Source organism: Mobula hypostoma, chromosome 5 (genome assembly GCF_963921235.1).
Source record: "Mobula hypostoma chromosome 5, sMobHyp1.1, whole genome shotgun sequence".
Classification (NCBI taxonomy): Eukaryota; Metazoa; Chordata; class Chondrichthyes; order Myliobatiformes; family Myliobatidae; genus Mobula; species Mobula hypostoma.
Window position 1 is genome coordinate 156056826 of NC_086101.1, and position 288358 is coordinate 156345183.

Genomic DNA, 288358 nt, shown 5'->3' on the forward strand with positions numbered 1-288358 from the left:
AACATGATCAGGAAATAACCTTCTCCTGTGGATGGTTCCAGCTCCATTCATTTCTCTTTTCTGTTAGCTGCCTCAATGGAGCGAGCTGTTCCGAGAGGTTGGGTATAAATTTTCCCATATAGTTAACCATTACCGTAAACCTCTGAAAATTCTTTTTACATTGCGGTCTTGGCATGTTCTCAATAGCAGAAACTTTCAATGGATCAGGAGGCACACTCCCTTTGCTGACGATATCACCCACAATTGTAAGTTCAGTCACTCCTAGCTGACATTTGTCTTTATTCAACTTCAGGTTAGCCTTGCATGTTGCCTCAAAGACTTGTCTGAGCCTGCTGTCATGCTCTTGTTTAGTCGATCCTCAGATAATAATATCATCCATGGATGTATCTATGCCCCTCAATGTGCTCATATAACATGTGAATGGTTTTATGGTACACTTCAAGAGCTGATGCAATTCCAAAAGGGAGCCTAAGAAAACAGTATCTGGCAAAAGCAGTGTTAAACGTACACAATTTTGAACTCGATTCATCTAATTTGAGTTGCCAGAATCCGGAGGATACATCTAATTTACTAAAATACTTTGCATTAGCAAACTGCAACATAATTTCTTCATGAACAGGCAATTTGAAATGCTCTCTTTTAATGGCACAATTCCAGTCTCTTGGATCTAATCAAATCCTGAGTTTTCCGTTTTTCTTATCAACAATGACAAGTGAATTGACCCATTCAGTTGATTCATCAATTTTTTTTTTAATGACTCCTAGCCTTTCAATTCTGTCTAGCTCTGTTTACAGTTGATGATGTAATGGAAAAGGTACTTTTCTGCATGGATTTATTACGGGTTGCACTGTATTGTCAATTTTAATCGGGTGCTCTCCTGGAAGACGACCAAACCCTTTAAACAAGTCTTTATACTCTTTCATCGAGTCACTGTATTCTGACCCTGTGTCACTATCCAAGACTAAAATTCTTTTCACCAAATTAAGTCTTTCACAGGCAGAAAAACCCAGAATTGACTACGTTTTTTGGCACAACCACAAATGAAAACGTATGTGCAATATTTTTGTGTGATACCTTTGCCACGCATGTTCCTTTAACTGGAGCGTCTGCACCTGAATACCCAGTCACTTTTATATTTATCTGATGTAACTTCGGTCTTGGCTTTAAAGCATTAAACTCAGATTCTGCAAGAACATTTATTTGCACTCCAGTATCAAGTTTAAACAGAATATTTTTTTGATTCACTTGCAATGGAATAGTCCAGTCATTCTTACTTTGCTTATTTTCACAAAGCACATCTATTAAAATGCCTCACGTTCATCTTCAAGCACAGCATTTACTTGTTTCATTTTATTTTCCTTCTTTCTATTTTTACAACAGCGTGAAAAATGATTAATCTTACCACAGCCATCGTAAATTTTGCCATATGCGGGACACTGATTTGGACAATATTCCCGCACACAGCGATCACATGACCTTTTTCTTTCCAATGCCGTCTTGCTGTCTGTCGGTTTCGTGGACATATTATTAGATTTCTTGATGTATTCATGCATTTTTATAGCGTTGCAGTTTTCAACAAAAAGTTCTTCAGCCTGCAACGTCATTATCTCAGAAGCTTTGGAAAGCGCCAAAGCTTTCTCAAAATTTAAATCTTGCACAACAGCCTTTCTCTCAGAGCATTATCTCGAATGCCACAAACAAGTCTATCTTTAATGAGAGAGTCCGTGAGCGATCTAAACTCACACGTTCTACTACGCTTTATTAACTCAGTAACATACTGATCAATTGTTTCAGCAGCTCCTGCGCACGTGAAGAATTTACATCGCTCATATGTCCAATTACACTTAGGTATACAAAATACTTCAAATCTATCCATTATTGACTTTAAATTGAAATAATCTCCATCTGCAAAGACAAAATGATTATATACCTCTACTGTGTCATTCCCGATTACATGGAGCAAAAACGCAGCTTTGGTTTTTTCCGATTTTTCTTCATAATCGATCGCCGACATGTACAGTTCAAATTGTTGCTTGAATATCCTCCAATCCTCAGCTACACTGCCAGTCAGCAGAAGTTTTGGTGGGGATTGAAAACTTTCCATTTTACTGTTTACAATTCGAACTTTTTTCTTCTCTTTTTTCGATTATCTTCGATTCTCGATTCTCCCGTATTATTCTTCTAGAACCACTTCTGACACCACGTTTTGTTACTTCTGTTTAAACGTACTGGGGGTTAACAGTAAAGAATCATATTCTGGAAGAATTAGATAACTTTTATTTACAGTAATAAACAAACATCTCTTAACCCAGCCACATGCTGGAACATTCTGACAATCCTGCGCATGCTCAGTCCTCTGTCCAATCATGTACTGGCACATCATTGCACGTGATATCACCACTGGAATACTTCACTGCAGCAGGCCCTAGAAGGCCTGTGAAGGTAGAGGGTAAATGAATGCAGCAAAATACAGGGAAATCCTTCGGGAAAACATGATGCAGTCTACAAGAGAACTGTGACTTGGGAGTAGATTTGATTTCCAGCAAGGCAATGACCCAAGCATAAAGCCAGAGTTACACAGGAATGGCTTAACAACAGCAAAGTTAATATCCTGGAGTGGCCAAGTCAGAGTCCAGACCGCAATCTAATTAAAAACTTGTGACTGGACTTGAACAGGGCTGTTCGTTCATGATCCCTGTGCAATCTGACAGAACTTGAGCAGTTTTGTAAGGAAGAATGTGGAAGAATTGCAGTGTTTAGATGTGAAAACCTGATAGAGACCTATCCACATAGACTCAAGGCTGGAATTGCTGGCAAAGGTGCATCTACCAAGTACTGACTTGAAGGATGTGAATACTTATGCAATCAATTAGTCTTTTTTTTTATATTTGTAATTATCTTAGATCTCTTTGTAGAGATTTGTTTTCACTTTGACATGAAAGAGCCTTTTTCTGTTGATCACTGTCAAAAAACCCAAATTAAATCCACTGTGATTCAATGTTGTGAAACAATAAAACATGAAATTTTCCGAGAGGGTGAATACTTTTCTTGGCACTGTATATGTACTATTCTTAATGCAGTAAAAATCCCATAGAAATGAAACAAGCAACACTTGCAAACAAGCAAAACTTGGTGCTAGGTTGCATAGGTGAACATTAAGCAGTTTTTAAGCAATGAAAATTTTGGCCACACAAGTGACTGCAGCTGCTGGAATCTGGAGCAAAAGCTAATTAGAGGAAATCAGTTGGTGAGGCACCATCCGTGGAGCCAAAGGCATAGTCAATGATTTAGGTTCAGACCCAATGCATATTTTTGACCCAAAACCTCAATCATCTGTTTGCCTCCTTCTCTTTATTCATAGAAAGAGAAATCTACAGAACTTTACAGGCCCTTCGGTCAATAATGTTGTGCTGACCATGTAACCTACTCTTGAAACTACCTAGAATTTCCTTACCACATAGCCCTCTATTTTTCTAAGCCTCGTATGCCTATCTAAGAGGCTATTAAAAGGCTCTATTGTATTCATTTCTACCACCATCACTGGCAGTGCATTCCACGCACCCACCACTCTGTGTGAAAAACTTACCATTGACATTCCCCTTGTACCTACTTCCAAGCACCTTAAAACTATATCCCCTCCAGTTAGCCATTTCTGCCCTGGGAAAAAGCCTCTGGCTATCTACGTGATCAATGTCTCTCATCATCTTATACACCTCTATCAGATCACCTCTTATCCTCTGTCACTCCAAGCAGAAAAGGCCAAGTTCACTCAACCTTTTCTCATAAGGCATGCTCTCCAATCCAGGCAACATCCTTGTAAATCTCCTATGCACTCTCTCTTTAGTATCTACATCCTTTCTGTAGTGAGGTGACCAGAACTGAACACAGTGCTCCAAGTGGGGTTGACTAAGGTCTTAAGTAGCTGTAATATTACTCTCTAGCTCTTGAACTCAATCTCATGGTTAATGAAGGGCAACACACTATACATCTTTTTAACATTGTCAATCTGCACAGCAGCTTTGATTGTCCAAGCAACAAACATCAAAGTTGCTGGTGAACGCAGCAGGCCAGGCAGCATCTCTAGGAAGAGGTACAGTCGACGTTTCGGGACGAGACACTTCGTCAGGACGCTTTGAATGTCCTATGGACACGGACCCCAAGATCTTGCCGATCCATCACACTGCCAAGAGTGTTACCACGAATAAGTAACAAGAGCCCACGAAACTCTCCTTTTATACTTTGGACCTTTGGAAATGATCTTACAACAAATGCTAAAAATTGAAAAAGGATGTTTGTGTTTCAGTTCTTAATCAAATTCTTGCTGCAGAATTGTTTAACGGGGTTGTAACAAAATGCTCAGGTATTTGCACACATCAGAAATTACAGTATGATTTTACAATACATGATACATACATACTGTAATGAACATCAATTATTTATTTAGGAAGAATGAAATCAGCTTTTTATAAACTTCCTATTTTTAGCAAATTTTAAGAAAATTCTGGAAAGTCCGGACATGTTTGTGAGCACAAACTCTATAGGCAAGTCCCTCAGCTCAAAAACTACTAAAGGCAGAAGTAGATGTCTGTGCACTATTGTCTTAAAAAGAGTTGTTCAATGTTTTATACTTCTTGTCTAATTCAAAAACTTTGGCAATTATTCTGAATAAGAACATAATAGTTGTTTCTTGATAATGTGAAAGTTTAATTATCTGATTCATACTGGAAGGCATAAGCATGCATCAGAATCCGAGGAGATAGAAAAAGAAAAGGGGTGGGTTGCTGGTGGAAGAGTAGTCTGACAATGTATTGCTCATATAGCCCAGAAGAATGTAAATATCCAATCACTTCAATACTGAATCATGAAGCAATGCACACCTAAAAATCTTTTATAGTTTTTATGTCATTCAAATGGGAAAAAGCAATGTTGGACTGAATAGCGTTTTCAATTTCAAATTAGATGAAAATTCATGACTGATGTTAATATTACAATAAGTTACACAAAAATAATATATGGCTGGTTTCTAAATGTAAAAGATACTGGTCAATGAAGAAAATCAAAAATTTTATTTTCAGTTGTTCAGTTTCTAAGACTAATCTCTTGATTTAGTACACTGAGCTAATCAAATCAAGTTAAACGTTATTTGTTAATGCTTTTCTCTGTAGATATCTTTAGAAAATCATAATTTTCAAGAGTCTTCCTATAGTTAATCTTTTGTAGATGCTAGAAAATCAGCTTGTACATTGATGCCTTTGCAGACTATTCCTTTCCGTAACATGTACAAATGATAAGTGATAGCTGAATAGTGATAGAGCACCACATTGTCCTCAAAGACAGATGCACACAAAGAGCTCAGCATTCCTGTGCAATGCTTTTCATCTTTCCCAACAATGATTGCTGTGGGGCATCAGTCCTGCACCATGTGATCACAGGAGTGTGACAACAGTGGTTTCATCGAACAGAATGAACAGCAAATTCACATTGAAGAATGCTCAGATCCAGCAAATGATAGTCATAGATTAATACAGCATGAAAAAGCCCCATCAGCCCAACTAGTGCACGGCAACCAGCTTGCCCCATTTACCTGCATTAGGCCCATAAACCTCTATACCCTTTCTAGCCATGAACCCCTCTCTACAAAGGGCGATTGATAAGTTCATGGCCTAAGGTAGAAGGAGTCAGTATTAGAAAACCTAGCACATTTATTTTTCAACATAGTCCCCTCCTACATTTACACACTTGGTCCAGCGGTCGTGGAGCATACGGATCCCCTCTTTGTCGAAGTCGGCGTTTTGGACCTCCAGAGGTGGTCCACAGCAGGGGTGATTGATAAGTTTGTGGCCTAAGGTATACGATGAGTTATACAGCTCTCGTTACATGCACATGCAGTTCAACTCTTTGAGTGATTATGCAGAAAGGTTGAAGTTAATAACTCATCTCCTTCTACCTTAGGTCACAAACATCAATATTTCAAAATTATTGAAGATAACAATAAATAAATCAGAATTCAATGTGCAGTCCACATTGCCTTTAAGAAGATATTAGCTATTTCCTGAAACTGTTACAGAATGTGTCGTAGAACCACTTTCAATGTGATTAAATATGAAGTTGCATGATCTTGATAGGACAACAATTGGGGATATTTCTGTAAGTCAGGAGGATGTGTTGTTGGAGGGAAGCTTTGTAAGTGGGAGGGTTTTCCTTGCCTTTGCTGTCCTTTCTTTCTGATGGTAAGGTTCACAGTTTAGCAGCAGAGATTTTTATTGGTGAAGCATATTGTAGCTGAGATGGGTAGTTGAGGTAATGAAAATATTATTTGGATCCAAGGCATTTGTTTTTGGTCATATTGGGGGTTCTGAGTGTTTTCAGAAGTGCACATCCAGACAAGTATAAAATATTCCTTGAAGATGGTCCTCTTCTATCTGCTTGATCATATTTTATGCAATTTCATGAGCTGTGTTCTGTTCCATTGGGATGTACTTGGCTGAAAAATGGAAACTATATATGTTGTATAAATTATATATGTGGCATAAAAATAATAAGGTGTCCACACTGAATGGCTCCCTGGCCAATAAGATATATTTACTGCATGCAAGGGAAAGTCCTAATGGGCAATTACAACACACTGCCAGCAGAAACGCCACCCCCAACAGAGAGAAAAATACAAGCGAGGAGCAGTACCTGTGTGGTCTATTTTATCTCTAAATATACGATCACTGACTCTATTCTGTTAATGGTTTTGATGCAAGACAAAATAAATAAACTTATGCAAAAATTCCTGGCAGTGTTATACTACAACATTCCCAGAATCCCAGTGCTAGGTTCTTCATTAATTTCTTCAGTACACTCTTTCTTGACTTCCATGAGAAGATCTTTCCATTCAATCCCTTTTGTAATAAAAACTTTCATCTGGTGCATGTATGACAATCAAGAAGTGTTGTTTAATTAATCACAAACTATCCGAAGAACACGTCAAGTCAGGCAGCATCTATGGAGGGAAATAATCCATCGATGTTTTGGGCTGAGGCCCTTCATCAGGACTCTTGTTTAGTTAAGAGTCATATCAACCAGTATTATATTGCAGAAAAGAACAGTGCCTAAAGAGATATAAAATGTATTTACATAGAAACATAGAAAATAGGTGCAGGAGTAGGCCATTCGGCCCTTCGAGCCTGCACCGCCATTCAGTATGATCATGGCTGATCATCCAACTCAGAACCCTGCACCAGCCTTCCCTCCATACCCCCTGATCTCTTTAGCCACAAGGGCCATATCTAACTCCCTCTTAAATATAGCCAATGAATTGGCCTCAACTGTTTCCTGTGGCAGAGAATTCCACAGATTCACCACTCTCTGTGTGAAGAAGTTTTTCCTAATCTCGGTCCTAAAAGGCTTTCCCTTTATCCTCAAACTGTGACCCCTCGTTCTGGACTTCCCCAACATCGGGAACAATCTTCCTGCATCTAGCCTGTCCCATCCCTTTAGGACTTCATACATTTCAATCAGATCCCCCCTCAATCTTCTAAATTCCAACGAGTATAAGCCTAGTTCATCCAGTCTTTCATCATATGAAAGTCCTGCCATCCCAGGAATCAATCTGGTGAACCTTCTTTGTACTCCCTCTATGGCAAGGATGTCTTTCCTCAGATTAGGGGACCAAAACTGCACACAATACTCCAGGTGTGGTCTCACCAAGGCCTTGTACAACTGCAGTAGTACCTCCCTGCTCCTGTACTCGAATCCTCTTGCTATAAATGCCAACATACCTTCGCCTTTTTCACCGCCTGCTGTACCTGCATGCCCATTTTCAATGACTGGTGTATAATGACACCCAGGTCTCGTTGCACCTCCCCTTTTCCTAATCGGCCACCATTCAGATAATAATTTGTTTTCCTATTTTTGCCACCAAGGTGGATAACTTCACATTTATCCACATTAAATTGCATCTGCCATGAATTTGCCCACTCACCTAACCTACCCAAGTCACCCTGCATCCTCTTAGCATCCTCCTCACAGCTAACACTGCCACCCAGCTTCGTGTCATCCGCAAACTTGGAGATGCTGCATTTAATTCCCTCATCCAAGTCATTAATATATATTGTAAACAACTGGGGTCCCAGCACTGAGCCTTGCAGTACCCCACTAGTCACTGCCTGCCATTCTGAAAAGGTCCCGTTTATTCCCACTCTTTGCTTCCTGTCTGCCAACCAACTCTCTATCCACATCAATACCTTACCCCCAATACCGTGTGCTTTAAGTTTGCACACTAATCTCCTGTGTGGGACCTTGTCAAAAGCCTTTTGAAAATCCAAATATACCACATCCACTGGTTCTCCCCTATCCACTCTACTAGTTACATCCTCAAAAAATTCTATGAGATTCGTCAGACATGATTTTCCTTTCACAAATCCATGCTGACTTTGTCTGATGATATCTCCGCTTTCCAAATGTGCTGTTATCACATCTTTGATAACTGACTCTAGCAGTTTCCCCACCACCAATGTTAGGCTAACCGGTCTATAATTCCCTGGTTTCTCTCTCCCTTTTTTAAAAAGTGGGGTTACATTAGCCACCCTCCAATCCTCAGAAACTAGTCCAGAATCTAAAGACTTTTGAAAAATTATCACTAATGCATCCACTATTTCTTGGGCTACTTCCTTAAGCACTCTGGGATGCAGAGCATCTGGCCCTGGAGATTTATCCGCCTTTAATCCTTTCAATTTACCTAACACCACTTCCCTACTAACATGTATTTCCCTCAGTTCCTCCATCTCACTGGACCCTCTGTCCCCTACTATTTCTGGAAGATTATTTATGTCCTCCTTAGTGAAGACATAACCAAAGTAATTATTCAATTGGTCTGCCATGTCCTTGCTCCCCATAATCAATTCACCTGTTTCTGTCTGTAGGGGACCTACATTTGTCTTAACCAATCTTTTTCTTTTCACATATCTAAAAAAGCTTTTACAGTCAGTTTTTATGTTCCCTGCCAGTTTTCTCTCATAATCTTTTTTCCCCTTCCTAATTAAGCCCTTTGTCCTCCTCTGCTGAACTCCGAATTTCTCCCAGTCCTCAGGTGAGCCACTTTTTCTGGCTAATTTGTATGCTTCTTCTTTGGAATTGATACTATCCCTAATTTCCCTTGTCAGCCATAGGTGCACTACCTTCCTTGATTTATTCTTTTGCCAAACTGGGATGAACAATTGTTGTAGTAAGTAGTGTGATTACTCAAGTCGAGTATGATGTTCTCCTAAGGGGCTGTCATCCAGGATGATAGGATGGATTCTCTTAATGGAGAACACCTATGTTTAACATAGGGAGGTTGATGAACGCTCAGTCACCACACGGTCCTTCACAGATCGAGGTCAGAATCCAGTAGCATGGAATGCAACATGACTGAGGATGCTTCCTCCACCTTCACTGTCATTGTGATGTGTCAGCTCCACTGTTGAGGTTTTGGTTGGATCGCTCCTTGTCTGAAATTTCCACCTGGACCTTACTGCCATGGGTAACCTTACCTGGAGCTAAGAGCCAAATGGCTAAATTCCAGATGGCACAGTTCTTGGGATCTCAGGATCTCACAGTCCTCTCCACCACAGAAAGGTAATGATCCTTGGACATGGAACGCATGTATTGTATGTGGTTCTATGGGTGTAATATATTAGCATGTGGAAAGTAAACTAAATAGTAGTGCCAATATACAAGGGGTGATTGATAAGTTTGTGGCCTAAGGTAGAAGGAGTCACTTTTAGAAAACCTAGCACATATATTTTTCCTACATTTACACACTTAGTCCAGCGGACGTGGAGCATATGGATCCCTTCTTATTAGAAGTCAATGTCTTAGACCTCCAGAAGTGGTCCACAGCAGGGGTGATTGATAAGCTTGTGGCCTAGGGTAGAAGGAGATGAGTTATTAACTTCAAACTTTCTGCATAATCACTCAAAGTGTTGAACTGCATGTGCATGTAACAAGAGCTGTATAACTCATCTCCTTCTACCCAAGGCCACGAACTTATCAATCACCCCTACTCTGGACCACCTGGAGGTCCAAGATGCTCTCGTTACATGCATGTGTAGTTCAGCTCTGTGAAAGCTCTGCAGAAAGTTTGAAGTTAATAACTCATCTCCTTCTACCTTACGCCACAAACTTATCAATCACCCCTGCTGTGGACCACCTCTACAAAGAAGGGTTCTGTATGCTCCACGACGGCTGGACTAAGTGTGTACATGTAGAAGGGGACTGTGTTGAAAAATAAGTGTGCTAGTTTTTCTAATATTGACTCTTTCTACCTTAGGCCACGAACCTATCAATCACCCCTCGTAAACATCTACCCGCAGTGTCAGTAACCACACTCAGTAAATGTGCCAGGGGGAGTGATTTTCAGATGCCAGCTGGCTTAGATATGGAACCCCAGATACTGATGGACAGTGAATGGTGTCAATGACAGTACCAGGCACCAGAGATTCTCGAGTACCAGATAATTAGGTTGTCACTGTACAACTTTCCTATCTCCATCACCTTGGAAATGACAGAGAGCAGACATCTCCTCTAGTCCTACATCTTTTTTTTTGAAAGTATAAAATACTGCTGAAGCTTGGGCAAAGGGGCTTGTTTTTAGCCAAGCTCCACTTTCCAAACACAACAGCTAACCCTTCTAAAGTTCAAATCGTTGTTTTTGGAATAAGCTAAACTTCCAACCAATTTCTTTGTTTAGCTTCTGGTAGTAAATAAGAGCCAGTCTTCAGTTCTTAATGTAAACTGCAAGCAATAATCAGTTTGAAAAAAAAAAATAGCTTTCAAACAGTACTGTCTATAAAATATAGACCTGCTGGTCCTTAGCACAAAGCTTATTGCTTAACAAGTACAGTATAGGACAATGGGTTATTTAATTTGGCTTGTTTCAAACAGACAATGTTGGCTGAGTTGTTTAATTCAAAGAAGATGATATGGATAATATCATTTAGCATATCAATAGCTGATCAATTAATAAATTGGAATCATTATGTATCAATTGTGGGTAGCTGGGAGCTCTCTCTCCAGAAGTTTTTAGATCATTTTTGTCAAAAGGTAGATGAAAGAACGTTACGTGTGTGAATCTCACCCAAGTGGCAAAAATGTAGTATAAATGAAGAGAAGATCTGTCCTACAGGAATGGCTAAGGAACATCAAGGAGCATGACAGGAACATGGGCTAAAATAGAATCCATTCTTCTGCCTTCGATTTCTGTGATGGATGTGTGGTTTGTCTGTGGCTCATGAATTCAGTATGTCTTTTTATCTCATAGGAAATGTACTTACGTTTTGGAAGTCCTTAGTGTTTCAGAAATGCTTTGTAATTTGAAAGTATTTCATCAGATAGAAAACCTCTGTCAGTCTTAAATGTGCTATAAGAATGTTTTTTAAATGTAAGTGCTTATTACTGAAAATAAATAAACTGTATTTAAACTATTTTGTCAGCTGGAAGTACTTTCTCCTTGGCAAGGAGGGAAGACCACCACTCAAATAGTGGGTATTGGCAGCTAAACTCGCTGTAGAGAATAAACAGGGAAGTGAACAAACTTTCGAAGATTGGGTAGTTACTGTAAAATCTCCCATTAGTGAGTGCACTTGTGACTATTTATATCAGATAGGGCTTAAGGTCTTCACGTGAGTTCAGAACTTTGTAGTAAGCAAACACAATACCAAAGCAGGAAATGAAACAGAAAATTGCAATATTCAGCATGTCAGGAAGCTTCTATGGGGAGAATAGGTTGTTACAGGTAATTGTTCAAATAACTTTTAAAAAGAGTAAAAATAATTTATTTAATGTGCATATCATTTTATGTTGAGAAAAAAGGGGTACAGTATTACTTTAAAAACATGCAATTGTGTTTAGTTGAAAATTCTGAGAATCAGTGTGCAAGTATTATAATATTGAGCACTGAATCTGCCATTGACTTGTAAGGGCTTGCATGCAATCTTCAGCATCTAGAATGTCTAGGGGAGGGGCAGTACACGCCGTTCTTATTCACCATAAAATGACTGATGCATGAGCATTACAGAGTCTATGTTTCATTTCGCTTCCTTTTTCAGGGATACTACAAGATTTTGGAGGCACTGCTGGGATGGGTGTGCAGATGGACCATCTCCTTTCCAGATTGAGTTCATCCAAGTTCCACCCAGCCTATTTTAATTGCCTGGAGCAGCAGCAGAGTGAGGCAGTTGATTGAGGTGAAGGTGAGGCTGAGATCTGATGGAGCAGTGCACTCACTGGAGAAAGTGAATGCTAGAGTGACAGAATCTAGTCAGCAGCAGATAATCTTACAGTCAACACAATAACTCGCACTACGGCTAACGGCAAAAGAGAATGGATCTGCTTAGGAATCTCCAAGAAGAAATGGGTGAGAAAGTGTGTGAATTACCTAAAGACAATCTGGTAGACCTCGATAGCCTCCTTCAGCTCCTAGTAGAGGATATTGCTGAGAAAACAAGATTGTGTTTCGTATCCCTAATAAGTGACCATCTGGAAGGAGAGGAGCTGGGAAATCTGGAGGACAGTGGCATGTCTGAACTTCTGCAGGTTAGAGACAAGTCAATTGAGTTAGTGGTTGTTACATCTGCTGTGGCTGATGAAACAAAATAAGAAAACAGGAAGATTACAGTAACCCACAGTTCAATACAAAGGTCAAATCGAGCGATCCGTAGCCATTAGTTTAGGGGAAAGTTGTCCCACTAGCATAGCACAAAGACTTGAAAATTTCTGGTCAGGTTGGTGAGTCCAGTTAGAAAGACAAGTTCTCATTTTCTAGCCTTGTTCACCAGATAGAAAGCGCCCTAAATAGAGGCTATCCAGAGGAGAAGATACTGTAATCGATGCAGTGATCAGAGCAATTATGCCTGGATGCAGTTATCTTGAGGGTGAATCAGACTTGATCCTTCACTCACATTATCAAGAAAAAGGGGCAACTGAACTGTATAAGCAGCTGTCAGCAGAAACCCAATGAAGTACAGAGATGCCGCAAAGTTTCTCAACGTGTGTTCTTAACCTGAAGCAGAAAGTACTGTTTGCCTCACAGGAAGGGGAGCCTGGTCTGAAATATGATCCATCCCTGGGGCAGTTTTTACAGACTGTACTCACTGGTTTAGAAAGTGATTGTATTCAAAATGACCTTTTAGATCCCAAAACCGCAGATGAGGTGCTATTAGAGAAATTAAACATTGCATGTGTAAATGAAGTGGAGAAAAAGAATAAATGGAAGTCAGCTGGGTCAGCCACACTGCCACTGTCAACTCTGCACAGTTGAGGAACACCCTAGTATAAATGTCAGATGGAAAGATTTCAGATAGACTGAGTGTCACAGTTGACAGCACTTAGTGAAGACATTGCACAGGTCAAGGAGCAACTTCAACAGCCCATACCTGTGTAACCACAATGCTTTTCAGTTTCAAATAGAAAACAAAAGATGAGAGCAACACCTTCTCAGCCACAGGATCCAGCACAGAGTTACCAGCAACTACCAGAGTGGGGTACAAAGAGGCCTGAGCACAAAACATTTTCAGGTGTGAAGTCCAGAGAGGGCCAAGCATTGAACAAAAATAGCGGTGGAAAAAGCAAAACCAGGTAATTGAGCCAGCTGTGCCCCAATCATACACAGCCCCACAACAACATTTCCCTCACCCCCCCCCCATTACAGCAGTATGCAACAGTATCATATGCATTGCTGTCTGAAGCCCAGCAACCATGCCAAGTAACTCCACAGAATTGTTCATTTTTACCACAGCAGCATGGAGTTGCACAATAGTATCTAGTCCTAATATGTCCATATCCTGGTTTGTGTTCACTATGAACAAAAAAGTGTTTGCACTGTCAGAGAGGGAGTGAGGAACTTTGCACCCACTGTTACAACTGTGGCAGCAGCAAGCACTACTTAGCCGTATGTAAAGCATCAAGGAATAAGACAGCCATCCACCAGTGTTTTAGTTGCACAGTGTCAAGTCAATCAACATTCATCTGTAACTTCACTGGTGGGCAGATACTGCCTTGCAGAATGGTATTTACAGGGACATCGAAGTAAAGCGATTATAGGACACAGGCTCCCAAGTGTGCATCATAAGCAAGCAGTGGAAAACTAGGCACTTACCTGGAGTTAAACTGAGGGATGTATCGAAGGCAGTAGAGACACCTGAGGCATTAAAACTGGTGGAAGCCAATGGTGCAAGCATGGGTTGAGATCACTTTCAAATTAGTTTCAACTGGTGCAAAAAAATTGTTCAGACCTGTTCTGATTCTAAAAGGCAGACCTCTATCCCATCCCATCATTGAATGCACTGTGATTAACTGATTATAAAGGACAGTGGGACAAACAAAGACTTAAAGACAGAGAGGGAGGACCTTTGTACGAAACAAATAAGAGCTGCATTCCCTAGCCTTAAGAGAAACAAAATTAAGTCATTTATCAATCTGATTGGCATTGAAAATCCCTGTGAGTATCCAGTAAAGACAACAAAGGAGAGAGTTAACATACCAGAACATACAAGGAAAGTAGTGATTGAAAGTTTAACACTGGGAGGAGATGTTGGGACAACATCTACTTTTGAGGGGGAGTTGAAATCTGTTCAATTAAGTTATAAATAATTGATCAAAAATTTTTTAAAGAGTAAAATAATTTATTTAATATGAATATCATTTCATGTTGAAAAAAGGGATATTACTATAAAAAACATGCAACTGTGTTTAGTTGCAATTCTGAGAATCTAAGTGCAAGATATTCTTTCATGGTATTGAGCACTGAATCTGCCACAGACATGTAAAGGCTTGCGTTCAATCTTCAGCACGCAATTAATTGCTCATACCTACCAGAATACCTGGGCAGAGGCAGTACACACCGTTCTCATTCACCATTGACCGGAAATGTTATCCCAGTCGCTCTTTCCAAAGATGCTGCCAGACTTGCTGTATATTTCCAGCATTTTCTAGTTTTATTCCAGAATTCCAGCAAGTGCAGCCTTTTGTTTTTCAGTCTTGTCCCTTTGTGTCTGTGGTGCTTGCTTGCATTCAGGGTAGTTGTTAATCATCAGGAATACAAGACTAAATATGTTCTTCATTTCTTCCAAGTTTTCTCCATGATCATTGCACACATTCTACAATGTCATTCTTACAGAGCCTTGGCCGACAGCCTGAACTATAACAGTGCAAATTCATCCTTCTTTGTTTTATTGACAGACTATCTTGAGTTTTGCAATGTTAGATGACAACAGTGCATCCAAGTGTGCCTATTGAATGGTTCAGCTCATCTGAGACAGGCATCAAACTTTGTCCGTGTCTTGACCTAGTCCACTGCAAAACTAAACAGCACTGAGAAAATAATAAAGCATCTGCTGATTCACTGTGCTGCATCGAGTCATGCCGACTGATCTTTGCACTCAGTTAGTCTTTCAAACAAGAGTGAGCTCTTCAGCTGCTGTAACTTACTCGTTAGCACTTCCTGAACTGTGACTGGGTGACGGGAAAGTGCTACAAAGTGAGTGACATAATGAATTGACATTGGAGTTTATGCAGTAATAGTCCGTGGTTTTCCACATAGATAAATCTCTCAGAAAATGACAGGATCATTAGATCACAAACATGTCAAGGAGGTAGATTGTCTGAAAGAAGAATAGGGAGGTGACAAGGTGCTTTTATGTGGCACCTTTTACAACATCCTGAAGAAATACTTCGAGGCATTTGTGTTCAATGTTGCAAAAGAAGCATGTTCAAAATCACAAGTTGCTGCAATAATGATCAGTATCAATTTATACTGTCACAAAGCCACAGCAGTACTTGCCCGTCACCATTGAAGTTTTTGTCATGAGGACCTAGAGAGAAATATCACTCAGACAGTAATCTTCTTTGAAATAATGATGTGCAATCTTTTATGTCTACCTTAGAAAACAGACAAGGTCTCAATGTAATGTTTCACCCAAAAGCTGACACTCCAACAATGCAGGTCTGTGTCAATAATTTACATGGCTGTCAGCCTAGAATTCTAACTTCATATTTCTGATGTGGAACTTCAACCCCAAACGCTCTGACTCTAGAGGTCATTGTGCTCCTAACTTTATTATAGCTGATACTACAGGCAATAATGTGTCTACGTTTAGAGTCGAAGTATTAAGCAAGACTGTCACATTGCCGAGGAGTTTTTGGGTTTGACCCACTATTTCTTGAAAATTTATGAAATTTATCCAAGTTTCAGAGTCTCTGTTCCAAACTTCAACTTACCTGAATTCGCAAAGGCATTCCCATGGGCTAATGGAGTGGAAGATGACAAAAGCACAATCCACAAAAAAGTTTTAAGAGTGTTTGCAAAGCAGCAGAGGAAAGTGATTTTGGCAGGGTGGGGGGGGGGGTGGAATTCACAAGTAGTCCAGGCTAGCTAAAATCTCAGTGGCTAAATGATTGTGATTTCAGGAGGTTAGGGGATGAGGTGGTAGTCCTGGCTGAAGCTTGACAATCAAAGCACAATTATTATTATCAAAGTATGTATACCATATATAATCAGGAGATTTGTCACTTTGCAGGCAGCTACAAAACAAACACAATAGGATTCATGACAAACCCCACACCACAACGACAGTTATACATCCAATGTGTGAAAAGAAAGAACAAATCATGCAAATAATAAAAATTAGCAAACAAACAATCCACAGAAAATGAACTGCAGAGTCTCTAAAAGTAAGTCTGCAGCCATGTAGCCAGATCAGCACAGCAGATGGTCCAGGAGCGCCATGGCTGGAGGTCACAGCTCTGGAGCCAGGTTTAGAGCTTAGGTGAGTCAAGCCTCTCAAAGTAGTGAGCTCAACACCAGTTCATCCTCCACCCTTAGTCTTTTTAATCTGGCTCGGCGCTTAAATTAGCCAACCTTCAGTCCATTATCAGCTCTCATGCCTGAGTCATGCTGCTTTACTCCAGCCCAGAGATGCAGTCAGGCCCCAAGTTTGCTGCTGCAGCCATACCAGCATTCCTGACAGTCCAGTTCACAAAATATTTCACGGTGCCCCAAAAATGCCAATCACACTGATGGTACAAAAGCACGCCTCCCATTGTGAAGTTACAGGCTGCGGAGCGTAATGATCGTAAGCCCGAAAAGGTATATTTAGTAGACGTGTTAGTAGTTTTGTTTGCTGCTGCAGAGCATCGCTGTGTGTTACCAGCACCGTCTTTGTAGAAGATCAGAGAGAGGTGGTACAAAGGTTGGTTGTAAAATACTGTGGAAGTTAGTTTTCAGATGGGATTTGCTGATCTAATGAAATATTTAGGATAGTATTGAACATAGAACATAGAAACTTACAGCACATTACAGGTCCTTTGACCCACAATGTTGTGCTGAGCATGTAAGCTGCTCTAGGGACTGCCTAGAATTTCCCTAGTGGATAGCCCTATATTTTCTAAGCTCCATGTACCAATCGAAGAGGCTCTTAAAAGACCCTATTGTGTCTACTTCCACCACCTTCACCGGCAGTGCATTCCACGCACCCACTATACTCTGTATGAAAAAATTACCCCTGACATCCCCTTGGTATCTATTTCCAAGCACCTTAAAACTATGCCCCCTCGTGTTAGCCATTTCAGCCCTGGGAAAAACCCTCTGACTATCCACACGATCAATGCCCCTCATCAACTAATACACCTCTATCAGGTCACCTCCCATTTTCCATCACTCCAAGGAAAAAAGGCCAAGTTCACGGAACATATTCTCATAAGGTACGGTGTCCAACTCAGGAAACGTCCTTGTAAATTTCCTCTGCACTTTCTCTGACTTTCAGAATGCATATATTCTGCCCTTTGGTTGTAATGAACCCACCGAGCAGTCAACTTTGACTGAATGCCACTAAATAGCACAGATGATGGGTCTTTCTATCCTTCTGATGGGATTGTAATAGCTCTACTGTGAATCAGGCTGCATTTCTGGAATAGACGTTCTGGACGTTAAGTCACATTGTCGGTAACTGTACTAAAGTAGTTTAGCTAGGTTCAAGACTAGTTGTAGAGCATATACAGGGCAAATAACATTGGTAGAAACTAGCTTCGTAATGACAACTTTCTGTGCAAGCAGCTAAGAAGAATAAGTCTCAATGTAGGCTGGTTTGTAATTATCATATCAGCATCAGAGGAAGGAAAGGTCCTTTCTTCTGTTCTTTAATGTAAATTACCACCCCCATTGCTGTGAGAGGGTTGGACTACATTGATTTGGTCTAGTGGATTATAGTGTCACTCCATTCTACAGTGTCTATTGCTTTGCAGACAGATTTACCAAATAAATAACATTATTTCACTCTATCACAGATATTCTCTTCATCCCCTCTACCGAGCGTATTTGAAACCCTCTTATTAGGTTTCCACACTGCCACAGTCTAATGCAGACTGAGCCAAAATGTCAAGCAGCATCCGATGTGAATATATTAAAGATAATCATTCTCAACTGACCAGTACATTGGATAGAGTTGGATATCGAGTCCTTTTCGAATCGCGCTTCCACTGAAAAGATGCAAGATTCCAATCATAACCATCCGGTCATAGCCAGAGAATCAGACCATTGACACTCTAGGGAATTTTCCAATGACCTATCTTTAATCTTTCATTCTTGCTTCTGCACATTGCCGTCATCCAAAAATGTGTCATCAATATCCATGTGTGAGCTGACAACAATACTCTCTGGCTCACTCACCTCTTCACTGTTTCTGAATCATCTGATTGCTAATTCGACATCCAATCCTGGAAGACTAGGAATTTTCATTTAACAAAACCTTAGGTAGCTGTGAGCCAGAACTGCTTTGCCAGTCATGGAGTATTTCCACAGTCCCCACTATTTATAGGTTCCATTAGATAGAAATGAAATGGTCCCCAGTAGGAAAGATACTGAGCCAGAATTTGCTGAAATGGAGCATCTCAGAGCAATATCTTTAATTGGATTGGTGCTCATGCTCATTTTGTTGGGACTGTGAATTGGCAGTGGTGCACAATGTAAATGGCACAAAACCAACTGAAAATTAAAATATTGTATGATCTCCATTATGAATGTGTAATTTGTCCAGTAAGCAGTGGCAAGAAAGTGTTACCCTGTGGTTAGAAAATCTCCAACAGTTCCTGGATTATTTGCATCACTCTATTATTGAATTCATTCTTACAAAAACTGATACATTTAATAATTTAAATTGTCCAGTCTAATTTTAAAGGTTAGGAGTTGTTTCTAGAGGTGTTGTGAGTATTTTACTATATATATTTTTTCTCTTTCTTAGTTCTTTCTTTCCTCAGGGAGAGAGAAATAAACTTTAGGGAGCATCCAGGAATTCATCACTACCAGGTGCAGAGAGATTTTGCATCTTTGTCAGGATGGGATAGAATCAGGACTTGGAATAATGTCAATTTGACATAAATTACCCTCCTTAGATATACTGTATCACAAGATCAATGCCTATTAACAGGGTAAATCAAGTCATATAAAAGCATGCCAAGGATTCTAGTTGGTAGGATGTACTGTAGTTTCATTGCAACTCATTCAATCATGATTAACAAGAGTAATCAAACTGTCCTGACATCTGTGGACAATTTCTGGCCATATTTGTCTTCAGAATCTAATCAGAGTAAATTTACTTTCATCGACTCTTCAGCAATTTATGCCTCCTTATGTCAACAAAGTTTTCTGTGTTTACATATTTCGTGCTGCCACAGACGTACTGACCATCTCTGTTTTCACAACAGGGATACCTCATTTGGTCTTGAGCTTGTGGAACAGTACAAGTCAGTGAAAGGTGGGTCACCATCTTTCCACATCTTCCATTTATTTTCTTTGAAGTTGAACTTTCACTCTCTTTACCTCAATGTACAAAAGTCGAGATGCACTGAAGTCAGGAGTTTACAGTACAAATGGGATCAAAGCGGTTCTGTAACTGGGATAATTTTTAATATCCTTTTGATATTTGTAATGTTTCCTTTGAGCCCACATTATCAGCTGGAGAGAGATCATCAGAGCAAAGACGGCAACTAAGAAGAAATTAGAAGAACATTGTGATTAGCACATGTGCAGGAAAACTGTGTTTGAATTAGTACCAAAAGTGAACAGTGCTGTACCTGGAAATGTCTGGGTCATAACAGTGAAGCTAATCCATACTCCCATCTGCAACAGGTTAGATAATGTCAATTAAATAGCATTGCATTATTATCAAAAATTGTTCAGATCTATAGATAGATACTGTATGTTGACAGGCAAGGAATAGTAGGATGTACTCCATGTGTAGTGAAGTGTAATTTGGTATAATGGTCAGCACAGACAATGCGGACTGAACGGCCTGCTCCTGTTCCGTACTGTTCAATGTTACATGTTCTACAAGCATACAATGGTATAAATTCAAGTAATGAAAATTATCTGTTTTTTTTAACCCAGCATCTGTAATAATAATAACAACCATAAAACTACTAATTAGATAGGCATTAAAACCCAAACACAAGGAAATCTGAAGATGCTGGAAATTCAAGCAACACACACAAAAATTCTGGTGAATGCAGCAGGCCAGGCAGCATCTATAGGAAGAGGTACAGTCAACGTTTTGGGCCGAGACCCTTCGTCAGGTCCAACGAAGAGTCTCGGCCCGAAACGTCGACTGTACCTCTTCCTATAGATGCTGCCTGGCCTGCTGCATTCACCAGCAATTTTTGTGTGTGTATTGCAGGCATTAAAACCCATCTACTTTATGGATGTCCTCATGAGGAATAAATTTGCATCCTTTTTCTCGATTGGCCTACATGAGTTTTCTGACTATGATAATTCTCTACTTCAGAGGGATAAGGAGGCTGGATCATTGGATGTATTTAATTGAGGAGGAAGGTACATTTTTGAAAGGTGGGGTAAAGAGTTATGGGAATGTGACGCAGACAAGGTCTGGAAGCTTGGTGTAGATGAGCCATGATCATGCTGAATGGTGGGGCAAGCTCGAAAGGCCCAGTTACCACACCTGGCCCTGCTTCCTTGTGTTGTGACCAATGTGCTTAACTCTGGAGTTGTCTTCGCACTTCGTGGACCACTAGGGATGAAAATGCTAGAAGTCCCAACTAGATTGTCACTTAAATAACTGGTTATAAAGGGAAACTACTTCTTTCCAACCATTAACAGCAAGCTAAGCTTTCTCCTTCTATCTAACCTCACAAAATATATGCAGAAAGTGACTGACGGATGGCTTCCTTTAGGGTGTTTGTGACTGTTGATATTGCTGGAGCAGTTCTTGGCCATTTGCCAATTCCACAGGGTTCCTGAACTTGCCCAGTGACTGCGACGTGTGACCTAAACTGATCGAATCTGTGATCCAACATTCAGTAATGGATGGATGCAGGACTGGGGTTTCAGTGAGAAAGGAGGTGGTATGTTTTTTCCTGCAGGGACTTTCAGTTGTTTTGCTTCTCTTTGATGTTTATGCTTCAGCAGATTAAGCTTGGTAGAAAGACTTCTTTTATACAAAATACTTAACTATCTCTAGTGGTGAGCTTTGGCTGTACACACTTAATTATGTCATTTCTAAAGTCAGAATCATGATTATTATCACTATCTTATTATGTGAAATTTCTTGTTTTGCAGCATCAGTGCCCTGCAAAGGTATAAAATTACCATAAATTACAAAATAAGTAGTGCAAAACAAAGGAATAATGAGGTAATGTTCTTGGACCATTCAGAAATCTGAGGATGGATGGAAGAAGCTATTCCAAAATGAATGAGTGTTGGTCATTAGGCTCCTGTACTTCCTGTGTGCATTCAGTAATGTGAAGAAGACATGTGAGGATCCTTATTGTTGGATGCAGCCTGCTTCAGGCACCACCTCTTGAAGTGTTCTTGATTGAAGAGAGGATTGTGTCCATGGTGGAGCTGGCTGAGTCAACAATCCTCTGCAGACTCTTGCCATCCTTTGCACCAGAGACCCAGGACGTAGCACGAGCTCAGTATTAGTTCCTTTGTATTTTGAGATATTTAAGTATGATTGAGGGTTAAATAAAGTGTAAATTATCAAGAAGTTTACAAATTATGCATGTAAAGAAGAAAGCAGTGTATGGTGGAATAATATTAGTTAGGTGTAGAGGAAAAAAACTGGTGTATTTGTGGGGTACGTGGGAGGTAAAAATAAAATGTTGTACCACAATGATTTGTAGGATACAGATTTACAGAAACAGTGTGCATATCCACAGGTCACTGAGAGTTGCAAGACAGGGTTATGGTTGTTAAGTACTTAAGAAAAGCAAAACATAATAACAAGAGGCTATGCTAGAAATATCCGAGAATATTGTGTGATATACTGGTCACAAACAACACAAATGATGCAATTACACTCGACAGGCCTCAGAGGAGATCTCCTAAAATGATCTCAAGGCTAAAGAGTTTTAGAAATGAATAAAGATTTGACTTAACTCATTTGGAGGGGTTAGAGGATTGTTTTTAAATGGTAAAATGTATTAGGGATTAGGGGCCAAAGTGAAAGGGACAGGAAGGATTTTTGTTATCAGAAAACTCAATGCCCATAGATGGCTATGGGGAGTGGTCTATTTGACCTGCTGAGTGATAGTGCTCTGAAAGGGTGAAGACAGAAAACATTCAGCCTATTGAGTCTGCTCTGCCATTTGATTACTGTGAGCTAATGTGTTATCGATCTCAACCCCACACTTCTGTCTTCTCCTCGTAACCTATGACACCCTTACTAATCAGGAACATATCAACCTCCACTTTAAATATACCAAATGATCTGGCCTCTACAGTTGGCTGTAGCACTGAATTCCACAGATTCACCATCCCCTGGTAACAGAAATTCCTTCTCGTCTACCAGGACATGGGGCAAGATCCACAAAGTGAGAGATTACACTGGTTGACCTTTCCTCTCTATCAATGCAGATCAAAAGAATTTATTCTGCACAGTAAATGTTGATGATTCTTTGGTTTCTTCATGAGAGTAGGATAAAGATTTGATGCAATGAAAATGATAAAAGAATTCATTACCTCATATGTATAGTTTGGGCAGGAGACCAGTTTGAAAAGCCATGTGAAGGGATTGTATGTTGGTCTGACAATATGATTCTTGGTACCTCAAGAAAGCAAAACCAAGGTATCATTGAATTTGTCATCGGATCGCTTGCATTTAACGTTTAAATACACCTGATAGCAAAAGCATCTTCATTTTTAATATGTCACGCCATTACAATACACATTTATGTTTGCACAAGGAACATGCAGTATTGACCAGAGTATCTGTACTACTTATATAGGTTCAGAGATTGACACTTGCTTGGAAACCAGAGGGTTTAACCTCTCCTTTTAAATTGTGCCAAATGTACCTGTTATGTACAAAGGAAATGGCTGACGGTTTAACATCATATTTGACACATTGAAACATCATAATGCAGCAGTTCATTGTTACTACATTAATGTTTCAGCATGGATTATTTTCACAGCTCTTTGAAATCAGCATTCAACCCTGAATATCTGACTCAGGCAAAATTGTCTATAACTAATATTTAAACTGAAAGTCATTGGGAAATCTCTCATTTCATATCAAGCAGACTCTCAGATGTTGCTTAGAATTACAATGAAAAAAAGGAAAAAACTGGTTGCTACAGTTAGAAACATAGAAAACCTACAGCACAATACAGGCCCTTTGGCTCACAAAGCTGTGCTGAACATGTCCTTTCCTTAGAAATTACCTAGGGTTACCCATAGCCCTCTATTTTTTTGAGCTCCATGTACCTGTCCAGGAGTCTCTTAAAAGATCCTATCGTATCCGCCTCCACTACCATCACTGGCAGCCCATTCCATGCACTCACCACTCTCTGCATAAAAAAACTTACTCCTGACATCTCCTCTGTACCTACTTCTAAGCAGTTTAAAACTGTGCCTACTCGTGCTAGCCATTTCAGCCCTGGGAAAAAGCCTCTGACTATCCACACGATCAATGCCTCTCATTATCTTATACACCTCTATCATGTCACCTCTTATCCTCAGTTGCTCCGAGGAAAAAAGGCCGAGTTCATTCAACCTATTCTCATCAGGCATGCCCTCCAATCCAGGCAACATCCTTGTAAATCTCCTCTGCACCCTTTCTATGGTTTTCTCATCTTTCCTGTAGTGAGGCGACCAGAACTGAGCACAGTACTCCAAGTGGGATCTGACCAGGGTCCTACATAGTTGCAACATTCCCTCTCAGCTCCTAAACTCAATCCCATGATTGAGGAAGGCCAATACACCGTATGCTTTCTTAACCACAGAGTCAACCTGCGTAGCAGCTTTGAGTGTCCTATGGACTTGGACCCCAAGATCACTCTGATCCTCCACACTGCCAAGAGTCTTAACATTAGTACTATATTCTGCTATCCTATTTGACCTACCAGAATGAATCACCTCACACTTATCTGGGCTAAACTCCATCTGCCACTTCTCAGCCCAGTTTTGCATCCTATCAATATCCTGCTGTAACCTCTGACAGCCCTCCACACTATCCGCAACACTCCCAACCTATGTGTCATCAGCAAATTTACTAACACATCCTTCCACTTCCTCATCCAGGTCATTTATAAAAATCTTGAAGAGTAGGGGTCCCAGAACAGAACCCTGAAGCACAGCACTGGTGACTGACCTCCATGGAGAATATGACCCACCTACAACCACTTCTGTGGGCAAGCCAGTTCCGGATCTACAAAGCAATGTCCCCTTGGATCCCATGCCTCCTTACTTTTTCAACAAGCCTCGCATGGGGTACCTTATCAAATGCCTTGCTGAAATCCATATACATTACATTTGCTGCTCTACCTTCATCAATGGGTTTAGTCACATCCTCAAAAAATTCGACCTGCCTTTTAAAAGCCATGCTGACTATTCCTAATTATATTATGCCTCTCTGAATGTTCATAAATCCTGCCTCTCAGGATCTTCTCCATCAACTTACCAACCACTGAAGTAAGAAGTTATTGCAAGGTACTTAAATGTGATGTAGTGGCAGGGAGCTGGTAGAAACTGCACTTACCTGCTTTATGCACCTGGATTATAGCAGCGTTTGTAAAATAATTCCCTGCTCCACAGACCTAAAAACAAGAAGTTAACTTAGTTTTGTGAGCAATGACTCATCAGTTAATGACTAAATCTACATGCAATGCATTCATGGAAGTGACCTTCTTCAGTACTTGCAAAATATATATTTAGCATGGTGGATGAATTAAAAATGTGCCTTCGTTGGGATGAAAGACTGATAGATATTTTGAAAATAGTGATATTTTTCATTTATTATAGCTGCTTTGAAAAACTGACACGTTTTCTCTAAAACTATAACATTTTGAAGGCAATTTCCTAGTCTATGTTTATGCACTTTACATCATAGCAGATGCTCATGGTGAAATAAATTAATGAGTTATCTCTGCAACATTGACACATCCAGCTTGCCTTGATACATCCCTTCTGGAACATGTGCCAAGAGTAGAAACATAAATGTTCATTTGTCTTTTTAATACATCACACGTATCAAAGCTACATAGTAACTGGACATTTTAATAGCAGGTCAATGGATTTATACATAAAAGTGATTAATCACTATTACACAGGAGGCACTTTTACAGAAACCTACAGAACACTTCAACACCATTGCTGAAACTTTGATTCAAATCTAATCTTTCTGACAGAAATAGAGCAGAAATGGGTCACACGTTCATCCCAAATTAACAATCAACTGAAGTCACCTGACAAATATTTTCATTTAAAAAAAAATAACATTTACATTCACAATGCTAAAAGATTCAATTCAGGTGGGTGGAATTTTACATAAAATTGTGAATAAAATTTAGTCAGATTCCACAACATTATTTTTCTCTTTTTTTCTGCCTTGATATACTTCATACGGAATGACCCTTTGGGATGGAATGCAAACAAAAGCTTTTCAGTATAACTCAGTACATGTGACAATAACAAAGCAATCACCAAATCAATTTGACATTTATCCTCAATCTTTTTCAATGTAAAGAAGCAACAGATGGAGTACATTGAGGTTAACAAGTTTTCAAAATTAATTTAATTCTTTTTTTAATGATGTTTTTCAAAATTTTGAAAGTACACATTCTTATATTTTTCTTTGTATTATTTCAGTACTCAACATAAAGGCATCATAATTTGGAGATTATATTATTGTTATAGTCCTCCATTTGGGAAAACATCTTACATTAGTGCTTCATGAAATATCTGCCTAGTAGGAGATTGCAAACTGGACAAATTAGCAACAGTCTGAACCATGATGGGGTGATGTTTGGGGGTCAGAGAGAGGGTTGGTGGTGGATAGCTTTCACTTTTAATCATTCATTCCTTGACAGCATTGAAAGATTCTCTTCTAAAAGAAAAGGAAAAGTGTCAGCTTTCAACCAAATAGAACTAATTGAGACAGAACTTCTATGGATTCCTGATTCCAGAAATTTATTGGAGCAGTGTATAAAATAACTTTAAATAAATGAGAAGTAATATCGCTGGATGTGTCCTTCAACCCTAGTTTACTTGTAATTTTAAAACAAAAAAAGCTTAATCTCAAATTACGTTTAAATGTAAAACAAAACAAAATCACACCAAAAAAGCTGCAGCCATCTAATAAGATTCAGGTTAAAAGCTTTCCTTCTCAAGAAGGAATCAATTTATTTCATTACTCTTGGAAACTTTCTCAGTCTATATATAGGATCTTATTTATAAATATATGAATCCATTTATGCCAATCCCTTTGCCCACGGTGACTCAAGTCTACACATGGGTGTAGGATGGGTTGCACTTGAATCCGCTGGGGAACAATACCATGGCGGAGAGATTTGCTAATGCGGGGTTTGCTAACCCGGGGAAGGTTTAAAACTAGATTTGGAGCAGGGTGGGAACCGAAGTGAAGAGGCAGAGGATGGGGTGGCTGACTCACTAGTAGAGACAGCTTGTAGAGAGTTTGTGAGGAAAGATAGGGAGATGCATTCAGCCTGATAGTTTGAGATGTGTCTATTTTAATGCAAGCAGAATCATAAACAAGGCAAATTAACTTAGAGTGTGGATCAGTATGTGAAACTATGATGTTGTAGCCATTACAAAGACTTGGATATCTCAGGGAAAGGAATGAGTGCTGAGGGTGCTGGGCTTTAGATGTTTCAAAAAGGACAGTGCAGGAGGTAAAAGAGGTGGGAGTTCGGCATTGCTACTCAGGCATAGTGCCATGGCTGCAGAAAAGGAGGAACTCATGGAGAGATTGTCTACGGAATCATTCTGGGTGAAAGTCAGAAAAAAGAAGCAGGCAATAATTCTACTGGGTGATTTTATAGACTCCCCTCTGCATCCACCCCTCCCAATAGTAACAGGGACATCGAGGAATAGATAAGGAGGCAGATTCTGGAATGGTGCAATAATAATAGGGTTGTTGTGATGGGAGATTTTAACTTTCCTAATATTGACTAGCATCTCCTTAGAGCAAGGGGTTTGGATGGGGGGTGGAATTTGTTAGTGTGTTCGGGAAGGTTTCCTGATGCAATATGTAAATAAGACAATCTAGAGAAGAGGCTGTACTTGATCTGATATTGGGAAATGAACCTGGTCAAGTGTCAGATCTCTCAGTGGGAGAGCATTTGGGAAGTAGTGATCATAACTCTATCTTCTTTACCATAGTGCTGGAGAAGGATAAGAGCAGACAACTTGGGAAAACATTTAATTGGGGTAGTCCGAAATATGATGCTATCAGGCAGAAACTTGGCAGCATGAATTGGGAGCAGATGTTCTCAGGGAAATGGATGGCAGAAACGTGGCAAATGTTCAGGGAACATTTGTATGGTATTCTGCATTGGTATGTTCCATTCAGACAGCAAAAGGATGGTACGGTAGAAGAACCATGGTGTACAAAGGATGTAGAAAATCTAGTTAAGAAAACAGAAGTGCTTATGAAAGGTTCAAGAAGCTAAGTACTGTTAGAGCTCTAGAAAATTACAAGTTGTCAGGAAGGAGATTAAGAATGAAATTAGGAGAGCTAGAGGGGGCCATGAGAAGGCCTTGGCGAGCAGGATTAAGGAAAACATAGAACATAGAACATAGAATAGTACAGCACAGTACAGGCCCTTTGGCCCACAATGTTGTGCCGACCCTCAAACCCTGCCTCCCATATAAGCCCCCACCTTAAATTCCTCCATATACCTGTCTAGTAGTCTCTTAAACTTCACTAGTGTATCTGCCTCCACCACTGACTCAGGCAGTGCATTCCATGCACCAACCACTCTCTGAGTAAAAAACCTTCCTCTAATATCCCCCTTGAATTTCCCACCCCTTACCTTAAAGCCATGTCCTCTTGTATTGAGCCGTGGTGCCCTGGGGAAGAGGCGCTGGCTATCCACTCTATCTATTCCTCTTATTATCTTGTACACCTCTATCATGTCTCCTCTCATCCTCCTTCTCTCCAAAGAGTAAAGCCCTAGCTCCTTTAATCTCTGTTCATAATGCATACTTTCTAAACCAAGCAGCGTCCTGGTAAATCTCCTCTGTACCCTTTCCAACGCTTCCACATCCTTCCTATAGTGAGGTGACCAGAACTGGACACAGTACTCCAAGTGTGGCCTAACCAGAGTTTTATAGAGCTGCATTATTACATCGTGACTCTTAAACTCTATCCCTCGACTTGTGAAAGCTCACATCCCATAAGCTTTCTTAACTACCCTATCTACCTGTGAGGCAACTTTCAGGGATATGTGGACATGTACCCCGAGATCCCTCTGCTCCTCCACACTACCAAGTATCCTGCCATTTATTTTGTACTCTGCCTTGGAGTTTGTCCTTCCACAGTGTACCACCTCACACTTCTCCGGGTTGAACTCCATCTGCCACTTCTCAGTCCACTTCTGCATCCTATCAATGTCTCTCTGCAATCTTTGACAATCCTCTACACTACCTACAACACCACCAACCTTTGTGTCGTCTGCAAACTTGCCAACCCACCCTTCTACCCCCACATCCAGGTCGTTAATAAAAATCACGAAAAGTAGAGGTCCCAGAACAGATCCTTGTGGGACACCACTCGTCACAATCCTCCAATCTGAATGTACTCCCTCCACCACCACCCTCTGCCTTCTGCAGGCAAGCCAATTCTGAATCCACCTGGCCAAACTTCCCTGGATCCCATGTCTTCTAACTTTCTGAACAAGCCTACCGTGTGGAACCTTGTCAAATGCCTTACTAAAATCCAATACAGATCACATCCACTGCACTACTCTCATCTATATGCCTGGTCACCTCCTCAAAGAACTCCATCAGGCTTGTTAGACACGATCTGCCCTTCACAAAGCCATGCTGACTGTCCCTGATCAGACCATGATTCTCTAAATGCCTATAGATCCTATCTCTAAGAATCTTTTCCAACAGCTTTCCCACCACAGACGTAAGGCTCACTGGTCTATAATTACCCGGACTATCCCTACTACCTTTTTTGAACAAGGGAACAACATTCGCCTCCCTCCAATACTCCGGTACCATTCCTGTGGACAATGAGGACATAAAGATCCTAGCCAGAGGCTCAGCAATCTCTTCCCTCGCCTCATGGAGCAGCCTGGGGAACATTCCGTCAGGCCCCGAGGACTTATCTGTCCTAATGTATTTTAACAACTCCAACACCTCCTCTCCCTTAATATCAACATGCTCCAGAACATCAACCTCACTCATATTGTCCTCACCATCATCAAGTTCCCTCTCATTGGTGAATACCGAAGAGAAGTATTCATTGAGGACCTCGCTCACTTCCACAGCCGCCAGGCACATCTTCCCACCTTTATCTCTAATCGGTCCTACCTTCACTCCTGTCATCGTTTTTTTCTTCACATAATTGAAGAATGCCTTGGGATTTTCCTTTACCCTACTCGCCAAGGCCTTCGCATGCCCCCTTCTTGCTCTTCTCAGCCCCTTCTTAAGCTCCTTTCTTGCTTCCCTATATTCCTCAATAGACCCATCTGATCCTTGCTTCCTAAACCTCATGTATGCTGCCTTCTTCCCCCTGACTAGATTTTCCACCTCACTTGTCACCCATGGTTCCTTCACCCTACTATTCTTTATCTTCCTCACCGGGACAAATTTATCCCTTACATCCCGCAAAAGATCTCTAAACATCGACCACATGTCCATAGTACATTTCCCTGCAAAAACATCATCCCAATTCACACCCGCAAGTTCTAGCCTTATAGCCTCATAATTTGCCTTTCCCCAGGTAAAAATTTTCTGGTCCTCTTTGATTCTATCCTTTTCCATGATAATTATAAAGGCCAGGGAGCAGTGGTCACTGTCCCCCAGGTGCTCACCCACTGAGAGATCTGTGACCTGACCCGGTTCATTATCTGGTACTAGATCTAGTATGGCATTCCCCCGGTTGGCCTGTCCACATACTGTGACAGGAATCCATCCTGGACACACTTAACAAATTCTGCCCCATCTAAACCCTTGGAACTAATCAGGTGCCAATCAATATTAGGGAAGTTAAAGACTCCAAGACATTCTACAAGTATGTGAAGAGCTAGAGGATGAACCGTGTGAGAATAGGACCAATCAGGTGTGATAGTGGAAACGAGCATGGAGTCAGAACAGGTAGCGGAGGTACTTAATGAATACTTTGCTTCGGTATTCACCGGGAAAAGGATCTTGGCAGTTGTGGAGATGACTTACGGTGGACTGAAATGCTTGAGTATACAGACATAAAGAAAGAGGATGTGCTGGAATAAGTCACCGGGTCTAGACAAGCTATACCCTAGGCTGCTGTGGGAAGCAAGGGAGGAGATTGCTGAGCCTCTTGCAATGACCTTGCGTCATCAATAAGGATGGGAGAATACTGGAGGATTGGAGGATTGCAAATGTTGTTCCCTTGTTCAAGAATGGGAGTAGAGATAACCCAGGAAATTATAGACCAGTGAGCTTTACTTCAGTGGTAGGCAAGTTATTGGAAAAGATTATGAGAGGCAGGATTTATGAGCATTTGGAGAGACATAATCTGGTTAGGGATAGTCAGCATGGCTTTGTCAAGGCCAGGTCGTGCTTTACAAGACTGATTGAATTCTTTGAGGTTGTAACAAAACACACTGATGAAGGTAGAGCAGTGGCTGTAGTGTGTATGGATTTCAATAAGGCATTTGATAAGGCTTCCCATGCAATGTTCATTTAGAAAGTAAGGAAACATGGGATCCAAAGAGAACTTGCTTTGTGGATCCAGAATTGGCTTGCCCACAGAAGGTAAAGGGTAGTTGTAGATGGTTTGCATTCCACATGGAGGTCAGTGACCAGTGGTGTTCCACAGGGATCTGCTCTGGGACCCCTCCTGTGATTTTTACAAATGACCTGGATGAAGAAGTAGAAGGGTGGGTTACATGCTCCACATAACTGGAATAATCTTTTAGAGGATCTGAAGTCTGCCCCAACTTTAAGTTATTTTAAATCGAGATTTAAAACTTTTCTTTTTGCTGTAGCTTTTAGTTATAATCCCCTGCAATGTAACTTTCATTTATATAATTTAGGTTTTGTGTTATTTTATTCTCTTATATAGTGTTTGAAATTTGATGTTTGATTTTTATATCGTGTTCTATGTAAAGCTCTCTGAACTGCCTTGTGTTCGAAAAATGCTATACTTGTTTGTTTACTAAGCTTGGAGAATAAAGCTGTTACATTTTATTTAATGCTTAATCAACAAAGTATTAGTTTTACAATGTTCAATTGATTTGACATCATACTGGACATAAGTAATCCAAGTTTTCACTCACTGACCTAAATACAGCAAACACTATTGTTCCAATTTTAGGACAATTCCTCACTGCTAGAGCAAATAGGTCTTCTCCATTCCCCCTTCTCCCCCCGCTCCCCCCATCCTCTTGGTGAACTTAATCATCCAGAACAAAGTGGCATTAGTGAATCATAGTGATGTGTTGCAGACTGCTTACAAAACTTCTAAATATACTTCTTCAGAATTACTCTCACTGCAATTTGCAGCCTGTAATTTCCTTTTAAGTAGTGATTAGTTCGGTGGGGCAGAAGCAAGCTGAGACAATGGGTCTACCTGGACAGGCAGGTTTAGTTCAGTGGGGCAGGAGCAAGCTGAGACAATGGGTCTACCTGGACAGGCAGGTTTAGTTCAGTGGGGCAGGAGCAAGCTGAGACAATGGGTCTACCTGGACAGGCAGGTTTAGTTCAGTGGGGCAGAAGCAAGCTGAGACAATGGGTCTACCTGGACAGGTAGGCAGGTTTCCTTTAAAGCACAGTTTGTTATTTTTTTTGCACAGTCACTGTTGTCTGCTGTGCTTGGTGTAACCTTTCATTGATTCTATTGTGGTTCTTATATTAACTGAGAATGCCTGCAAGAAAATAAGTCTCAGTTCATCACTGCAAACTGTAAATCCATCTACAATACTTATTATCTCTTAGAGTATAATGAGGTACAAAAATAAGTATACGGTGACATATAAGTACTTTGATAATAAATTTACTTTGAATTTTGAACATTCAGATACCTCTAAACATCCAAACGCAATGGAACACAAGAGCTTTCTACATATTCATTTCTCATGGTTTACATGGATATGAATTAGGATCAGAAGTAGGTCACTCAGCCCCTCGAGCTTTGTGTCATTTAAGATGGTTATTGCTGATTATTTGTAACATCAGTTCTGCTTTTCTGTTCCTCGAGTATCTAAAAGTTTTTTAGTCTCCATTTCTGAGTATTGAGGAATAGATTTTCAAGGCTCACAATTTTCTGAGAAAAAGAAAATCACATATTCCATTTTATGTATGGGCTTACTTATTCTTAAACAAGTACCTCTCATGAACAAACCTCCTCTTTATACCAACATCTGTCTGAATTTTGCATATTTCAATCAAGTCCCCTTTCGCTCTTCTAATTGCAAAATTTTGCTGCTGGTATGTTGTACCCTGTAACTTCTCCAAGTCCAATATCCAGTTCTTATCTGTAGTTGACAGTCACTGTTCTGGGGAAATGGAAATCTTACAATTAAATGCTGGCCACATTACCTGCTCAGGGAGTTTACTGTTGTGTTCATCACTGCAGTCAACATCCCCCCCAAGCATGATCACCAAGAACACACTGGGACAGTTTCACAGTGTCATCAGTTCTCCATAAAACAAGCATCCAGACAGTCTGTTCATAATAGCAGGACACTTCAATCATGTTAACCTGCATGCTATTTTACACAAATTTCACTAACATGTCGCCATGGCCAGTAGGGGAACAAACAGAGTGGTCCGTGTTTATACAAACAGATGCGCTACTTACAAAGCAACACACTCTCATCTTGGCCTCTCTAACTACATCTCCATCATGCTAATCGCAGCACATTGACTGCTGCTGAAAATGAAGAAACCAGTCAAGAGGACCAGGAGGCAACCTCTATGCTTCAGGACTGTTTTGAATGGACTAATTGAGAGATGTTCAAGGAGGCCGCCACAAAAGGGGCAGACACAGACCTCAAGGAATATGCCTCATCGGTCATCATCTACATCAGTCAGTGTGTAGACAATGTTGGTACCTCAAGAACGGTCATTTCACAGTCCAATCAGAAGCCTTGGCTGAACCCAAAGGTGTGTTTCTACTAAAAGCCCAGGTTACTGCCTTCAAGTGCCAACGCAATAAGAATATAATCCAACAGAAGGACATTGACAAGTTCAAAGGAATGGAGCTTAAGGCTGTGAAAGATGTGAAAACTCAATACTAATTTGTATTTGGTAAATATATTATTAAAATCAGAAGGAAATAAATAAAATCTGTGCTATTTACTGATGTTGTTATGATCTGCCCATTGCATCTGGTTAAAAGTGAAATCAAATATTAAAAATAACCAGTATGTTTTAAAAAATCTCCTTACATAGAATACCGAGAGACTGCAAACTGTAAATCCGTCTACAATACTTATTATCTCTTAGAGTATAATGAGGTACAAACAGCTGCTTAAAAGTAGACTTTGTTTTAAATCAGTCGAGCTTCTTAAATCATTAACTACCGAGGATTATCAAGGTGCAAGTAATTTATTGTGTAACCTGTATTTAATCTGGTGTTCAGACAATCTCTTGATGCTAAGGATGGTGTTTTCCAGTCCAGCTTGATGAGTTCTTTGTCAGTGGCACTAGAAGGGGAGGGGGAGGGGTGCAGGAGCAGCAGTATGGGATGGGTGTGTGAATTGTTCGTGCTCCAGTTGCTATTCGAGCTACTCATCTTACTTTCCAGCCAGATTGTAAATAGGGTCACTGCATCTGTCTTTATGCAAACTAAAAGTACAAATTACCTGCCATGACAGCTTTCGTGCTGAGCATGATTGGTGGGAAAGTAATGGTAGTTTTGTAGAAAAATAGTAATCAGTCCGTAGTTAGATAATTTCTACGTATCTACGTTTTTTCTACGTAAGTTATCTGCCTAGTTGTATAACAGCCTGGTATGAATGTTTCAATGCACAGGATCACAAGAGGCTGCAGAGGGCTATAGACTCAGGTACCTCCATCAGCAGCAGAGTTCTCCGCACCATATAGAATATCTTAAAGAGGAATGCCTAAAGAAGATGGCATCCATCATTAACTATCCTCACCATCCAGGAAATGCTCTTTTCTTGTTACTATCATTCAGGTTGAGACACAGAAGCCCGAATACCCATTCTGTGAGCTTCAGAAACACCTTCTTCCCTTTCACCAGCATATTTATGAGTAGTCCAGAATATTAAATATTCCTTTATTTTTCACTATTTATGTAAGTTTGTAATTTACAGTAACTTTATGTCTGCACTGTACCACTGCTGCAAAAGAACAAATTTCATGTCAAATAAGTGAGCAATAATAAATCTGATTCTACCATGTGTAGCTTTGTACAATTCAACACAGGAAAAGCCTTAAAGCTACAGTAAGCAGGTAAAAACAAGTTTATATCAATGATAGGAATTCTTTGGTAGAGAAGTGAAAAATTCCAAGACCACTGCTGCTGAAATAGCTGAGAGAGGAGATCTATTAAGCGTCTGTTAGAGTCAGGTTCAATATCCATTTTTGAAAGACATAAGGAGAAACATTTAAATGGGTGAGATATAGAAGGACACAGTCCGAGTGTGGACAAGTGGGATTAGCATTGATGGGCAGAAATGTTGGCATGGATGTGATGGGTCAGAGGCCATGTTTCTATATTGTACTACTCTTTGACTGACAGAGTGGAGTTTTGACTGAGTGAATAAAGTAAGGCTTGAAAAACAATATATTAGTGTCAGGGCTCTGTACTCAACCTACAAAGTGGTGTTCTTCAATTTTGACAGCCGTAATTTACTTGAAATGATTTTTTTTCTTTCTTTCTCAGCACTGGAGACTCTGAAACAGGTACAGCCAAAGTATTTTGCATTAACTGCTTACTGTCTGCTGCTGGCTATTTCTGCAGTAGGTCAAGTCTTCCTTTTTAACATGCTACAAAATGAACACTGTTAGGTCTCTACACCAAGAAAGCAACTTCCTGATAGTGGACTGCCTGACCCATAGATATGAACTTCAGGATGGCTAAAAAGAATATTCAAGAAGACCTCCACCCAGTGGTCAGAGTCATGAATCATGATGATTCTGGACATTTGGGAGTCGAAAAGACCTATGGATTGCTCAGAGACCAGTTTTACTGGCTCCAAATGAGGTCAGAGGTCAAAGAATACTGCAAGACGTGCATTTGACGCATACAGCGGAAGACGCTTCCTACACGGGCAGCTCTCTTGTCCCACTTGCAGAGTGCGGAGCCTCTGCATCTGGTGTGTATGAACTTCTTGTCAATAGAACCTGATGCCAGCAATACAGTGAATGTCTTAGTCATCATGGACCACTACACCAGATATGCGCAGGCTTTACCTACCAAGGACCAGAAGGCGTCCACGATGGCCAAAGTGTTATGGGAGAAGTATTTCGTTTGTTATGGCCTCCCCAGCCGGATACATAGAGATCAGGGAAGGGATTTCGAGAGCAGATTCATCCATGAGTTACTGGGCATGCTTAGAGTTGAGAAGTCGAGGACCACGCCCTTCTCCCACTGAATCCGGTAAAGTGGGAGCAGCTATCCGTGGGCAGCCTGGGTTGCAGTGGGACCCTGCAAGGGATGAAGCAAGGCTTGTCTACGGGACAGAGGGGTCTGAGTTGCAGGTGGGCATGAGTGATAGTTCGGGGGAGACCTTGCCAGGTAGACTAGAAGTACCCCCAGTCGTGTCTGAACCTGAAGAGTTAGCTGAAGGGGTGCAGTGGTCTCAAAGGATTAGGAGACCACCAGATAGGCTGGCCTTTGTAGCACCAGGGGAACAGAGTGTGACCCCTACCATTTTGGGAAACATGTCACTGCCTTTTACAACTGGATTGGACTTTGTGTTTTGCAGGAAGGGTTGGCGAATTATCTCCACGTCATGAGGACATGACTAAATTTGGTGTGGGGAGAGTGTAACGCGCTGTAAGGTGTCACTACTAATGTAATGGCCGCTGTGTAATATTCCACTTCTAAGGTAATGGTTTCTCTGTAGCAGCAATGACTAGAGGGGCTTTTGGAATGTATGTTAGCCAATGCAGGGATGTTGTTCACTCTCGTGGACCTGGGTCTGAGAGAAGGGTCTTTTGCCGGGGAGAGATGAAGAAAGAGGACGTGAATGGAGAGAGTTGGTAGACCGCCAAATGGAGTGAACTGAGGAGTGAGGGTCCGAGGGTCCGAGAGTCGGCTACGCTTGGAGGAGGATGACGGGAAGAAATGGAGAAACTGTGAGCTCCAACCTTTGCACATTAGACTGTTTCATGAGAATGGGCCCTTTTCTCTTTTTTTTGTTTCTTTACTAACTCTACAGTCAAATTAAGAATTATAAAGCTCAATCATTTAATCGCACATTGTGTATTATTCGTTATTTTGGGGTGCTGATTTGTAACAGGGGACATATTGCGCAGCATCCACCCAAATGAGATTCTTTAAGTTTGGCCGGGCCGAGGGCTGTTTCCCCCTAGATTAAGCCACTAGCTGAACCCAGGGTTGCATTCATTATATCACAGTATGAGTAAAAAACAAACCAATTGTCAATTATTATTCAGAGTGTACATGAGGAATTTGAATTTTCCAGTGGAGTGACTCATTTTCTAGTAAGACCTGTCCTGATGAAGAGTCTTAGCTCAAAACGTTGACTGTTTACTCTTTTCCATAGATGGTGCTAGACCTGCTCAGTTCCTCTGGTGTTTTTCTGTGTGTTGCTTTTCATTTTCTAGTGGGTCATGAGTGCTGTTCATTATAGAGTCATACAGCAGAGAAACTGGCGCTTTGGCCCAACTGTTCTGTGACAAATGAGATGCCCTTCTAAGCTATGCTGATTATGAGGACACGCAGTCCTTTTTTATTGTCATTTAGTAATACATGCATTAAGAAATGATAAAATGTTTTTCCAGAATGATATCACGAAAAACACGACAAACTGACGTAAAAACTAACAAAAACCACATAATTATAACATATAGTTACAACAGTGCAAAACAATACCATAATTTGATAAGAACAGACCATGGCACAGTAAAAGTCTCAAAGTTTCTTGAAAGTCCCATCATCTCACGCAGACGGTAAACCTCCAGCGCCAACTTGCTGGTGCAGCATCCCGGAAGCTTCCGACCACAGTCCAACTCCGAGTCTGTCCGAAAAACTCCGAGCCTCCGACCACCTATTCGACAACGAGCACCGAGCACCATCTCTGCCAAGCGCTTCGATCCCGGCACCAGCAATAGGCGATACGCAAAGACGAGGATTTGGGGCCTTCGTCTCTGGAGATTCTCGATCACACAGTAGCAGCAGCAGCAGCGAAGCAGGCATTTCAGAAGTTACTCCAGATGTCCCTTTGCGCTTCTCACGGCTGTCTCCATCAAATCCAGATTGTGCACGGCCCCTAGTTACACATACGATATCAGACGGAATGGCTGCGTGTGCTGCGTCGCACCACCATCTTCTCCTCCCTCCTCCAGTAATCCCATTTTCCCACATTGATACATATATCTGAACATTTCTTATCCATGTACCAGTCCAAATGTTGTTATTGTACCATCTCATGCACTTCTTCCAAAAGGTCATTCCATAAGCAGACCATCCTCTGGGTGAAAATGTTGCCTCTCAGATTCATATTAAATGCTTCCTTTCTCTCCTTAAACCTATGCCCTCTAGTTCTTGGTTTCCCCATCCTGGGAAAAGATTGCTTGCATTCACCCTGTCTCTGCCCCTCATGATTTGATACATCTCCAATACCCTCTAATGATTGAAACTTGAGTTTCCATCAGAAGGAGGTTTATTTTATTACACTGTATGTAGATGTTCCTGAATTAGTTTCAGTGTGGTAGTTTCTCCATCTATAGCAGAAGCTGCAGGCAGGGTGAAAAAGAATGTCCAGTGGACCTTGGAATACAAGTTGTGAACCCTGAAATAAAATCAGACCCACCCATGAATAGATGAAACTTGTAGAATCCACTCAAGCTATGATCCCCCAACTTAGAATCATAAAGCAGAGAATATTACTTAAAACATTCATAAACTTTCATATCTGTTAATAAAGGAGCAAAATCAGGTGAAAGGCAAATAGTAGTACAACGTTTAATAGTGCGAGCTGTACGATTGAGGTTCAACTCTCACTGCTGCCTGAGAGGAGTTGGTATATTCTCCCTGTGATGGCATAGATTTCCTCTGAATGCTTCAGTTTCTTCCCACATTCCAAAGATGTATGATTACGGTTAGTGAGATGTGCCCATACTATGTTGACAAAACTTGCAGGCTGCCCCCAGTACAGTCCTGTTGGTTTTTGACACAACCACAGCATTTTACTGTATGTTTCGATGTTTTGATATACACGTGACAAATAAAGCTAATCTTTACAGATATCTCACAAACACCAGGAATTCTGCAGATGCTGGAAATTCAAGCAACACACATCAAAGTTGCTGGTGAACGCAGCAGAAGGGTCTGGGCCTGAAACGGCGACTGTACCGCTTCCTAGAGATGCTGCCTGGCCTGCTGCGTTCACCAGCAACTTTGATGTGTGTTGCTTTACAAATATCTTTTCACTTCAAAAAGCAAGAATGCTCTCACACCAAAACAGTTCAAAAGAAGTTTAAATGCTTCAAAAGGATTATTAGATCCATGAAGAATCTAAATTTCATAGTATTTCAATGCAAGATAACTGGAAAGATTTAGAAAGTATATGTTTTTCTTATTCTGATAAAGCGTATCCAGAACTTGATAAGAAGCACATAACACACGCCTGCTCCCATTCATTATGACTGAGTGGGAAAGACTATTTGCATCTCATTTGACTGAGTGTAGGTTCTTTCATCACATTTATACCGTGCCCCCGTTTGTCCAGGTCCCCATCCCTGTGCCAAACTGCATAAAGAGTGCAGAGTTGGAGCACAGCTATTGGCCACATCTTTGGGACTTCTGCCTCCCCTTGGGCCAATGCAGAAATCCAAAAGTTGTGATCAGTTACACGGTGAATTGTTCGTAACTTTGTCAACATTTCCCTGCTATATCCTGGCCATAAGTGATTCAATCATAAATATATATTGGTTCATGAATATATCACTTATTATCAAACATTAGAATCATGTACTGCAGGGGAACATTTTTTCACAAATCTGTATTTACCTTGTGTGAATTTTTTTTAAAATAAATATATTTTCCTGAAATTGGTGTTATGAATGTTTTTCCCAGAAGCTACTTAAAACATGAACTAATTTAACACAAATCTAAACGACAGCACCATCTGTCAAAAATGATTACCTCTGGGACATGTCTAAATGCCTGGTTCATAAAGGCAGCAAATTATATTTCTAAAAGTGTAGAAGTTAACCTTTTGCTTTTCAGTACAAATTCAGATATGGAAGTTGTACACAACAAAATTAAGTAGCACATACAGGCCTTTCACTCCTTTATTCCCAAACTGGCATTCATTCATTAAAAACAAAATATGCTGAAAACATTCAGGGGTCAGGTAGCATCTCTGGAGGGAGAAATAGTTAACATTTTGGATCCACAGCAATTCAACATAACTTAGTAAGAAAGAATAAGTTATTATTAGCAAATGCAGAGATTTTTCAGGTTGTTCTATTTTCATTTCTGATCTCCAACATCTGCAATCATCTGATTTTCGCGTACTGCCATTCAATAAGCTCATTTCCTTCTGTGGTTTCACATCCTCACAGCACCCTCATTCCTTAATTCCTTTAGGTTCCAAAATCGATAGGTATCTGACCTGAACATGCTAGTTACTTGGCTTCCAGACGCCTCAGAAACACAAAATTCTAAAAAATTACAGCTTTGAAAAAAAATACTTACTTTGAAAAAATAAATTTCTCATTATCTTTGTCCGAAATAACCAATCCTTTGTACTGAGTTTTTCATTGATTCTATTGTATTTCTTTGGCCTTCATAAATCAAAGTGTTGAGTGCAGGAGTTGTGCTTTTATGTTGAAATTTTGGAAGACATTTCTGAGGCCTAATATGGAGTATTGTGTGCAGTTCCGTCACCTACCTACAGGAAATGCATCAATTAGATTGAAAGAGTGCAGAGAATATTTATAAGGATGTTGCTAGGACTTAAGGACCTGAGTTATAAGGAAAGGTTGAATAGGTTAGAACCTAATTTCCTAGATTGTAGGAGAATGAGGGGAGACTTGATACAGATATAAAAATGATGAGGAGTATAATAGGGTAAATGCAGGAGGATTTTTCTATTGAGGATGAGTGACAGTAGAACTAGAGGTCATGGGTTAAGGGTGAAAGGTGAAGAATTAGGGGAACATGAGGGAGAACGTTTCACTCTTAGTGTGGTGAGAGCATGAAATGAGCTTGTAGCACAAATAGTGGATGGTTGGTTCAATTTCAACATTTAAGAGAAATTTGGACAGGTACATGGATAGGAGGGGCATGGAGGGCTATGGTGTCAGGCCTGCATGGGCTGGCACTTCCCTGTCTCAACCCAGCTAAAAGAAGTCACCTGCCATTCATTTCCAACCCATCACCTGTAGCCTCTATAAACCGAGCTCATATCCACTTTCCTTTTCCTCCCGTTAAACCAGACGATCTCAACCAGTTGCTCCTAGCCTTCAGGTACTTTTCTACCCGTTATATTTAGTATCTATTCCCTCTTGTTTTGGGGGCTTGTTATTTTGCAGTTTATTATTAAAGTAAGCATTCACTGCTGAATCATCTCAGCTGCTCTGAATTTGGTTCAAGACTCTTTTACATTTCCTGACAAACGGTCCTGGCGCAGGTTGATGGGACAAGACAGATTGTTAGTTTGGCATGGACTGAATGGGGCAAAGAGCCTGTTTCTATGCTGTTGTATTCTATGTCTCTATGACTCTACTGTGAAAGCATGCAAGTATCACATTGTAGTATATAGTGACATATATGTACTTCAATAATAAATTTAATTTGAACTTTGAGATCCTAATTGGTGGCTCTAGATTTCCCAGCAAGACAAATATCTAACATTTACACTGTTAGTTCTTTAAGTCTCCTCACAGGAAGATTTGTTTATGTTGTATCATTCTAATTTTTCCAAATTCTAAAGAATGTACAACCTTCAACAGTTGGAATCATTTCTAGCTATTGAAGAGCGTCTTGTTGAACTTGCTACAATCAATTACATTCTTGCAAGCATTCGGTTCATGATGACAGATGAGTAAGCTTGTTAAACTCAACAACTGGTTTTATTGTGATAAACACAAAAACAGACTGGGCGCTATGAATTTGGGAGAGAACATACAGATGGGGGAGGTGATTGTTACACACCGCAGTTACAGTCAGGGAGACCCACAAACACACATGTGAATAACTATATAACCCAAGCTAAAAATTATCAATGAATGAACTTGAACATCTCACTATAATCCCGCAAAAGCATTTTAATACAAGGACAATAAATAGCACTGGTCATTAAGAATGCTGTGGCGAGCAGTCAATCATGCCCCCGCCCTCTCCCAGAGTGACCCACAATATATTCTTACATTGAGTTAAGATATACACCATGGGAACAACCTTCCTAGCTCAAATCAACCATATTAACCAAGATGGCTTACCTACCCTCATCCCATTTGTCCATACCTTTTCCTACCCATGTATTCAGTATGCGGATGACAACACTGCCACAGCGCACTCGGAAGATCACCTCCTATGCATCCTGAATGGCTTTGCTTTTGACTTGAATATAAAAATAGGCACAGGTCCTACATCAGTCACTACTCAAGATGTCATTTATCCAACCTTCCATAATGGTAGATGATATCACCAATGAAAATGTAAATCACTTCCCCCGCCTTAGTAACATTCTCTCCTTGGATCAGTATTCAGTCTTTGGGCCGGGGGCATTGTGTTTTAAACCAGACTCAGGTTTCTAAACATAGCAGCTAAATGCTTCTAAAGATCGGGGAGGTTTTTGAAGAACTTCCCACTAATATTCTTTGCTTAGGTTCAGGTCATAAATGGGAGAGAGTCTTCAGTTCTTAATGTAACTGGCGAGCAATAATCAGCTTGCTGTTAAAAAGACATCTTTGCAAACAGAAGTACTGTCTATATAGCAGATTTGTCTTAAAGCACCTGGTCTAACTGTTGAAGAGGTGCAGTGTAAGACAATGGGTATGTTATTTGTGCTTGTTTCAAAACAGACCACGCTGGCTGTGCTGTTTAGTTCAAGGAAATTTGCAGAGCGCATGGATAATACCACTTAAAATAGCAATATTTAATCTATTAATAAGTTGGAATATTTGTATACACATGGAGTTACTGTAGCCTCACAGAATTAATTGTGGGTACCTGGAAACTCAGTCTCCAGAAGCTTTTAGACCACTTGTGCTGAAAGGTATCTGAGAAAATAGCACGTGTGTGTGAAGTCAGCCACAAGACAAAAAGACAGTATAAATTTAGAGAGATATTCAGGATCATTATGAACATTAAGAAGATTGAGAGAAGAGCAGGGTGAATTAGAATCCATTTCTCTGTTTTCGATTTCTGTGATGGACAACTGGTTTGTCTGTGTATCGTGGATACTGTAGGTCTTTTCAGCTCATAGAAATTGTACCTTTCTTTTGGAAATCCTTTGTGTTTTAGAAATGGTTTGTAATTTATATGTCTTTTATAAGATAGAAATGCTTTGTCAGTTTTAAATGTGTTTTAAGAATGCTGTTGGAATTTAAACGTGTATTATTGAGAATAAATTAACTTCGTTTAAATAACTTTGTTAGCCGAAAGTATCTCGTTATTGGTGGGGAGGAGGGACTCACCACTCAAATAGGGGGCATTGGCAGCTAGCTCACCATGTAGCGTAAATAGGGAAGTGAACTGTCTTTGAAGATTGATAATTACAGAATAATGTGGGTACCTGTGAGGGTATATCATATAAGGCAGCACAGCAACATCGTGGTGTGACGAGAATACACATAGATTAAGATGTTAGCTGTCCGGTGCTGGCACCAGTGGGATCAGCAGTTGGTCTGCCACCTGTCTTCAGGAGAAAGAGAGATAAGGAAAACAATGGAGCAGCATTTGGAGATGTTAATGAAGAGACGGGAGAGTTTAACGGAAGGAGAGCTGTCAAGATCGGCTCCCCCTTTGAACCCTGAACTGTTTGAAGTGATGGACAGGCGATACCCCAGCAGGGGGATAAAAAGGGACAGGTTCGCTAAGGCAAGACACATGACACCACCAGGTAACGAGACCCTGGAAGCGGTGCGCCTCCCATAAGTTGGTGGGAAGTTTTGGAGGACTGATTGCGGGACCAAGCCATAGACGCACAGGATGGAAAGGCATGATCGGCGGAAACCTGGTGTGTGTCTGCCCTTGCCTGGGTGCCAGGTTCACCGCAGAGAAACGATCATATCTGGAAACGGAGGGGTCATGATCGGTGACCTCAGAAGACATCAGAAAGGGCTCGCCCGAAAGCTGACTGCGAAGAATATCGAAGGTCTGTGTGGAAGCCGTTTGAATATTCATTCGTTTTGCTCTCTCTCTCCTTCCCCCCACTGTCCATCTCCCACGGCAGTGATTACGGTGAACTGAACTGAACTCAATTGAACTGAACTTTGCGTCACCTTGAAACTGGTCATTTACCCCTAGACGACGATAGAGCTTGATTGATCCTGTTATCCTAATTCTGTGTACATGTGTGTTTATCATTGCTGAACTGTTGCATTTATTATCCTTTTGATTAGAGTACTGCGTTGCTTGTTTCTTTAATAAAACTTTCTTAGTTCTAGTAATCCAGACTCCAACTGAGTGATCCATTTCTGCTGGTTTGGCAACCCAGTTACGGGGTACGTAACATAAGTGGGGTTCTCGTCCGTGATTTTGAACGCTAAATTTGGGACGGAGTAAATTGATTGGGTTAAAATTCCCAAAAGAAAGAAAAGACAAACAGCAGAAATGGAGGTTGAGGAATTTATAAAGGCGCCGACCTTGGAGGCATTAGAGGATGCCAGGAAAGCGGAATTGGCAGCTGTGGCCAAACGGTTGAATCTTGTTAAGGGGAAGTCGACAATGAGGAGAGAGGAGATACACAGAGCTATCGTAGAGCACTATGTATCTAAAGGTGTGTTTCCCCAAGGGGAGCTGGAAGTGGTGTCTATTGAAAAACCTGCTGGAGACGCAGTACAGGTGCAGCTTGAAAAACTGAGACTCGAGCACGAGTTCCGGGTATGGCAGCTAGAACACGAAGAGAAAGAGAGGCAATGGGAGCGAGAAGAGAAAGAGAGAGAGTTAGAAAGGCAGGAGAAACAGTTAGAAAGGCAGGAGAGAGAGAGACAGTTGGAGCGAGAAGAGAGAGAGAGGCAGAGGGAAAGGGAATTCGAGCTGGAGAAGTTAAGGATAAGGGCAGAGCAGGGGCCCGTGCCGAACCAAGGTGGAGGGTTCCGGGCGACCCAGGAGGTTAGGCTGGTTCCCCCATTTGACGATACCGACGTGGATCAGTACTTTCTCCATTTCGAAAAAGTTGCTACAAGTCAGGACTGGCCGAGGGATAAGTGGGCTGTTTTGCTTCAGAGTGTACTGAAAGGGAAAGCCCAACAAGCTTACTCAGCTTTGTCTGCGGAAGATGCCCAGAGGTATGAGGTGGTGAAAGAGGCCATCCTCAGGATTTATGAGTTGGTCCCGGAGGCATACCGGCAGAGGTTCCGGAATGCGAGGAAGCAGTGGGACCGCACGTATTTAGAGTTTGCCCGTGAGATGCAGACATATTGTGAGCGTTGGTGCGCCTCGAAGGGGGTAGAGGAGGATTATGACAGACTGCTGCAGCTGATCCTGATTGAGCAGTTTAAAGGTTGTGTCCCTGAGGGTATGAGACCCTACCTAGATGAGAAAGAGGCAGCCACGTTAGCCGCAACTGCTAAGTTAGCGGATGAGTATGCGTTGACGCATAAAATGAAGTTTGCCCTGAGTAAAGGCTACCAGAAGGGTAGTCAGGACGGCGGGGAGAGTCCGCCAGAAAAGTCAGAAAGTAAGTCGGGGACTAGTGAGAAGGATAAGGTAGACCGGGAGCAGTCTGGTAGGAAGTCTCCTGGGGTCGTCTGTTATAATTGTGGGAAAGTCAGACACTTTGCGTCCAGGTGCTTTGCCCCAAAGAAGGAGACAGGAAAAGGAAAAATGGCGATTTTGACTGGCTGTATCGAGCTGGTAAACGAACCGCTAGGAGAGGAAAGGTCTGCCAAAGTTCAGGAACGGCGCGAGAGGTTTATCTCGGCCGGATTGGTGTCAGTGAAGGAGGGGTTAAAACCAGTTCCAGTGCGGATCTGGAGAGACACGGGAGCGTGTCAGTCATTGATATTGAAGAGTGTATTAGAGTTTAGCTCAGAGACCCAGACTGAGGAGGTCAAGGTCAAAGGTATTGGGGGAGGGACAGAGGCAGTCCCTTTGCACCAGATACACCTACAAAGCAACTTGGTCTCTGGACTAGTCACGACCGGGGTGAGGCTCAAATTACCGATGAAAGGCGTGGAAGTCTTGCTCGGTAATGACCTCGCCGGGGGAATCGTGTTCCCAGCCATGAGATTGACAGGTCAGCCTGCCAGCATTGAGGCCCCGCCCATGGATTCACAGGTTCATCACGGAACTGCCGAAGTAAATTTAGCTGAGACGTTTCTGCCAGCCTTGTACGAGAAGGGGGTAGAAAGTGAAAAGAAGGAGTGTAGTGAAACAAGAGGTAGTGAGGGAGCTGAGACAGACTTAGCATTAGCCAGGAAAGAATTTGTGCAGGCGCAGGAGCGAGACAAGGGGCTGATGGTTTTGGCGGAGACAGCTCTCTCTGACGCAGAATTAAAAAGGGAACCAGTAGGCTATTGTGTGGAGGAGGAAGTGCTAAGGAAGAAAGGGAGACCAAGTACCGTACCCGCAGATGAAGAATGAGGGGTGGTGCAAAAGAGTTATGGGGATGAGATTTTTAACCTGGCCCACAAGGTACCCCTCGGTGGACATTTTGCGGTGCTGGAGGAAACAGTTGGTGGAATCATGAAAGAGGTTTACCGGCTGCACAGGAGGAAGGATGTTATTGATTATGGCAGACGCAAACTGAGACGGTCACAGGCTTTTGATATGCTAACAAACCTAGTCGGTGTTAGCGCAGAAATCAATGAAGCTAGGGTCCCCCTGATAAGAGAAAAAAAACCATTTTGAAAAGATGAGTATGGTACCGACCAGATGGGAGAAGGCTATTCTTTTGGCCAGCTCTGCTGATAAGGTCTCTCCCTTAATCCCCGAACAAATCGACTGTTTAGGAGAAGTAATTAAACGACTCGCACACGTGTGTTTGATTGTCCCGAGGAGATGCAAAGAACTGGGATGCTGGGTGGTGTTTGTTACGCTAGGTCAGCCTAGTGAGTAACAGCCCTATAGAATGAGTAATTCAGTGACGTAAGGGCTGACGAACACAGAGGTGTGTATTGGCGATGTAATACGGCTGTCTGAAGCCAGCTTGATAGTGAACCTTGAAAAAAATTAGTTTGGCCACACGAAGGTCACTTATCTGGGAATTGTGGTGACACAGGGGCAGCTGGCAGCGATGCAAGCTAAAGTGCAGGCTATCTCTGACATCCCAACCCCGACAGACAAGAGGGCCCTCAGAAGGCTCTTGGAGATGGTGGGGTACTGTAGGAAGTTTTGCAATAACTCTGCGGTCACTACCCCTCCCCCTCCTTGCGAGAGAAAACTAAGTCGGAATGGGACGACCTTTGTTATTGTGGTCCGGGACGAAACCCAATGAGAGGTTACGTTGATCGCAATTCATCAGTGTTTTTGGCCACTATGAAGTTTGCTAAGTTGGAGCCTGGTCTAAGGGATTATTAATAACACATATAAAAGGAACAGAAAATGTGATGGCTGACTGTCTGTCAGGTGTTGACAACTTCAAACTCGCTGTATTAGCCAAATAGCTGATAAAGATGTATATTGGTGTGTATCAAATAATGTATTCATGTTTGTAATTTTAACCCTGGTAAAAATCCTTAAAGGTGGGAGGTGTGACGAGAATACACATAGATTAAGATGTTAGCGGTCCTGTGCTGGCACCAGTGGGATCAGCAGTTGGTCTGCCACCTGTCTTCAGGAGAAAGAGAGATAAGGAAAACAATGGAGCAGCATTTGGAGATGTTAATGAAGGGACGGGAGAGTTTAACAGAAGGAGAGCTGTCAAGATCGGCTCCCCCTTTGAACCCTGAACTGTTTGAAGTGATGGACAGGCGATACCCCAGCAGGGGGATAAAAAGGGACAGGTTCGCTAAGGCAAGACACACGACACCACGAGGTAACGAGACCCTGGAAGCGGTGCGCCTCCCATAAGTCGGTGGGAAGTTTTGGAGGGCTGGTTGCGGGACCAAGCCATAGACGCACAGGGTGGAAAGGCACGATCGGCGGGAACCTGGTGTGTGTCTGCCCTTGCCTGGGTGCCAGGTTCACCGCAGAGAAACGATCATATCTGGAAACGGAGGGGTCACGGTCGGTGACCTCAGAAGACATCACAAAGGGCTCACCCAAAAGCTGACTGCGAAGAATATGGAAGGTCTTTGTGGAAGCCGTTTGAATATTCCTTCGTTTTGCTCTCTCTCTCCTTCCGCCCACTGTCCATCTCCCACGGCAGTGATTACGGTGAACTGAACTGAACTCAATTGAACTGAACTTTGCGTCACTTTGAAACTGGTCATTTACCCCTAGACGACGATAGAGCTTGATTGATCCTGTTATCCTAATTCTGTGTACATGTGTGTTTATCATTGCTGAACTGTTGCATTTATTATCCTTTTGATTAGAGTACTGTGTTGCTTGTTTCTTTAATAAAACTTTCTTAGTTCTAGTAATCCAGACTCCAACTGAGTGATCCACTTCTGCTGGTTTGGCAACCCAGTTACGGGGTACGTAACAGTGGTTAGCACAATTCTGTACAGTACGGGCGACCCAGGTTCAATTCCCATCTCTGCCTGTTCTCCCTGTGATCGTGTGGGTTTCCTCCGGGTACTCCGGTTTCCTCCCACAGTACAAAGATGCACCGGTTGGTAGATTAATTGGTTATTGTAAATTGTCCTGTGATTAGGCTACAATTAAATTGCAGGAATGCTGGGCAGTGCAGCTTGAAGGGCCGGAAGGGCCTATTCCATGTTGTATCTCAATAAATAAATGAGTCTGGGTGTCTTCTTTCTACCTGCGTACAGGCCAAGGCTAAAGAGCAAGACTCCAGAGAAAAGGACAACAAAGAGGTGGTCGTGGGAGGCAGAGGAGTGGCTGTGTGATTGCTTCAAACCAGTGGACTGAGCCGTGTTCAAGGACTCAGAGGATCTGAATGAATACACCGCAGTTGCCGTAGGCTCTGTAAAACAGTCATAAGTGTGTTGGCTGTTCATTTCCACAGATGCTGCCCGACCTGCTGAGTTCCTCCAGCGTGTTGTGCGTGTGCTTTGATCCCAGCATCTGCAGAGTATTTTGTGTTTACAGTCATAGATAAGTGTGCCCCTGCAAAATCATTCAATCCCTAACCAGAAGCCCTGGATGAACCAAGAAGTTTGCTACCTACTGAGAGCCAGGTCAGTGGCAGACAGGCCTGGTGACCAAGTAAAGTACAAGAGGTCCAGATACGACCTCCGGAAAGCCATCTCACATGGGAAGTGGCAATTCAGGACCAAACTTGAATCAATGAAGGATGCTTGACAGCTGTGGCACAGCTTGAATGCTATCATCTTCTACAAAGTGAAAGAGAGACAAAGGTGACAAAAGGTTTTGCCTTCAGATGAGTTAAATGCCTTTTACGCCCAATTTGACTGTTAAAACATGGAGGCAACTTCACAATCTCCCACAGCCCCTGACAGCCCCATGATTTCAGTCTCTGAGGCCGATGTGAGAGCATCCTTCCGGAAGGTAACCCATGGAAAGCATCCAGCAGAGTACTAAAGAACTGTGCTGATCAACTGACTTGACTATTTACTGATATTTTTAACCTCTTGCTTGGACAGTCTGAGATACCTATCTGCTTCAAGCAGGCTTCAATTATAAGAGAACGTGATAATCTGCCTCAGGGTCTGGTGATGAAACATTAACAACTCTTGCCTGTGAAGTGACCTGGATCCACTCCGATTTGCCTACCATCACTATAGGTTGACAGCAGATGCCATTTCATTGGCTCTTCACTCAACCCTGGAACATCTGGACAGGGAAGATGCATATATCAGGATGCTCTTCACTGACTACAGCTCAGTATTCAATACTATCGTCTTCTCAAATCTAATTATTAAGCTCCAAGACCAAGGCCTCAATACTTCCTGGTGCAATTCGATCTTCAATTTCCTCACTTGCAGACCCCAGTCAGTTCGGATTGGCAACAATACCTCCTCCATAATCACCATCAGCACATGTTCACCACAAGGTTGTGTGCTTAGAACCACCCCTCCACCGCTCATACTCACTTTATACTTATGACTGTGAAGTTAAGAACTTCTCCAATACCATCACAAACAAGAGAAAATCTGCAAATGCTGGAAGTCCAAGCAACACACACAAAATGCTGAAGGAATCAGCAAACTAGGCAGCATCTCAGAGAAAGAGTACGGTTGATGTTTCAGGCCAAGACCCTTCGGCCCTTCGGCAGGACTTATAGCCTCAGCCCGAAATGTCAGCTGTACTCTTTTCCATAGATGTTGCCTGACCTGCTGAGTTCCTTCAGCACTTTGTGTGTGTTCCCAATGCCATATTCAAGTTTGCTGTCATCGCTATTGTTGTCCGAAACGAAAAGAGATTTTAAAAATCTGCATATAAGAAGGAGATTGAAAATCTGGCTGAGTGGTGCCACAACGACCTCTCACTAAATGTCAGCAAGACCAAGAAGCTGATTATTGACAATAGAAGGAAGAAACCAGAGGTCCATGAGGCAGTCCTGATCAGAGAGATCAGAGAGGAGAGAGTCAGCAACTTTAAATTCCTTGGTGTTATCATTTCAGAGGATCTGTCCTGGGTCTGGTACGTAAATACCATTACAAAGAATGCACAACAGTGCCTCTAATTAAAAGTGTGTGAAATTTGGCATGTCATCAGAAACTTTGACAAACTTCTATAGATGTTCAGTGGAGAGTAAATTGACTGGTTACATTACAGCCTGGTATGGAAAAACCAATGCCCTGTATAATGTAGTAGATACAGCCTGTCCTTCATGAGTAAAGCTCTCCCCACCATCGAGCACATCTACATGGAGTGTTATCACAGGAAAGCAACATTCATCATCAAGGAGGCTACAATCGATGCCATGTTCACTCCTTGCTGCTACCATCAGGAAAGTGGTACAGGAGCGTCAAGGCCCACAACACCAGATTCAAGAACACATCATCCCTCAACCATTAAGCTCTTGAACCAGAAGGAATAAGTTCACTCAACTACACTCTTCCAAATGCTGAACTGCTCCCACAACCTGTGGACTCACTTTCAAGGACTCTTCACCTCATGTTGGCAATATTTATTGTTTATAAATTATTATTATTATTTTAATTTTATATTTGCACAGTTTGTTATCTTTTGCACATCGGTTATTTGCCTGTCTTGTGTGTGGTCTTCCATTGACTCCATTGCGTTTCTTTGAATTTACTGTGAATATTTATTTACTACCATTTCACACTGATGTGTAGGGCAGCAATGAAGGTCCTCCATCTCTGATAGTGTTCAGGGCTTCCTTCATTATGACAGTAGCTTCTTCTGGGTGGTCACTATATGTTTACTTTGACAATAAATTTGCTTTGAATTTTGAACTTTGAACTTTGTATAGTTTGAGTTCAGAGTTTCACTATCAGCACACCCAATAGCATCACAGCCTCAAAAGCAGGCATCAACTCTGAGCAGTGCTAGTGAAGCCTATGTAAGATTAAGGAATAGAGTCTTGAAGGTTCAAACTAAACTTTCGGTTTATAGAGCAGTCATTCTTTCTACGTTGCTGTATTGAGCTGAATCATGGACCACCTGCAGTAGATACTTGAAAGACGTGGAACAATACCTCCAAAGACCCTGACAAAAGATTTTGTGGATCAGCTGGAAAGACAGATACACTCATTTTCGCTCTTGCACAGACTGCACCAGAATATGTGGATCCCAGGTCGTCCTCTACATACACCTAAGGATCCACCAATAGACAACATACTCGACTTGAATGATCATCTTCATACTACCATTTGTCTAAATGTCTCTTCCTCTGAGAAGAGATTCCATATACCAAGCAACACACACAAAATGCTGGAAGAACTCAGCAGGCCAGGCAGCATCTATGGAAAAGAGTAAACATATCGACTGCCCCATGTAAAAATTTTGCCCCGCAGATAGCTCTCATTTTTTTTTCACTCTCTCATCTTAAATCTAGGCCCTTTAATTTTAGAACCCCTCTACTCTGAGGAAAAGACTGTGACTAATCCTTGCATAAACCTCTGTAAGCTCATCCCTCTGCATCTTTCACTGCAGAGAAAAGAGCCTTAGACAATCCAGCCACTCCTTATAACTCAAGTCCTCCAGTCCAGGCAAAATTCCTGTGAATATTTTCTGCACCTATGCTACCTTAATCACATACCTCTCAGTTAGTTTTTAATTTTATTTCTTTGGTATCTTTATCCCACAAATTAGTTATTGATTCAGGCATGAAAGGTAGCTGGAGTAAAAATGGTTATATGTGAAGAATTGTGGAAGTGATTTAAATTAATCCTTTCATAAACAACATGAGTTGAATGTATTGACAAGTAAAACCTTCCGGTGTGGAAGATCTGGATTTCCCCTGGGACTCAGCAAGTTAAAGAAGTGAGTAGCTGACCGAAGAACTGAACAACCTACCCTTGCGTGTGGTGTGAATCAGTAGACCAAATCATGTCCTCAGCTCCTTAGGACTATGACTTGTACTCAGATCCTACAGGAATGCGATTATGTGTGAACAAGAGCTGTAGATATAACTGTGACCAACAAGAGAAAATCTTCAGATGCTGGAAATTCAAGTAACACACACAACATGCTGGAGGAACTCATCAGGCAACAACTATGGAAAAGAATACAGTTAATTGTTTGGGCCGAGTCCCATCATCAGGACTGGAAAAAATAGATGAGAAGTCAGAGAAAGAAGGTGGAGGGAGGGAAAGAAGAAAAACAAGGTATTAAGAGATAGATGAAACCGAGGGGGGAGGGGTGAAATAAAGAGCTAGAAGTTGATTGGTGAAAGGGATAAAAGGAGGAATCTGATATGACAGGAGAGAAGGTCATGGAAGATAGGGAAAGGGGAGGATCACCAAGGGAGGTGATGGGTAGGTAAGGAAATGAGGTGAGAGAGGGAATTGGGAATGGGGAATGGTGAAGGGGTGAGGTCATTACTGGAAGCTCACCATTCCCCATTCCCATTTCCCTTTCTCACCATATCTCCTTACCTGCCCATCACCTCCTTCTCGTGCTCCTACCCCTTTCCTTTCATCCATGGCCTTTTGTCCTCTCCTCTCAGATTCCACCTTCTCCAGCCCTTTGTCTCTTTCACTAATCAACCTCCCAACTCTTTTCTTCATCCCTCCCCCTCTCCCAGTTTCATCTATCACCTACTACCTTGTATTTCTTCCTCCCCTCCCTTCAACTTCTTGCTCTGACTTCTCGTCTTTTTTCTCCAGTCCTGATGAAGGGTCTTGACCCAAAACGTCAACTGTACTCTTTTCCATAGATGTTCCCTGGCCTGCTGAGCTCCTCCAGCAGTTTGTGTGTGTTGCATAGATTTAACTGCGCCCATTCGTGATGGTTCACATAGTCAAATTGCTTGCCAAATTTGCATGATAAGAATGACTGTACAAAGGACGTCAATTTCACTTTGGAAATCCTACTTTAGATAGAGAAAAAGAGGAAAAATATCAGGAAGAGAAGGTATAATGTTGGAAAAACAAAAGAAGATGGACAGGAATTTCTACTCATTTAATTTGAGTTAATGTGGTTTAATTTTCATTAAGTTTTGTTTTAAAAAATTGCCTGGATCTGCAGTGAAAGGGTAAATTCCTGTATAGCTGTAACAAAGCAACAAATAGGTCTTTGAAGTAAGGAGATCATATGCAGTCCTGTTGAATTCAAAGAGCCAATTGGCATATCCAAAGCTCATTACATTCCAAATGAAGCTTGTGCTTGTCAAACCTTTGATATGAAATCGGCCATCAGATTAATGGAAAGTAAAAACGTATGGCTGGTTCAGAAACAGAGTAAAATCACAATAAATCTCTCTCATAAAATTAATCTCATACATTATTAAAACAAATGATACAAGAGAGTTAAATCAAGGTTCCAAACAATATTGGTGGGTCAGATATCTGCCATAAATCACACAATACTCATTTTTACAGTCCTGCATCTTTCATCATGTCTATATTGTGTACTCTGTACCAAGTACTTACCATTACCTATAACATAACATCTCAAGGACAAAGAGGTCTAACCTATTGGTGTGCAGAAGCACAATAATCTAACTTAATTATGACGTATGTGTGTGACCTAAAATGGATATTTTAGTAACAAAGCAAGTAGATTTACATGATTTAGAGAAAAAATGCTGTTTAAAATGTTGCAGCTCTACCTCAAATCCCCTTTGTTACTCAGCAACTTGCTCCATCCTGAGGGAGTGGTGAGAATGGCTAGTTGATTCAATATTTATTAAAAAATGTCGAATCATGTTCACATGAATACAACCATTTCCCTCAAAGTAATAAATATAGCAAGAATGTGACACAAAGGCCATAAAGTGGCCAAATAATACCACTACTAATTAGTATTTGGAATGCTTTGCCATTCATGTCTGCTTACATTTTATTCTTTGATCAAAGATCATCAGGGGTAGAAGACCTTCAGAGATTTTGTTTGGTTATTTTAGGGGAACTGTAGTAGGCTCCCTTTTTACACCTCAGTATCATTCACAGCTGACTGCAGGCATAGGTGATTTGTTCCTGCAGCAAAAAAACACTGAGTTTTCTGTAATTCAAGAGGAGCCCTAGCAATGCCAAAATATCCTAAGAGATATTCGAAAAATGAACACTTAATAGACCTGACCTCTTCTGTACATCAGAATATTGATTTTTTACCAAATGCTTGAGAAAATTTTCTCTGATTCAAGAGCAAAAGCAGCATGCGATGATATAGCACCTTTGACATACAAAGGCACTGGTGTTGCACGGATTAGAAACAGGTCTTTCAGCCTTTAGAGTCGATGACAACCATCAACCACACATTTACATCAATTCTAAACTATTCCCATCTCATTCTCCCCTCATTCCACTAATATCCTCCCAGAATCTGCCACTGGAGGTAGTTTTTAAAGAACAATGAACCTACCAGCCCTCATGCCTTTGGAATATAGGAGGAAACAGCCGCACCCAGGAAGAGCCTGTAGGGTCACAGGGAAAACAATAGACAATAGACAATAGGTGCAGGAGTAGGGCATTCCGCCCTTCGAGCCAGCACCACCATTCACTGTGATCATGGCTGATCATGCACAATCAGTATCCAGTTCCTGCCTTATCCCCATAACCTTTGATTCCACTATCTTTAAGAGGTCTATCTATCTCTTTTTTGAAAGCATCCAGAGACTTGGCCTCCACAGCCTTCTGGGGCAGAGCATTCCATATATCCACCACTCTCTGGATGAAAAAGTTTTTCCTCAACTCCGTTCTAAATGGCCTACCCCTAATTCTTAAACTGTGGCCTCTGGTTCTGGACTCACCCATCAGCGGGAACATGCTTCCTGCCTGCAGTGTGTCCAATCCCTTAATAATCTTATATGTTTCAATAAGATCCCCTCTCAGCCTTCTAAATTCCAGTGTATACAAGCCCAGTCGCTCCAATCTTTCGACATATGACAGTCCCGCCATCCCAGGAATTAACCTTGTGAACCTACGCTGCACTGCCTCAATAGCAAGAATGTCCTTCCTCAAATTTGGAGACCAAAACTGCACACAGTACTCCAGGTGTGGTCTCACCAGGGCCCAGTACAGCTGCAGAAGGACCTCTTTGCTCTTATACTCAATTCCCCTTGTTATGAAGGCCAGCATGCCATTAGCTTTCTTCACTGCCTGCTGTACTTGCATACTTGCTTTCAGTGACTGATGTACAAGAACACCTAGATCTCGTTGTGCTTCCCCTTTTCCTAACTTGACTCCATTTAGATAATAATCTGCCTTCCTGTTCTTACCACCAAAGTGGATAACCTCACACTTATCCACATTAAACTGCATCTGCCATGCATCTGCCCACTCACCCAGCCTGTCCAAGTCACCCTGCATTCTCATAACATCCTCCTCACATTTCACACTGCCTCCCAGTTTTGTGTCATCAGCAAATTTGCTAATGTTGCTTTCAATTCCCTCATCTAAAACATGCAAAGTCCAAACAGATAGCACTCGAGGTCAGGATTTCAGAGGTTTTCAGAGCTGTCAGGCTGCAATCTGTTACTACAGCACTGTTCCACCCACATGCTTCTGACCAGACACATTTATCATGACTGACCAAGGTAACATTAAGATGTGAGAGGCAATTGGAAAGAGTTGGGGAGGTAGTTTCAGAGCTCAGAGCCTACACAGCTGAAGATATAGATGCTGATGGAGGTCTGAAAAAACCAGGTGTAGATGACATATCAGATATAACAATCCCAAAAATGCAGGCTGAAGATTAGAGATAGAGATTATGAGAATTAAAAAAATGAGGTAATTACTTTTGATTGCAGAAAATGCCATATAATAATTTACCATTCAGATAAAGCCTGGTTGCATTCTGTCTATATTTAAGACTTTAGTAAATTGCATCAGTGTTATCCTTCATCAGCTGAAGAAGACAATTTAAAATGAACACCTTTGAAGAAGAGACTGAGGCACATTTACTTTCAGGGGCCTGAATTAAATTCAGCAAGTTCTCCAGGCATAAAGGTTAATGCTCCTTCAAAATGAGCCACCTCAGATGTACTTGGAATGAAAAAAAATCGCTGGAAACAATTAAAAAGGCTTGGTCATCAGAAGAGAGTGAGTCCAGTCTCCGTACACTCCATGGAACTTAGAAGAACACGGACGATCTAACAGAATCAAATCCAAATCTTAAAAAATTGATTATGTAAGTTTCAGTATTTGCCTTGTTGGGAAGTCTAGAATGAGTACTTACAATCTTAGAACAAGAGACTTGTTATTTTAGATCAAGATCGAGATGAAGAAGTTTCTTCATTTAAAGGACCAAAAAATATTAGAATTACTTATTCCTTATTCTTAGGGGTGGTGGAAGCCTAGTAACTGGGGTGTTCAGGTCAGAACTATAGACTCTCAGTGAGTGCAGGTTTGTGGTCTTCTGCTGCTGTAGCATATCCACTTTAAGGTTCGATGTGTTGTACATTCAGAGTTTTTTCCTTTTCAAAGTGGATAGGGCTCTGTCAGAGATCCCGACCCGGAGTTACACTCAAACTTCATCTTTTGTGGCAAAGGGACCCGCTCCTGGGACTCATCGACTGGCTGTTTCTCGATATCCCAAGGACATAGGCTAGAAGATGAGCTTGCCTTTGGGGCTCTGACGCTTTGTGGCCCTGGGTACGAGCCGATTCTATGACAGTGGAGCCAACTGAAGTGTCACGAGAGAAAATGAAAAAATCGGGAACAGTGGAGGGCTCTGTACTCAGCAAACTGTTTGTTCATTCTCTCTCTCTCTCTCTTTCTCTCTCTCTCGTTGGTGGGGGAGAGTTTGTTGCCGATTCTTGAGTTGGAGAACTCGGAAATAAAAGTGACATGATCGACATTAACACTATAAATCAGTAAGTTTTTTTCTGTCTTGTCAGTCTCCCCTCTTACTGAGTGACACTTATGTGACATCTCTCTACCCCTTTATTCGGGAGAGAGAGAGCCTGTGGTATAATGAGTTGTCAGGTAAACAATTATTTTCTGTTGTCCTGCAGATCATGCAGGGGCTTGGGGGCTTTGCTACTGCTTGCTTGCTAGGCGGAGGGTGCTGATGCTTTTTTGCTGAAATACGTGTGGGGGGACAGGGAGGGGGAGTGGGCGCTTTGGGGTTCTGATGTTTTTTACTGTCATTCATTCTTTGGGGCACTCTTCTGTTTTTGTGGTTTCCTGCAATGAACAAGGATTTCAGGTTGTTTATTGCATACATTCTCTGATCTTAAGGGGAAATATTGAATGGCAGTAATGAAAATCTTTAGACCGCAGATGCTGTAATAAAGGTAGCAAATGCTAAACACACTCAGATTAGACAGTGCCCATGGAAAAAAAAAGAAATACGTAGTTAACATTTCATGCTTGCAACATTTTGTCAAAGTACTTCTCAATTTTATCAAGTATACCAAGAGAGTACATGATAAACTGGGTTGGTACATACCAGGAAACAGACCAAGGCTGGAATGATTTGTCTGTTACCAAAGCCTGGAAAAATAAATGGTATCTCATTTTAGGCTGGATAATAAGAAAAATCAGAAAGGACTGCATATTGAAACACAAAGTCTTGCCATCTCCTGACATATTCATCAACTTCCCAATCAGAAAACAAATATAAATAATTATGAAACATCAGACTAAAAGGAAGGCAAAGGAAGACTTTAAACCATAGGTTACTGAGCAATAGTGAATTACCAAGACTGAGCATTTCTAAATTGCTCAGGGATGTTAACATTTATTTCTAACTGCACTGGTAAGCAGTAGAAGAGTTAGCAGCTTAATTTATTTAACTTAAGGAGATATATCCACTTCCTTTTCCTGTGAAATATGGTCCCAGTTCCATTAGTTCTTCTGCTGTAACATTACCAGCAACAAACCTGGCAAAATACTGTAAAAATCTTAAGTATGCAAGAGTAAGTCTAAACAATGGTACACGTCGTTAAATGCCTCTCTACAGCAATTTATGACCTATTGTCTTAATCCTCATGGGTTGGTATCGAAAACCCAAATTATTATTAAATTGCATGTGACAATTGAAAGGAAATTTAAATAATGCACAGAAGGAGAAAATTTTAGTCTAATTATGACTTTAATGATGTATGCCGTTTTAAAATTCGAAAACTGAAATGGAATTCCCAAAACAATTGGCTGAATTAAAATTTAAAACCATTTCCAGTCCTGCATTAGCTCTTTGTTAATCTTATAAATCTGAATGTTAGAACTGGCACGAGTCCAAAAACCGTATTTATGCTTCAGTGCCCCAAGCTTTCCTCTCTATGCCTGTGCTTATCCGACAACTTACCTTTCCAGAAATGATCTCTTTATTTATAGTTACATTGAAAATGGACCCTGTAAACCTGTTATATTCTGAATACATTCTGTAGCCTTTAAAAAGATGCACATCGTCAGAGATTCCAGGTACAAATCTGTCGTTCTGCCCATTACAGCTATATTGGCATTTGAAAGATGTCCTTTGGAATCACATTCTCCCTCTATTTCTTCAAAAATATTGTATTCATTCCTTAAAGTACAATTCAAGTGACTTTTCAGTGGTTCTGTTGAATCTCATTTTAGGAAAAGCATTCCAAGGCAAAATGAATCCAAAATAAAAATTCCCTTGGTATTATTTTGCAATTAGTGTAAATTGTGCCCCCCTTAGTTACTGAAATTCCTGCCATTTATTTTCCAGCATATCCACATAATAATTAATGGCTTGAATCAATTTCCACATAACCTTCCCTGCTTCATAGGCACAGCCTCTAGACTCTTGTGAAATTATCTTCCTCATCCCAGATGAGCCTCGCTTTTTATCCTGTTGGACTTGCTGATGGTATCTGTTATGCATCTCAAAGCAGTCCTACTGCAACATTTTGATCCAAAAGACTGAATAATTCCTTCCGTTCTTACAGATCCTATCAAACTCACTGGTACCTTTGGCAAACTCTTTGCTGCTCAAAGTATTTCATCCAGTACTAACAAAGAAGCTTCTTAGCTGCAGCGATATGGATTTGCTATTTGCATAATCATTTGGGATTTGTTAACTCATTCTAAATTTTCCTGAAATTTCACTTGGCAGAACACATTTTCCTAGTATCATGTCACAATTAAGAAATTAAAATGATAGGATTCCCATTCAAGTGGCTGACGCTTTTCATTACTTTGTTATACCTGATCTCTGATGATGTGCTGATTACAAAGCAAAATGAAATCTTTCCAATGCTACAGGAATACATCACAAGAAAATATGCACACTTGTTGTCACAAGGTTTTAATTCAACTGTGGACACTGATCTAAACATCCCCTGACCTGAATTACCGCTCACCTCCTGGATCCACCTTCACCTCACAAATTCTCCTGCCTTTTTTATGTGATCTCCAGCTTTCACCTCACAAATTCTCCTCTCTTCTTTATATTATCTCCCCACTACTCTTTCACTCCAGATGAAGGATCAGGACCTGACACTTTAGCTGCCTATTTCCATCCACAGATTTTGCCTGACTTGCTAATTTTACCCCAAATTCCAGCATCTACAGTGTTTTGTTTCCATTTGAAAGTTTTTTTTTGCTGTCCAAGAAATCATTCTGTGTCAAATTTGATACTCTTTGTAGTAGAAATGGGTAACTGAATGGAAACTGAGTGCAGACCTCTCTAATATAAGCAGTTTAACAACATTGGACAGTTTGCAGATGAAGCGGCTTTTAATTTATCCTACCTTTTTGGCATCGGGGATGTTAGGTTTGTTCTCTGAGGTGGAAGCGATCAGCTTGTTTTCCTGAATGTAACCAGGTAGACGCCAAAATATTTGTACATGGACCTTTCAGGCTTGCTTCCACAGTTCTCAAAATGCACCACTCTAATAATGGATGACACTTTTGCCTGAGTTTTTAAAATGGCTCCTTTAAATATTTAGGTTTCTGTGTCTGCTTCCACTTCTGATTTTGGGAGTGCTGCCTATGGTATTTTCAGATGAGAGGTCAGACTGAGGCCCTATCATAGCTGAACCTAGCAAAGTCTTGATGCAGCATCTCAGCTTGAAGCCTTCACAATATCTCTCCTCCCACAAATGCTACTGGACCTGATAGTTTCCTCCAGTAGATTATTTATTGATAACAGATGACAAGATGCTATTGTTTCAAAGTTCAGGGAGTTATTTCCAGTGCCCTGGCTGATATTTTTCATCCATTAACAACACTAAAAAGAGTCTCGTGCTTTAAACTGTCAACATGATGGACCTCACTGATGGTGAATGCTTTTGTTTTCTGTAAGTGTAGCCAGACTTATCACATTGGTAACTTAATTAAGCTCAGATTTTATGGAAACTCCTCTGAAGATCTCTATTCTGTGTCACTGAGAGACATGAACTGGAATCTGGCTAGTTTTGGACCATTTAATCTTCCTTTTTGTGCCCTATCACATGTACTTTTGCTGATTCTGCATTCCCTTAGATTAGTTCTGCGTCCTTCTTCCTCTCCAGCAGGCATTCATTGGAGTGCTGTCTTTTCTGTAGCCTACTGTAAAACAGAGTCTTCTGAAACACCCAGATGCTGCATGTAAAGTGTTGAGTTTAGAAGCTATGTCGATAACATCTCTGAACATGATCGAGGTCAATTTCTGAAAACTAAAGTCAAAAATTAGGAAAGTTCATATACTACTTACTGAGATTTAAACTATCTACCTTCATTATGCTTACAGTCTCATCAGTTTTCATTTGTTTTTCCGTTGAAAAGTAAATATAATCATCGTAATCAGGATTCCAAACTCTACTGCTCTTGAGAAAAGTTGCATCAGCTCAAAAGTGAGAAGTGAGAAGAATGGAGCTATGCCCCATTCCTTTCCAGTTCTAATGAAAGGCCTCAGCCCAAAACGTTGACTTTCTTTTTCCTCTGCAGATGTTGCCTGACCAGCTTATTTCCTCCAGCATTTTGTGTGCGTTGCTCCCGAGAAACAATGTGCTCGTTCATTGTCAAGTAGCTGTTTCAGAAAGCTTGTTTTAGCAATGCCTATATGGTAACTACACTACAGAAAGCACTTTGCCGTGTACTGCTTTGGGATGTCCTGGGGATACAGAGCCATATAATTGTACAGCATAGAAACGGGCTCTTTGGCCCACTATGTATATGCCACCCATCATACTTGTCTATACTAAACCCACACTGGCATTAATTCCATACCTCTGTAGGTATTGCCCATTTGCCTTGTGTAGGATGTTAGAGTTCCTGTCTCCACCAACAATTCTGGCGGCTTATTTTCAACAAAACTACTCTTTGTGTGTAAAGTGTAATTATTAAATGCCCTTTAAAAGTCCCCTTCACACCATAGCCCTTTGTCCTTTAGTTTTAGATGCCCTTACTATGAGAAACATATTCTGATTATTTACTTCTCTGCCTCCTTCACTCTCAGGTCATTCATGTCTCCAGGGAAAACAAATCCTTCCTATCCAACTCAAGAACTTCAGTCCAGACAAATATGCTTTTGAATCTTTCCTACACCTTCTGTAGCTTAATCACATCCTTTCTAAAGTGTGATGAGGACATCTGCTCACAATACTCTAAATGTGGATTAACCCACTTATCGTGCAGATGAAAAATGACAGCCGAGCTCTTGTATCCAATGCCAATTATGTGAAAACCTCAATAGAAATGCAACCCTCCCTGTTAGATTTTACAAGCTGCAGTGATCTGTGTCAGTTAATATAAATGTCTGTGTGTAGATAGTAAATTGTAGAATATGTGATTTGTACTTTTAGTAGATGAGGAAGGCACAAAAAAACAGCTGGGAGTCCAAACTGGGAAAGCATCGCTATGTACCTGAACCTTTGCTGCAGCACAGTGGTGGGAGTTACTCACAATCCATTCTGATCTCTCAAGAGGGACGTGCCAGCCATTAGCTCCGGGAACATATTTGAGATTAGTCTCAATTTAGCTGCGTGCACAAGCAATATGCTTCCTATCTGTGACTATGTTCTGACTTTAAATAAAATTTACTGTTGGCTCAGAATTAACACTTCTTTTAAGCTAATGCAAAAGACTCAGCAAAAGCTGAAAAAGAATTCCTGAGAGAGAGGACTCACTTAATGTCAAGGACTTGTCAGTGACAAATCTTTTACAAATTCTCTCATTCGAAATTTATATCCCATATAAATTTCCAGTTATCTCTGATTCTTACACATTCCTTTGTGTGTAGCTGCCTTTCACGGTTTTTATTTCTTCTATACCCTTCAGTGTCATCATGCTATTGATTTCCTTTTTTCAGAGAACAGAGAAGAGTAATGATTATCACAACAAATATTTCATAAATAGTTATTGTACATGGGTTTAAATTGTCTCCACTGATGGGTGAAACCTACTGCGCACCAATTAGGTGGGCTCACAGCACAACCACCGTTAAAGCTATGATTCCTGTGTCATACATAATGCATGGATCATTCCTCAAAGAAAGCTGAAAATTGCAAGACAGGTCCTGACTTGGCCTGTGCAGTGTTGACAAGAAGAGTAAGGTGAAAGGAGCCGTTGTTACCATAGGTATTTCCCACAAGCATTATTTTTAATTCATTTTGAGTGACAAGAGTAAGGCTGTTTATTTTATTGCCTGTCAACAGTTGCCCTTGAGAAGGTAATGGCAGCTTCTATTGTGTACAACTGCACAAAACATGAGAAGCTGCAAAGTTACTCCAGGAATGTAAGTGGGAACAGAGCATCCTAGAACTTTGATGGAGCAATGACAAAGGAATGTTCTAAGTAGGAGCACGTGTGTGTGTGTGTGTGTGTGTGTGTCTGCCTTCAAAACTCAGATTACCAAATGGAAAACAAAGAAACAAAGTAATTGTGCTCAACAAAGGAGATAAACCTACTAACAACACACACAAAATGTTGGAGGAATTCAGCAGGGCAGGCAGCATCTATGGAAAAAAGTACAGTCGACATTGCTGGTCAAAACCCTTTGGCAAGAGAGGTACTAGAGTGACAGCACAGAAACAGTCCATGCCAACTTTTGCGGCCACCTATTTGTACACATTAGGACAGTATCTTTTAATGCCTTGTCTATTTAATTATCTGTCTAAATGCCCATTAAAAGCAGTGATTCTATCTAATTTCACTACCTCTTCTGGCAGCGTGTTCCAGTTAACAACTACTCTTGGTGTAAAAACAGCTTTACCCTCAGATTCACTTAAAACTCTAACCTCTAACCTTAAAACTGCGCCCTCTTATTTCTGATACCTCTAGCATGGAGGAAAAAGATTTATACGTTTCATAATCTTGCATACTTCTATCAGGTCCCCATCATGCTCTGCACTCCACGAAAAACAAGCTCAGTCTATCCAGTCCCTCCTCAAAATTAAAGTCCTCCAATCCAGGCAACATCGTAGAACATAGAGAAGTATAGCACAGTACAGGCTCTTTGGTCCATGACACTGTGCTTTTCCTTTAATCTAGTCCAAGGATAATCTAACCCTTCCTTCCTATATTGCCTTCCATTTTTCTATCATTCATGTGCCTGTCCAAGTATCTCTGAAATGTCCTAATTGTATCTGCCTCAACTAGTGGTCCCAGAATTGAATTCCATGCACTCACCATTCTCTGTGTAGTAAAATTTCCTTGAGCATCCCTTCTGTATGTTCCTCCAATCATCCCAAAATTATGCTCTCTCATTGCCACCCTGGGAATAAGTTGCTGGTTGCTCATGCTATCCTTGCCTCTTATGTCTATCAAGTCACCTCTCATCCTCCTACCCTCCAAAGAGAAAAACCCTAGCTCACTCAACTTAAGACTTGTTCTTTAATCCAGGCAATGTCCTGGTATTTCCCCTCTGCCTCCTTTCTCAAGTTTCCACTTCCTTTCAATGATGAGATGACCAGAACTGAACACAATATTCCAAGTGTGGTCTACTCAGGGTTTTATAGAGCTGCAACATTATTTTGTTGTTTTTGAACTCAACCCTCTATCTAATGAAGGCAAAACACTATAGTCCTGTCAAGTTATACAGCAAATTTGTGGGATCTATTGACTAGACACCAAGATCCTCCTGTTCCTCCACACTGCTAAGAATCCTGCAATTAACTCCAAACTCTGCCTTCATGTTCAACCTTCCTAAGTGTACCACTTCACATTTCTTTGAATTGAACTCCATTTGCACCTCTCAGTCCAGCTCTAGACCCCATCAATGTCCTATTGTACACTACACTATCCACTTCACCACTATCTCTGTGTCATCTGCAAACTTGCTTACTCACCCTTCCTCATCTATGTCAAATTTACAAAGAGCTGGGGTCTCAGAAATGATCCCAACTAGTCACTGACCTCCAGGCAGAAAACACTATCCGCTCCATCTACCTTCTGTGGGCAAGAAGTTTCCCTGGATTCCATGATACCTACATTTCTGAACAAGCACATCATGGGTAACTTTACCAAGCCTCTTACTAAAATCCATATGCACCACATCCATTGTGCTACCTTCAATTTGTTTTGTCACTTCCTCAAAGGAGACAAACAGGTTTGTGAGGCATGACCTGCCCCTCACAAAGCCACGCTGACTATCCCTAATCAGATTATGTTTCCCCAAGTGCTTGTAAATCCTGTTTTGAAGAATTTTCTCCAATAATTTGCCTACTACTGAAACGAGACTCATTGGTCTATAATTCCCAGAATTATTCCTATTACCATTACCGAACAAAGGAATGGCATTTGCCACCCTCCTGTGACCACCGAGGATGCACTGATCATCACCAATGTTGCAGTAATCTTTTCCCACGCTTCCCTAGAAGCCTGGGTCATATCACTTTTGGCCCCAGGAACTTATCTATCCAAACGATTTTCAAAGATTCTAACACATCCACTTTCTTAACCTTTACATGTTCCAGCATATTAACCTGATCTATTCTGATCTCACATTCATTAAGGTCCCTCCCTTTCATTAAGTACTGTCCTTACCTTCTCCAATTCCAGGCACATGATTCCTCTTTTACCCTTGATCAGTCCTACCTTCACTTTAATCATCTTCCTGTTATTTCACCATGGTCTCGGGGTTTTTCTTAATCCTACATGTCAAGGTTTTCTCATGTCCCCTTCTAGCTCTCCAAAGTCCTTACTTAAGCCCCTTCATGTCTACCCTATCAACCTGAAGAGCTCTGACTAACCCTTGCTTCTTAAAGCTTAAGTATGCTTCCTTTTCCCTCTTAACTAGATGTTCCATTCTCTTGTCAACCATTTTTCCTTTTCTATCCTTACTATCTTCTCCCTGTCTCAGTGGGACAAACCTGTCAAGAACCCCATGCAATTGTTCCCTAAGTAACAATTTAGACAGCGGGCTATACTTTATCAGGAGTTTGAAGAGATTTGACATGTCAACAAATATACTCAATAACTTCCATAGTTGTATCGTGGAGAGCATTCTGACAGGCTGCATCCCTGTCTGGTATGGAGGGGCTACTGCACAGGACCAAAAGAAGGTTGTAAATCTAGTCAGCTCCATCATGGTACCTAGGACATCTTTAGGGAGCAGTGTCTCAGAAAGGCAGTGTTCATTATTAAGGACCCCCAGCATCCAGGGCATGCCCTTTTCTCACTGTTACCATCAGGTAGGAGGTAGAGAAGCCTGAAGGCTATCATGGTCCGGTCCGTGAAGTCCAGATTCCGGTTCACAGTCTGGTCCATTGTTCCTTATTCCAGGTTTTCTGGTTTTCTCTTTTTCTGTTGGGTGCTCTAATTGAGGAAGCTGATTCACATTTTGGGCTGGCTACAGTTTCAGTTGCTGGACTGTTCCTGTCTCAACCCCCTGTCTGAATCCCATCTCTGCCCCTTCCTCCTGAAGTCTTGCCCTGCAACCAGTGTCTGAAGCCTTGCCTCGCCTGTAACCCTTGCCTGCAACCTTCGTCTGCACTGCTGTCAAGTTCAACTGCCGAAGCAAGATAAGGAACTGTCTATCGTTGTTTTGAACTGTCTCTGTGTCCACACCTTCACTAGGTAGGTCCGGCCATTTGCCGCTACCTATTGTTGGGATCCGTCTCTGTGTCCATGCCTTCATGTTCAGAACTGCTTCTGTGTCCACGCCTTCGCTAGGTAGGTCCGGCTGTTTGCCGCTACCTTGTGTTGGGAACTGTCTATCTGTGGTCTGTGTATGAGTCCAAGCTCTATTTCCTGTCTCCAAGGAGGGGTCCCGGCTCTGTGTTCCATGTCTCTGCGTTCCTGCCCTCTCAAGACCAAGGCTCTGCTTTCCTGTCCTCCCTTAACCAAGGTTCTGAGTTCCTGTCCCCAAGACCAAGGCTCTGCATCCTGCGTTCCTGTCTCCCAAGTGCAAGGCTCTGTGTTCCTGTCTCCCTCGACCTAGTCAAGGCTTTGTGTTTTCATCCTATCCATGTGCCTCGCCCCGCCCAGGAGTACCATGCCCAGCCTAGTGCTGGGGTTCCCTCGTCCTATGCTGGGGTTCCCTCGTCCTGTCCAGGGGTCTCTTGTCCTGTCCAAGGCACGTCCAAGAACCTCGTCCTTTCCAATGCATGTCCAAGAACCTCGTCCTGTCCAAATCAAGGCTTTGCGTCCTCGTCCTGTCCGTGTGCCTCATCCTGTGCAAGAGTTCCACATCCAGACTTGCAGCCATATCATGTCTTCATCTAGTTCTGGAGTCTGAGCCCCAGTCAAGACCCAGGTTCTGGGTCCTTGCCCAATCTCTGGCTCGGAGTCCATACCCAAGACGCAAAGAAACCCAAGCCATGTCCAATGCTGTAGCCATGTTATGTCCTCGCCTAGTTCTGGGGTCCGAGCCCGAGTCAAGACCCAGGTTCTGGGTCCTTTCCCAGGCTCCGGCTCAGAGTCTAAGCACAGGCTCCCAATTCCCAGTTCCTAGTCCTGGTCCCGCTTGCCTAGCCAATGTCCTAGCCCAAGTCTGTGTTCTTGTCCCAGCTCCTGGTCTGCATCCAGTCACGTCCCTACCCAGCTCTCTAGTCAAGTCCCGTTCCTAGTACTTCAGTGTCTGTGTCTTGCATTTGGGTATCTGGGTCCGCTCCCAGCGCACCACGCCCCCCCCCCCCATATGACAGAGGCACACACTCAGTGATTCAGGAACAGCTTCTTCCCCTCTGCCATCTGATTCCTAAATGGACATTGAAGCTTTGGACACTACCTTACTTTTTTTTTAATATACGGTATTTCTGTTTTTGCACATTTAAAAAAATCGATTCAATATACATAATTGATTTATTTATTATTATGTTTTTTTTTCTCTCTCTGCTAGATTATGTACTGCATTGAACTGGTCTGCTAAGTTAACAAATTTCACGTCACATGCCGATCATAATAAACCTGATTCTGATTCTGATTCATTGTACATTTGCCAAAGAACACCTGTCCTCAAGTTACGCACCTAAGTTCCTGCCTAATAGCATCATATCCCCCTCACCCTCCAGTCAAATAGTTTTCTATTCCATTTGCTCCTATCCCTGCACAAGGCTATGGTAAAGGTCAGGGAGTTGTGGTCACTATCTCAAAAATGCTCTTCCACCAATCTGTCTCCTGACCAGATTAATTGCCTAAAACTACATCCAGTATGATTTCTCTCCTAGATGGCCTATCCTTTCTGGACACACCTAACAATTTCTGCCTCATCTAAACCTTTTGCACTAAGGAGGTGCCAACCAACACTTGGCATGTTGAAGTCACTCATGACAACAGCCCTTGCACCTTTCCAAAATCTGCATCTCGATTTGCTCCTCAGCATCTCTGTTGCTATAGGGTTCTATAGAGTGCTCCCAATAGAGTGATCTCCCTTCCCTTGTTTCTGACTTCCAGCAGCACTGACTCTGCAAGCAATCTCCCCATGATACCCTCTATCCCCAATTAGCAACCCCACCCCTCCTTCCCTCCCTGTCCCTTTTGAAACTTCTGAACTTCTGACATCCAGCAGGCATCCTGCCCTCGTGAAAGCTAAGTCTCTATAATGGGCATAATGTCATAGTTCCTACATGCTGGCGATTTCCCCTCCACTCCCTTCATAGCAGCCACAGCTTTCCTGTAATGTGCAACCATTGCTGCATACAATACCCTAATTGTGACCTAACCACTCACTGTTTTATAAAGTTGCAACAATATGTTTCAGCTCTTGTTTTCTAATGCCAATGAGTAGAGGCAAGTATGCAATATACCATGTTTGCCACTTTATCCATGTTACCACTTTCAGGGAATTATGGACTGACCCTAGGTCATTCTGCTCAGTAAAATTCATTAGCCACCTACCATTTACATGTCCTACCCCATATGAAATCTCAAGATGTATGGGGATTAAATTCTATCTGCCAATGCCCCACACAACCTTCAATTTGATCTGTACTCTGCTGTCACCTTAAGGATTGTACCATGTTCTCCATTGTTCAACTCTGGGTACCAAAGCATCAAGAACCAGCTTACTGTCTAAGAGCAGACACAGAGAAAAAATATTTTCTATGTCCAGAGTTACTTTGTTGACTAAAATACTGGATTGGATTAACTTGTCAGCTATTCATATTATCTTAGTAAGTGATGTTGATATGATTGTAGCATCAGAACCCAACTATATGAATATAAAATCATCAGTAAATGCAGAGAATTAGAGATAGGTGTTGTTTTAACTAGGTCATATTAAATTTTGGTACCGATAGCTGCTCTGTGTCCAGCCTAACAGCCATCAAGTACTGCAGCTAATATATTGATGTCCAATTACATCTCCTATCTCCCTGAATTGTCTGGACATTATACAACTTGGATATTATTGCCCACAAGTGTAGTCTCATTAGAAATCTGACAAGCCCACAACAAATCAAAATATGCTGCAAAATAGAATAGGATGCATTCACTCACAGTTGGATAATTCAGTACCACAATGACATAATCAAACATTATTTTATGATATCTAAACACTTGAGACAGGAATAAACAGGTTATAGAAAATAATTCTAATTCATTTCATGATGATTCAAAGTGTTTCAAAATCCATTAAGTATAAATTTCCAGAACTGGTATCACGCACAACTGTTTTAATTGGTGAAAATTAACGAACTACTGTTGACTATTATAATACTGCAAACATCATGGGGACACAGAGGTAAAATAATCTTGTTACGTTCTGAACTCATTATGGAATAAATTGTCAAACAGCCTAAGATGAAACCATGAAATTGGAAGAAAATTCTGAACAGCTGAATTCTAAATCATACAGTAAGTGTTGTACCTACTGGGAGGTGTGTAGAGAGGGTGATTGATGTAATAAGCCATCCATGTGGTGAATCCCCAGTAAAAGGCACAGCCCTGAAAATAACAAAACAATAATCTTAACCAATTTTGTTGCTTTAAAATGTCCTTGATATAATTAACTTTTGAGAAAAATATTATTTCAGATCATACACAGCATTTAAATGGATTGCTTTAATTTCTAAGTTCCATCAGCTGCTCAAATAATGTATTTATCATTATAAAGGAAATTGTTGATCTTTATACTTTAAGAGAAAATAAGATCAGAATCAGGTTTAATATCACCAGCACTTGCCGTGAAATTTGTTAACTTAGTACTTTTTTTCCTATATGATAATATAGGGAAAAAATCAACTAGATAGATAGATAGATATATTTTATTGATCCTGAGGGAAATTGGGTTTCGTTACAGCCGCACCAACCAAGAATAGAGCATAAATATAGCAATACAAAAACCACAAACAATCAAACAACAAAATGCAAACTATGCCAGATGGAAAATAAGTCCAGGACCAGTCTATTGGCTCAGGGTGTCTGACTCTCCACGGGAGGAGCTGCAAGTTCGATGGCCACAGGCAGGAACGACCTCCCGTGCCGCCCAGTGTTGTATCTCAGTGGAATATGGCCGAAGTCCAACAGTAAAAAGTTCAATATCCGGTCTACAAACACGTTCCTCGATTGTAATATGACCCGGATTGCACCATCTGTTGTTAACCAGCACAGTAAGCACCCAACTCCTTTAAGCTTACTGCTCTCAGTGCACTTCCGGTCAGCCTGAACGGTCTGGAAGCTGTCCATGGAAAAGTTTTGATTGGGTATGTGCTCGTGCAGCCCCGTTCCAGTGAAACACATAACACTGCACTCCCGAAATGTTCTCTGACGCCTGGCTAGCGCCGTGAACTCCTCCATTTTATTACCCACCGAACTCCTCTTCTCCATAAGTCTCTGTTGTCTCGACCGTAAGAACTACAGTAAGTATATATATGTATATTGGATAGTTGAATTAAAAATAGTGCAAAAACAGAAATAATATAGAAAAGTGAGGTAGTGTTCATGGGTTCAATGTCCATTTAAGAATCAGCTAACAGAGAAGAAGAAGCTGTTCCTGAATCTCTGAGTGCATGCCTTCAGGCTTCTGTACCTCCTTCTTGATGGTAACAATGAGAAGAGGGCAAGTTCTGGATGATGGGGCTCCTTAATAATGGATGCCACCTTTCCAAGGCACTGCTCTTTGAAGATGTCTTGGATACTATAGAGGCTAGTACCCAAGATGGAGATGACAAATTTTACAGCTTTCTGTATCTTCTTTCAATCCTGTACAGTAGCACCCCCCCCACCCCCCATACCAGACACTGATGCGACCTGTCAGAATGTTCTCCGTGGTACATCTGTAGAAATCTTTTAGTGTTTTTGTGACAAACCAAATCTTCTCAAACTCCTAATGAAATATAACCACTATCTTGCCTTCTTTATAGCTGCGTCGACATGTTGGGACCAGATTAGATCCTCTTGACACCCAGGAACTTGAAATTGCTCCTTCTCTCCACTTCTGATCCCTCTATGAGGATTGGTTTGTGGTCCCTTGTCTTACCATTATTGAAGTCCACAATGAGCTCTTTGGTCTTACTGACATTGAGTGCCAGCTTGTTGCTGTGACACCACTCAACTAGCTGGTATATCTTGCTCCTGTACGCCCTCTCATCTCCATCTGAGATGCTGCCATCAATGGTTGTATCATCAAAAAATTTATAGATGGCATTTGAGCTATGACTTGCCATACAGTCATGGGTATAGAGGGATTAAAGCAGTGGCTCAGCACCTCCCTGAGGTGTGTCAGTGGTTGACCATCAGCAAGTAGGAGATATTATTGCTAATCTGTACAGATTAAGAAGTTGAGGATCCAATTGCAGAGGGAGGTCCCAAGGTCCAGATTCTGGAGTTTATCGATCAGGATTGTGGGAATGATGCTGTTAAACACTAAGCTGTAGTCAGCATCCTGATCTAGGTGTTTGTTTTGTCCAGGTTATCTGAGGCCGTGTGAAGAGCCATGGAGATTGTATCTACCATAGACCTGTTTTGGTGATAGGCAAATTGCAGTGGATTGCAATTTCTTTCCTTCCAATCTGCAACTAGAATTTTGTTATGCCACTTTTCAAACAAAACTTAAGGCTTTGCTCTGTTATTTGCAACTTATTTGCCTGCAAAGAGTGCAGTAGGAAAATGTAATCTGTTTCATATATACAGCACCTTCTTCTTTTGAATATCAGTGTCATTAAGGCCAAGCATTGTTGTAGCACATCCCTAAATGTTCAGTCTTCCCTACTGATCAGCAATGTATGAAAACCCTTTCTTAGGTCAAGATCAAGTTTGTGAACACCCTTTTATCAGTGGCCATGTTTTATCTGCAGATATTGTCAGCACTTTCAGATATGATCCCCTAAGCATTTCATTGTGACAGTTAACAATGGAAAATGCAGCCAGATCAAGATAAATTACTTTCCCTCTATAGTCCATATAGTTGTACTGATATATATTGTGTAGTGGCTATAGAGTAGTTCCACTTCATGGATGTTTCTGATTGTTTCCTGCTCTGAGGAATTACTTCAGCATATATAAGATCCAACTTCCTGACCTTGACTTCTTCCAAATAGCTGAGCGATGCCTTCCAGGCCCGGAGTGATTTGCCACAACGAGACCCGGGTTCTAATGTGAGATACTATATGTTGTTTGAACAATCTAAATACTGGCTCAAATAGACTGGAAATGTAGGGTGTTGAGACTTGGGCGGTGAGTGTCGAGATTTGAATTGCTCTAAGTGCCAAGTTATTTTGAAGAGGTCATGAATGGCTTCTCTGGCAGTGAAATCTGGGCAAGGAATGATTCATCATGATGATGTCCAGGTCCTAGTGTGAGGTTCAGACAATTTAAACACCAGTCCACATCGTCTGAGGTCTCTTCTCTCTGTGATGCTAAGGCTGTAAGACTGCCCCTGGTTGCTTTGCTTTGTGTCTGCGAACTTTGTGGCGATTTTCCCCGCTAATACAATGAACTGAATACCGAGGTTTTGGGCCTACTCTGAGCTGCTCTGGGGATTTGGAACTAAGGACTCAATTTGGTTCTGAATGCTGTCGCTGTAGTTCTATTCAGTTCATCATCTTAGCCTTTTTCACATGTGCTCGGTAGTTGATATTGGGAACAGTTCTTCGGGGAACTGATGAGAAAGTTGTAGAACCATGAATTACAAGATAAGGGCACAGAAGTTGCTGTAATGGTTGGAGTATTTATTGTGCTGTTCCCTATGAAGAGGAACCATGTTTTGTTTGTGAATGGCCTGATGTCATCATTTTATATGTGGCATTCCCCTACCATGAGCCAAGCACTGACTTGCATTGGTGTTACACTTTATCAAGTTTATTTGTACAATTAATCTACCTCCAGCAAAATGATGGCTGGTTGCTTTCTATGAGGAAGAGAAAAACAAAGTTCCATGCAACTAAGTGAGAAATGTTTAAACTACATTTCTGCCCAAGAAAGAAACAAATAAATCAGTCAGTTTTTATCTGAGAAGTATAGATTATGAATCTGAAGTAACCTTCCTGAACTTCTAATACATCAACAACTCCAGTAGTTGTGAGAATGTGACATGCAGTACCTCAGAAGCATGATGCCCAGTCATTTTATGCATCATCGAAGAGGGGTAAATATCCACCAGCAATGTGGATGAAGACCATTAACTCTAGACTCAATGTTAACAAAAAGGTTCAGCAAACTAGATCAATTTCTGATCCAGTGAACTCAACAGTAAGATATGACAATGGGTCTGTTTGGTGCAATTTTGTGAAAAATCCTACCACAATTTTATAGTATTTTATGATATTTCAACTTATTTGCTCTAGCCTTGAAGAAGATAATTTTGTTAATCGTTGACCTGTCTATTAAATTTTTAATCAGTTTGTTTAAGTGCATGGAACCTCCCAAATTATTCTGCATAACTTTTGCTGAACAGGTGTTTGTCTTTGCTAATTTTGAATCAAAAAAGATGCTTGCAATAAGCAGGCTTTGTCTAATTTTACCTTGAATTTCATGGTGCATTGCTGTCCATACTATGATGATTTTCTAGGACATGTTTGCGGGAGTTGTGAAAGGGAAAATGGCTCTCCATTGTACCATAGCAATCATCTATGGAGTAGCAAGCAGAAAACAAGCCAAGTTTAAAATCTGTTTGGTTTTGAGGAGTTTGACACAAAGATTGAGAGTGCCTGATACTGAAGTTCAATCCTTGCTGCAGCCTCATAACATCATTGGATCAATTTTGAGTTTAATTATGAATCCAATGATGATCTCCCCTGGATTCCAGGTGAACTAACCATCCAGACTTGCCTGCCATGATGAATCTTTTAAAGGTATTGCTAAAGTTTATATAAATAATATCAACTGTTCTACTGTTATCTACACTCTTGGATTCCTACTCAAAGAACTCCAATAGATCTGTTGGACTCAACTTCCCAGGTGCTAAGCCAGACTGACTGTCTTTCTAAGTGTAGGTGGATCCTGTCCTTCAGAATTCACTCCAACAATTTAACCAACACCAATGTCAGACTCACTGACTTGTTTTATTTTTGCCACCCTTTTTAAACAATGGCACCATACTACCCATTCTCCAGTCCTCTAGAAGCTCATCTGTGGCCAGAGAGAAAGAATATCTGCAAGAGTCTCCACAGTTTCAACTCTAGCTCTCCACCAGGTCTGAGAATGTACATGAGCTCAGAAGACTGAGAGATCATCTCACTAAAATGAACACAGTTCAAAGAACTCTGCAGGCTGGATGCAGGGAGAAAGTTTCTGCAGGCAGAGGTCTACATACCATGGGTCACTGCCTCAGAAGACTGTCAAACAATTTAGGACAATCCAGAGGAGTGGTGAGTCTTTGGAATACTGGATGCTGAGTTCATTCAAAACGGAATGATATATTTTTGGATATTACAGAAATCAAGGATATAGCACAGTTTGTATGGCAACTGCTCTGCCCAAGACTGCATGAAGCTGCAGAGAATTGTGGAAACAGCTCAGCACATCTTGAAAACCAGCCTCACCTCCATGCACTTCTTTCTGGCTCAGAAAAGCAGCCAGTATCATCAAAGACCTCCCCTATTCCAGACATTCTGTCTTCTTCCCCTGCCCACTGTGTAGAGGATACAGAAATCTGAAGGCACCTACCACCAGTCTCAAAGACAGCTTTTATCCCACTGTTAAAAGAATATCAAATGGTCTCCTTGTATGGTAAAATAAACTCTTGACCTTACAAGCTACCTCGCCATAGCCTTTGTATCTTATTGTCTGCCTGGACTGCACTTTCTCTGTAATTTTAGCATCTTATTTTGCATTTTGTTATCGCTCTTTCTCTGTGCTATCTCAATGTACAGACTTGGTGAAATGATTTGTGTGGATGGATGTTCACTGTACCTCAGTAATATGACAATAAAGAACTAATTACCGAGGAATCGACAGTTCGGTGGTGGCAACGAGTGGAGGTTGAAGCTGTTGAGTGTGGATGGGAGGGCTCGGGCTCGGAGGGGGGGGCGGTGTTTAAAGAACTGAGTCGTTAAAGATGGCGGACTATTATCAGATATTGGGAGAATATGAGGATGGTAAAAGAAAATGGAGTTGAGGTAGGAGATCTTGACAAATGACAGGGCCGATGACCCAGTTCTGTTTTTAATTTTCATGCTCTTTTGACTTCTGCTCTCCTTGAACATGCCATTTGGATGACCCTTCTAGTGTAGTAGTAGACAGCTGAAGTAGGCAGTTGGTGTCTTGGAAACCGAATGTTATCTTGATCTTCATGGTCAGGGTATATGAGAGATGACATTGAGGTCACATCACACTGAGGACAAACAATTTAAGTGCTTCAGGGGAAATCAAACTTGAATGTTCTAGAAGCAAATGGAAATCTCTTTTTTTGCCAAAGCATTGAGATTGAAAACCACAGGTGAATTTGAGGAATTTTAAGCCAGAGAGTAAAATGTGTCTCAGCAAAGAAAAGTCTCCCCACAAGATCAGGGGTTATATTTGATGATGTTTGACTCTTGGAAACAGCTACACTGATTCGATGGTTTTTCAGCTACACAGCACCACTTCCTGGAATTGCTGGAAGAAATTTCCAGACCAATATAACTTAGAAGAGTCAGAATTGATATTAATGCCTTTTTCCTGACTTTGTCTGGTTTTACTTATCTGGCTTCAAGTATGCCTATTATTTTACGTGTGAAAAATATTGCAATTAATAAAATACCACAAATAGATTGTATCATTTCAGTAGGTTTTATAGAATAGATATTGTATCAGATAGAGATATTCCAGGGAGGATTCAGGACCCCACGTATTAATGAGTCCTGACGAGTGGTCTGGGCCAGGACTGTTTATTCATTTCCTGCCTGCCCTGCTGAAATCCTCTCGCATCTTGTGTGTGTTGTTAAGGAATTAATGCTTGACACTGGAATGAGTCATTGTCATGCCTTCATTGAATCGTGCATATGAAAGGTTGTTGGACCTAAGAGAACTGTTCCCTCTGGCAGTCACTGACCAGCTGCCATGGAGAACAGGAAACACCAGGGAGGGGAGACAACTGCTCTTCAGTGTGAAACGTCCCTCCTGTGCTTGACCACACCCCTGATGAAGCTGAGCCCTAAAATTGATCCAACATCAACGGATGGCAAGTTCAACCAATATCACAACATAAAGTACACAGAATAAAAAGACTTCAAATAATGATAGACCAAGAAAAAGTAACTGAGAAAGTATTTGGACAGTGATGATTGAGCCATAGAAAGCTAAAAGAAAAAAGGTGTTATGCATTCAGATTTCTAGGCTGAACTCTGTTACTCAATGCATTCCTACAGACTCTGGGTCTGCTTTCTTCAGGGAGATAAGGGCCTGTTACAGTGTTACAATAAATAATATTGCAGATTACTGTATGTCATCTTTCTCCCATATATATTGCTTTTTTACTGTACTAACATATCATGCAATTTAACTAATAATAAAAAAGAATTCTTTGCACTATATATGCATTTCTTAATGCATTTTCAATTGCAAAGGAAGCCACGATTTTATTAAAGAAAAGCTCCAAACTGTTTTCTTTTATTTATAAAAATGAAACTAACAAAATGGTAATATGGCTATGCACAGCAATCTGCCTCTCATTTTTCTTTAAAAAGATAGGCTGGGTTAGTCCTATGGGAAATAAGAGCCAGATTACATGTTGGTCTCGGCTCTACTTCATCCCATCTATCCATTTACTGTGCTTCGCTCAGCATCAATGTTATCCTTTGCGACATTATAATGGCTCCTCATAAAACAAAAACTAAAGCTTCAAATAAAGATTTATTGAAGCTGCCTGCTGATTCAGTTAGATTTTTTGATGCAATGTAGGTGATGGAGCATTAAAGAAAGAAATAATGTTGAGAAGTCTGGTGGCTGTGCAATAAAACTGCAGGTGGTGGTGAGGAGGTTGGGGAGCGATGGGGAGAAAGGATGCATGTGAAATCAAAGATCTTGCAAATGAAATTAATTTAACAGCTGAGCATTGCAGTGTGCCAGTGCTTACCTTCAGCATCATCTTCAGGGCAGTATTCTCATCAGAGAAGTTGTGCAAGAAGAGAGTTTCAAGGATTTGCTTGATGTAATGCAGAGAGTGGCAGAGGCAAGCTAAGCTTAATGATGAGGCAGAGGGAAACAAAATACAGAGCGATCATTTGGAAAGAGTTCTGTGAATAGTGTATTTATCATTCTTAATTCAGGAATGAATTCCACTTTTATTTTATTGAGTCGTAATGCCCATCTGCTTAACCCAGTTTTTTTTTAATGTTTATTTTACATCACTGAAATCTGGATGGTAACTTTGATTCCAAAACTTGCCATGAGTTGGCTGGCTTACAGATTCTACAGCAACATAACCCCCCGACCAGAGTCAGAAGCAGCAGGCATGTGGAATATTGATGGTAATGTAATCTCCCAAGGAAAGAAAGAAATCTTTATACATTACGAAACATGCTTTCAAACTCTGGAATATAATCTAATCATAATTTTCAAACCTACTTTTTCCAACACAGATTATAACGAACACATCTGCCTAATCGGAGCAGAACTTGAACTTTGATTGTGGTCCTGCTACTGAGTCAAACACCTAAAAATCACGCCAGAGAGCCGCCATCCATAGAAACCAGAGCAGTTCCTCTGATATGTGGATCGATGCTGGGTGAACAAGACATTTTCTGATGGATTAAGGAATGGCCCTTTTCTCTATGAGTCAATGAGTGCCTCACATAATTAGAGCTAACACAGGGGGATAGGGCCAGGTTGTTCTGTACTTAATATTTCAGTAATATTTGAGTAATGTTGCAAATATATTGTTTGATTAAGTTTACATAATCCATTTTGGGTCATATATACAAAGCATGTGAATGGCATATGTCATAATGCCACCACCTCATATGTGCTCACCTCACTAAAGTAAAACAAATTATCCATGGGCTCCTATGTTTTTCTTTCGATTAATTTCTAGAGTTACAAAACATAACACAGGTGTGTTGCAACAATCAGGTTATTAGCTGGTCTATGATGCTGAGAGCCATGGAATGATGAACTGTAATTGTTTGTTACATAGACACTTCTTCAATGTTGTTTTGCATGGGAAGAGTGGAATGTATGGAACGTTTCATTTGAATTTAATAGCTTCAGATAGATAATTTCAAAGTTCAATGTAAATTTTATTATCAGAGTGCATATATGTCACCAGATACAACACTGAGATTCATTTTCCTGCAGGCATACTTAGCAAATCTATTGAATAGTAACTACAACAGGATCAATGAAAAATCAACTACATAGAACATAGAATGGTACAGCACAGTACAGGCCCTTCGGCCCACAGTGTTGTGCCGACCCTTAAACCCTGCCTCCCATATAACCCCCCACCTTAAATTCCTCCATATACCTGTCTAGTAGTCTCTTAAGTTTCACTAGTGTATCTGCCTCCACCACTGACTCAGGCGGTGCATTCCATGCACCAACCACTCTCTGAGTGAAAAACCTTCCTCTAATATCCCCCTTGAACTTCCCACCCCTTACCTTACAGCCATGTCCTCTTGGATTGAGCAGTGGTGCCCTGGGGAAGAGGCGTTGGCTGTCCATTCTATCTATTCCTCTTAATATCTTGTATACCTCTGTCATGTCTCCTCTCATCCTCCTTCTCTCCAAAGAGTAAAGCCCTAGCTCCCTTAATCTCTGATCATAATCCACACTCTCTAAACCAGGAAGCATCCTGGTAAATCTCCTCTGTACCCTTTCCAATGCTTCCACATCCTTCCTATAGTGAGGCAACCAGAACTGGACACAGTACTCCAAGTGTGGCCTAACCAGAGTTTTATAGAGCTGCATCATTACCTCGTGACTCTTAAACTCTATCCCTCGACTTCTGAAAGCGAACACCTCATAAGTTTTCTTAACTACTCTATCTACCTGTGAGGCAACTTTCAGGGATCTGTGAACATGTACCCCCAGATCCCTCTGCTCCTCCACACTACCAAGTATCCTGTCATTTACTTTGTACTCTGCCTTGGAGTTTGTCCTTCCAAAGTGTACCACCTCACACTTCTCCGGGTTGAACTCCATCTGCCACTTCTCAGCCCACTTCTGCATCCTATCAATGTCTTTCTGCAACCTTCGACAATCCTTTACACTATCCACAACAACACCAACCTTGGTGTCATCTGCAAACTTGCCAACCCACCCTTCTACCCCCACATTCAGGTCGTTAATAAAAATCACTGAAGTAGAGGTCCAAGAACTGATCCTTGTGGGACACCACTAGTCACAATTCTCAAATCTGAATGTACTCCCTCCACCACCAGCCTCTGCCTTCTGCAGGTAAACCAATTCTGAATCCACCTGGACAAACTTCCCTGGTTCCCATGCCTTCTGACTTTCTGAATGAGCCTACCATGTGGAACCTTGTCAAATGCCTTACTAAAATCCATGTAGATTACATCCATGGCACTACCCTCATCTATATGCCTGGTCACCTCCTCAAAGAACCTATCAGGTTTGTTAGACATGATCTGCCCTTCACAAAGCCATGCTGACTGTCCCCGATCAGACCATGATTCTCTAAATGCTCATAGATCCTATCTCTAAGAATCTTTTCCAACAGCTTTCCCACTACAGACGTAAGACTTACTGGTCTATAATTACCCGGAATATCCCTACTACCTTTGCCTCCCTCCAATCCTCTGGTACCATTCCCGTGGACAATGAGGACATAAAGATCCTAGCCAAAGGCTCAACAATCTCTTCCTTTGCCCCGTGGAGCAGCCTGGGGAATATTCCGTTATGCCCCGCGGACTTATCCGTCCTAATGTATTTTAACAACTCCAACACCTCCTCTCCCTTAATATCAACATACTCCAGAACATCAACCTCACTCATATTGTCCTCACCGTTATCAAGTTCCCTCTCATTGGTGAATACCAAAGAGAAGTATTCACTGAGGACCTTGCTCTCTTCCACAGCCTCCAGGCACATCTTCCCACCTTTATCTCTAATCGGTCCTACCTTTCATCCTGTCATCCTTTTGTTCTTCACATAATTGAAGAATGCCTTGGGATTTTCCTTTACTCTACTCGCCAAGGCTTTCTCATGCCCCCTCCTTGCTCTCCTTGGCCTCTTCTTAAGCTCCTTTCTTGCTACCCTATATTCCTCAATAGACCCATCTGATCCTTGCTTCCTTAACCTCATGTATGCTGCCTTCTTCCACCTGACTACATCTTGCTCCTCACTTGTCACCCATGTTTCCTTCACCCTACCATTCTTTATCTTCCTCACCGGAACAAATTTATCCTCAACATCCAGCAAGAGATCCCTAAACATCGACCACATGTCCATAGTACATTTCCCTGCAAAAACATCATCTTAATTCTATGGTGCAGAAGAAAAAAAACTGTGCAAATGTAAATGTAATTAATTAGTAATAAACAACCAGGACATGAGATAACAAGATAAAGAGTCCTTAAAGCAAGATCATTGGTTGTGGGCAAGTAAGTGTATTTATCCCCTTTGTTCAAGAGCCTGATGGTTGTGGGGTAGTAACTGTTCTTGAACCTGCAGTATTCACTTCCAATCTATCATTCTCTGTCAGAACTTAATCATTTTGGCATTTTTAGTCTTTTTCTAACTCCTGATTAAAAGAATTTGCACTGTAATCTGCTGAAAGCAATAACTTCTAACAATATTCAGTTATCCCCCACTTTCCGCATTCCCAGCTTTATACAGAGATCACACTCTATGCAATTTCCTTGTCCACTCATGCCTTCTCACTGATCTCCCCTCTGGTACTTACCCCTGCAAGCAGGACAAGTGCTACAGCTGCCCCTGCAGCTCCTCCCTCACCACCATTCAGAGCTCCAAACACCCTTGGCAAATGAAGTGACACTTCGCCTGTGAATCTGTCGGGAGCATTTACTGTATCCGGTGCTCCCAGTGCAGCCTCCTATACATCGGTGATTTGCTTAAGCACCTTTGCTCTGTCCACCGCAAAAGGCAGGATCTCCAGGTGGCTAACTACTTAATTCAAATTCTCTTTCCCATTCTGACTTGAGTTCACAGCCTCATCTACTGCCGTGATGAGGCCAAACTTAGGTTGGAGGGGTACACCTCATATTCTCTGGGGTAGCCTCCAACCTGACGGCATAATCATTGACTTCTCCCTCCACCCATTTCTTTCTTTTTCCATTCCTCATTCTGTCTCTCCTCTTACACCTTCTATTCCCCTCAACTTCCCATCACTTCTCCCTGATGCCCTTTCTCCTTCCCTTTCTCCCATGGTCCACTCTTCTCTCCTATCAGATTCTTTCTTCTTCAGCCCTTTACCTCTTTCACCTGTCACCTCTCAGCTCTTAACTTAACTTCATACCTCCTTCCCCACTCAACTACCTTTCCCCACGTCTGGTCTCATCTATCACTTGCCAACTTGTTCTCCTTCTCCTTCCACAGTTTCTTATTCTGACCTCTCCCCTCTCCCTTTCCAATCCTGCTGAAGGGTCTTGGTCCAAACCATTGACTGTCAACCTTTTCCATAAATGTTTCCTGACCTGCTGAGTTTCTGCAGCATTTTTTGTTTGTTGTTCAGTTATCTCAAGCCATTTTAATTCATATGACCTCATACAGACCCAAAAAGAGCCCAGGGAAGGAACCAGGCATGTAACTTGACCCCATAGTGTAAAACACCAGTTGAAACACAGTGGATGATTCAAATATTGCTGCATCTAAGAGCGGCCATTTCTCTTACTCAGAGAATATTTCTACTTTCCAACCTGTTCCTCTCTGACAACAATTTCAAAGATTGAAGTTCAATTTAATTATGATAAATCCTACAATAAAAATCATACCAATAACAAAAACTACTTCCAGCACATACAGAGAAATTATACATAAAACACTTACTTACTGACTTGTGAATTTGATAAATGAACAGTTGCTAACTGGAGATGTTCAGAAACAGACAAGCCCAACATTAGCATGACATCTGTATTTCCAGGATGATTTCAGGAAATGATTTTATGCCCATATTTGGTTATACAGAAGTCACTAAAATTTCTTTACAATATAGGGGACCATTTTGCCCCAGAATCAATGCCAGCTCGCAGAGCAATCCCATGAATCACATTCCCCAACCTTCTAAATGGCTTTTCTCACATTTCCATCAGCACACAATGGATTTGAGCAGACACCAACACCAAGGTAGCTTACAGCAGCCAATTAAGCAACTAGGCTGTTCAGCTATTCAGACAGATTGTGTCTAGGATTTAAGTTATTCAGGATGCAATAAGCAATGACTGGGAAAGTGTCTTGTCACAGTTTATTGTAGCTCTGCCCAGTTTTAAGCATTAACACCTTTGTTTAAGCATCTCATTGTTGTGGCTGCTGCATTTCATATGAAAGATTTCTTTCTTTCTTATTGCACAGATAGAGCAGTCGGAATGACAGTCAGGATAGTGGAGTGCTCCTCTTGCTGGATCAGGTATCCCTGATGACTATACCTGCAAGAAGTGTGTCCAGCTGCAGCTTCTTACAGGCCATGTTTGGGAATGGGAGCTGCAGTTGGATCAATTCCATATTATTCAGGAGACTGAAGGTTGATTGACAGGAGATACAGAGAGATAGTTATATCTCAGGTGCAGGACACAGGTAACTGGGTGACCATCAGGAAAGGGAAAGGGGACAGCCAGCCAGTGCAGGGTACACCTATGGTTGATCTACTCATCACAGATATATTTTTGAACACCATTGGGGGGAGGGGGATATGACCTAACAGAGGAAAGCCACAGCTGTCAGGTCTCTGGACCTGAGTTTGGCTTTGTCACTCTGAAGGGAAGGGGACAAAGAGGCAAGCAGTAGTGAGAAGGGACCCTTTGGTTATGGAAACAGATCTCATCTATGCATGGAACTGAAAGAGATGGAGGAGATCCTAAATGGATTTTTTAAAATCTGTATTTACTCTGGAGGTAAAACGATAGTGAGTTCATAGATTATATGCAGATTACAGAAGAGGAAATGTTTCCTATGTTGAGGAAAATGAGGGTGCAAAGATCCTCAGGACCTGACAAAATTCTCTGTCGGACCTTGTGGAAGGCTAGTGCCTAAGGTGCAGTGGGCCTGGAAGAAATATTTAAGATGACCTTAGCCAAGGTGAGGTGCTAGAGGGCTGAGGATGGGAAATGTTATTTTGTTGTTCAAGAAAGGCTCTAACAATGAGCTGGAAACTTACAAGGTGGTGAGCCTGACATCAGTAGTGGGTAAGTTATTGCAAGATATTCTAAGGAACAGGATGTTTAAATATTTGGACAGGTGATGCCCAATTAGATATATACAACATGGTTTTGTGCATGGTTGTTTATGTCCAACCAATCTTATGAGTTGCGTTCTCCAGCGTGCCCAAGGCTGAGGGGAATTCTGATAACTGGTTTATAAGATTATGAGGCATAGAGCAGACAGTCATTTTTTTTAATATCACAATTGTAATGTCTAATACCAGAGGGCATGCATTTAAGATGAGATGCAATAAGTTGAAAGGAAATGTGCAGGGCAAGTTTTTTTTTACACAGGGACTAGTGGCTGTCTAGAATATTCTGCCTGGGGTGGTGGGGAAGGCATTCAAGAGGCTTTTAGATAGCCATTTGGAAGTCCAGGAAATGGAAGGATATGGATATTGTGGATGAAAGACTCCCATCATCCAGGCCATGCCAACTTCTATCTGTTGTCATCAGAAGGAGACACAGGAGCCTTAAATCCCACACCAACAAGTTAAGGAAAAGTTATTACTCTTCAACCATCAGACTGCTGAACCAGCATGGATAACATCACTCATCTCAACATCGAACTGCTTCCACAACCAATGGACTCACTTTCAAGGTATTTACAACCCATGTTCTCAATATTATTTATTACCAACTTTTTATCATTGTGATTTTTTTTCACTTGCAGTTTGTCTCCTCTTGTATATTGGTTGTCCAACTTTACTTGTGTGTATTTTTTAATTGATTCTATTGTATTTCTTTGTCCTGTGAATTCCCATAAGAAAATGAATGCCAGGATAGTATATAGTGACATCTAGCGTACGTACTCTGATAATAAATTTAATTTGTACTTTGAACTTTTGATTATGTAAGCAGAAGGGATTAGTTTAGTTATGCATTTGTTTATCAATTTAATAAGTCCAGCACAACATCATTGGCTGAAGGACCTCTTCCTGTGCTGTACTCTTCTATGTTAATGTAACCACATAGTCATCAAGAAGAGCCAGACATGCCTCCGCACCCCTCGTTCTTCAGGTGGCACGCCTCTGTGGCCAGTCCTCAGTACAACATAGATCTTCATCACCTACGGACTCACAAGGTTGGTCAACAAATTCTGTTCTTGGCAGATATGGGTGTAACACATTTTCCTGATCACAGCTCCCTTTGCCAAGTTTGAAGGGATCCATTCAGTTTCAGTCACAGATCATTCAGACACATACACATCCTCAAGAGCACCTCAACCAACTCTCTTCCTAATCACTAAGACATCTATACGTATTTGAGGATCCTTTTAAATAAAGGGCATGCCAGAGGTTGTATTCACTGCTGTTGAATGAATATGGGTTTCTTGTATGAAGATAATTCTCATAATTCATTGGGATATTGCAGTGCAGTCTGGCAATATCAACATCAAATCAGAAAAGATTAGCATTACAAACTTCAGTTACTGTATGAGGGCCATGAGCTAATTATAATTAGCTTCAACAAATCATGAAGATAAACAAGCAGTTGAAGGAGTGTTACAAAACCAACATGCTATATTTTAGAAAAAAAACTGTTCATCTGAAACAAAATGTTTTGAGCTCTGACGAAGGATTTCCAATCTGAAACATTAAACAGCTTCTATTTCCAGAGAAGCAGTCAGACATGCTGGGTGTTCCTCAGCATTTTCTGCTTTTATTTTATGGCTCAGTTGTACTACTTACGGAGCAAGAAAGAATTTTACCATTGGAACATTACCTGAATTGAGTGGGAAAAAATGAATCAGACTGCCATGAAGATTTAGCTAGCAAATTGGGAGGTAGCTAGGGGGAAAATATGGTGTCAGTAATGATCCCAAAACAAACAGAACATATTCAAAAATTTAGGCATTATGGTAAGGGGTAAACAAAACAATGTAAGATAATTAAACCAGGAGATACAAGATGATACAAGTTAGACTGAGCTGCCCTGTGTGAGCATTTATTACAAACAAACGTTTTGATGCACAAGGAACAGAGCGAATTAGCTGCGGGCTTAAATTTATTTTGAGGAAATAGAGTGTTATTACTGAGATGCAGTTGCAATTAATTTGGAGCTGGGTACAGAATGCACCAGGTTATAGACTCTACAGTTAAGATGGGGACTCTAGTCTGAGGGAAGGAGTAGTCAACAACTTAACATGTAATCACTTCAATAATAAAAGGGGATATAACAAAATACAGGTAGGCAGCGGGGAAATTGTAGGTAAAGTTAACAGGCAGAGTTAGCTTTCAGGATGTAGTTAGACTGGATTAAAGCTAGGAAGCAGGAGAATGTTTAGATACAATGATTGATCGGTAAGACTATAAGAGGTATAGAGAGGATGTACAGCCGGTACTTTTTCCCGAGGTGGAAATGGGCATACTTTGAAGGTGATTGGAAGAATGTATGGGGGGGGGTGATCAGAGAAAGTTTATTTTATGGAGGAGAGTTGCAAGTGCATGGAATGCACTGCTGGGGTGGTGGTAGAGGAGATACAGTTGGGACGTTTAAGAGGCTCTTAGGTAGGCAAATGGATGAAAGATAAGTGGAGGGCTATGTGGGAGGGAAGGCTTAGATTAATCTTGGAAGGGCTTTCAGTGTGTTGTAGTGTTCAATGATCGGTTTTCTATGTTCTGTGTTGTAAAGGCTGGGTTACTTCAACAAAAGAATTCACTACAAATTAAGGTAAGTCTATAAGGTCATAAGGCATAATTAGGCCATTTGGCCCATCAAACAATCAACTATCTCATTTCAGAATGGTGGTGAATTTAGCAGCCAGTATTTTTTGTGTGTGTTGCTTGAATTTCCAGCATCTGCAGATTTCCTTGTGTCTGTGAGGTGGTGAATTTGTTCACTTCGTAGCTTTCTGCAACTTTATGTCCTAGAACTTAGGGATATGGTCATAGAGTGGCACATGAAGGTGAGAAAGGGAGAAAATTCTTCATTCCAGAAGCTGTTGAATCTTCATGTCTCCATACCAGAGGATTGCATGCAATCACTCACAAAGAATATATAAGAAAGAGGCCAAAAGAAGTTTGGACATTAAGGAAATCAAGGGAACTGGGGAAAAAAACCAGGAATGTGGTATGAGGTAGCCATGATTTATTAAATAGAGAAAGAAGCTGTAAGTTTGTGTGTGGCATAAAAGATCAATGCAAAAACTTCACAGGGAGAGGCGGGAGGGCAAGAGATGTGATAACCCATAAATGTGGTTATGTCAAAAAAAAATTGGGAAATGAGGAATAATATTTTTGTATGAGCAATTATGGTAGAGGAAAAGGATAAAAAAAAAACAAATCAGATATCCCAGGGAAGCAGTTCTGCATTTGCAGAAGTTAATCAACTCAGAGGTTAATCAAACAAAGTGCCTGAAAGGAATCAAATATTGGCACCAAATCCCAAAACTTCAGCAGCCCGAATGTCTCTATCTCAGGGTTCCATGGGAAGTTAGTAATGCCCTACAATTTTATAAAGTTAACTTGATTTGTGAACTATTCACTTACAATGGAAATTGGAAAACCGCACATGTCACTATGTGATTTGAGAAAAATGAGAGGGGGAAACCAGGGAATTGCGGACCAGATGGCCTAACATCTGTTGTTGAGAAATGACTAAAGTTTATAATTAAAGATAATGTGGCTGAACACCTTGAATATTTTCAGCAGACCATGGCCAGCCTGCGTAGATTCATAAACCATAAGTCACTTCCGATGAGCTGATTAAATTCTTCAATGAGGCGCAGAGCGTGATGGACAATTGAATGAATAATGATGCAGTATAACAATGGATAAATGAAATACCAGAATGTATCTGGTTAAGTCCCACAAATGAAACAGTTAGCCAAAATTAAAGTTCGTGGAATGGAAGGAAACTTATTGACCTCTTTTTGGAAATTAAATCTGCTGAAGGAGACAGATTAGGAATGACGAGCAAGTAATCAAATAGGCAGGATAAATGATGTTCTCTAAAGTTCTATGTTGAGGTTGGATTGTAAATGACTCAGATAACAGGATACAAAATCACATACCAAAGTTTGTTCATGACACAAAGATAGCTGGTACTTCAAGCAAACAACAGGAATTCTGCAGATGCTGGAAATTCAAGCAACACACATAAAAGTTGCTGGTGAACGCAGCAGGCCTGGCAGCATCTCTAGGAAGAGATGCAGTCGACGTTTCCGGCCGAGACCCTTCGTCAGGACTAACTGAAGGAAGAGTGAGTAAGGGATTTGAAAGTTGGAGGGGGAGGGGGAGATCCAAAATGATAGGAGAAGACAGGAGGGGGAGGGATGGAGCCAAGAGCTGGACAGGTGATAGGCAAAAGGGATACGAGAGGATCATGGGACAGGAGGTCCGGGAAGAAAGACAAGGGGGGGGGGACCCAGAGGATGGGCAAGGGGTATATTCAGAGGGACAGAGGGAGAAAAAGGAGAGTGAGAGAAAGAACGTGTGTATAAAAATAAGTAACAGATGGGGTACGAGGGGGAGGTGGGGCATTAGCGGAAGTTAGAGAAGTCGATGTTCATGCCATCAGGTTGGAGGCTACCCAGACGGAATATAAGGTGTTGTTCCTCCAACCTGAGTGTGGCTTCATCTTTACAGTAGAGGAGGCCGTGGATAGACATGTCAGAATGGGAATGGGATGTGGAATTATCTGACATGTCTATCCACGGCCTCCTCTACAGTAAAGATGAAGCCACACTCAGGTTGGAGGAACACCTTATATTCCGTCTGGGTAGCCTCCAACCTGATGGCATGAACATCGACTTCTCTAACTTTCGCTAATGCCCCACCTCCCCCTCGTACCCCATCTGTTACTTATTTTTATACACACATTCTTTCTCTCACTCTCCTTTTTCTCCCTCTGTCCCTCTGAATATACCTCTTGCCCATCCTCTGGGTCCCCCCCCCCTGTCTTTCTTCCCGGACCTCCTGTCCCATGATCCTCTCGTATCCCTTTTGCCTATCACCTGTCCAGCTCTTGGCTCCATCCCTCCCCCTCCTGTCTTCTCCTATCATTTTGGATCTCCCCGTCCCCCTCCAACTTTCAAATCCCTTACTCACTCTTCCTTCAGTTAGTCCTGACGAAGGGTCTCGGCCTGAAACGTCGACTGCACCTCTTCCTAGAGATGCTGCCTGGCCTACTGCGTTCACCAGCAACTTTTATGTGTGTTGCTGGTACTTCAAGCATGCGGATTGATTGGTTTAATTGCAAATTGATAGTAAAGGATTAAGTAGCTGCATTTTTACAGATGAAGTTAGCAAGCAGCTGTGCACAGAAAATGACTGAAGTCTAAAACTCAAACAGAAATGGAAATTCATGCCGAATCAATAATTCATTGACAATTGTTGATTTTAAAGCCAAGACAGATAGATTGTTGTCAACCAGGATATTAAGAGAAATGGGGCAAAGTTAAATAAGTGAACTGATATCACAGATGAGCCATCATCTCAATGAATTGATGACCTAAACTGAAAACTAACTGGTTTCGCATTGTTCTTTTTTTCCCAATGAAAGTAATTAGCGGATTTGTACATCCAGGACCCAATTCTGGTATTCATTTAATTTATTTAAGGAAAATATAAATGATTTTCAAAGAAAGAAATGATAGATAGCTATTGGGTGGGATGCCACCCTACCCCATCATTATTGGTAATTTGAGGGAATTATTCTCACCAACTTCCCCTTCAAGAGATGAATGGAAGTTTCTGCCTTGCGAGAGCATTTGGTACTAATGCACTAAAGTTTTTATTTTTGATTTAGGGCCTCAGCATGGTAATGACCAGAGTGCCTGCATCACCCATATACACCCAAGTGACCTATTAACCTGTACAGCTTTGTGATGTATGAGGGAACCGGAGCACCCGGAGGAATACCATGCGGTCGTGGGAAGAACGTACAAACTCCTTCCAGGAATTAGAACTCATGAGGTTTTTAATAGACTTTCTAATCCTCCCAGCTACCCTGATTGCAAAATATTCCATTGAGCAACTGTTCAAATTTTTGGAAGAACATTGATGCAACAAATAGATTAAAGCAAGGTTACTGACTTAATAAAAAGATTCAAACAATTGACAGAAGGCCCATTGAAAATTATATGATAAAACCCAGTGTGAAAAGAGAAAGGAAAACATGAATTACTTACTGTACCACAAGTGGGCGGCTCCAATAGTTTTTATCCTCCATATCGTACAAATGTGGCAAGCGAAAATAAAACAACAGGTAGATTAAGAGGGGCCCGATATATTCTGTTAGAAAAACCTGAAAAGGGAGAGAATGTGTTTGAGCTATATTGATGTGGTCACAAAAGAGTTTGACTTAAATAAGTAACTGAATTAAGGACCCATACTTCCAGGCAAGAAATACTGTAAACGAATAAACCTTGGAGTATTGTGTGCAATCCTGATTGCCACGTTATAGTGTATCACCCTAGGAAAGGTTTCTCTGCTAATATAATGGTCTTTCTGTAGAAGCAGTGTTTGAGATAACTGGTGCTTTGGAATGTGAGCCGTCCAATGATGGGAGTGTATTTTTGTGTTGTGAGCCTGACACTGGGGTGACCTGGGTCTTTTGCTCGGCAGGAGATGAAGAGAGAAGACGCCGGAGAGGAGAGGTCGTAGGTGTGGACTTGGAGTTGGGCCAGGTGTCGACGAAGCCCGGGGAAATCAATGGAGGATCGGCGAAGGGGAAATCATGAGTTCCAATTTGTGCACATTAGACTGTTTCACTAAAATAGACCTTTTTCTTTTTTTTTCTTTTCCTTTACTAGCCCTATAGTCAAATTAAGCATTATAAAGCTAAATCATTTAATTGCATATGGTGTACTGGCTGTTTATTCGTGGTACTGATTTGCTACAGGGTAACAAATCACTCAGCATCCTCACATGCAGGGGGTTTGGGTGATCTTGCACGACAATCTCACACGTTTGGCACGGATGGAGATTGTCTTCCCTAGACTTGTGCAGCTGATAGAACCTGAGGGTTACAACTCACCCAGGACAGATTTCTTTTGATGCCCTGAGCATTGATCCAGTGGGCTGCGTGTTTAAGTCTGTGCTAAACTATTGTCCGGTAGAGTGATTACGACACGTGGGTATGGATGCTGGGGTGGTGTAAATCCACGGGGTTACCGATAATGAATGCGTGCGTGTTGAATGGGGTAGATATTCGTACTCCTGATGAATTGTTAATTTGACTTTTGAGTACTGTTAAAGCTGTCGGCAAAGTTATGATTGTGGGGTGGAAGTTTGATAAAATGGCGGGCAAAGACTTTGTTTTAGTTCGGACTAGCGCTGATGTAACAGCAGTAGAACTGCCTGGAACTCTGGGTACTCCGGGAGAGGGAGGGCCATGGACTGCCCATACTTCCCAGGAGGAGAAGAGTGTAGAGGAGTGGGTGGAATCGCAAGTCGAGTTTCCCATAGACGGGGGGGGGGGGGGGCGCGGTGCGGAGACTTCAAAGACAGGGTTCTCTTGTTTTTGCAGAGTGAGGGCAAGTTTAATTTCTCGCCTCCACTCTAAAAGGACATCCATCTGATTTGAAATATCTAATGAGTCCCCCAGTGAAGAGTGAGAATTCTGAGTTAGTATCAGCCCTTACCTATCTGGTGAATAAATGGCCCAGTGCACAGGCTGAGGGTCCCAGCTATCGAAAGCTGAGAATGTTCTCTGGAATGAAGCCCACCCCCGAAGAGGAAGAGGAGTATGGGACTCAGGCAGAGCAGACTTCTCAGTTGTTAAATGAGTGGCAGTGCTCTGATGATGTAAAGAGACAGCGAGTAGTTGAGTGCTTGAGGGGTGGGCGGCCGACATTGTGAGAGCCATAAAGTCACAGTACTCCCTTGCCACTGGAAAAGGTGTTTTGCACGATGGGAAGTCCAATAGAGCTCATGATGGGGTTTCAGAACATGTGTCAGGAGAAGGGGAAGAAGCTTTCTGCCTACATCTTTCGGCTAGAGAGGCAGCTAAATTGCTTGCGGCGCAGAGGGGCCATTCAGGCGGCTGACGTGGATCAGTTAAGAATGGACCAAATTGCGAAAGGCGCCCAGTCCCAGAACTTAATCGCTTGGGGTCTCCGATTGTCTCGTAAGACATGTACCCCCACCTCTTTTGTTGAGCTGGTCAGTGAAGTACGGGAGGAGAGGAACACGTCAGAGGCACAGGAGGGCTCCGTCAGCAGGGTACAGTCCTTGGTAGCAGCCCCCTGTGTTGAAGTGACCACAGATAGCCCAACCCAGGGAATGGTAAAAGAGATCGTGGCAGAGTTGAGAACTGACATGTCCCAGTTGTTATCAGCTGGTGTGGCCCTTCCATATGATGGAACTGATAGGGAGGCTGACCCCCAAGGCAGACAGACTACGCAGAGGGCTGCTAGTGACAAGGGTCCTGCAAGAAGGGGAGCAGCTGTATTGTTTGTTATAACTGTGGTGAAGAGTTTCACTTCAGGCGGGCGTGTGAACGACGAGAAACCCCTTACAGACTGAGCCTCTGGGGTCCTAAGCAGAGAGAGCTGTCAGAAAATTTAGAAGACATCCAGTGAGGGAACAGCCTGGCGTCTCGGGGGGAACACATTCCCAGCAATATATCAAGGAACACCCTAAAGCAAAAATCCTATTCCTGAAGGCTTAGTGGGGCCAAGCCCCAGTGTATCGCTATGGATAGATGGTATTTATGCTAGAGCCAATCTCGACACAGGGTCGTGGGTCTCTTTGCTGTACCGTTCAGTTTACAACCGGTATCTGACGTATTTACCACTGACACCACTCAGTGCACTAGAGATCTGGAGTCTTAATGCGGGTGATTATCCATATGATGGTTACTTGTCAGTGAAGGTGGAGTTTTAGGAGGCAGATGTGGGAATGGCTGAGGTCCTTGATACCCACGTGCTGGTATGTCCGGACCCTGCTGAGAAGGGTGGCATTTCAGTTCTGGTGGGGACCAATACTCCTATTGTGAGGAGGCTCATGGGAGTCTGCAAGGAGAAAGCTGGAGAGACCTTTTTGAGAATATTGTCACCTGGTGTCTTGAGCTGCTTTTGAAGAAGTGCATGGCTGCACTGGGCTGGATAATGAGTTTAGACGAGGGATTGTGAGGTTCACCCAGTCACAGCAAATTGAGTTACGGCCTGGGGAAGTAGCGAGTGATGGGAAATCCCAAATTTCCCGGAATGCCTGAGGGCAAGGCCCCCTTAGTGGATGCTCTGGAAGACTATGAAGTTGAGAGATTGAGTCACCTGGGACTGTACTTGCAGGAATTCAGAAGAATGAGAGATCTTATAGAAACCTATAAAATTATGAAAGAGATAGATAAGATAGAGGCAGGAAAGTTGTTTCCACTGATAGGTGAGACTAGAACTAGGGTACATAGCCTCAAGATTTGGGGGAGTAGACTTAAGACGGAGATGAGGAGGAACTGCTTTTCTCTGAGAGTGGTGAATCTGTGGAATTCTCTGCCCAATGAAGAAGTGGAGGCTACCTCAATAAATGTATTTAAGAGAAGATTGAATAGATTTTTGCATAGTAGGGAATTTAAGGGTTATGGGGAAAAAGCAGGTAGGTAGAGCTGAGTCCATGGCCAGATTAACCATGATCTTATGGAATGGTGGAGCAGGCTCGATGGGCTAGATGGCCTACTCCTGCACCTATTTCTTATATTCTAAGTTTTTACATAGAGTGACTTATGTCTGGAATTTTCTGCCAGAGGAAATGGTAGATTCAGATACAATGTTAACTAAGGCATTAAGACAGAGACTTAAGTAGGCATGGCACAGAAGGATGCAGACCTAATGCAGGCAAATGGGATTTAATAGATCAGTAAAATGATCGGGCCAAAGGATCTGTCTCTGTGCTGCATGGAACTTTGCCAGCTTAACAATTGACAAAGTAATTCAGTGCAACTGTGAAATCATTCTCCAAAATGTGACAAATTACTTTATGGTTATCCAAGACTCCCACCTGGGTGATACTGGTGGATCACTCCTGAATAAATCAGGGATTGGATTGTTACCTAGCAAATGGAATATTTAAAGAATCAAAGGTTTAATTGTCTTTTTTTTGGTGTAAGTTGTCACCTTCCATAGACCACAATTTCTGTGTGGGAAGGTGAAGCACCTTCAATTACTCCAAAAGACTAAGGTTTGGTAAAAATACTGAAAGGTTTTTATTCGCTGTACAATATGACCTCCACAGTGAGTGTCTGCCCCTGGACTGAGGGGGAGGGGCAAGATGAACATCTTTATACAGGACTCTGTGGGAGGAGCCACGGGGCAGTCAGCAGAGGTGTGTGTCCACACAGGTAACCGAGTTACAACATATATACATGATTTACCATAGAAGGGATGGGATGTTTTGTGTATGGAGTTTTTGTGCCTACATATGTTGTACGTAGTGAATTTCTGGCAAAGATCCTTGTAGCTCTAATTACTTCATGACTAATTGCTCCATATTTAGATGGACTTTCAATGAACTCATTTTGAAATTTCTTGATGGGCAATTTTAAAGAACAAACTGCACCCACACATCAAAACCTAGTGACAAGAATGCAAAAGAACACCCAGATGATTATCTTTTCTGCACACTTTGCTTATATTTCCTTCATATATCTTTACTCCAAGAAGATTTACAAAGAAGAGACAGATTTTGGGATAAATGGGTTGAGTTGTCCTGGTTTTGCTCTCGTTTTTCCAGTTCAGGATTATTTGCTGAATACGTGTCCTCTGCTACTGATTGATTCTTGAAATTTCAACCTTAAAAATTAAATACTGCATTAATTCTGTTGTAACGCCTGGACAGGTATAGATTACTTTTTTAAGGAAGTCCTGTGGTTTTGATTAAATCCAGATTAGCTGTAGCTGGATTATGTTTTAATCTTTTACTTTAGTAGGCTTCTTCACACGATCACTACCAATTCCAGTCAAACATTACACATTTTGGGCAAGATTATGAGGTTATGATCCTTTCACCTTAATTAGCTCTGGCTTCCATTCTAACTTCTAGTCATCCCTAACATGTTAGTTGAATAAAGCTGTTTGTTTGCACAACTGCGGTCCTTTCCCAAACCAGCTGATAAACCTCAGTCAAATCTACCCTTCTCTGAATTTCAGTGTCCCAGATCAAAAAAGCTCCATAAATAACTAATGTGCTCCAAATTTGCAATGAATCTAGTTCCCCTCTCTTAACCTTTACTAAAATATTACAGCCACCTACAACATGAGGCAGAGACACTTGACTGAATACTTCTATTAGGATAAACAAAGTGAAATCAAGTGACATGGGTGACAACAGGCCTTCACTTCCATATTAACTCAATGCCTTCTGTTCTTGCTTTGACTGTCAAAGCATGGAAGAACCATCATGGCCCTTATGTCCCGGGATTTCAATGACTGAGGCCAACCTAAGAGCATCTTTCAGGAGGTTGAACCTACAGAAAGCTTCTGGCCCTGGATTATGTATCTGGTCAAGTACTAAAGACCTGTGCTGATCAACTGGCTGTAGTCATCACTAAGATCTCTAACCTCTCACTTTGGCAGTCTGAGTTACCCACCTGCTTTAAACCGGCTTCAATTATACTGCTGCCTAAGAACATGATAGCCTGCCTCAATGATTATTGTCCAGTAGCACTTACATCTACAGTGTTGAAGTGTTTTGAGAGAAGGTGATGAAATATACCAACTCCTTTCCTGAGAAGTGACTGGGATCCACTCCAATTTGCTAACCAGCACAACAGGTCCACACCAGTTCCCTGCTCTGCTTGCTTCACATTTATGACTGAATGGCTAAGTACAGTTCCAACGCCATATTTAAGTTTGCTGATAAACTGCCATTGGCCAAATCAAAGGTGATGACATATGATCATGCAGGTGGGAGATTTAAGCTCTGGCTGACTGGTGCCACAACAACAACCTCTCACTCAATATTAGCAAGACAAAACTGCAGATTATTGACTTCAGCAGAAGGAAACTGGAGGTCCTCATCGGAAGATCAATGGTGGAGTGGGTCAGCAACTTTAAGTTCCTCAGTGCTACCATTTCGGAGAATCTGTCCTAGGCCCAGCATTTTCGGAGAAAGCATAGAAGCACCTCTGCTTCCTTGGAGGTTTGCAAAGATTTGGATTGACATCTAAATCTTTGACAAATTTCTAAAGATGGATGGTGGAGAATATAATGACTGGCTGCATTTACAACTTGGTATGGAAATACCAAAGCATTTGAATGGAAAATCCTACAAAAAGTAGTAGATTTGGGCAAGACCATCACAGGTGACGCCCTCCCCACCAGTGAGCACATCTGCACTGAGCATAGTTGCAGGAAAGCAATATCCATCATCAGATACCCCCACCCACCAAGTCATGCTTTCTTCTTGCTACTGCCATCAGGATGAAGGTACAGAAGCCTCAGTACTCATACCACCAGGTTCAGGAACAGATATTACCCCTTAACCAACAGGCTCTTGAACCACAGGGGAGAATTTTACTCAACTTAGACCATAAGACCATAAGACAAAGGATCAGAATTAGGCCATTCAGCCCATCAAATCTGCTCCACCATTCCATCGTGGCTGATCCCCTATCCCACTCAATCCCATTAATCTGCCTTCTCACCATTTCCTTTGATGCCCTGAACGATCAGGAAATGATCTTCCACCTTAAATAAACCCTTGGACTTGGACTCAGTCCAAGTCAGTGGCAGAGCATTCCACAGATTTACTACTCTATGGCTGAAAAAAAGGTTGCCTCTCAATTTTGAGGCTGTGCCCTTTAGTTCTGGATACCCCCACCAGAGGAAACATCCTCTCCACATCCACTTTATCAAGTCTTTTCAACATTCGGTAAGTTTCAATGAGATCCCCCCCCCACCCCCGCACCGAATTCTTCTAAATTCCAGTGAGCATAGGCCTAAAGCTGCCAAACGCTCTTCATATGTTAACCTCTTCGTTCCCGGAATCATCCTTATGAACCTCCTCTGTACTCTCTTCAATGACAACACATCCTTTCTGAGATATGGAGTCCAAAACTGTTGACAGTACTTCAAGTGCAGTCTGACTAGTGTCTTATAAAACTTCAGTATTATCTCCTTGCTTTTATATTCTAATCCCCTTGAAATAAATTCCAACATTGCATTTGCCTTCTTTACCACAGACTCAACCTGTAAATTAACCTTCTGGGTGTTTTGCACGAGGACTCCTAAGTCCCAGCACCTCTGAGGTTTGAACCCTCTCCCCATTTAAATAACAGTCAGCACTGTAATTCCTTTTACCAAAATGCATTATCCTACATTTCCCAACATTGTATTCCATCTGCCTCTTTTTTGTCCACTCTTCCATTCTGTCTAAGTCTTGCTGCAATCACATTGCTTCCTCAGCACCACCTACAACTCCACCTATCTTCGTATCATCTGCAAACTTTGCCACAAAATCATCAATTCCATTATCCAAATCACTGACAAACAATGCGAAAAATAGCAGTCCCAATACTGATTCCTGAGGAACATCATTAGTCACTCGCAGCCAACCAAAAAAGGCCCCTTTATCCCCACTCGCTGGCTCATGCCTGTCAGCCATTCCTTTCTCCACGATCTTTCCTGTAACGCCATAGGATTTTAGCTTGGTTTGTAGCCTCATATGTGCCACCTTATCAAATGCCTTTTGAAAATCAAAGCAAATGACATCCACTGCCTCTCCTTTATCCACCCTGTTTGTTACTTTCGCAAAGAACTCCAACAGATTTGTCAGGCAAGATTTCCCTTTACAGAAACTATGAGGACTTTGACTTATTTTATCATTAGCACTCCAAAACCTCATCCATAATAATAGCCTCCAAGACTTTCCCAACCACTGAGATTAGGTTAACTGGCATATTATTTCTTTTCTTTTGCCTTCCTCCCTTTTTAAAGAGTGGAGTGACACCTGCAATCTTCCAGTCCTTTGGGACCTTGCCAGAATCAAGTTATTCCTGAATGACCATGACTAATGCATCCGTTATCTCTTCAGCAATCTCTCTCAAGACTCTGGGATGTAGTCTATCTGGACCAGGTGACTGATCCACCTTAAGACCTTTCAGTTTACCTAGCATTTTTTCTTTGTAATAACAATGGCACTCGTTCCTGCTCCCTGACACACGGCTAGTGTCTTCCACAGTTAAGACAGATGAAAAGTACTCAATAGGTTTATCTGCCATTTCTTATCACCAGTTACTACCTCACCAACATCATTTTTCAGGGTCCAATATTCACTCTGATCTCCCTTTTATTCTTTATATAACTGAAAAACATTTGGTATCTTGCTTTATGTTATTGGCTAGTTTGCCCTCATATTTCATCTTTTCCCTTCTGCTACCTTTTTTAGTTGTCTTTCGTTGGATTTTAAAAGCTTCCCAATCATATATCTTCCCACTCACTCTAACCACCTAATATGCCCTTTTCTTGGCTTTTATGCAGACCTTAACTTCCCTTGGGGGTATATGGGGTGTCAGGGAGGGGTAGCACCTCTGGTGGGGGCCTGTCGTGCCCTTTCAGGGCAGTTCGTCCACCTTTGGTCCCCACCTGGCGCTCAGCTCTCACCTGTGGCTCCAAGTAGCTGTAACACGCGCAGCGGCCTCACCCCGGTAAACCGTCTCAGCAGACAGACCAAACCAAGTAGCCGATGGGTCTTCAACCCTCGGTGAGGTCGGGGATCTGTCTGTCCCAGCGTGTGAAATCTGGCCCTGGCAGATTGAGTGGAAGAGACCGATTAATGTTCCAACGGTCAAGAAGGCAGGCCCAGCAGGCGTTGTGGAGTGCTAAAAGCACGACAAGACACTTAGATGCCCTGGTCATCCACTGCAGCAGGAGAGGTCTCCAGCCGTAACGGTTGTCCGTGCCACTGGATCAAGGTCTCTTCTGCCGAGAGAGTGGGATTGCCCCCGTGCAATGGCTGTTCCACTTAAAACACCATCACGCACCGGTTTCTGAGTCTTCTTCGAAAACGAAGGACTACCACAAACTCCCCTTGTCAGCCATGGTTGCCTACTCCTGCCAATTGACAACTACTTCTTCTGTGGTCATATCTACACTGTGCCTTGTGAAGTATTCCCAGGAACCTCAGCCATCTCTGATCTGCCAACATCCCCACCAGTATCCTCCTCCAATCCACCTGGACAAGCTTGTCGCTCATGCTTCTGTAATTCCCTTTATTCCATTGCAATACTGATACATCTAAGTTATCTTTCTCCCTCTCAAATTGCAGTATGATTTCAATCATATTAAGATCACAGTCTCCTAAGAGTTCCTTTACATCAAGCTCCCTAATGGGTTATTACACAATTCTCAATCTAAGATAGCCTTTCCCCAGGTAGGCTCAAGCACAAGCTGCTCTAAAAAGCCACCTCATAGGCATTCAACAAATTCCTTCTCTTGTGATCTGACACCAATCTGTTTTTCCCAATCCCCTTGCATATTGAAGTCCTCCATTATAATTGTGTCATTATCCTTATTACATGCTTTTTTCAGCTCCCTTTGCAATCTCAGCCCCACATCTTGGCTACTATTTGGAGGCCTATTATATGAATCCTATTTTTTTTTACCCTTGCAGTTTCTTAAGTCCACCTACAAAGATTCAACATTCTCTGACCCTATGTCACCTCTTTCTAAACATGTAATTCCATTTCTTACCAACAACCAGCATTTCAGAACAGAAATGCGAAGAAATTTTTTTAGTCAGACGGTGGTGAATCTATGGAATTTGTTGCCACGGGCAGCATTTGATCCAAGTCATTGGGTGTATTTAAGGCAGAGATTGATAGGTATCTGAGTAGCCAGGGCATCAAAGGTTATGATGAGAAGGCGGGGGAGTGGGACTAAATAGGAGAATGGATCAGCTCATGATAAAATGGCGGAGCAGACTCGATGGGCCGAATGGCCTACTTCTGCTCCTTTGTCTTATGGTCTTATGGAGCCACACCAGCACCTATGCCTTGCTGCCTATCCTATCAATACAAAGCATTTCCTTTGATGTTAAGCTCCCAACTATGGCCTTTTTTCAGCCACATTTCAGTGATGCCCACAATGTCATACTGACCAATCTGTAATTGCAACATGAGTTCATCCACCTTATTCTGAATGCTACACACATTTAAATACAGCACCTTCAGTCCCGAGTTCTTCACCCTTTAGAATTTTTCCTCTGTGGTACAATTTAACTTTTAGCTCTGTCTGCATTTTTACCCAATCAATGGCTTGTCTTCCTTATGTTCATGTTACAACTATCATCTAATTGTAAGCCTGTTGGCTCATGCTCGGCTCTATCATACTGGTTCCCATCCCCCTGCCATATTAGTTTAAACCACTCCCAGCAACTCTAGTAAACCTGTCCACAAGAATATTGCAAACAACAGGAATTCTGCAGATGCTGGAAATTCAAGCAGCATACATCAAAGTTGCTGGTGAACGCAGCAGGCCAAGCAGCATCTATAGGAAGAGGCGCAGTCGACGTTTCAGGCCGAGACCCTTCGTCAGGACTAACTGAAGGAAGAGTGAGTAAGGGATTTGAAAGCTGGAGGGGGAGGGGGAGATCCAAAATGATAGGAGAAGACAGGAGGGGGAGGGATAGAGCCGAGAGCTGGACAGGTGATAGGCAAAAGGGGATACGAGAGGATCATGGGACAGGAGGCCTAGGGAGAAAGACGGGGGGGGGGGTGACCCAGAGGATGGGCAAGAGGTATATTCAGAGGGACAGAGGGAGAAAAAGGAGAGTGAGAGAAAGAATGTGTGCATAAAAATGAGTAACAGCTGGGGTACGAGGGGGAGGTGGGGCCTAGCGGAAGTTAGAGAAGTCAATGTTCATGCCATCAGGTTGGAGGCTACCCAGACGGAATATAAGGTGTTGTTCCTCCAACCTGAGTGTGGCTTCATCTTTACAGTAGAGGAGGCCGTGGATAGACATGTCAGAATGGGAATGGGATGTGGAATTAAAATGTGTGGCCACTGGGAGATCCTGCTTTCTCTGGCGGACAGAGCGTAGATGTTCAGCAAAGCGGTCTCCCAGTCTGCGTCGGGTCTCACCAATATATAAAAGGCCACATCGGGAGCACCGGACGCAGTATATCACCCCAGTCGACTCACAGGTGAAGTGATGCCTCACCTGGAAGGACTGTTTGGGGCCCTGAATGGTGGTAAGGGAGGAAGTGTAAGGGCATGTGTAGCACTTGTTCCGCTTACACGGATAAGTGCCAGGAGGGAGATCAGTGGGGAGGGATGGGGGGGGACGAATGGACAAGGGAGTTGTGTAGGGAGCGATCCCTGCGGAATGCAGAGAGAGGGGGGGAGGGAAAGATGTGCTTAGTGGTGGGATCCCGTTGGATTCTCCGTAACTTCCGCCACCTCCAACGGGATCCCACCACTAAGCACATCTTTCCCTCCCCCCCCCTGCATTCCGCAGGGATCGCTCCCTACACAACTCCCTTGTCCATTCGTCCCCCCCATCCCTCCCCACTGATCTCCCTCCTGGCACTTATCCGTGTAAGCGGAACAAGTGCTACACATGCCCTTACACTTCCTCCCTTACCACCATTCAGGGCCCCAAACAGTCCTTCCAGGTGAGGCATCACTTCACCTGTGAGTCGACTGGGGTGATATACTGCGTCCGGTGCTCCCGATGTGGCCTTTTATATATTGGTGAGACCCGACGCAGACTGGGAGACCGCTTTGCTGAACATCTACGCTCTGTCCGCCAGAGAAAGCAGGATCTCCCAGTGGCCACACATTTTAATTCCACATCCCATTCCCATTCTGACATGTCTATCCACGGCCTCCTCTACTGTAAAGATGAAGCCACACTCAGGTTGGAGGAACAACACCTTATATTCCGTCTGGGTAGCCTCCAACCTGATGGCATGAACATTGACTTCTCTAACTTCCGCTAGGCCCCACCTCCCCCTCGTACCCCAGCTGTTACTCATTTTTATGCACACATTCTTTCTCTCACTCTCCTTTTTCTCCCTCTGTCCCTCTGAATATACCTCTTGCCCATCCTCTGGGTCACCCCCCCCCCGTCTTTCTCCCTAGGCCTCCTGTCCCATGATCCTCTCGTATCCCCTTTTGCCTATCACCTGTCCAGCTCTCGGCTCTATCCCTCCCCCTCCTGTCTTCTCCTATCATTTTGGACCTCCCCCTCCCCCTCCAGCTTTCAAATCCCTTACTCACTCTTCCTTCAGTTAGTCCTGACGAAGGGTGTCGGCCTGAAACGTTGACTGCGCCTCTTCCTATAGATGCTGCTTGGCCTGCTGCGTTCACCAGCAACTTTGATGTATGTCACAAGAATATTGGTCCCTCTCAGATTCAAGTGCAACCCATCCCTTTTGCACAGGTCCAACCTGACCCGGAAGAGGTCTCAATTATCCAGAAATCTGAATCTCTGCCCCCTGCTCCAATTCTTCAGCCATACATTTATCTACCACCTCATTTTATTCCCATCCTCACTGTCATATAGCACAGGCAGCAATCCGAAGATTATCACCCTTGAGGGCCTGTTTCTCAGCTTCATTCCTAACTTCCTGTATTCTTTTTTCAGGACCTCCTCCCTTTCTCTACTATGTCTCTGCCTCCATCCCTTTTCAGGATATTGTGAATGTGTCCAGAACCATCTCGGACCCTGGCATGTGGGAAGCAAACTGCCATCCACGTTTCCTTTTCACATCCATAAAATCACCTATCTATCTCCCAGACCATAGATTTCCCTCTTACTGCTGCCATCCTCCTCAGTTCCCTACCCTCCTGAACTAAAGGACCAGACTCAGTGCCAGAGGCATGGCCACTGTTGCTTCCCCCAAGTAGGTTGTCACCACCCCCCCCCCAAATGTACTCTAAACGGAGTATTTATTGTTGAGGGGGACAGCCACAGGGGTGCTCTTCACTATCTGATGTTCCCCCTTCCCTCTCCTGACAGTCACCCATTTTTCTGTCTCCCGTAGCCTTGGGGTGACTACTTTCCTATAACTTCTGTCTATCACTGCTTCACTTTGCCTAACAAGCTGATAGTCATCGAGCTGCAGCTCCAGTTCACTAACATGATCTCTAAGGAGCTGCATTTTGAGGTACCTGGTGCAGATGTGGCCATTGGGGAGGCTGGAAGTCTCCTCAAAATCCCACATCTGACACCCAGAACAGAACTTTGGGTCTGTAGTCATACCTCCTATACTCTTCACTCGCCCCATCAGTGAATGATTCCCACAACTTATGTACTAGCTTTCAAGGACTCTTCACCTCATATTCTTGATATTTCTTTTTCTTTTTTTTTGAACAATTTATTGTATTTTTCACACAAGTTGTCCACCCTACTGGGAGAGGTCTTTCACTGATACTATTATGGGTACTGGATTTATTGAATATGCCCACAAAAATGAATCTCATGTTTGTATTTGGCAACATATATGTACTTTGATAATAAATTGACATTGAACTTTGTACTTTGATCTATCAAAGTACAGAAAAGTGGCCTGGGACTCTGAAGTAAGGAAGTCATGTTGCAATTATAGGAAGTTTTGGTTTGGCTGTATTTGAGTGGCTATCTAGTTGCCCTATTATAGGAAGGATGTGGAGGCTTTGGTGAGAGTGTAGAAAAAGTTTAACAGGATGTTGCTTGGAGGATATGAGCTATTAAGAGAGATTATATAAACTTGGGTTGCTTTCTCTGGAGTGTCAGAGGCTGAGGGGAGACCTGGTGGTACTTTATATGAGTTATAGATAGTCAGAAACTTTTTTCCCATGTTAGATACATCATACTGGAGGATATGCTTTTAAGGTGAGATGATGATAGTTTAAGGAAGATAAGAATGGCAAATCTATTTTTTAATGATATTTGAGGCAAATACAGTAGTTGTATTTAAGAGGCTGTCAGATAGACTCATGAATATGCAGAGATAGGGGCATATGGATCATGTACAGGCAGAAGGAATACAGTTTAATTTGACAATGTGTTTGGCACAGGCATGGTGGACTAAAGGATCTGTTCTTGTGCTATACCATTCTATATTCTATGTTCTAATTAGAATTGGTGGGCCTCCTCCTCTGTGACCTCACAGAACAATCACATTCCCTCACTTCTCCTTTCTGTATTCTCTCAGACATACCCAGCCCCAATTCCACGTATATGAGGAATAATTACTTTAACCTATTGATTTAACATAACACACTTGTTTGGGAGATGGGAGGAAACCAAAGCACCTGGAGCAAACCCATAGCGAGAACATGCAAACTCCACACAGAACAGAGAAAGGATCAAGTAAGGACTGCCCAAGCTGTAATTCAGCAGTTCTATCTGCAGCCATTCACAGCAATTTATGTTCTGCAGAGCATTGTTTCCTGGTGGTTTTCCCTGCAAAGTTAGACAGTCTTTGGCAGTTTCTATATTTATAGTACAATTCGCCCTATCCTACAAGTCTTAAAAACATATTATTTGTTTCTGCTATATCCTCAACACCAAAAAATTGTCAAGCACAATTTCCTATCCATAAAATCACAATGACGCTGCCTGATGGCCTTACTATTTTTAAAATGTCTACCACAGCTTTCGTAATTATAGTTTCCAGCTATTTTTCCAACGTGATTTGCCCAACAAATTCCTGTCTTTTGTTCATTCCTTTATCAAAATGAGATTGTGCATTTCCACGTTTCCTATCCACTGGGAAACTTTGAACTCTCAAAGGAGCTTTAGAAGAACACAGGCTGTCCATCCATTAACCCTGTCCTCAGTTGTTGAAGAGTGGAAGGTTCAAGACATCAGGTCTAGAGGATTTGTTTGATATTTGAACTATTTTTCTACATCAAGGGTTCCTAACCTGGGCCCACGGACCCCTCGGTTAATGATAGGGATCCAGGGATTAAAAAATATTGCGAGCCTTGGTCTACATGAACAATGCTGGTATATGTTTTAAATCTCCCCTCCTCCTCAGTTTCCACTCTGTTTTTCTACAATTATTAGGATATTTTAGTATCGTCCTTACTACTGATCAATTTGCTGCTCATTTACTGAGCAATTTCTGCCAATATTAACATTTTATTCAGTTTAGTTACTATTTCACAAAAAAACTTCCTTTTTATAACAATAATATCATATATCTATAGCAGTCCCGTATGCTAAATTAGCCCTATTGGATTTTCACAACACCCTTTGTAATAGAGCACTTGATTGCGATCACTTTTCCTATAAAGGTAATATTGCCAGAAAAAACACTCAAAGGTATCCATTCAAAAATCTGCAAATTGGCTGAAGTTTTTAAAGTGTTAAGGAATTGTGAAAATCTCAGTGAAAGTTCACTGCTGTTTTCAGACTGATGGTAACTCGTGGAAACGTTTAATAACAGTTGATAAATCAGTAAAGTTAATTTCCCAGGCAGTGCATTAGATAATGTATGCATGTTGGGCTTAGGGGAACAAATTTCAGAGAGAAACTGTTTAAGTTTGGGGCTCCTCCGACTGCTTCTCAGTGAATGCCACAAATGTGCAGCAGCATGGATGGCACATGGCTGAACTTGTAATAAATTCATCTGTAGTCCCCGCCAAAGCAAATAAATTACAAATCAAAAGGTCCACCAAATCAACGATTGTTACTCTCTAGTTGAGGACACTGAAGCTGGAATTAGAGTCAGCTATACTGGCAGTCCCCTCCCTCATACTTCAAGCTCCGCTAACCCCAGAGTTTTTCAGTTCATCCAAGCAGGGATGTTTGCTATGTGTATGGGGTGGACAGGTGTAACATATTGAGGCTGTTTCCTGAGGTTCCCACCAGCTAACCATCCACACACGAGCAAGTTTCACAGCTGGAGGATACCACCAGATGTGATTAAGTAAGACCTCAGGGCTTGCAACCAAGGTAGGTCATAAATATTTAATGTTTGTTCCCACTGCAAAAACTGGAGTAGTAAGTAGTGATATTAATTTAGAATCAGTATTTTTACATGTGTTTATTGACTGCCTCAGAGCAGGCAATGATTATGATTTGACCTTCAGCTAGAATTACTTGATTCCTAAATTCTTTTCAATTTTGTGAGATAAGACAGGTGCTAAGGTCTCAGATGGTAGTTAAAAAGTTCTGTTTAAGGAAGAGCAAGAGACATTACCTAATGTCTGAATGAGTCCTGCTGTATGGTTTGCAAGTCATATCACATCTGTCAGTGGTAAAGGAGCTGAAGGAAGAGCAGCAGAACACATGAGCCAGGGGCTTCAGAATCAGAGCACGAGGACTCGTTGGACTTGCTTTTGATGTGCGACAAGTACTTCTGACGTGCACAAGTCCATATTACTCCTAACACCAGTTCCAGTTTAATAGTCTGAGAGCACTTTATACTCAGCTTCTACACAAGCATGTGTTTTAAGAGTCCAAAGGTCTTCACTTCTGACAGTCAGACACACCGTTATTCAGACATTACAGAAGTAACCCAGGAGACACAAGAGACTGCAGATGCTGGAATCTGTGGTGGGGGTTGGGGTTGGAGGAGAAGGAATTGTCCACAGGAGGACTGATATAGGATTCATCACAAAATATCAACAGTTTTGTTCCCCTCTATGGATGCTGCTGAAACAGATCAGCTCATTTAACAGATGATTTGTTGCACTGAAACCCATCCTTCCCTTCAACTCTGCATGCAACAGACTTATTTATGGCGTTAAATGCCAAATGTGGAGTCAATGCCAATGTTCCCAGTTGTCTGATGTTTCTCAAGTGCATTAACTACAGTAAACTTGGGATATGAGTTGTGACAGATCTCCCTCCACTTTATCAATTAGAGAAAATTAACATTTAAAGCATAGTCAAACATCATCCGAATTCACATTTGACCAACAAACCTCAACTTGTTCTTTCTCACACTGTTAATTTTTCATAAATATGTTCAGACACATGTTTGATTTTTGTTTAAATCAGTGATTGCAAATTTTCATCAGTAAGAGGGATCTTGATGCATATGAAGACAGCATAAAACAGGCTAAAATATTGGAGCTTGTAGAAATTAAGAAAGAGGGTTTACTGGAACATTTGAAAAGCACTAAAATAGATAAGTTTCTGGGGACAAACGGATCTACCGTAGTTTACTGTGTGAAGTGAGGTAAGAGAATGCTTCATCTTTGTTGATGATCTTTCGTCCTCACTGGCCACAGGAGTAGTACCACAAGACTTGAGGGTGGGAATTATTATTGCTTTATTCAAGAAAGTTAATGGGAATAACCCTGGGAATTATAGACCAGCACATTTTACATCAGCGGTGGGCAAATTATTGGAGAGGATGCTTAGAAACAGGATTTATGGCACTTGTAGAAGCATTGTCTGATTAGGAATAGTCAGCATGGCTTTGTGAGGGGCAGGTTATGTATCACAAACCTAATTGACTTCTTTGAGGAAGTGACACAACATATTGATGAAAGATAGAGTGGTGGATGTGGTGTACATGGATTTTAGTAAGGCATTCAACAATGTTCCCCGGTAGGCTCATTCAGAAAGTAAGGAAGCATGGCATCCAGACCAACTTGGCAGTGTGGATAAAGAACTTGCTTGTTCACAGCAGGCAGAGAGTAGCAAAAGATGGAGCTTACTTTGGTGGAGGTCAGTGACCAGTGGTCTGTTCAGCAATTCCTGCTCTTAGTGAGTTTTTATAAATAATTTGGATGAGGACGCAAAAGAGTGGTTAGTAAGTTTGCAGATGGTACCTTTTTTCATTGGTGATTTTGTGGATAGTAGAGGATAGTAAGATGCAGAGCTGGGCTAAGAAGTGGTAGATGGCATTCAATCTGGAAAAGTATGAAGTGATACATTTTGGAAGGTCAAAATAGAAAGGTAAAAGGCAGGATTCTTAGCAGTGTGGTGGAACAAAGGTATTTTGGTGTCCACAATTATGGACCCATCAATATTACAGTGCAAGTTGATAGAGGGGTTATAAAGGTAAATAATGTGTTGGCATTCGTTAGTCTGAGGATTGAGTTCAAAAGCCATGGATGCGGAAGAATTAGAGGGGTTGCACAGCAGATTTGTCAGGATGTTGCCTGAAGTTTGAGTGAGCTACGAAATTTCTCTTTGGAGCAAAGCCAGATGAGAAATGACTTGAAGGAAGTGTATAAAATTGATAAGAGATGTATTGTAGATAAAGTCACCAGCCAGCACCTTTATCCCCAGGGTGGAAATGGCATACAAGAGGGCATAATTTTAAGATGATTGGAGTAAAGTATAGGGGGAATAGAGAGGATTTTTGTAGAGAGTGGTGGGTATGTGGAACAAGCTGGCTGACAGAGGTAGATGCGTTAGGACATTTAAGAGACTCTTAGGTAGGCATATAGATGAAGGAAAAATGGAGGGCTAAATGGGAGGAAAGAGTTAGATTAATCTTAGTGTAAGTTAAAAGGTTGGCACGACATTGTGGGCTGAAAGGCCTGTACTATGTTGTATTGTTCTGTCTTCCACTTTCTTTGATCATCTGGAGACCTGATCTAGCAGAATAAATTATGATCCAGGTACACTTAACCTAACAAGTTCATGTTTTTTTTTGAGCATCAAGGTACTTGGTTCAGGAAACCTGTATTTACAAGAGTACCTTGAGCTTGAAAGGAAAAAAAAGGAAGAGTCTCTTTCCTACTCCAAGGTACAACATTTGGTTTTTGAAAGAGAAGGCAGAAGCTTCTCAGTTGAAGAGTTCACAATGTATTTCACTTGGAAAATTTCTCCTGTTACTACCAAAATCAATCAAGGTCTCCCAGATGTTGAAATGTACATTATATCCGAGTTATTTCTTTGATGAAGTGACAGTGATACCCATCCCCTTTCTCGGTAACCCCTACCAGATGCTTTTAGCTGCTCACTTTATCTCCAAATATTAAACAACAAAAAAACCTGTGTGGTTTCAGAGCTTCAACATTTCAATGGGCACCAGTAAGAACACTCAGTTTGCATGGAATAGAGTTCAGTTCATTATGAATCTCGCATCCCATCTCTAAAGCTACATCCAAGGTTAGCTGTCAGGAGATAGGAAACTACTCCCCACAGATATGATTAATGATAAATCTGAAGGCCTTCCACAGATGACAAGGACAGGCTGATGTTGAAAGAAAGAACTGAGCCTGAAGCACAAGCAAGAGGACTTCTGGCCACTTGTGACACTGGGATACTTTTCTTTATTCATCCACTGAAAGTTCAATGATAGAGAAACCTCAGGGAATAATACAAAAAGCATTCATTCTATTCTTGAAATATTTCTCCAAAAAATTTACAATGCATAGATGAAGGATTATCAAGGGATACCATGAATAACGAGCTGAAATGAGTATATTCACAGATTATTCTACATGTTATAGAAGTAGTACATGTACACTTGCAGAAAATGTGATGCAACAAGAGAAGTTCCACAAAGAGAATGATTATAAATGCATAACCCTATGCACCAAATATCTGTGGGGCAGATATGACAGGAACTGATCAAAGAATTGTATGGATAGCTGCATATTCTTTTCCAGCAAACAAGGACGGTTTGCGTATTGGTACAAAGCCCTCCAGTGTATTTTTGGGGAGGATTAAGCTTTCTATCTGTATTTTTGTAATCTGTTTATCTATTTCAACAAGGGAAATGTAGAGTCATCCTTGAATGAGTCAGAAATAAAATCACAGAATCATTAAAAAGGGGACCACTTGATCCATCATAACTGTGCAGTCAAATAACTGGCTATTCAATCTGATACCACCTTCCAGTTTTAGGTTCATATCCCTGCTGGTCAGATCTCTGCAAGAACACATCCAAATTTATTTTGAATACGATGAGGGTTTATGACTCTACCACTAAGTAATTTACAGAATTCTGCCATCCCCTGGATGTAAAGATTCTCATCATCGTTTTAATCTTTCTTCCAATGACTTCAAGTAAATGTCCACTGGTTATTGACCATTAGTGTTAACCCAACAGATTCGTAAACTCATACAGCAATACAGCACAGACACAGACCCTTGAGTCCAGCAAGTCATTTCTGACCATGGTGCCCACCCAGCTAATCATGATTTCCTGCATTCAGCCCATATTCTTGGAAGCTCTGCCCCTCCATGTACCTATCCCATCGTTTCTTAACTGATACTATTGTGACTGCCTCAAACACTTCCTCTGGTAACTTGTTTCATGTACCCACTGCCACCTGTATGAAAAAGTGGCTCCTCAGGTCCCTTTTAAATCTCACCCCTCTTATCTTAAACCTATGCTCCATATTTTTTTTACCTCCCCATCTTCAGAATCAGAATCAGGTTTAATATCACTGGCATATTGCACTTCCAGGGCACCTAGGGGCAACTTCAGTAGCAGAACTCTCAATGGATAGGATTAAATATTCTTTGTTTCAGCCTGATACAGCTAAAAAGCACAACTGCTTCCAAGGTCAGTACAGTCAACAAAGATGTCTTAACGCTTTTAAGCGAACTATTGCTGCTTAAAACTGACGGAAAGAATACTGATTGTGGACAGATGCATTCTCGTAGGATTCCACGTGGCTGCAGGTCAGAGATACAAGTGCATTTAAGGAAACGGGGTTTTAAACTCCCAATACCGACTATCTTGCTGGAAAATGTGCAGTCTCTGTTGAATAAAATCGATGATCTCAGAGCTAGGGTGCTGAATCAAAGGGGACATTAGGACCGTGTGTGTCCTTTGTTTCACGGAATCCTGGTTAACCCCTTCTGTACCAGACAGAGCGATTCAGATTGGCGGGTTTACTATACACCGTCAGCATAGATCTACAGAGTCTCTCAAAAGCAGAGGTGGAGGAGCCTTAGAGGCCTCATGATCAGCTCTTCTTGGTGCACAAATATATTAGTGCTGTCCCAATTCTGCTCACCAATTCTGGAATATCTAGCAGTTAAGTGCCGTCCTTTTTACCTACTGCAGGAGTTCTCCGAGATCATTTTGGTAGCAGTATACATTCCTCCTCAGGCCAATGGCAGTTAGGCTTTAGATGATCTGAGCAATGGAATCAACATGCATGAAACAGCGCACCCTAATGTTTTCACCACCGTTTTGGAAGACTTTATCCAGGCCAGTCTGAAAAAAGTCACTAAGCAATTAGAAAACCAGGTATGATTTGCATAGGGTTATTTCAAGAGCAAAGAGACAATTTCGAATGAGGTTGGAGACAACACCAGATGTATGGCAACTCTGGCAGAGACTACAAGACATTACTTTCTACAAAGCAAAACCCAATAGTATGATTGGCAGCGATGCTTCACTGTCAGATGAACGCAATGCCTTCTATGCACCCTTTGAAAGGGAAAATATAACCACAGCTGTGAAGATCCCTGCTGCACCTGATGACCCTGTGATCTCTGTCTTCGAGGTCGATGTTAGGCTGTCTTTAAAGAGAGTGAACACTTGCAAGGCATAAGGTCCCGATGGAGTACCTGGTAAGGCTCAGAAAACCTGTGCCACCCAACTGGCAGGAGTATTCAAGGACATTTTCAACCTCTCACTGCTACAGGCGGAAGTTCCCACTTGCTTCAAAAAGGCAACAAGTATACCAGTGCTTAAGAAGAATAATGTGAGCTGCCTTAATGACTATCATATGGTAGCACTCACATCTATAGTGATGAAATGCTTTGAGATGTTGGTCATGACTAGACTGAACTCCTGCCTCAGGAAGGACCTGAACCCATTGCAATTTGCCTATCGCCACAATAGATCAACAGCAGATGCAATCTCAAAGGCTCTCCACACGGCTTTAGACCACCTCGACAATACAAACACCTATGTCAGGATGCTGTTCATCAACTAGAGCTCAGCATTTAATCCCACAATCCTGACTGAGAAGTTGCAGAACCTGAGCCTCTGTACCTCCCTCTGTAACTGGATCCTCAACATCCTAACCGGAAGACTGCAATCTGTGCAGATTGGTGGTAACCTCTCCTCCTCGCTAACGTTCAGCACTGGTGCACCTCAGGGGTGTGTGCTTAGCCCACTGCTCTACTCTCTACTCTCTACAGACACATGTCTGTGTGGCTAGGCATAGCTCAAATACCATCTATAAATTTGCTGATGATACAATGGTTGTTGGTAGAATCTTAGGTGGTGACAAGAGGGCGGACAGGAGTGAGATATGTCCACTAGTGAAGTGATGTCGCAGCAACAACCTGGCACTCAACCTCAGTAGGACAGAAGAGCTGATTGTGGACTTCAGGAAGGGTAAGACCAAGAAACACATACCAATCCTCATAGAGGGATCAGAAGTGGAGAGAGTGAGCAGCTTCAAGTTCCTGGGTGTCAAGATCGCTGAGGATCTAACCTGATCCCAATATACCGATGCAGTTATAAAGAAGGCAAGGCAGTGGCTATCCTTCATTAGGAGTTTGAAGAGATTTGGTATGTCAACAAATACACTCAAAAACTTCTATGGATGTACCGTAGAGAACATTCTGACAGGCTGCATCACTGTCTGGTATGGAGGGGCTACTGCACAGGACCAAAGAAACTGCAGAGGGCTGTAAATTCAGTCGGCTCCATCTTGGGTACTAGCCTACAAAGTACCCAGGACATCTTCAATATCCTTGTCAATTTCTTCTGCACTCTCTTCAGTATATTCAACTATTGTAATATCAGATGATCAGAGCCATAGAGTGATACAACATTTAAACAGGCACTTTAGCCCAACTGTTCCACTCGGAACAAGTTGTCCATCTAAGCTACTCCCATTGTCACCGCATTCGATCAATATCCTTCTAACATTTTTGTTTATCCATGTATCCCTCCGAAAATTCCACACAGATCTACAGCCAATGATGTACTTAATTTTGAACATCCATATTACATACTCAGTGGCCATTTTAGTAGGTAGCTCCTATAGTGAGCTCCTATAGGTAGCTCCGGCACTGAGTCTGACCCTGTGGTGCGGAAGGGTGGGATGGACAAGAGGAGAGCTGTCGTCATTGGAGACTCTATAGTCAGGGGAGCAGACAGGAGATTTTGTGGACGTGAGAAGGACACCTGCATGGTTTGTTGCCTCCCGGGTGCCAGGGTCCAGGATGTCCCTGACTGGGTGCACGACATCCTGGTACGAGAGGGAAAGCAACCAGAAGTCGTGATACATGTTGGGACCAACGACATAGGCAGGAAGAGGGATGAGGTCCTGAAGTGTGAGTTTCGGGAACTAGGCAGAAGGCTGAAGAACAGGACCTCAAGGGTGACGTTCTCAGGATTGCTGCCAGTGCTACGTGACAGAGATGGTAAGAATTGGAGGAGATGGCAGTTGAATGCGTGGCTGAGGAGTTGGTGCAGGGAGCAGGGTTTTAGATTTTTAGATTATTGGGATCTCTTCTGGGGAAGGTGGGACCTGTACAGATTGGATGGGTTGCACCTGAACTCAAGGGGGAGCAACATCCTTGCAGGTAGGTTTGTTAGCATGGTTCGGGAGGGTTTAAACTAATTTGCGAGAGGGATGGGACCCAGAGCGATAGAGCAGTGAAAGAAGTGCATGGAGTAAAGCCAGATCTAACATACAAAGAGGCTTTGAGGAAAGAGAAGCAGAATAAACGGTGTAAAGACAGTAAGGTAGAAGGGCTGAAATGTGTGTACCTCAATGCAAGAAGCATCAGGAACAAAGGTGATGAACTGGGAGCTTGGATACATACATGGAATTATGATGTAGTGGCCATTACAGAGACTTGGCTGGTACCAGGGCAGGAATGGATTCTCAATATTCCTGGATTTCAGTGCTTTAAAAGGGATAGACAGGGCGGAAAAAGGGGAGGAGGGGTGGCATTACTGGTCAGGGATACTATTACATAGAAACATAGAAACATAGAAAATAGGTGCAGAAGTAGGCCATTCGGCCCTTCGAGCCTGCACCGCCATTTATTATGATCATGGCTGATCATCCAACTCAGAACCCCGCCCCAGCCTTCCCTCCATACCCCCTGACCCCTGTGGCCACAAGGGCCATTTCTAACTCCCTCTTAAATATAGCCAATGAACTGGCCTCAACTGTTTCCTGTGGCAGAGAATTCCACAGATTCACCACTCTCTGTGTGAAGAAGTTTTTCCTAATCTCGGTCCTAAAAGGCTTCCCCTCTATCCTCAAACTGTGGCCCCTCGTTCTGGACTTACAGCTACAGAAAGGGTGGGTAATGTAGCAGGATTCTCTTTTGAGACAATATGGGTGGAAGTCAGGAACAGGAAGGGAGCAGTTACTCTACTAGGGGTATTCTATAAGCCCCCTGGTAGCAGCAGAGATACAGAGGAGCAGATTTGGAGGCAGATTTTGGAAAAGTGCAAAAATAACAGGGTTGTTATCACGGGTGACTTTAACTTCCCTAATATTGATTGGCACCTGATTAGTTCCAAGGGTTTAGATGGGGCAGAATTTGTTAAGTGTGTCCAGGATGGATTCCTGTCACAGTATGTGGACAGGCCGACCAGGGGGAATGCCATACTAGATCTAGTACTAGGTAATGAACCGGGTCAGGTCACAGATCTCTCAGTGGGTGAGTATCTGGGGGACAGTGACCACCGCTCCCTGGCATTTATAATTATCATGGAAAAGGATAGAATCAAAGAGGACCAGAAAATTTTTAATTGGGGAAAGGCAAATTATGAGGCTATAAGGCTAGAACTTGCGGGTGTGAATTGGGATGATGTTTTTGCAGGGAAATGTACTATGGACATGTGGTCGATGTTTAGAGATCTCTTGCAGGATGTTAGGGATAAATTTGTCCCGGTGAGGAAGATAAAGAATGGTAGGGTGAAGGAACCATGGGTGACAAGTGAGGTGGAAAATCTAATCAGGAGGAAGAAGGCAGCATACATGAGGTTTAGGAAGCAAGGATCAGCTGGGCCTATTGAGGAATATAGGGAAGCAAGAAAGGAGCTTAAGAAGGGGCTGAGAAGAGCAAGAAGGGGGCATGAGAAGGCCTTGGCGAGTAGGGTAAAGGAAAACCCCAAGGCATTCTTCAATTATGTGAAGAAAAGAAGGATGACAGGAGTGAAGGTAGGACCGATTAGAGATAAAGGTGGGAAGATGTGCCTGGAGGCTGTGGAAGTGAGCAAGGTCCTCAATGAATACTTCTCTTCAGTATTCACCGATCAGAGGGAACTTGATGATGGTGAGGACAATATGAGTGAGATTGATGTTCTGGAGCACGCTGATATTAAGGGAGAGGAGGTGTTGGAGTTGTTAAAATACATTAGGACAGATAAGTCCCCGGGGCCTGACGGAATATTCCCCAGGCTGCTCCACGAGGCGAGAGAAGAGATTGCTGAGCCTCTGGCTAGGATCTTTATGTCCTCGTTGTCCATAGGAATGGTACCGGAGGATTGGAGGGAGGCGAATGTTGTTCCCTTGTTCAAAAAAGGTAGTAGGGATAGTCTGGGTAATTATAGACCAGTGAGCCTTACTTCTGTGGTGGGAAAGCTGTTGGAAAAGATTCTTAGAGATAGGATCTATAGGCATTTAGAGAATCATGGTCTGATCAGGGACAGTCAGCATGGCTTTGTGAAGGGCAGATCGTGTCTAACAAGCCTGATAGAGTTCTTTGAGGAGGTGACCAGGAATATAGATGAGGGTAGTGCAGTGGATGTGAACTGTATGGATTTTAATAAGGCATTTGACAAGGTTCCACACGGTAGGCTTATTCAGAAAATTAGAAGGCATAGGATCCAGGGAAGTTTGGCCAGGTGGATTCAGAATTGGCTTGCCTGCAGAAGGCAGAGAGTGGTGGTGGAGGGAGTACATTCAGATTGGAGGATTGTGACTAGTGGTGTCCCACAAGAATCTGTTCTGGGACCTCTACTTTTCGTGATTTTTATTAATGACCTGGATGTGGGGGTAGAAGGGTGGGTTGGCAAGTTTGAAGATGACACAAAGGTTGGTGGTGTTGTAGATAGTGTAGAAGATTGTGAAAGATTGCAGAGAGACAGTGATAGGATGCAGAAGTGGGCTGAGAATTGGCAGCTGGAGTTCAACCCGGAGAAGTGTGAGGTGGTACACTTTGGAAGGACAAACTCCAAGGCAGAGTACAAAGTAAATGGCAGGATACTTGGTTGTGTGGAGGAGCAGAGGGATCTCGGGGTACATGTCCACAGATCCCTGAAAGTTGCCTCACAGGTGGATAGTGTAGTTAAGAAAGCTTATGGGGTGTTAGCTTTCATAAGTCGAGGGATAGAGTTTAAGAGTCGCAATGTAATGATGCAGCTCTATAAAACTCTGGTTAGGCCACACTTGGAGTATTGTGTCCAGTTCTGGTCACCTCACTATAGGAAGGATGTGGAAGCATTGGAAAGGGTACAGAGGAGATTTACCAGGATGCTGCCTGGTTTAGAAAGTATGCATTATGATCAGAGATTAAGGGAGCTTGGGCTTTACTCTTTGGAGAGAAGGAGGATGAGAGGAGACATGATAGAGGTGTACAAGATAATAAGAGGAATAGATAGAGTGGATAGCCAGCGCCTCTTCCCCAGGGCACCACTGCTCAATACAAGAGGACATGGCTTTAAGGTAAGGGGTGGGAAGTTCACGGGGGATACTAGAGGAAGGTTTTTTACTCACAGAGTGGTTGGTGCGTGGAATGCACTGCCTGAGACAGTGGTGGAGGCAGATACACTAGTGAAGTTTAAGAGACTACTAGACAGGTATATGGAGGAATCTAAGGTGGGGGCTTATATGGGAGGCAGGGTTTGAGGGTCGGCACAACATTGTGGGCCGAAGGGCCTGTACTGTGCTGTACTATTCTATGTTCTATGTGAGTAAAGTGGCCACTGAATGTATGTTTATGATCTGCTGTTGTAGCCCATCCAAGGTTCGACATGTTGTGCATTCAGAGATGTTCTTCTACCTACCACTATTATAAAACATGGTTAATCCTGTCACCTTTCTGTCTACATGAACCAGTTTGGCTATTCTCCTCTGATCTCTCTCGTTAAGAAGGCATTGTCATCCATAGAACTGCCACTCATTGGGTGATTTTTGTTTTTCACACTATTCTCCGTAAACTCTAGTTGTAAACAGTGTAAACACTGTTGTGTGTGAAAATCCCAGGAGTCAGCAGTTTCTGAGATACTCAAACCACCCTGTCTGGCACGAACAATCATTTCACAGATGGTCAAAGTGAATTAGCTCACAGTTCTTCCCCATTCTGATGTTTGGTCTGAACAACAACTTGTCATGGTCCGGATCGGGGTCTCTTTAAACTTACTTTGTTTATGTTATGATCCGGACTGTTGACTACCTGTTTCCCTTTGGTTCCCTGTTTTCCTGTGTTCCTCGGCCTTGGTGATCAGAGGCAATTTACTCTCGGCTGAACCGGTAGTTTATAGTCTCCGGCATTCAGCTGTTTGGCGCGGGAGCGTTTGCAAAGTCACCAAGGTACGGCATGCCAATGTCATCTGGCCGGAGCCAACCTTGTCTCCGCCCGAAGCGAGTGCCGGTAATTGGCCTTTCCTCTCCAGAGCAACCTTGTCAAGCTACCTCACCAAAGCGAGCCTGCAAAGTTTCCTCACCGAGGTGGGTCTGTCAGTTAACCCGCTGGAGGGAATCAAGAACCGCTGTCTACTGTTCCCGGGCCGAGTCGAGAGCTCGCCACTACCCGGCGGCATCCGTGTCAAGTCCTGGTCCTGGCGGTCTGTGATTCCTGTCCTACCCCCCTGTCTGAATCCCTTCTCTGCCCCCCTCGCCTCTAGCCTTCATCTGCAGCCCTCGCCTGCACTTCGGTCTAGTTCTATTGCCGGAGCTAGATAGGTACTGTCTGGTGTTCTTTCGTGTTTGTCTTGTCTTGTCCTCGCCTCCGTGGGGTAAGTCAGGCCGTCTTGCCATTACCCCGCGGGGGGTCATTTTTTTCTCTTGTCCTGTCCTCGCCTCCGTGGGGTAAGTCAGGCCGTCTTGCCGTTGCCCCGCGGGGGGTCATGAGACCCGGCCCAATGTCCTGTACCCAAGGAGGGGTCTCGGCTCTCTGTTCTATTTGTGAGTCCCGGCCCTATGTCCTGTACCCAAGGAGGGGTCCCGGCTCTCTGTTCTGTGTGTGAGTCCCAGCCCTATGTCCTGTACCCAAGGAGGGGTCCCGGCTCTCTGTTCTATGTGTGAGTCCCAGCCCTATGACCTGTACCCAAGGAGGGGTCCCGACTCTGTGTTCTGTGTATGTGTCCATGGTTCCATGTACCTGCTCTCCTGAGACCGAGGCTCTGTTTTTCCATGTTCCTCCTCTCCCTAGCCCATGTCATGTCCATGCCTGGTTCTGGGGTCCGAGCCCGAGGCAAGACCCAGGTACTGGATCCTTGCCCGGTCTCTGGCTCGGAGTCCATACCGTAGTTCTGGGATCTGATTCCGAGTCCTAGCCTAGACCCTTGTCCCAGCCTAGTCCTTGTCCCAGTCCTGAGTCCTTCTCCAGTTCGCTATTCCTGCTCCTGCCTTGCTCTCCTGGTTTCAAACAATAAACTAAATTTAATTAACCTCACAAGATGTATCTTGCATTTGGGTCCACCCTTGCTCCCTATGCCCCCCCATTGTGACACAACAAAACCTTTTGACCATACATGTATACTTTTATGTATCTATTGAGTTACTTTCACATGATTGTTGATTACATATTTGCATTAACAAGCAGGTATACCTAATAAAGTGACCAGCGAGTGTATTTCTCCCATTAGAACTGTGATTGTTCATCTGGTTTCTCACTTCTTCAGGGACATGACCTATATCCAGCAGAGACATGGGAACATACTGTCTGCATCAGACAAAATGTGACAGTTGCCCTTTCAGTGCCTTACACACGAGCAAAACACATGCATCTGATGTAAGAGTTGTATTTCCTATTGAATGTTTACGTCAAGTAATTCCAAAGTATCAGTTAACTCTCTGCATAAATTAGAAGCTCAACATATTAAAAGAAAGCAATATGTAGGAACCCAGTGCAGAAAATATCACATCCCTTAACACCCGTAAGTCGAAGACCTTCTGAGCTCAGCTGGAAATATTTACTGCCTCAGTGCATTTCAAACTTACCGTGGTCCAGTTTACCTGAGTCCCCAAATCTCTGAAGTATAATGTGATAATGGAGGAGGTTGCAAGGTTCTTAATGACTTTAGTTTCCTTCAATGGAGGACCATCTGTGAACAGGTAAGACCAGGGACAGAATTATGCTTGTGTCAGCACTTTAGCAAAGGTGAAGTACCCAATCCAAACAAGGGATTCTGATGATCTATCAAAATAAATTAACACCTTGCCCTGCAATAGTTCAATACCACGATTATGGAGCCTTGAAAGGAAAGATTAAGACAAGGAGCACTAATTATTAGAAGGAGCTGACTGCAGGAAGAATGGATGAAGAAGCAAAGTGGGATGAGTAAATCTAATTTATGGAAAATCCCTTGGGAGTATATCAACATGAAGCACTGGAACGAGGAATATATTTCTGCGCTGTTGATTCTGAAATTACTAAGTTTTTAATATGAATACGACTTCACAATCAGCATTTCGGTCTAAGCAGGATCCTACTTCAGAGTACATGTCTGGACTATAAACATACATAAGAGATTCGAATGGGTTATCTTTTTCTGTACAGCAGTCCTAAAATAAATCCCAAGTAGTGGCTATTGTTACAAGTGAAAAACAAAATGTGTTGATGCTGGAAATCTGACACAATGACAGAAAACTTTGCAAGATCATGTGATTAAGTGAGGCGAGGTCCAGAGATGGCAAAGGGACCCATAACACCTCTGTGATCTGCAGCAAGCAGCATGTATGAGAGAGAGAGTAGAGTGAGAGTGAACTATTTTGTGAAGGGTTGTGCTGATGGGGGAATAGTGACCAGCTGAGGCTTTTAAACATAGAACATTTAACTTTATTTCCTACTATTTCTTAGTAGATGGAATTTACTTGGATTTTTGGAAGGCCTTTGACAAGGTGCCACACACAAAGCTGCTTAATAAGAAATGAGCCCATTGTACTAAAGGAAAGATACTAGCATCGATAGAAAATAGCTGACTGGCAGGAGGGAAAGCATGGGAATAAAGGGAGTCTTTTCTGGTTGGCTGCTGGTGACCAGTAGTGTTCTGTAGAAGTAGGTGTTAGGACTATTTCTTTTCATGTTATATGTCAAAGATTTGGATGTCAGAATTGATGGATTTGTTGCCAGGTTTGTGGATGGTATGAAGACAGGCTGAGAGGCAGGTAACATTGAGGAAGCAGGGAGTCTGATAGGAGAATAAGCAAAGAAGTGGGAGATAGAATAAAACATATAGATGTGTATGATCATGCACTTTGGTAGTAGGAATAAAGGTATAAACTACTTTACAAGTAGGGAGAAAATTCAGAAATCAGAGCGTCTGGGGGACTTGCAAATCCTTGTGCAGGATCCCCTAGAGGTAAACTTGTAAGCTGAGTTGGTGGTAAGGAAGGCAAATGCAATGTTAGTATTCATTTCCCATTACTCCGCACCTTGAGTATTGTGAGCAGTTTTGCCCCCATATCTAAGAAAAGATATACCTGCATTGGAAAGAGTTCAGAGGAGGTTCACAAAAATAATTCCAGTAATTAAAAGATTAATGTATGTGTAGTGTTTGATGGCTGTGGGCCTCACTGCCGTTTAGAAGAATGAAAGAGGATCTCTTTGAAACCTATTGAACACTGAAAGGTCGAGATAGAGTGGATCTGGAGAGGATATCTCCTATAGTTGGGGAGTTTAGGAACAGAAGGCACAGCCTCATTATAGAGGGACTTTCCCTGAGAACAGAGATAATGAGAGCAACATACATCAAAGTTGCTGGTGAATGCAGCAGGCCAAGCAGCATCTATAGGAAGAGGCGCAGTCGACGTTTCAGGCCGAGACCCTTCGTCAGGACTAACTGAAGGAAGAGTGAGTAAGGGATTTGAAAGCTGGAGGGGGAGGGGGAGATGCAAAATGATAGGAGAAGACAGGAGGGGGAGGGATAGAGCCGAGAGCTGGACAGGTGATAGGCAAAAAGGGATACGAGAGGATCATGGGACAGGAGGTCCGGGAAGAAAGACAAGGGGGGGCGGTGACCCAGAGGATGGGCAAGAGGTATATTCAGAGGGACAGAGAGAGAAAAAGGAGAGTGAGAGAAAGAATGTGTGCATAAAAATGAGTAACAGATGGGGTACGAGGGGGAGGTGGGGCCTTAGCGGAAGTTAGAGAAGTCGATGTTCATGCCATCAGGTTGGAGGCTACCCAGACGGAATATCAGGTGTTCTTCCAACCTGAGTGTGGCTTCATCTTTACAGTAGAGGAGGCCGTGGATAGACATGTCAGAATGGGAATGGGATGTGGAATTAAAATGTGTGGCCACTGGGAGATCCTGCTTTCTCTGGCGGACAGAGCATAGATGTTCAGCAAAGCGGTCTCCCAGTCTGCGTCGGGTCTCACCAATATATAAAAGGCCACATCGGGAGCACCGGACGCAGTATATCACCCCAGTCAACTCACAGGTGAAGTGATGCCTCACCTGGAAGGACTGTTTGGGGCCCTGAATGGTGGTAAGGGAGGAAGTGTAAGGCCATGTGTAGCACTTGTTCCGCTTACACGGATAAGTGCCAGGAGGGAGATCAGTGGGGAGGGATGGGGGGGACGAATGGACAAGGGAGTTGTGTAGGGAGCGATCCCTGCGGAATGCAGAGGGGGGGGAGGGAAAGATGTGCTTAGTGGTGGGATCCCATTGGAGGTGGCGGAAGTTACGGAGAATAATATGTTGGACCCGGAGGCTGGTGGGGTGGTAGGTGAGGACCAGGGGAACCCTATTCCTAGTGTGGTGGTGGGAGGATGGAGTGAGAGCAGATGTACGTGAAATGGGGGAGATGCGTTTAAGAGCAGAGTTGACAGTGGAGGAAGGGAAGCCCCTTTCTTTAAAAAAATGAAGACATCTCCCTCGTCCTAGAATGAAAAGCCTCATCCTGAGAGCAGATGCGGCGGAGACGGAGGAATTGCGAGAAGGGGATGGCGTTTTTGCAAGAGACAGGGTGAGATGAGGAATAGTCCAGATAGCTGTGAGAGTCAGTAGGCTTATAGTAGACATCAGTGGATAAGCTGTCTCCAGAGATAGAGACAGAAAGATCTAGAAAGGGGAGGGAGGTGTCGGAAATGGACCAGGTAAACTTGAGGGCAGGGTGAAAGTTGGAGCCAAAGTTAATAAAGTCAACGAGTTCTGCATGCGTGCAGGAAGCAGCGCCAATGCAGTCATCGATGTAGCGAAGGAAAAGTGGGGGACAGATACCAGAATAGGCACGGAACATAGATTGTTCCACAAACCCAACAAAAAGGCAGGCATAGCTAGGACCCATACGGGTGCCCATAGCTACACCTTTAGTTTGGAGGAAATGGGAGGAGCAAAAGGAGAAATTATTAAGAGTAAGGACTAATTCCGCTAGACGGAGCAGAGTGGTGGTAGAGGGGAACTGATTAGGTCTGGAATCCAAAAAGAAGCGTAGAGCTTTGAGACCTTCCTGATGGGGGATGGAAGTATATAAGGACTGGACATCCATGGTGAAAATAAAGCGGTGGGGGCCAGGGAACTTAAAATCATCGAAAAGTTTAAGAGCGTGAGAAGTGTCACGAACATAGGTCGGAAGGGATTGAACAATGGGTGATAAAACAGTGTCGAGGTATGCAGAAACGAGTTCGGTGGGGCAGGAGCAAGCTGAGACAATAGGTCGGCCAGGACAGGCAGGTTTGTGGATCTTGGGTAGGAGGTAGAAACGGGAAGTGCGGGGTGTGGGAACTATAAGTTTGGTAGCAGTGGATGGGAGATCCCCTGAGCGGATAAAGTCGGTGATGGTGTGGGAGACAATGGCCTGGTGCTCCTTAGTGGGGTCACGATCGAGGGGTAAATAAGAGGAGGTATCCATGAGTTGTCGCTGCGCCTCGGCAAGGTAGAGGTCAGTACGCCAGACTACAACAGCACCCCCCTTATCAGCGGGTTTAATAATAAGGTTAGGATTAGTGCGGAGGGAGTGGAGAGCAGAGCGTTCCGAAGGAGTGAGGTTGGAATGGGGACAAGGTGCGGTGAAGTCGAGACGGTTGATGTCCCGTCGGCAGTTAGCAATAAAGAGATCCAGAGCAGGCAGAAGACCAGAGCGGGGTGTCCATGAAGAAGAGGAGGGTTGAAGACGGGAGAAGGGGTCATCGGTGGGGGTGGAAGAGTCCTTGCCGAAGAAGTAGGCTCGGAGACGGAGACGGCGGAAGAAAAGTTCCGCATCATGGCGAACATGGAACTCGCTGAGGTGTGGGCGAAGGGGGACAAACGTGAGGCTCTTACTGAGAACAGAGCGCTCTGCCTCTGACAGTTGAAGGTCGGAGGGGATGGTAAAGACCCGGCATGGATGAGAGCTGGGATCAGAGGGGGGAGGGGGGAGGCTGGTGGCGTCAGTGGAGAGGGGAGGGTTGGGGTGAGAGGAAGATGGAGCCTCTGAGGGCCCAGGAGTTGACGGTGGGATCTGAGGAAGACGGGGCTCCGGAGTGGTGGTGGGGGAAGGGGAGACGGGAGTCACAACGGCAGCACATAAAGACCCGGCCTGGAGTTCAAGGCTGGAATCTTGAGAGCTGGGATCAGAGGCGGGAGGGGGAAGGCTGGGTATGTCAATGGAGAGGGGAGGGTTGGGGTGAGAGGAAGATGGAGCCTCTGAGGGCCCAGGAGTTGACGGTGGGATCTGAGGAAGACGGGGCTGCGGAGTGGTGGTGGGGGAAGGGGAGACGGGAGTCACAACAGCAGCACATAAAGACCCGGCCTGGAGTTCAAGATAATGAGAGATAATGAGAGATTTCTTTAGCTAGATGGGAGAGAATCTACTGATTTCATTGCCACAGATGGTGGTGGAAGCCAACTGATTGGATTTATTTAAAACTAAGGTTGACTAATTCTTGATTAGTAGTGGCATCAAAAGTTACAGGGAGAAGGCAGGACAATGCAGTTGGAAGGGATAATAAATCAGCCATGACAGAATGGTGGAGCAGACTTGATGGACCAAATGATCTAACTATGCTCCTATATCTTATGATCTTATGGTAGCAAGGACAATAATCTGCATCTCCAGCAGAATATGGATTTATTATGGGGGATTTTAACTTTGCCAAAATTCACTGGGATTACCTAAAGTGTCAGAGATGGAATTTGTTAATTCTTACACAGAAAGATTGTGTATAACAATATACATGCTCGTGGGTAAAACAAGCCCTGACAAGTAGAACACTTTGAAAAGAGTTTATAGGAGATCAGGGCCAGCATGTTCTAGTAAGAGTGAAGGGCAAAGGTGGCAAGATTAGCAGCCTTAGATATCAAAAGGTTTGATCAAAGGAACAGAACAGGAAATGCATGATATATACAGACCTAATAGATGGATATAACATTAGAAGATATGTAGATAATCGAGATAACCAGTATGTATATTTTCCTATTGCAGGAGTATCAAGAGCAAGAGGCATGTGCTCAGGTTGGGAGGAAGTGGTTTTACAAAGGATTGCCGAGTTATGTCTTTTGCCTTGCACTGTTGATATCTGCAACTCACTCCCAGAGGGGAGAGTGATAGAATGGGGAAAAATTACCACTTTTGACAGACATTTGGAGAACCACCTAAATAGACAAGGCAAAGAAGGCCATGGTCCTAACAGAGGCAAACAGAATTGGTATAGATGAGACAACAGGACAGCATGGGCATGATGGGCCAAAGGGTCTGTTTCTGTGCTGTACAAATATACAATTATGGATTTATAATGGATATACTGAGCAAGTTCGCTGGCATCTATGGAGAGGGAAACAAAGGCAATATTGAGGTTGATGACTTTTCTTACAGCAACAATTCTAATTTGAATTCTAAGAAATTTTGGAATATCCACACCAGCATAAACCATAACACACAAAAAAACAAAATACAACAGATTATGTGGAAATCTAAAAGAAAAGTAGAAAGGGCTAGAAATATTCAAGCCATATCTAAGTGTGGAGAAATAACGTGTTGACGTTAAACGGAAACACAAGGGAGGTTTTGATATTTCAGTTCTGCTGAAACGTTTCTCTCATGTCTAACCTGAGAGTATTTTTGGCATTTTCTGTTTTTTTAAATTACCAAATTTTAAAAGAAGTTCTGAACAGCTGATCACTTTGTTGTACATTCATTGTGAATTGCTGGAAATCACAGTTTTTAAGAATTGCTAATCAATGCTTTTTCTATACAGGAGCCAACAGATTTAAGAGAGGGGATCGCTCATTGCATCAGTAGTGAGAGACAGGTGAGTGGTTGGGCCACACCAAGGTGAATTTCCAAAATTCTCCTAAGGAAATGATTTGTGGCGATTCCATTCACTGGCGAGTGTTCTGCAATCTGTGTGCTGACACAGCTATAAATAGCCACAATCTGTGTATGCCAGGAAATAAATATCACTGCAACATATTTTCAACCCACTCTTTACTTGACACATTCAAAAGGCTCTGGGCCATATTTATTGCTTAATACTAATGTTATCTTTTAAAGCAAAGCGATCTGCTGCACTTGGGAATATTTGGAACTTAATTATCATATAAGAGTTCCTATAAAAAAGTATAGCATTTTAATTGCAGGTATAAGAATATAATCACACAATGAACACTCCAAATTATTTTTAATCTTCTTACATTCAATTAGAAGTATTTATATTTTAATGTTTATTATGCAACATATTGACCAGTATTTCTCTGTGAAAAATGTTAAGGTATTATTTTTCATTAACTAACAAATACTAAACACTTTGGTCCAGTAATAAATTGGAACCTTTGATTTCTCCTGGTGGTCTGTTAAGATGATGACAACTATAAAAATCAAAGTCCGGTGATTATTATTTTATTCTCATAATTACTATCCAGATGCACTGAGATGAAAAATCACAAAATGAACTTATTGAGATTTTTTTTTCTTAACTGTTGTGCCATATTTTATACTCCGTGTGCAGACTGATGTATACAGCAGAAAGCAATATCAGACAATCATAGCAATATCAATAGCATGATATGCCATGTTACAACTGTACATTTTCTAGTCTCCAAGATAGCATACAATATTACAGCTCTGATTATAATTAAAATGTCTTCTTTTCCAACAGAAGAGGTAAATGTATTCTTATCTTGAACTAAACAGCCTATGTCCCTCTCTCCTGCTTTATCCAAGGACCTCTGACATATCTGGTTTCCATCCATGTTGAACAAGACACTATGTTCAAAGCAAAGATCAAGTACACTAATCCTCTGATGTCAGTCACACTCAGCCAGTAATACTGCAAATTGTTCAACACCCTAACACTACCTCAGACTGTGTATCTCTTTCACCTCTCGCTCAACTGTGTTTATTTTGACATTCAAGTTGAATATAACTCGTGTTAAATAAGTTCATATTAACTTACAATTCATATGTTTGTGATGTACAGTACTGTTGTAAAAAAAGTTTTCATGTCACTTCTACCCTACATATGTTTGCTTGTGACAATAAAGTTGAAACTTGAACATCTGCCCACCTGTCTCTAAACAATTGTACTAGCAGAAAAGGACCCTGCACTGCAACTTGGGGATGGAATTAGAACAACCGACACTTAATCACAATAAGCACTAATCAAAAAATATTAAACAATAAATGGATGCAAGCTGTAGTTCAGTAGAATAGTGAATTATGTAAAGTGTTGGATCAGGACAGTAAAGGACAGATTCACCTGAATCCAAAACACTTCCAAACTGGCTAAAAAAACATCCATGAGAAGTGATTTGACTAGCGCTGTTTGTGACTGAAAGAAAAAGAATCAGAATCGGAATCACGTTTAATATCACAAGCATACAGTAAGTCATTAAATACACTGATTTGTGGCAGCAGTATATTGCAATAAACAATTATAATACATAAAAATAAATTTATAAAGTAAAAATAATAACAAAATTACTATATATTTATTACTGTCCAAAAGCATTAGACAACCTAGATTTTTTATATAGTTTCAGAAGGTATGGCATCCACAGGGCCCTGATCTCAACATCATCGAGACTGTCTGGGATTTCCTGGACAGACAGAAGAAAGTGAGACAGCTGAAGTCTGTGGAAGAACTGTGGCAATTTCTCCAAGATGATTAAAATAACCTACCTGCAGATTTTCTCATAAACCTGCATCAAGGTGTACCCAAAAGAATTGTTGCTGTTTTAAAGGCAAAGGGTGATCACACCAAACATTGATTTTATTTATTTTTTTCCTGTTTACTGCCCTCTATAGTAAAATATTCAATATTTAGAAACTTTTCATTTCATTATTTGGAAAGCATCTTCACTTTACAGATTTTTTTACAGGTGCCTAACACTAGTGCACAGTACTGTATGTACATAAAACTACTGTAGTGTAAAAAAGGAGCAAAAAAAGAAAGAAATAGAGAGGTAGTGTACATGGGTCTTTGTCCATTCAGAAATCTGATGGCAGTGGGGAAGAAGCTGTTCCTAAAACATTGAAAATGTGTCTTAAGGCTCTTGTACCTTCTCCTTGATGGTAGCAATGAGAAGAAAGCATGTCCTGGGGTTGATGGGGGTCCTGGAAGACAGATTCTGCCTTTTTGAGGCATTTGTAGATATCTTCGATGCTTGGGAGGCTAGTGCCCATGATGGAGCTGTCTGAAATGCAACTACAGGCAGCATTTTCCAATTCTGTGCAGTAGCCTCCACCACACCCCACCCCGCAGTAGCAGATGGTGATGCAATCAGTTAGAATGCTTCCATTCAGCACATCTGTAGAAATTTGAAAGTCTTTGGTGACATACTAAATCTCCTCAAACTCCTAAAGAAATATAGTAGCTGTCGTGCCTCCTTTGCAATTGCAGCAATTTGTTGGGCCCAGGATAGATCCTCAGATGTTGACGCCCAGGAACCTGAAACTGCTCAGCATTTCCACTGCTGACTCTTCAATGGGAACTGACATGTGTTCCCACGACTTCCCCTTCCTGAAGTCCATAATCAATTCCTTGGTCTTACTGACAATGAATGCAAGGTTGCTGTTGCAACACTACTCAACCAGCTGATCTATCTCACTCCTGTACGCCTCTTCGTCACCTTCTATAATTCTGCCAACAAAAGTTGTGTCATTGGCAAATTTAGAGACGGTGTATCAGCTGTGCCTAGCCAAACAGTCATGGAATTAGAGAGAGAAGAGCAATGGAATAAGCATACATCCTTTAGTTGCCTTTGTGTTGACTGTTGGCAAGTAGGAGACGTTATTTCCAATCTGCACCTACTGTAGTCTCCCAATGAGGAAGTCAAGGATCCAGCTGCACAGGCCCTGGTTTTGGAGCTTGTTGATTAGCACTGAGGGTATAATGGAGTTAAACACTGAGCTTTAATCAACAAACAGTAGCCTGGCATAGGTGTTACCATTGTTCAAGTGATTGAAGACCAATTTGAGAGGCAGTAAGATTGCATCTGTTGTACACCTACTGTAGCCATAGGCAAATTGCAGTGGGTGCAGGTCCTTACTTAGACATGAGTTGATTCTGTCCATGATCAACTTTTAAAGCACTTCATCACAGTAGATGGCAGTGCAACTGAGTGATAGTTGTTGAGACAGCTCACCCTGCTCTTCTTGGGCACTGGTATGATTGTTGATCTTTTAAAGCATCTGTGAACATGCAACTGCAGCACTGAGAGATTGAAGATGTCCTTGAACACTCCAGGCAGTTGGTTGGCACAGGTTTTCGGTGCACTACCAAGTAAACTATTGTGAAAGATGTTGTAACTTTGGTCTCTGAGACAGAGATTTCAATGTCACCAGATGCTGCAGGGATTCACACAAGTGTAGTTTTATTCTCCCTTTCAAAGTGTGCATAAAAGGCAATTTAATCACCTGGGAGTGAAGTATCAGTCATTTATGATGTTGGTTTTCGCCTTGTAAGATGTAATGGTCTGCAAACCCTGCCAGGACTGCTAAGCATCCAATTCCATCTCTAACTTCAATCAGAATTGTTTCTTATAACGCTTAAAATAGTCTCCTGTTGATTGTGCCTGGACCTTTTTTTTCAGTTCTGGATTACTGGTCTTGAATGCTACAGATTGAGCCCTTAGCAGAGTAGGAATCTCCCGGTTCATCCATGACTTTTGGTTTGGCTATGTTCAGCATGTTCTGTATTTCCATCATAACACATAAAGAAATTGACTTCTTCGAACATTGGTCACAAAGAAGGAAGAAGGAAAATTAAATATTGGGCTACACATACACTCCCAAAGACGTGGCCTAACCCCGCTGAGATCCTCAAGCTGTGTGTGTGTGTGTGTGTGTGTGTGTGTGTGTGTGTGTTGCTTTGGATTTCTAGCACCTGCAGACTTTCTCGTGTTTAAGAATAAATTTTGCCTTCAGATGAACCAGTGTTAGAAAGTGAGTATTAGTGGTGTTAGGAACTGTATATTTGGAAGATGTTGGAAATACTTATCAGGTAAAGCAGTAACTATGAAGAGAAAATCATGGTTTAAGGTTCATGTCACTTGACCTACTTTATAAAGAACATACAGTAGAACATAGAACAATTTAACTCAGTATGGGCCCTTCAGCTCATCATGTTGCAATAAGCTCTTAACCTACTCTGAAATCAATCTAATCTTTCCCTCCTACATAGGCTATAACACTCCATTTTTCTATCATCAATGCGTCTATCTAAGAGTCCTTTAAACATCCTTTCTGTATCAGCTTTCACTACCATTCTCAACAATTACCACTCTCTGTATAACAAACCTACCTCTGACATCTCCCTTAAACTTTCTTCTACTTACCTTAAAAGAAGGTCCTCTTGTATTAGCCATTTTCACTGTGGGGAGAAAGGGCTTGGGTGCCTGTCCACTCTATCTTCTTTCTATATTATACACCTTGATCAAGTTGCCTCTTATCCTTCTTTGCTCCAAAGAGAAAAGCCCATGTTCACCCAAGCTTCCATCTAAAACATGCTTTCTAATTCAGTCGGCATCCTGACAGATCTGCTCTGCTCCCTCTGTAATGCTTTCACGTTCTTTCTATAATGAGGCATGTGGAACTGAACACAATATCTAAATGTGGTCGAACCAGAGTTTTATAAAGCTGCAGCATTACCTTATGTCACTTAAACTGGATCTCTCAATTAATGAAGGCCAACAAGCGATACATCTTCTTAACCACCGTATCAACTTTTGTTGAATCTTTGACCGACCTATGGGCATGAACCCCAAGATGCAGCTATTCCTCCACACTGCAAAGCACTCTGCCATTAACCCTGTAGTCTGCCTTCAACTTCAACCTTCCAGAGTGAATCGCTTTACACTTTTCCAGGTTGAACTCCATCTGCCTCTTCTCAGCCCAGCTCTACATCCCACTGTATTTCACAACATTCTTCTACTCTCTCCGTAACTCCACCAAGCTTCAATTCATCTACAAACTTGCTAACTCACCCTTCCACTTCCTCATCCAAGTCAATTATAAAAATCACAAAGTGCAGGACTCCCAGAACATATCCCTGCTGAACACTAGTCACTGACTTCCAGGATACACTCCATCTACTAACACCACTTTCTGTGGGTAAGCCAATTCTGAATCCATCAGCCAAGTTTTAATGGACCCCATGTCTTATGAAATTCTGGCTGAGACTACCATGGAGAACCTTGTCAAAAGTCTTGCTAAAATCCATATATATGGTTTTCACCTCCCTACATTCATCATTTTTTTGTCACTTCCTGCAGTAATTTGGAGTGTATCCAGAATTGCCCAGTGGATTTATTTTGCATATCCTAATGTTTTTCAAAATCTTTGATAATAGCTCTTTCTTAACCTCAACATGTTCCAGCACATTAATCTGTTCTATAACATCCTCACATTCATTAAGATCCCTCTCACTGGAGAACTCTGAAACAAAGTATTCAATAAGGGCCTTCCTCCAACTCTAGGCACATGTTTTCCCTTTTATCCTGAACAGTCCTACCCTCACTCGAGTTAACCTGCACATTATGTACATGTTGGGGTTTTCTTTAATCCTACTCAACAAGGCCTTCTCGTGTCCCTTCAAGCTCTCCTAAATCACTTCTTAAACTCCTTTCCGGTTGCCTTATGACTCTCAAGAGCCTTGTCCAATCTTTGCTTCCTAAACATAATTATGCATCCTCCTTTCTATTGTCTGGAAGATTCACCTCTCTTAGCAATCATTATTGCTTCACTATACCATCTTTTCCCTACCTCAATGGGATAAACCAATCCAGAACCTCATTCAAGTACTCCCTAAACAGACACTACATTGCCACTGTGCATTTCCCTAAGAATATCTTCTCCCGGTTTACATTTCCATGTTCCTGCCTAATGCCCTCGAAATTAATCCTCCCCCATTTAGATATGTTCCCATAATGTCTGCTCCTATCCTTGTCCAAGGCTATGCTAAATAGTAGGGAGCTGTGGTCACTGTGTTTGAAATGCTCTCCCACCAAGAGATCTGTCAAATGACCAGGTTCATTGCCTATTAGTTGATTCAATATGGCCTCTCCTCTAGTCAGCCCATCCACATACAGTCTGCTAAAATCATAGGCACATATATATAGCTAGGGTGCCTATATAAGACGTTTGCACAGTGCTGTATTTTGTCAGGAATTCTTCCTTGTCACATCGAACAAATTCTGCCTCATCTAAAAATTTTTCAATAAGGAAGTGCTAATCAACATTAGGGAAATTGTAGTTATCCTGTTATTTATGAAATTTTTGAAACTCTGACTGCTAATCTGTTTTTCCAAGTACCTGTTGCTAATTAGGTGATGGTCCCCTTCCTGTTTCAGACTTCCACTCACATTGATTCAGTAGATGAATCCTTCCATGACATCCTTTCTTTCTGCGGCTGCGTTAATAGCCCGGAATAGCAATGCCATTCCACACTCCCCCTTATTACCTACTTCCCTTTAGAAACTAATAAACTCTAGAACATCAAGTAGTTAATCCTGCCCTTAAGCCTCAGTAATATCCATCAAGATATTATTACACATACTCATCCTAGCTCAAAGCACGTCATCCTTGTTCATAATACCTCTAATATTAAAGTAAACAGCTTTCAACCCATTCGGTTGACAGCATTAATGCCCCATACCCCATCTACCTTTCCTCAGTGTCTCAGCAAATTACCTCTACCTCTACACCAACTGCCATGTCATCTTACCTGACACTTTGGTTCTCATCCCCTGCCAACCTAGTTAATACCCTCAATAACAACTCAAGCAAACCTGAGTACATATATTTTTAGTATCAGCCTGAAGGACCGACCCCAATTGTCTGACTGCTGGAGAGGCCCAACCTAATGAGCATACACTGCTTTCCATTCTATTTCAAATTTTCAACATCTTCAGTGATTGCTTTTGTGTCAGATTAACTCAGTTTTAAATCACACATACTGTTCATATAATTAAAATCACTTTGACTTTATAGCAAGATACAATTTAAATGAGGATTTGGTTGGAGAATGACCGTCAATGGTCCAGTTTCAGAAATTTGAAGAAATTAATGAAGGGTCACAACACTCTCACAAGTAGGAGGTCATAGTAACAGTTGAAAGGCTTAATTAATCAGCTTGGATCATAAGATAGATAGATAGATAGATACTTTATTGATCCCAAAGGAAATTACAGTGTCACAGTAGCATTACAAGTGCACGGATATACAAATATACAAATATTAAAAGAAAATAAGAAAGAATAAAAATAGGTTACCTCAAACATTCTAACAGGAGGGGTCATTACTTCCTTGGCTATAGGTTGTCTCATTATAGAGCTTAATTGCCGAGGGTAAGAATGACCTCGTATAGCGCTCTTTGGAGCAGCACAGTTGTCTTAGTCTGTTATTAAAAGTGCTCCTCTGTACAGCCAAGGTGGCATGCAGAGGGTGAGAAGCATTGTCCAGAATTGCCAGGATTTTCTATGGGTTCCTTTGCTCACCACAGCCTCCAGTGTATCCAGTTTGACTCCAAGAACAGAGCCAGCCTTTCCAATCAGTTAATTGAGCCTGTTGGGATCACCCGTGTTAATGCCATTTCCCCAACACACAACCATATAGAAGATTGTTCTGGCAACAACAGAATGCTAGAACATGTGAAGGAGAGGCCAACATACTCTAAAAGGACCTCAGTCTCTTCAGGAAGTCGAGGAGACTCTGGCCCTTCTTGTACACTGCCTACCTGTTGGTGCTCCACTCAAGTCTGTCATCCAGCTACACCCCCAGGTACTTGCAGGTCCTCACCACATCCATGTCCTCGCCATCAACAGTAACGGGGAGCAGTGCATGTTTATTCTTCCTAAAGTCCAGCACCATCCCCTTTGTCTTACTGGTGTTGAACTGCAGATGATTGATTCCGCTTGCACCATTTCACAAAGTCCACCACCAGGGCCCTGTATTCATTCTCCCATCCTCCCTTTATACACCCAACTATTGATGAGTCATCAGATAATTTCTGCAGATGACATAATTCAGTGTCGTATGTAAAGTCCAATCTATACAGGGTAAACAGGAAGTGAGCCAATACAGTCCCCTGAGGGTCCCCAGTGCTGCTTATAGCCATGTCTGACGCACAGCTCTGAAGCCACACAAACTGAGGCCTGCTGGTCAGGTGGTCCATTATCCAGGATACAATGGAAGTGCCAACCTGCATTGAACGGAGCTTTCCCCCAGCAGTGAGGGCTGTATGGTATTGAAGGCACTGGTGAAACCAAAAAACATGATCCCCACAGTGCTGCCCTGCTTATCCAAACGGGAGTAGAGCTATTCAACAGGTAGATGACAGCTTCGTCAACTCCAATGTGCTTCTGATAGACAACCTGCAAGGGATTGAGAGCTGATCTGATCAGGGGTTTGAGGTAAGCCAGGACCAGCCTCTCTAGGGTGTTCATGATATATGAGGTCAGGGCCACTGGATGGTAGTAATTCAAGACTTTTGGTTGGCCGTTCTTGGCTACTGGCACCACACAGATGTTTTCCACACAGTCAGGACCCTTTCCAGACTGAGACTCAGATTGAAAATGCACTGGAAAACTCCACACAGCTGCTCAGCATGCTCCTTTAGGACCTTGGGATTCACAACATCCGGTCCCAATGCTTTTCTGTGCCTGAGTGTCCCCAGAGCCCTTCTCACCTGCTCAGTAGTGAAGGTGAGTCCATGATGACTGGGGAGCTGGTGGAAGGTGGGAACTGGGGCAGGTGGAGATCAGGATGATAACAGTTAGTAGGTGGAGGTGTGGATTGTAGGTACAAGGCAAGGAGGGGATGTAGACAGTGGTAGCCTGTGTTGGTGATTCACATGTTGAACTGGAGAGGAGAGGGGAGGGAGGAGGGGAGGCATTGGTGCTGAGGGAGCACTGGAGCCTCGGCACCTGGACTGGTGTGCTGAGGGATGTGAACAGAGGGCAATTGTCAAACCTATTGAAGAATTGGTTTATCTCATTAGCCCATTTCTGGTTGCATTCCCAGTCTCTACAGCTAGGCTGATTGAAGCTAGTGATGTTCTTCATGTTTCTCCACAACTCCCATATGCTATGCAGCCCAAGCTTGCTCTCCAGCTCTCCCCGTATTCCTCTTTACAACCTTGATGTTTTCCTTTAGCTCCGTTTGCATGTTTCGATTAATCCTTGTCTCCTGATCTGAAGGCTCTCTAACTATGTTATAGAGTCATAGAGCAAGGAAATAGACCCTTTGGCACATCAAGACCACATTGACCATTTACAGTAATCCCATTTATTTTATTCTCCCCACTTTCCCATCAGCTCCTCGAGATGTAATTACTGATCTACACTCTAGGGGCAAGTTACATTAACCAATTAACCCACCAAACCATGTGTCCTTGTGATGAATGGCGAAACCAAAGTACACAGCAGACACAGGGAGAATCATTTAAAAGTAGGGAGTTACAAATGCAAAGTAGCAACAACTCTCTGGAGAACAAATATCATGGACACAGAAGACCCCATGTCAGAGCATAGATTCTTTTCTCAGGTATTACCTTTTCTATTGGACCATAAGATCATAAGGTATAGGAGCAAAAGTAGGCCATCTGGCCCATCAAGTCTGCTCTGCCATTCAATCATGGCCTGATCCAATTCTTCCAGAACATATCTATCTCTGCCTTAAGTGCACCCAATGACTTGGCCTCCACAGCCGCTTGTGACAATAAATTCCGTAGATTTTCTACCTTCTGACTAAAGTAATTTCTCGGCATCTCTGTTCTAAATGGACATCCTTCAATCCTGAAGTCATGCCCTCTTGTCCTAGACTCCCCTACCATGGGAAATAACTTTGCCATATCTAATCTCTTCAGGCCTTTTAGCATTTGGAATGAGATCCCCCCTCATTCTTCTGAACTCCAGGGAATACAGCCCAAGAGCTGCCAGACGTTTCTCATACTGTAACCCTTTCATTCTTGGAATCATTCTCGTGAATCTTCTGTGAAATTTTCCAATGTCAGTATATCCTTTCTAAAATAAGGAGCTCTAAACTGCACACAATACTCCAAGTGTAGTCTCACTAGTGCCTTATAGAGCCTCAACATCACATCCTTGTTCTTATATTCTATACCTCTAGAAATGAATGACAACATTGCATTCACCTTCTTCACCACCAATTCAACCTGGAGATTAACCTTTAGAGTACCCTGCACAAGGACTTCCAAGTCCCTTTGCATCTCTGAATTTTGAATTCTCTCCCCATCTAAATAATAGTCTGCTCATTTATTTCTGCTACCAAAGTGCATGACCATACACTTTCCAACATTGTATTTCATTTGCCACTTCTTTGCCCATTCCCCTAAACTATCTAAGCCTCTCTACAGGCTCTCTGTTTCCTCAACACTACCTTCTACTCCAGGGGTCCCCAACCTTTTTTGCGCTGCGGACCGGTTTAACATTGACAGTATTCTTGCTGACCGGCCGACCTGGGGCGGGGCGGGGCGGAAGAGGGTTGCCAACGGACAAGAGCCGCAGTCAAAGAAAGACTACAATGACCATGAAGCCTTGCGCGGGCACCAGTGCGCGCGCGTGCGTGTACCTGTCGCTATTATTCTCTGCAAAGCGTTTTCGGCGATTCTGTTCGGGGAGGGGGGCGCGGGGGTGTTCATCACGACCGGAATATTGGTAATAAGGGGCTAATACACTCAATTTTGTTTCTAAAAGGGTTTATCTAACGAATTTAATATTAAACACACAATGCATATTTTCCTCGCATGAATATAGTGATGAGTCAATCATCAGGGGAGGACGGGGAGCTTGAAGAGTTGAACGAACTTCCAGTAGAAGTGGTAGTGGCAGGTTCGATATTATTTAAAGAAAAATTGGATAGGTATCTCGACAGGAAAGGAATGGAGGGTTATGGGCTGAGTGCAGGTCGGTGGGACGAGGTGAGAGTAGCGTTCGGCACGGACTAGAAGGGCCGAGATCGCCGATTTCCGTGCTGTAATTGTTATATGGTTATATAAGTCACTTATCAGTCAATAGCATCATAACATTTTAAGTAACGTTTGGATATTAAACACACAGCACATATTTTGCCCGTATGAACATATAAAATCATTGCAACACACCAGTATCGCTGAATCAGTGGGAGCCCTGGGCTTGTTTCCCTGCAACAAGACGGTCCTATCGAGGGCTGATGGGAGACAGCGATACTCGGAGGTTCTTTATGTCCAGTCTATTTAGTTTTTGTTGCATTCATTGCAGAGATATGTTGTAAATGCAAGTAACGTTTTCAGTGCTTTCGTGGCTATCTCAGGATATTGAGCCTTGACTTTGATCCAGAATGCCGGCAGAGATACTTTTTTTTGTCAAACATACTTTTCAGCCCGCCGTCATTTGCAAGCTCGAGAAGCTGATCTCCTTCCCGCGCTGACATCGATGCCGCGCTGTTAATGACCTCGTGTGCGTTCAAGCTCAACAGTGCGCGTGACAGGGAATCAGGAAAGGTGCAGCTGACTCATATCGCCAAATCATATCGTTTTCTCGCGGCCCGGTACCGGTCCGCGGCTCGGTGGTTGGGGATCGCTGTTCTACTCCACCTGTCTTTGTATCATGGGCAAATTTAGCCACAAATCCATTAATCCCATAGTCCAAATCATTGACATACATCATAAAAAACAGTGGTCCCAACATCGATCCCTGTGGAACTCCAATGGTTACTGGCAGCCAGCCAGAATAGGACCCCTTTATTCCCACTCTCTGTTTTCTGCTGATCAGCCAATGCTCCACCCATGCTAGTAACTCCCCTGTAATTTCATGGGCTCTTATCTTGCTAAGCAGCCTCATGTGCCTGGATCCCGTCTAACAGCCACAGCCAATGGCTCTATTGCCAGAACAAATAGAGCTGGAGATAGTGGGCAACCTTGTCTACTAGATCTATGTAGACAGAAAACTGATGAAATCTGCCCGTTTGTAATTATTTTGGCCTTAGACTGATGGTAAAGTGCTCTTATCCAATTTATGAATATTTGGCCTAGACCAAATTTCTCCATTGTTTTAAATAAAAAATCCCATTCAAGTCTATCAAAGGCCTTTTCAGCATCTAAATCCACTGCTACAGTCGGGTCCACCTTCGTCCTAGCTACAAGTGTCCCCCACTTTTCAAACGTTCGCTTTACGAAACCTCACTATTATGAAAGACCTACATTAGTACCCTGTTTTCGCTTTCAGAAGGTGTTTTCACTGTTACGAAGAAAGGCAGCGCGCGAGAAAATCAGCATGCGATAAAAAGCCGCACACGCCCCGAGCAGCCACTCTGCCCCGGATTCGGAACGGCATTGCTTAAACACGTTGCATTGAGCAGCCGTTAGCAAGATGAGTTCTAAGGTGTCGGAAGAGCCTGAAAGAGTAAGGGTGTTACACTTAGTGTAAAACTAGACATAATTAAGCGTTTCGATCGTGGTGAACGAAGCAAGGACAAAGTGAGTTTGGCTTGTGGAAATTGACAAAGATGATGTTGTAGAGGTTTTGGCATCCCATGACCAAGAACTAATAGATGAAGAGCTGATGCAATTGGAAGAGGAAAGGATAACAATCGAAACCGAATGCAACTGAATGCAGAAGGTGAAGCAACTGCGTGAGATTTTCGCTGCAATGATAAAGTACGACTTTAATTTTGAAAGGGTACGTAGGTTTAGGGGATATTTGCAGGATGGTTTGAGTGCTTACAAACAACTGTATGATAGAAAAATGCGCGAGGCTCAGCAGTCAAGCAAGCCTTCCACATCAGCCACAGCAGACGACGAACCTCGACCTTTGACATCGAGGCGGGCAGTCATAGGAGAAAATGAGCTGCCTGCCCTGATCGATGATGAGATGACACCCCCGTGTCCCACCACCCCAACCCCTGGGCCCCAGACAGATACTGTACCGATTCGGGAAGAACGCAGCAGTAGTCGGGAGGCACACAGCACATCTTTAAGAAAAAAGCCGAAATAAACAAGCTAATTAATTAGATGCCGCTCAGCACATAATTGTCGGCCCAGATCAGATGCGATGCAATTGGCAATCGGCACTGATCAGGGCCGACAATTATGTGTCGGACAGCACCTAATTAATTAGCTTGTTTTTTCGGCTTTTTTCTTAACGATGTGCTATGTGCCTCCCGGCTACTGCTGCGTTTTTCGCGGCAATGTATCGGGTCGGCGGCCCCAAGGGTGGGGGCCACTGCACCACCCAGCCTGCGACGACTCAGTCTAACACACCATCATCAGTGTGCTCAGCGCTGTTTTCCCAATTCCGGTAAGTGACACTACACTGTACATACATTATTTCTACTTTATATAGGCTGTGTATTTATCATATCATTCCTGCTTTTACTATATGTTACTGTTATTTTAGGTTTTATGTGTTATTTGACATGATTTGGTAGGTTATTTTTGGGTCTGCGAACACTCACAAAGTTTTCCCATATGGATAAATGGTAATTGCTTCTTTGTTTTACGACATTTCAGCTTACGAACCATTTCATAGGAACGCTCTACCTTCGGATGGCGGGGGAAACCTGTAAACGTAATATAGTCAATAATCTGCCAATATTATCAGATAATTGTCTATTTTTAGTAAATCCTGTTTGATCGCATTTAATCAATTTTGGCAGATATCAAGCTAGTCTATTAACCAATGCCTTTGCTATAATTTTATAGTCTGCATTTAAAAGTGAGATAGACCTATAAGATGCTGGTTTTAGCGGATCCTTAGCCTTCTTAAGAATTAACATAATAATTGCTCTTGAAAAGGATTCCGGTAGAGCATGGGTCCCTTCAGCCTGAGTTACGACCCTCATAAAAAGGGGCATTAATTGATCCTTAAATTCTCTATAAAATTCAGGAGGAAAACCATCATCTCCTGGCGATTTAATAGCCTGTAATAAGTCTAGGGTTCTTTCAACTTCATCCCTAGGAAAAGGGACATTCAATTCTTCCTGAACTTGTTGACTCAATTTGAGAAGTTGTAAATTAGACAAGAAATCATCAATTTTCAGTGAGTCATCCACTGATTCTGATTTATATAGTTCCGAATAGAACTGCTTAAAAGTATCATTTATTTCTTTTGGCTTATATGAAATCTTACCTTCCCATGTTTGAATCGCATTTATTGTTCTGAAGGTTTCTTCCAGCCTCAATTGCCAAGATAGTACTTCATGGGTTCTCTCGCCTAATTCATAATATTGTTTTTTTGATTTTAGTATCATTTTTACTATTCTGTAGGATTATTTTGTGTTATACTCCAATTTTAATTTATTTTTTTTTTATAATTTTCCTCTGTTGTTAAATTCTGACAATCTTCTTCTAATTGTGTTATTTCTTTCTCCAATTCATTTAATTCTGCTACATATTTATTTTTATACACTTAACATATCCAATTATCTGTGCTCTTAAGTATGCTTTTAATGTGTTCCATAAGAAGAAATTATTGGCAATAGAGGGTGAGTTCGTCTCACAGAACTATTCTATTTGAGCTCTAATAAAACTGCAAAACTCTGATCTTTTCAACAACAAAGGATTAAAACGCAATCTATATAATGTTTTTTGTTTATCAGGCATTTCAATTGATAAAATTAAAGGTGAATGGTCTGATTGTGGTCTAGTGGCATATTCTGTTTGAATGATTCTACTTTCTAATTTAGCTGATATTAAAAATAAGTCAAGTCTAGAGTAGGAATCATATTGTTTTAAATAGAAAGAGTAGTCTTGTTCCCTTGGATGCTGCCATCTCCAAGCATCTATTATATTCAAGTACTTCATGAAGGCCAGGGTGGTTTTTGCTGCCCTGACCTTCACGACTTTTTTAACTGATCTATCTAAAATTGGATCCAGACAAAAATTGAAACCCCCTCCAATTAAGATATTTACATATCCTTGAACAACTTTCAAAAAAATATTTTGGATAAATTTCTCGTTGTCATAATTCAGGGCATATAAATTCAAAAGTGTCCAGGATTCTGAATATATTCGACAATTGACCATAACAAATCTCCTAGCCGGATCTATGATAGTACCCCCACCCCCCTTCACTGGCATATTCTTCCCTATCAATACTGCCACTCGTCTGGCTTTAGAATTATAGGAGGATGCTATTACTTGACCAACCCATCCTCTCTTTGATTTGTTATGTTCTGTCACTGTAAGATGAGTTTCTTGAAGAAAGGTAATATCAACATGATTTTTCTTAAGATATGCCAGGACCTTTTTCCTTCTTAATCGGTCCATTTATCCCATTAACATTAAGACTTAAAATTTAATTGCTCCATTCATAGTTATCAGATTTTATTGGTTGATAAATCCTGCCCTCATAAAAAGTATAAATTAATCCCACTTCTTTGAATGACTCTGAGATATTTGGTGCCATTCTCAATAAAATTTAAAGAATAGAAAGGAAACCAAAGAGGAAAGAAAATAAAAGAAAAAAAAAAGAAAAAAAGAAAACGAAAGGGAGAAAAACCCTCCCAACTGGCGCTCCAAGTCCACGGCACCTTAACCCCTCTTACTGTGGGGTCCGATAGACATCGCACTAAAGATGGACATTCTTTAACATATAACATAATTAATCTTTTTTTTAAAAAAAGAGATGAAAAAATTATCCACTCCCCCAATAACTCCTCAATTAAACATCTGTAAAAATAAATTATATTCCACACCAGTTATTACTAAATATCTAACATATCTATAATATTGAAAGTAAATATCATTAATATAGCAATATATCCGAATAAAGAGAATTTTTACAAACTCACTAAATATAACCCTAAATATTGTAACTTGATACATATCCATCATACCAAAAATTAAGCATATCAAGAGATGACATCTATCTAATCAAAGCTATTCATACTAGTTATAACAAAATTAGATGAACTATATAGTTCCTAAGTAGTATAATTCAAAAAGACCATCCATAATCAATACTTTAAATCATAATGGTCTTCATCCATAATCATATAGATTCAAAGTTCAAAATTATAATGTTAAAATTAATCTATATTAATAAAGAAAATCAAATAATTTTCTTCATATATTTTGTCCAAAATACATCCTTCTAGGCCTCTTGTTCCAGAAAAATATTCTGAATCACGATGTCTCAGATATTTTTTGAATAAAGTTTATCGCCTGCTGGAGGTTAGTAAAGAATTTCCTCGCTCCATCCAACAGAGTAATTCTCAGCTTTGCTGGATATAATAATGAATATTGAAGACCTTTATTCTTTAATAACCTCCTTATTAAGTCAAAGTCTTTCCTTTTTCTTAGCAAGGCCACACTAATATCTTGAAAGAAGAATATCATTCCCTCTTCAAACTCTAGTAGCCTATTTCTCTCTCTGGCCTCTATTGCTGCAGCTCGTAATACTTTTTGGTTATCTTGACACTTCAAAAAGCGTCTAAGTATAGAGCGCGGCCTTTGCTCTGGAGGTGGTCGGGGGATTAAAGTTCTGTGGGCTCTTTCTATAATTAACTCTTTGTCAAACAACAGGAGTTCTGCAGATGCTGGAAATTCAAGCAACACACATCAAAGTTGCTGGTGAACGCAGCAGGCCAGGCAGCATCTCTAGGAAGAGGTGCAGTCGACGTTTCAGGCTGAGACCCTTTGTCAGAACTAACTGAAGGAAGAATGAGTAAGGGATTTTAAAGTTGGAGGGGGAGGGGGAGATCCAAAATGATAGAAGACAGGAGGGGGAGGGATAGAGCCAAGAGCTGGACAGGTGATAGGCAAAAGTGGATACGAGAGGATCATGGGACAGGAGGTCCGGGAAGAAAGACAAGGGGTGGGGGGAACCCAGAGGATGGGCAAGAGGTATATTCAGAGGGACAGAGGGAGAAAAAGGAGAGTGAGAGAAAGAATGTGGGCATAAAAATAAGTAACAGATGGGGTACGAGGGGGAGGTAGGGCCTTAGCGGAAGTTAGAGAAGTCGATGTTCATGCCATCAGGTTGGAGGCTACCCAGACGGAATATAAGGTGTTGTTCCTCCAACCTGAGTGTGGCTTCATCTTTACAGTAGAGGAGGCCGTGGATAGACATGTCAGAATGGGAATGGGATGTGGAATTAAAATGTGTGGCCACTGGGAGATCCTGCTTTCTCTGGCAGACAGAGCGTAGATGTTCAGCAAAGCAGTCTCCCAGTCTGCGTCGGGTCTCGCCAATATATAAAAGGCCACATCGGAAGCACCAGACGCAGTATATCACCCCTGTTGACTCACAGGTGAAGTGTTGCCTCACCTGGAAAGACTGTTTGGGAATTAAAATGTGTGGCCACTGGGAGATCCTGCTTTCTCTGGCGGACAGAGCGTAGAGGCTTTTCATTCTAGGACGAGGGAGATGTCTTCCTTTTTTAAAGAAAGGGGCTTCCCTTCCTCCACTATCAACTCTGCTCTTAAACGCATCTCCCCCATTTCACGTACATCTGCTCTCACTCCATCCTCCCGTCACCCCACTAGGAATAGGGTTCCCCTGGTCCTCACCTACCACCCCACCAGCATCCAGGTCCAACATATTATTCTCCGTAACTTCCGCCACCTCCAACGGGATCCCACCACTAAGCACATCTTTCGCTCCCCCCCCCCGCATTCCGCAGGGATCGCTCCCTACGCAACTCCCTTGTCCATTCGTCCCCCCCATCCCTCCCCACTGATCTCCCTCCTGGCACTTATCCGTGTAAGCAGAACAAGTGCTACACATGCCCTTACACTTCCTCCCTTACCACCATTCAGGACCCCAAACAGTCCTTCCAGGTGAGGCAACACTTCACCTGTGAGTTGACTGGGGTGATATACTGCGTCCGGTGCTCCTGATGTGGCCTTTTATATATTGGCGAGACCCGACGCAGACTGGGAGACCACTTTGTTGAACATCTACGCTCCGTCCGCCAGAGAAAGCAGGATCTCCCAGTGGCCACACATTTTAATTCCACATCCCATTCCCATTCTGACATGTCTATCCACGGCCTCCTCCACTGTAAAGATGAAGCCACACTCAGGTTGGAGGAACAACACCTTATATTCCGTCTGGGTAGCCTCCAACCTGATGGCATGAACATCGACTTCTCTAACTTCCGCTAAGGCCCTACCTCCCCCTCGTACCCCATCTGTTACTTATTTTTATGCACACACTCTTTTTCTCACTCTCCTTTTTCTCCCTCTGTCCCTCTGAATATACCCCTTGCCCATCCTTTGGGTCCCCCCCCCCATTGTCTTTCTTCCCGGACCTCCTGTCCCATGATCCTCTCGTATCCCCTTTTGCCTATCACCTGTCCAGCTCTTGGCTCTATCCCTCCCCCTCCTGTCTTCTCCTATCATTTTGGATCTCCCCCTCCCCCTCCAACTTTCAAATCCCTTTCTCACTCTTCCTTCAGTTAGTCCTGACGAAGGGTCTCGGCCTGAAACATCAACTGCACCTCTTCCTACAGATGCTGCCTGGCCTGCTGCGTTCACCAGCAACTTTGATGTGTGTAACTCTTTGTCAAAATGCTTTTTTCCCAGAACATTGGGGATCCATTCTTGAAAGAAAGTTACTGCATCTCATCCTTCCAATCGCTCTTTTAAACCCATTATTTTGATATTATTTCTTCCGCTGTAGTTTTCAAGGGAGTCCAGTTTATCCATTATTCTTACTTTCTCAGTCCTCCAGGAATCTTTTTCTTTTTCCAGGCTTTGTGAACTATTCACAGCATTCTTCATATTATTTTCTAAGTCCTGGGTTCGCAAATGTAAAGATTCCAAAGTCTGCTTCATTTGCTTGGATTCGCGCATGATAAGGTCTAAATGACTCTCAGATTTGTCCATCCTACTGGTTAAAGTCCAGACTGCATCGGCCAACTCATGAACTGCAACTGCGAGGTCACTACCCGAACCGTCAGCGCGCTGCGTGCGCCGCCATCCTCAAACCCTCCTCAGGCTCAGAGGAACTATCTGACGAGCAGGCCTCATCTCCATTTCTCTCGCGTCTCTCAACTCCAGACGGTCCTGGGAGTGCAAGGCCAGCAGTGACAGCGCCAGAAGTATTTCCACAATTTCTCCTTTTAACCATTGCTTTTATTAAGGTTATATGAGAGCCTTATAAACAGGTTGTAAGGAAGTTTCTGTAGGAGTTATTCAGGGAAGCGCCCGATCAATGGCACGACATCACGTGACCTCCCCATGGAGGGTCAAGCACCCCACCAGGACGGAGCGAAGAATATCAACCTTGGCGAAAGGACCATTAGTTATGAGTAAAAGATGCATTTTTGGCAAGGTCATCAAGAAGATGTGTGGCCTGAAAATACATCAGACCAAGACTAAATGCCTGGAGCAGGAGAGAGCAATGCATGCCCAGGACATACGCCTGGTGAGAAGCAGGAGGAGCTCAGCCCAGAGTCACCTACAGTGCCTGCAAACTCCAAGCTCCAGAAACTCCCACTCCAGGCAGAGTTGCAGAACACCTACGGGTTAAGTGGCCTCCAGCAAGGCATCGGAGGGAGTAGCTGCAGTCTGAGGAGGATGTAATCCATATCATTGAGGCAAAAGTAGGGGGAGATGTTGATAGACAACTCCAGACCATATCAACTATCAATGTCAGCTTTGCTATTGAGAAATTCAGCCTAGTGGAGGAAAGTCAGCAAAACCCCCTACAAGATGAACCATAGGGTGGGCAAAATACACCAGCTGCGTCAAGAACTCTGATCCCTGGTTAAACAGTACAGAGGAGCAACTGAAGAAAAGAAACCATCACTTGCTGAGCTCTGTAACATATTCAGAAGTAAGTTTATAACACTGCACCAGGCAGAATGACACAGAAGACGGGAGGGAGAAAGAGCCAGGAAATGAACTGCCTTTATTGTAAAACCCAACAGATTCAACAAGCAGCTGCTAGGACAGACGTATAGTGGGAACCTCACATGCTCCAAACAAGAGATGGATCTACATCTTCAGAACCCAGGTCTCCAGTGATAAAGAAAGCCAGACTCATGAACAAGTTCCGTTTCTCTTCAGATGGTATTGCTATCCCATTCGTCTCTGAGAAAACAGTCTAGAGCCTGGAAAAGGGTCTTTGACTGCAACCTAAGAGGTGTGGCTGCCATCCAGGAGACAACCAAAGTGTTTGAAGTCTGGCTCACCAGTGTGGACAAGTGAGGCCACCTGGAAAGTTCAAGGCCTGGATCTACCAGTATGGCATCTTCTCCCTAATTCTTTGGCCCATGTTAATATAGGAAGTACTCATGACAACAGCTGAGGCTCTTGAAAGAAAGATCAATGGCTACCTTCGAAGATGGTTGAGTCTCCCAGGTAGCCCGAGGAGCATTGCTCTGTATGGGAGGAGGAATAAACTGCAGCTTCCTTTCAATGGCCTGAATGAGGAGTTCATGGTTTCCTGTACAAGAGAATTGCTGCTATACAGAGATTCCAGAGACCCCACAGTCTCATCAATAGGCATTGACGTCTGGACAAGCAGGAAATTGAAAGCCAAGGACACAGTGGAGATGGCTGAGTCACGTCTGAGGCACAGGGACCTGGTGGGGACAGTGGTGTCTGGCCAGGCATGGCTGGGCAGCTTCCCTTCAACCCTCTTTCACAGCGTCAAATATAAAGTGGTTCAGGGAGAGGTCTCAGCAGCTGTCGAGGAAATGTGTATCACTGGAATGGCAGGAGTAGGATAGCAGGGAGCTTGGATAAAGTGGGAGGGGGCACTAAAGTGGAAGATGTCCTGGTCCAACATCTGACAAGTGGAACCCAAGTGCATCAAGTTCATGATCCAAGCTGTGTATGATGCTCAGCAAGCCTTTTCACTTGAGGCAAAAGTGAGACACCATCATGTCCTCTCTGCCCTGGTAGAGGGACCCTGGCACATATCCTCAGCAGCTGCCCAAAAGACATGGGAGAAGGACTCCACCACTGGCACCATGACCTAGTGCTGAAAGCACCTCAGCCAACCTAGAAAGCCCATAGCCTCAGCCCAGATCACCAGCATGCTTGCTTGCCATGGCATATGACTGATGGGCTGTAGAGGTTTTGCTGGCTTCTTGCTGTACAGAACTTACTCTGTCCTTGACATTATAGGGGCTGCAAAGAAAAGAGCCATCAGGACCAGCACAGAAGCTGCTGAGTGAGCCATCAGATGTTTGTGGATCAAGAGGTGTGATCTGTGGACCAAAACAGGCATGATCAACCCTGGCTGGGTCTCCTAGGCAACAGTGCCTGATGTTGAAAGGCCTGAAACACCTGATGATCCCAGGTTACATCACTGATGATGTGTCCCAGAACATCCCTGGATGTATCTTAACAACAGCGTTAGTTAAGTTACATGTGCTGAGCACTCATTACTCAGTCTTGAAACTAGCCTTTCCATGGTAATGATCATTCCAAGGGACCTGTGATTATTCTCTGAATGAACTCTAGTTGGTGTTTTATTCTCACTCCTTCAGTTACTCAGCTCCTGGGTTCACTGGCCTGAGTTCATCAGTATGGATAATAAATAAAAATAATGTCAATGCAAAGTAGGATTATAAATAAATAAATAAATAACTCAGAGTCCTGAGCAGTTTAGAAATTTCAGCAGAATGCATGTATTTTTATCTGTCAGTGCAGCAGATGGTTTGTTTTCTGTTGGGTGACTCATCAGATTAATTTTAAATATAAATAATTTTTCTTTAAATCATTATGGAAAACTCATAAAATAATGTTACTTCAAAAAGTTATTTGCATAAATGAAGTTCAAAACCAACCAGGAATCTATTGAATAAAATCATTTATAAGCAAGAGGGATTACAGCTTTACAACATTTATTTTTAATGCATAAAATTTTAATGGCTTGCACTCTTGTTTAAATTAAGCATCTTCTGCAGATTCAGTAACAATTCATTAATTTATACAATAAGGTGTTTGTTTTGAAATGCATTCTTCTTCCAAAGTACAATCTCCTGCTGTGTACCAACAATAATGGCTCTTAGTACATGAAGATTGAACAATTATATGAGGAATGTCAAATCAGCCATATAACAGCATTCTCTAAACAGGGAGGAGCAAATTCAGAAACCAGAGGTGCAGAGGGTCTTGGGAGTCCTAGCTCAAATTTGCCTAAAGGGTAATTAACTTGCAGGTTGAGTCAGTGATAAGGAAGGCATATGCAATGTTAGCTTTCATTTTGAGACGACTGGAATATAAAAGCAGGTATGTAATGCTGAGACCTTATAAGGCGCTGGTCAGACCACATTGGGAGCATTATGAGCAGGTCCAGGCCCTATATTTAAGGAGGATATGTTGGCATTGGAAAGGGTCCAGAGGAGGTTTACGAGAATGATCAGGGGATGACAAAATTAACATATGAGGAGCATTTGATGGCTCTGTGCCTGTACTTACTGGAGTTTTGAAGAATGAAGGGGGATCATATGGAAGCCTGCTGATTAGTGAAAGGCTTAGATAGAGTGAATGTGGAGATGATGTTTCCAATAGTGGGAGCCTAGAAGCAGAGGGCACAGTCTCAGAATAGAAGGACTTTCCTTTGTAACATGGGATGAGGAGGGATTTCGTTAGCCAGAGGGTGAAGAATTTGTGGAATTCATTGCTACAGACAGCTGTGGAAGCCAAGTATATTTAAAGTGGAGGTTGGTAGATTCTTGAATAGTCAGTGTGTGAAAGCTTATGGGAGAAAGCAGGAGAAAGGGTTTGCGTGGGATAATGCATCGGCCATGATGGATTGGAATGCAGACCTGATAGGCCGAATGGCTTAATTCTGCTCCTATGGCTTATGGACTTATGGCCGGCATTTTATGGTGGAGAACTTTTTGGGGAAAGGGGGTGGAGGAGAAACTGTTCTTGATGTTGGAGGGTGGTGGAATTGTGGATGATCAAATATCCCACAATTGCAACTAGTACCAGAGGCAATTGCAATAACAATTGTGTTACTGGATTAGTAGTTTGACGTCTGAACAAATAATCAAGGGATGAGATTTTGAATCGCGTGGTAGCCAAGGAATTTACGATCAGTGAATCGAGCAAACTGGATTAAGAAGAATTAAGAAACTAACAATCATAATGATGGTCATAAAGTGATCAGTGTATTCTAAAATCTGTTAGTTTTATTAATTTACTTTCGGAAGACTTAGCTGCCATCCTTACCCTGTCCAGCCAGTGTGTGACTGAACAAGTGGCAGTGTGGGCTTACACACTCAGCCTGGTGCCCACTGTGACATCAATCTGTAAATGAGAAAACAATCAGAAAAGCTAAACAGAGCACCTGGTTCTGAAGTGCACAAACCTCAGTGGACCTTGCATTTTGGAAACATATGTCCATGTCAGGAGAGCTGTCCCTGGACAAGTGAAGTGACAGCCTCACATGTCACAGTCTCAGAATTACACTGTTCTATCACACCCCCAACCTCCCCTACCACTCCAACTAGGTCTCACTGACAGATGGAACCAGCAGAGGTGAGAATATAAGGGTATAGGTTCTGGAGGAACACTCCCTGGTGATCTCAACATTGACATTATTATATCACCTGGTGTCTGGTTAAACCTGATGCAAGGAAACTGTTAATGACCACCGTCTGCTGCCTCCCCTCAATGACTGAGCACGACTCACATTCCATCGAGCATCAGCTGGAAGAAACACTGATACCCGCTGCTGTCTTCAGTGTCTCTCACCACAAAACAACCGAGCTGACAAAGCTTTAAAAGTTAAAACTGCAGAAATGGTTCTTCTGGCAAGAATGGAGCGCTCTTCTCCCTTCTCCCAAATGAACTGTCCTTGATGATCCCAGACAGGGTAGTCATCAAGTCCACTACTCACACTCGGAACACTCTCCAGGCAACATCATAAGTCAGAGTCCTAGAGCATGTAAATAGGGCCTTCAGCCCAACACATCTATAACAACCAAGAACCCTGTCTAAGTCAGTCACATTTGTTCAAGCAACACACACAAAATCCCGGGGCAACTCAGCAGGTCATGCAGCATCTATGGAAAAGAGTAAAAAGTTTTGGGCTTGAAATGTCGACTGTTTACTTTTTTTCCATAAATGCTGCCTGGCCTGCTGAGTTCCTCCAGCAATTTGAGTGTGCTGCTGGATTTCCAGCATCTGCAGATCTTCTGGTGTTACATTTGTCCATATTATCCCTTGAAACCAGGGGTTCCCAACCATTTTTTATGTCATGCGCTATCCCAGTTTAGAACCCCTGCATAAACCTTTAATTGTGTATTTAATATTTAATAGTAATCTTGAATATATATTGTTTGATTAAACATTCATGTTCATTTAAATAATTAATCTTGGGTTATATGTATAAATATGTGAATTGCGTACATCACGCTACCACATGATACACACACACACACACACTCAGCTTAAAGTAAAGAATGGAGTTAGATTCACATTCCCGGCTCACTTGTGTTTCCTCCAATTATTTTAATGTTTTGAAGTCTTTCCCATCCATGTACCTGTCTAAGTGTTGTTACGAGAATACACATAAAATTAAGATGTTTGCTGGCCTGGGCTAGCATCAGTGGCATCAGCAGTTGGTCTGCCACCTGCCCTCAGGGGAAGGAGAGATAAGGAACAATGGAGTAGCGTCTGGGGATGTGTAATGAGGGGATGTGGGAGGAAGAGCTGTCTGGAGCGGCTCCCCCCTTTGAACCCTGAACTGTTTGAAGTGATGGACAGGCGATACCCCAGCAGGGGGATAAAAAGGGACAGGTTCGCTAAGACGAACACACACGCCACCCGAGGTAACGAGACCCTGGAAGCGGTGCGCTTCTCACGAGTGGGTGAGAAGTGCCAGACAACGACAAGGGTGGAAAGGTACGATCAGCGGGAACCCGGTGTGTGTCCGCCCTTGCCTGGGTGCCGGGTTCACTGCAGAGGATCGACCGCATCTGGAGGAGGGGTCACAGTCGGTGACCTCAGGTGACATCACCAAGGACCCGCCCAAATGCTGTTTGTGAGCCATCTCGCTGGTCTGTGAGTGAAGCTGTGCCGAATGATGAGTTGTTCCTATTCTATGTCTCTCTTCCCCCACCTTGTCCATCGCCATGGCAACGATTACTGCGAACTGAACTACAAACTGGACTGAACTTTTGAGTCATTTTGAAATTGGTCATTTACCCCTAGACAACGATAGAGCTTGATTGATGCTGTTATCTTAATTCTGTGCACATGTGTGGTTATCATTGTTGAATTGTTGCATTTATTATCCTTTCGATTACTGTGTTGCTTGTTTCTTTAATAAAACTTTCTTAGTTCTAGTACTCCAGACTCCAACTGAGTGATCCATTTCTGCTGGTTTGGCAACCCAGTTACGGGGTACGTAACAGTGTCCTTAAAATGTTCTTAATGTATCTGCCTCAGCCACTTCCTCATGCACTGACCACCTACAGGTCCAATTTAAATCTTTTGTCCCACAACTTAAATCTATGCCCTTTAGTCCTTGATTCACCAAACCTTAGGGAAAAACTGCATACATTCACACCATCTCTTAGACTGGCAGATGGATGAAAGAAAAAAGCATTGTGCTATGTGTGAGGGAAGGGTTAGATTGATCTTGGAGTAGGTTAAAAGGTCAGCACAACATCATGGGCCTCGGGGTCTGTACTGTTTTATGTTCTATGTTCAATCTGTTTATGCTCTTCATGATTTTATAAAACTCTATAACAGTGGTTCCCAAACATTTTTAGGTTGCCACTCCGACCACAAGACCCACATCCCCAGCAGACCCCCTTTTTGGCCATTACATAAAGACGATAGTGAATTTAGAGTTATGATCACAATGAGAGAAAATAGGAACTGCAAATTTAAAGCTGTAACAAATAATTGCAAAAATTAAAGCTACAAATAAAAGTATTTCCTTGTTTAATTACAAAAAAAAACAATTTTCATCAACAATTTTAGAGTGTACGTTAGTAGTCAAACTATTCACTACCTCATTGCTTTTTCAACTTTTAGTGAGATGGATGAGCTTGGGGCAGTGATATCAGCTTCTTAACATCAGGCTGAATGTCACGCAGATGCCTGTGTTCAGTAATTTGCAGTCTGTTTTGCTGTTTTGAAAGTAGTTGGGTGACTGCACTGAAACCACACTGCAAAAATATATGATGTTGGAAAGGCAATAAAGTACATCCTGACCTTTTAGTGCAGGATAGTGTTCAAAGATTTCTTTCTGCAAGTAAGTCTTGATATGAATTTTTGAAACTTAACTTCACTCAGTCATTTTGTAGCAAGATCAGTTTTTCCTCAATCCTTCCATTAATTCATCATTACAAGTGTTCAGGAATGAATTTATTACCCAACTTAGAGAGACTGAGAAATTGGAAAAGGTTGTGACAGCCTGTGTTACACTGTAATAGGGTTAATTTGGACAGAGATGTGGAGACAGCCGACTTGACTTTAATAAGATTTACATCACTTCCTTGATATTGAATATTGACTTCATTAAACTTTGTGAATAATTTGACAAATAAGTAATGTCATGTCTAATATCTTTGAGTTGATTACTGAATTTGTGTCTCAAAGAATTTTATCACAATTTCAGAAAGTTTCCTTTTGAAAGCCATCCAACTTTTATGTGCAACAGCAAACCTTCAAACCGTTCATTCTCAATGCAAAACTCTCAAAATAGCCAAGAATTGAAAACATGGGACTTTTTAATGTTATTTATCATTGGAATAACAGTATTTACTGATTTGTGCAGGTGATCACTTAGGTTTTAAGAAAAGATGTCGTCTGTGAATAACATACTGAATAGTAAGTATATTAAGTATAACATTTCAAAGAAAATAATAACCCCATGGTGGCATCCTGTCATTGATGGTGCCCCATCTCTGCACAAGTAAGAAGTTGGTGAGCAGAATGTCCTTCCCTTTGACAAATTTGCTCAATAGTGCAAAATATTGACTCCGCCTTTGCATCTATTTCTAGTCCCTTGCAAATAACAACTCTTAAGTCATGCTTTCATCTTTTATGAAGTGTACATAGCAAAGGAGCAAAGATTCATGCCAGGCCAAGTTGACTCATCCATCTGCAGAACAAATTCTGTTGTCTTAAGTATGTTACACAATATGTCCTTCACAATCTGACATTTCATCTATTCTTCTTTGAACAGAGATGTCACAAAAAAAGTGGAATCTCTTTAATTATTTGGTCTAGTGACTTATGCAAAACCATACTCAGAACTTCGCTCACTGTTGGCAGAAACAGCTTTCCTCCAATTGTATGAGGCTTTCCAGATTTAGCAATGAGCAATGAACTGTTGTGTGAAGCATACAAACCATCACCGTTTTGTTGTGAAGTGCTGGCAAACAAGTTTTTAAGTGATTTCCATTTCTGAAAGTTTTCACAAAGTGACTGAAAATAAGCCAAGTTCCTCTTTGCTTTATCAGAATGTATTCTCTTCAAGAATTCAAGGAGCCTGGACAGTTTTATTGGCTCATTTGAAATATCATTTTCATACACCAAACACACTGGTTGCTGTTGGTTGCTTCGTGCTGCTACAAATCCATACTCCACACTATAAGGCCTACACTTCTTTTTCACTTGGTCTGCTTCCGTTATTTTCATTATGGATTAACAACCGAAGTCAATCATCTATTCTTTAAGTCCAGTGAAGTCCAATTACAATCAATAAAGAAGAAAGTTATGATGTCATTATAGCTCAAGCAAAACCTGATCTCTCTGCCTGAAGGTACATAATATAGGGCAATGATTTCTCAGTTGGGCTATGTGCTAGAGAAATTAGGTCAAGGCCATTTGAAAGCGCAGATTCTGAGCTTTACCCCATTGATCACCAGACCTTAATTCACAGGAATTGTGTCATTGCAAGACCAGAGCATGTATGTGAATTATCTGTACTGAACCACAATAATGTGTGGGATGAACCCAGAAATAACACTATTTCTTCAGTCTATATTTCTCATGATGTGCAAAATACAGTGTCACATTGCTTTTCAACAATTATAATGCACTTTGAGCAAAGTCTAAGAGAACAGTGGGTTAGCAAGAGATAATATCATTTCATGATCATTGTAATCAATTATGAAGCACTGACAAATAAATGCTTATAATAAGTAATTCATTTCTTAAACTAAACCTGTAAATCCCTCAGCTGCTCCCTTGCTACTAAGCATAACCCCACACCCCCTTTATTTTTATTGTCCATTTAGAAACTCTCACCACCCCCAGTGGGGCAATATCACCCACTTTGGGAATCACTACTCATTCTCCTCTGCTCTAATGAATTAAATCTAAATCTACTCAGCCTCTCTCCATAACAGATCCGCTTGAATCCCAGTAATGTATGCATAAATCTCCTTTCCAGTTTAAGGACATCTTTCCAACAGCACGATGACTGAACACTATTAACATGGTTGAGTGATGGAACCATGGGGCTTATGGGATGCCTCTAATCAAGCATAACACCGACAATATGTACATCTCTGACATACTATGGATGTTCAGTAGCAACAGAATTCTTAGCTTTTTCACTCCTCTTCTATCAACACTGGTGCAATAAAGAATTTAAGGCATCAGAAACTGTAAGTGGAGTTCAGTCTGGATAAGTGTGAAGTGATACACCTTGGAAGGTCAAATCTGAAGGTGGAAACAAAGTTAAAAGCAGGTTTCTTAGCAGCCTGGAGAAACAGAGAGATCTTGGTGTCTTAGTCTGTAGGTCCCTCGAAGTTGCAAGTTGATATGGTGATTAAAAAGGCTAATGGTGTGCTGGCCTTCATTTGGTCAAAAATCTTGGTGGCCTCATTTCAGAAAGGATGTGGAAGCTTTGGGGATGGTGCAGAAGAAATGTTTCTTAACAGGATGCTTCCTGGACTAGAAAACATGTTTTATGGGGAAAGATTTAGTGAAATGGCACTTTTGTGTTTGGAGTGATGGATGATAAGAGGCAACTTGAGAGAGGTGTATAAGAAGATAAGAGGCAAGGATAGCATGGAGAGCCAGGACCTTTTTACCCAGGGTGGCAATGGCTAACAACAGAGAACATCCATTTAAGGTAAGTGAAGGGAAGTTTAGAGGTGATTTCAGAAGTAGTTTATTTTCTACACAGAATGGTGGGTGATTGGAATTCACTGCCAGGGAGGTGAATAGAGAATGATACATTTAAAAGACACGTGCATGCATGAAGAAAAATGGAAGGTGTGGACTCTGCAGAGGGAAGGGTTATATTTATTGAGAAGTGGGGTTTCTATAGGTTGGAACAACATTATGGGGTGAAGGGTCCTTACTACTTTGTCAGATGTTCCATGTAATGCCAATGAGAATACGTGAAAAACTGAATGTAATAATGTTCAGCCCAAATACATCATTGCTAATAACGTAAGTCACCTCAGCCCCAAAGTCTGGGAGGTGTCTGCAGCTGCTTAGACAGTGATCTGCCCTTCGGCACGTTAAGATGCTTCCAAACTATCACACACTTTTCAATCCCATTCATCTCTTCCCATGTAAGTGAACCCTTCTGGACCTACATATTGCACAGAATTAATCTAAACACACCAAGAGATTCGTGGTCTTTCTGATAGCAATCTGTTTGCTTTCCCAAACACTATTATGTTATGATCACACATTAAAAACATTTGCTGCTTCCTCATCTCATCTTATATATTTAAACTTTCTATCAGCAAGCTTACATACAATTCACAAACTGTCTAAAAGATTTATATTTTTAATTCTACCAGTAAGGTTTTTAGTGCCAACTTGGCTGCCATTACACTAACTCTTGTTAAAGGAATTTCACTTTTAATCATTAAGGCTACATCTCCCTCAGTGTCTAACCTCAATATGATCTTGATTTAAAGCTCTGTTCACTTGCAGTGATCCTGTAGGTGTTCCCTGTGTTGTACGTTCAAGAATAACCTGGCACTGGCCAGAATCCAATTCTAAAACAGAAAGCTCAGAAAGTGTAACACTGGAACTTGCTTGTGAACTGATATTCAGTTTCAGAAGTCTGGAAAATTGCAAATGTCACTTCAGAAGGGAGAGAGGCAGAAGAAGGGAAATTATATGCCAGTAAGTGTGAACACAGTGGTTGGGAAGATGTTGGAGTCAATTTTTAAGGATGATCCTCAGGATACTTGGAGGCACTTGATAAAATAGGCTGTAGTCAGCATGATTTCCTCAAGGGAATATCTTGCCTGAAAAATCTGTTAGAATTCTTTGAAGAAATAACAAACAGGATGGACAAAAGAGAAATGATGGATGCTGTATAGTTGGATTTTCAGAAGGTCTTTGACAAGGTGTTACACAAGAGGCTGCTTAACAAGTTAAGAGCCCATGGTATTACAGGAAATATTCTAGCATGGATAAACAAGTAGCTGATTGGCAGTAGGCAGAATGTGGGAATAAAGGGAGATTTTTTTCTGTTTGGCTGCCGATAACTAGTGGTGTTCCACAAGGCTCTGTGTTGGGACCGCTTCTTTTTATGTTATATGTCAATGACTTGGATGATGGAATTGATGGCTTTGTTGAAAAGTTTGCAAATGATATAAAGATAGGTGGAGGGACAAGTTGCTTTGAGGAAGTAGAGCAGCTACAGAAGGACTTAGATTCGGAGAATGGGTGAAGAAACGGCAGATGGAATACAGTATTGGGAAGTGTACGGTAATGCACTTTGGTAGAAGAAATAAAAAGGTAGACTATGGAGAATACTTTCAAAGAGGCACAAAGAAACTTGGGAGTCCTTGTGCAAGATTCCCTAAAGGTTAATTTGCAGGTTGAGTCTGTGGTGAGGAAAGTAAATGCAATGTTAGCATTCATTTCAAGAGAACTAAACTATAAGAGCAAGGATGTTATGTTGAGGCTTAATAAAGCACTGGTGAGGCCTCACTTGGAGTATTGTGAGCAGTCTTGGGCCCTTTATCTTAAAAAGGATGTGCTGACACTGGAGTGGATTCATAAGAAGTTCACAAAAATGATTCCAGCATTGAACGGCTTGTCAAGAGTGTTTGATTGCTCTGGGCCTGTACTCACTGGAATTCAGAAGAGTGAGGGGTGACCTAATTGAAACCCATTGAATGTTGAAAGGCTTCAATAGAATGGATGTGGAGAGGATGTTTCCTGTGTAGGAGAGCCTAGGACCAAAGGTTACCACCACAGAATAGAGGGACATCCTTTTACAACAGAGATGAGGTAGAATTTCTTTAGTCAGAGGGTGGTGAATATGAGAAGGCCAAGTCTTTACATTTAACCTAAGGCAGAGATAAATAGATTCTTGATTTGTCTAGGCATGAAGGGATACAGGGAGAAGACTGGAGATTGGAACTGACATGAAAATTAGATCAGGCATGATGAAATGGTGGAGCACACTTGACAGGCCAGATGGCCTGATTTTGCTCCTATATCTTATGGTCCTATGGTCATATCATTTACTTCTATACACAAGAATACAAATTGTATGGAGATATTTCAGTGAGACAACATGAATTGAAGATTATTAAGCTCTTTATTCTATATATAAAATTTCAATATTCAATGACAATTTTACTATTCAATATTAATAAAGAGAATATCAATGTAAACTTACCTCAGACTGATCTATGTTTGCTTTTGGCAATTTAAGCAATCCTTCAATTTCCAGAATCCTTCAATTTCCTTTCAATTATTCTTCTCTGAGTAGTTTTTCTCCCTTGCTCTTTCACCTTTTACTTTCTACTTACATACACAGGAAGGGACTATGAGGCAGCTTTCCAGAATTATCTCTTGGCTTGAAGTCAGGCAACAAGTCTGTTACTTCAATGAGTTACAGTACCCCACTGTAATTTGTTCCTCTAACTCTGAGTGGAATTTTATTGAACTACATTGGTAACTAATCCCTCTCAAGATGAATGAATGTTATCATGTCACCAACATCAGGTGTCATATGATGAAAGCTGTTATGAGTAGAGCTACTAGGATTTGATGTTTCAATCCCTATGGTAGGTTGGCACTCTCGATGTTGGCAGTGGGTTTGGAGTGGTGAGAAGGAGGGAGGGTAGGTACGTCATCAGGGTCATCAGGTGGGCACCCTCTTTCTTTGATGGTTCGTTGATAAGCCCTCGACGTCTCCAGAGGGCTCAAAGGTGCTACCTGGCGTCCCAGATACACCCCCCCTCAGTTCCATACCCTCCTGTCTTCATCTTGCAGCCCAGTTATTGTCCTTCCTTTTAATCCAAATCCAATTGATGCTTTCTTCTGCTGCATTTGACAAGGACTTGATTGCTTGTTGGAGGGAGTGACCGCTCACCCCCATTTTCTTCAATAGACTGGTCGTAGATGTAGCAATGAATCCCCTGCATCCCACTTCTACAGGGAAAATCTTGGTCTTCCAGCCATTCTGGGCAGCTTCAGTTGCCAGTTCAGAGTACTTGGTCTTTTTCCTCTCATAAGCTTCTTCGACACCATCTTCCCATGGTACTGTCAATTCCACAACATATGCCAGCTTGGCTGTTGTGGACCACAGGACCATGTCTGGCCGGAGTGTTGTAGCCGCAATGTCTGAGGGAAACACAAGTCCACGTCCATTTTCCAATCCCAAGCAACCTGCAGGATGATTACATCTTTTGATGTTATATGGTGCTCTGGAGGTTGGCTTGCTGGTACAAATCGTGTAATGTGGACATTTCCTGCCAATGTTTATGGGAGAGCATTTGTGGTGATTCGCCTCTGTTCCAAGATTGATGCCAGCTGTCTTAGAACTTGGTTATGCCGCCAAGTGTACCGCCCCAGGGTGAGGCTCGTGGTGCATCCTGTTAAAATGTGCCTTAGTGATCCAGGTGCTTGATAAAGAGAGCAAGCGGGGTCTTCTCCCCACCACTGGTTCAGGTTCTGGGGTGTGGGTAGGAGGTCATAAGTGGCTCTGATGACAAAACTTAGCCGAGATCCCTCCAACTCCAAAATATCATGCCAGCTAAGTTTCCTCTAGATAATAATTCCTATGTTGTCCTTATAATGACATCTGGCTCAATCTTTCTATTAGCCTCAAAGCAAATTGGAATTTAACACTTTCAGTGATTGGTGACATATTACTGACTCTCAAATCTGCTGTATAGAAAAAGGGTCAGATAAAAATGGGGGAATTTCAACATGCATATTACAGCTCAAAATAAGGCATTCTTACTCAAGCAAACAAGAAAGATGTCAATGTTGAATGGTTTTATACTTGTAAACCAAATCAGAGAAGGAATCAATCAAAACAGAAACAAGCACAAGTATTATATTGAGAAGGAAATGTTTAGTAGCATTTGAAGAGGGTTATAAAAAGATTGAGAGATCCCTAGTCATACCACATGGGAAAAATATCCTTCATTTTAGCCTTTCCATGCAATTAAGATGACCACCTATGCATGGGTCATTTGCCAGTAATTGGCCCAAATCCCTCTAACTCTTTCCTATCCATAAACTGTCTAAATATCTTTTAAGCATTGTAATTGTACTTGCTTCTACCTCTGGTAACTTGGTCCATATACTAAGCACCATTTGTATGAAAAACATACCCCTCAGATTTCCCATAATTTTTTTCCCTCTCACATTAAACATCTGCTTATATATTCCATCTCCCTAGGAGAAAGACAAAATATATACATACCTTTTCTATGCCCCTAATTTTCACACTCTCTAACACCTACTAAAGATTTTTAAAAATAAACAGTGAGGATTGATTGTTGAGATAAATTCAGCTGATGGAAAGCAACTGCACGGGCTGGAACAACATAAAAAAGCTAAAGGATCTCAGCAGGTCAGGCAGCCTACACAGAAGGAAATGATTAGATAATGTTTTGGGTTGAGAGCTTCCTTCAGAGTTGGATAAAAGAAAGGAGATAGCCAGTATAAAACGATGGCTGGAAATCCCTTGTAATTTTGAAACAAAAATGTAATGACAATTGGTAAATCCTGAAGTGGGACAACATTTTTCCCAAACTTAATTTTCTTAGTAATCATCAGAATGTTCAACTACCTAACTTGAACTTTTTTGTTTGTCCAGCACCTTTTTACCCAGTAAAATGGTAAATCAATCAAATACAGCAAAACACTCACTAGTGTTTTGTGTGATTTCCAATCTGAGAAAAAACACATATTTTGTTTATTCACATAATAAGCTTATACTAGCTTTGCTTCTCTTGACTGCTTGCAACTGCAAAAGTCAACATTCAGATCCAGACTGTGATCACTGATCTTCCTGGACCTCAAATATAACCCAGTGCATGTGCTTGACTGCATTATCTATGGAGGTAAAGGATCATTGTTTCTCTGGGCTGAAGGACATTCCAGACTGCTGCAGCTAACCTCTTTCAACATCTCGTATTATACAGTTCACTTTGGCATATAAAGAATAGAAATTGGCAAAGAGAAAGGGTCAACAGTATTATCAAGCAACAAAGCAGAATATTAGTTGGACAACTTGAGCTTTAACAGAGCACAGAAAGAGAGAGAAATGAAGTTAAGAAAAGAGATGAACTAAGTAAAAAGGCATTGCTGAAGCCACGACTTATGTGAGTATCAAGACCCTACAGGAGAAGTCACGGTAAACAAAACACTACAAAATTAAATGAACAGGGGTCATAACATTAAAGATTAAAAGTCATCAGTGCAAGAACTATGAAAAAGAAAGTGTTGGGTTGGGAACTGGACCATATGTAACATTTGGGCTAAAACCACTGTCAGGCATAATGTTTCAGAGTTGGGAATGAAGGCAGCTCCGAGACACGAATTAAAATAAAATAGGAAGAATACTGCATAACTAATCAAATGAAAGAGAAGGAAATTGTCAGCCTAGATAGCACACATTCTCACGTCTCTAGACAACTTGGAGATGATGGTAGAAGAAATGTGACACACATTTAATAATTCAGCTGAAAAGGTGTAAGCTTGAGGTCTGGCAGCCAACAGATATTAAATTTAAGACTTTTAAATGGAACCATAACACATTGAAGGAATGATAGGAAGCCTTGATGGAAGGAAGAGTATTCAACAAAGACACACAAAAAAGCTGTAAGTTAAAAATGTAATAATGAATAATTAGATGTAAGATTCAGCAGGGAAAGCCTTACATCACCAATCTCATTAAATTCATTGAAGAGGTAGCAGGTTAATCTTTTTCATCCAAGCTTCCGAAAGGCCTCTGATGGTTCCATATACAAGATCAGAATATGTAGAATCAGGTAACAAGGAGGAGAAGAGATATGTTGCAGGGTGCAAGAAAGAATGCAGAGCATGGAGAGAAGGGGTAGCTCTTCAGAATGTCAGCAGATCGGAAGTGGAGTTTGACAAGGACCAATATTCTGTTATATTAAAAATCAGGAATCAAAAATTAAATCTGTGCAGTTAGATGAACATTTAAAATTGAGAACTTCGGCAATTTGCAGAAAGATATTACTATATTTACTAAATGGGCAAACAAGTGGCAGATAATAAATGGTAGGTATGACATTATGTCAAGAAAAATAAAGAGGTTGCGTATTATTTGGAAAACAGGAATCTAGTCTGGATAGTACAACTCTCAGACTGACTGCCACCCTTGGTATCCATATGCTGAGAATAATCAGCTCTTTTACCAGTAGTTTTGTAAACTGACCATTTAATATTTAAAAATTATATTTCCTTGTTATATGATGGGATCTGAAGTTGAGTGTTGCATCTTAAGCACAGACCAATTCATTTAATACAAAAACAATGCTATTGTAGGTCATAAAATTCAAGACACAGTCATTGGTTTTTCAAGAATTATAACTTTTTAGGTATCACCTTCACTGCAAAAAGAAACAATAAAAATACTCAGGTTTGTTGTACAATGTATAACAAAAAACATATTTAAGCATGATTTTTGCTGAACAATTACTCTGGTCCTGAAACTCATTTTGTGGATGGATTTCAGTTACCTCAGCATATTTTTTGCAATTCTATTGCTTAGTAATTCATACCTCAGAAGTTACATTAAATATACAATATCGAAGTAACAGCACATTATAATGCCTTTGGATTTCATTCCTTTGGTGTCACTGGAACTGAATTTCATGGGGTAGATTATGACTCACTGACACGACAATATTATAGGTGGAATGCTGCTGTCAAAGAATTGAGAAACCCATGAATTAAAATAATGAGGTGTAAAGTTAAGTTCATTTGAGGCCCATTATGGCCACCACTGCTGTGTGTTGCTTATTATGGAAGTTATTATGGAATGATGAAGTTACCTTTGTAGACAGGTAGGTACGTACCTACCTACCTAGATGATGAATCACTGCCGGGGCAAAACATGCCCATGCGTTCATGATAAGGAAAACTCATCCAGAAGCAGGTTAAGATTGGTAAATGAGTAAATTGGTTTATATTGTCATATATACCAAGTTTAAAACTCTGCATGCCATTAATATAAATCATTTCATTGCAACAATGCGTTGAGGTAGTACAAGGGAAAGCAATAATATAATGCAGAATAAAATGTCACAGCAGGATTGAAGTTATGCATCAATAAATTGTTTTTTTAAGTTAATGATAATTCATCATCTACTCTAATTATGCATTTATATCTTAGTCTTTCCTCTCTTTCAAATAAGATCATTAGAAACTTAAATAATTCATGTCTTTATTTTAAACTCCTAGTTTGCTGACTGTAGAAATCCTTCAATCCACTTGGCAACTCAGTCTTCTGGATGACACCCCAATGTTGCTGGACACACAACAACTGTGTTCAGGGTTCCAAAAGGTCAGAGGCTATTAGATACCACCAAGAGGCAAAGTGATGGCCGAGCTGGTAGAGCCACTGCCACAGCTCCATCAAAACAGGTTCAATCCCAACCACATCCCAAAGGCATGCAGGTTGATTGGCTGCTGTAAATTCCCACCATGTGCAGGTGAGTGGCAGTTCCTGGAAGAGGTTAAGGAGAATGTGGGGAGAATAAAAAATAATGCAGACTGAGTATAAATGTAAAATTGATATTTGATGTGGACAATGGATTGAGGGGCCCGTTTCGTTCTCTCGCTCTATCTCTGTACACAAACACAGAAGGGAAAGTAGAGCTCACTACAGTTCCATTACAGATGAAGCCTCCCTTCTATCTACCTCCTATACCACTCATACCATGTATTATCAGGGTAAACTGTATGAATAAAAAACTCAATTTTGCTAAGCAAATATAGTTATTGTCTGAATTTCCTCAGTGGGTGATTAAATCTGATTTTTCTAACCATTTATCAAACAAGTTCCACCTAGTGAACCAGAAGAGTTATGTTACAGCAAGAAGTATGTGGATCTGCCAATCACTGTCATTCTTCAGACTTGGTGACCATTTTTACTAGTGGGCTTCTGATTGACCTATCTGTCAGAAAAGACTGATATCAGGTTTCTACTTGAAATTGTAGCAAATTATTTCATAGAAATATTAAACTAATTCCCAAAACTTACTGGATTCAAGCTGTAAGCCAACTCGTGAAGGATACCACTGTGGACCTGAAACAAAGGTGAGTAGAGTAACATTTAATATTTTCATGTGGAGTTAGAACTAATAACTTCAAATCTTCATAGAATTAGAGGAAATTAAAATGAAGAAGGCTAACTATATACTGCTAGTGGAACAACCAAGCCCATGATCACTTGCACTTTCTCTAAACAACAAGGCCAATGAGTGTGGTTGAGTACTTCCCATCCCTCTCCACCTCCCAATCTGTTGCTTTTGTCCCGAGTTATATTCAAACATCCTCAAGAAGTATGAGGATAGAGTGAAAAACACTGAGCGTTTTCATGTGCTTGTTTTGCCAGGAAATAGCTCAGAAGAATGGTTGTTTCAAGTATGTGATTTTAATAGTGCATATGTTGGTTGATGAGAGTTTGGTGTTTCCACTATCTTTATCCAATCATGGCATATTATATTTCAAGTAGGCAATTGGATAAGCCCCTGAGGCAGCACTCCAAGCTTTAATCTCCTGTTGTTGAATCATATGTGCTTGTGCTTTGCAGGACCTCCCACCACAAATCTCTTCCACAAGGTTCAAGGTCAGAGTGTGTAAAATGGGGTGCCCTCTTCCCTGCCAATCAGGTGATTGCTGTTCTCACATCTCCCAAAACTGCAGAATGGCTTCAGATGTCACCTCTCTTTTATGAGGCACTGCCATGGTGGGTATGAGGAAAGGTTGCTCTCAACAAGTGCACTGACCCACTGCCATTTCTGGAAGTCTTGGCCACAAATGCTTTCTCAGCATTCAAGCATGAGAGGTAAACACATGAGTCATTCACAAACAACACCAGGACAAACTAAGGCAGTCAGTACCATTTCACCAATTAATTTTCTGTGTGAATTACTGCTTCATTTGAAATCTTCACATAAGCTCAAAACATGTGAAACTGGAACTGGAACAAAAGGGTACTCTTGGGGTAAACAATGATTTGGAATTTTGCTGTTGGCTTTTTTCTGACGATTTTACTGGTGATAAATGATTGTGTTATCTGTGTAAAAATATTCCTTAGTACCTTTTAATTCAATGTTGAGAATATTAATCCAAATGATGCCTTTCTTCTTTAATATACATAATCTTATAAAGAATGGTAGAATTTGTAATTAATCATCAGCTACAAAAGCCATTCTTTCTGAGAGTGCAATTTTGTTGGAAAAGCAGAAAAACACAATTTTTTTGACGATTAATAATGTCTTGATGGTTTTGAAGCAGATAATGAAACATATTCTCCATAAATTGAAGGAAGTGTTGGCGTTTCTCAACAATGGCCTAGCATACAGAAATATGAACTCTCTGTGCTGGGAGAAAATGGTCATCAAATGTACAATGGAGGGAATGAATCTGGTGAAAGCAATGAATTTAGCAGAATTTGCAATATATGTACTGTAATTCTGGAACAATTGGATAATTTTAAACCAAGCTGAAGTGTGGTTATTACAGTGTACAAATCACACAATATTAAGTGCAGGTGTACAAAATCAGTGGGACAAAGGCAATGGCTCTTAAGACCATAAGACATAGGAGCAGAATTATGCCATTCAGCCCATCGAGTCAGCCATGATTGAATGGCAGAGCAGACTGGATGGGCCAAATGGCCTAATCCAACTTCATTTCCCCACCTTCTCCCTGTAGCATTTGATGCCGTGTCCAATCAACAACCTATCAATGTCTGCCTTAAATACCTGACCTCCATGGCTGCCTGTGATACGAACTCCACAAATTCACCACACTCTGGCTAACAAAATTTATCTGCATCTCTGTTTTAAATGGGCACTCCTCTATCTTGAGGCTGTGCCATCTTGTCCTAGACTCCCAAACCAGGGGAAACATCCTTTCCACATCTACTCTGTCTAGGCCTTTCCACATTTGAAAGGTTTCAATGAGATCCCCCCCACCATCCTTCTAAATTCCAGCAAGTACAGACCCAGAGCCATCAAACATTCCTTGTATGATAACCCTTTGATTCCCAGAATCATCCTTGTGAACCTCTTCTGGACCCTCTCCAATGCCAGCACATCTTTTCTTAGATGAGAAGCCTAAATCTGTTCACAATACTCAAGGCAAGGTCTCATTAGTGCCTTATAAAGCTGATCTTGTATTTTAAGAGTGCTTGAAATGAATGCTAACATTACATTTGCCTTCCTTACCACTGACTCAACCTGAAAGTTAACCTTGCACAAGGGCTCCCAATTCCCTTTGCATCACAGAGTTTTAGATTTTCTCCCTCTTTAGAAAATAGTCTGCACATTTATTTCTACTACCAAATGCATGGTCATGAATTTTTCAACATTGTATTTCATTTGACACTTTTTGCCCATTCTCCTAATCTGTCTAAATCCTTCTGCAGCCTTCTTGTTTCCTCAACACTATATGTCCCTCCACCAATCTTCATATCATCTGCAAACTTGGCAACAGAGCCATCTATTCCATCATCTAAATCATTGATATAAAGCAAAAAAAAGTAGTCCCACACTGACCACTGCAGAACATCACTAGTCACTGGCAGCCAACCAGACCAGGATCCTTTTATTCCCACTCACTAACTCCTAGCAATCAGCCAATGCTCCAACCATGTTAGTAACATTCCTATAATACCATAGGCCTTTAACTTGGTAAGCAGCCTCATGCGTGGCACCTTGTCAAAGGCCTTCTGAAAGTTCAAATATACAACATCCACTGCATCTCTTCATCTACCCTACTTGTATTCTTCTCAAATAATTCCAACAGGTTCATCAAGCAAGATTTTCCCTTAAGGAAAGCATGCTGACTTTGTCCTATCTTGTCCTGTGTCACCAAGTATTCCATCTCCGTCCTTATCCTTCACAATTGATTCCAGCATCTTCCTAAACACTGAAGTCAGGCTAACTGGTCTAGAATTTCCTTTCTGCTGCCTTCCTCCTTTCTTGAAGAGTGGCGTGACATTTGCAATTTTCCAGTCCTCTGGCACCATGCCAGAGTCCAATGATATTTGAAAATATCATTGAAAAAATCATTTAAATATTTGAAAATATCGCAATCTCAAACGTTACCTCTTTCAGGGCCCAATGGTGCAATTGATCTGGTTTGGATGATTTATTTACCCTTAGGTCTTTCAGCTTTTTGAGCACTTCCTCCTTTGTAATAGTAACTGCACTCACTTCTCTTCCCTCACACCCTTCAAGATCTGGCACACTGCTGGTGTCTTCCACAGTGAAAATTAATGCAAAATACTCATTTAGTTCATCTGCCATCCTCTTGAACCCCTGTTATTTTTTCTCTAGCCTCTTTTTCTAGCAGTCCTATATCCACTCTTCTCTATTTCATTTTTTGCATACTTGAAAAAGCATTTACTATCCACTTTGATATTGTTTGCTAGCTTACTTTCATACTACATCTTTTCCCTCCTAATGATTGCTTTAACTGCTCACTGAAGGGTTTTAAAAGCATCGCAATCCTTTATCTTTCTGCTAATATTTGTTTTGTTGTATGCCCTTTCTTTTGTTTTTACATTGGCTTTGACTTCCCTTGTCAGTCACAGTGGTACTGTTTTGCCATTCGAGTATTTCTTTGTTTTTGGTATATATCTGTCCTGGAGCTTCCTCATTTTTCCCAGAAACTCACGCCATTACTGGTCTGCTGTCATCCCTGCCAGCAGCTTCTTCCAATTTACTTTGACCAACACTTTTCTCATACCACTGTAATTCTATTTACCCCACTGATATACTGCTACATCAGACTTTACTTTCCTGCTATCAAATTTCAAGTTGAACTGAATCATATTGTGATCACTAGCTCCTAAGGGTTCTTCTACATAAAGCTCCTTAATCACCTCCAGTTCGTTACATAACTCCCAATCCAGTATAGCTGATCCCCTAACAGGCTCAACAACCAATTGTTTTAAAAAGCCATCTCATAGCCATTCAAAAAACTCTCTCTCTTCAGATCCATTACCAACTTGATTTTCCCAATCAACCTGCATGTCACAATCTCCCATAACTATCATAATATTGCCCTTTTGACATCCCTTCTCTATTCTCCATTGTAACCTGTGGTCCACATCCCAGCTACTGTTAGGAGGCAGGTATATAACTGCCATCAGGGTCCTTTTACCCTTACAGTTTCTTAGCTCAACATTTTCCGATCTTATGTCACATCTTTTTACTGATTTCATGCCATTCTTTACCAGCAGAGTCATGCCACTCCCTCTGCCTACCCTCCTATTTCTCCAATATAACGTGTAACCTTGGACATTCAGCTCCCAACTACAACCATCCTTCAGCCATGATTCAGTGATGGCCACAACATCATACCTGACAATCTTTACTAGTGCAACAAGATCATCCACCTTATTTCTTATACATGGTGCATTTAGTTATAACATTTTGAGTGCTGTATTTTCTACCCTTTTTGATTTGGCATCCCTAATGCACTGATACTCACTCTGCTGGCTACAATTTTGTCCCATCATCTGCCTGCCCTTCCTGACAGTCTGACTGCACACTGTCTTTGCTTTTTTACCATCCCTCCTATCTTGAGTCCTTTCACTCCGGTTCACACCCCCCTGCCAAATTAGTTTAAACCCTTCCCAACAGTTCTAACAAAGTTGCCCCTGAGAATATTGGTCATACCTCCCCCAGAAGAGATCCCAATAATCCAAGAACCTGAAACCATGCCCCCTCCACCAGCTTCCCAGCCACACATTTATCCTGCTTCTACCCTCCCTAGCACATGGCACAGGTAGCAATCCAAAAATTATTATCCTGGAGGTCCTGCTTCTCGGTTTTCTGCATGGCTCTCTAAATTCCCTCTTCAGGACCTCATTGCTTTTCCTTCCTATGTCATATGTATATGTACCAAGTCATTTAACTGCTCTCCCTCCCTCTCTAAAATGTTGTGGACACAATCCAAGATTTCCCTGACCCTGGCACCTGGGAAGCAACGTACCATCCGGGTGTCCCATTCATGTCCACAGAATTTCCTGTCTGTTCCCCTTACTATGAGTCGGCTATCACTGCCTATCACTTCTAAAGAAGTCTAAGAGAACAAGAGAAAAGTAAGGAGAAATGTAGGCAAAAGTGCTGTAGATCAGAAACAGAGGTGAACATTGCATTCCATGAATACTCTGCATTAAATAATTTTTAGTGTCTTAATCATTCTACCCTTGATAGACAAAATAGTGAAAAGAGACGGGAGATGGAAAGAATTCAGAAAGCTCTCCACAGATCCCACAGATGACAACAACAAAGGAAAAAGCTTTGTTTTGCTGTATTTTGATATTCCTGATATTTGTTCCTAGATTAGTCACTTTGCACGCCAGCTAGTCAGCAATTGAAGAGCAGTGTACACTCGGCCACATTGTGCTGTATTAATAGTAAGTCAGAAATAATCAACTGTAACTCACAAGTGCAAAACCCATTTCAGATTTATTTTCCTCTACTTGCCTGCCCTACTGAGTAACCAACATTTCCTCTCAGATTTCTTGCATCTACAATATTTGGTACAACGTTATTTCTGTGCCTGTTTTGAGCATTAGAAATTCTTTGACTGTAAACTCCTCATGCCTGCGGTGTTGCTTGCAGTGGGCACAGAGCAAGAGGTCTCACATCTGGGTTCAGGCATAATTTTTAGCAGAGGTCTGCCACAAGAGCTGTTGAGTTTCAATGAGCCCCCAACTTCTGAGTTACCTTTGATAAAGCTTCCATGGCAATTGCAAACTACATGACTTCCAACAAGTTACTTAAGTGGCAACAACACTTGGAGAGTTTGATTGTCCTTACTCAACCTTGAGTTTCTAGGAGTGAAAAATTTGCATATATTCTTCTTTACCCTACTTGAATCTTATGAAGTGATAGAAATTTACTGCAGCTACGGTTCTGACTATCCAGCTATTAGTGGGAATCTTGACCAAAAATAGTGGGCTAAAGTTTTACTCTGAAAATATCAGCATATAATCCAAGGCCAATATCTCAATTTGGAGCAGTGGCACTATTAGAGGTGACGTCTTTCTGGTGAGAAGCTCATTTAATGCCCTCTCAAGGTTTTTTATTGGCCAACATTGTAGATTGAAGTGTGGCAGCCCATTTTGTACATCTGGCCTTTATTTGTCCCAAGTGACAGGTAGAGCAGTTCATTGCTAGCAAGCTGCTTTGGGAAGGTTGTGAAAGGAGCAAGTTTACTTTTTTTTTCTCTTCTGCTGTGACCAGCATCAAATAATTTAATACACAGTTAGAACTACATCTCATCTGTTCTGCCTTTTTGGCTAAATATCATGGAATCCTGATGTATTTAGTTATTAACCACTAAGGAAACTAGAAACTAATGCAGCTTGATTGCAATTTTATTTGGGGTCATTTACATGATCCAATTTAGTTTATATAACAAGAGGAAATACACTTCAAATGTTAGCAATTAAATGTGAGAAACTTTGCAAAGTCTCATAAATGTGAAAGGCACTTAATACATTTTTTTTGTTCTCGTGCTTTCTGAGCACCTTTCACAAATCTGAGACATCTGGTTGCTGCAGAAGAGGAAGATAGGTTCCCATTGTCTGTTCCTCCTGGCAAAGTATTTCTCAAATTGTGGTATAGCTAAGGAAGAATCAATTTATCCCAAGCCTACCAATAGTCCCTTCAGATCAAAAAAAGTTGCTTTGGAAATACAAGCAGACTCCAAAACCAGAGAGAGGAAACAGTTCCCCACCACAACATATCTTTGAGTTTGTACTCAAGTGTGAAAAATCCAATCACATATAGTCCAGGGACAGAGCATTCAGCCCAATAAGTCTGACCAAATGTGTGCTCCATAAATTAAATTAAATAGCATATTGCTCAAACCACCATCTCCTGCTTCTCAATTACAATCTAACCTTCCAATAATTGCACTTGTTAATAGCATCCAGTTGGGGTGCTTTATCTCAATTAATGATAAATTCAGTCAGGTGGACCATATATAATTAAGGACTACATCGTATCAATTTCAGAAAGCAGAACCTTATTTAAAGAATACATATTAGGGACTTGTGAACAAAGGCTTGTGGTTTGCTAGTTACTTTGAATGGTCTCAATGAGTTGAAGGTTGTTTGGCAATCCTCACCAGAAATCTCTGTATGTGCTGAGAGATGTGTTACTCTGGTGTATGAGGTAATAGAAAGGTGCCTAATTCTTCTGGCATTCAGACACCATAGAACCTAAGACCATAAGAAATAGGAACAGAATTGGGCCATTTGGCCCAAAGAGTCTACTCTGCCATTCTATCATGGCTGATTTATTATCCCTCCCAAACCAATTCTCCTGCCTTCTCCTAGTAACCATTGACACCCTTTGTAATCAAGAACCTATCAACATCTACTTTAAATATAACCATTAACTTTGTCTCCACAGCTGTCTGTGCCAATGAGTTCTACAGATTAGAAAAGGACAGATAAGATAGAAGTAGGAAAGTTGTTTCCTTTGGTAGGTGAGACTAGAACTAGGGAACATTGCCTCAAGTTTCAGGGGAGAAGATTTAGGAAAGAGATGAGGAGAAACTGTTATTCCCAGAGAGTGGTGAATCTGTGGAATTCTCTACCCAGGGAAGCAGTTGAGGCTTCTTCACTAAATATATTTAAGATACATTTAGATAGATTTTTACATGGTAGGCGAATTAAGGGTTATGGGGAAAAGGCAGGTAGATGGAGCTGAGTTTACGGACAGATCAGCCATGATCTTATTGAATGGCGGGGCAGGCTTGATGGGCCGGATGGCCTATTCCTGCTCCTATTTCTTGCGTTCTTATGTGACTACCATCTGCCTAAGGAATTTCCCCCTCATCTCTGTTCTAAAGAGGTGTCCTTCTATTCTGTTGTGCTCTTTTGTCCTGGTGTTATGTACCCCATTACTGGGTTGCCAAACCAGCAGAAATGGAAGCAACACACATAAAAGTTGCTGGTGAACGCAGCAGGCCAGGCAGCATCTCTAGGAAGAGGTGCAGTCGACGTTTCAGGCCGAGACCCTTTGTCAGGACTAACTGAAGGAAGAGTGAGTAAGGGATTTGAAAGTTGGAGGGGGAGGGGGAGATCCAAAATGATAGGAGAAGACAGGAGGGGGAGGGATGGAGCCAACAGCTAGATGGGTGATAGGCAAAAGGGATACGAGAGGATCATAGGACAGGAAGTCCAGGAAGAAAGACAAGGGGGGGTACCCAGAGGATGGGCAAGGGGTATATTCAGAGGGACAGAGGGAGAAAAAGGAGGGTGAGAGAAAGAATGTGTGTATAAAAATAAGTAACAGATGGGGTATGAGGGGGAGGTGGGGCATTAGTGGAAGTTAGAGAAGTCGATGCTCATGCCATCAGGTTGGAGGCTACCCAGACGGAATATAAGGTGTTGTTCCTCCAACCTGAGTGCGGCTTCATCTTTACAGTAGAGGAGGCCGTGGATAGACATGTCAGAATGGGAATGGGATGTGGAATTAAAATGTGTGGCCACTGGGAGATCCTGCTTTCTCTGGCAGACAGAGCGTAGGTGTTCAGCAAAGCGGTCTCCCAGTCTGCGTCGGGTCTCGCCAGTATATAAAAGGCCACACCGGGAGCACCGGACGCAGTATATCACCCCAGCCGACTCACAGGTGAAGTGTTGCCTCACCTGGAAGGACTGTTTGGGGCCCTGAATGGTGGTAAGGGAGGAAGTGTAAGGGCATATGTAGCACTTGTTCTGCTTACACGAATAAGTGCCAGGAGGGAAATCAGTGGGGAGGGATGGGGGGGGGACGAATGGACAAGGGAGTCACGTAGGGAGCGATCCCTGCGGAATGCAGAGAGAGGGGGGTTGGGAAAGATGTGCGTAGTGGTGGGATCCCGTTGGAGGTGGCGGAAGTTACGGAGAATAATATGTTGGACCCGGAGGCTGGTGGGGTGGTAGGTGAGGACCAGGGGAACCCTATTCCTAGTGGGGTGGCGAGAGGATGGAGTGAGAGCAGATGTACGTGAAATGGGGGAGATGCATTTAAGAGCAGAGTTGGTAGTGAAGGAAGGGAAGCCCCTTTCTTTAAAAAATGAAGACATCTCCCTCATCCTAGAATGAAAAGCCTCATCCTAAGAACAGATGCGGCGGAGACGGAGAAATTGCGAGAAGGGAATGGAGTTTTTGCAAGAGACAGGGTGAGAAGAGGAATAGTCCAGATAGCTGTGAGAGTCAGTAGGCTTATAGTAGATATCAGTGGATAAGCTGTCTCCAGAGACAAAGACAGAAAGATCTAGAAAGGGGAGGGAGATGTCGGAAATGGACCAGGTAACCTTGAGGGCAGGGTGAGGCATGTCTATCCACGGCCTCCTCTACTGTAAAGATGAAGCCACACTCAGGTTGGAGGAACAACACCTTATATTCTGTCTGGGTAGCCTCCAACCTGATGGCATGAACATTGACTTCTCTAACTTCCGCTAATGCCCCACCTCCCCCTCATACCCCATCTGTTACTTATTTTTATACACACATTCTTTCTCTCACTCTCCTGTTTCTCCCTCTGTCCCGCTGAATATACCCCTTGCCCATCCTCTGGGTCCCCCCACCCCCGTCTTTCTTCCCGGACCTCCTGTCCCATGATCTGCTTGTATCCCTTTTGCCTATCACCTGTCCAGCTCTTGGCTCCATCCCTCCCCCTCCTGTCTTCTCCTATCATTTTGGATCTCCCCCTCCCCCTCCAACTTTCAAATCCCTTACTCACTCTTCCTTCAGTTAGTCCTGACGAAGGGTCTCGGCCTGAAACATCGACTGCACCTCTTCCTAGAGATGCTGCCTGGCCTGCTGCGTTCACCAGCAACTTTTATGTGTGTTGCTTGAATTTCCAGCATCTGCAGAATTCCTGTTGTTTGCAGCAGAAATGGAACACTCGTTGGAGTCTGGATTACTAGGAACTAATAAAGTTTTATTAAAGAACTAAGTAATACAGTACTCTAATCGTAAGGATATAAATGTGACAGGTTAGCAATGATAATACACACATATACACAGAACTAGGGTATTAGGAATCAACCAAGCTCTGTCGCAGTCTAGGGGTAAAATGATCAGTCTTAAGTGACGCAGAGTTCAGTTCAGTTTAGTGCAGTTCGCAGTAATCGCTGTTGTCGTACTGTTGGGGGGGGGTGGGGAGAGAGAGGCATATGCAATTTGGTTTCAGGCAGACCCTTTGATATCTTCTATCCCGCTGTGGTCACTGACTGTGACCCCTCCGTTCCAGATACGATCGTTCTTCTGCGGTGAACCCGGCACCCAGGCAAGGGCGGACACACACCCCAGGTTCCCACCAATTGTACCTTTACACCCTGTGAACCTCTGGTCGGTTCCCGCGAACTGGACCTCCAAACTCCTACCTCTTGTGGAGGCACACTGCTCTTTCCAGGGTCTCGTGGTGTGTCGCGTACCTTAGCGAACCTGCTCTTTTTATCCCTTGCTGGGGTATCACCTGTCCATCAAACTTCAAACAGTTCAGGTTCAAAGTAACCGGTCTGTCAATATTCTGAATTGTGTTTCTTTTCTGTTAATCCCTCTCTTCTCTCTTATTAGCATTTTGAATGTTTCTCCATTGTCTCTCTTATCTCTCTCATTAGTACCAATCGTCCGATAGCTTTGTTTGGCGTCACACTGAAAACCCCGTTCTCTGCAACCCCCCCCCCCAAACAATATGGGAAATGTCCTCTCTATCTTCACTCTAGGCCTCCTAATATTTGATTAGAGTCAATGAGATTTCTCCCTCTTTCTTAAAAACTCCAGTGAGTACAGGCTCAGGGCCATTAAATGCTCCTCAGACATTAACCATTTCATTCCTGGAAACATTCTTGGGAGCCTCCTATGGACCATCTCCAATGTCAACACACCTTTTCTTAGATAAAAGGCCCATAACTGCTCATAAGACTCCGGGTGCAGTCTGACCAATGCTTTATAAAGCCTCAGCTTTACGCCCTTGCATTTATATTCTATTCCTTTCAAAATGAATGTTAGCATTAGGACTGCAAGTTAACCTTTAGGGAATCTTGCATGAGAGCTCCCAAGGTAATATTTCATGACCAACTTATGTCATCACAAAAGACCATTAGCAGACTGTAATCAGAAGATGATTCATACTGTACTATACCCTCCTGACCTAATTATTTAGTATTAGCACCTCTACAATTTCCTGTAATATTGAGCTTCACAGTCTCTGGATAAAGATGATTTTTCTGAATCCTTGGGGACTAACATTACATTGATGGTTTCTGACTTTCAATGATTGGAAATACATTCCACAAATCTACCCTCACTTTTTTCAGTCTCCATTTGCTTGCAGCAGTTGTTGCCACATTGGATTATTATGAAACTGGATATTATCTTAACAGTTTATCATAGAGCAGCTGTTAGATTTTTAATTAAACCATCCAGGGAAATTGATGAAATTATGCATAATATCTCTGTGAATATCCTAATATGAAAGATGTACAAAAGTTGTATGTACTACTTACAAATTTTGTAAAACTTGTGTTTAACATCAGCAATGGTAAACGAAGGAAGGATCTGAAAAATACGATAAAAAATAGTAAGTTCGTTTTCTGCACAGTTGCAAACAGGGGTGGTGAACCTATGTCATGTGTGTCCAGGATGGAACCCTTGATTCTCTAAACCCCACCCATAATAAAAAGATACATAATAATTATCTTCACTGCCAAATGAAGCAGCAAATTATTTTTCACAACCCAAGAACAGTGAGATGTTTTCACAAGGAACATCTCTGCTAGCTTGTCACCAGCTAGACCGTTGCGAGAACATGTGACATTAGATGATATGTTTTGAAAGCAAAGTATTATAGCAATACTAGCAATCGAAATAATATTATTTTTCAACTGTCTTTTGAAAAGATTAATATTAATAATTTTTGAAGCAATTTTCTAAAATACTTCATTTATTTAAATCTGTCTCTGTTATACTTTTGTTAATAGTAAAACAATGAATACATGTGAACAAGGAACAGTACTCATCCCTTTTCTTCAAAAAAAGCCCATATTTTTTGTTGTTAATTCAGTAATCAAATATAATCTCTGCTCAAAATTACCAGAGTATGCAAGAGAAATTTTTTAGAAGGTTATCACCATTTGAACAAAAGGGTTTGTCCCACCATATTCCATCCCGCCCCCCCCCCCCCATGACAAGAGTTTTTCATTAGCTGTTTCAGTTGGTAAACCAGATCTATTTCCAGAGACGTTACTCAGTACTTTTGGCAAACAGCCTGGGTAATGAAGTCTTACAGTGGAGTAGTGAGAGCATTTTCAGGGGAGTTGAGGCCATCACACTCCTCTGTACGAAGGTAAAACTGCCCTCTGAGCTGGGAGAAATGAGCTATGATTCCTGCATGTTTACAGTGAGGAAAAGGACAACTCTCACTGTTTAGCACACATTGCATTGGAGTTGCTTCTTTAGCAGATCAAAGAGCTGAAGATGCAATGCCAATTCATCTCTCCTCCTTTGTAGTTGGTGCACATTTAAGAAGACTGTGTGTTTTTAACAAAATTATTTATTATTATGGTTTACAATTACATTCCCTACTTCCTTATACCTCATTGTATTTATGCATATGACAATAAACTTGACTTCTTTTGTCTATTTAAATAAATGAGAAAGGAAGACAAGATCAAATGAGATGGCTTGAAAATACATCGAACATTTGCAGTATTCCATCAAAAGCTTGGGGGGCATCATTATCAGTGGGATTAGATGAAGAGTGTGCAGGTAACTTCAACATGCAAACTATTGGGATTCACCCAGCTGTCTCCAGGTGGTATATTGTGTATTCTCCTGAAATCAGGAACCTTCATTGGAAACTTCCTTGAGGATTGCTGATTCCCAAACCCTTGGAAAATTGCTGGCTCTTGAAAATGGAGGAACCCTCAGGGAGAAGGTTAGTCCTGTCCTAGCTAAAGATCAAGAGTGAGGTGTTAACAACTGGAACCTCAGTAAGATTAAAACCTTAGGAATTTAGATAATTCTTATCAACTTCTTTAATCTTGTCAACCAGTCTAAGTATTTCCTAATTAAAAATTAATCCAGAAGTATATGAAATAATTTGTCCACGAATATATGCTTTAAAAGTATCCCAGAGTGTCCCACTGGAAATATCCTTTGTAGATTTCATTCTAAAGAAAAAAATAATCTGTTCCTCAATAAACCTAACAAAATCTGAGTCTTGAAGCAAAGTGGTATTAAATCTCCATTGTCTGGAATTAATAAATGTATCCCTTAAGTTAATTATTAATTTCAACGGTGCATGGTATCACAAATTTATTGATAACTACGCAATACTGTAGTATAAATGCAGATATATCAAACAGGTTAGCAATGCTTTTATATATATAAATAGATAGTAAAGTGCAGTTCAGTTCGAGGTATTGAGTTGAGCGGTGATGGAGAGAGAGAGGGGGAATGATTTGAGTCTTCGGGTGATCTGATGCTGTCGATCTTCCCGTTGTCCTCTGAAATCCTTTAGAAGTCACCGACTGTGAGCACAACAAAGGGGACCGTTCTTCTATGGCACCTTGTCAAAGGCCTTTTGAAAATCCAAATATACAACATCCACTGCATCCCATTTATCTATACTACTTGTAACCTCCTTAAAGAATCCCAAACAAGTTCGTCAGGCAAGTTTTCCCTTAAGAAAATCATGCTGACTTTGTCTTATCTTGCCCTGCATCACTAAGTACTCCATCACCTCATTCTTAACAATTGAAACCAACATCTTCTCAACCACAGAGGTCAAGCCAACTGGTCTATAATTTCCTTTCTACTGCCTCTCTCCTTTCTTAAAGAGTGGAGTGACATTTACAATTTTCCAGTCCTCTGGTACCATGCCAGAGTCCATTGATTCTTGAAAGATCATTACTAATGCCTCCACAATTTCTACTGCTACCTCTTTCAGAACCATAGAGAGCAGTTCAGCGGGTCTGGGTGACTTGGGTACCTTTAGGTCTTCCAGCTTTTTGGGCACCTTCTCCCTTGTAATAGGAAATGCACGCTCTTATCTTCCTTCTACCCTTCAACATCTGGCACACTTCTTGTGTCTTCCACAGTGAAGAATGTTACAAAATCCTCATTTAGTTCATCCTTGCTCTCCGTTATTATTTCTTTGGGTCTCGTTTTCTACCAGTCCTATATCCACTCTCATCTCTCTTTTTTTTATATACTTGAAAAAGCTTTTCCTATCCATCTTAATATTGTTTGCAAGCTTGGTTTCATATTTCTTTTCCCCTCTAATGATTATTTTAGTTGTTCTCTGTAGGTTTTAAAAGCTTCCTCTCTCTTCCTGTTTATTTTTGCTTTGTTGTATGCCCTTCTTTTGATTTTACATTGGCTTTGACTTCCCTTGTGCCCCACGGTTGTACTATTTTGCCATTTGAGTATTTATTTGATTTTAGTGTAAGGGGTTTCTTCTTTTATGTTACTGCTAAGGCTAATAAAATGGTTTCTTTGTTATGTTAAAAATAAAAATGGCTTCTTTGTTATGTTGTAAAAGTCACAAAAGGAAGAAGTCCTAGAACAGATCCCTGAGGCACACCACTAGTCACCGACCTCCATGCAGAATATCTCCCATCTACAACCACTCTTTGCCTTCTGTGGGCAAGCCAATTCTGGATCCAAAGAGCTAGGTCTCCTTCGATCCCATGCCTCCTTACTTTCTCAATAAGCCTTACACGGTGTACCTAATCAAATGCCTTGCTGAAATCCATATACACTACATATACTTCTCTACCTTCATCAGTGTGTTTAGTCACATCCTCAAAAAATCCAATCAGGCTCATAAGGCACGACCTGCCTTTGACAACCTCTCCAAAAGTTCATAAATCCTGCCTCTCAGGATCTTCTCCATTAACTTGCCAACCACTGAAGTAAGACTCACTGGTCTATAATTTACTGCGCTATCTCTACTCCCTTTCTTGAATAAATTAACAACATCTTCAACCCTCCAATCATTGCCAGAGGATTAGCAATCTCCTCCTTTGCCTCCCACAGTAGCCTGTAGTATATCTCGTCTGGTCCTGGTGACTTATCCAACTTGATGCTCTCCAAAAGCTCCAACACATCCACTTTCTTAATGTCTATATACTCGAGCTTTTCAGTCCGTTGTAAGTCATCCTACAACTGCCATGGTCCTTTTCCGTAGTGAATACTGAAACAAAGTATTCATTCCGCACCTCTGGTTCCATACACACTTTTCCAACATCACACTTGATTGGTCCTATTCTCTCATGTCTTATCCTGGTAGCAGAAATAAATGTGCATACCATTTTTGAAAACGGGGGAAAACCCAAAAATCTGAGATGCAAAGGGAATTGGGAGTCCTTGTGCAGAGCACCCTAAAAGTTAACTTGCAGGTTGAGTTAGTGGTAAGGAAGGCAAATGCAAGTTGAGCATTCATTTCAAGAGGTCTAGAGTTTATGAAAAGGAACTTGATGCTGAGGCTTTATAAGGCACTGGTGAGTCCTCACCTTAGGTATCGTGAACAGTTTTGGGCTTCTCATCCAAAAAGATGTGCTGGCATTGGAGAGGGTTCAGAGGAGGTTCACAAGCATGATTCTGAGAATGAAAGGAGAATCATATGAGGAATGTTTGATGGCTCTGGGTCTGTACTCATTGGAATTTAGTAGGATGTGGAGGGGTGCTCTCATTGAACTTTTTTGAATATTGTAAGGTCCAGACAGAATAGATATGGAAAGGATGTTTTCCATGATGGGGAGTTTAGGGCAAGATGGCATAGCATCAGGATAGAGGGGCATACATTTAAAACAGAGATGCGGAGAAATTTCTTTAGCTAGAGGATGGTGAATTTGTGTAATTTGTTACCACAGGCAGCTGTAGAGGCCAGGTCGTTGGGTGTTTTAAGGCAGAGCTTGATGGTTTGTTCTTTGGATATGGCATCAAAGGTTACGGGGCGAAGGCTGGGGAGTGGTGCTGAGGAGGGGAAAGAAAGGTTCGGCCATGATTGAATGGTAGAGCACACTCGATGGGCCAAATGGCCTAATTCTGCTCCTATGTCTTATGGTCTATACCTAGGAGTTTTTGTCTCCTACTTCACCCCATGGAATATGCAGACTCTTTGATTCCAGCCTGTTGACCAGTGTCCCGCTCTTGGCCATGGTATCAACTGCTGTCTGGTCCTGTTCAGCAGTTTGTTTCCTCAGCCTGACTGCTCCTGTCCTTAGATTTTCCTTAAATCCTACTACTTTTGTACATTACTTACAAAAAACTGCTTTCAGATCCTATCAGTATTGACCTGAGACATCAACCATCTTTTTACCTTCACAGATGCAGCACAAGCTGCTGAGTTCCTCCAGCAATTTCTTTTTCTGATCTCTATTCCAGCATCGGCAGTCTCTTGCATTTCTCACTATCTTTCACTTTCTAATTACATCTCACTGAAGATATCCTTGGATGATTTTCTCACAACAAATGTGTTGTATAAATGAAAACTGCCAACTTCTTTGAATTTATTTCCAGCAACAAGACCCGGAGTTCTTAACTTTAAAACAAACATTCAGAAACAGATCTGTGCATGACACTGACAGCTGAAGTAAACCAGGGACTTTAGCTATGCAGTAAGTACAAAGTTCAAGTAAACTTATTGTCAAAGTGCATGCTGTATATATCACCATATACAAGAAATTAGTCATTTTTTTGAGGCATTCACAGTAAAAGCAAGGAACACAGTAAAATTAATTGAAGACCCACCCAACAGGATGGACAAACAACAAATGTACAAGAGACAACAGGCTGTGCAAATACAGAAAAGAAAAGAAGAAATAATAAATAAATTAATTAATAAATAAACAATAAATATTGAAAGTATGAGATGAAGACTCCTTGAAATTGAGTCCATAAGTTGAGGGAACTTTTCAATGATTGTGCAAGTGAAGTTGAGTGAAGTTATCTCCTCTGGTTCAAGAGCCTGGTGCTTGAGGGATAATAACTTTTCCAAAATCTAGTGGTGTGAGTCCTGAGGCTCCTGAATCTGCTTCCCAATGGCAGCCACGAGAAGACGGCATGGGCCAAATGATAGGGGTCCTTGATGATGGATGCTACCTTCCTGCAACAATGCCTTGTAGATATGCTCAATAGTTAGGAGTGCTTTACCCATGATGGACCGGGCCATATCCACTACCTTTTATAAGCTTTTCCACACAAAGTCATTAGTGTTTCCATATCTGGTCATGATACAACCTGTCAATATTGTCTCCACCACACATCTATAGAAGTTTGACAAAGTTTTACATGACATGCCGAAGCTTCGCAAACTTTTAAGAGGTTGCTGTGATTTCTTTGTAATGGCAATTACCTACTAGGCCCAGGACAGATCCTCTAAAATAATAGCACAGTGGAGTTCAATTTTGCTGACCCTGTCCACCCCTCTTTTCCTCCTCCTGAAGTCAATAATTAGCTCCTTGGTCTTTCTGACATAGAGTGAGAGGTTGATGCTGTAGGACCACTCAGACCGATTTTCAATCTCCGACCTATAAGCTAGTTTATCACCACCTTTGATTCAACCAATGACAGTAGTGTCATCAGCAGACTTCAATATGGCATTGGAGCTGTGCTTAGCCTCTCAATCCTAAGTGTAAAGTGAGTAGAGCAGGGGTTAAGCACAGTGCCTTGTGGTGCACCTGTGCTGATGGAAACTGTGGAGGAGAAGTTGTAGTCGATCTGAATAGACTTGCTCATGAAAGACCAAACAGCACTCACCAGCAAAACATTTCCCCTTCCCTATTTATACAAACAATCATTAAAATTACAAAATTACTGAAACAAAATAATCCATTAATCAATTTTAGTTGCTCTTTTTAACTGGTTGTTAATCATCCTTTGACATTGAAAGTGAGAGGCAGATTTCAGTGTAGAAGCTGCTAGAGAGAAGAATCCTAGCATCTTTTTGAGTCTTCCTGAATTATTCATAACTAATCAAAGTCTATCCAATAAACATTTTACAAGCTGCTGCTGTAGGGAAAGTTTGACAAAGTGTTTTTCACAACATGAAAACAACAATGGACTCCTCCTGAGCTTTGATGTTTTAAACACTGAAGAACGGTGGGAATTATACTTTGGGACTGAGCAGCACACCACACAATTTAAAGTACAGTTCTATCTAACATTAGGGAAAATTTAACAGTTAAGTTACAAAACCGAAGTCTCTTATGGACCCTTTGAAGCAAAATAATTTAGGACAATCTTTGGGATATGTTTTTAAATTCCTGCTTCTAAAGTTAACTGAAGTATTGCTTCGGTTGTGAGAATAAATGCCTCAAAGTGCACAATGCTCTATGGAATATTAATCATCAATTGCCCAGCTCAATTCAGCCAAAACCATCAAAATTAATCATGTTTATGAGCTTTTCTTGCTCTTCATGCATCGTTAATTAATAATGCACTGACTAATGATACTCATGATCAGCTATGAATAGATGAGCTTTTCTTTCTCAGTCTGCACTGATGCCATATGCATCATTTTAGTCATTACAAAAGTCTAAAAGTAATTACATGAGCATGAGAAATTATTTGTCACTTTGCATTATCAATGTTATCTGTACCTCAGTTTATAAACATGGACGTGTTTCTCTGTGATTTTAATCGGACCATGTTAATACTTATAAGTCAAATATTTAATTATAAGGAGTAAGGTAATGTGCCTTTCATATATTCATTCTTAGGCATGCTTCTCAAAAAATGAGGCATCTAATATCTACCTATGGAGAGATATAGGTGTTGTTGCATGAATGAAATCACCAGAGAGAGTTTCTGGTAGATACAAAGCAGCTTCTTTATTCGACAAAACCAGGTACAGCAGGCATCATACGGAGACGCTTTCATGGAACGGTCTGCTGGCCCAGTGTGACGCTCGATATTTATTTGCTAAACACAAAGGACCTTCCATATTTACAAAGTATAGACAATGCTTTCTGAAACTACATACAAACTTCACACCTTCTGATTTGCATCCATCCCACAGGCGCTAGCAGCATCTGGACTGGGCTTTTAGGAATCCATTGTTCCAAACTGAAGCCACAATACATTGCCAAGGAACAGAAGACTGGTAGCCAAAGCCATTTGCTAAATGTAAATGACCTAAACCCAAAAATCACTCCAACAGTCCCTCCTCCTGGCCCTCCTGGACAAAAATAAATTTATACCAGGAAAGGCCAACCTATGAGGATCTACTCAAATAGGGCAGCAAAAACGCCCTGTCTCGAAACTCCCCCCCCTCCCCAATTTTGTGTGCCTAGATATATACCCGAGCATTCCCTAATCACTACCTACCAAATGTTAAGCGGAGAGGCTGTTCCAGAAAATTGAACAAGTCTTTAGAAATGTGACTTCTTTCGTGTGCCTGTCGGCTCTTTCCCTGCAGGCTGATTGCAGTTTAATCACATTCCTTTGTCTTCATCCCTTCATTCTCTGGTCGCTGAAACTCTTCCAAGGAGCACCCATAGGCTCTCTCATCGATGTACAGGAAGGGGTTAGGGTGGCCTCGATGTAAATGTCTACAAGGACCTCTCCCCGGTGGCACCCCCTTCTGAACTGTCCAGTCGATCACTGGCCCAACTGCTGAAAGGGCCCAGCTCCTCATATAGACTGAAGGTGACTGCCTTCAGAAGTCGTGTGCAGTCTGAAATGCCATCGAAGTTGTGGAACTTGCTGTCTCTGCTTTAACTTAAAAACCCTTCCCCATCTATTTTCCAATCTTTTCTATTCTATGCTACCACACTAATAATCTACCTTCAGCAAACAGCCTTATTACAGAGTACCATCATCATCACACTATTCATGGTTTTCCAACACACTCTCAGTGTCTTCTGCCACGCTCTCGTGGTTTTCTGCCTTTGAGTTTCCTCCAGGTATGTTTTTATCAGCTGTGGTCAGGTCTGGCATGGCCGGCTGGTGTTCCTCTCTTAGGTTCTCTGTAATTACATGGTTACTGGGTACACTTGCTCTGTCTGTGGGAGCAACAAGAGGGTGATTGTATGCTTTAACCTGAGTCCAGTGTTTCCACTGGCTGCCTCACCAAGTCTGCACACAGACACACATATCGTTGGTTAAGAGTACCGCCTGTGGTCCTATCCACCTGGGGGCAGACCCTGGCCTTTCTGACAGCACCCTCACCATGACTTGGTTATCGGGCTGTGGAAGGACTATTTTCTTTCCCTCTCGCTCTCTCTGATCAACAATTTGCTGCTGTTTTGCTTGGTCCTTCAACACTTTAAGTTGATTACAAAGGTCTTTCACGTACTGCGTCATTCTATCCCTGTAAGCCCCATGGTCCCCGCAACCCGTAATTACCCCATGATATAACTTCAGTAATATCTGCCTAATACGTGGTGGGGCCACCACGACTCTTTCCTCCCCGTGTGTCCAGCTCCCATCTGGTCCCTCCTTTGCTCCCTTTCTCCGCCACCTCTCTTCTTCTGCCTCCACCTCTTCGTATCATTTAACTAAACTGACTTCTGTCGTTTCTTCCTGCGCACTTGCAATTTCAGTTGCCTCTTGTTCCTCTGCTGCCTTGTTCGCAATAATGTCTGCCCTCGGAGGGACTGGAAAAACTTTATGTTCAGGATTGTTGCAGGGCCCGCCACTATGGGATGCAATTTCGGCCTGGTCTTAAGGGCGTTACAGCCTATTGTTAATGGACAAGATCCACTGGGCTTTACTGGCCGTATAGGCAAGTTAGTAGTGGTCGCAGTCTCTCTGAGTATCCCCTGGTTTTTTTGTTCCTTCACTATACCCTGGACAGCTGTCAGTGCATCAGTTTTTATAGGGTCCTGCTAATGGGGTTTATACAGACCCTCCTCTATTTTAACTGGGTCTATCTTTACTCGACCACAATCTTGCTTGTGTGTAGCCCACACTGCTGGGAACTGCTGACAAGGTAACCCATAGACACTATCCTGGCTCCAGTCTTTGATGATCGGGGCAGCTATGACTATACGAGCCAGGTTGTGTATTCAGTTGGTTGTATGCGTTCACTGCCCCTGACTTGTCCATATTATTTCTCCCTTTCCCGAATCTATAACAGCTCCTGCTTCCCTTAGGAAGTCTATTCCAAGGATAGTGCCCTCGATATTTGGACATACTCAGAAATACACTGGAAGCTGCACTCCCCTGATTTCTAGTATTTGGGACTCACTTCTTTCTGCTTTCACCGTTTTCCCTCCTACACCCCTAATATAACTGGCCTGTCCGGTTGTTGTCAGAGGTAAGTCTGTTATCGATACCGATGCCACTGTGTCCACTAGCATATTACATCGCCATCCTCCTAACAATGCTGTTATGTACATCTGCGGGTCACCAGCATTGGCAGTGGGGCCTGCCGCCACATCTTTTTCTGACCTAGGAGCCGTCTTTACTCGCTCTATGAACTGATCGACTGGGCACCGATGGGGTGAGAGATTGCATGTTTGCAGTAACGTTCACTTGTTTTACTTTCCTCTGTTTTGGACACTGCCTCCAACCATGTCCCAATAGGCCGCACCTGTAGCATATCAACTCCTTTACCCTCCCATGTCTATTCTGACAATTCCTTGCTTCATGCCCTGGCTGCTGGCAAGCAAAACAAACTCTATGGAACATCACAGCAACTGCATCCACTATGGCCACTTTACGATCTCTCTTGCACTTTCTTTGGTCTATCTCACTGGCCCACGAAACTATCGCAGAACAGGTCGACCCCACCGTTACGCCTAACGGTGATTCATTGTGGACTTCAGGCATGCTAGGAGCCACACTCATGTCCCCATCTACATCAATAGAGCTGTAGTGGAGCGTGTATCAAGCTTCAAATTCCTTGGTGTCCATGTTTCTGAGGATCTCACCTTGTCCCTGAACTCCTCCATCCTCATCAAAAAGGCACAACAGCGCCTTTATTTCCTGTGGAACGTCAAGAAAAGTCACCTCTGTCCCAGGATACTGACTGATGGACTTTTACCGCTGTACCATGGAGAGCATACTCACCAACTGCATCTCAGTGTGGTATGGCAATTGTCCCATATCGGGCCGCAAAGCACTCCAGCGTGTGGTGAAAACTGCCCAGCCGATTATTAGCACCCAATTGCCCACCATTGAGAACATCTACCATAAACGCTGCCTGGGCAGGGCCAAAAACATTATCAAGGATCTATCTCACCCTAATCATGGACTTTTTACTCTCCTCTCATCTGATAGGTGCTACAGGAGCCTCCGCTCCATCACCAGCAGGTACAGGAAGAGCTTCTTCCGAGGCTGAGACCCTGCTGAACCTCACATCACAGCACTAAGCAGTATTGCACCCATATTGTACTGTCTCAGAACTTTTATATTTGTGTCCTGTAGTTCTTACTTTTTATTCGCAATTACTTTGTAAATAACAATATTCTTTGCATTTCTGGTCAGGTGCTAACTGCATTTCATTGGCTTTGTATCTGTACTCAACACAATGACATTAAGGTTGAATCTAATCTAATCTAAATCTAAAACTTCCTGGTGGGCTGAGCTCAGGCCTTCCTTCAGCATTTTCAGGAAGACTTGGTCATCCCTCCCTGGATTATCCAACCCTGAATACTCCTCATACGCTCGATATTTACGTTCTGCATTATCCATGGCCATCTCATCAGCTTTTTGAATCACTGCCATTATCATTCCCCAGTTGCTCTCACCTCCCCCCAGTCACTGCCTCACTTTCCCTTTAAAAAAACAATATCTTTCTTCATTGTTGGTGTTCCCAATAGTTGCCCAGGTACCTTCCCGCACGCCCTGGGCCATCCTGTTCCACACATTCCTCAGGCACTTTGCTTTTACCAACACGCGTACATCTTTAGGGTGCATCTGGTGAATTTCAACCATTTCCTCGAGCTTATGCCAGAATTCTGAATTTCTACATGCAATTTTAAGTGAGGGCAACTCTGACAAAATGCTTTGTTTCTCCCTGAGGGTGAAGGGCTTATGAATGGTCGTAATCAATGTCAAGGGCTGGTTCGGATCATCAGGGTTCTCGACCTGATGTTGTTTGATCTCAATAGGTGCCATCCCAACAGATTTATCTGGGTAAAACCTCTCCCTGAGATATCTCCACACTAATTCCCCCACTACGCAAAATATAAAAGATGGGTTCCAGTTAAACAGCACATACTTAGAACTACAGAGTATGTACTCCACAATCTGTCACTTTTGAGCACCTGAACTCATGATGCCTGCTGTATTCCTTTGCATCACACTTGAAAAACGTACACCAAAACATAGCTCCCCGAACGAGAGGACCTGCCCTCACTCTGGTGTCCCAAACCTGTCGCAATTGGTGGCTACATCTCACCAAGTTAACACACAAAGTTTCTTCACTTACATAAACACACATGCACATGCACACACTACTTTTATATCTACCAGTTCAGCTCTCTGCGTTTGTGATACCTCGTGTTCCCGTGTACTGCTGACCCGAACAGATCCAAGTGTGAGTGCTATTTTAGAAAATACTCACCCACCTAGACTGCTAAGATCACTGGCTACACGATGGGTCACTCACGAAGGTATCCCTTCCTGACACCAAATGTTGTTGCATGAATGAAATCACCAGAGAGAGTTTCTGGTAGATACAAAGCAGGTTCTTTATTCGACAAAACCAGGTACAGCAGGCATCATACAGAGACGCTTTCGGTGGAAAGGTCTGCTGGCTCAATGTGGGGCTCGATATTTATTTGCTAAGTACAAAGGACTTATCCATATTTACAAAGTACAGACAATGCTTTCTTTTGAAACTACATACAAACTTCACATCTTCCGATTCGCATTCATCCCACAGGTGCTAGCAGCGTCTGGACTGGGCTTTTAGGAATTCATTGTCCCAAACTGAATCCACAATACATTGTCAAAGAACAGAAGACTGGTAGCCAAAGCCATTTGCTAAATGTAAATGACCTAAACCCAAAAATCACTCTAACAGTAGAAAACATTTCGACGTGGGCTGAGCAGTGGCAAAACAAATGCTGCAGACAATTGACTCGTTCCAATGAGGGAGTGCAACAACATGCCTGTACATTCAATGCCTTTAGCATGGCCAAGTCTCCCATAATCAACATTCATGCAGTCATCATTGAGTGGAAAATCTCCTGGATCATCCACATAAAACTGTAGATGCAAGGGTAGAGCAGAGTCTGAATATCTGTAGAAAATGAATCATACCTTCATACCCAGAGGTCTTTCCACTACCTACACCTGATTTGTGGATAAGTATTTTGCAATTGCCTGGATGAGTGCAGCTCCAACAACATTCATTAATTTGTTATTAAAATACTGGTCCCTAAATTTAATTCAATAATCCCTGATCCACAGTAACAACAATCCAGGGATCAATTCATTAGCTGAACTATTTCTTAGTGTTAATGTGGCTTTTTTTAAATCAGTGATTTAGCCAATTACCGTTGTAAATAGATACCTTGGTTTTTTATGCTCTATGGAACACTGCTTTACCTATTTAACATCAATTTTCTAACCAGTTTTACTGAGATACGTTTTCTAAAATAGCCACAGTTTTAGCTGTTTTTCTGTGAGTCACTAATAATAACACTGTTATTTGCAGAATCCAGTGACTTACTCAAAAGCATCTTATATTCTTAAGCATCAGTGTTGTTGACAAAAGACGGAAACCTATTCTTAAACGTCTAATCCTTTCCACCTGCACAATGTCTATATCCTTCCATCATCTGCATATGTATGTGCCTACTTAAGATTCTTAAACACCTCTATTATTTTTGCGTCCTGGGAAATCTATGCTTTTAACTCTCATTCTGATCAGCATGGGCTAAACTGAACTAAACAAAAATATCTATAATGCATGTCTCTTCTGTTTACAAAATGCTGTATCCTATATACACAGTAAATCAAAAATTGGGTGTTTTTTATATATTACATATACGATCAAAGCAGAAGTTTTTTTTAAATTTTCTTCAGGCCCATTCTGAGCAAGAATTAGGAATCAGTGTCCGCTGTAGAAAGTTGAAATATTCCACCAAATCATTTAGAAAGAATCAATTGACTCTATTCATAAACACAAGAGATTCTGTAGATGCTGGAAATCTTCAGCAACACACATAAAATGCTGGAGGAACTCAGCAAGTAGGGCAGGATCTACGAAGGGAATAAAAAGTTGCTGTTTCAAGCTGAGACCCTTCATCAGGACTGGAAAGGAAAGGGGTAGAAACCAGAATAGGAAAGTGGACGAGGGGAAAGCTTGCAAGCTGGCAGGTGATAGATGAAAAAAGGTGAGGAGGAAAGGGGATGAAGTAAAATGCTGGGAGGTGATAGGTAAAGATACAAAAGGCAAAAGAAGAAGGAATCAAATAGGAGAGGAGAGTGGATTATTGAATAAAGAAAAGGAGGAAGGGGACCTGTGGAAGGTGAGGAGAAAAGGAGAGAGAGGGGAACCAGAATAGGGAATGGAGAGATCTCTCTCCTTGCCTATAAACCTGCAAATGGAACAAATGCTACACCTGCCCTAAGCCTCCTCCCTTCCCTCCACTCAGGGCCCCAAACAGTCCTTCCAGGTGAGGCGACACTTCACTTGGGTGTCTGTCAGAGTCATTTACTATATCTGGTGCTCCAGGCGCAGCCTTGTCTACATTGGTGAGACTCAAGAGAGACTGAGGGGCTGTATTGTCAAGCACCTTCACTCCATCTGTCTCAAGAAACAGGTTTTTCCAGCGGCCACCCATTTCATTTCGACTTCACATTCCCATTCCGATACGTCAGCCTATGGCCTCCTCTATTGGCACATGAGGCCACACTCTGAAGGAGCAACACTACACATTCCATCTGGTTAGCTTCCAGCCTGCTGACATGAGCATCGATTTCTCTAATTTTTGATAATTTCTTCTTCCTCCCCCTCCTATCACTTTCCTTTCCCATTGTGGATACCCTCTCATACTTTGTCTTCTCTTCATCCGTCCATCACAACCCTTCTACTTCCCCTTTCTTCCATAGTCCACTGTTCTCTCCTATTAGATTCCTTTTTCAGCCTTTTACCTCTTCCACCTATCAACTGCCAGGTCTTTACTTTATCACACTCTCCCCCACCCATAGAACATCCTCCTTACTTGGTTTCACCTATCATCTTCCAGCTTGTTCTCCTTGCCCTCCCCTCACCAGCTTATTCTGGATTCTGTCCCTTTGCATGCCAGTCCCGATGAAGGGTCCAAAACGTTGACTGTTTATTTCCCTTCATTGAAGTTGCCTGACTTGCTGAGTTCCTGCAGCATTTTGTATGAGTTGTGGAAAATTGTTCTGTAATGTTTATTGCTTCTTGTCTACCCTGAATTTGCAGAAACAAAACTCTTCTCCCTAAGATTAAGAATAATTGTTGTGTATATTTGTTTGTCATTAATAACCTCAGTATGCTTGATCCTACAGTGACTGACGTACACTTATCAACACTTTTTTAATATCTTAATATCTTCAGAATAACGAATGGCTCTGCTACTTTTAATGGCATCAATTATTTACAGTTTTAATCCATAAGGTCATAAGTCAGGTTAATTGTGAGCCTACCACTCTTAATATGACGCTGTTAAATCAGACAGCAGAATCCATTTTAACTTTATCTCGGGTATTTCTCATCTCATTGACTTCAATGGGATTGCATGTGCCCTCATTATTCATTAAGGTGATGCAAGAAATAAATTCCTTAATAATGATTTTGTTGCTGCCATTTGACAATTTTTAATCATAATATTGTTTCACTTAGATGATCTGCAGGAAAACAACAAGATTTGCTTCATCAATTTCTTCCTATTGTTATTGCAGAATCTCCTTAACGATGGCCCTTTTTTGAGAATAAATTTTCAAAGCTCTGGAATTATTCTTGTTCATGTGATTTCTATTACTCTGACTTTCACTGATACTATTCATCATATCTCGACCATTTATTGTGATAATGCTGTAGCCTTGGCAATACTTTTTGATATAGTATGGCACTCTTTAAATCCAGCTTCACAATACAAACCTCAATAACATAATAGTTTTCTCTTATATCCATCAAGCTTAGCTTAGTTATTAATTACAGTGTTAAGTCTGCATTGGGACTACTTTCAATTTTATTAGAGTGACACTGCTGTACAATAATATTTTCCTTGTTATTTCTTATATTGTTTTAATTATTTCAGAGGTGCAATCCATAGCAATATCCTTGTACACTTAATATCAATCTCCGTTCTCCCATTTAACTGATAATAATTTATTTTTGTTACAAGTGATTAACTAATGATAAAGTTAATATTACAGTAGTACTTACATACATCTTTATGGATCTAACATAAATCTGCTTCCCTCTACTATCCAGGTGGAATTTTCCTCTTTAACCTTTAGCACATTAATACTTATAACTCCTTTGACATTCCTTTTCTCAGAACAGTTATGATGCTGTCAAGTCCAATTTTTATACTAAAGAAACATCCCGCACTTTATTATACAAAGTTATCTTTGCATTATCTAGGCATAATTACTAACATATTTCACCTGGTATCATGTGGGTCACATGGAAATTACCTTTTTATTACGATTTGTACATGTGACATCAAAGCTTTAATAAGGTGTATAGTTTTTGAATGGTTTATAATGGACTTAGAACCCCTATAATGCGAAACACAAAGCATTATTCAAAATTATATTGTTTGGACCATAAGATATAGGAGCAGAATTAGGCCATTTGGTCCACTGAGTCTGCTCTGCCATTGCATCATGGCTGATCCAATTTTCCTCTCAACTCAATTTCCTGCCTTCTTGCCCTATCTCTTCATGCCCTGATCAATCAAGAATCTTTCAATCTCTGCCTTACATATACATAAAGACTTGGCCTCCACAGCTGTCTGTGGCAAAAAAATTCCACAGATTCACTGCTTACTGGCTAAAGAAATTCGTCTGCATCTCCTTTATAAAATTGATGGTGAGGACGTGGATGCGGTGAGAACCTACAAATACCTGGAGGTGAACCTGGATGATAGACTTGAGTGGAGCACCAACAGAGAGGCTGTGTACACCAAGGGCCAGAGTCGCCTCTACTTCCTGGGGAGACTGAGGTCCTTTTGGAGTACCCTGGCCTGTCCTTCACATGTTCTATCAGTCTGTTGTCACCAGTACAACCTTCTATGTGGTGGTGTGCTGGGGCAATGGCATCAACACGGGTAATGCCAACGGGCTCAATAAACTGATCAAAAAGGCTGGCTCTGTTATAGGCGTCAAACTAGACACACTGGAAACTGTCGTAGAACAAAGGACTCTACAGAAAATCTTGGCAATTCTGGACAATGTATCACCCCTCTGCATGCTACCTTGGCTGAACAGAGGAGCACTTTTAGTATTAGACTAACACAACTGTGCTGCTCCAAAGAGTGCTACATAAGGTCATTCTTACCCTCAAACATTAGGCTCCATAATGAGTCAACCTATAGCCAGGGAAGTGATGACACCTCCTGCTAAATATTTCAAGGTAACTTATTTTTTATTATTTCTACTCCTCTTCTAATATTTATATCTGTGCACTTGTAATGCTACTGTGACACTGTAATTTCCTTTGGGATCAATAAAGTACCTATTTATCTATCTAAAAGGACACGCCTCTATTCTGAGGCTTTGTCCTCTGGTCTTAGACTCTCCCACCATACGAAACATCTCTGCACATCCCCTCTATCGTGGCCTTTCACCATTTGATCGGATTCAATGAGGTCACCCCTCAGTCTTCTGAATTCCTGTGAATACAAGCCCAGAGCCATCAAACGCTGTTCATATGTCATGCTATTCAACCCTGAAATAATTTTCGTGGACCTCCTTTGAACTCTTTCCAGTTTCAGCACATCCTTTCTAGGATAAGGGGCCCAAAACTGCTCACAATACACCAAGTGAGGCCTCAGCAGTGCTTTAGAAAGTCTCAGCATTACATCCTTGCTTTTATTTTCAAATTGCCTTGAAATGAAAGCTAACATTGTATTTGCCTTCCTCACCACAGACTCAACCTGGAAATTAACCTTTAGGAAATCCTGCACGAGGACTCCAAAGTCCCTTTGCACCTCAGTTTTTTTAAATTTTCTCTCCATTTAGAAAATAGTCAACCATTTTATTTCTTCTTCCGAAGTGTGTGACCATAGACTTCCTGTCACTGTATCGGATCTGCCATTTCTTTGCCCATTCTCCAAATCTGTCTAAGTCCTTCTATAGCCTCTCTACTTCCTTAAAACAACCTGCTCCATCACCTATCTTCATTTAGTCTGCAAACTTTGCAACAAAGCCATTAATTCCATCATACAAATAATTGACATATACAGTGGCATGCAAAAGTTTGGGCACCCCGGTCAAAATTTCTGTTACTGTGATTAGCGAAGTGAGTAACAGATGCCCTGATTTCCAAAAGGCATTGTGTTGCCTCTAAGGCATTTGTTTAGCTTTGTTGGGTTTTGGCTTTAAATAGTTTGTTTGTAACTATTTTCTAGTTAAAGTTAAAGATAAAATTCATTGTCTATGGTCTATCGCGGCATGTGCTGACTTCACCTCCGGTTTTGTTGCGTCTTGTGGCTAACTTCCGGTTCAGAGAAAGAGAAAAGGTGGGGTCCCATGCATGCAGCATGAACGTGAAAAGCTCCATTTCTACCCACAAAGAAACATTATAGAAGCAACGCTGTAAGTTCATATGACAGTAGACGTGTTGAAGTAAAAATATCAATGTGGATTCTGTTAAAGGAAGTGGCAGTTGGAGGCGTGGCGGCTTTTCAATTTCAAACGCAGGGTCGGGCAGAGCCTGGTGGCAGTTTGACATGACCCCTTCCCTACTCTGGGCGGCTGTAGACACTCGCTAAAAGAAAAGAGCGTGCATGATCTCAAGAATAAAACAGACACTGTATATGTTTGTATTTTTTTTATCAACAGTTTTCACCATACGACGTTAATGTGGAAGGGGGAACAGTAAAGGGTTAACCCTACTGCGACCCTGTCTTCATTGGCTCTGGTTTAACTTGGTGTTTAGTCAGAGTTTCAACACACTGCACGAGAACACTACAGGCATAAAGTTAAAGATGACACATTTCTTTAATATTTTAAGCAAGATTTTTTTTTATTTCCATCTTTTACAGTTTCAAAATAACTAAAAAAAAGGGCCCGAAGCAAAAGTTTGGGTACCCCAGTCAAAATTTCTGTTACTGTGAATAGCAAATCGAGTAAAAGATGACCTGATTTCCAAAAGGCATAAAGTTAAAGATGACACATTTCTTTAATATTTTGAGCAAGATTACTTTTTCATTTCCATCTTTTACAGTTTCAAAATAACAAAAAAGGAAAAGGGCCTGATGCAAAAGTTTGGGCACCCTGCATGGTCAGTACTTAGTAACACGCCCTTTGGCAAGTATCATAGCTTTTAAATGCTTTTTGTAGCCATCTAAGAGTCTTTCAATTCTTGTTTGGGAAATTTTCGCCCATTCTTCCTTGCAATAGGCTTCTAGTTCTGTGAGATTCTTGCATGCACTGCTCTTTTGAGGTCTATCCACAGATTTTCGATGATGTTTAGGTCAGGGGACTCTGAGGGCCATGGCAAAACCTTCAGCTTGTGCCTCTTAAGGTAGTCCATGGTGGATTTTGAGGTGTGTTTAGCATCATTATCCTGTTGTAGAAGCCATCCTCTTTTCATCTTCAGCTTTTTTGCAGATGGTGTGATGTTTGCTTCCAGAATTTGCTGGTATTTAATTGAATTCATTCTTCCCTGTACCAGTGAAATGTTCCCTTTGCCACTGGATGCAACACAAGCACAAAGCATGATCGATCCACCCCCATGCTTAACAGTTGGAGAGGTGATCTTCTCATGAAATTCTGCACCCTTTTTTCTCCAACCATACCTTTACTCATTGCGGCTAAAAAGTTCTATTTTAACTTCATCAGTCCACAGGACTTGTTTCCAAAATGCATCAGGCTTGTTTAGATGTTCCTTTGCAAACTTATGATGCTGAATTTTGTGGTGAGGACGCAGGAAAGATTTTCTTCTGATGACTCTTCCAAGAAGGTCATATTGTGCAGGTGTCGCTGCACAGTAGAACAGTGCACCACCACTCCAGGGTCTGCTAAATCTTCCTGACGGTCTTTTGTAGTCAAATGTGGATTTTGATTTGCCTTTCTAGCAATCCTATGAGCATTTCTCTCAGAAAGTTTTCTTGGTGTTCCAGACCTCAACTTGACCTCCATCCTTCCTGTTAACTGCCATTTCTTTATTACATTATGAACTGAGGAAAAGGCTACCTGGAAACGCTTTGCTATCTTCTTATAGCCTTCTCCTGCTTTGTGGGTATCATTTATTTTAATTTTCAGAATGCTAGGTAGCTGCTTAGAGGAACCCATGGCTGCTGATTGTTGGGACAAGGTTTGAGGAGTCAGGGTATTTATAAAGCTTTGAAATTTGCATCACCTGGCCTTTCCTAATGATGACTGTGAACAAGCCATAGCCCTAACAAGCTAATTAAGGTCTGAGACCTTGGTAAAAGTTATCTGAGAGCTCAAATCTCTTGGGGTACCCAAACTTTTGCATGGTGCTCCTTTCCTTTTTTTCACTCTAAAATTGTACAAAACAAAAATAGCACACTAATCTTGCTTAAAAGAATGTTTCATCTTTAACTTTATGACTTTTGGATATCAGTTCATCTTCCACTCACTCAACTATTCACAGTAACAGAAATTTTGACCAGGGCTGCCCAGACTTTTGCATGCCACTGTAACTAAAAAGAATCAACCCCAATACAGATCCCTGTGGATCACCACTAGTCACTGGCAGCCAGACAGAAAATGCTCCCTTTACTCCCACTCTTTGCCTCCTGCCAAACAGCCACTGCTTTATCCATGCTAGAATCTTTCCTGTAATACCTTGAGCTCATAGCTTATTAAGCAACCTATATGTGGCACCTTGTCAGAGGCCTTCTGAAAGTACAGGTACACAACATCAGGCAATTACCTTTTGTCTATACTGTTTGTTATTTCTTCAAAGAATTATAACAGATTTGTCATGCAAGGTTTTCCCTTGAGGAAACTATACTGATTGTGGCCTATTTTATCATCTGCCTCCAAGTACCCTGAGACCTCATCCTTAATTATCAGTTCTAACATCTTCCCAACCACTGAGATCAGACTAACTGGCGTATAGCTTCCTTTCTTCTGCCTCTCACCCTTCTTGAAGAGTGGGGTGATACTGGTAATTTTCTAGTCTTCTGGAATCATTGCAGAACCTAGTGATTCTTGAAAGATCATTGCTAATGCCTCCACGAGCTCTTCAGCCGTGTCTTTCAGTATCCGGCGTGTACACCATCTGGTCCAGGTAACTTACCTACCTTCAGAACATTCAGCTTCCCAAGATCCTTCTCTCTTGTTATAGTAAGTTCACACACTTCATAATCCCTGACACCTGGAACTTCCACCATACTGCTAGTGTCTTCTACAGTGAAGAATGATTCAAAATCTTATTCAGTTCATCTGCCATTTCATTGTCCCCAATTACTACCTCAACCACATCATTTTCCAATGGTCCAATATCCTTTCTCAACTCTCTTTTACACTCCATATCTCTGCAGAAACCTATTTAATATTATTGGCTTGCTTACTTTCATCTTCCATCTTTAACTTCTTAATGACTTTTTTAGTTGCTTTTTGTTGGTTTTTAACAGCTTCCAAATCCTCTTACTTCTGACAAATTTTTGCTCTATTATATACCCTCTCTTTGGTTTTTACATTGGCTTTGACTTCTCTTGTTAGCCAAGGTTGTGTCATCTTTCCTTTAGAATACTTCTTCCTCTTTGGGATGTATATATCCTGAGCCTTCCAAATTGCTTCCGGAAATTCCAGTCATTGGTGTTCTTCCGTCATCCCTGCCAGTGCTCTTTTCCAATCATTTCTGGCCAACTCCTCTTTCATGCCTCTGTAATTCCCTTTACTCTCCTGTAATACAGACACATCTGACTTCATCTTCTCATTCTCAAATTTCAGCGTGAATTCATTCATATTATGATAATTTCTCCTCAGGGTTATTTTACCTTAAGCTCGCTAATCAATTCTGGTTCATTGCACAACACCCAATCCAAAATAGCTGATCCCTTAGTTGGCTCAACCACGAGCTGCTCTAAAAAGCCATCTCATAGGCACTCTAGAAATTCCCCATCCTGGAATCCAGCACCAACCTGACTTTCCCTATTTACCCGCATATTGAAATCCCCCATGATAACTGTAAACATGAGGAATTCTGCAGATGCTGGAAATTCAAGCAACACACATCAAAGTTGCTGGTGAAGGCAGCAGGCCAGGCAGCATCTCTAGGAAGAGGTACAGTCGACGTTTCGGGCCGAGACCCTTTGTTAGGACTAACTGAAGGAAGAGCTAGTAAGAGATTTGAAAGTGGGAAGGAAAGGGGGAGATCCGAAATGATAGGAGAAGACAGGAGGGGAAGGGAGGAAGGTCTCAAAGCTCTCCGTTTCTTTTTGGATTCCAGACCTAATCAGTTCCCCTCTACCACCACTCTGCTCCATCTAGCGGAATTAGTCCTTACTCTTAATAATTTCTCCTTTAGCTCCTCCCACCTCCTCCAAACTAAAGGTGTGACTATGGGCACCCGTATGGGTCCTAGCTATGCCTGCCTTTTTGTTGGCTTTGTGAAACAATCTATGTTCCAAACCTATTCTGGTATCTGTCCCCCACTTTTCCTTCGCTACATCGACAGCTGCATTGGCGCTGCTTCCTGCACGCATGCTGAGCTCGTTGATTTTATTTACTTTGTCTCCAACTTTCACCCTGCCCTCAAGTTTACCTGCTCCTTTTCTGACACCTCCCTCCCCTTTCTAGATCTTTCTGTCTCTATCTCTGGAGACAGCTTATCTACTGATGTCTACTATAAGCCTACTGACTCTCACAGCTATCTGGACTATTCCTCTTCTCACCCTGTCTCCTGCAAAAACGCCATCCCCTTCTCGCAATTCCTCCGTCTCCGCCACATCTGCTCTCAGGATGAGGCTTTTCATTCCAGGACGAGGGAGATGTCCTCCTTTTTTAAAGAAAGTGGCTTCCCTTCCTCCACCATCAACTCTGCTCTCAAACGCATCTCCCCCATTTCACGCACATCTGCTCTCACTCCATCCTCCCGCCATCCCACTAGGAGTAGGATTCCCCTTGTCCTCACCTACCACCCCACCAGCCTCCGGGTCCAACATATTATTCTCCGTAACTTCTGCCACCTCCAACGGGATCCCACCACTAAGCACATCTTTCCCTCCCACCCCCCCACTTTCCACAGAGATCGCTCCCTATGCGACTCCCTTGTCCATTCGTCCCCCCCATCCCTCCCCACTGATCTCCCTCCTGGCACTTATCCGTGTAAGCGGAACAAGTGCTACACATGCCCTTACACTTCCTCCCTCATTACCATTCAGGGCCCCAGACAGTCCTTCCAGGTGAGGCGACACTTCACCTGTGAGTCGGCTGGGGTGATATACTGCGTCCGGTGCTCCCGATGTGGCCTTCTATGTATTGGCGAGACCCGACGCAGACTGGGAGATCGTTTTGCTGAACACCTACGCTCTGTCCGCCAGAGAAAGCAGGATCTCCCAGTGGCCACACATTTTACTTCCACATCCCATTCCCATTCTGATATGTCTATCCATGGCCTTCTCTACTGTAAAGATGAAGCCACACTCAGGTTGGAGGAACAACACCTTATATTCCTTCTGGGTAGCCTCCAACCTGATGGCATGAACATTGACTTCTCTAACTTCCGCTAATGCCCACCTCCCCCTTGTACCCCATCCATTATTTATTTATATACACACATTCTTTCCCTCTATCTCCTTTTTCTCCCTCTGTCCTTCTGACTATACCCCTTGCCCAACCTCTGGATTCTTTACCCCCCCTTCCCCCTTTTCCTTCTCCCTGGGCCTCCTGTCCCATGATCCTCTCATATCCGTTTTGCCAATCACCTGTCCAGCTCTTGGCTCCATCACTCCCCCTCCTATCTTCTCCTATCATTTTGGATCTCCCCCTCCCCCTCCCTCTTTCAAATCTCTTACTAGCTCTTCCTTCAGTTAGTCCTGACGACGGGTCTTGGCCCGAAACGTCAACTGTACCTCTTCCTAGAGATGCTGCCTGGCCTGCTGCGTTCACCAGCAACTTTGATGTGTGTTGCATGATTATTGTAACAATGGCCGTTTGGCATATATTTTCTATCTCCTGTTGTAATTTGAAAGCCATATCCTTACTACTGTATGGGGGTCTGTATACAAGTCCTACTAGGGTCTTTTTACCCTTGCATTTCCTTACCTGGGCTATTTTGTCTGGCAGATGCTGATGTCAGCTATGCTGCACAGCTCTACCTTCCTCTTGAATGGACCTCAGTATCTTCTCACGTGGGGAAATGCAGCCATTTTGATTTTCCCAGATTGTGGATTTCTTCGGAAGCAATAGACCATATACATATTAAAGTCAGGGCTTAGCATATAAATCCAGAAGAATCTGCTACTCCTTGAAGATGCAGATTGTGTGTCTGTCACTGATGTATTGTCACGGACAGTGCTGTATTCTGTAGCTCTCGTAGATCACGTTCCACCATCCATCAGTCTTCTGCCAAAAAGAAATGGTCCTCTGAACTAGAACATATGGAAGAGCTGAAGAGCAGAATTACATCTGAAGACATTGGCTCACAACGTTTGTCGAGGAGACTTGACAACGTGTGTTGTTAAGATGCTGCCTGACCTGCTGAGTTCCTCCAGCACTTTATGTGTGTTGCTCAAGAGTTCCAGCAGCTTTGAGATCTCTTGTGTTAATGTGTTTTTAAATCTGAGAGCTTTCAAATGTCCCTTTCCAGGAAGGATGGGTGAGGGTTTTCCCTGTCCCTTATCACCAGTGCACAGATTAGCATGCCTGCACTGTCCTTGACCACCACACAGCAGGGGGAGAAGGAAAAAGAAAACTGGGAAGGGAAAGAGTGATAAAGAAAGGTCCATTCTGGAAACACTGAAGCATTAACACACCATGCTGATGCTGGACAATAACCAGCACCACTCTGTGAAAACAGTACCGCTTCCCCTTGACATCACTGCCTCCCATGACTCAAAACAGTGATTGTCTCCAATCTATTACCTCCTCCAGCAGCAAGTTCCAGACACCAACCACTTTCTGCGTGATAAACTCCTTCCTCTCACCATAAACCTGCACCCTTTTGTTTTTGACCCATTTCACTGGGTAAAGAAGATTCTGATTCTCCAGCCTATCCACGTCTCTCATAATTTTACATATTTTTGTCAGTTATTCCTCAGCCTCCTTCACTCCAGGGAAACCAAACGAAGTCTATCCAAACTCTCTGCATAACTACAGTCCTCCAATTCTGGCAAAATCTGTGTGAATCGCCTCTTCAGTGCAGCCATAACCTCTTCTTTTTCCTCTGATTGTGATACACAAATGTACTGGTACTCACCCTGCTGGCTGCGACTGTCCCTTCAGCAGCCGGCCCCTCATGACAGTCTGACTGCACGCTATCTTTACTTTTTTACCATCTGTCCTATACTGAATCTCATCACTCCGGTTCCCAACCCCCTGCCAAATTAGTTTAAACCCTCCCCAACAGCTCTAACAAACCTGCCCGTGAGAATATTGGTCCCCCTTGGGTTCAGGTGCGACCCATCACTTTTGAACAGGTCATACCTCCCCTTGGACCAACTTCTCAGCCACAGATTTATCTGCCAAATCATCCTGTTTCTACTCTCACTGGCATGTGACACAGGCAGCAATGCAGAAATTACTACCTTGGAGGTCCTGCCTCACTGATCTTTTTTAAACTTTCCCCTCCCTCCTTAAAGCTATGCCTTCTAGTATTTAACATTTCCACCCAGGTATAAAGACTATCTATCCTATCTATGCCCTTATACTTTTATCAGGTCCCTCCTCAGTCTCTGATGCTCCAGAGAAAATAACTCAAGTTTGTCCAGCCTCTCCCAATAGTGCTGCTACATAGTACAGTATAGAAGTTGGTATTCATATTTTCCATTGATATTAATAAAATAAACAAATTACATTTATTGTATTAGGAGAGTGCACTTTGTGTAACACAAACAAGGACATGATTTAGATTAGGTTGTCAGAATTCAAAAGGTCAAAGCTGAGCAGGCAAGACTTTGTGGCAATTTAAGGAGCTACAAAAGATTTATGTAAAGAAACAGAGATTCAGACAATTCTGGAAAGAATGAGATGTTTATCATCTTTTAAATTTACCTTATTTCACTAACAGGAAACAAAATGTCACCCACAGTATAATAAAAAAAATGAAACATCAGCAATACCACATTGCCATCTACTGGAGTACAACAGATCAGGAATAGATGTGAATTAGCTCAGAATTGATGAGGTTCTAGCTGCACTAAGTGTCACTTTCAACAAGTCTTTGATATTCTGTACTGCAAGTTCACTTGGACCAGCTAACAGTACAGTCATGTTCCTCTATTTATTCCTTTTTTCTTGGATTTGGAGTATTTCTGGAAAAGCCTACCTTTACTACCCACTCTACATGCCCTGGAAGAGATAGTAGTGACCACCACCTTGAACTACTGAAGTCTGTGTGGTGAAGGAGCTTCCACAGCACTGTTGGGGAGGGAGTTCCAGGATTTAGACCCAGTGACATCAATGATTGCTGTTACATAATCAAGTTAGGACAGTGTCTGACCTGGTGGTGAACCCATAGGCAGTGATGTGCCCTAGCACCTGCTGATTTTGTCCTTCTTGGTGAAATACATTGTCAGTTTGAGGAGTTGGAGCTTCTAGGGAAGCAAATGAAGTGCATTTTGTAGAAGCCACATATAGCAAACATTGTGTGCCAGTAGTGGAGGCAATGAATATTTAGCTTGTTGGATGGGAGCACCAGTCAGCTGGACTGATTTATTCTGGATGCTGTTGAGTTTCTTGATATTAAACAGTTCTCACCTAGATAAGTGTAGATTATTCTATCACACTTCCGATCTGCACCTTATTGATGCTGAAAATATTTTAAAGTGTCAAGAGGTGAGTCACTTATGATAGGATACCCAACCTCGCTGCTTTTCCTGAAACATTAGTATTTATGTATCCAGCCCAGTAGAGCTTCTGGTTATTACTGACCTCCAGAGCGTTGATTTGGCAATCATAAGTCTATTCAGTGCCATTGGTTGGTGGGGAGACTCTTTCTTTCTCAAGGTGGTCATTGCTTGACACTTCTGTGGCCCAATGTTACATTTTGTTTATTAGACCATGACTGAATGTTGTTCTGTTGCAAGTAGGCATGGGCTGCTTTGTTTAGCAAGTGTTGCATATGGAATTGAACACTGTGCTACCATCGGCAAACATTGCCACCTCTGATGGAAAGAAGATTATTGAAGAAGCAACTGAAGATGGTTGGGCTGAGGAAATCATGAAGTAATATCCTGGCATCATTTTGTTTTAAGTGAATAATGACTGAAAACATGGAAGTTTTTTTTTTCCTTTGATGTCAACATTACCCTGGCTCCTCGATGTCACACTCAGTCTGCTTTTGATGTCAAGAATACTCAATTAAATTTCAACTTTGGAACTTTCAGCTTTTTTTTGGTCTAAGTTTGGCTCAAGGCAGTAATAAAGTCTGGAGGTTTGGATCAATTCAGTCATGAGGTAATCAGATTCAGTAATCAGCTGAGTGGGCCTGAGAAAATCCAAAGTGAACATTGGTGATCAGGTTTTTTGAGCATAATTGCCGTTTGATTGCAGCATTGATGACAGATTCCATTAATTTGGTGATGATTGAGTGTAGGCTGATTGGGTGGTATTTAGTTGGACTTGATATATTCTGCTTTTTGTGAACAGAACATAGCTGGGCAGTTTTCTGCATCATTGGGTAGATGCCAGCTTTGTAACTGTATTGGAACAATGCAGTTTGAGATACAGCTAAATCTGCTGTGTACATTTTCACTGCTGAACCTGAGGTTATTTAACCCCACAGTATATGGAATATAAGTAAATCATGAAGTATTTTTCTGACATATAGAATAATATAATTTACATTAAACTATTCAGTTAGAGCATCTTTTTTGGATGTTCTTTTAATGTTGGTTTCATTTCTAAAAAATGCAATGGAAGAGAAACTGCTCTTAAAATTAATAGTGGTTGTACAGCACTTTGCCACTGGAACGGTTTTCTGCCAAAGGATTTTAGAAAATAAATGTCAATTGACAATAGAAAAAAAAAGGAAGGTACTTCAGGTATTGGTTGAAGCCACAGTTTTCTAGGAATGATTGAAATTAGATAAGTACAGTTATTACAAAGTTTTAAAAAACCTCAATGGCAGGTCTTTGTTACCTGGGATTGCAAAGAGTGCCAAAGTTAAGGATTGATTCAGTGCATGTTAACATACAGGACTAGGGAAGTACAGTGTGGAGCAAGTTTAGGGATAGACAGCGAAGTGACAATTAGGTGCTCATGAAGGACAGAACTGGTAGCAATGTAGGAAATAAATATTTGATTGGCAACTAAATATTCCTGGATTTCGTTGCTTCAGGTGTGATAGAATTGGAGGGACAAGAGGGGGAGGTGTCGCTTTGATTGTCAGAAAAAATATTACAGCTGTGCTCTGGCAGGATAGATTAGAGGGCTCGACTAGGGAGGCTATTTGGGTGGAAATGAGGAATGGGAAAGGTGTAGTAACACTTGTAGGGGTGTATTATAGACCACCTAATGGGGAGCGAGAAGTGGAGGAACAAATTTGTAGGGAGATAGCAGATATTTGTAGTAAGCACAAGGTTGTCATTGTGGGAGATTTTAATTTTCCACACATTGACTAGGAAGCCCATACTGTAAAAGGGCTGGATGGTTTGGAGTTTGTAAAATGTGTGCAGCATAGTTTTTTGCAGCAATACATAGAGGTACCAACTAGAGAAGGGGCAGTGTTGGATCTCCTGTTAAGGAATGAGATAGGTCAGGTGACGGAGGTATGTGTTGGGGAGCACTTCGGGTCCAGTGATCACAATGCCATTAGTTTCAATATAATTATGGAGAAGGATAGGTCTGGACCCAGGGTTGAGATTTTTGATTGGAGAAAGGCTAACTTTGAGGAGATGCGAAAGGATTTAGAAGGAGTGGATTGGGATAATTTGTTTTATGGGAAGGATGTAACAGAGAAATGGAGGTCATTTAAAAGTGAAATTTTGAGGGTACAGAATCCTTGTGTTCCTGTTAGGTTGAAAGGAAAAGGTAAAAGTTTGAGAGAGCCATGGTTTTCAAGGGATGTTGGAAACTTGGTTCAGAAAAAGAGAGATATCTACAATAAATATAGGCAGCATGGAGTAAATGAGATGCTCGAGGAATATAAAGAATGTAAAAAGAATCCTAAGAAGGAAATTAGAAAAGCTAAAAGAAGATATGAGGTTGCTTTGGCAAGTAAGGTAAAAATAAATCCAAAGGGTTTCTACAATTATATTAATAGAAAAAGGATAGTGAGGGATAAAATTGGTCCCTTAGAGAATCAGATTGGACAGCTATGTGTGGAACCAAGAGAGATGGGGGAGATTTTGAACAATCTCTTTTCTTTGGTATTCACTAAGAAGAAGGATATTGAATTGTGTAAGGTAAGGGAAACAGGTAGGGAAGTTATGGAAAATATGATGATTAAAGAAGAGAAAGTACTGGCGCTTTTAAGGAACATAAAAGTGAATAAGTCTCTGGGTCCTGACAGGATATTTCCTAGGACCTTGAGGGAAATTAGTGTAGAAATAGCAGGGGCTCTGACAGAAATATTTCAAATGTCATTAGAAACAGGGATGGTGCCGGAGGATTGGCGTATTGCTCATGTTGTTCCATTGTTTAAAAAGGGTTCTAAGAGTAAACCTAGCAATTAACAGCCTGTGAGTTTGACGTCAGTGGTGGGTAAATTGATGGAAAGTATGCTTAGAGAGGGTATATATAATCATCTGGATAGACGGGGTCTGATTAGGAGCAGTCAACATGGATTTGTGCATGCAAGGTCATGTTTGACAAATCTTGTTGAATTTTTTGAAGAGGTTACTAGGAAAGTTGACGCGTGTAAAGCAGTGGATGTTGTCTATATGGACTTCAGTAAGGCCTTCGACAAGGTTCCACACGGAAGGTGAGTTAGGAAGGCTCAATTGTTAGGTATTAATATTGAAGTAGAAAAATGGATTCAGCAGTGGCTGGATGGGAGACGCCAGAGAATAGTGGTGAATAACTGTTTGTCAGATTGGAAGCCGGTGATTGGTGTGCCTCAGGGATCTGTACTGGGTCCAATGTTGTTTGTCATATATATTAATGACCTGGATGATGGGGTAGTAAATTGGATTAGTAAGTATGTAGATAATATTAAGATAGGTGGCGTTGTGGATAATGAAGTAGGTTTTCAAAGCTTGCAGAGAGATCTAGGCCAGTTAGAAGAGTGGGCTGAAAGATGGCAGATGGAGTTTAATGCTGATAAATGTGAAGTGCTACAGTTTGGTAGGACTAATCAAAATAGGACATACATGGTAAATGGTAGTGCATTGAAGAATACAGTAGAACAGAAGGATCTAGGAATAATGGTGCATAGTTCCCTGAAGGTGGAATCTCATGTGGATGGGGTGGTGAAGAAAGTTTTTGATATGCTGGCCTTTATAAATCAGAGCATTGAGTATAGGAGTTGGGATGTAATGTTAAAATTGTACAAGGCATTGGTAAGGCCAAATTTGGAGTATTGTGCACAGTTCTGGTAACCGAATTATAGGAAAAATGTCAACAAAATAGAGAGAGTACAGAGAAGATTTATAGAATATTACCTGGATTTCAGCACCTAAGTTACAGAGAAAGGTTGAACAAGTTGTGTCTTTATTCTTTGGAGTGTAGAAGGTTGAAGGGGGACTTAATAGAAGTATTTAAAATTATGAGGGGGATAGATAGAGTTGACGTGGATAGGCTTTTTCCATTGAGAGTGGGGGAGATTCAAACAAGAGGATATGTGTTGAGAGTGAGGGGGCAAAAGTTTAGGGGTAACACAAGGGGGAACTTCTTTACTCAGAAAGTGGTAGCTGTGTGGAACGAGCTTCCAGCAGAAGTTGTAGAGGCAGGTTCGTCATTTAAAGTAAAATTGGATAACTATATGGACAGGAAAGGAATGGAGGATTGTGGGCTGAGTGCAGGTCGGTGGGACTAGGTGAGAGTAAGCATTTGGCATGGACTAGAAGGGCCGAGATGGCCTGTTTCCATGCTGTAATTGTTATATGGTTATTATATGGTTATATGGTTAAAGGAGACTGGAGGTGTGACACTTTGTATGAATAGAGTACAATGTACATGAAAGGCCAAAATGTTGGCGAGAAGAATGAAAGGAAAACATTAAAACATTGCCTTTCAATTCCTCAATCTAACAATAATACTTCACAATCGATGAGGAAAGTTTTCAAATGTAATCATGTCATAATGTAGGGTATAGAAAAGAGGAATTGTACACAGCAAGATTCAACTGACAGCCCAAATGATGTTTATTGAGCTTTACATATTAGCCAGGCTAACAGGGAGAATATAAATTGTGCTTTAGGATGTTTCGTATGCATCTGAAAAAAAGCAGAGGCTAATGCTTCATTTTGAAGCATATATATTTCTCAGTGCTGGCTAGTATATAAGACCAGATATTTTGTTTGAGATCTCCAGAGAGAGTGAACTAACTCTGAGTCACAGCTAGCACAGGGGTATAGGAAAATTCTTGTCTGAAGGTAAAAAAAACCATGGGTATTAGAGTGAAAACCAAGTGAGTCCTTTCACAAAACAAACATTATTCCAGTCTCTTACATCCCTTGCATGTTCAACATTGAATAATTCCACCCTTGACTTGCACCTTGCAATGAAACAGTAAAAATTGAGATTAATAGATTATTGATTGGTAAAGAGATTAAGCTTTACAGGGAGAAAGCAAGAGAATACTATAGAAAACTAAAACCAACCATGATTGAATGGCAGAGCAGACTTGAATGGTGAAATGGCCTAATTCTGCTCCAATATCTTATGCCAAAAAATAACCTTCAAAACTAACCATCATCTTTCTTTCTTTTTCAATCTTTTTATTAATTTTCAAATTAATAAACATAACAATACTAGTACAAAGAGATTGGGATTACAGTATTGGTAATTAGCATATGCAAATATAAACTACAGGTAATACAAGCTATCTTCTGGAAAAATATTGGAAGGACATTTTTGATACTATTTCAACAGTTTTGCGTATTGATTTACAACCTCATCCTATTACTGCAATTTTTGGTTTACCAATGATGGAACATAGTTATTTATCCTCTTCAGCTTGTCGGATGATTGCATTTGTTACATTAATGGCTAGAAGATCCATTTTATTGAATTGGAAAGAGATTAATCCTCCTACTACATTTCAATGGTTTTCCCAAACTATATCTTGTTTAAATTTAGAAAAAATCAGAAGTGTCACTTTTGATCCTTCAGTTAAATTCGAAGAGACTTGGAGGCCATTTATTCAATACTTTCATATGATGTAACTTGACCTTTTCCAAATCCTTTTTATTAACCTTAAATATATGGACAGAGGAGCAGAGTTAATGACATTAAAGATTGTATCCGATGTAATATAATAGCCCAGCTTTGTTTAGTTTAGTTTTGTTTAGTTCAGTTTAGTTTAGTTTTTTGTTTTTTTTTCTAATTTGTGTTCTTTTCTTGACATTTTTTCATTTTTCCTTTTATCATGTTTAATTACATTAAGAGTTTGGGAGACTACGAACCATCATCATCTGACTAAAAACTTAAAATATTCATTGCTGTGTTTGTAGATGAGTTTCAAGCTCCCCGCCAACATTTTGAACATCATGTCATCCAAAGTGAGGCTAGTCTCCTTTAGTTCTTACTTTCCTGTCATCCCTGTTCCTTGTCAATCATTGAATTCTTGCATTAAAATTAAAAGAAACAAAATTCCAAAAACGTGCAGCATTTCCTGTCTTTACATCTAATCCTTGGCTTCCTTTTCAAATGAATGCATGGGGATTTTCCCTCTGGGCTTTTCAGTCTTCTCCAGGCCTGCATTTTATCTTGTAATAACACCCAAAGAGGCCATTAGGCTCATTGGGATTCATCCCAGCTCTCAAGGGAGCAATACCATTAGTCCAATTCCCTCTCTTCCCTTGTCTTTGTACAAATTAGCATCCAACCTTCTATTCCTTTACACAATGTCTGTTAGTTCCATTTGGAGAATGCAAGTTATATTAATAGAACAGCCACTGATGTGAGACAATTAATATCTCCATTCGGGAGGCTGACTACTTCTGTGTGCCATTCATGCTAAATTTAGATTGTTATACAGCTCATCATAAGACATTGTCTGCTTCTTTATTGCCTCATTCTGTTCCCCATTGCAACTAAATTTTCTACTTGCATTAAAGATTGATACATGAATGGTGGCTATTTTTCAGAAAAATGGAGTTGCGAAAATCTTTTAGTGAAGTCAGCTGCAAATCATTAGTTAGTTTAGGCCTCCTTAGATTTCCTTTGAAATGATTTGCTGTTTCTCTGTCACTGAACACTGATCTGACTGTATGCACTCTGCCAGAGGCAGTGTGCCATCAAAGTCTTATCAGCATTAGACTGGAGCTCCAACCTACATTCTTTCTTATCTCATACGTATAACCATCCCTTATGGATTTTTAAAGACAGAAGTAGGCAGGGAATGAGAAAATAAAAATAGAAAATGCTGAAATACTAAGCACTGAATCATGGAGTGAATATTCAGCTGTCAAATAAAAAACGAAGAATTAGAATAAATGGGTCTTTTTCCTGCTGGGAGTGGGGTGATGGTGGTGTAACTGATGAAGTACACCAGGGATCGGATCTTGGCCCTTAAATTGTTTAGTATTTGCATTAATGACCAGGATGAGAGAAAGAAATGTAATGTTCTCAACTTTTCTAATGATACAAAAATAGGTGAAGGGCATGTTGTAATGAGAATATTATGGTTCTACAATGAGATATAGATAGATTGAGTGACTGGGTGAAGAACAGGCAAACAGAGATTAAGATGGGGAAATGTGAGGTCATGCACTTCAGTAAGAGGAATCAGAGAAACTTTCTCCCTCAGATGTAGGTGAACGTTTGGAACTCTCTGCACTCATTTGTGGTGGAGACAAGATCATTAGATGTATTTAAGGAGATATTTGTAAGATCGAGGAATTGAGGATTATGAAGAACTGGCACAAAAAAAATAGAGTGATCAATTCACTGGCAGGCCAGGTCTGATGGAATGTGGCTTACTTCTGTCTTTTTTTCTTGTGTTCCTGTATTCAATGTCTGAGGAAAGGAGGTAGTGTTAACATTTCAGAGAATGAAGAGAAGCCACTTGAATAACGGGGCTGGGTCCAGTTCACGCAAAATTTGTATGAATATGTGTTTTAATCTTTGTAAATGTTGTAATGCCAATAAATTATAACTCTGAGCTAGATTTGCCATAACCGAATTGAGAATGATTTGCACCACGCTTCTGATAATTGGGCAGAGATTACAAGGCTGTAACTGCTGACTCACATAGGCATTATGTCATCTTCATTATTTAGCCCCATGGTGAAACTTTCCTCTCCTTTCCACAGAAGGACACAATTGGAGAAGGTGTAGACCAAATGGCCCTCAATCTTTTCAGTAAGATTGTGAATAGTCCTGAGACTCTGCGCCACTTTACACTGCACTCTCAGTTCCTAACGAAGAAGCCATAACACCATATGGGCAGAATTAGGCTATTCAGCCCAATGAGTTGGCTCTGCCATTCCATCATGGCTGATTTATTTTCCCTGAAGGAAAACCTGCTGACTTTGGTCTGTTTTATCATTTGCCTCCAACTACCCCAAAACTTCATATTAATAATGGACTCCACATTTTCCCAGCCACTGAAGTCAAGCTAACTGACCTATAATTTCCTTTCTTCTGCCTCTCTCCTTCTTAAAGAGTGGAAAGATACTTGCAAGTTTTCAGTCCTCCAGAACCATTCCAAAATCTAGTGATTATTTTGAAAGAGCATTACCAATGCTTCTACAATCCCTTCAGCTACCATGTTCAGAACCCTGGAGTGTAGTCCATTTGGTACAGGTGTCTTATCTACTGTACCTTCAGACCCTTCTGTTTCCCAAGTACTTTCTTCTTGGTAATAGCAACTACACTCACTTCTGTCCCCTAACACATGAAAGCACAGAGGAACATCTGGAGAAATTTCTGAAACGCTTGTTCACTGCTGTCGTTACTGCGTGGTCGGGAATCTTTCAGAGTTAGGCCTCAAAATCCTCAGCTTTGCCTGCTGTTGGCAACCGAGGTTGAAGTCGAATCGTTCGGACAGAGATGGCGCTCTACTCAGTGTCGGAGAGGTGGTCAGAGCTCGAAGTTTTCGAATGACACAGAGTCAGACTGTGGTCGGCATGGCAGGGAGAGTTCTTCCTTCTCCCGTCAGCGTGAGATGTGGGACATTTGAGAGACTTTGAACTTTTACTGTGCTCATGGACTTCTTCATCAAGTTATGGTATTGTTGCACTGTTGTAACTATATGTTATAATTATGTGGTTTTGTCAGTTTTTTCAGTCTTGGTCTGTCCTGTGTTTTGTCATATCACACCGGAGGAAATATTGTATCATTTCTTAATGCATGCATTACTAAAGGACAATAAAAGAGGACTACGTGTCTTCATAATCTAACACTCATAATCTTCTGACATACTGCTAGTGTCATCCAGAGTAAAGACTGATGCAAAATATTTATTAAGCTTATCTGCTATTTCTTGATCCCCCATTACTACCTCTACAGCCCCTTTTTCCAGTGGTCCGAAATCCGCTCTTAGCTCTCTTCTCTCTTTTTCTCTATATATCTGAAAATCTTTTGGTATCCTCCTTAATATTATTGGTCAGGTTATCCTCATATTTCATCTTTTCTCTCATTATGGCTTTTTTGGTTGCCTTCTTTTGGTTTCTAAAAACCTCCCAATCATCTAACTTTCCACTATTTTTTCTCAGTTACATGCCCTCTCTTTTCCTTTTAATCTATCTTTGACTTCCTTTGTCAGCCACGACTGCCTCATCCTCCTTTCAGAATACTTATTCAATCCAGGTATGTATCTGTTTGGGATTAAACTCCCACCATTGCTGTTCTGTCACTGTTCCTGTTAGTGTCCTCTTCCAATCAACTTTGACCAGCTCCTCTCACACGCCTTGGTAATTCCCTTTACTCCATTGTAATACTGATATATCTGATTTAGGATAAACAGATAGACAGACTTCATTAATCCCAAAGGAAATTACAGTGTCACAGGAGCATTACAAGTGCACAGATATACCATACTAGAAGAGAAGTAGAAAGAATAAAAAATAAATGACCACAAACAACCTAACAGGAGGAGGTCATCACTTCCTCAGTTATAGGTTGACTCATTGTAAAGCATCATGGCCGAGGGTAAGAATGACCTCATATAGTGCTGTTTGGAGCCACACAGTTGTTTTAGTCTATCACTAAAAGTGCTCCTCTGTTCATCTAAGGTGGCACGCAGGGGGTGAGAAACATTGTCCAGAATTTCCGTAGGGTCCTTTGTTCTACCACAGCCTCTAGTGTGTCCAGTTTGATTCCTATAACAGAGCTAGACTTTCTAATCAGTTTATTGAGCCTGTTGGCATTACCTGTGTTGATGCCATTGCCGCAGTACATCACTGCACAGAAGATTGTGCTGGTGACAACAGACTGGTAGAACATGTGAAGGAGAGACTGCATACTTCAAAGGACCTGTGTCTCCTCAAGTACTAGAGGAAACTTTGGCTCTTCTTATACACAGCCTCTGTGTTTCTGCTCCACTCAAATCTGTCATCCAGGAGCACCCCCAGGTACTTGTAGGTCCTAACCACATCCACGTCCTCACCATAATTAGAAACAGGGAGCAGTGCAGGTTTAGTCTTCCTAAAGTTCATCACCATCTCCTTTGTCTTACTGATGTTTCACTGCAGATGATTCAACTTGCACCATTTGACACTGCAGGGTGTACTCTATCATCTTGTGATCACGGTCTCCAAAAGGTTTCTTTATCTTAAGCTCTCTAATCAAATCTCATTCATGACACAGCACCCAATCCAAAGCCATCCAAAAATCCATTAACTGGATTTTGAAATATATTCAGTTTAACTCTCTATCAATTGCAACTTTGCAATTTGCTTCAACTCTTCTCTGTAGTATCATATCCTGCTTGCCAGTCATCTTGTAGACCTTAAGAATCATGACAAGTACACCACAGGATAATTGGAGTTGAAGTTAAACAAACTAGTGATGAGCCATACTGGCACTATTCTTCTGTTTGTCAATTCCATGTCTCTGTAGAATAATTCTTCAGGGTTTTTATCAATCATCAAGGTACTCTCCCTTTCAATATGCATTCTATTATTGGAATGATATCTAGTTTAACTATCTTTGTAAGTTTTATGTCTATAGAGAATTAATTCTGTCTTATTTTCTTTCCAGAAATAACAGAGCAGCGTATGTATTTTATTACACAATCGGAATTGTTGCAAATGTGCTATTTGGTCCTTTCTATTATTTAAATTTTGAGTAGAATACATTTCAAAGATATATTTGAGTGCTGATGGAAACTTTCCAATCAAAATCTCCATGTTTATTCCCCACGTTGTCAGGGAGAATTGATATGTATTTGAACATTATTTACTTCCATTTCAAAAAAAATTCTGCATCTTTCCAAGTTTTTCTTTGGTGACTGTCTAGGATCTTTTGATTGTTCATAACATGTTCTCTATCTTCTCGTTGACTCAGAAAATCAGCTAACATAATCAAAGACCCTAGTAACCCTGGACATCCTATCTTCAGCCTCTCCCATTTGAAAGAAGATACAAAAGCCTCATAGGGCATGCAGCCAGGCTCAAGGACAGCTTCTAACCCACTATTATAAGATACTTGAATGAACCTCTTGTTCAATAAGTTGGACTCTTTACCTCACAATCCACATCATTATGACCCTGCATATATTGTCTGCCCATACTGCACTTTCTCTGTAACTGTAACATTCTATACTGCCTTCTGGTTTATTGCTATACTCCTGTACTATCTCAATATACTAATGTTGTGAAATTCTCTGTATGGATGACATGAAAACTTGGTTTTTCACTGTATCTCAGTACGTTTGAAAATGATAAACCAATTATCATTAACTAAGTGTCTATACAAGACATACTCAATGGCCACTTTATTAGGTATGTCCTGCCACATAATAAAGTGGCCATTGAGTGTATGTTTATAGTCTTCTGCTACTGGAGGCCATCCACTTCAAGCTTCAATGTGTTCTGCATTCAGAGATGCTCTTCTGTGCACCACTGTTGCAAAGCATGGTTAATTGAGTTACTGTCACCTTCCTGTTAGCTTGAAACTGTGTGTCCATTCTCCCCCGATCTCTCTCAATAACAAAGCATTTCTGCCCACAGAACTGCCGCTGACTGGATGTTTAAAATTTTTCCCGTCATTCTCTGTAAACTCTAAAGACTATGGTTCATGAAAATCCCAGGAAATCAGCATTTTCTGAGGTACTTAAACCACCCCATCTGGCACCAACAATCATTCAATGGTCAAAGTCACTTTGATCACATTTCTTCCCCATTCTGATGTCTGGTCTGAACAACAGCTGAACCTCTTGACTATGTTTGCATCATTTATGCATTAAGTTGCTACCAAATGATTGCCTGATGATATATTTGATTAATGAGATGTTGTACAGATATATCTAATAAAAGTGTTTGCTGAGTATGTATATAAAACTTCCTTGTCTTTCAACTCTATTTCTCTAGAAATCAAAAATCAATCCCAATACTTCTTAGTGACCTTAACAATCTGCAGTGCTAATTTTTGTTATTTGTTCATTAGTTCTCCGAAATATCTCAAGGTCATTTAGCCTCTTATTTTCAATGAATTTGTGAAAAAATTCTGCTTCCTATCAAAGTGCACTACTTCATATTTAGGGGAGGGAGCAAACGTCAACTCAGACCAGGAGAGGCCTGTGTCGGGTATTTTCATGCCTTACAAGGTGCAGATTGGAAGTCTGTGTGGGGCGCCACTCCTTGTACAGACACTAGAGCAATGTGTGGTTAATTGCCTTGCTCAAGGACACAAACACGCTGCCACAGCTGAGGCTCGAACTAGCAACCTTCAGATCACTAGACGAACACCTTCACCACTTGGCCACGTGCCCAACTATATTCAAATTACTTCCCAACTTCAATAAATACCCTAGCCATTTTGTTATAGTCTTCCTCCATGTTGAGACCATCCAGTGATGTCGTACCATGTTTAGCAGATTTCAGGGAGAGAGGTCCCGCGTTTGGATCTGGCTTGCTCCTTACACACATTTCATCGAAGCTGGGTTGAGCCTCGAGCTACCAACTCAGCCTTATAAAACACTCAAATGCTAAAGAAATGGCAAGGATGTTGACTGATGAACCAAACAAGGCGCAGGGAGGAGCTTTACCTTTTTTTTACCATGTTAAATATGGTGAAGCATCATTGATACCTTTTGTCAGTCCTTATGCCTATTCTTTTGGTCTTGACCAGGAAAATATGTTCACTCAACAGTGAATGCACTAATGACATTTACCTGCCATCTGACTACCAAAATTTTGTTTCTTCGTACATGTTATTAATGATCAGTAATGATTCAACCAATTTGTTCAATTAGAGGATCAAGAGAGAATGGTCTCATGTCCACGATCCTCCCTGTACTGGCTGGTAGCAGCACGACCATGTTCGATGGACAAGAGCTTCCGAGGTTGCAGAAGAGATGACTTCTGTATCCTGGGATCCGGAGGGTAGCATCACCATCCAGTATGGAGGGGCTGCTATACAGGGTCAAAAAAAAGCTGCAAACCAGCTCCATCATGGCACATGCCTCCCCACTATCAAGGATATCTTCAAAAGGCAATGCCTCAAAAAGGTGGCATCCATTAATGACCCTTTACACTCAGGACATGCCCACTTCTCATTGCTATCATCAGGGTGGAGGTACCAGAGCCTAAAGACACACTGTCAATGTTGTAGAAAAAGCTTTTTCCCCTCCACCATCAGATTTCTGAACGGACAGTGAACCCATGAGCTACATACCTCATTATTTTTGCTGTTTTTACGTTACTTATTTATTGTTATATATAACAATAAATTTCACAACGTACATCAGTAATAATGAATCTGAATATGACTTCATGCAAGTAAGTACAAACAACTGATGTCTCTTTGAAACCAAGCCTGTTTATTGTAGTGGATTATGGATGCTTGTAATTGTCTTCAAAGTTTAAACTAATATGGAATAATTTATGGTAGAAATATCTGCATGGGCAAACATCCAAGTATTTAAAGTATGGTTTGATTAAAAAGAAATGTTTAGTTGTAATTTTGCTGCTTCTGCTATCTCTTTTATGGCCGTATCTGTGATGATTGGCTGCAGGTGAGTGAATTGTTTTCGCCATTTTGGTTGCTCACTTGTTTTCCCTTTCTAAGTAATTGTCCATTTCTAACTTACAGATCAAGATTAAGATTCAAGTTCATTTGGCATATTCACATTGACTCATAGAGTGAAATGCTTAGTTTGCGTCAAAAACCAACAGGGTGTGTTGGGGACAGCCTGCAAGTGTTGCCACATTTTCCAGTGCCAACAGCTTACTTACAAGGCTCAGCAAAACAACACAGAACACAACAAGCAACAGCAAAAGTAAGCATAATCAACTGGTTTATGGATGTTACTCAGGAATGGGAACTTACATTCCCAAGAGACTGTCTGCATTACTTTAGGCCCCAGGGCTCTTGCTTTGTATTTTTGTTTATTATTGTCACATATACTAAAATCAGTGAAAGTTTGTTCTACATGCTATTTATGCAAATCAAATCATTAGACGGTGTATTGAGCTAGATAAGGTAAAACAGGAATAATGCAGAATAAAGTATTATAGAGTCACTCTCTCGGTAGGTTATGGAAGTCTGTGTCTCTTACTGAAGCATTTTTTTTATTATTGATAAACAGCACTAGAATAGGCCCTTCCACCCAGCAATCCCCAGATTTAATCCTAGCGTAATCACAGGACAATTTACAATGACCAATTAACCTACCAAATGGTACATGCTTGGACTGTGGGAGGAATCCCATGCGGTCATGAGGTGAGTGTACAAACACTTCACACGCAGTGGTGGAAATTGAACCCGGGTTGCTGGTACTGTAAAGCGTTATGCTAACCACTACGCTACTGCATTGCCCCCGATTTTAAACCATTTTCTCTTCCTATAGATACTGCCTGACCTTCTGAGTGTTTTGTACATTTTCTGTTTTATTTACCTTCATGGGAATTGCTCATTACCAATGTCAGGGAGCATAAAAGGAGCCTGCATTTTACAGTGTCTTTCAAATTTCAAAATGTCTTAAAACACAATACAACTAATTAAAGGCTTTTGAAGAGTAGTCACTGTTTATAATATGAAGAAGAGCAAGTACATGCAATATTTTCACGTTTTATTTTTTGTATCAGGGTAGCCTGAAAACAGACTATAATGATGAAAAACTAGAAATTTGAGCTCACTCTCTGAAGCCAGAGTGTAATTAGACTTTCTTTTGCAATCTTTACCCAGAGCACTGTAGATAGTTCCTTTTTAACCATACGTCCAACTTACACTGAATATTCTACTCCCAACCTTCCTCCTTGTCGACCCCCTCAGTTCAATCATCCATAATCTGCTTTGACTGATTATTAATTCTAGTGCTGATGGAAACCGTTCCACTTTTTTTTTCTGTTCAATCCTCCCATAGCCTTGAATGCTTCAATTAAATCTCTCTCACTCTGCTCTGAGGAAACCCAGCTTTATCAATCTGTTTAAATTGTCACACAGCCCTGGTGCATATCCAGCATCATTTCCAATAAAACATAACATCCCTTTGATAGCGTAATGCCCAGAGGTGGTCTCTTTATTTTCGCTCAGACATAATCAGGATTTTATAAAGATTTGGCATCATGGCTTTTTTATATTCAATGGATTAACTTTTTTAAAAAATGAATTTTGTGTGCAAATCGGACAGTACTACAGAGGCACAAGGGACAGCAGATACTGGTTTTGACCTGAAACATCGACAATTCCCTTCCTCGCACAGATGCTGCTTGACTTACTGAGTCCCTCCAACAGATTGTTTATTGCTCCTTACTTAACAGGATTATCAACTGTTCCAAGAGCTATAAAGGTTTTTTTCTATAGAAGCCTTCATTTTTTTGTGATTCTGCACCTATTTGATTGAGCATTTCATGAATCCTTCCTTTATTCTGCTTCCAAAAAATATCATTTCATACTTGTTAATATTGAAGCTACACTGCCAGCCATTTCATCAGTATGCTGAAGATCCCCTGAATAATGTAGATATTCTCCAGAATATTTTCTACTCAAAGTTTTATGTCATCTGCAGATTTTCAGGTAATGGTACCTGTATCCAACTACCCAACTCAGCTCATTAAAATATACTCAAGCAGCCCTGGGTGGTATGTTTAAATCACAACTATTCAGACCCATTCTCTGATTTCCATCTCCTTTGCTTTTGCTGTACTTCTCTGGCACTGTTGCTTTCAACCTTTTTCAGGTTTTCCAACAAGTGACATTTCCCACATTACATTTTGAAAGTCCGTGAGGCAACGTTAGTTGCACTACCATAGATTCATGAGGATATGAAACATGGACGCAGGCCCTTTGATCTAACTCAGCATGCGATGCCTGCATTTGGCCCATATCCTTCCAAACTTTTCCTATCCATGTACCTGTCCAAATGCCATTCAAAATTTGCAATTGTACCCGCCTTGACCACCTCCTCTGACAGCTTGTTCCGTACACCCACCATCGTTTGTGTGAAAACCGGGCCCCTCAGTTCCCCTTAAAACCCAAGCCTTCTGGTTTTAGACTCCCTCGCCTTGTAAAAAAGACTGTGTCGATCTACCCTGTCTATGCCCCTCATAATTTTATAAACTTTGATGAAGTCAGTCCTTTCTACTGCAAAAAAGACAGTCCCAGCCTATCCAATCCCTCATTATAACTCATGTCCTTCCAATCTGATGGCGTTTCTGTGAAGTCTTCCTGAACCCTTTCCAGCTTAATCACATCCTTCCTATAGCTGGGAAACCAGAACTGCACACAATACTTCAAGTGTAGTTTAGTCAATTACTTACAGTATACAAATGTAAACTGACATCCCAGCTCCTATAAACAGTGCCTCAGATAATGAAGGCAGTCATGCTGTTCACCTTCTTCATCAGTCTTTCTATCTGTGTTGCCACTTACAGGGAATTATGTACCCCAAAGTCCATTTGTTCAATATCTCTGTTAGACCTGGCCTGATTTAACTTCCCAGAATCCATCACTTTGAGCTCCCCTGACTTAAATTCCAACAGCCAGTTCTCAGTAGATCTAGATTCGATTGTAACCTAGACAACCTGCTTCGCTGTTCATTATTACACTAATTTTGATATCATCTTCAAAATTATTTATCATGCCACCTACATACTCTTTGTCACTGACCTCCTCTCCTCAGGAGGCAGGGAAAAGTATTAAATGATCCTGCAAAAGAATAAATGCACTTTGGGAAATGCGGTGACTCAGCCATGCAAGAAGATATGTAAATGCACAATAAAAATAACATTTTGTCATTGAATAGAGGAACTACAGGACTGGGACATGAAACAAGTGTTGACACATCTACCTGTGATGTAGAGTTGCATGAGATTCAAGTGATGAAGAAGACTTATTGCTGGTCAACAACTGTATGGAAGTGACCAATCTAATTTAAGTTATGCCTTAAAACAATTCATGGAGTTGTCTATGACATTAGGATTCTCACATTCCACTCTATCAAAGCAAGGGAAATGTTAATGCGTTTGCAGTCATGTTACCATGCAATAATTTCATCTTATTTTACCAGTGCCCATCCTTTTCAACAAGTGCAAGACAAGAATCAGAATCAGTTTTATTAGCACAATAAAGTGGTCACTTTATTAGCTACACCTGTACACCTGCATGTTAACGCAAATATCTAACTAGCAAATTATGTAGCAACAACACAATGCATAAAAGCATATAGATGTGAAGAGGTTCAATTGTCATTCAATCCAAACATCGCAGTCCAAAGTAAATTTATTATCTGCTATAAATACAAATATGTCACCATTACAATCCTAAGATTCATTTTCTTGTGGGCATACACCATAAATCCATGAAACACAATAGAATCAATGAAAGACTGCATGCAACATGCCGGCCAAACAACCAATATGCAAAAGAAAACAAACTGTGTGTAAATACTGTACAAAATAAACTAATAAAGAAATAATAATGATTAATTAACAAGCAATAAATATCGAAAGCATAAGATGAAGAGTCCTTGAAAGTGAGTGCAGGTTGTGGGAATATTTAAATTTGTTGGATTTTCTGTTCGAAGGCATTAGTGTTTCCATGCCAGACTGTGATGCAGCCAGTCAATATACTCTCCACCACACATCTGTACAGGTTTGTCAAAATTTTACATGTCAGACTGAATCTATTTTGTAAGATAGTAGAGGCGCTGATATGCTTTCTTCATAATTGCACTTTTGTGACAGTTCCTCTGAAATTTAAACACCCAGGAGTTTAAAGTTGCTGACCTTCTCCACTTCTGATCCTTCTATAAGGACTGGCTCGTGGACCTCTGGTCTCCTCCTGAAGCCAATAATCAGCTCCTAGGTCTCGTTGACAGGTTGCTGTTGCAGCACCACTCTGTCACTCAGCCACATAATGACCATAAGACCATTCGACATAGGATCAGAATGAGGCTATTTGGTCCATAAAGTCTGCTCTGCCATTCAAAGATGGTTGATCTTTTTTTACCTTCCTCGGCACCGTGCCCCAGTCTTCTTCGCGAACCTATCAATCTCCACCTTATATACACCCAATGGCTTGGACTCCACCACTGCCTATGGTAACAAGTTTCATATATTCACCACCCTCTGGCTAAAGAAATTTCTCCGCATCTCTCTTTTGAAAGGGCACCCCTCTATCCTGAGACTGTGCTGTCTTGTCCTTGGCTCCCTCTTCATGGGAATCATCCTTTCCACAGCTACTCTGTCTTTCAACATTTGAAGGTTTCAATGAGATCCACCCTTACTTATCTTTGACTTCCCTTGTCAGACACGGTTGTACTATTTTGCCATTTGAGTATTTCTTTGTTTTTGGAATACATCTACCCTGCACCTTCCTCATTTTTTCTCAGAAACTCAAGCCTTTGCTGCTCTGCCATCAACCTTCCCAGCATCAAATTCCTATTTAAATTCCAACTTCTCTCTCATACCACTGTAATTTCCTCTACTCAACTGAAGTACTTCTTATCAGACTTTACTTTCTCCTTATCAAATTTCAAGTTGAACTCAGTCATATTATCATCACTGGTTCCTAAATGTTCCCTTACCTTCAGCTCCGCAATCCCCTCTGATTCATTACATGACACCCAATCCAGTATATCTGACCCCTTAGTGGGCTCAGCAACAAACTTCCCTAAAAAGCCATCTTGTAGGTATTCCACAAATTCACCCTCTTGAGATCCATTACCAACCCAATTTTCCCAATTGATCTGCAAGTTAAAATCTTCCATGACTATCATAACTTAGCCCTTTAGACATGCCTTTTCTATTTCCCATTGTAATCTGTGGTCCACACCCCGGCTACTGTTTGCAGGCCTGTATATAACTGCTATCAGGGTCTTTTTACTGTTGCAGTTTCTTAACTCAACCCACAAGGATTCAATATCTTCCAATCCTATGTCACGTCTTTCTAATGATTTGATGCCATTCTTTACTAGAAAAGCCTCCCCATTCCTTCCATCTACCTTCTGATCCCTCAGTTACAATGTGTACCTTGGACAATCAGCTCCCAACTACAACTCTCCTTCAGCCATGATTCCGTGATGCAATATAAGAAATGTAATATAAGTGACTTTGATCATGGAATAAGTGACGATCCCGGATGGGGTGGTTTGAGTATTTCAGAAACTGCTGATCTCCTGAGATTTTCACACACAACAGTCTCGATAGAGTTTACAGAGAATGGTGCAAAAACAAAAAAAAAAACACCCTGTGAGTGGCAGTTCGGGGAGCAACAATGCTTTGTTAAGAGAGAGGTCAGAGGGGAATGGCCAGACTTGTTCAAACTGACAGGAAGGTGACAGTAACTCAAATAACCCCATAACTAGAATGGTGTACAGGAGCATCTCTGAATGCGCGCCATGTCAAATCTTGAAGTGAATGGGCTACACAGCAGCAGAACGTGAATATACAGAAGGTACCTAATAAAGTGGCCAATGAGTATATGTCATGAAATTTGTTGTTTTGTGATGGCAGTGCAGTGCAAGGCATAACATTAGGATAGGTTACAATTAAAAAAAAATACCACAAAAGAGGAAGAGTGGGTAGTGCTCATCGACCGTTGAGAAATCTGATGGCTAAGTGGAAGAATTTAAATGTTAAGTGTGGTCTTTAGGCTCCTATACCTTCTCACTAATGATAATAATGAGAAGAGGGCTTGTTCTGGATAGTGAGCATCCTTAATGATGGACATTGCCTTTTCAAGGCATTGCATCTTCAAGATGTTCTTGATTGTGTTGAGCTTTGGACTCCATGTCCTTTTTTAATCTGTTTAGTGCATTAAACGTATTTCCTTTAAGCCCTAAATGTTTATTTACTTGAATCCATATTTCAATTTCTAATAGTGAACAGACCTAAATTGATATCACCACAGATATACCATTATGGTTTGGAAACCATTTTGGTTTAACACACTTTTCTGTGGAAATGATGCTTACTTCTCTCGCTTCTGACTTCACAGTTCCATTCACCCGTTGGTTTAAATGTCTAATCAACTTCAATCAAAGTGTATTCTAGACAATTTATTAAGTGCTTAGCGCAGTGGGGTCCCCTGGCGTATTTCACAGCCGATGTCTTTAGTGGCATATAGTGCCAGATTAGAGTTTGTGTAAATAATAGTTGAGGGCTTAATGAACTAATCCCCTTTGTGCTTGATTGAACCATGAACAGGGTCTCCTTGTGTTACTTGAGACAACAGAAACTAGCCTGGAGCCAAGTTCTTTTCAGGTCTCTGAGTCAGATGTAGTTATGCATTCACAATTCTTTCCATTCTATATCTTGCATGTACACTTTTGGAACATTAGATAATTTTAATTGGCTCTTAACCAATTTTAATGTGTTTTAGTGTACTTTTTAATCTTCACCTTGAGCAAATTTCAACAGAAATCGCAAAATGATATTGATCATTAGTTCACTCTTGCTTGTTAAATGATGTTTTTTTTTCTTGTTGCTATTTAAACATACAGAGCTCTTCTGTACTAACTGTATTCATTATTAACTAACTTGAATCCTTACCACAGAGTTTTGTATCTCAAACTCATTCCCCCATAGTGCAGACCAGTGTAGGAATGTCCAAAGTGTCAAAAAGGAAAAGACTCACCTTTTCAAGGATGCAAATCTGCTTCTTTGTCCGAGCATCAAGAATTTCCACCTCTAAGTAAGAAACTCTCGAATGTTTTTGTATCACACCCTGCCCCAGTTGTCCTGAAGTCAAAACTAACTGAGACAGGGAAAATAATGATTTCAGCCCAGGTTGTTTGCCAAGTGCCATGGTCTCTTCGGTTGGAGCTCTTCTTTTGCAAAGTGCTTGCATTCTCTACCTGCTTAACTTGCCTGAACCAGACCAGATTGTTAATAAGAGGACAATTCTCTAACGTTTAAATAGCCACAGAGACCTACAACTCATCAAAAGGTCAGGCGACATTCCATTTGAAGTATATAATCTTATTCAACATGACTGGGCACAGCGGCTCTGTAATCCCCTTCTATATTTAACTTGTCATTGGCTAATGTGTCAAGAGCGCTCATCTTAATGGCAGAATAGCTTTCAGAGAAAACTAACTACTTCCTATCATCTTCCTTATCACCTTGCTTTCTAAGTGACAGCTTGGGTTGCATTCCTCAGATATACAGGGCAGAAAGAACTCAAGGCCCAGTTTTAGCAAGTTCCACTGATATCATCACAATTCATCAGGCTAAGAGCAGAACTTTGTGAAGTGAAACCTTGTAAACTCAAAATTTTTGGAATAGCTTCTTCGCCTCTACCATCAAATTTATGAATGGTCCATGCACCCATTGCCACTACCTCACAGTTTGATCTCTTGTAGGTAGCATTGTTTAATTATTTTTATCCTTCTATGCTTTTCCTATTTAAGCGTCTGCCTCAATCCTTCTTAAACATGGTAATTTTATCTGATTTGTGCACCTCCTTCAACAGAGTTCCAGATTCAACCACTCTCTGTGTAAAATCTTATCCCTCAGATCCCTTTAAACTGCTTCCTCTCACCTTGCACCTACTCTGTCTTGGGAAAAAGATTTTGCCTGTCTATCCTATCTATGCCTCTCACAACCCTATATAGCCCTCCAAGATCCACACTCTCCTGATTGTAAGTATTTTATTATTATTTTATTTAGAGATACAGGACAATAAAGACAGATTAATGAACCTGCCCTGCCTGCTAACCATGCACCTTTTTAATGTGGGAGAAAATTGGATCACCTAGGGGAAACCCATAGAGTCATAGGAAAAATGTTGAAACTCCTTTCAGATAGCTGTTGAATTGAACCTGGATCACAGGCACAAGAAAATCTGCAAACGCTGGAAGTCCAAAGCAATACATACAAAATTCTGGAGGAACTCAGAAGGCCAGGCAGCATCTTTGGAAAAGAGTAAAGAGTCCACATTTCAGGCCGAGGTTCTTTATCAGGACTGGAAAGAAGGAGAAGTCAGAGTAAGAAGGTGGGGGAGAGGAGGAAGAAGTACAAGGTGGTAGGTGAAACCAGGAGAGGGGAAGGGGGTGAAGTAAAGAGCTGGGAAGCTAATTGGTGAAAGAGATAAAGGGCTGGAGGAGGAGGAATCTGAAAGAAGAGGAAAGAAGAGCATGGCAGAAAGGGAAGGGGGAGGAGCAGAAGAGGGAGGTGATGAGCAGGTAAAGAGATAAGGTGCGAGAGGGAAACAGGAATGGGGAATAATGAAGGGGGGGGGCAATTACCAGAAGTTCAAGAAATTGATATCCATGCCTGCAGATTGGAAGCTGCTGAGAAGGAATATAAGGTGTTGCACCTCCAACCTAAGTGTGGCCTTATCACAGCAGTAGAGGAGGCCATGGACTGACATGTCAGAATGGGAATGGGAAGTAAAATTGAAGTGGATGGCCACCAGGAGATTCCGCTTTTTCTGGCAGAAGGATCATTGGCACTGTTACATTACTGCTATATTACCATGTAACCTCAAATATTTTGCCATTCCTTCATCATTGCTGAAACAAAATCCTGGAACTCTCTTCCTTACAGCTATGTGGGCATAGCCACACTTCAGGATCCGCAATAGTTCAAGATAACCACTTGTTGTCACTTTCTCAAGGGCATCTAAGCAAGAGAGCAGCCTGTAAAGCCCACACACCTTGAATAAATTTCAAAGAAATAAACAAGCATTGGCTTGGTCATGAACTAACCATGGTCAATGATGGTGGAGCCTAACACATGAAGGCTAAAGGCAGGATGGAATCTTTGCAAATTGCTGAGTGCATTCATCTTAGAAGTCCTCCTTATCAGGGTAATCATTTTCTAGATGCAGGCAGGGGAGGGATCGTCGACAGGATGTCCCTAAAACATCCATTCCATAGCTGGATATTTGTTCTATTGTACTAATTGTGCTTCCAGCCAAGCACAATTTAGGAATCAGATGGCAGAGAGGAAGAAGCTTTTCCTGAATTGCTGAGAGTTTGCCTTCAGGCTTCTGTACCTCCTACCTAATGGTAAAAGTGAGAAAAGGGCATGCCTTGGGTGATGGAGGTCTTTAATCATGAAAGCTGCCTTTCTGAGACACCGCTCCCTAAAGATGTACTGGGTACTTCGTAGGCTAGTACCCAAGATGGAGCTGACTAGATTTATAACTTTCTGCAGCTTCTTTCGGACCTGTGCAGTAGCCCCTCCATACCAGTCAGTGATGCAGCCCGTCAGAATGCGCACCACGGTAACTATAGAAGATCTTGAGTGTATTTGTTGACATGCCAAATCTCTTCAAAATCCTAATAAAGTATTGCCGCTGGCTTGCCTTCTTTGTAACTACATAGATATGTTGGGACCAGGTTAGATCCTTACAGATCTTGGTACCCAGAAGCTGCTCACTCTCTCCACCTCTGATCTCTCTATGATGTGGGCTAAATGTGGTCAAATGGGACTAGCTTAGATGGGTATTTTGATCAGCATGGATCAGTTGGGCTGAAGGGCCTGTTTCCATACTGTATATACTGTATGCTCTATGATTATGACCATCAGTCTCCTTTAATCATCAGCAAAATGATGGAACTTACATTCAAGTACTATTGGGCCAACTTTTCTCCCCAGTAATTTGCCAGCTGTGTTTAATTCTGGTTTTACCCATGGTTACAGAGTTAATTGCAGCCTTGGCCCAAAGACAGAGAGAAGAAATGATTTCCAAAGGTGCTGTGATAGTAACCAGCCTTGGCATTAAATCACCATTTGGCCAAATGCAATAAAATCTTCACCTTCCCATGAGAGGAAATCAAAAAAACAAGCTAAATGCCTGAAAACCACAGTAAATCACAGTAAATCGAATGTGGAAGAGCAAAAGCTGCACAAGCACAATGCAATGCAGCAACTAAACTGGGATTTATTCATAAAAAATAATGCATTTCAGTGAAAGCCAAGACTCACTGCAGATTGCCCAGCTGAAGTGTTGGTTTTGACAACTGGTTATATGAGATGCATTAATTTCCAATTCTGCCTGTCAGAACAATCTTTCCCTCCTTTGACTGACAGTGAGCTTATAACCTCACTGAACTTGAAAATATTCTTTGCAGAGTGTTGAAAGCAACCGTTGGGATGAACAAAGTAATTCAGCAAAAAATACAAGTAAATAAATGGGTTTACATTTCCATTTAAAAGCTGGAGAGTGTGTTTTGATATGAATTCATTAAAGATTACTTCATCCAGAGAGGTTTGCAAACATACTTGCTTGGAAATTCTTTCCATGAGAGCAAGGATAAACAAGCAATACAGTTACATCAACCCATTGTACTTTACCTATGAAATTCATTGAATTTCCTTTATTCTATCCAATAGAAAGAATTTCAAGGTAATTCTTTTCATAACTCTCATAGAATTACACACGGCATTAAGCAATACTTTTTATTTGTAGGTTTTACACACTGCATTAAGCAATACTTTTTATTTGTAGGTTTTACACACTGCATTAAGCAATACTTTTTATTTGTTTTGAATGAAGTAAAAATGGAATAATTATTTACACATCAAGGTTTCTCATTTCTTTGATTTATAAGTAGAAAGGACGAGGAGTTTCAAGTTACTGGGTGTCGACATCTCTGAGGTCTGTCCTGGGCCCAATATATGGATGCAATTACAAAGAGGGAATGACAGTAGTAATATTTTATTAGGAGTTTGATGAGAATGTCACCAACGACACTCACAAATTTCTGCAGATGTACTATGGAGAACATTGCAATTCATTGCATCACCATTTGATGTAGAGAGGCCACCACAGAAGGTTGTAAACTCAACTAGTTCCATCATAGGCAATAGTGTCCACAGCATTGAGGATACCTTCTAAAGATAATGCAACAGAAAGGTGGCATACAGCATTGGGAAGACCCATCACCAAAGACATGTCCTCTTTTCATTGCTACAGTCAAAGTGAAGGTACAGGAGCCTGATGACACACACTCAACATTTCAGGAACAGCTTCTTCCCCTTCACCATCAGACATCTGAATGGACAATGGAGCCATGAGCATTACCTTTATTTCTTTTCCCTCTCTTTCTGCACAATTATTTAAATATACATTTATTTCATAACATATGCCAATGGTGTTAAACCTGCTTCTGATTCTGATCCTGCTGATTGAAAGTGTGTTGCTCGACACTGATATCACAAGTTATTATTGAGGCTCAAGATGTCACTCTTATAGCTTCTGCTATTAATCATGAAGATAAATTCACTAGTCTTTTTCCTGGGTAAATGGGTCATAAGTTGAAGCTGAGAAGGAAAAGGTTTAAAAGGGATAGAGGGCAACTTCTTGATGCAGAGGGTGGTGAGTATATGGAACAAGGTGCCAGAGAAATTTGTTAAGGCAGGCACAACAACCACATTTAAAAGACATTGGGACCAGTACATAGATAGGAAAAGTTTAGATAGATATCGGCTGAATGCAACTAGGTGAGCACCTTGGCAGGTATGGACAAATTGGGCAGAAAGGTCTGTTTCTGTTCTGTATTACTCTGCAACTCGACTTATTTCACTTGAAAACAGGTAGGTCAATCAGTCACTGGATTCCTTTGAGTTTAATGTAATTTTGCCTGATTCTGTATCTTAACTCCATCTACTCTGATGGGTTTCATACTCTTTAATGCCCTTACCGCAATAAAAGCTAATGGCTCTTCATTTTCCACTCTAAAGTTTGAAGTTCTGCTCAAGATTGTTGACTTTACTCATTCATCCAACTGGAACAAAGGTACATATAGCAAATGTCCATAGTTCTGACCCCCTCTACAAGGGACCCCATCACTTCACAAATGGATTCCTCGTGGCTTTCAGAACAACGGCTGGGAAATCCGCTTCTAAACCTGTTTAGGATTAAAGAAACTCAAGTCTCTTGTGTTCATTGAGGAGAAAAAATCTTAAGAAGGATAATTTTGAGTTTAATGCAGTGTAATTAATAAAATTTGTAATTATGATAATACAGTTGAAAGTACTACTCAGAAGAGTTGTCAAAATTTGACCCCAGACTGCATTAGAAAGTATTATTTGTTACAGTAACACAAGCAAAGCAGTAGATTTTAATGTGCAGCATGAAAGAGCAGGGAGAGGTGGCCTAGGGAGTGAAATACAGAGCTTGGGAACTCAGCAATTGATGTCAGAGTGGTGCAATAGTCTGAGACCTGGGTTTGATCTTGACCTTTGAATGACTAGTGAGTTTCACAGAGTCAAAGAATTGCACAATATCTTTGGCCAACAATGTTCATGTTGCTCATTATACCAACTCAAACTAATCCTATTTACCCACTTTAGGACCATAGCCTTCCTCTCTTTCTCCCGAGTTGTCTGCTTTCCTCCCACATCCCAAAAGTGTGCATTCTGACTTTATGACTCTGTGACCATGTCAGTGATTGAGAGAAGTTTTGAACACATTTCTTAAGAAAGATGCCATTAAGCTAGAGAAAGAGAAGATTTAGCCGGTACTAAAGAGACTGGTTGAATAGGCTGCAGCATTATTAATTGAGGAGTGATGTTATAGAAGTGCATGGGGGATCTCTAAAGAGATAGGAGCAAGTCTACTGAGGGTTGTGAAAGTCATGTCACGTTAATATTGAGGAACTGTTGATCTTGGACCAAGCACAAAACTGAGGGGGTAAGAAGCTTTTGATTTGACGCAAACTAATTTAGAGCTTCCTGAAGATATGAAGAGTGTTTTATAAATAAAAACTCTTATTTAATTAGTTTTCCTAGATGAAGTTAATGTGGGAGTCTAATTGCCAGCACACTTTGTACAGCTCAGAAGGAGATTGGCAGAATTAGTCTATTAAAATGCTGCACAAGTATAAACGACTAATAGCATTAAGAAGGCTATTTTGCAGTGTTCCTTTTTGCCCATAAACAAGTCATGTATGAAGGAAAGCATTACAATAAAATTACAAAAATTACAATAAATATGATTTTTAATTAATATTTAATTATTGCACTCTAAGTTAACAAATAACACACATGATCAAAAGCATCATTCTGATCAAATATCATCACCTGCCGGAAAGAAGTTGAAGTGATTAATCACCTCCCATCTAAAAGAGGGTCATTTCCTGACATTAATACCTATTGGATTTGTGCATATCTAGCTGAATTGTTTTTAAGTTCCTTTTTAAGTTCAGTGTAGTCTGTATGAAAGAGTAAACATCAATATATTTTGCATTAATGCAGGAAGAGCTTGAGACAGCAGGAACAATAATTGGGCTATCACCACTGTAGAGGTACATTATTGTGTTTCTCTATTCTAAATTTGAGCATAGAACATTCCTTAGATGTTTGAGAACACAACCTATCATCCAAATATTCAGCTTTACCCTCATGTAACATTGCTTGAGAAATACACTTTTACTTCTGCCTGAGAATTACTGTTATTTCAGCTACATTGTGAAGATGGTTTTAATTGCTTATGAAATAGGTACTGAAGCGCTGAACCAGAAATCCAATTGCTTCAGGAGACCTAAGCATAGTGCGCAAATTAAATGTGTATCAGATTATAACAACAATTATGTAGATATTCTAAAGGAAATGTGATTGTCCTCCATTAAGCTTCAATCCCATCAGATGACTGCCACCAAAACCAGAGTAGAGGATGAAATCTCCTATGTTGCTTTGTCAAAGATCTTTGGAAGTTCCAGAGCTCTGTGGTAAAAAGGCTTAGCTCGCAAAAGCTGAGGCCTGTATTCAGTAGGACAATATACGGTAATTTGGTCTTGTGTATGATCAACTTTAGTTGGTCCAAGCAAGACCACCTTAAGCAGAGTTCCCACTTCCACATTCTATAAAGTACTTAGAGCAAGACTGTATATTTTTATCCTGAGGGAGATGAGATCGACCGGATCCCCTGAAGAGGAAATGAAGGCCTCGAAGTCCTGAACAATCCATGGAGAAGAAGCATCTATGTTTTTTTAAAATCTGTATTATCTCATCACATCAAAAAAAGGATGTATAAATAGTTGAATGGAGAGGACCAAACTGTCCCCACCCATTGTCATCAATGGCTAGTTCTATGATAGATTGGCCCAGGATTCCCTCCCAATAATGACTCTCTTACTTGCAACACCATGAATTATAAAGCATCGAAAATTTTATCAAGAATGATTGTGTTCATTTGTCCCTTTGTTAGGCCTGGAATTTTGGCCCAGGTGTCCTCCTTTGAGTCAATGCATCTGACGATGGAATTTAAGACTTTCTTATCCTGACTGTCACTCTCACTAGCTATGATATTCTTCAACAAAGAAGGAGCAGTGATCACTGAGTACTCACACCGTCACTGACTGCACAAGCCAAATTAAAATCTAAGAAAAGGTTAAGTAATGCCCCTTGCTGCCTTGATGACTGAGGGAAAGATATTGACCAGCTCTCCAGAAGTCCTGTTTTCCTTTAAATATCAAGTGAAAATTAACTAAACAGTGGATGCTAGAAATCAGCCAAGTTCCTCTCTCACAGTAGGCAAACATTCATTTCCCAATATCCCACTTCTAATGAAGGGTTGCAGGTCTGAAAGTTTGACTGGTTCTCTTTCCACAGATGCTTCTTGACTTGCTGCGATTTTTCCTGATGTGTCTGTGCACAAGTACATATCAATTAAATAAAAGCATGGACATGAGAGATGGCTTTAACTGGTGTATTTCCGTTACAGCAAGAGGAAGAGAACAACGCACATGGGCAGGCAGCAGATCAATGCGTAGTGCTGAGGAGGTGGGGTCATCGCTCTTCAAGAAATAGATCCACATGTTACACTTCAATCATAATATTTTTATTTCTTTAGATAGTGAAATCATCTATCACAGCATGATCACACTAAATATAATGTACAAAATTCTCTATGTGATGAACTCAAACTTACAGGTATCCATCTCCTTAAGTACATAGAGAATAAACACGATTTTGTATTTTCATTCTCATATGAAAAACTGACCTGATTTTTACAACATATTAAAAATTAACTTTATCATTTGTTTCTCACAAATGCTTTCACTGATAATTAATTATGCATAACTAATGATGTGCGCAAAATGCTCAAAAGGATGTATTTCATTCTAAATAGCTGATGCCAAATGTTTTCACCACTTTCTTTAATCGACCATTCTTTTAACATTACCTGGTTGTTTTCTGAGCAAAACTCAGAACTCCTTCCTCTTCCATATTTCAGCAAACAGCTGAGTTAGTTTCAGGTAATTTGTACCAGAGCGCATCAAACTGAAATAATCTGGAAATGGCAATTTTTTACACTTTTCCCAATACAAGTCTTAAACTATGCCTGGTCAGCACTCTATGTGTTCTTGTTTATTTAACTTATTGAAGCACAGCATGGAATATGCCATTCCAGCCCTTCGAGCCTGGAACCACCCCAATTTAATCCCAGCCTAATCATGGGACAATTTACGATGACCAACGGTATATCTTTGGACTGTGGGGAGGAAACCCACATGGTCATAAGGAGAATGTATAAACTCCTTACAGGCAGTGGCAGGAATGGAACCCAGGTTACCTGTACAGCAAAGCATTGTGCTAACCACTACCCCACTGTGCCATCCCTCTGCAGGTTGCATTCAAGCAGCCAGCATCTTGAATGCTTTGGGAGTGGAGTCCTTGACCTCCAATTCTTCTCCTATAAGTGCTGTTTGACCCATTGAATGCTTCTAGAACTTGCTCATTTTATTTAAGTAACAAAATACTTCCCTTTGCTCCTTTTTACACTGAAAGAGAAGCAAAAATTTTTATTCAGACCCAAATCAACGTTTGGATGTTCTGAGCAAAACAAAATAGAAGAGAACCAGTACTGAAGTTTGGTTGGAATAGCTGATAGGAGGAAAAGCATGCTGGATTGGAATGGTGATGGGGCCATGCTCAATGTCCCTTCATACACTTGCTTAAAATAAAGAAGAGGAGGAACAGCATCAAATATTTCCTTTCAAACCAGGACACAGTGCAAAAAGATTATCCTGCAATATCAAGGTCCGTGATTTCAGAATTAGAATGAGAATCAGCTTTATTATTACTGACTTAAATCCTGACATTTATTACTTTGCAGAAGCAGTACTGTGCAATGCATATAAAATTATTGTAAGTTAAAATAAGAACTATAAAGGTAAATAAATAAGTACTGCAAAATGACAGCAAAATAATAAGTTTGTGTTCAGTGGTTTATGGACTACTTAGAAATCTGACAGCAGATGGGGAAGAAGCTTTTCTGAAAATGTGAATGTGCATCTTCAGTGTCCTGTCCCTCCTCCCTGATGGTAGTATTTGGAAGAGGGCATATTCTGAATGGTGAGGGTCCTTAACCTTTCTGAAGCACTGCCTTTTAAAGATAGCCTCGACGGTGGGGAGACTAGTGCCCTTTATAGAGCTGGCTGTGATTACAACCCTGTGCATCTTTTTTTCAGTCCTATGCATTGGAGCCACCATACCAGGCAGTGATGCAACCATTCAGATTGCTGTCCTTGGTACATCTGGAGAAATTTGCAAGAGTCTGGTAACTGACCAAATCTCCTCATACTCCTAATGAAGTATTGATGCTGGTATGCCTTCTTCACGATTGTACCAAGCGAAGATCCTCCAAGATGTTGACACCCCAGGAATTTGAAACTGCTCACCCTTTCCTTCCAATGCTGCTCCCTCGATGAGAGTTGATGTGTGTTCTCCCAGCTTCCCAGTCCATAATCAATTCCTTGGTCTTAGTGATGTTGAGTACATGTTGCTGTTGTGACATCTCTCAACCAGCCAATCTTTCTCACTCCTGTACACTTCCTAGTCATCATCTGAGATTCTGCCAGCTATAGTTGTGTCATTGATGAATTTATAGATGTCAACTGAGCTGTGCCCAGACGCACAGTCATTAGTGTAGAGAGAATAGAACTGTGGGCTTAGCATGCATCCTTGGCATGCATCTGTGTTGATTATCAGTAGGGAGGAGATGTCATTTCTGATCTACACTGACTATGATCTCCGGAAGTTGCAGAGGGATTGCTGTCCTTGGTACATCTGGAGAAATTTGCAAGAGTCTGGTAACTGACCAAATCTCCTCATACTCCTAATGAAGTATTGATGCTGGTATGCCTTCTTCACGATTGTACCAAGCGAAGATCCTCCAAGATGTTGACAGAAAGGATGATGGTGCTGAATGCAGAGCTGCAATCAGGAAGGTGTAGCCTGACAGAGGTGTTACTGTTGGCCATGTGATCCAAGGCTGAGAGGAGAGCCAGTGAGACTGCATCCCCTGTAGATCTATTGTGAGGGTAGGCAAATTGCAGCAGGTCCAGATCCTTGCTCGGGAAGAAGTTCATTCTAGCAATGACCAACCTCGCAAAGCACTTCATCATAGTCGATATGAGTACTACCATGCAATAGTTATTGAGACATCTCAGCTTGCTCCTCTTGGGTATGAACGATGGTCTTTTGAATGAGGTGGGAACCTCTGACTATAGCAGTGAGAGGTTGAAGACGACCATGAAAATTTCAACAAGCTTGGCTCTCACAGGTTTTCTGTTGCTCTACCAGTTAAACCATTGGGGCCTGATGGCTTTGCAAGGGCTCATCCGCTTGAAAGATGTTCTGATGTCAGCCTCCAAGGCAGATCACAGGGTCTCCAGTCGCTGCAGGGTTTTGCACTAGTATTGCTTTATTGTCCCTTCGAAAGCATGCATAAAAAGCATTGAGCTGACCGGGGAATGAGGCATCATGGTTATTTAAGATGTCATATTTCACATATAAGAAGTAATGGCCTGCAAACCAGCTGATGCACATCTGAAAGCACCTCTAGCTCACTCAGTGGCATATTCATTGAGATTTGAAGATGAATCACTGTATATGGTCCAGTCCACCAATTCAAAGCAGTTCTGTAAACACTTCTCCACCTCCCATGACCACACCTTCATGGTCCTCCCTTGGTGCTGTGTCTTCAAATTCAAACAATGTCAATACAACACTGAGTACCACAGGATTCCTCCAGGATACCGAAGACAATGAGAATGCTGCTGAATGACAGTGTCCATGCTGCCCCACTTTTTGAGCTAACTCCATATTTTAGTCCTACTGTGTGGAACTATTATGTGTAGTTAACTCCTGTCACCCAGTAGGCAGCCTTTGATCTGCCATGTTGGGTCAAGCGCACCTTATATCTGATCTTTAGGAGTGTTATGTTCTATGTTATAAGATGATAAGAGGCATTGATCATGTGGATAGTCAGAGGCTTTTTCCCAGGGCTGAAATGGTTGCCACAACAGGACACAGGTTTAAGGTGCTGGGGAGTAGGTACAGGGGAGATGTCAGGGGTAAGTTTTTCACACAGAGAGTGGTGAGTGCGTGGAAAGGGCTGCTGGCAACTGAGGTGGAGGCGGATACGATAGGGTCTTTCAAGACACTTTTGGATAGGTACATGGAGCTCAGAAAAATAGAGGACTATGGGTAACCCTAGCAATTTCTAAGGTAGGGACATGTTTGGTACAACTTTGTGGGCCGAAGGGCCTGTATTGTGCTGTAGGTTTTCTATGTTTTCTATGTTTCTATGTTATTTGTACCAGTATGTTTAGTGCTACAGTGCTCAATTACTCTCCCCTATAAACGTGATGCAAATAAACAAAGCTTTTTATGAACCTTTTAGTGAGGAGAAACATCTCCAGGAGTTGTATATGCAGGTTTTTAATCAAAGACTCATACTGGGACAATCGTAGCGATATAGACTATGAGATAGTAGGACAGATTACTAGAGGTGTTTTAAGAAGCATCTTCAGGGAGCAGAGGTTAGAGGTATATTTATGAAGAACATTTTGGAGTTTCTGGGACCAAGGCAACTTGAACAAGTGAGGGACTGATGGAAAGCCATGTAAGATGCCAACACAGGCGAGCTACAGATATCTTCGAAAACCAGAAAATTTCAAAGAGATGGTGAGGGAAGGGTTTGAAAGCAATATTGAGAATCTGGAGATTGAGAAAATGCCAGACTTAGAGCTAGTGATTTTCATTTGGTTTAACTCTGCTTGATGGCTATTCTTTTTGGCTAATGATGCTTTTAATTTTTATACCAACAAACAAAACATCCTACTGATCCTGATGACATCTACACTTATAAATTAGCAATAGTAAAGGAATCAACGGAATGATGTTCTGAAGCATTTTTCAGTTAATTAATCACAAACAATGTATCCAATGAGCTGCACAAAGATTTTTTGATTGCTGGTCACTGCTAAGAAGAATCAATCTTTAAGGATTTTTTTTACATTGAAAAGAGAAGCAAATTTGCCTTTGCCTGGAAAATATTGTTTTCAAAATGTATTATAGAGTATTGAGCAGAAGATTTTGGTTTAATCCTCTCCTGTCATTTTATCAGCAATAAGTCAAACAACTTTTTCCTTGTCACTGTGCCACTAAGCACAAGATAGTACGGGAGGATTAATGAGGCACAGGTGTTGATATCTTGCTGTTTGGTAAATGTGTTTATTGTCTGCAGTGCCTTTCGTTAATCCAATGCCAATTGTTTTATTACTGAAACACATTTGTTGTTCACTGCACATTGTGTCTCAGTGATCCAAAGCACTCACTTTAGAAACCTGCGTCTGCCGGTAATGTTTATTGTGTTTGACATTGCCGCTAGCCATAAGCCTTAAATTGATCATAACATTTATTGTGGATCCAAGACTAAGTATGGATCCTAGCAAGTACACTGAAGATTATATCACACAGCATGACACAGAAGTTAGGCCTACATTAAATATATCAATGCTTCATATAAATTAAAGCATTGGGAGCCATATCTGGCTTATGGAGCACTTCGGTGATTAAAGGAATGTTATTGGTAGTTAATGGTAGATTTTCTAGGGCTTAATAAAATTCTTCTAAACTTTATCTTGGAGACTGTAACAACACCATGGAATATGCTGAGATTTCTTAGTTGTAGAATTTTTCCTTATACAATTGGACAAAATGCTTTGAATATTTAAATACTACTAACACCTGCAAAAGGATATGTACTGTTGGCACATAATCCACAAAATCCTACATTGGTGACCTCGGTACTCTCGGATGATTCCAAAGTTACTCAGCGACATGTCGTCCAATGCAGTCACTTTTTTGCACAGGTAGAAGCCATGTTTGTGCTGTGAGAAATCACTGAGGACAATACCAAAGTTTACTATGTGGTAGCATTGCTAGGTAGTTCCAGTACAGCCAGAGTGGAGACTCTACAAGAAGAGCTGCCTGCACGTGATAAATATATCACTCTAAAAATTCACCTAGGACAGACTTCTAGGCTGTCCGAGTCTGAGTGTACCAAACAATTGCTCTCCTCGATCAACCTGGATGATGCTAGGCCTTCAGAACTAATGGACCACATGCTATCTCTCCTGGGCCATCACTATCCTTGTTTTATTTTTAAAAAACTCTTTTTGCAAAAAATGCCTGACCAAGTTCACACAGCCCTCATTAACACACCTGTGAAGGTCTATAGGGAACTGGCCAAAAATTCCTGTCTCAGTAAGCCCAGTCAGCAGAGCCTCCAGAAAACTCATGCCCACGGCTCCGAACCAGACGATGCTGGCTCTGTGTTTTTATGATGCACACCTCGGCCCAAATGCCAAGAAGTGCCAGCCATCATGCAGCTTCAACAGTGGCAGCACATCAGTAAACTGGAGGTCTGTGAACGCAATGGGTTCCAGCTGCCATTGTCATCTATTGTTCAATATGGACACTCTTTCTAGTGATGTTTCCTGTGTGACACGGGTGCTCAAGTGAGTGTGCTGCCAGTATCACCCAACGAATATAAGTCAGAGAGCAATGAACCCTCACTGGAGGCCACCAACGGCAGCAGGATCAGACTTACAGAACACAACACATGGTACTCTGCTTCAATGGATGACACACACATGGGACTTTGTCTTGGCTAAAGCCCTGCTCCCCCAGTAAGTTCCCCACGATGACTCTGTCCGGTGCATGCACCACCACGTGTGAATTCAGTCCCCTGATGAGCAAACTCCCACACTTCACCAAGCACACATTATCCACTGGAGTCACAAAACATGGTGTCGATCACCACATCTCCACAACTGGTTCATTGGTCCACACCTGTGTGCGTAGACCGGACTCAGAAGAGCATGAAGGCTGAGTTTATTAACATGGAAATGATTTACATTGTATCTAAGTTGATTAGCACTTAGGCTTCACCCCTCCACGTGGTCCCTAAGCACGACAATGGTTGCCGATCATGTGGAAATTTCTGCCGCCTTGATGAAGCCACTATCCCTGATTTTTATTCAGTCCCACATGTTCAAGACTTTTTGGCAGAGCTCGCCAGAAAGATGATTTTTCTAAAGTTGACTTAGTCAGGGGCTACCATCAGGTGCCTGTGTGCAGTAAGGATGTTCCCAAAACTGCTGTTATAACCCCATTTGGCTTGTTTGAGTTTCGGTGCATGCTGTTTCGGCTGGAAAATGCAGTATAGGTCTTCAGCAACTAATGGACTCTGTGCTTAAAGGCTTAGATTTTCTTTTTCTTCACTTGGCATCCAAAACCGAGCACTTATCACATCTCTGCACACTTTTCAAGCACTTAAGTCAAGATGGACTGATTATTAACACCGCTAAATGCCATTTCAAATTGTCTACTATTGACTCTCTTGACCACAACATCTCCACAGAAGGTGCGACACCCCCTCCCCGCGTCAAAATTTGCTGCTATTATGGACTTTGCCTGCCATACCCTACTAAAGCACTGCAAGAGATTTTAGCTTTGGTGAATTTCTATCACTGTTTCATTCCATGAGTTACTGAACTTATACTGTCCTTGTGATGATGATGACAGCTGATTCTTCGCTTGTGAAGTTCAGGAGGAAACTTCATCACTGTAGAGCTTTTCTTCCTGCCTGTGCTGCATACATTTATAGTGAGGATTGGTGCACATGGACCTATTCCGCTCTTTAGGCTGAGGGACATTCCACAATGGCACAGCAAGCTGCGGCGACTGTGGTGAGCACAGCCTGAAGTTTGAGTGTTGGAGTTTTCCTTCTCCTAGACAGACTGCCTGGCAAGCCCAATGTATCTCATCTACCCGGATTTAGAATTGACATCCAAGGCTGATGAGTGTAGCCTGCATGCCCAGTTATACTGCTGGACACACAGTCACACCACGGCATCACTACCAACTATCGTGAAGAACTCCCTTTCTTTCTAGTTGACTTGCCTACACTGCCACTGGTGCTTGGACTCCCCAGGTTATCCCGACATAATCCATGCATCGATTGGTCTTTTAAAGCACTCCAAGAGTGTCTGTCTACCTGTCTGGGTCCAGCTCAAGTTCTGTTCCATGAATCCCCTCCTGTGTCAACTAAAGAAGTAGACCTGTCTGGGATTCTGGCTGAATATATTTCCTTTAGGTTTTCAGTAGAAGGAAGGCCACCTCTCTGCCCCTGCATCGGCCATACAACTGTGCCATAGACATCCTACCTGGCTCTAGTCCTCTCTGGGGCCGGCTCTTTTCCCTCTCTCACCCTGAAACGGTGGCCATGGAGGAATACATCAAGGAGGTATTGGCCATGGGGTTTATCCATCCGTCAACCTCACCAGCAGGAGCAGGCTTCTCTTTTATGAGCAAGAAAGATGGCAATCTCCATCCCTGCATCGATTCCCAGCCCCTGAAAAATTTCTCTGTGAAGAACCGTTACCCTCTGCCCTGCTGGTGTCTGCATTTGAACATCTCCAGGGAGCAACCATATTTTCGAAAATTGATCTGCACAATGCTTACAATCTGGTTCATGTGAGAGAAGTGGATGAGTGGAAGATTGCTTTCAACACCTCTAATGGCCACTATGAGTACCTGCAGCCATCTGAGTTGCAGCAAATGATGCTGCTTCAGAGCTATGAATGGAATCAAGGGCAAGTGCTACTTAGTGCCCATTGAGAAAACCGGTGAACTAACGATATTGAAGATAAACTTGAATTGGGCATCACCTATGTGGAGTAGCCAAGATTATTCATTTCCAGACATTACCCTCTCCTATATTCTCATCTATTTCTGCAATGTACCTTTAGTTTGTGGCTTGTCATTTTTCTTAAAGATTCATGTCCCTTTATAAGTGGCTTCCTGCAGAACAACATTCATATTCTGCTATCTCTCTCTGGGGCATTTGAGGATCTCCTCTTCCAAGGTTTATAATTGGAACCATGGTATGAGCACAACACATAATTGCTTGATGATGTTCCTGTCTTTCAAAAGTGTATCACTGCACATTGAATGATTGGCAGTGGGGACAGGAGAAGGATTGTAATCTGATACATGGACTACCTTTTAAATACAGTCTGGCTAAATTCACAGTTTGTTTTCAAAAGTGAATAAGTGAGAAATTCCGAATTCTCTTATGATATTAAGTCAATATTATGTAATTAAATGTTGGGAAGGTGTATGATTTTGCTTTTAATTAGTGGGTGCTCAATAGGATTCAAAAATGTTGAAAGGTTAATGCCATTTATGTGTGCTAATGGGCAATAGGTTGCATGTGCAGACATGTGATGGTGCTCTGTTAATTCTAATGATGTGGAGTACAGCTCGTAAAGACTGAGTTTGTGCAACAGTTTAGACCTTTCACAACTCCAGTGTAATCTTTTTACAATTAAATCTGAAAACAACCTGAAAGATGTAACTTGCCTGTAAAGTTTTGAGAAGTTGCCACTGAGCTGTAAATGGAAAATTATCCTTGTGACTGCACCGAGAATTAGCTGTAAATGAATGAGATTCTACAAGAGGAATTGCATTTCAATGTGCTCTTTGAATAATCCTTGCAAGAACTGATCTGGAGAGCTGAGAACACTATGAATTCCACAAATGATACTTTGCATCCTTTTTTTTATCATTTAGAAAGTGCTGTGCTTTTCAAGGGACTGAAGTTTAAATGTTCCTGTGATCAGACTCATTCACAGAACCCATTATCATGTCTCAAAGTTAACTGTCATTTTTACTTTCACACATACCAGTCATGTCTTTTTGGATTGATATAACGGACAGTTTCTGATTGGCCAGGCAAGCTGTTTGCTACCATAAATAGAAGTACCAATGCTTTTCACCTTTGAGAAATCATACAGCACAGGCCATCTAGCCCAACTGGCCCATGCCAGCCAAGATTCCTATTTAAGTAAGTCCCATTTTTCCTGTCCTATTCATGTACCTATCCAAGTGTCAGGTAAATAAATGTTCCAGATACAGTCCATCCTTAGGGTGAAACGTTGTCCTTGGGGTTCTTATTAAATCTCTACCCTCTCATCTTAAACCTATACCCTCCAGCTCTTGATTCCCCGATCTTGGGAAAAAGGAAGGATGACTGCATATAAACTGTGACCTTCATGATTTTATATACTTTTAAAAGATCACCCCTGCCCCAGCGTCCTATGCTCCAATGAATAAAATCCAAGCCTGTCCAACCTTTAACTATAACTCAGCCTATTATATCCTGGCAATATCCTTGCAAATCCTGACTGCACTTACTTTGGATTGAATGATATCTGACACCTTTTCTTCAGTAGGGTGACAAAATTGAACTGAATATTCTGAAATGTTTTAGCAAAAGGTTCCGAAAAATGTTTTTTTATTCTTTCTGTTAAGTTGGAGGTTATTTTTTTCTTGTTTCTACCACACTACGGACATAGAGCTTGAAAAACATTTGGCCGATATAGATGTGGAATTAGACATTGCATGTATAACTGATTCTGTAGTTAATTATGGAGCCACAAATTAAGTTTGGAAAGAAAACGTGCCCTTGAAAAGTTAACCTGCACAATTGCTTATTGAGTAATTAAATTTGGCCTGCAGTAGGTTTTTAATTACAAGCTGTTTGCCAACAGTATATTAGGAAAGCCCTAAAGCTTATTTAACAGACACTGTTAGCATGTTAAGCAGCATTCAAATAATATTAAATGACGAATCGTCTGCAGAGAAGGGTCTTCTTACAGTATATTCAGATCACAGTCCATGCTGACAGAGCATCAGTCTGAATGCCTATTGCTGATTTCTTGGCTTCAGAAATAACTTGATGTTTCTCATTTTGTTTATCAGTTCAGACTAATCTCCAGATACCAAATGGGACAACTTGAATTCTGGCACTCAGATTCAGCAACCGAGCGCAGTAAAATCAAATTAAACATGGATCAGCTGGAGAAAGGAAAGGAAGTTCCTCAGTCACAGTTCCAGAAGGGCAAACTGCCCTACATCAGCTTGACATTTGTGTAACTCTCATTTTATTCAGCCTTGTGAACATTCCAAGTTAGCACATAGTAAAGCCAGATTAGAGAATGGTTTGCATTCTGCTTCCAAACCCAACATCTGTGATGAGTCTGTCCAAACATAAATAATCATATGAATGCATCAGATGGTGTGATAATACACACCAAGTCCGCCCTTTAGGAGCAGGTTACTGCTTTGTTTCTTGGTAAGCTTTCTCCCTTTATGTGTCATCTGTTCCAATGTTTATTGAGTTAACTGATCTCAGTCAAATATTGCATGCACAGAAAGGTATATTCAGCGAAGAAGATTTATGGATCATCATTCAGTCTAACTGCTTGTTTGTATGTGAGAATCTAAATTAACAGCAGGTCTGGCAACACCTGTGGAAAGTGAAGCAAAATTAACATTTTGTAAAAAAATGGGCTTGTTTATGTATTTGTCTTTAAGATAATTATGTGAATTTAAAAATTAAATAAGCACTTAATAATGCAAATTATTAAAATGTATTTTAATGGGGATTATAAATGGCTATCCCAGAACAAACATATTTACCTTCTCTTTTCTCAGCATAAGCATGGCACAACACCTCTACTTCTAGAAGTTTGTGGAGATTTGGCCTGCTTCTTAAAATTTTGTCAGATTTCTATAGATGCACAGTGAAGAATAACCCAACTGTTTACATCACAGCCTGGTATGAAAATACCAGTGTCCAGCAATGAGAAAGTCTACAGAAATTGGTGGAGACAGCCCAATCAATCAGAGCAAATCTCTCCCTACCATTGAGCACATTTACAAGGAGCACTGTCACAAGAAAGCAACATCCATCATCAAGTACTCGCACAATGCAAATCATGCTCTCTTCTCACCACTACTACCATAGGGAAGGACATACAGGACCCTTAGGTCATGCACCACCAGTTACTACGCTGCAACCATCAGACTCCCGAACCAGCATGGATAACTTTGCTCACCTCAACTCTGAACTGATTCCATAACCTACAAACTCACTTTCAAGGACTCTACAACTCATGTTCTCTGCACTGTTTATTATTTGCATGATTTCTTTTCTTTTCCACACTGATTGTCAGTTTTTATTTATGTATAGTTATTCATACATACTCTTGTATTCCTTTATCTTCCTGTGAATGTTTGCAAGAAAGAAAATATATACACTACGTACTTTGAGAATAAATTTACTTTGACAACTTTGACTTTGATTGTTCAGATTTCTTCTTTCAATGTGCAAATTAAATGCTTTCAGGCACTAAGTTTGTTTAATAAATTCACTTAGTAAGATTTTGCTAAAGAGTTTTGAATTATATAAGCTTTCTAAAGGAATAGTTCCAGCTATTTGAAAGGAACAGTAAAGTTGGATTGTTGGCACACAAATGTGAGGAGGGAACAAGGACAACAAGTTATATTTCTAATGTATAGGATATTATGTTCAAGAGGCTTAAATCCATCCTGAACAAAGAAGTCCTCTTGATCAGTACTCATTCAAGACCTTAAACATCCATTCCCTCCATCACCAGTAAGCTATGGCTACATTCTGTACCATCTGTTAAGTGTACAGCATTTTTTCACTATTCTAATATAAAATCACAAACGCATACCTCCAAAATCAATAAGGACTAGGTCTGCACCACAACCTGCAGGATCCCCCGTCATGACTTTGAAAAAACATAATATGGTGCAAAAGTCTCAGGCACATATACATAGCTAGGGCGCTGAAGACTTTTGCACAGTATTGTCATTGTCAATGTGGAGCAGAGGTTGAGTTTGTAAATCTGGCGGGAGTAAAGGATGTTCGGATTGGTGAGGATGGAATGTCAGAGGAGGGGAGCAGGACAGGTGGTAGAGAAGGAGCGCTGGGGCAGGGTGCGGGTTTAGACACACCCAGCTCTCAGATACCAGGCAAGGTCATTTGATTCAAGGCAATTGGTTTATTAATCATTACAGAATGTCTCTCTGGTGCTTCCCTCTCCCTTTCCCTTTTCTCACCATGATTCCCCTCTTCCTACCCCTTTCCCACTCTCAGACCACAAAAGAGACACATATCAGAATCAAGTTTATCATTATTAAAATATGTCATGGAATTTGTTTTTTTTTCCTGGGAACAGTGCAGTGTAATATATAAAATTACTATATTACTTTTCAAAAGTCTTAGGCCCCTGAGTTATACTGTATATGTGTTTAAGACTTTTGCACAGTACTGTATATGTATCCCCTCATTATAAACACAAGAGGTTCTGCAGATGCTGGAAATCCAGTGCAACACACACAAGACACAGGAGAAACTCATCAGATCAGTTGATTTCATTTTCTTCTTTGAAAATGAATGAACAATTTATGTTTCATACCAGGACCTTTCATCAGGTCTAGAATGATAGGAGGATGGGAAGGAAGACAAGCAAGAAGGTGATTGCTGAAGCCAGATGGGAGGTAAAGGTAAAAGGCTGGAGAAGAAGGAATCTGATAGGAAAGTGAGAGTGGACCATGGGAGAAAGAGAAGAAGGAAGGCCACCAGGGGGAGCTGATAGGTAGGTGAGGAGAAGATGTAAGAGGCTGAACTGGGGAATGGAAAAAGAGGGAAGGAGGAGTTGAAAAGAAAAGAAAAAAATTACCATGAGGAGAAATTGAAATTCATGCCATCTTGATTGAAGGCTATCTGGACAGAATATGAGGTTTTGCTCCTCCATCCTGAAAGTAGCCTCATCACGGCAGAAGAGAATGCCATAGATTCTCCTGTCGGAATGGGAATGTGGGATAAAAATTAATATGGCTGGACACTGGAAAATTCTGCTTTTAGTGGATGGAGAGGAGGTGCTTGACAAAGCAGTCCCCAATTTATGCTGAGTCTCACCAAAGTAGAGGAGGCTGCATCGGGAGCACTGGATATAGTAGGTGAAGTGTTGCCTTACTTGGAAGGACTGTTCAGCGCCCTGAATGGAAGTGAGGGAGGAGGTGAACGGGCTGGTTGAGTATTTCTCTTGATTGTAAGGATATGTGCCAGGAGGGAGATTAGTAGGGAGGGAAGAATGGACAATGGAGTCATGGAGAGAGCGATCCCTGCAGAAAGCAGAGAGAGGGGGTGGGGTGAAGTAAAGATGTGTTTGGTGGGAAGATCCTGTTGAAGACAGCAGAAGTTGCAGAGGATTATGTCTTGCATCCCTTCATTGGTGCTGGGTTTAAATCCAGGAGCTCCATTCCTAACAGGATTACAAGACTACATTCATGGAAGGACTTCAGATATTCAACAAGATCTTTTGAGATAGAGTGTTGGCACTCCTTGGTGACTAGCAAATGCTGGTCTTGCCAGTAACATCCAGAGCCTGGAAAGTAAATTAATAAGGCAGAATAACTATCACTTATGCAAATTATATATTCCAAATATGCTTTGAATGTATTTTTGATATGGATACATAGTTATATATAAATATACAAATATGAGAAAAGGCATAATAAAAGTGTGCAGAAAACTCCATACTATCAGTACCTGTCCTCACATCAGCACCAGTAGGGGTTACAATCCACCTAACTCCAAGACCCAGAGGAAAAGTGACCCTCCTTCCGCAAGATGGTGAGCCTTTGGGATTGAGCAGATCCTCCTGTCGTTCACCAGGACGAGTTATCCTGCTAAGCAATACTGTAAGAATATCGAAGTCTAACTGACACAATTGACTTTGTTCAATTATTTTAACCATGTATGTGACTTGAGTTTTGAGCTGTGTGAGCTGCTGATGATAAGAACATTGCAAGGGGACAGCAAAATTGTGTGCGTGTGTGTGTGTGTGTGTGTTTATGTGAGAGAGAAAGAAAGAGAGTTAAGATGCAAGGTATAAGGGAAATGGAGCTCTCTTGATATCAAAGTTACATTTGTGAGATACTGTTCTAAGTGTGAGAGTGTCACAGTGTTAAGCATGACAGATTTTATTTGATCTTGCAATTTCTTCTTTCAGTGTCCCTAACAAATGGAGAATCATTGAAGGGACTTACACCTCTGTCAACTTATTAACACTTCCTCTTTATTTCTCTGTGGAGACCCTGCTGATATTGCTGATGCAGAAAAAACATCCAACAGAACATCAGATGATACAGTGGATGACCTGGTCCCTCTTCTGCACTCCCTCCCTTTCTACAGAAAGCAGCAGCTTATCAACCCACTAACACCCTGCCGGCATGGAGAGGGTTTTTAATGCCTGATGGGTTAGAGTAGGAACTGTTCAATTCATGAAGGTCCCAATCCCCACATTAATAAGAGGGGGGCACATGCAAATGCATCTAGACATTTGCACCGCTATCACAATTGAGTCCTGCATTTAACCTGCACATACATTTAGCACTCTTGGTCAGTAATGATCCAATCGTCAACATAATATTTTCTGTGCCTTTCTGATCAGAGTTTTCGAAAATAAAACCACTGCAGGTAGAGTGTAAAAAATGTAACAGATGGTGTGGTTGTTTGACTCTGGCAAACACAAACCTGTCATTCATTCACTGTTCTGGAATTGAAAAATCCAAATTAGCAACACATTAGCATTTCGAAAAGGGCTTAGAAGAAGAGGCAGTGTATGAGGTCGTTGCTGCCAAGGGAGGACAAAGCTGCAATGTAACAGTGCCAGTGCTGGTTCAAACCGATGAAGTGAAGAGACATTTCATTCTGATCACATGGCCAGATGTTGCTAGGAAACAGTTTCCAAAGCATTGATGTTCCTCCACACAAACACCTGCTACAACAACTTTTAACCCCCACCCTTACTGTGCATCCAACCAAAAAGGGAATGGTCAGGAAGTTGGAACACGGAAGCATCTAGGACGCAGTCCTCTCCTCATTTTTTATTTGCTCATTGACCAGATGTCGTGTCACTGCCAACACCAGCACCAAAAACCCATTCTGGATTGCCCCTGAACTGGGGAGGCATCTCCGAGTTACCCCCTCCACTGGGTGCAGACAGGTAGGACAACAGCTTCAACCCCACCCCAATGATCACCATGAACGAATGGGATTTTGCACCTATTTGTTAGTTTTTATTTATCATTACCATATATCATCTCTGTCACAAAAAACTGTGGATCAATTGTTTAAGAAAAATAACCAGATGGCTTAAGTCACAAAAATAAACTGAGGTGCTTTTATTTACCTCAGACTAACCACCAAAGAAAACTAGCCCCAAAGCCTTGGTAACCTGAGGCTTATAACTGCTAAGCCCCTCCCCCTAGACCAACCAAAAGCTAATTAACTCAATTATCCAATTAAAGATGGCATCCTGCACCATCAGCACACCTATGCAGGTTGCTGCTGCCTCTATATAAGACAGCTCCATGTAGCAGCTCTGTTTCAGACCCAGTCACTATTACTGCTGGGGATGAGTGTTTTACCGAGTGCGCCATGTACCGTCTGTAGTCAGTCACGGGCCTTCATCACAATCTCTTTCCAAAATTTTGTATTTATTCAATTAGTTGAATTTGAATTCTCTTACATCCATGGTGGGATTCGATCTTGTGGTTCAGGCTCTGACTGACTACTGGTGAAGAAATTTAATGATAATGTTGCTATACTCCTTTGATTATACTGTTGTTTGTGAATATTTATTTATATTTTAGGAGCCATGTGCGACCCTTTTCACAGAGCTGATAAATTGAAAATTTGAGCTGAGTAACATCGACCAGAAATTAACTGAGTGTAAAATGGCCTCACTGAGGAAGCAGAAGGCAATATTGGAGCATGCTAAGAAGTTACCTTAAGTTACTGCCCCCCATTAGAAATCTTGAGTTGCCACTGAAAGCAAGCCCTTCCACCACACAATTTCAAGAATCATGATTCAAGATTCAAGTACATTTATTATCAAAGAATGTATAAATTATACAACCATATGATTTGTTTGCTCACTGATAGCCACTAAGCAAGAAATCTGAAAGAACCTAATTAAAGAAAAAAAAGAATAAAAATAAAAAAAATAAAAGACCAACACTCAATGCGCAAGAGAAAGAGAAAAAATAAAAATCATGCAAACAATTGAAGCAAGCAACAACGGCATTCCAAACCAAAATTGAGTCCTCAGATCCAAACGCTGGAGCAGCCGGAGTAGGCCCAAAGCCTTGCTTATCGGTTCATCATATTAGTGGACACAGAGCACAGCAGTGGGACAGTTTTCATAACCTCAGCGCCATGGAGAGAGGAGGGACCATCACAGAGTGAAATCAGTTCTCGTTCTGACCGACACCCTGTCTTTTCAGTCTAAGTGGGCCGGGCCGGCGTTTAAGTTGACTAAACAGAGAATTGTACCTCACACTAGGACCCAACTGCAGCAAAAGGCTCTGGGTCTAGACCATGCCATCTAGTGACTCGCTCCAGAACCAGATTTTGACATCCAGTGATTTGCTTTGGGCCCAGACTTTGTCATCAGCCCAAAGCCACTCTCAAGCTCTTCGTAAACAGGAGAACATCCGCAGTTACTGGAAATCCGAGCAACACGCACAAAATGCTGGAGGTACTTAGCAGGCCAGGCAGTATCTGTGGAAAAAAGTACAGTCCATGTTAACACCCATGATAATATATGGGTTTCAGCCCGAAATGTCAACTGTACTTTTTTCCATAGAAGCTGCCTGGCCTGCTGAATTCCTAAAGCATTTTGTGTGTGTTACTCAAGCTCTTCATATCAGCTCGGCGCCCAGAGCCATCCCACCTTGCACCCAGGCCAATTGAATGAGCAGCGGACCTTCTCAGCCCGAGCCCTGACTTCTCATTTCAGTGTCCAAAGCAATCCAACCTCACACCCAGGCCAGATGTACAGGCATTGAATCTCCACCTGCAACGTTTCTGCAGCACCCCACGAACTCGCCCTAGCATCACACACTCTTTCACTGTCTGTGACAATAACACAATTTACCACAGAAGAGGTAATTCTAGTGATTGTTCAGTTGGATTTCTTATCTTTTTGACTACCAGAAACTGTCACACACATTCAGTAGTGCCATCCTAACCGCAATCCCTTTTAGATTCACCTCCACCAGACTTCAAGGAGCTGTTGTAATGGTGTCTGCCCAACATTGCTCCTTGTTGCTCTCGGTAGAATAGATAGCACTCATTGCAGTGATATTATAAAGTAGCTCGTGCTTAAATCAGACTCAACTTTCCACCAGCAAGACAGAGTAAGGCTGCTCCAGGCACCATCATTTCTCCAGGCATAAGTCACCTCTGTTGATTCAGAACATACATTCCAAAGTCTACACTGAAGATGAAATGGAAACTCAATGGTTGCTGAAATACAGTATATTCAAGTAACCTGACCAGTGAGTGAATAGAGATCAGAAACAGGCCATACAAAGGAGGGAAGCAACCACAATGACAAATTTTTAAAAACGCAAAGGGTCTCGGCCTGAAACGTCGACTGTACCTCTTCCTAGAGATGTTGCCTGGCCTGCTGCGTTCACCAGCAACTTTGATGTGTGTTACAATGACAGATTATTTATTTATGGGGCACTATTAACAAAGAAAATCATTTTAAGGCAGTTCATGTGGGTGTTACCATGGGATGAAAAAACAGAAATGAGGTTTTTGTCGACATATATACATAGATGTGAGAGGACCGAGCTGTAGTTACAGAGGAAAAGTGGTAAATCTTAGTGGTGCTTTTAGGTTGTATCCAGAACTCTGCTTGTGGTCAAATAATCTGTCAAGGTTTCAGGAAGAAAGATAGTATCAGAAGTTAAGGGAATGGTCATTGTAGCAGAACCAAAGACCAAAGAACAGCAGCAAATTCAGGAAGGTGGCTTATCACCAGCTTCCCAAGGGCCAATAGGGCAGCCACCATATGCCACTCGGCCCAGAGGCCAGAAAATGAATAAATTCGGAAATATTGCTTTGTCCTTCACAGGAGTTAATTGAAGAAGTTTTGGCTCATCCATCACCGGACACTGGATCAGCAGGCTGACAATTTAGAAACAGTGGAGGGTCAAAGGAGTTGTTAGTGGAACTGAGCTGATGTAGTCAGAATACATATCTATTGCCCTGGTCTGGTTCAGATGGTTCATACTTTTTTCTCTGGCATGCTGTTCGGTTTTGCATACGCTGCTTGTTTGGATTACTGCTGAAGGTAAGAGATAGGAGACTTGTATCCCATCCAATTAGGATGGCTAGATTTAGGGGAGGTTTCTCCAGAGAGGGACACTAAGGTTGAACTTGGGGTTTTGTTGGGGAAGAAGAGAAAAAACGCCAGAGGGAAGAGGTCGTAGGAATTAGCCCAGAGTGGGGCCATGATTCGAAGAAGCCCGGGGATATCGAAGGAGGACTGCCGAAGGGGAAACCATGAGTTCCAACTTGTGCACATTAGATTTTATTAGAGACAATTTGAAGCGGTAGAACTGAGGCGAGGTGAGTTCAATTTCAACATGTTCTATGACTCTATGACTCTGACTCTATGCCAATTGGACTGATGTAATTATTGAGTCAAAACAGTGACTGGAACATTTATTGGAACTGCCTGAACAAGGCAGATGCTTACAGAATTGTAGGATGACATCCAGTTACAGGTTTCTGCCACGTTTCCACAGATCTCTGAATTTAGAACCAGATGTGAATTGCGATTTGCCTTTTGAGAAGAAATATGGATTTCCAGATGGAACAGTGGTGATCATTCTGTGGCGTTATCATGAAGCAGCTTCATTCACCGGTCTAAGTGGAATTAAATGTGTAAGCCAGGCTAGACCAGGTGGTTGCAATCGATCACAGTGTCTCAGAGCAGACAAAACAGACACAAATCAGCCAGTGTTCTTGGCCTTGCCTGCTCGCCACTGATTTTGGTGGAAACAATAGCTGGAAGGAATTAGGAATGGGTCAGGGAGTGGCCAAGGAGTTGTCAGACTTGGCACTCGTAGTTGAATGGCTGAAATATTCATTGACCAAGCTCTTTGATGAGCTTTGAATAGTTCCGTAACAGTGGTTCTATAAATTCCAGCTTGAATTACTGCCATTAAGGCAGCAAAGATGCAAATGGGCCAAAATTAGTGTTACACACTGTCTTCTTACTTGGTGTCTTTCTCGAAGTTTCACTGTGATTGCAGACAAGCTCATTCTCAGCAGTGAAAGCGACGTTCCACTTGTGACTTTCCTTTCCAGAAGAAAATGCAACCACTGCTTTGTTCTATTGAATCCACTGTTTCCAGGGAGCAAGATATTAATTCAGCGGCAAAGGGGTATAAGGTGAAGGGACATCAAACTCTGCGAGGTAAATGTTAAGAGACTGATATAAGTGAGCACGTGCGTTACCAGTGCACGCACACACACACATGTTCATGAATAGATTACACCTGCCCTGTCTCAAGCATATTCCCAGCCATTGAGCAGAAGATACAAAAGACTGAACACATGTACCGCCAGGCTCAATAACAACTTCAACCCTGTTATTACAGGGAGACCGAACAGTCCCCTTCTAAAATAATATGGAGTCCTGACCTCACCTTCTACCTTGCCATAACCTTGCACTTTATTATCTTCTCTGTAACTGTCGCACTTTATTCTGCATTCTGCTAATGATGTACTAAAATTATCTGTATGGATGGCAAGCAGAACAAAGTTTTTCACGGTCCCTCAGTATCTGTGACAATAATAAACCAAATTACTGATTTAGGGGAATTTCCCAAAGTTGCTCCGGCTTCAGTCATTGACATAACATGCAGCTGATATCTGAGCAAGCATATATTCACGCTTCTAGCTCTAAGGCACCATCGAAATTCACTAAAGCTAACAAGATGGCAGATCTTACACAAAACATCTGCAAGATAAATATTCTTCATTGATGCCCAACACCACCCTCTGACACCACAGTGCTGGGATGAGATTCCAAGCCAACTTTCCAATGGGGACTCACCTCTCAACAAAGTTAGGAAATAATGATGAAATTCACCTTCACTGTTGATGCATGGGGAATACAGCCTTTGACCATCTGAGGAGGAGGGTACAAAGATCAAGCCCTGGACTTGTCACCAAACTCATGTCCACTGCGCAGTGTGTGACCTCTGGTCTCCTGTGTGATTTGAGATAGAGCACACATCTCTCCAAACGCAGGAGTGTCTTATCCTGGAGATGTTAACTTCACAAATTTCTCTCTATTAAAGATTTCTCTTTAAGGCCAATCACTTTGATTAAGTCTCAACAGCAATCTGTGTAACAAATTTTAAGCATCTTCTGCCCAAGATGTTTGTTGCACACAGCCTGTCAGTGTTTTTTGGGTTGCTGCTGGTGGGGAATGTGGCACTGCACCACAGGGGTCTGACACCGATTGTCAAGTGATGGCTGCAGGGGGCCTCTTTTCATTCAAATCACACATTCCCAAGCATATCTCCTTCTTTCATACTTGTGTTCTGTTTCTATTTAAAGTGCAGCAGTGCTTCCAAAGAAACATCATTCTTTTACAATGCTCCTGAATTAGTTACAGAATGAAAGGACCCAGTTAAAAGAAACAAAAAGGTAACCACATTTTGAAGTCCTTCCTTTGACATTTAAATCTTGGAAAATTCTGAAGGCTGCTTCATGATTTTGTATTAGTCACAATGTCGAAATTAAAATGAGATAATTCAACAACATTCCAGATTAATATATTTTTCAGTGTACTCTCAGTGAAATCTTGACATTATCAAGGTTCATAGATAGGAAAAATTCTGTGGGATATAGGCCAAACACAGGTGAATGGTTTGTCATCTAAAACACTCAAAAACCTCTATAGATGTACCGTAGAAAGCATTCTGAGAGGTTGCATCATTGACTGCTATGGGGGAGAGGGACTACTGTACAGGACTGGAAGAAGCTACAGGAAGTCAGCTCCATCTTGGGTATGAGCCACTGTAATATCCAAGACGCTTTCAAGAAATGGTGCCTCGGAAAGGTGGCGTCCATTAGTAAGGACAGTTATTACCCAGGATATGCCCTCTTCTAATTGTTACCATCAGGAAGGAGGTTCAGAAGCCTGAAGGCACATACTCAGTGATTCAGGAACAGCGTCTTCCCCTCTGCCATATGATTCCTAAATGGACATTGAACCCATGAACACTAATTCACTTTATATATACTAAAAATAGTTCAAAACAGAAATTTTATATATACTGTATATATAATTTCTGCTTTACATATATATAATTACTGTGGTTTTGCACTATGTTAATCTAACTATTTAATATACCTATATATATTTACTATAATTGATTTACTTGTTTCTTACTACATTAGCATGTATTACATTATACCGTTGCTGCTAAGTTAACAAATTTCACGACACAAACTGGAGATAATAAACCTGATTCTGATTCCTATTAACTCAGGGCACACTTTGGTCAGCAAAGAGTGAATTAGGGTGAAGGACCTGTTTCCATGCTATAGATTATTCAATTGTATTGATTTTAGTACTTACGTCCTTCACATACACGAGGAGTAAAAATCTTTATGTTATCTTTCTGTCTAAATGTGCAATGTGCAATTATAGTAATTTAAAATATTATGTACATCAGGATAGTCAAGATAACATAGAAATACAATTGTGTCAGCATGAATTAATCAGTCTGATGGCCTGATGGAAGAAGCCGTCCCAGAGCCTGTTCGTCCTACTTTTATGCTGCGGAAATGTTTCCCAGATGGAAGGAGCTGGAATAGATTGTGTTTGGGATGACTCGGGCCCCCAATGATCCTTTGGGCCCATTTTACACACCTCTCTTTGTAAATATCGTGAATAGTGGGAAGTTCACATCTACAGATGCACTGGGTTGTCCGAACCACTTTCTGCAGAGTCCTTAGGATTTGGGGTCCCACACCAAACTTCTTCAACCATCTGAGGTGAAAGGGGCACTGTTGTGCCTTTTTCACCACACAGCCAGTATGGACAGATCACTTGAGATCCTCGGTGATGTAAATGCCAAGGAACTTAAAGCTGTTTAACCTCTCAACCCCAGATCCATTGATGTCAATAGGGGTTAGCCTGTCTCCATTCCTCTTGTAGTCTACAACCAGCTCCTTTGTTTTTGTGACATTGAGGGACAGGTTGTTTTCTTCACACCACTGTGTCAGAGAGATGATTACTTCCGATGACCAAGTGCAGAGGGGGAGGCATAGAAGGAGAGAAGACCACAAACACGAGGAAATCTGCAGATGCTGGAAACTCAAGCAACACACACAAAATGCTGGTGGAACGCAGCTGCGTCTACCAGCATTTTGTGTGTGTTGCTAGGAGAGAAGAACAGTTCATTACATATTAATAAGAACTCCACCAAACAAAGGAACATAATAAACTCTAGACCAACACAGCAGCTAATTAAAAACTGTTAGACTAACAAACTAACGCGGTCACTGCGGCTCAAAAGCGGTAACATAGAACTAAATTGATACCACTCCTTTAACAGCATCAATCTAAATTACTAATCTTCTTTCCCAGAATGTGGGTCAAGGTAAACGGGACATGTTGTCATCGCTGTGATTCAATCAAGACTTGACAAATCTGGAACAAAAAGAAGAGAGTTTAACACAATTCCAAAGAATTCTTAATTGTGTGTATTCTTATGTGCATCTTATGTGTGCTGTCTTCATTCAGCTGCCCGCCTGCGAGAGCGCCAGAGTCTACAGAAGCATCCACAGTTGTGACAGGGCCCTATCATCTCAGCAGAACTCCTAAGGCACCAGAGGCAAGTGCCCCACACCCAGCGAGATGACAAGTCAGGAACCCATCTATCAAGCAGGGAAAGGAGGTTAACTGAGAAAGATATAAAGGAAATTGTCTGCTTGAGTTGGGAACAGTGAAACATCATGAATCTTAATGGATGATAGTAAGCACAGCCTAGAGGAGGCTCTGTAGATAATCCTCACTACTATGAGTGATCGCACATAGTGCCGGGCCAACTTTTGGCACTCTACTCTCAATGGAAGATTTCTAGACGTCAGTCAGACTTCTTCCCCTAGTTTGAGAGACCTTACCTGTCGGCAGAGCCGATCAGCCTGACAAAAGTATTCTTCCTCGGTGTGCAGCAGAGAAGCCCTGGCCCATCTCCACCTGTGCTTGTAGTAGTGGAGCAACTGTTCAGCAGCAGGGACTCCCATGTCAATCTGTTGGTGGCTGGAATCCCTTTTGGCATTCAAAGGAGAGCGTGTCAGTGGAGGACAACTGGAGGTTAATGCGAGCAATCTCTGCAGAAACCAGTTGGGTACTCTAGGTTGTGTGGATGGAAGAGACAAGGTACTGCAGGGTTGTCTCCAGCTTTTGTTTCAGTCTCACAGTCCGGCTGTTAGATTGGGCAGTGGAAATCTGAGAGAGGCTGGCTGTAGTTCACAAAAGAGAAGACAAAGCCTTCCAAAAATGGGACATGAAATGCAGTCCTTGATCAGACACTATGTCCTGAGGGAAACCATACAGCCTGAATGTGTGCTGAACCATGAGGTTGGCAGTCTCATGTGCTGACAGGAGTTTGAGAAGAGCAATGAAGGGGGCTGACTTAGAGAGCTGGTCCACAACTGGCAGAATGATAGTGTTCCTATATGGCAGAGACAGATAAGTGATAAAATCCACTGAGAGGTGGAACCAGGGCTGGAGAGGCACACACATTTGGCATAGCAGATCAGCAGGGTCTTGAAATGACATCTTGTTCTTGGCAGGTGGGACAGCCAGGGACAAAGTCGTGGACATCTTGGAACACAGAAGGACACCAAAATTATCTCTTTATAAATTCCTTGGTCCGTTGAATCCCCTGGTGGACAACCAGACAGGAAGAGTGACCCCACTCCAACACTCTGGGACACACAGTGGCAGGGACAAATAGCCATTTGGGAGATCTCCCACCTGGGTCAGGATCTGGCTGTTGGGAAGGCTTCTCCTCTATTTGTATTCCCCAAATCAACAGAGCAACTATGCATGTGCGGGAAGGACTCCCACCTTCACGGCTCATCCTCTGACTGTCTACTAGGTGCTGAGTTAGGGAGTGAAAACAGGCTGTGATTTGACGAGTAGAAGTTGGGGCATTTTCTCGCTCTGCACTATCCAGCTGCCTGGTTGAAGGTAGTTATCAAATTGCAGGAGCCATTTCTGCCAACAGAGCCTCCACTGACTATAACTTCTCCTCCACACGATCAATGAAATTCTATAGAAACATAGAAAACCTACAGCACAATACAGGGCCTTCGGCCTCAAAGCTGTGCCGAACATGTCCTTACCTTAAAACTACCCAGGTTTACCCATAGCCCTCTATTTTTCTAAGCTCCTTGTATCCATCCAGGAGTCTGTTAAAAGACCCTATAGTTTCTGCCTCCACCGCCACCGCCGGCAGCCCATTCCACGCACTCACCACTCTCTGCGTAAAAAACTTACCCCTCTGTACCTTCTTCCAAGCACCTTAAAACTATGCCCTCTCCTGCTAGCCATTTCAGCCTTGGGAAAAAGCCTCTGACGATCCACACGATCAATGCCTCTCATTATCTTGTACATCAGGTTGATTTCATCTGTTCCCACACTGCTGGGTCCATTTTGATAGCAAAGTTTTGCTGATAGGAGTTCAGTGATGGCACAAATGCAGAGGGAGAGACACAGAAATGGAATGAACTGAGTTTTGTTAGCTACTGTACAGAACAAAGGAAAATGGTAAGTGCTAACAGGGCTGCTAACTGAAATCTCTCAAGCTAATTAAAACTAATGCCATCACTGCAGTGTAAAAGCAGTAACCTAGAACTAAATTAATACCACTCCTTTAACTGCGTCTACCTAAATTACTAATCTTCTTTCCCAAAACATGGGCCAAGGTAAGCAGAGAGTGAGGTTGTGTTTCAATCAAAGCTTGACAAGACTGAGGCTACGTCCACACTACGCTGGATAATTTTGAAAACGCCAGTTTCGAGTAAAAACGACAGGCGTGCACACTAAGTGTTTTTCAAAATATCTCTGTCCACACTAACATGGATATTTGGGCGAATCTCCTCTACTGGGCATGCGCAGGACACACAGAAAACAAGCGAAGAGGAAACGGTATACTTAGTGCACGTTTGTCCAGTTACAGAGTAGAAAAACTTAAAAGGAATTGCTCTTGGCTCTCCTGCAGGAGGACTTAAAACTGAAAAAAAAACAAATACTGGAGCGTATGGAGGCAACTGACAGGGAGTTCACGGACAGTATGACCCGGCTGACGACAAACATTGAAAAACTGACTAACTGTTGCATTAAACAAGCAGCTTGTTAAATGTATAAAACATGTCTGCATCAGTGTTATCTTGTATTTCCATACAATGTTACATTGGGCTGTTACACATCTACAAACACCTTCATACAAGCAAGGACAGAAAACAGGGCAAAGTGAGTATACTTATTTATTCAATAAACTATAGTCAAAGTATTTGGTGAGTACATTTCTAACTCTTCTGGCTTCAGTCTCGTTGCCGTCTGTTCTGAAATTGTTAGATTATGTGGGGGGGTTGCGTTCAAGAAAACAACGAAATGCCGTGCTGCTGCCATCTGTTCCGGCACGTCATGACAGCGGTTTTAAATAATCAAAAAAGCTCACTTTACAATTTAACTCTCACGCCGTTCACGCCGACTGCGCGTTATAACAGCCGTCCGGCAGTGCTTGAGCAGTACCAAGCAGAAGCAGAAAAAGCATTGTTGTTGTGGTGTTGTCATGACAGTGTTTTTAAATCTTTCCTTTTACCCCATACACACTACAACGTTATTAGGCGTTTTCAGATTTATTCACCCTGGAGACCATTTCTGAAAACCTCCATTTTCGAGGGATGAAAATGCTGCTTTAGTGTGGACGGAGGGTCAAAACGAAGAGAAAAAGCTTTGTTTTCAAAATTATCCAGCGTAGTGTGGACGTAGCCTCAAACAAAAGGAAGAGAGTTAAATATCAATTAAAAAGAAACCCTAATTGTCTGGAATGTGTGCATTCTTATGTGAGTGACTGCCATCTTCTTTCAGCTGCCTGCCCGCAGGATCACTCAACTCCACAGCAGTGTCTGTGGTTTTGACACGAGGAGAATGCAGCTGAAGGTAGATGTCGATAGGGACCATCTACTTGTACAAGCATTTCAATCACATGGGATAGGGAGAAGATAGTTCCCAGAGGCGGATATGGATGACCAATTTACAAGGTAGCTTTTGGAGCTGGTGGGAACTCTCCAGCTCATCGTGAATTGCAGTCACTTGCCTGATGAGCCATCATACTTCACCTCCTTTGCCTGGTTTACCTGATATGATCTTGCAACTTTACACCAACTTATCATGACTCAGTGTTCAAGGTCACCTGCCAACAACACATAAAGAGCTCTGTAACAACTTTCAGATTTGCACTTGATTGAATTTGGTGGCTTTTCTTGTGATTCTACAACAGTTTGGCACTCAAAATTACTGAAAATTAGTAAATACTTCAAAGCAACAGTGTTGGAGGATCAAGAATTAGAAGGAATAGGTTTAAAGTGAGAAAGGAAAAATGTTACATGAACTGGAGGAGCAACTTTTTCACCCAGAGGGTGAGGCTTATGCAGAATAAGCTGCCAGAGGAAATAGTTGGGGAAGCTTATGCATAGGAACAACATTTAAAAGTTCCTTGGACAGGTACACGTTTAGGGAAATTTCAGAGTGATACGGGCCAAACATATGTAAATGGAACTCTTTTAGATGGACAAGTTGGTAGCATGGAACAGTTGGACAAATTGGCTTGTTTCTGTGCTGTATGACTCTAATGTAATACTACTTGAAGATAAATTTGTGATAAAACAGCAAAAGGATTCCAGAAAGAGACAATACGTTCTCACAGAGAAAATAGTGGGGTCCTCAGTTCCAAGCCTGCAGAACATCAAGGAGAAAGAATGCTCAGATGATGGCAGTCATTTCAGGCCAATTGACCCAACACTGTGATGAACAAATCATTGTGAAATAATCCTCGGAATATTATTAATTGCCATTTAGAACAGCATAAATTAATCAAGGACAATCATTGTGGATTTGTTAATTAACGGTTGTGTCAAATTTATTAAATCAAATTGCTTATTCAATGAAAAGAGCATATTTGATAAAGTCAACATCAATTTCCCCTGAAAGGCAACCTTTTTACACAGAAGGTGTTGCGTATATGGAATGAGCTGTCACATGAAGTGTTTGAGGTTTAAGAAGCAATTGGAAAGGCACTTTGAGAGATGGGATTTGAAGGGATCTGGACTAAACACAGGAAAATGAAACTAGCTGTGGTTAGCCAGGACTTGCTTGGCTAAAAGGTCTGTGCCTGTGTTGCATTCCTCTGTGAATCTGGGACTTCATTAATTTTGACAACACTTTTGGCAGAATTTCACTGGCACATTGGTCAGAAAAGTAAACGTTCATAAGACTTGAGAAGAATTTCCAAGTTCAAAATCAGAATCAGAATCAGGTTTATTATCACTGGCATATGTGGTGAAATTTGTTAACTTAGCAGCAGAAGTTCAATGCAATACACAATATAGAAGAAGAGGGAAAATAATAATAATTAAGAAAAAAATAAATAGATCAATTACAGTATACATATATTGAATACATTAAAATCATGAAAAACCCAGAAATAATATATATTAAAAAAGTGAGGTAGTGTTCACGGGTTCAATGTTCATTTGGGAATCAGATGACAGAGGGGAAGAAGCTGTTCCTGAATCGCTGAGAGTGTGCCTTCAGGCTTCTGTACCTCCTACCTGATGGTAACAGTAAGAAAAGGGCATGCCCTGGGTGCTGGGAGTCCTTAATAATGGACACAACCTTTCTGAGACACCACTCCTTGAAGATGTCCTGGACATCTTGCAGCGGCCACTCCGGTGGTGATGTCTGTTATTTGTCAAGTAGGGTGCCGTGCACAATCCTGATTTGATGGAGACGGATGTGACAGCACGGAGGAACATCTGGTGAAACTTCTGAAATACCTGTTTCGCTGCTGCTGCTACTGTGTGGTCCAGAATCTCCGGAGGAGAAGGCCCCGAGTCCTCGGCTTTGTTTGTTGCTCGGCGGCTGGGGCAGGGTGGAAGCGCTCGGCAGAGGATGGTGCTCGGAGAGGCTGTGTCAGAGGGGCTGGTTGGAAGCTCAAAGCTTTCGGACGGACTCAGAGTCCACTGTGGTCGGGTGCTTCCAAAGGTGCTGCATCAGTAAGTTGGCAGCGCTTGGAGATTCATGGCAGGGAGAGATTCTCCCTTCTGCTGCCTGCATGAGATGATGAGTCTATCGGGACTTTAAGACTTTTTTTTTACCATGCCCATGATCTGCTCTTTATCAAATTATGGTATTGCTTTTCACTGTTGTAAATATATGTTATAATTACGTGGTTTTGTCAGTTTTAGTCTTGGTTTGTCCAGCGTTTTCTTGTGATATCATTCTGGAGGAACGTTATATCATTTTTTAATGCATGCATTTCTAAATAACAATAAATGAGGACTGAGTATCATCATAATCTAATCTAATAATGTAATACTTTGATGTCCAGACCCAAGACAGAACCAAATAAATTTAAGATCCGCTGCAGCTTCTTTCAGTCCTGTGTAGTAGCCCTCCTGCCCCCCTAATACCAGACAGTGATGCAGCCTGTCAGAATATTCTCCATAGTACATCTATAGAAGTTTTTAAGTGTTTTTCTTGACACATCAAATCGCTTCAAACTCCAAATGAAGTACAGTCGCTGTCTTGCCTTCTTTATAGCTGCATTGATATGTTGGGACCAGGTTAGGTCCTCAAAGATCTTGACATCCAGGAACTTGCACCAGCTCACTCTCTCCACTCCTGATCCCTCTGTGAGGATTGGTATGTGTTCCCTTGTCTTACCCTTCTTGAAGTCCACAATCAGCTCTTTCCTCTTACTGACGTTGAGTGTAAGGTTGGTGCTGTGACATCACTCCACTAGTTGCCATATCTCACTCCTGTACGCCCTCTCGTCTCTATCTGAGATTTTACCAACAATGGTTGAATCATCAGCAAATTTATAGATGGTATTTGAGCTATGCCTAGCCACACAGTCGTGTGTATAGAGAGAGTAGAGCAGTGGGCTAAGCACACATCCCTGAGATGCACCAGTGTTGATCATCAGTGAGGAGGAGATATTATCACCAATCTGCACAGATTATGGTCCTCCAGTTAGGAAGTCGAGGATCCAATTACAGAGGGAAGTACAGAGGCTCAGATTCTGTAACATCTCAATCAGGATTGTGGGAATGATAGAAACATAGAAAAATAGAAAACCTACAGCACAATACAGGCCCCTCGGCCCACAATACTGTGCTAAGAAGGACATCCTCATGGTTTGTTGCATCCCAGGTGCCAGGGTCCGGGATGTCTCTGACCAGGTGCACGACATCCTGGTACGAGGGGCGAAAGCAGTCGGAAGTCGTGATACATGTTGGTACCAACAATATAGGCAGGAAGAGGGACGAGGTCTTGAAGTGTGAGTTTTGGGGACAAGGCAGAAGGCTGAAGAACAGGACCTCAAGGGTGACATTCTCAGGATTGCTGCCAGTGCTACGTGACAGTGATGGTAAGAATTGGAGGAGATGGCAGTTGAATGCGTGGCTGAGGAGTTGGTGCAGGGAGCAGGGTTTTAGATTTTTGGATCATTGGGATCTCTTCTGGAGAAGGTGGGACCTGTACAGATTGGATGCGTTGCACCTGAACTCGAGGGGGAGCAATATCCTTGCAGATAGGTTTGCTAGCATAGTTCGGGAGGGTTTAAACTAATTTGCAAGGGGGATGGGACCCAGAGCGATAGAGCAGTGAAAGAAGTGCACGGAGTAAAGCCAAATCTAACATACAGAGAGGCTTTGAGGAAAGAGAAGCAGAATAAACGGTGTAAAGGTAGTAAGGCAGAAGGGCTGAAGTGTGTGTACCTCAATGCAAGACACATCAGGAACAAAGGTGATGAACTGAGAGCTTGGATACGTACATGAAATTATGATGTAGTGGCCATTACAGAGACTTGGCTGGCACCAGGGCAGGAATGGATTCTCAATATTCCTGGATTTCAGTGCTTTAAAAGTGATAGAGAGGGGAGAAAAGGGGAGGAGGGGTGGCATTACTGGTCAGAAAGAATGGGTAATGTAGCAGTATCTTCTTTTGAGTCAGTATGGGTGGAAGTCAGGAACAGGAAGGGAGCAGTTACTCTATTGGGGGTATTCTATAGGCCCCCTGGTAGCAGCAGAGATACAGAGGAGCAGATTGGGAGGCAGATTTTGGAAAGGTGCAAAAATAAGGTGTGCATACGCTGGTCGTGCATGCAGCCTGTTACAGTTGCTCCGTCTATTTTCTTACTTTTTAAACTTTTTAACTTAGATTATTTGTTGTATTTTTTTCTTCTCACGGTAACACGTTGAAGCTGCACCCTCTCTAACATGCTGGTGGAGAGAGTTTTATTTGTTTTTTTAGCACTGGAAATAGTTACATTCGGACACGTCTCATTAGCGTGGCAGCAGTATGGTTGCATCGTTTATTCCAGGGACCAGCTGGTTGTGCTTATGACGGCTGGTTTAGTGAACAGAGCAGTGGACACCCCAGCTGAAAGCTGGAGGAAAACACACAGAGGTTGCAGAGGGGGATCACAAAGGCGAGGGAGGAGGACCGGGTCGAGACAACAGAGGCTTATGGAGAAGAGAAGTTATAAGCCGTGTCTCCCCTCTCTCATCATGGGCAATGTGAGATCCCTGGGTAATAAAATGGACAAATTGACGGTGCTTGTCAGGAGTCAGAGAACATTTCAGGAGAGCAGTGTCATGTGTTTTACTGAAACATGGCTGCACGAGGACATACCCGATCAAAACGTTTCCATAAGGGGCTTCCAGACCGTTCGGGCTGACCAGAATAGCTCTGAGAGCGGTAAGCGTAAAGGAGGGGGGCTTGCTGTCCTGGTAAACAACAGATGGTTCAATCCTGGTCATATTACGATCAAGGAACGTGTTTGTAGCGCAGATATTGAACTTTTTGCCGTTGGACTCTGGCCATATAATTTGCCAAGGGAAATCTCACATGCAATTGTGATTGTTATGTACATCCCTCCCTCTGCCAACCCGACATCGACGTGTAACATCATTTACACCTTCATAGCCGGATTACAAACCCAGCACCCGTGTGCCCTCATTACCATCTCGGGTAACTTCAACCATGTTACCATGGCTAGGACACTGCCCAACTTCACGCAGTATGTGAGCTGTGCAACCAGTGGGGATGGAACTGGACTCTCTGACGGTGGTGTCTGAAAAGAGGATGCTGTCCAAGTTGCATGCCATCTTGGACAATGTCTCCCATCCACTACATAATGTACTGGCTGGGCACAGGAGTACATTCAGCCAGAGACTCATTCCACTGAGATGCAACACAAAGCATCATAAGAAGTCATTCCTGCCTGTGGCCATCAAACTTTACAACTCCTGCCTTGGAGGGTCAGACACCCTGAGCCAATAGGCTGGTTCTGGACTTATTTCCTGGCATAATTTACATATTACTATTTAACTATTTATGGTTTTATTACTATTTATTATTTATGGAGCAACTGTGATGAAAACCAGTTTCCCCCGGGATCAATAAAGTATGACTATGACTATGACTATGAGGACTCTGGATTTGATGTACGCTAATGTTAAGGATGCATACAGCTCTTCTCCCCTCCCCCCGTTGGGAAGGTCAGATCACAACCTGGTGCATCTAAAACCCTGCTACGTGCCTCTGGTGAAGAGTAAACCTGCAACCTCGAGGATAGTGAGGAAATTGTCGGAGGAGGCTTATGAGGCGCTCCAAGGTTGTTTTGAGGTGACAGACTGGCAGGCACTCTGTCAGCCACATGGAGAGGATATTGATGGGCTCACAGAATGCATCACTGATTACATCAACTTTTATGTGGACTGCAATGTTCTGACAAGAACTGTCCTTTCTTATTCAAATAACAAGCTATGGGTAACAAAGGACATTAAGGACATCCTGAATGCTAAAAAGAGGGTGTTTAGAGATGGAAATAGGGAGGAGCTGAGGGCAATACAGAAGGACCTGAAAGCCAGGATCAGGGAGGCTAAAGACAGGTACAGGAGGAAGCTTGAGTGGAAACTCCAGCAGAACAACATGAAAGAGGTCTGGAGTGGGATGAGGACCATCACTGGTTTCCGGCAAACTAGTAACAGAGGAGCTGAAGGCAGTGTGGACAGGGCCAATGAACTTAACCTGTTCTTTAACAGATTTGACATTGTGGCCTCTGCCCATCCCCCACGAGTCATCTGTTGTCGGCCCCCAACCAACACATTTTCCATTCTCCCCTCTTACCCCTCCTCACAGTCCCCCACCCTGCTCTCATGACTATACCCCTTCCCCACACGAAACCACCACGGTGGGCTTCACAGCTGAACAGGTGAGAAGACAGCTGAAACGTCTCAACCCAGGCAAGGCTGCAGGACCGGATGGTGTCAGTACCAGGGTGATCAAAGCCTGTGCCCCTCAGCTATGTGGAGTACTTCGCCATGTCTTCAACCTGAGCCTCTGGCTCCGGAGGGTTCCTGTGCTGTGGAAGACGTCCTGTCTCGTCCCTGTGCCGAAGATGCCGTGCCCCAGCGGCCTCAATGACTACAGACCGGTGGCATTGACCTCCCACATCATGAAGACCCTGGAGAGACTTGCTCTGGAGCTGCTCCGGCCTATGGTCAGGCCACACTTAGATCCCCTCCAGTTCCCCTACCAGCCCCGACTAGGAGTTGAGGATGCCATTGTCTACCTGCTGAACCGTGTCTACGCCCACCTGGACAAGAGAAAGAGCATTGTGAGGGTCATGTTTTTTGACTTCTCCAGTGCGTTCAGCACCATCTGCCATGCTCTGCTGGGGGAGAAGCTGACAGCGATGCAGGTGGATGCTTCCCTGGTGTCATGGATTCTTGATTACCTGACTGGCAGACCACAGTACATGTGCTTGCAACACTGTGTGTCCGACAGTGTGATCAGCAGCACTGGGGCTCCACAGGAGACTGTCTTGTTTCCCTTTCTCTTCACCATTTACACCTCGGACTTCAACTACTGCACAGAGTCTTGTCATCTTCAGAAGTTTTCTGAGAACTCAGACATAGTTGGATGCATCAGCAAGGGAGATGAGGCTGAGTACAGGGCTACGGTAGGAAACTTTGTCACATGGTGTGAGCAGAATTATCTGCAGCTTAATGTAAAAAAGACTAAGGAGCTGGTGGTAGACCTGAGGAGAGTTAAGGCACCGGTGACCCCTATTTCCATCCAGGGGGTCAGTGTGGACATGGTGGAGGATTACAAATACCTGGGGATATAAATTGACAATAAACTGGACTGGTCAAAGAACACTGAGACTGTCTACAGGAAAGGTCAGAGCTGTCTCTATTTCCTGAGGAGACCGAGGAAATAGTCTGCCGGACGATGCTGAGGATGTTCTATGTGAGTCTGTGGTGGCCAGTGTGATCATGTTTGCTGTTGTGTGCTGGGGCAGCAGGCTGAGGGTAGCAGACACCAACAGAATCAACAAACTCATTCGTAAGGCCAGTGATGTTGTGGGGATGGAACTGGACTCTCTGACGGAGGTGTCTGAAAAGAGGATGCTGTCCAAGTTGCATGGAATCTTGGACAATGTCTCCCATCCACTACATAATGTACTGGTTGGGCACAGGAGTACATTCAGCCAGAGACTCATTACACTGAGATGCAACACAGAGTGTCATAGGAAGTCATTCCTGCCTGTGGCCATCAAACTTTACAACTCCTGCCTTGGAGGGTCAGACACCTTGAGCCAATAGGCTAGTCCTGGATGTATTTCCTGGCATAATTTACATATTACTATTTAATTACTTATGGTTTTAATACTATTTAATTATTTATGGAGCAACTGTAACAAAAACCAATTTCCCCCGGGATCAATAAAGTATGACTATGACTATGACTATGATTATAACAGGGTTGTTATCATGGGTGACTTTAACTTCCCTAATATTGATTGGCACCTGATTAGTTCCAAGGGTTTAGATGGGGCAGAGTTTGTTAAGTGTGTCCAGGACGGATTCCTGTCACAGAATGTGGACAGGCCAACTAGGGGGAATGCCATACTAGATCTAGTACTAGGTAATGAACTGGGTCAGGTCACAGATCTCTCAGTAGGTGAGCATCTGGGGGACAGTGACCAACACTCCCTGTCCTTTAGCGTTATCATGGAAAAGGATAGAATTAGACAGGACAGGAAAATTTTTAATTGGGGAAGGGCAAATCATGAGGCTATAAGGCTAGAACTTGCGGATGTGATTAGGGATGATGTTTTTGCAGGGAAATGTACTATGGACATGTGGTCGATGTGTAGAGATCTCTTGCAGGACGTTAGGGATAAATTTGTCCCGGTGAAGAAGATAAAGAATGGTAGGGTGAAGGAATCATGGGTGACAAGTGAGGTGGAAAATCTGGTTAGGTGGAAGAAGTCAGCATACATGAGGTTTAGGAAGCAAGGATCAGATGGGTCTATTGAGGAATATAGAGTAGCAATAAAGGAGCTTAAGAAGGGGCTGAGGAGAGCAAGAAGGGGGCATGAAAAGGCCTTGGTGAGAAGGGTAAAGGAAAACCCCAAGGCATTCTTCAATTATGTGAAGAACAAAAGGATGACAGGAGTGAATATAAGACCGATTAGAGATAAAGGTGGGAAGATGTGCCTGGAGGCTGTGGAAGTGAGCGAGGTCCTCAGTGAATACTTCTCTTCGGTATTCACCAATGAGACGGAACTTGACGATGATGAGGACAATATGAGTGAGGTTCATATTCTGTAGCATGTTGATATTAAGGGAGATGAAGTGTTTGAGTTCTTAAAATACATTAGGACGGATAAGTCCCCGGGGCCTGACGGAATATTCACCAGGCTGCTCTATGAGGTGTGGGAAGAGATTGCTGAGTCTCTGGCTAGGATCTTTATGTCCTCATTGTCCATGGGAATGGTACCGGAGGATTGGAGGGAGGCGAATGCTGTCCCCTTGTTCAAGAAAGGTAGTAGGGATAGTCCAGGTAATTATAGACCTGTGAGCCTTACGTCTGTGGTGGGAAAGCTGTTGGAAAAGATTCTTAGAGATAGGAACTATAGGCATTTAGAGAATCATGGTCTGATCAGGGACAGTCAGCATGGCTTTGTGAAGGGCAGATCATGTCTAACAAGCCTGATAGAGTTCTTTGAGGAGGTGACCAGGCATATAGATGAGGGTAGTGCAGTGGATGTGATCTATATGGATTTTAGTAAGGCATTTGACAAGGTTCCACATGGTAGGCTTATTTTGAAAGTCAGAAGGCATGGGATCCAGGGAAGTTTGGCCAGGTGGATTCAGAATTGGTTTACTTGCAGAAAGTAGAGGGTGGTGGTGGAGGGAGTACATTCAGATTGGAGCATTGTGACTAGTGGTGTCCCACAAGGATCTGTTCTGGGACCTCTACTTTGCGTGATTTTTATTAATGACCTGGATGTTGGAGTAGAGGGGTGGGTTGGCAAGTTTGCAGATGACACAAAGGATCGTGGTGTTGTAGATAGTGCAAAGGATTGTCGAAGATTGCAGAGAGACATTAATAGGATTCAGAAGTGGGCTGAGAAGTGGTAGATGGAGTTCAACCCGGAGAAGTGTGAGGTGGTACACTTTGGAAGGACAAACTCCAAGACAGAGTACAAAGTAAATGGCAGGATACTTGGTAGAGTGGAGGAGCAGAGGGATCTGGGGGTACATGTCCACAGATCCCTGAAAGTTGCCTTACAGGTAGAAAGGGTAGTTAAGAAAGCTTATGGGTTGTTAGCTTTCCTAAGTCGAGGGATAGAGTTTAAGAGTCGCGTTCACCAGCAACTTTGATGTGTGTTGCTTGAATTTCCAGCATCTGCAGAATTCCTATTGTTCGCGATGTAATAATGCAGCTCTATAAAACTCTGGTTAGGCCACACTTGGAGTACTGTATCCAGTTCTGGTCGCCTCACTATTGGAAGGATGAGGAAGCATTGGAAAGGGCACAGAGGAGATTTACCAGGATGCTGCCTGGTTTAGAGAGTGTGCATTATGATCAGCGATTAAGGGAGCTAGGGCTTTACTCTTTGGAGAGAAGGAGGATGAGAAGAGACATGATAGAGGTGTACAAGATAATAAGAGGAATAGATAGAGTGGATAGCCAGCGCCTCTTCTCCAGGGCACCACTGCTCAATACAAGAGGACGTGGCTTTAAGATAAGGGGTTGGAAGTTCAAGGGGGATATTAGAGGAAGGTTTGTTACTCAGAGAGTGGTTGGCGTGTGGAATGCACTGCCTGAGTCAGTGGTGGAGGCAGATACACTCGTGAAGTTTAAGAGACTACTAGACAGGTATATGGAGGAATTTAAGGTGGGGTGTTATATGGGAAGCAGGGTTTGAGGGTCCGTACAATGTTGTGAGCTAAAGGGGCTGTAATGTGCGTTACTATTCTATGTTCTATGTTCTATGAACATGTACTTACTTTAGAAATTACTGAGGTTCACCCATACCCCTCTATTTTTCTAAGCGCCATGTAACTATCCAGGAGTCTCTTAAAAGACCCTATCGTATCCTCCTTCACCACAGTCACTGGCAGCCTATTCTACACAGCCACCACTCTCTGCATAAAAAACTTACCCCTGAACCTACTTCCAAGCCCCTTAAAACTGTGCCCTCTTGTGTAAGCCACTTCAGCCCTGGGAAACAGCCCCTGACTATTCACAAGATCAATGCCTCTCATCACCTTATACACCCCTATCAGGTCATCTCTCATCCTCCGTCGCTCCAAGGAGAAAAGGCCGAGTTCACTCAACCTGCTTTCATAAGGAATACTCCTCAATCCAGGCAACATCCTTGTAAATCTCCTCTGCACCCTTTCTATAGTATCCACATCCTTCCTGTAGTGAGGTGACCAGAACTGAGCACAGTACTCCAAGGTCTGACCAGGGTCCTATATAGCTGTAACATTACCTCTCAGCTCTTAAACTCAATCCCATGGTTAATGAAGGCCAATGCACTGTATGCCTTCTTAACCACAGAGTCAACCTGCGCAGCAGCTTTGAGCATCCTATGGACTCAGACCCCAATATCTCTCTGATCCTCCACTCTTACCATTAATTCTATATTCTGCCATCATATTTGACCTACCATAATGAATCACCTCACACTTACCTGGGTTGAACTCCATCTGCTACTTCTCAACCCAGTTTTGCATCCTATCAATGTCCTGCTGTAACCTCTGACAGCCCTCCACACTATCCACAGCACCCCCAACCTTTGTGTCATCAGCAAATTTACCTCCACTTCCTGATCCAGGTCACTTATAAAAATCACAAAGAGAATGGGTCCCAGAACAGATCCCTGAGGCACACCACTGATCACCATTCTCCATGCAGAATATTACCCATCTACAGCCACTCTTTGCCTTCTGTGGGCAAGCCAATTCTGGATCCACAAGTCAAGTTCCCTTTGGATCCCACACCTCCTTACTTTCTCAATAAGCCTTGCATGGGTGTCTTATCAAATGCCTTGCTGAATTCCATATACACTACATCTACTGTTCTTCCTTCATCAATGTGTTTAGTCACATCCTCAAAAAGTTCAGTCAGGCTCGTAAGGCACAACTGCCTTTGACATAGCCATGCTGACTATTCCTAATCATATTATGCCTCTCCAAATGTTCATAAATCCTGCCTCTCAGGATCTTTTCCATCAGCTTACCAACCACTGAAGTAAGACTCACTGGTCTATAATTTTCTGGGCTATATCTACTCCCTTTCTTGAATAAAGGAACAACATCTGCAACTCTACAATCCTCCGGAACCTCACCTGTCCCCATTGATGATCATCGCCAGAGTCTCAGCAATCTCCTCTCTCGCCTCTCACGGTAGCCTGGGATAGTCTTGTCCGGTCCCAGTGATTTATCCAACTTGATGCTTTCCAAAAGCTCCAGAACATCCTCTTTCTTAATATATATATATGCTCAAGTTTTTCAGTCTGCTGTAAGTCATCTCTACAGTTGCTAAGATCCTTTTCCGTAGTGAATACAGAAGCAAAATACTCATTAAGTACCGCTGCTATCTCCGCCAGTTCCATACACAGTTTTCCACTGTCACATTTGATTGGTCCTATTCTCTTAAGTCTTATCTTCTTGCTCTTCACATACTTGTAGAATGCTTTGGGTTTTCCTTAATCCTGTCTGCCAAGGCCTTCTCTTGGCCCCTTCTGTGTCTCCTAATTTCTTTCTTCAGCTCCTTCCTGCTTGCTTTATAATCTTCCAGATCTCTATAATTACCTAGTTTTTTGAACATTTTGTTAGCTCTTCTTTTCTTCTTGACTAGATTTACTGTCATGTTCCGGTCCGTGAAGTCCGTATTCCGGTTCACAGTCCGGTCCATCGACCCTTGCTGCAGGTTTTCCTGTTTACCCTGTTTCTGTTCTTGTTTAGCTCTAATTGAGGCAGCTGATGCTCGTTGGGGCTGGCTGCATAAATACCTCCAGAGACCAGGGTGTGGTTGCTGAATTGTTCTTGTCCTTGTATCTCTTCCGCTGCCTTCTGTTTCCTCGCCTCAAGCCCTGCCTTGTCTTGCCGTTAATTCTCGCCTCGCCTGAAGTTCTCGTCTTGCCTTGCTTTGCCAGAAGCCTTGCCTTGTCTTGCTGGTAACTCTCGCCTTGTCTCGCCTGCAGTATTGTCCTGGAGCCACCCTGTACCTAGCTCTCTTCCTGTCCCTTGCCTCCGCCCAGGTAAGCCAGGCCATCTTGCTGTTACCTGAAGTTGGTTCTGTCCCTTCCTGTCCCTTGCCTCTGTCGGGTGGTGATCCACGCCCTGCCCAGAAGAAACCTGCCTAGCCTCAAGCCTGAAGACTCCAGCCTCCTGCCTAGCCTCAAGCCTGAAGACTCCAGCCTCCTGTCAAGCCTCAAGCCTGAAGACTCCAGCCTCCTGCCAAGCCTCGCCTCAGGTCTCCTGCCTCCTGCCAGGCCTCACCTCAAATCTCTGACTCCAGCCTAGTCCTTGCCTAGTTCGGGGGTCCGAGCCAGAGGCAAGACCCAGGTACTGGGTCCTTGTCCAGTCTCTGGCTCGGAGTCTAAGCCCAGGCTCCTAGCTCTTTTGTCCAGTCCTGTTCCAGGTTCCTGGTTTTCCTGTCCATGTCCTTGCCATTGCCCTGTATCCTAGTCCTGTCCCTAGTACTTCAGTGTCTGTTTCTTGCACTTGGGTCCATTCCCAGCCACCGCCTTATGATATTTACAACAGCCTTTGTACACTATGGTTCCTGGATCCTACCATCCTTTTCCTGTTTCATTGGAACACACTTATGAAGAACTCCACGCAAATATCCCCTGAACATTTGCCACATTTCTTCCATACATTTCCCTGAGAACAACTGTTCCCAGTTTATGCTTCCAAGTTCCTGCCTGATAGCCTCATATTCCCCCTTAGTTCAATTAAACCCTTATCTAACTTGTCTGTTTCTATCCCTCTCCAATGCTATGGTAAAGGAGATAAAATTGTGATCACCATCTCCAATATGCTCTCCCACTGAGAAATCTGACACCTGACCAGGTTCATTTCCCAATACCAGATCAAGTACAGCCTCTTCTTTTGCAGGCTTATCTACATATTGTGTCAAGAAACCTTCCTGAACACACGTAACAAACTCTACCCCATCTAAACCCCTTGCTCTAGGGAGATGCCAATCAAACTAAAATCTTGCACCATGACAACCCTATTATTATTGCACCTTTCCAGAATCTGTCTCCATATCTGCTCCTTGATGTCCCTGTTACTATTGGGTGGTCTATAAAAAACACCCAGTAGAGTTATTGACCCCTTCCTGTTTCTAACTTCCACCCACAGAGACTCAGTACACAATCCCTCCATGACTTCCTCCTTTTCTGCAGCGGTGACACTATCTCTGATCAGCAGTGCCACACCCCCACCTCTTCTGCCTCACTCCCTGTCCTTTCTGAAATATCTAAAGTCTGGCACTCTAAGTAACCATTCCTGCCACTGAGCCATCCAAGTATCTGTTATGGCCACAACATCATAGTTCCAAGTACTGATCTAGGCTCTAAGCTCATCCGCAATGATGGTATTAAATGCTGAGCTACAGTCAATGAACAGCATTCTGACATCGGTGTTTGTATTGCCCAGGTGGTCTAAGGCCATGTGAAAAATCACTGAGATTGCATCTGCCGTTGACCTCTTGTGACGATAGGCAAATTGGAGTGGGTCCAGTTAAAATTGTTTTAGTGACTGGAAGCAAGGGTTAATGACTGATGGTTTTTTAATGAGAAGAAGGCTCTTTATAGTGGGGTTCTGAAGGGACCATTTCTGTATCACTTGCTTAATATGATTATGTATGCATCATCTGGATGTAGGAAGCATGATTAAGATGTTTGAAGATGAATCGACTGTGTCACCGAGAGTACAGAAAAGAGTGAAAGCTGAAAGAAGACAAGAGCGAGGTGGGCAGAGAGGTGGCAAATGGAATGTATGCTGGATCATCCACTGGAGGACAACATGGTAAAAAATAAAATTGGTATAGCATTGTGTGGCGCAGAGAATGAGATGGCCTTCTGAATGCCTGGCTACTGAAGGCAGGAAGACTTGTAGATATAGTGAATAAAAAATACACATTGGATGCCTTCTTTTATTACCTGGAACATAAAATATCGCAGTAGGAAGGTTATGCTGGTTAGTCCACAGGTTAGATTATTACATGGTGTTTTGGTCTTCGCATTAAAGGAATGATGTGGTGCCACTGGAAAGAATACAGAGAAGGAAAAAACAACAATGTCAAGTTTGAGAATTTTAGCTTAAAAGGCTGATTGCATGACCAAGATTTGTTTATCTGGAACAGAGAATGATGAGAGAGATGTGGCTGAAGTGTTTGAGAGGCCCAAATGGGATAAATTAATTCTCTTCCATGGACAGCATTGATTTTAAAGTAGCCAAAGGATAAGATAGGAAAGACCATAAGTCACAGGAGCTGCACTAAGCTATTTGACCCATTGAGTCTGCTCCATCATTCCTCCTTGGCTGATTTATTATCCCTCCGATAACTATTTCCCTGGCTTCTGCCCATAACCTTTGATGCCCAGACTAATCAAGAGCCTATGCCCACAATAGGAAGCAGCCATGTCCACTCTTCTAAGCCTTTCAATACTTGATTGGTTTAAATGAGATTCCCCATCAATCTTCTGAACTCCAATGAGTACAAACCCAAAGACATCAAACTCTCCTCATACATTAACCCTTTCCTTTAAGGGATCATTTTTGTGAACCTCCTCTAGACCCTCTCCAATGCCAGCACATTCTTTCTCAGATAAGGGGCCCAAAACTACTCACAATACTCCAAGTGTGGTCTGACCAATACCTTATAAAGAAAGATGGAGATTTCTTTTTGCTCAAGGGGAAGTGGAGGCTCTCTTAACAACTCAAACTATTGAACAGATTCATAGGAATAACTTAAGGCTGAGATTGGCTGGAAGGATCTAGATTTGGTTGCAAAGCTATAATAGCACCATGGCTTGTTTCTATGGTTGAGCCATTTATTGTCTTTAGGACTGCTAATGTGTCAGGGATTCAATTTCTATTCTATACATCCACCTGTGCAGAGTCATCACTCACCTGTAATCTGCCACATTTTCCTCTCTCAAGGCTGATCCTGCATGAATAACAGCTCCAGCCTCTGAATCACACATCGTCTTCAGCATCACAGTACAGGCTAGCTTTAACATAGCAACAGTGGCTGCATATAAGACCCATTGCAATTATCAGATAGAGTGAAGATAGAAAGTTGCTGAATTCTGCTTTATTGGGCTGTGTTAATTGCAGTGATGTAGGACCTTCTTGAGATTGAGATGACCAGATTTCGCTCTGACACTGTGGATTTTGAGGTGGCTAATGAGGAGTCTTCCACAGAAGGGACAGGAAATATGTGGTTAGTGAGGAGTTTGACTCAATTTTATGCTTGAGGGCTAGTTGAAAGCCCACAGGTTCTATCTGTTCAAAGTATAGGTAAGTATGGGCTGTTAAGTAATTTGTGAAACTTATTGTTTACTGAACTTTCATTTTTATTTTGCTTATGATTAGAAATTACACAGCACTTTGCAAGCCTTCTGCACAACTACTGTAGTGTCTCACTGAGTCAGGCACCATAGACTAAATGCTGCCTTCTTCCACACAGATGAGGATGGCAAACTGGAGAATAATAAATAGATAATAGGATGCTAAGAGTTAAAGTAGAACAGAGGAACTGTGCCCACAGGAAAGGTAGATAGAATAGATAAGAATGCATATTGGGCAATTTCCCTTATTAGCCTCGATATAGCAGGATATAAAGGGACTAAAATGGGCCACAGCTTGATACCTCCAATATGGTGACTATTGTTCTGGTGACCATATTGCAGGAATTATCCAATAGTATCATAGAAAATATCTTATGAAACTATTGTCGGGGTTTAGTTATAAGAAGAGCTTAGTCTGAGCTGTTCTGAACAGAACAGAGGTAGCTGGAAGGAATTTTAACTAGAGGGTATAAAATAATATGAAGCTTTGATACTGTGGAAAGGAAGAAGTTCATCCTTTAGGGCAGAAGTAAAAGGGTTCATCAAGAGGAGATCTGAGGAAACAAAATTTGGCCTGTGGAACCAGGGATGGATGGATGCTTGCCTGCAATAAGGAGGAGAAAATGGTGGCGCGACGCAGTGCGCGCGGCCTCTCCGGTGAATGATATCCGTAATCTGTCAAGTAGGGTACCGTGCACAATTTTGATTTGATGGAGACAGACATGAGAGTACAGAGGAGCATCTGGAGAAACTTCTGAAATGCCCGCTTCGTTGCCGCTGCTACTGTGGGGTAACCGGAATCTCCGGAGCAGAAGGCCCCGAATCCTCGGCTTTGCTTGTTTCAGTGGCCGAGGCGAGGTCGAAGGCGCTGGGCAGAGGATGGCTCTCGGAAGGCTGTATTGGAGGGGTTGGTCAGAGGCTCGAAGTTTTAGGATGGACGGACTCAGCATTGGCTGTTGTCGGGTGCTTCCAATGCATCAGCAGTTGTCGGTGCCTAGAGGTTTATGGCAGGGAGTTTCTCCCTTTTGCTGCCTGCTATCAGGGACTCGTGAGTCGATCGGGAATTGAGACTTTTTTTTTACTGTGCCCATGGTCTGTTCTTTACCAAATTATGGTATTGCTTTGCACCGCTGTAACTATATGTTATAATTATGTGGTTCTGTCAGTGTTAGTCTTTGGTTTGTCCTGTTTTCTGTGATATCACTCTAGAGGAACATTGTATCATTTCTTAATGCATGTATGCATTTCTAAATGACAATAAAAGAGGACTGAGTGTTCTCATAATCTAATCCAATAATGCTTGAATCGACAGTGCAACCAGAAACCCTCGTCAAATTAAAAGGACTGGAATTGATACTCAGCGTGCACAAACTGCAATACTATGGCCATGAGTTGGGATATGGGATAAGTGTGAACAGCTCTTTATCCTGAATGAGCATAAATATTATCAGCTTTCCGTGTTATAAATCCCTTGATTCTGAGGATAGTTTGGGGTCCATTTCAAAGCCAAAATGTGGTCAATATCTGTAAGCAAGAGAAATCACCCAAGACATCATTTCTTGTTTTTAAGTGTTTTCATCTATGTTCAGTTGGTGTGAAAGGAATATTATCTGCTCAAATGCAAGTGATAACCTGCTGGCTGCATACATCAGTCATGATAATTGGAAACAGTTCTACACTCACACATTACATGATGTATAGTAGCTGTAGGTGCTTCATTCAACTGATTGTGAACATAATTGATTATTGAACAAACCTTGTCAAATACCACAGTCAATGCAGGTCTAATGACAACTGTGGAATATCAATGAGTTAATCATGATAAAAAGAGAGGATGCTGGAAAGATCCTGCAAGAAGGGTAGCATCTGTAGAGTGAGATAAAGGGTTAATGTCTCTGCTTGAAGATTCCTCATTAGAAAAAGAGTAAACAATTTTGTTTTAAGGTGCAGTAAAGGGTGAAGGAGGAGTTGAAAGGACAAAGGGAAGATCTCTGATTGGGAAAGGCCGTGATTACCATAATTGGCTGATAGGTTAATGAAGAACAGTAACAAAGGGACATAAATGCTGACAAACAGCAGTGCAGGAAATCCTCAGCAGATCAGACTGTGCTCATACAAAGATAAGAATTCAACCAACATAAAGGATGGCGAAAGGACTACTGAAATAGACAGCTATAACACAGACAGAGAAAGTGATTTATCTGTTGTTAATATTTTATTTCTAGTTTCCAGTTTTTGCATTTTTTTTAGATTTTTGGATGGCATTCATGCATTGAGCATAATCCCACTTATTTCTGCAGTATTTATCATTTCATAAGCCTCAGGAATATATTTTGTACCATATGTAAAAGTTACAGCACAAGACTATCTGCATTCTAAACACTACAAGTAACTTGCAATGAAGAGAGAAATAAGTAATCCAACAACTATTGCTCTGTGAACAACCAAAACTCTGTGATACATTGTGTCCCGACTTTGGTGTTGAATAGTCACCAAAGTGATAGGAAGTGATATAAGTTCCAGTGATGGGCATGGCTCATTCACAGCTAGTTTTAGACAGAGGTATCCAATAAGTTATTCATTCTGATACTGTCTGTGATCCTTATCATCACAGAAGCCATTCTGCAACGTATGCAGTCTAACCAGCTGGGTATTTCCAGAATTTCCTTTGGTCTCATATTTCTAGAAGCTTCTTCACACAGTTCCAGCACCAGTTCTTCTGGTTCTTATGCTCTTCTCTGCCTGTCCTTGTTCACCACTTAACTGGACAGGTCTGAAAACAATTACTACTACTACTACTACGTTGACTCAGGCCTAGGGGGCCGGTGTCAGGCATGATGATGGACTCTCCACTTCTCCCTCTCCCTCATCAGTGTGTTCAGTTCATCTACATTAGCTGTGCCGCTGTCTTCTAGGAGCGTGTTGACCATAGTCTTGGGAGGGCGCCCAGGGTTCGTCCTCCCATGTTTGGGCTCCCATATGATGGCTGGTAGGTAGCTCGGGGTGGCGTAGACAGTGCCCCGCTAGTTGTAGTCTTCTCGCCTCGATTTTAGTGGAGAGCATAGGTAGGTTGTTATAGATCTCAACAATTGGTGGACATTATCCAATTACAGACCTTCTGTTTGCTCTGACTACCCCTCCATTCTCAGCAATTATGAAACATTATATTCTCAATTTTCCACTTCCAGTGGAATGTCATTGAGCTGAAACTCTAACTCTGTTTCTCTCTCCACGGATGCTGCCTGATTTTTCAATAGGAGGTGGAGCGAAGTTAAGATGGAACTAAACAGAGACCCCTTTGCTTGCATCTTCGGAAACAGCTCTATTTCCATCTTTAATATCTTTATTTTTCCCTTTCAGGACCTGGAGTTACACACTGACTTCGGTTCTTTGCGGGAATTTGACCCGTTCTCGGGGTTTCAGGACTGGCCGTTGTTCGGCACGCCAAGGGTTCGGCCTGAGAGTCGGGCTCAGATTTGGAAGCCGAAGATCTTGGGATTCTGGAGGCGGGCAGATCAAGGAGACAGGAGACCAGTGTGTTGTCATGGGAGTCGTAAAATCTACTGTTGTGTGCCCGAAGACCAGGGATCTTTGCGACCTTCAGACACAGAGCTCAAAAAAAGTGACGTAACAGACTTTTAACATCGTAAACCAACAAGTTGTTTGTTATGTCTCACCGCTCACTGGGAAAATAGAGACACCTCCTTCTCCCTTATTAGGGAAAGAGAGAATCTGTGGTATGTTGAATGCAGGGTGAAACGCGAAGTCTTTGGGGTAACAACAAGCCTGTGTCTTTGCTATTGCTTTGCTCATGCTTGAGTGCTCGATGGCGGTGCTGGTGCTTGCTTTTGTTTTGCTGGTGGGGAGAGGGGGATTGTTGCTTGCTGCTGCCTATGTGAGGGAGGAAGGGGAGCTGGAGGGGACTTTGGGGTTCTTATGTTTAACTGGCATTCATTCCTTGGGACAGTTCTCTGTTTGGGAAGAAAAAACATTTCAGGATGTACGTTGTATACATTTCTCTGACATTAAATTGTGCCTTTGAACCTTTGATCTGCTGAGCATTTTCTAATTTTTATTTCAGATTTCCATCATCTACGGTTTTTTTTTATTTTCCACTCATTCAAATCACTTGATAATTCAGGTATGACTGGTATCACTGAAACAAGTCCAATCGGGACAGGCAACATCCTGACTCTGGTTATGAACATCTGTGTTCCAGGGTCAGCCATGCTTTTGGCAAAATGTGTTCAGTACAAGCAGCCACAATATTGGCATATTTCAGCAACCTGGCAAGTGCCCAGGCATAACAAAATAAGACACATCCAATCCAGTTAATTACTACTTCACGAATCTATCATCAATCATCAGGAAAGTGATGGATGTTGGCCTAGCTCTCCAATAATCTGATCACAGTTGCTCAGTTTAGGTCTCACCAAGTCTGTTCAGCTCAGACCTAATTACAGCTTCAGTTTCAACATAGAATTATGGAGATGAAGTGGTATTAAAGCAGCATGTGGTACTTAAACAATCTGTGTATCAAAGAACCCCAGTAAAACTGATCAGTGTGGATCAAGGGGTGAACTCTAAAATACTTCATCAATAATCTTATGATCTTCACTCCACGATAAAATCGGAGGTGTGGATGTCATTGTTAACAATGTGCTGGAGGAACCCAGTGTATTGAGCAGTGGCAGGGGGTGGGTGGGGGAAGAGGAGTGAATTGTCAGTGTTTCAGATTGAAACCCGGCAATGCTCTGATTTCTTCTTGCATTCCAAATAAGTTCTTTCAGCCTTTCTATTTTCTAATAAAAGTAAGCTCAATTCCTCCGAAGTTAAATAATTAGCTGTGGTTTTAAGAGAGGGTCAGGAGCTGGTTATACTGAGATATTTCCTTTCACCTCAAAGTTAGTGAGAGTTCATATCCCTTTACTGAGACTAGCATTGGACCCAATTTAATGTCCTTTCGGAACAATAGTTGGATATTCAATCACTCAGGTCTATTGTGACATTCAATTCAGCCTGTTCTGTATCTGTTTAAATTCTATTTTCTTGCCTTTGCTTCCCATCATTTAACAACTTTAACAAATAAAAATAGTCCTTATATCTAAATGATCACAACATCTGCAGATTTCAAGCTTCTACCATCATTTCCCTGGGATATTGCTTCCTGATTTTGTTTAATGAATACTTTAACACTGATTTTTTTCCTTAATTTCCCCACCAGAGGAAACAGTTCTCCATATCCAATCTCTTTGTAGTTGTGAATATGAAAATTTGATTATCCTTTCACTATTCTATACTCAAGGGAACACAAAGCAGATTAATGTTCCCTGTTCTGACTTTATTCAGGTGAATCTGCACTGCATTCTGTGCAAGTGCCTTACATTGCTCCTGGGGTGCAATCAGCAAAGCTGTGCTCCAGTTTTGGTTTGCTCATGTCTCTCGTTGCTGGTCTAAACTCAAATAAAATGATCTGGGTTCTCTCCTATCGCTCTTGGTTATTAATTGTGTTGTCTATTTGCTTCAACCAGTGCAGCAGACACACAAGCCTCTCCCTACCGCCACCCCATGACACACTGGTGCTGATGTCCTTGGATTTCACTGTTGCCTCTGCAGTATCATACTCCACCCTTCTCCTCTCCATCAATTTCAACCACACATCATACATACCAAATTGCCTCTGTGACTTCCCTTAATGCTTGACATATATATCCAATCACCTAGAGTCCAATCCTTTCTCAGCCCCCTTTCCAATCCTACCTTGCCCACCATAGAACATCTTGTTTAACCTTAACTCCGAAATGTCCATTAACATCCTTCTCCTGCCACCTGCAGGCCAGCCAAATTCCTGGAGAAGCAATGCAACAGTAGCAATTATTAGACAAAAGACCTTTAATACACCTCTTCAAGCATGGGACATAACATCAATGCACTTGGATTTGTAAGACATTAATCTATCAGCTACAAAACCACAATAACCCTCTCTAAAGCTCAGCCAATCTGTCTTTAATTAAACATTCCATTAACTTCCATGCATCAGACTCATGTTTTCTTTAGTTTCTCTCCCATTACTTTCTTAACTAACTTGTAGTTTGCCAATACAAGTGAAAAGGTGGCAGAGAATTGAACGTCGGTTCTACAGCATATGAAATGCCCTTTCCCCATCTCTTTGAATCAGTTTCAATAGACTTTTGAGTGCTTAATGTCATTGTATGTGTAATATGATTAATTTTTGTAAGTTTCAGACCTTGATTTTCTTGATTCCATGAGATCAAAAATCATCAGAATCCTGAAATTCCTCAATGGTTGATCGTCTACAGCATTTTGAGACAGAGATTCCAAACATCGCATCACTCTGTTGAAATTGATTTCCTCTAAATATATCTGTTCCTTCCCCTGACTCCATGTTCCCTAGGCCTGGACTCTTGTGCTAGAGACCGAAGCATCAATCCCTATCTCCCGTTCTTCTAAACATCATTTAGTCAAGAACAGCCTTTTGCAATCTCTTCATAATAGGGCAATCGCCTCATCTGAGGAGTCAATCTTATGCATCCCTGATATCGTCACCAAGGTAAATGCATTGTCCTTAGGCATTTAAACCAGAGTACTCCAAACCTGGTCTCATCAAAAGTCCTGCATTATCACCACATGATTTCTTTCCCACTCTTGTCCACATTTGTGAAGGAATTAATGATTACTTTAAACCTTCATGCAATAAAGAGGTTAAATACTTGAAATACTTGCAAATGTATTTTTTAAAACAATATATTTCATAGGATTTTGTCAGATAAAGGTGAAGGTATCATCACCCTTTCACTGAGTGAAACAGTCACTTATCCAATAACTCTATGGCTTCTATTTACAATACTAGGCATTTATTAAACTTCGAGACAAAATAACGTTTACTTTTCCAATTAAATTCTAGTTTTTGTTTTGCCAGATGAACAGCACAGAAATATCCAGTTCAACTTAAAATTAACACCAGAGTCCTAATGGCATAATAATTACGAGTCCTTGAGTCCTCGACACTCAATTGAAATATTTTCAGTCTCCTGAGTGTCCTCCAAGGACAGCTATTCATTGGCCTTTCCTGAACAGCTGAGCAAGCTGATGACAATTGTGTTCTGACTCTTCAGGATCATTTTCAGGTTGCTACCATGTTAGCTTCACCTTACAGAATTTTTATCTTCTGGCCAAGACACAGTTGCTTACAAAGATATTCTGCTATAATCATTAATCTTACATACGTCAATTGGAAGCAGCATCATAACTCTTTGCCCTTGTCGAATGACACCAGGGTTAATTAATGTTTTGCAGTTATTTATTGAGTAAGTCATTATAATGAATTAATGTTATCACAATAAAATTTAAGATCAGAGATAATAGAATTAACTGTTCTTTTCAATCCTACATTGTGTTCCTGGAATGTCAGGGGTCACAATATCCAAAATTCATGAGCAGGATTATTTTATTGATAAAATACATAAACGAACACACTGACTTTCTCAATCTTCATTAGGTCACTTTAACTCAGGGCAAAGCCTGGCTTTGAAGAAGAAATATAATCCAGGTTCGAAGGAAGCTGCTTTGCACTTGCTCTGTTGATTACATATAACCTCTACTGGAAAGTTATATTAACAATTTAATTCCTCATTTCTTCACTCTCAGGAAAGTTTTAAACCATATTCTCAGACTTTCTGAACCTCAAGGAAACTGGGGTGTAAATAAATAGACAATAGCTGCAGGAGTAGGTCATTCAGCCCTTCGAACCAGCACCACCATTCACTGTGATCATGGCTGATCATCCACAATCAGCACCCTTTTCCAGCCTTCTCCCCATATCCCTTCACTCCGCTATCTTTAAGTGCTCTATCTAACTCTTTTTTGAAAGAATCCAGAGAATTGAAAAGGCGGAAGGAGAAGATGGCGGTGCGCCTGCATGTGCACAGCCCTCTGGTGAAAAATAATATCATATCTGTTAAATAGGGGCCGTGGACAATTCTGATTTGATGGAGAATGGACGTGAAAGCACAGAGAGAAATTTCTGAAACGCCTGTTTGCTGCTGTCATTACTGTGTGGTCGGGAAACTTTCGGAGTGTAGGCCTCAAAATCCCCGGCCTTGCCTGCTTTTGGCGACCGAGAAGGAGGTCGAATCGTTCGGACAGAGATGGCGCTCAGTACTTGGTGTCGGAGAGCTGATCAGAGCTCGAAGTTTTCGGATAACTCAGAGTCGGATTGTGGTCAGCATGGCAGGGAGAGTTTTTCTTCCTTCTCCCGTCTGCGTGAGATGTGGGACATTTGAGAAACTTTGAACTGTACTGTGCTCATGGACTTCATCAAGTTATGGTATTGTTGCACTGTTGTAACTATATGTTATAATTATGTAGTTTTGTCAGTTTTTTCAGTCTTGGTCTGTCCTGTGTTTTGTGATATCACACCAGAGGAAATAATGTATCATTTCTTAATGCATGCGTTACTAAATGACAATAAAAGAGGACTGCGTGTCTTCATCATCATAATTGGCCTCCACTGCCTTCTGAGGCAGAGCATTCCACAGAACCACCACCCTCTGTGTGAAAAAGTTTTTCCTTAACTCCGTTCTAAATTGTCTGCCCCATATTCTTAAACTGTGGCCTCTGGTTCTGGACTCCCCCAACATCGGGAACATGTTGAACATGTTTCCTGCCTCTAGCTTGAGGCAATATAAAGGCAATCTAGGCAGGATGAAAGCGTGAGTTTTTCACTTTGGTACACGGAACAGATATACAAATTTTAAATAAGTGATCAAAAACCAATGTGTGATTCTTGAAAGTTTGGTCCTTATTGTGAGGGAGCTTGAGCACAAGTAAAGAAATTTCTCTGGACACTGTACTGTTTGCGATTCTTTGTTGGCTTCACACAGATTCCTGGAGTGAAAGAACACAGTACCTGGAAGGGTAGGGTCTTCAGTCAGATTCCCCATATAACATACATAATAGTATTACATCTTCATAAATTATGCTGTAATGACCGTTTTACCCTCAATATGATCAGCACCCTCATTTTTGGGAACAGGTCTTGTGTGCAAGCAAAGCAGCAGAATGATAGGATTGAACTTGAAATGATGTTACTTTTAGATGGGCATCTGGAATTATGGGTAATATTCCCCAGGAAAAGGACTTTGAGCAGGAGAACCTTCAGGAATGGAACTGTAACAAATTTGAAATGCAATTTAAAGGCACACATATTAAAGACAAATAACAAATTGCAATTAGTATTCATTGTTTCCTGCTCACCCACACACACCCTCCTCTGCTGCTTTGTATATGCCCTGAACATGGGTAAAATAGTCATTCGGAGTCACAGATCTGCGGTATTCTCTACCTTGAAGGTTTTCAGACTCTGAGCATACTGTATATCAGCCCTAGAGAACTATGAGCTTGTTGGGATTGGTTAGCACAGTAGACAAGACTCAGGATCTTGTTGATGGCAGAACAAACTTGAGAAACCATAGAGTGAGTCTTATACCCCACTCTCCCCTGTCTCACTAACTACAAACAAACATTGATGAAGGGTCCTGACCCGAATTGTCAACTATATATTCTCCATGATAGGTGCTGCCTGACCTGCTGAGTTATTCCAGCATTTTATATGTCTTGCTCTGGATTTACAGCATCTGCAGAATATCTTGTGTTCATGACAGAGAGATGTCTGAATATTTATCCTTGCTTCAATAGAAGGGAGGTGGGATAGAAGTAGAAATTTCAGAAAATCCCTTGCAGGTCAGGCAGCATCTATAGAGAGAGGAAGAGTTAATGAATTGGGTCAATGACATTTCATCCTGAAATGCTAACACTGTGTTGCTGCCTGGACTGCTGACTTTTTTGCAGCAAAAAAAACATAAGAACCTTATTTTTATGGTTGAAAGATTTGTGAATGTAGGAATACAGCTGCACAAGATTACTAAGAGAGCCAGGTGTGAAATGAAGAGAAGCTTTCTCATGTAATAAGTAGTCACGATCTGGAATCGATTGCCTGAAAGGATGGTGGACGCAGATTCAACCATCACCTTAAAATAATTGGATACATACTTGAAAGAGAAAAGAAATGATATGGCTGCAGGGGAAGGTCTGAGGAATATAACTGACTGGATTGCTCTTTGTGAATGTCCACCTGCTGAGCTGTAATGATTGCATGATTATCAGAAAGAAGAATCCAATTGCATAAAGCTGAGGACGAGAGACAGTGCTGAATAAATAACTTCTGATCTTCTGTTCAAGTTGTTCTCAGATTCAGCGCTCAGCTGACCCACAGCCTTGTGAAGTGCAAATGATCCTGGTCATGTGGACGTGGAGAAGGAAGTTGGGAAATTTGATTTATGATGGTGAAAATAATAATGCATATTGAATTGATGAAGAAATCGGGCATGTAACAAGACTATTCAGAGAAAAAAAAAGTAACATACGCCCAAATAAGTTTGATGGACTCCCTTGTATTGAAAATTCTAGGTTAATAATACATTTTGCTGACTCGGTGAAATTTGATTCTCTTTCCACTGGTGCAGTTTGCTTGAAATCCTCCCCCATCATCAAGGTGAGACTGAAAGTTTTGGCTCTGTTGTCTCAGCTTTGCTGTGAAGAAAATTTAGGATACTTGTCACACTGTCTCTGGTGCTGGAATAATTGGCTTATGTGATTTCTCTGCTGCATTCACTGTGCCAACTCTTCAGAATATTGTAGGTGTACTCCTTGGATTGGAGTCTTGGGTCTGATCAGTAATCAGTCCAGGAAATCACAGCCTGCCATTCATTCTCTCCACCATCAGGAACCCCCACCACCAAGGTCATGCCTTGTTCTCGCTGCTACCATCAGAAAGAAAGTACAGGAGCCTCAGGACTGACACTACCAGGTTCACGATCAGCTGTTACCCCTCAACCATCAGGGTCTTGAACAAATGGTGATAATATCATTTGAGTTCAATTGCCCTGTAACTAAACTATTTCCACAAACTATGGACTTTCTTTCAAGGACTCTTCATCTTATGTTTTCAATCTTTATTGCTATTTATTTGTTTTTTCTCTTTTGTATTTGCACAGCTGGTTATCTTTTGCATATTATTTGTCCGTCCTGTTGTGCACGGTCTTTCACTGATTTTATTATGGTTCTTGGATTTACTGAGTATTCATACAAGAAAACAAATCACAGGGTTGTATATGGTGACATGTATATACTTTGATGATAAATTTACTTTGAACTTTGATTTCACAATTCCACCTATTGATTGTGATCATTCTTTCCACTTGGTGAATTCCAAGCCTATCCTATTGATTCGTCTGATGGTGTCAGATTTCTCCTTTGCCTATGTATTTAAACCAGCCACATTTCAGATTAAACTGTTGTGATTTATTCAAATAAATCTCAGCCTCTCAGTTTGTCAGGTTCCCCTGTCTCGCACCTTGCTGGATATGTTGCCTTCTGCCAAACCCCTCATGCAATCCTACAGAAACTGAGGCCACTATCACTGAAGGCTCAAAAGCTGTTGTCTCTTTAAAATACATGTAAAGCATTTAGAAATCTTGCCAAACTCCATTATTATGTGCACTGACACCTGCTTATTCATAAATTAAACACAACCTCTCTGATGCATAAACTTTCATATTCTGTTTCTACTCTGGTTTTGTCATTTTTTTTCACAAATTTTAAATGGTGCTGGAAACCAACTAACTTCACAGGGAATTGGATATAAGCCAAGAATTTGGAAGCAAGAAGTTCTTTGGGTTTGAAACCCAGCCAGAAAATATTCCAGTGTGCTGCTCTGAAGGGTTTAGATTAAAATTAATGTTTAGCTGGTATGGCAACTCTGCAATACCCATTGCTGGCTAATTTCCAACAGCACAAACCAGCCCATAACTTATTATTTGTTTGTGTTCCATTTGAGAAAGGCCACAGAGATAGTTAGGATCATAGGGTCATAGAATAATCCAGAACAGGAGGGGATGAATTGGCCCATCACACGTTTGCCAGCTTTTAGGTCTATCCAATTAGACTCACTTCACTGCTCTTTCCCTTCCAAGCTTATTATTCATTTCAAGCAATTAATCAATTCCCGTTTAAGGATGTTATTGATTCTACTTCCACCATCCCGCTGGCCAATGCATTCAGGATCTCAACAAATGGATGCATGAATTAGTTTCCTTCATGTTCTATCTGGTACCTTTCAGCAACATCTTAAATCTTTGATTGTTGAAAAAAAATTATTGCAGATTTTTGCAAATTATTAATTATTGCAAATTATTGCAGATGATGGGTATAGATAGAGTGAATGCAAGCAGGCTTTTTCCACTGAGGCAAGGGGAGAAAAAACCAGAGGACATGGGTTAAGGGTGAAGGGGGAAAAGTTTAAAGGGAACATTATGTGGGGGCTTCTTCACACAGAGAGTGGTGGGAGTATGGAATGAGCTGCCAGACAATGTGGTAAATGTGGGTTCTTTTTTAACATTTAAGAATAAATTGGACAGATACATGGATGGGAGGTGTATGGAGGGATATGGTCCGTGTGCAGGTCAGTGGGACTAGGCAGAAAATGATTAGGCATAGCCAAGAAGGGCCAAAAGGCCTGTTTCTGTGCTGTAGTTTTTCTATGGTTTCCATGGTTTCTATTTCATTACTCTGAACAGACCCAACAAATTCCGTGCTCAGAAGAGAATTGTCCTTTCCCAGTTTGATGCCAAAGAACTGTGGATTATTTTAAATATGATTTACAGCAGAAACTACTCAGTAGGTTGGATTGCATCTGTTGGGGGAAATAAAAGATTCATTTTTGCTTCAGGTCAATGCAACATTCAACAAGTATAACTCCAAACTGATCTGATACTGACAGCAGTTTGCACCTTTCTTAGTTCATCTTTCTTACTTGTGAACTTTATGCCACTACTTATAAATCCATTCAGATATTTGCCAGTCTTTTCAACTTGCCCTGGCACCTTCAAACCTTAGTAGACCCAAAGCCTCTTTTAAAGCCTGAACCATTTGTAACTCATGTCACACCATTCTTTTTAGCAAATAGAACTACTTCAGCCTATGTTAAATATCCTCTATTTAGTATTTGCCCATTTCGCCAGCCTATCTGAAACTTGTAACAAGACTTCTTGTTATTTTCTACATTTCTGAGTTTTGCATTGTTGGCAAACTTTAAAACTTGCTAGAGAGACACAATTGACTGCAGATGCTGGCATCTAGGGCAACACATAATCTACTAGAGGAACTCAGTCCTGATGCACGGATTTGATCTGAAATGTCGACAGTTCCTTCCCTCCCATCGATGCTGCTCAACCCGCTGAGTTCAACAGACTGTCCGGTGCTTTAAAATTTGCTGTCTATTCCCAATCAAAGTCATTAGTGTAAGAACAATACTCCAACAACAAGCTCCAGGGGACATTATGGTATGCAGTGCACAGACTCCTGACATGGAAACTAATTACTGTGCACTATTTTCAGCTTTCACTCCTTTAGACAACATCATCCAGCCCCTGGCCTATTAATCACATGGCTTCAATATTACTAACAGACAGCTAGAGGAGAGCAGAAATGGCACGTTAAAGAGTGGCAAGGTAGTTTCCTATTATAATATTCAGATATATTGTTTGAGTAAAGTCAAGGAGGATGGAAGAAGGAAATTAATGAGGATTTCACATAACATGTACGTCCTTGCCTCTGTGTAGAATACTGCCAACACCAGCTTTGCTACTTATTGTTCTGTGGCCTCAGAAAGAAGTAGTCAGGAGAATAGACACCTGGCATCATGGAGAGGTCAGCAGTGGAAGAGCTTCAAGCTCCTGGAACATCTCAGAGGACCAACACTTTGATGCAATCATGAAGAAGGTATGCCAGAGGCTTCATTATGAGTTTGAAGAGATTTGGGATATCACCAAAGACTATCAAGTGTCTACAAATGTACCATGGAGAACATCCTGACTGGTAGCATCACCATCCGGTATGGGGGGGCTCTCAAATATAGGATCGCAAGAGGCTGCGGAGGCTCAGCCAGCTCCATCAGGGACCCTACTCTCTCCATCATTAAGAATATCTTCAAAAGCTGGTGCTTCAGGAAAAGGACATCCATCATTAAGGATCTTCACAATCTGGGATGTGCTCTTTTCAAAGTACTACCATCAGGGATATATATCAGTGATAAAAAACCTGATTCTGATTTTTCTTCTCCTTCTTATTCAAAAGATGTGGTCTTGAGAGGAGATCATTTCAAAGCTATGGGAACTTCCCAGAAAGCCACCATGCCACAGAGAAGAGAGTTGGGCACCCAGGTTAGTTGCCATGGTTTTAGGTTCCTGAGTTAGGAAGTCATAGAGAAATGCAACACAGTAACAGGCATTTTGGCCCAAATTATCAATGCTAACTAAGGTGCCCACCTCTGCTAATCCAATTCACATTCATTTGCAGGAGGGAAGAAATCATCAAGAAAGCTTTTTAAAGTTCATCATGGAGCCCAGTTTTTTTTACAGGGATGAATACCAGGAACAAAGCAAAACAACCAACATGTGGCTGTAATGATAAGAAGTATTTTATGACCTCATAGGGAGTCTCAACATCAGTGAAGATAGCATCACCTCTTAACTGCGCCAAATTTTTACACATTATGTCATTGTACCACAAACTCTCTTCAGTGACGATCATTATCCATTGCCATTCCCATCTAATCATCATGGCAATCATCTCAAAAGTTCATACTCTTTTCCAGTGATAGTAAGGGGACAGTGGGAAATGTCAACAGCTCAATGGAAGTCCAGCTCCAAACTAAAGGGAGTGTCTGACTCATGATTTCAAGCACCAGCTATGATGTTAGTTCCATTTCAACATCTGTGCACCATCCGCCAGTACCTGATGCCCGAGGTCCCAACCTTTGTCGCAGTGTGGATAAGAGCCATCCAGTTTTAAAGAGCTATAGATCATGTGATACAAACGCAGTCTATTACTACAGCTCTGGATATCAGCACTCAGTGATCCTGATGCTGGTACTGAAGTAATCATTCTGTCCTTCGAAGGTTGTTGTGTTTTTTGAATGTCACCTCAGGATGTTGCAGTGACACAAACTGATTTTCTTTTTCTTTCACTTATGATACCACCACCTGTCACCATTGTCTGATGGCCATCTAACCAGTCCAGCCTGCTACCATTTGTGCCTAGGTGGTGTTGTCCACATCTGGAATATCTACTTCCACAGCTGGTTGAGACTGTTCTGTGTTGCATGCCTTCATCCCCACTAGTGAGCCCAAGGGTGAATGGTTAACATTTGTAATTGATAAATTGATTTATTATTGTCAGATGTACCAAAATACAGCTTTACTTCTCATCCAGACAGATTATTCCATACATAAGTACGTCAAGGTGGTGCAAAAGGAAAACAAAACAGAATGCAGAATACCATTGTTACAGTTGCACAGAAAGGGCAGTGCAGGGAAACAAAGTTAAGGGCCTCAGCAAGGTCAACTGGATGATTAAGAGTTCAACTTTATTGCTCAAGAGACATATGAAAGCAGGATAGAAGCTATCTTTCAGCCTGGTGTTATGCATTCTCAAGCTTTGTATCCTCTGCCAGATGGAAGTGGGAAGAAGAGAAAATGTCAGGGATGGAAGAGATATTAACTTACATTGGCTACTTTCCCAAGTCAGCAGTAAGTGCAGGCAGACTCAATGGCAGGGAGGTTGTTTTTCGCGATAGAAACTTTTCATCTTGATTTGCCTTGGGATATCCAATGCCAGTTCTCATGTATAGTTAACACAACAATTCAGCTTAATCATTGCAGCCCAGTTTGCCAGGTCTGCTTCAGTTCATCACTACACAAGAGTTAGAATCATCATTTATCTGCCCTGCAAAGGCCAATCAGCACAAGTTCAAGGTACTACCAAGTTTGCTTGGTGGCTCAATTATCACCAAAGACGTGCAGCACACTTCACACCTGGAAAGAGGAGGCAAATTGGTAAGTTTGACACTGGAAAACAGGTGCTGCAGAAAAAAAAGCTCATCAGTGGTCACTCGGATCATTTTCCTGTTTACCCTTGCTCTGTGCACATTGTTTTGATGTTTCCTGTATTACTCCAGTGACTATCCAACAAAAGATGTCTAAATGGATGCCAAGAGATTTAGGATATTCCCAAGGTCACTGTGTGTACATTATAAGTTCTTTATCTACATCTTCCTTTCTTCGAGGTTAGTCTATTCTAAAGCAACAAACAATCCGCTGGAACAACTCAGCAAATTAAGCTGCATCTGTCAGGGAAAAAGAATTATCCATGCTTGAGGTCGAAACCCTGCATCAGGACTATTCTAACACAGTTAATGGGTTGTTTTACATGATCAGTTCATGCATAGTCAGCAGTATTCCAAATAAATTGTGTTACTAGATCAAAAGAAAATCAGTCACAGAAACTGGAGTGTGAAGCACTTTGTATTTGTTCATTATATTATAAGGTTCCACAGTAGGCAGTCATTGAATTAATGTGAGTTCCACAAAGTCTGAATCTCCTTCCTGATCTCTGTGTGTCTGATAGGCTCATGTATGAAGACTCGTGAACATTGCTTGTGTTATCTATTGGACTGCTATTTCCTCTTGGAAAGTCCTTCAGGTTCAAGGATAACTTGCTCCTACCCTGGTGCCGTGGGTTCTGATGAGTTATTAGGACCAGTGGGTCAGTGCACACTTCAACAGGTTGGTCCGGTGTTAGAAGACAGGGTGGGTAAGAGATGGTTTGAAAGAAGTTCTATTTCTTGTACCATTATGCTGAGTCTCTGTCCATGATGAGATTCTCAGTATCATCTCAAATGTTCCACCTCTGCTTTCCGTTCACATAACATCTTTTAGACTAGAGTTTCTGATTCAGGA

General features: G+C 41.8%; 1 protein-coding gene and 1 long non-coding RNA gene across 6 annotated transcripts; one reads left to right on the forward strand and one right to left on the reverse strand.

Annotated features, from left to right (window-relative positions):
* Positions 1 to 14586: 14586 nt before the first annotated feature.
* LOC134347083 (trans-2,3-enoyl-CoA reductase-like) lies at positions 14587 to 221171 on the reverse strand. Of its 5 annotated transcripts, XM_063049193.1 has the most exons (12): positions 220849 to 221164; positions 173760 to 173811; positions 162265 to 162309; positions 118454 to 118557; positions 89639 to 89754; positions 77247 to 77352; positions 69625 to 69697; positions 57873 to 57916; positions 25011 to 25068; positions 22994 to 23079; positions 20092 to 20137; positions 14587 to 20004 (listed from the first exon to the last, which is right to left on the reverse strand). In XM_063049193.1, the coding sequence occupies exons 1-12, from the start codon at positions 221059 to 221061 to the stop codon at positions 19877 to 19879; spliced, it is 1071 nt and encodes a 356-aa protein (XP_062905263.1). In that variant the 5' UTR covers positions 221062 to 221164; the 3' UTR covers positions 14587 to 19876. The 5 variants fall into 5 exon arrangements, with proteins under 5 accessions (XP_062905263.1, XP_062905264.1, XP_062905267.1 ...); XM_063049194.1 differs by lacking the exon at positions 162265 to 162309 and having other exon boundaries at positions 220849 to 221168; XM_063049197.1 differs by lacking the exon at positions 118454 to 118557 and having other exon boundaries at positions 220849 to 221024.
* Positions 57284 to 90238, forward strand: LOC134347084 (uncharacterized). The gene is made up of 4 exons (XR_010018074.1): positions 57284 to 57294; positions 83962 to 84106; positions 89257 to 89423; positions 90075 to 90238. It is a non-coding gene; the product is annotated as an uncharacterized LOC134347084 (long non-coding RNA).
* Positions 221172 to 288358: the final 67187 nt, after the last annotated feature.

Excerpts from the sequence above, each read along its gene's own strand:
- LOC134347083 (XM_063049193.1), bottom strand. The coding sequence starts at position 221,061 with ATGCAAGCACTTTGCAAAAGAAGAGCTCCAACCGAAGAGACCATGGCA. Across the intron at positions 118,558-162,264 it reads TGGCTTACAGCTTGAATCCA|ATGGTCCTCCATTGAAGGAA; the intron begins GTAAGTTTTGGG and ends ACCTGTTCACAG. Across the intron at positions 20,138-22,993 it reads GCCCAAACTATACATATGAG|ATGGGAGTATGGATTAGCTT; the intron begins GTAATGAATTCT and ends AACCTGTTGCAG.